Below are 288358 nucleotides of genomic sequence, written 5' to 3'. Positions count from 1 at the left end.
GTCACTAATGTCTGATCGATGGCACCTCCGCCGATCAGTTCTTCCCGGTGTTGGTGACGACCGGAACTGCTCAGTCGCGCAGCTGCACAGCTCAGCTCAGTCTACTCTATAGTGGTTGCGGCAGGGAACTGCCCATCTGCCACCTATTCAAATCAAGAGGGGGTGGATGTGCAGTACCCGGCCACGACCACTATTCCATAGACGGAGCTGTGCAGCTCCGTTACCGAGCAGTTCCGGCCGCTGCCTACACCATGAACCGCTGATTGGTGGGGATGCCAGGTATCGCACCCCCATCGATCAGACATTGATGACCTATCCTAAGGTCAAGCCATCAATGTTAAAGTCCTAGACAACCCCTTTAAGAGGCATTTAACTTTTAGTAAATTTAGCACAATATACCCTGACTGCACTCTAAACTTACATCGCCATACTCCGTGCTGCTCCAGACTAGTTGCACATCCTATAAGCTTGGCCATCAGACCGTCTGATGAAGGTCGCAGGGCCGAAAACATTTCTGCCACATCTTTTGTAAATAAAAGAATACCGATCAAATTCAATAGTAGTGGATGAAAAAAAGGGATCTGCCAGCTCACCAGTAATTGTAGTCCTGTATGCAGGGAAAGCACGATCAGACCATTCGTGTAGAAATAGGAATAGAAAATGTTGGGGTATTCCAGCTCCAGGTAAAAAAAAATCACTTTTATTCCATATTAATGCTAAAAATGACATCCAAAGTAATGGGGCAGAGAGCGATGCGTTTCGACAAAGAACATTGGAATACGTTCAAAACGAGTCGTTCTCTGTCCCATTACTTTGGATGTAATTTTTAGCATTAATATGGATAAAAGGATTTTTTTTTTATCAGGAGCTGCAATACCCCAACATTTTCTTTTCCAAATTCAATAGTGTGTGCAGAGCATTGCAACGAGCCACTTTGTCTGGACTGGGGTATTTAGGGCAGTAAATTGAACATTTTGCCTTGGGTGAAGGGGCTCTCCCGCATTGACACCTCTGCTATAACCTGAGATAGGGCTTGGGTGTAATTATAGGGGGTCTAGAGGTAGTAGATACACCCGGGCCCCGGTGTCTGAGCCACACATTACAGTTCTGGGTTAAACAGCGTATCTAAAACGGCAGAAATTAAGGGTCTATACATACTGCATCTACCAGGAGCATAGTCGGAAAGGTGGGCAACCGGGCATACGCTCTGGGCACTGGTTTTCGGGGGAAGGCATATGCAAAGATATTCAATAATAAATAGTGTTGAGCGAGCACTAAAATGCTCGGGTGCTCGAAGCTCGGGCCGAGCTCGCCGTGATACTCGGGTGCTCGACCCGAGCAACGAGCCCAATGTTAGTCTATGGGAGACCCGAGCATTTTTGCGGCGGCACCCACGGCAGTCTGTAGAAAGCCTAAAAAGTGGCCAAAACAATAGTGACAGTGCTCAAAATACATGGGGACAGCATGGGCATCGCCCCAGGAAGCATTTCTGACCCCCAGGTCACTGCTGTCAACACTGTGGTCAGAGGTATTAAGCCACTTTTACGGGCTCACAAAACATTCAAAAACGAAACTGAAACGGTTTTCCTGTGAAATATGTTAAGGAACTTCCTTTCCAGGGTAAAGACTTGTGTATAAGGTAAAATAAATAACCAAAAACAAAAATACTCCTCCACACTTTGGGCTATGTTCACAAGTAGCATTTTTTATGCGTTTTTGCACTTTTGTATTGCTTTCAACCGTGACAAATGCATTCACCGGGAAATGTAATTTTAACATTTTACAACCTTATCTGGCCATGTGCTGTGTGACACATGCATACAGTGCTGAAAAGACATGGGAACAGCATGGGGAAGACCCCTGGAAGCATCTCTGACACCCAGGTCACTGCCTAAAAGTGTACCCATCAGAAGTGATCCTTTCCGCATCAGAAGATGCAGACTTGCAACTATCCCCGTGCAAGTCCTTGTCCCAGGGCAGTGTTCAATTGTACCTCCCCCATTCCTTGCAATGCAAGCACAAGTATACAGCCTGCCACCCACCCACCCCCAGGCTGCAATACCATACTGCTAGCTTGCTTGCACTTGAAATTGGGCCTTTTAGGCATGTGGAGGCAGAATATGGCCACCACGTCATGGCTGCGTTGGCGGCCTGGTATCCATATTCAGTCCCCAGCCGCCCGGCGGCCGGGTGTCCACACTCGGTCCCCAGCTGCCAGGGGGCGGCTGCGTCAGCGGCCTGGTATCCATACTCAGTCCCCAGCCGCTCGGCGGCCGGGTGTCCACGCTCGGTCCCCAGCCGCCAGGGGGCGGCCTGGTGTCCATACTCGGTCCCCAGCCGCCCCGCGGCCGGGTGTCCACACACGGTCCCCAGCCGCTTGGGGGCGGCCGGGTGTCCATAAACGGTTCCCAGCCGCCCCAATTTCTCCTTGGAACATCCCCCCACACTTTTCTTAGCCCGGCCTGCTTTAAGGCAGCATTGGACGAGCCCACCAGAGAGCCTGACTCCTCCGGTGGGCCCTGGCTTCTCCATCAGGGGAGTTGAAAGTGCCAAGATGAGGAGCATGATGATGATGATAGAAGTTAGCATCTGCTTTGTTTTCTTGGAATGCAAGCGCATGTATGTGACGCGCCCCTGGGCCTGTGTCGCGCTGCGTTGCGCACGCGGGAGCTTACCCGGAGCCGGATCTGTTTAGGGTTGTAGTCTCGTGGCGGTGACCCGGTCCGTGCCCAGGGAGTCAAACTGGACGGCAGTCTGTTAGCGGTAGAAAATGGTTGATGACTACGCCACCCGTTGAATGCAGCCAGGGGGCTGCTGCTGCAGGGCAGACCGCTGAGGCCGGTGGAAGGATGGTGCAGCGTGATAGTATAACCCCCAACGGGAGGGGTATGGCCTCAGGGCAGCCGACGTGGATGATGGGGGTAGCAGGAACCACTCAGAGACGGTATGGTAGCGTTCAGGGTCTTTACTGGTAACAACGATAGACCCTCCCGGAGTACTTGCTAGCGAACGGGGCCTGGTCAGTCCTTGAGCAGATGGGATCTCCCCTGGCCAGGCGTAGTTGTAGGCCTCCCAAGCTGACTGTACTCTTCTGGCTACCTTGCTAGAAGCTGATGTAAGTAGCCCACGTCCCTGAGTGTACCGTGTGGTGCTCACCCGTATGGCCGGTGACTCGGGGCCTTCTAATGGCTTCCGCTCCACGATGGCGGTGCTGGTCCCACGCGTGTGACCGGGCCTTCGGGCTTCTGGGCCAGGGGACCTGAAATCCCCTGCCTGACGGATTCTGCTGCTGGGTAGAAGTTAGTCCCCACAGCCTCGGACTCCGGGTCCGGTAAAGAATCTTCTTAGTCAGGGCGAGCTCTTTAGCTGCCAGCCCCTGACTCCTTGTGACTCTGCTGCTTCCTATGCTGCTCTTGTCTCTACTCTTCCTGGACTCACTAACCCTGCCTCAGCCCCGGGTTTATACAGGGGAAGTTCTTCCCCTCCCAAGGCTGGGCAGGAGGTGTGGCATGCACAGGATCCCTGACCAAAGGACCTCCCACCTGCTCTCAGACGTAATATCTCTATCACTGTGACAACCAGACCCCTGGGGTGTCACACTCCCCCCTAGTGAAATTTAGTACTCCGGGACTAAACACTTTTTAGAAAAATATAACAAGGTATATCAAAGAACAATAAAATACAATAAGGAAACACAATAAGATGGTCACGGATGTCCGCAACCGGGTGCAGTCTTTGAAGAAAAGCAAAGGTGTCCATTTCACCAACACAGGGAGACGTAACCAGGTAGGGGTCTGTCCTACCCCGAGTCCTTAACAGTCTCTAGTCCATCCTGGGTTACGCTCCAACTATATACAAAGGATTCCCGGTAAATCCACCGAAGACTCCTAAAAACAACTAGAAACACAAAATTACACACAAGCAACAATAAACAGGTAAACATTGTAAAACAACTTAAACATTTAGATCCTCCAACGTGCGGGTAACTGGCCTCTAGTGGCCCTAGTGGACCTACGGAGCTGACTGTCTGGCCCTGAACTACAGGGTGTAGGAGCTGTCAAGGGTAAACTGGGCAGCTGTCTACCGGCTCTTTGTCTCACTAGGGGTACGGCAGGCTCACTATAAGCAGAGGGTGGATTCTCCTGTTCCGCTTGGGTGGAGTCTTCTGCCTCCTGGACCGGCTGCTCTTCCAGCTCTACCCGTTGCTCCGTAGGTTCTTGGGATGATGGTTGGAGGAAGGTGAGTACGGGTACCACAACTGCACCATTGACTTGAGTCCAAGACCGAGGGAAGTCCCCGAGCACGGTACTAACCATATCTTCCCTTTCTTCCACGGGTCGATGGTCTTCCTGTTCCTCCTCAGGGTTCCTCAGTTGTTCGGGGCACTTCTTCAGGTGGTCCCGGGATACAATGGCTGTGGTTTCCCCTCCGTCTTTACTGATGGTACAGACCTTCGGGTTCTCGTGGCTTGAGGGCAGTACGGTGTACGGGTCCTTCTCCCACTGGTCGTCCAACTTGTGGAGCCGTCTCTTCCTCTTCAAGACCTGCTCTCCGGGTACCAGGGGAACAGCGGGAGCATACTGGTTGTAAGTCTTCTCTTGTCTTTCCCTAGCCTGACAGAGACTTCGCTCCACGCTCTCCTGTACTTTCCGGTACTGCTGCTGCCTCTCTGTGTCCCAGTCCGTTTCTGGTGAAGTGTCCTCGGGCGTCAGGACTCCCATTTCCAGGTCAACAGGTAACTTACCAGGTCTTGCCCTCATTAGGTAAGCCGGGGTACAGTTGGTGGAACCTACCGGGATGTGGTTGTATAGGTCCACCAGATCGGGCAACTTCTCAGGCCACAGACTGCGTTCTTCCAGGGGCAACGTTTTTAGAAGATCCATTACCACCTGGTTCATTTTCTCACAAAGTCCATTAGTTTGCGGATGGTAGGGTGTCGTCCTTATCTTCCGGCAGCCATACAGATTGCAGAATTCCTGGAAGACCTCCGCTTCAAAGGCAGGTCCCTGGTCCGTCAGCACTTGGTCCGGGTACCCGTGTGGACGGCAAAAGTGCTGCTGGAAGGCTCTAGCTGCTGTTCGAGCCGTTAAGTCCTTGACGGGGACGACAACCAGAAACCGGGAGTAATGATCCACGATGGTTAACGCGTAGACGTAGCCACTTCTGCTGGGGGTCAGTTTTACATGATCCAAGGCTACCAGTTCCAACGGTTGCCGGGTGACGATGGACTGCAGGGGAGTCTTCTGGCTGGCCCGGTCCTTCCTTCTCAGATTGCACGGGCCACAGTCTCTGCACCACTTCTCGATGGTTCCCCTCATGCCTACCCAGTGGAACCGCTCGCGCAGCAGGAACTCCAGCTTTTTCCACCCGAAGTGTCCAGCTCCGTCGTGGTATGCCTCCATCACCATGGCTGCGTCTCTTCGTGGCACCACTACTTGCCAGAGTAGTTCATGCGTCCTGGAGTTAACCATTCTGCGGCACAACTTCCCCTTGTAAAGGAACAGTCGACTCTTCTCTTCCCATAGTTGTTTGGCTTCCTCTGGAGCGTCTGATTCCAGGCTAGCCTCCGGGCGAGTCAGCATCTCCTTCACCAGTCGGACGGCAGGGTCGCTGTCTTGCGTTTCCGCCCAGTTGTAGTGAGGTAAGGGGTTCAACGTAGCAGCCTGCTTACTCCTTACCCGGTGGGAATACTGGATAGTCCCATGACGGTGGAACGCAGGGAGTTCAACTTCTTCCAGTCCCTCCGGATCTTCTCCTCCGTCCGGCAGGTTGGGCATCCTGGACAGGGCGTCCGCGTTGGTATTGGAGCGCCCTGCCCGGTATTTAATTGTGAACTCGTAGTTGGACAGACGGGCCATCCACCTCTGCTCCAGGGCACCGAGTCTTGCCGTGTCCAGGTGTGTCAGCGGGTTGTTATCCGTGTATACGGTGAACCGGGAAGAAGCGAGGTAATGCCTAAAGCGCTCGGTGACTGCCCATACCACGGCCAGGAACTCTAGCTTAAATGAGCTGTAATTTTCGGGGTTCCTTTCGGTGGGTCGCAGTTTTCGGCTGGCATAGGAGATTACTCGTTCTCTCCCCTGCTGAATCTGGGACAGTACGGCTCCTAGCCCGATGTTACTGGCGTCGGTGTAGAGGATGAAGGGCTGGCTATAGTCCGGGTACGCCAAGATTTCATCCCCCGTGAGGGCCATCTTCAGCTGGCGGAAGGACTCTTCTTCTAGCTTTTCCCATTTGAAGGGCGGCTTCTGGTTCTTGGCCTTCCGGGACTGGCCTATCAGGAGGTCCTGCATAGGTGCTGCCTTTTTGGTGAAACCGGGAATAAACCTTCGGTAGTAGCCTACCAACCCTAGGAACTGCCGCACTTCTTTTACGCTGGAGGGGCTTGGCCATCCCTTAATTGCGGTGATCTTATCGGGGTCGGGAGCCACTCCGTCAGCGCTCACCACGTGTCCCAGGTATTGCACCTTTGGTTTCAGGAGGTGACACTTGGAGGGTTTCACCTTTAGGCCGTAACTCGCCAGAGCTTCGAACACCTCCGCCAGGTGTTTCAGGTGGTCCTCATAAGTTTTGGAGTATACGATGACATCGTCCAGGTACAACAGGACCGTCTCGAAGTTTCTGTGGCCCAGACAGCACTCCATTAATCGTTGGAAGGTTCCTGGGGCGTTGCAGAGTCCGAACGGCATGCAGGTGAACTCGCTAAGTCCCATCGGGGTGGTGAATGCGGTCTTCTCCCGGTCCGCCTCTGCTACAGGAACCTGCCAGTACCCGCTAGTGAGATCCAAGGTAGAGAAGAAGTTAGCAGATCTTAAAGCAGCCAATGACTCCTCTATCCTTGGTAAGGGGTACGCATCCTTGTGTGTGATACGGTTGATTTTCCGGTAATCTACACACATCCTCATGGTGTTGTCTTTCTTTTTGACTAAAACTAGTGGGGCTGCCCAGGGGCTACAGCTATCCCGGATTACCCCAGCCTCCTTCATGTCTCTAAGCATCCCCTTGGCGTGTTGGTAATGTGCAGGGGGTACGGGTCGATACCTCTCTTTTATGGGAGGATGATCTCCCGTGGGGATGCGGTGTTCTACCCCCTTGACTCACCCGAAGTCTAACGGGTGTTTACTAAACACTCTCTCATACTCTTGAACCACCCGATAGACTCCTTGTTTCTGGTGTGAGGGAGTGGAGTCAGTACCCAGATGTAGTTGCTGACACCAGTCCTCCATGTCTTTCTTAGAGCCGTTACCTTCCTCCGGGTGAGATGGAGGCAAGGGTTTCACAGATTGTATAGAATTTTGATTAGTGGTATATAATTTGGCTAGCGTGGCATACCGGGGCAGGTACACTTCCCTCTCCCCGATATTTATTATGCGAACGGGCACCCTCCCATGGCGTACATTGACCACCCCCCGTGCTGTCAAAATGGTGGGCCTACTGTCTGAGTAAACTGGTTCTACCATTGCCTGGTAATCTCTACCTCTCAGACCAATAGCTGCCCGGCACCAAATCATCATTTCACTTTTTGGGGGCATGGCAATAGGAAAAGGGTCACACATTCTTACGCTACCAATCTCACCGCCGGAGAGTTCCACTTGTTGCCGTTGCATCAGTGCCCGGATCTCTTTCTGGAGCACCCGCTGCTCGCCGGAGCTGGCATTCTTGGCAACCTGCTGTAAAAGGAAAATCACCTCTGCAAGACAATTTTCAATTACATTAGTTCCTAGAGTTATTTTTGGGTGACTCTCATGTTTGTCAATATCTACAATGATCAGTCCCTGTGCGGCCAGTTCGACTCTACCAATTTTGATGGTCACCTCTTTAAATCCGATCTGTGGCACGGGCTGACCATTGCTGGCGATGATACTCAAGTCGTCGTCAGGGTAGCGGGTAATATCCGAGTCATTCCAGTACTGCTTGAAGAGCACGTACGGGATGGTGGTGACCTGTGACCCGGTGTCCAGTAGGGCACTCATGGGAATGCCATCCAGTACCACAGGCAAGACTGGACGTCCTCCCACATATCTGTCGCGCCAGTTCGATGGGCCTGGTGATCTTTTTCCTGGGGGTTGGCCCTCTACCCCAGGTTGTGCCCGTTTAAAGAACAGTACCTTTCCATATGTCCGGGTTGATTGCAGCGGCGGCAGATGGGTCGTCCGTCCTCGCTGTATCGGTCACTGGGTCTTCCTCTGGCCGGTGGGGTCCTCCTTGGTCGACGCCACGGGATGTCCTCCGGTCCGGATGCCAGCTGGATCTTCCCTGGAGTGGAAACCTGTAAAGACTGCACAGTTCGGGTTAGCGCAGCAACGCTTTTAGCTAGCTCTTGGACCTGATGGTGTAGGTCTGGAGCCGGGTCATTGTCCAAAGCCTGCGCATCAGCTCCCACAGGCCCTGCTGACAAGGGCGCCGCCTCCTGGTAGTAAGTGGTAGTGGGGCGTCTGTGGGTCACAACGCCACCTGGTGCCGGTTCTCGGAGCACCCGGATGGCTCTGTCCTTGAACTGTGCAAATTCTAGATGAGGGTCCTGTAAGGCCATTGCCCGCAACTGGGTGCGGTGGGCATTGCAATATAAACCCTCTATAAATTGTTCGGTCAACAGCCTGTCCTCGTTTCCCACTTCATTAGGGTCGGTCTGCTTAATGGCCCTCAGGGCCTCTTGTAGGTTGAGTGCATAGTCCCTTATACTCTCATGCGCTCGCTGCTTGCACCCGTAGAATCTAAGTTTAATCTCGGCTGAGGTGCGGGTATCAAAGGTGTCCTTCAGCCGGGTTAGTATCCCTGCGACAGTCTTCCTCCCAGGTGGCCAGGATTTTACTTCCCTTTTGGCTGCCCCAGTTAGTTGGGCCACCAGGATGCTCACTTTTTGCTCTTCTGTGAGGGGGTACACCTGGAAGAGGCTATCCAGCTTTTCTCTAAAGTCATGCAGGGTATGTGACTCCCCTGAGTACTGGGGTAGCCAAGCTGCTCCCGGGATATAGGGCATGGTGAAGGGCATAACTGCAACAGCGGTAGCGCTGGCGGGGGTTGAGGCAGTGGAGCTCTCCTCCGTATCCGACATCTTCCTCCCCCCTAGTGGACCGTGGCCTACCTTGCGATGATCCTGTTCCGTAGGCCGCGGCTCCGCAGTGGATCGTCAGGGTTGAGGACCTTCCGTCGCGCTCCTGTGACGTCGGCGTCTGCTGGGCTCCTTCCAGGACCTTACGCAACGTCCGGACGTGAGGCGGGGCTTCAGTTCTCGCGCGCTTTCGGAGTCCACGCCCCTCTTCTTCCCGCGCGGCGTCCTCAAGATGGCGTCCAATGGCGGGAAAACTCCACGGATGGCGGGAAGAAGGCTGAAGATGGCGCCGGATGGCGGGAAACTTCACCGATGGCGGGAAGAAGGCTGAAGATGGCGCCGGATGGCGGGAATCTTCACCGATGGCGGGAATCTTCACCACTGGTAAGTTTGAACAGTCTTTGCTTTTCAGGCACGCAGTACCCGGTGGTTGCGGGCACGTGATCCTGCCGACTACGCCAAAGTTGACGCGCCCCTGGGCCTGTGTCGCGCTGCGTTGCGCACGCGGGAGCTTACCCGGAGCCGGATCTGTTTAGGGTTGTAGTCTCGTGGCGGTGACCCGGTCCGTGCCCAGGGAGTCAAACTGGACGGCAGTCTGTTAGCGGTAGAAAATGGTTGATGACTACGCCACCCGTTGAATGCAGCCAGGGGGCTGCTGCTGCAGGGCAGACCGCTGAGGCCGGTGGAAGGATGGTGCAGCGTGATAGTATAACCCCCAACGGGAGGGGTATGGCCTCAGGGCAGCCGACGTGGATGATGGGGGTAGCAGGAACCACTCAGAGACGGTATGGTAGCGTTCAGGGTCTTTACTGGTAACAACGATAGACCCTCCCGGAGTACTTGCTAGCGAACGGGGCCTGGTCAGTCCTTGAGCAGATGGGATCTCCCCTGGCCAGGCGTAGTTGTAGGCCTCCCAAGCTGACTGTACTCTTCTGGCTACCTTGCTAGAAGCTGATGTAAGTAGCCCACGTCCCTGAGTGTACCGTGTGGTGCTCACCCGTATGGCCGGTGACTCGGGGCCTTCTAATGGCTTCCGCTCCACGATGGCGGTGCTGGTCCCACGCGTGTGACCGGGCCTTCGGGCTTCTGGGCCAGGGGACCTGAAATCCCCTGCCTGACGGATTCTGCTGCTGGGTAGAAGTTAGTCCCCACAGCCTCGGACTCCGGGTCCGGTAAAGAATCTTCTTAGTCAGGGCGAGCTCTTTAGCTGCCAGCCCCTGACTCCTTGTGACTCTGCTGCTTCCTATGCTGCTCTTGTCTCTACTCTTCCTGGACTCACTAACCCTGCCTCAGCCCCGGGTTTATACAGGGGAAGTTCTTCCCCTCCCAAGGCTGGGCAGGAGGTGTGGCATGCACAGGATCCCTGACCAAAGGACCTCCCACCTGCTCTCAGACGTAATATCTCTATCACTGTGACAACCAGACCCCTGGGGTGTCACATATGTAGTAGCGGCTAGGCCTGAGGTGGTCAGCGTTTTGGCGCATATCCTACCTCCTCCGAGGATTGCTGGATGTTTTCCTGCTACTATCCCAGTTCTATGACTCCTGTTAAAACAAAGCTTCAGGTGATAAATGATGGATGAGGTGGTGGCAAAGGAGAAAAGCCGGAGGAACAGGGACCATTCACATCAATATCAGGCCAGTCAACCACACGTCTAGTAGGATATGTTTCTGTACCAAAAGGAGAGGTTATAGGGCATGCAGTGAGTGCAATGCCTAACAAAAATTTCGAGGCACTCCAATGCCCCTTGGAAGTGACATAGAGGTCAGAGGGCCTTACCTAAACCGTTTTTTTCCATTAATAGCAACTGGGTCTCCTGTGCACTGTTGGCTTAAGCAGTGAATGGAAGGCTTTCCAAAAATTATATGAGGAACTGCAATGGCCCTTGAAACAGATGTGGATTACAGCATACTAAAAACCATCTACCCATTATTGGGGAGTGGGTCTCCCTTAGTGCTCGCCTATGCATTGAAAAGCAAAAGCTGACTAAAATTAGGAGGAAATGCAATGCCCTTTGGAAGAATGGTGGCGTTCGCAGTGGAATAAAAAGACAATATCAATGCCCCTTGAAAAAGTGGTGGAGGTCGCAGTAGCTTAACAAGACGGTTTTAATGCCCCTTGGAAAAGTGGTGGAGGTCACAGTAGCTTAACAAGACGGTTTTAATGCCCCTTGGAAGAGACGTGGAGGTCGCAGTGGAATAAAAAGACAATATCAATGCCCCTGGGAAAAGTGGTGGAGGTCGCATTAGCTTAACAAGACGGTTTTAATGCCCCTTGGAAGAGTGGTGGAGGTCGCAGTAGCTTAACAAGACAACTTTAATGCCCCTTGGAAAAGTGGTGGAGGTCGCAGTAGCTTAACAAGACGGTTTTAATGCCCCTTGGAAGAGACGTGGAGGTCGCAGTAGCTTAACAAGACAGTTTAAATGCCCCTTGGAAGAGTGGTGGAGGTTACAGTAGCTTAACAAGACGGTTTTAATGCCCCTTGGAGAGGTGGTGGAGCTCGCAGTAGCTTAACAAGACGGTTTTAATGCCCCTTGGAAGGGCGGTGGAGGTCGCAGTAGCTTAACAAGACGGTTTTAATGCCCCTTGGAAGAGACGTGGAGGTTGCAGTAGCTTAACAAGACAGTTTAAATGCCCCTTGGAAGAGACGTGGAGGTTGCAGTAGCTTAACAAGACGGTTTAAATGCCCCTTGGAAGAGACGTGGAGGTGGCAGTAGCTTAACAAGACTGTTTTAATGCCCCTTGGAAGAGAAGTGGAGGTTGCAGTAGCTTAACAAGACGGTTTAAATGCCCCTTGGAAGAGACGTGGAGGTCGCAGTAGCTTAACAAGACGGTTTTAATGTCCTTGGAAGAGTGGTGGAGGACACAGTAGCTTAAGAAGACGGTTTTAATGCCCCTTGGAAGAGACGTGGAGGTCGCAGTGGAATAAAAAGACAATATCAATGCCCCTGGGAAAAGTGGTGGAGGTCGCATTAGCTTAACAAGACGGTTTTAATGCCCCTTGGAAGAGCGGTGGAGGTCGCAGTAGCTTAACAAGATGGTTTTAATGCCCCTTGGAAGAGTGGTGGAGGTCACAGTAGCTTAACAAGACAGCTTTAATGCCCCTTGGAAAAGTGGTGGAGGTTGCAGTAGCTTAACAAGACAGCTTTAATGCCCCTTGGAAAAGTGGTGGAAGTCGCATTAGCTTAACAAGACGGTTTTAATGCCCCTTGGAAGAGACGTGGAGGTTGCAGTAGCTTAACAAGACGGTTTAAATGCCCCTTGGAAGAGACGTGGAGGTCAGAGTGGTTTAACAAGATGGTTTTAATGCCCCTTACAAGAGCCATGCAGTACAGCATCTTAAAAACATTATTCCCATTATTGGGGAGCGGGTCTCCCATAGTCTTTGCCTATGCTTTCCAAGCAAAAGCTGCCAAAAATTAGAACGGAGGAACTTGCAATGCTGGCAACACGGACCACGGTCACCCTGGTGGTATAGTGGTGGTGGAGGCTGAGGATAAGGAGAAGAGCAAAAAAAAGTCGAAATGAGGAAGCGTATACCCATGTGTGGGTGTGAAGCGGTGCATGGGAATACACCTCCCGAAATAACACAGTGGATTTGACTTTATGTTACTCTGCTGTCATTTGGTGGTGATGAGAAGTCTGGCCCAATCCAGCCCTTGTTCATTTTGATAAGGGTCAGCTTGTCAGCATTGTCAGTTGACAGGCAAGTGCGCTTATCAGTTATAATTCCCCCACTGGCACTAAAAACACGCTCCGATAACACGCTAGCGGCAGGGCAGGCCAGGACCTCCAAGGCGTACAGAGTGAGTTCATTCCAAGTGTCCAGCTTGGATACCCAATAATTAAAAGGCACAGAGGAATCACGGAGGACACTGGTACGGTCGGCAAGGTACTCCCTCACCATCTTTTGAAACTTTCCACTCCTTGTGAGAGCACCCCGCGCCTCAGGGCATGTAAGCTGGGCGGGTCTCAGAAAACTGTCCCAGAATGTTGACAGTGTTCCCCTGCCTCTGCTGGATTGGAGTTGCGTCTCTCTTGCCTGTACGCCTTGGTTGGTCAATGAACTGTGACCTCTGCCGCTAGCGTGTTCAGATGGGAATTTTTTTAACAGTTCTGCAGCAAGGGCCTTCTGGTACTGCCCCGTTTTTGTAGACCTCTCCACCTCAGAAATAAGAGAGTGAAAGTTCTTGTAGCGGAGGTCTAAAAGTGTCACCAATCAGTAATGACTGTCACCCAACATTTTGGCAACGCGAGGGTCACGGTTAAGGCAGCGTAACATAAAGTCAGCCATGCGTGCCAGACTGGTAACGGGCAAGACTTCCGTGTCCTCACCAAGATGATGACTGACCATGCTCTCCTCCTCCTCCTCCCCCCTGTCCTCAGGTCACCCACGCTGAACCGACTGTATGACAGTTGTACAGGTACTACGGTCTACAGCGCATGATACCAGCTCCTGTTCTTCCTCCTCCTCCTCCACTCCCTCATTGTCCCCCAATGCACATTGGGATGAGATGAAGCTGGGCTGTGTGTAATCGCGCATTACAGGTTCTTGATCCATCTCATCATACTCTGGCTGCAATGCCTCCTCTTTAATTCTCTGCAGAGAGCGTTGCAAAAGACAGACAAGTGGGATGCTGACGCTAATGATGGCGTCATCGCCACTCACCATCTTGGTGGACTCCTCAAAGTTTGTCAGGATGGTACATATGTCAGACATCCAGGTCCACTCCTGAGGTCTTATGTGTGGAGTCTGACCTGAATATCGACGGCCTTGTTGCAGCTGGTACTCCACAACTGCTCTCTTCTGCTCACAAATCCTTTGCAACATGTGGAGGGTAGAGTTCCAACGTGTGGGGACATCACACACCAGTCGGTGTGCCGGAAGCTGCAAATGCTGCTGCAACACAGCAAGAGCGGCGGAAGCTGTTGCCGATTTGCGAAAATGAGCTGACAGGCGGCGTACTTTGACGAGCAGATCTGGCAACTCGGGGTACGATTTAAGAAACCGCTGATCCGCGAGGTTAAGCACATGAGCCAGGCATGGTACGTGTGTGATCTCGCCTCGCCTCAGAGCCGCCACCAGGTTACTGCCATTGTCACACATGACCATGCCTGGATGTAGGTTCAGCGGTCTCAGCCACAGATCTGCCTGCTCTTTCACAGCTGTCCACAACTCACAAGCAGTGTGAGGTTTATCACCTAAGCTTATGAGTTTCAGCACAGCCTGTTGCCACTTGGCTGAGGCAGTACTGCAGTGCTTCCAGCTTGTAACTGATGTGGTGATATCTGAAATGGAGGCTGAACATGATGAGAATGATGCGCAGGAGCTGTACACTGTGGGGGCAACTCTGACTGACATAGGGCCCGCAATCCTCGGTGTGGGGAGGATGTGTTCCGTCCCAAGGTCCGACTGGGTCCCGGCTTCCACTATGTTTACCCAGTGTGCTGTCAGGGAGATGTACCATCCCTGGCCACAAGCACTTGTCCACGTGTCCGTTGTCAGGTGGACTCTCCCAGTAACTGCGTTGTTGAGGGCACGGCAGATGTCTTGGGACACGTGCTTGCGTAGTGCGGGGATGGCACACCGGGCAAAATAGTGTCGACTGGGGACCGAGTACCGAGGGACGGCCACCGCCAAAAGGTTGCGGAAGGATTCCGTCTCCACCAGCCTAAAAGGCAGCATTTCCAATGCAAGCAGTCGTGAAATGTGCGAATTTAGGACTGTGGCCTGTGGGGCGTTGGCTGCGAATTTGCGCTTTCGTTCAAAGCTCGGGGATATGGACAATTGAACGCTGCGGTGGGACGTGGACGTTGATGCTGTTTCTTGAGAAACTGCCATAACAAGTGAAGACTGAGAGGAGGGGGCAGCTTTGCATGCAGTATGGGCAGGGGATTGCCTTGCATGCACAACAGGGGGTTCTATTACACACCAACAGCGGAAGAAGCAGTGGTGACACCCGCTGACACTGGTCGTGGACCCTGGGGTTCGCCCCACAAAGTCGGGTGCTTTGCTGCCATGTGCCTGGTCAGGCTGGTAGTTTTGTCACCCCTACTGATGCTGGCATGGCAGGTGGTACAAATGGCCTTTTTGGGGTTATCAGCAGAGTCTTTAAAAAAATTCCAGACTCTGGAAGACCTACAGGTTGTACTGGCAACGTCCCTCGTGTTGGTGTTACGAGAAACTGTTGCCCGCCTTCTGTGTGCGGCCACCATACTGCTTCTTCCTGCCTGTTGGGGTACTCTGCCTCCCTCCCCCTATGTGCTGCTGGCCTCGCTCTGCGTGTCCTCCTGCCACGTTGGGTCAGTTACTAGATTATCCACCACCTCCTCCTCTTTTACTTGCGCACCACGATCCTCCTCCTCAATTCGTGGCAATTGTGTCTCATCATCATCCACCTCTTGTGACAAATTGCCAGCGTCGACTTCCTCTGGCCGTGGCTGTTCAAATATTTGGGCATCGCTACATGGGATCTCCTCTTCCACCACTTCAAGCGGAGCAGGCGAGGGGCACAAATCTGGAAATGGACCAGTGAACAGCTCTTCAGAGTGTACAAGTGTGGGATCAGTTGCTGTCTGACGACACTCGGCATGGTGGGAGGAAGGAGCATCGGGGTGAGGAGAAGTATGCGGTCGAGACTCACGGCTACTAAAAATTGACCGTGTGGAAGACAGACCGGAGGTGGTGGTGCCCAGGTAACTGGAAGTATTATCTGCTATCCAATTAATAACCTGTTCACACTGATCAGTTCGCAATACTGGTGTTGTAGTGTGCTTCCCTAGTAATTCGGTCAAGAAGTGGGAGCGAGAAGATGTGGCTGTTGGTTGTGGCACATTTTCATCTTGGCCACGGCCCCGTCCTCTACACGCACCATCACCAGAACGTCCAGTTCCACGTCCCTTGCCACGCGCCTTGCCCATTGTAAATGAAGCAAAATAGCTTACACTCGCACTATCAATGGAAAAAGGGTAATAAAAAGGAGATTAGAACCGTGGAAGAGGAAAACCACAGTTCTATTTGTCTGGCCTACACCAGACTCTTTTAAACAGATATATTGGTGTCTGAACAGTCACAGACACACTCAATTTTTTTTGAGAGGGGGAAAAAATACCAAAAGGTTAATAAGACGGGTATTTGTGCAGTCTGACTGAGGGGGGAAAAAAAAGGATTTAGATGAAAAAAAATAATAATTTTTCCTGGCCCCTGAGACCGGGATGATAAGTCTAGCAATTTGACCAGCAGGAGCACACAGGACTGTAATGCAGCGTTTGCTGGTATAACCACTGCGTCTCCTATACAGCCTGCCTGCCTGATATCTGGGATGGATATTAGTCCTGAGAAGGACTGTTTGTTTGATTTGGCAGGCTTTATATACCCTACACTACCTATTTCGCACTATATATCTCTCCCTAACTCAGCACCAATCTCCCTACACTGTCTGATCCGGAGCGACTGTGTCCAAGATGGCGGCGCCCGGTTTTAAATACTCGAGGTGACGCTGTGCGGCCAGCCAATCACTGTAATGCCCACAAACAACATGGCTGCGGCATTACAGTGACTGGCTGGCAATCTCTGCATGTTCATTGGCTCTGTAAAGAGCACCAAACATGCAGGGCGGAGACCCGAGCTCCCGCCCGAGTAACCGGGAAATGCTCGGTGCTCGCCGAACATCCCGAGTAGTGAGATGCTCAGGCGAGTACCGAGCAGTGTCGAGCATGCTCGCTCAACACTAATAATAAACCTTTTTGCCACATGGGAACTTATGGGAGATATAGTTGAATAATTTATCACATCCCTAGAAACCTCTCGAAATCTACTGCAAACTCAGTGAGTGATCTGGATTGCAGAAAACCTTGGAGCCGGGGGTAAACACTAGCGACAGTCACATCATGAAAGAGCCGGTAGATGTGATACAGATCTGGTGTTGATTTATTATATCTCTTTATTTCTGTTTATTTTCAGTAATTTCTCTGATTTATGTTAATAATATGTCTATCGCTTGTTCCTTCATTCCTTCATATCTGGCAAGTGTCTGGTAATGAGATTCATCTGCAGGCAGCGTCGCGGTATTGCGAGTGATACAAACCGTAGGAGTGAATCACGCAGATACAATGTATCCGATTTATCACAAACAAGATCTCAGTGATGATTTTCTCTATAAAATAATCAATATTTGTTTGGTATTTTATTTTTTTTATTTATAGTGCTTGCAAAAATATATTTGTTTTATTATATTTTTTTTTTATTGAATGCAAATACATCTTTAAAGAAAGTTGTCAATTTTATCTTTTTTTTTTCAAAGAAAGGAAACATGGGAACCTCCGCTGCTTCACTAGTCTCCACCGGGACCGGAAATGATGATGTCCTGTCCATGGTGACACCTGACGCCACTGATTGTCTGCAGGGTCGGGTGATTGACAAATGTGACATCATGCCCCAGATGTCATCTGACCCTGCAGTCAATCAGTGGCCTCAGAAGTCTGGGCTTTTCTTTGTCATAGAAGATTCCACATCCACAGGAAACCTTCAGCAAGTGTTTTTTCCATGAGGATCCTGGTGACTTCTGCAGTGCCCAGGAGATTTGCAGCCTCTTCCATGAGTGCAAGAGGTCTTCCCTTTTTCAGGGAACTTCTTGGTTGTTCTGAGAGAGCTGGTTAGAATGTTTATAAGAAAGATGGAAACCATGGGTAGATGGGATGGGAGCCTTCCTAGCGTATTGACATGTTGGGTACAAAGAATGTGAGAATCTATGCTGTGGAGTACGAATGAGAAGGAAGTCATGTTGGGACCATTCTTTAAAGGATTGCTCTGGTTGGGACAAGGAATGATCTGGAACCATGTTGCGGACCAAGAATTATACAGGTGCCTTGCTGCAGACAAGGAATTGCAGGGAAGCCATGCTGGACACTAAAAATTAGAAGGGTGCCATGCTGAAGAATGGGAATGAGATTGGAACCATGCTGGGGAACAATACTTCAAGAAATGTCACACTGCCATCCGATAATCATAAGTTCTCCTTGACTGGGAAAAAACTTTGTCATCATTAGAGGTGAGTAAAAGTGGGGGCCCATGTATACACTCCTCAAAACTGAAATTGCAATACCAAGGAGGAAAAGTTGCGGAATTATACAAATCACAGACATGTTACTGATATGGAAGTGATGAAAAACTGGAAATAAAATACTCAAAATCAATTTATTTAGCATCAAGTATGACCTCAACGTGCCAAAATCCCCGCATTTACTGCCTCGGCTGTTATCAGTGAGGTTATTAATGGTCGTCTGATGAACGTTCTGCAGCGCTGAATGCACTTGGGCAAATCCTCAAGATCTGCTGCTGGCAGCTTCCTTTGCAATTGCTGACCAATGACGTCCCGGATGTGATCAATGGGAGACAAGTCCAGAGACGCTGCAGCCATGTTTGCTCAAAGGATACGAACAACATATGATCTGACGTTATGTTGAAAAATGGCTCCTGGGACACTTTGGATAAATGGCCGTACCACTGGTTCCATCAGAAAGCCAATGTAATTCTGAATTGTTAATGTAGAATGAATGAAGACTAGGGGGGTCTTGCTACTGTACATTATGCCACCCCACACCATAATCCTGGGAGTAGACTGAGGTGATGTTGCCTCGTAAAGGCTTCTTCATGGCATTGCCCACGTGGTCTCCAAATGGAGACCAGAGACTGAAATGGAGCAACAGATGATAGATTTGAGGTCTATTATCTTTTTAGCAAATAATGCTGCTTTTGTCTTGGATGTAATGAAAGCCAAAAGTTGTTTTGAAGACCACAACGCTTTGAAGAGGCCTTCACAAGGGAACATCACACCGATCAATGAAGAGGTCATTTCTACAAATTGACCCAGGAGCAGTTTTTTAACACGACAATGCCAAGCTGCATGTTGCTTGTGCTTCTGTAAGCAGTTTGCATGGCCTAAACATGCTACCATGGCCTGCAGCACCATGTCTCGACTTGTCTGCCATCGGAAACATCTGGCACATCATTGGTCGGCAATTGTAAAGGGAGCTGCTAGCAGCGGATCTTGATGATTTGCTGCTCATTAATAACCTCATTGATAGCAGCCACGGCTGTAAGTGTGGGGATTTCTGCCCTTACTCCATACTGAATAAATTTAAATGTTTGGAATATTTTGTTTCCATTTCGTCAACATTTGCAGCCTTCACATCAATCCTGTGATTTCCATCATTCCACGACTTTTTGGTGTTGCGATTTAGGTTTTGAAGAGTGTGAAGAAATGGCAGCAGAGAGACCCTGCAGAATACCACCTCTGCCACCAATGTGAAGACCCCGCAGAATCCCACCGTTGCCACAACTTCTGATGGATCCACACCCCGCCACCTGCCTGACGTCACTATTACATCAGACGGATCATGTGATACGGATCTGCCCTTTGCACCAACGTAACATTCCACACCCCATCGAGGACACGTAAGGTCAGATTGGTACAGTTCTAGGCAGACACCCCCTGTCCACACGGGTACAGGAAGGCACCAGGGAGTGAGAAGAGATGGCCCACTCAGTCACCGACGCGGCACCACACTCGCTCACTCCCCTGACAGGCTGAGAGGCTCCTTCACTAGCTCCAGTGAAGCAGAACCTTGTCGGCCTGGGAGTGCTGCCATCAGTTTCTATTAGATATAATGGGACTTATATCAGACTAGAAACCAGCCCGGTAGCGTGTTCGTTGGCACGAACAACGGATGTGAGAGTTCGTGGATCGAGATAAAAGAGCAGCCCAAGGTTAAATTATATATTTAATCACCTTAGTTGCAAACTAGACAATACACTATATACATAAGGGTTATACATACAGTGCTGGCCAAAAGTATTGGCACCCCTGCAATTCTGTCAGATAATACTCAGTTTCTTCCTGAAAATGATTGTAATCACAAACTCTTTGGTGTTATTCTCTTCATTTAATTTGCTTGCAAGGAAAAAACACAAAAGAGAATGAAGCAAAAATCAAATCATTGATCATTTCACACAAAACTCCAAAAAAGGGCCGGACAAAAGTATTGGCACCCTCAGCCTAATACTTGGTTGCACAACCTTTAGCCAAAATAACTGAGAACAACAGCTTCCGGTAACCATCAATGAGTTTCTTACAATGCTCTGCTGGAATTGTAGACCATTCTTCTTTGACAAACTGCTCCAGGTCCCTGATATTTGAAGGGTGCCTTCTCCAAACTGCCATTTTGAGATCTCTCCACAGGTGTTCTATGGGATTTAGGTCTGGACTCATTGCTGGCCACCTCAGAAGTCTCCAGTGCTTTCTCTAAAACCATTTTATAGTGCTTTTGGAAGTGTGTTTTGGGTCATTGTCCTGCTGGAAGACCCATGACCTCTGAGGGAGACCCAGCTTTCTCACACTGGGCCCTACATTATGCTGCAAAATTTGTTGGTAGTCTTCAGACTTCATAATGCCATGCACACGGTCAAGCAGTCCAGTGCCAGAGGCAGCAAAGCAACCCCAAAACATCAGGGAACCTCCGCCATGTTTGACTGTAGGGACCGTGTTCTTTTCTTTAAATGCCTCTTTTTTTTTCCTGTACACTCTGTTGATGCTTTTTCCCAAAAAGCTCTACTTTTGTCTCATCTGACCAGAGAACATTCTTCCAAAACGTTTTAGGCTTTCTCAGGTAAGTTTTGGCAAACTCCAGCTTGGCTTTTTTATGTCTCAGGGTAAGAAGTGGGGTCTTCCTGGGTATCCTACCATACAGTCCCTTTTCATTCAGATGCCGACGGATAGTATGGGTTGACACTGTTGTACCCTCGGACTGCAGGGCAGCTTGAACTTGTTTGGATGTTAGTCGAGGTTCTTTATTCACCATTCGCACAATCTTGCGTTGAAATCTCTCATCAACTTTTCTTTTCCGTCCACATCTAGGGAGGTTAGCCACAGTGCCATGGGCTTTAAACTTCTTGATGACACTGCGCACGGAAGACACAGGAACATTCAGGTCTTTGGAGATGGACTTGTAGCCTTGAGATTGCTCATGCTTCCTCACAATTTGGTTTCTCAAGTCCTCAGACAGTTCTTTGGTCTTCTTTCTTTTCTCCATGCTCAATGTGGTACACACAAGGACACAGGACAGAGGTTGAGTCAACTTTAATCCATGTTAACTGGCTGCAAGTGTGATTTAGTTATTGCCAACACCTGTTAGGTGCCACAGGTAAGTTACAGGTGCTGTTAATTACACGAATTAGAGAAGCATCACATGATTTTTCACAGGGTGCCAATACTTTTGTCCACCCCCTTTTTTAGGTTTGGTGTGGAATTATATTCAAGTTGGCTTTAGGACAATTCTTTTTGTGTTTTTTTCATTGAAGACAAATTAAATGAAGAGAATAATACCAAAGAATTTGTGATTGCAATCATTTTCAGGAAGAAACTGAGTATTATCTGACAGAATTGCAGGGGTGCCAATACTTTTGGCCAGCACTGTACATAAGGGTCCGAGATGCAAACACAATAGCAGTGGTGCAAAAGATATAAGCAGAATTTATGAGCCAGTTACCAGTCAGATGGAAGGCCTGGCTTTCGGGGGAGGGGCTGCCACATGGAATGCTTGTGGGGCCCTCTCTCTTTGTTGACCACAGGCAGTCACCTCGGCCCCCATCCTTGGCCAGTAGAAATACTGTGCTAGCCTGGCTTTGGTTTTAGTGATCCCTAGATGTCCGGCCATCGGAATCTCGTGTGCCATCCGCAACAACTCCACCCTGAACGGATAGGTTACCACTAACTGTCGGTCCCTGGGCCACTCCTCCGGTGAACCTCGCTGGGGCCCGCGTGCCACCACTGTGCGTGACAGCGGCCACGGCTGCTATGACCACGAAAAGCGCCCGCTTCCCTGCTTCTGACCAAGTCTAAACGGACTACCCTGGCCCTCTGACATCCCGGTTGTGGAAGAACCCTGCCATGTGGCCTTACCTGGGAGCCCTACCTCTCCTGGGACTACCCCACCCTCCATGGCATGCTCCCCCTCTGCAGCTGTTTGCCCCCTGTCTGTCCCCTCTGTGACACTCTCACAGGACAAATTGTTCCAGCCTGCCAGCTGGCCACACTCTGAGGCCTTATCACAGCTGACTTGATTGATCTCCTCCCCCTCAGGGTAGAGGGATACAGTACATCACCCACACCCACATCCCCATCAGTAGGCATGTTAATAACACTGGCAGCAATAGGGGTAGACATGACGTTGTCTGGAGAGTCAGGTCTTGGGGGTTCAGTGGCCACATAGAGGAACACTAGCCGCCCCAAGACTCTCCCAAGCAAAACACTCGCTTGAATGTTTGGAGTTACCCCCACCTCCCGCACTCTCCCCCCGGCTCCCCAATCCAAATACACCTTGGCGACGGGCAGCGCCGGCTTGACGCCTCCAATCCCAGAGATGACGAGAGTTTTCCCAGGTATCAAATCCTGGGGCGACACCAGTTCAGGCCGCGCAAGAATCATCTCAGCACCGGTGTCTCGCAGTCCCATGGCCCTGGCGTGGCCTATGGTGACGGTCTGAAGGTTGTCAAGGGACCTCCCACCACCCCCACTCGCACACAAAACAGTGGACAGTTTCTGGGATGGGGATGGGCCCCTCTGGTGCTGGGGACACATGGCTTTGAATTGGCCGGCTGTCTGCAAAAGTGATACAGCTGGGGTTCCCCTACCGGCGTGGAGAGGAAAGCATGGGTAGGTGCCCCCTTAAGCCTGGGGGGGCAGGGACAGCGGGCACTGCATTCATCTTACTCCCTCTCCAGCTGGCAAGTTTCTTGGCCTCTGGAGTTCTGTTGTTGGAGTACTCATCAGCAAGTGTCACTGTTGCAGAGGCCCCCTTTGGCTTCCGGTCACGGAGGTACTGTTGAAAGTCCTCCGGGCAGTGCCACAGAAACTGCTCAGTCGCGATGAGCTCCTTCAGCTGCTGGACGATGGTGAGCTCCAGTTCCATGGTCTATTGATCAATTGCTCTCAGTAGAGCCTGCATGTGGTCGACCCAGCTGTCTACAGGACCCCGCTGCATACTCCGGAGCTTCTTCCGGTACGTCTCAGGGGTAAAGTTGAACTGCCGGACCAGAGCCTGCTTGATGTCCTCATAGCTCTGGGTTGTCTCACTGGGCAGGTACCCAAAGATTTAAAGGGCCTCACCCCTAAGGCGAGGGGTTAAGAACCGGACACGCTGGTCCTCAGGCAGATGGTACTGACGGCAGTTTTTTTGAAATGCCAGCAAGAAAGTGTCCAAGTCCCATCCTTTATTCAGCAGGGGGAAGTCCTCCGCCCATAGCTTTGGGACTAGGATCTCAGGGGACTCGCGACTGGCTGGGGCCTGCAGCTGGAGCTGAAGCATATATTCCTGGTGCTCGCACTCCTGCTGACGTTCCGCCATAAGGGTCTCGTAGGTGGCCCTGTCCCCAGCCTGGAGACTCGCCAGGGCAATTTGCATGAGGGCATCGAAGTGTTAGAACCCTCCTGTTTGTTTTTTCCATCTTGTGTTTTGCGGTCACGTGACCATCTGCCTTTATATTCCAGCTCCGCCCTTTTGGCTGTGCTGGACTTCAGTGTTTGACTGTTTCTCTAGCCAGGTGCTTCGGTGCCTTTCTCTGTCAGTTCGCTTGGTCCTTCTGGGACCTTTAGTACCTTTTGTCAGTTTGTCTTTTTGTGTTCTGCAACAACTTCTCAGTTTAGGAGGTGTCCCATTTTTGTCCCAGTCCTTAGTTCTTTTAGGGACCCCTCCCCTTATGCTATAGGTCTTCGTTCAGACTAGCCGAGGACTAAGGCGGGTCTGTTTGCTAGGAACAGTCAGCCCGCTTCATCGTAGGGATTCAGCTTAGTCTTACTGTAGGGACAGCTTTCCCCTATCTTTCCTTAGTACTTGTTGCAGATCATAACAGTAAGTCCAGCCCAAAAAGCTAAAAGGAAAGAAATTTGGGGATCAGTATGGTTTCCGTCCAGGATTTGGCTCAACGCTTGCAGGGATTGTCTCTGGAGGAGGCCGAGCTACAGCAACATGTGAGCAGCTGTTCTGGAGCGCATTTTGTGGAACCCAAGGTAGGACTGCCTGATGTTTTTTATGGTAAACAGCAAGATTTTTTTTCCTTTAAAAATGCTTGTTTGCTATATTTTCGTTTGAGACCAAGGTCCTCTGGGAATGAATTACAGCACATTGGTTTTATGTTACTTTTGCGCAATGAACCACAGGGGTGGGCCTTTTCTCTCCAACCTAATGATCCATGTTTAAGGTCTGTAGAATAAATTTTTTCTGCTATAGGGCTATTATATGACGATCCTGATAGAATCTCATCTGCTGAGGCAGAACTCAGGCGTTTAAATCAGGGGTCAGGTGATGTTGAAAATTATTGCACACACTTCAGGAGATGGGCTTCAGAAGTCAAATGGAATGATCCTGCGCTGAAATGTTTATTTCTTGCTGGTCTGAGTGAAAGGGTTAAGGATCTGCTAATTGCATTCCCCGCACCTGAGACTCTGCAGGATGCCATGCAGTTAGCTGTTCGTGTGGACAGGAGACTGAGCTCCAGGGTAAATGAGGTAAAGACTCCTGTAATGTCAGGTCCTAGTCCCCAGAAAATCTGCTCTGACGCCGGAGAACTGATGGAGGTTGGGGCGAAGTCACTCCGCTCTCAGGAAAGAGACTGGAGGTTCGCCGAAGGATTGTGTCTTTATTGTGGTAAAGCTGACCATTTGATTAAATATTGTGAGCTTCCTTTAAGTAAAGAAAAAAAAAAGTCAGGTACGCCCATATAGCTTGTTTATGCTCTGCAGGAGTATTTCTTTCAGGGAGTACTACTTTGCAGGAAAATTTGATTGAATTTCAGGTATTTGTGGATTGTGGTTCAACACTTAATGTGATTGATATAAGGTTTTTGGAAAACCTTAAATTGAAATCCAAACCTTTGTCATCACCTATTTCTGTGATTGCTATTGATAACACTCCCTTGAAATGTATTACTCACAAGGTTGCTGCATTTCCCCTCACTATCAATGGAATTCACCAAGAAATTTTGGACTTGGTTGTATTAGATAATTTACCCTCTCCGGTCGTTCTAGGATTGCCTTGGTTAAAACTGCACAATCCTTTACTGGACCGGTCTACTAATGTGATTAAGTCTTGGAGTCCAAAGTGCTATGATAAATGTTGTAATGGTCGCATTGCGGCTGTGGAAAAAGGGGAATTACCTGTACCTATTCAAGATTTTTGGAGGGTTTTTTCAGAGGGGGAGTCGCAAGTTTTACCTCCTCATAGGGATTATGATTGCGCCATTGAGTTTGTTCCGGGAGCTACTCTTCCCAAGAGTGGCTTGTTTAATCTGACTATTCCTGAAAGAAAGGCCTTGGAGGAGTACATACAGACTAGCCTGGCTGCTGGTCACATTAGACCTTCTAAGTCGCCTATGGCAGTTGGATTTTTCTTTGTTAAAAAAAAGGACGGGGGTTTACGTCCATGTCTGGATTTTCGTTAAATTAATAAGATTACCATATGCAATTCCTACCCATTGCCGTTAATTCCTGACTTGTTTAACCAGTTAGTGGGGGCCAAGTGGTTCTCTAAAATTGATCTCCGGGGGGCATACAATTTGTTACGAGTGAAAGAGGGTGATGAATGGAAAACTGCTTTTAACACTCCGGTAGTTCATTTTGAGAATCTGGTGATGCCTTTTGGTCTTACCAATGCACCTGCATTTTTTCAGAACCTTATTAATGACATCCTGAGACCTTTGATTGGTAAGAATGTGGTTGTGTATTTGGATGACATTTTGATTTATTCACCAGATTTAGAGTCCCATTGGCAGAGTGTACGTGAAGTTTTGCAGTTATTGAGTGATAATTCACTCTTTGCTAAGCTGGAGAAATGTGAGTTCGCTGTGCAGAAAATTAGTTTTTTGGGCTACACTGTCTCCAGCGAGGGCTTTGAGATGGACCCGGTGAAGGTTCAGGCTGTGCAGGAATGGCCTAGGCCTATTGGTTTGAAATCTATACAGAGATGTTTGGGTTTTGCCAATTATTACAGGAAATTCATTAAGAATTTTTCTATAATTGTTAAGCCGCTGACCGATCTCACCAGGAAAGGTGCGAATACGGTCCAGTGGACTACTGAGGCAATTGAAGCGTTTGAGTATCTCAAAGAGGTTCAGTTTTGCCCCAATCCTTATGCAGCCTGATGAGACCAAGCCTTTTTTGGTCGAGGTCGATGCTTCATCGGTGGGGTCAGAGCAGTTTTGTCTCAGGAGAACAGGAATGGAGTACATCCTTGTGCCTTTTTTTCGAAAAAAATTTCAGAAACCGAACTGAATTATGATGTTGGTAATCGGGAGTTGCTGGCTATTAAACTTGCGTTTGAACTTTGGCACCATTTTTTTGGAAGGCGCTAGATTTCCTATTCAGGTTTTCACAGATCATAAGAATTTGATCTATCTGGATGCTGCCAAGCGCTTGAATGCCCGTCAAGCTAGGTGGGCACTTTTTTTTCTCGGTTTCATTCTTCTGTTACCTATATCCCTGGCACTAAGAATGTTAAAGTCGATGCTTTATCTCGCAGCTTCTCTCCTACGGTCGGTGCCGAGGAGGAGGAGAGCATTTTAGAGAAAGGAGTTGTGGTGGCGGCATTGGACTCTGTTTTGGAGAATGGGATTCTCAAAGCTCAAGATGATGCTTCATCTAACACTCCCCATGGGAGGTTGTTCGTGCCTAGAGCCTTTAGGAGAGATTTGTTTGTGGAGTGTCATGAGTGTCAAAGGCTTCACATACTCCTGCTGCGGGGTTGCTTTGCCTTCTGGAGTTTCCTAGTGCGCCTTGGACGCATCTCACAATGGATTTTATTACTGATCTTCCTGTGTCTGAGGGTTTTACTGTCATCTGGGTGGTCGTGGACTGTTTTAGTAAGATGTGTCATTTGGTTCCATTCATTAAGTTGCCCTGCGCCAAGATACTCGCTAAGGCTTTTGTTAAGGAGATTGTCAAGCTCCATGGCGTTCCCACAGATATTGTTTCTGATAGAGGACCTCAGTTTGTGGCTCACTTTTGGCGTGCTTTTTGTGACAGGTTGGGAGTCCATTTGTCATTTTCATCTGGGTATCATCCTGAGTCTAATGGACAGACTGAAAGAAAGAACCAGGATGTTGAACAGTTTTTGCGTTGTTTTGTGGCAGACAATCAAGAGGTGTGGTCTGAGTTTCTGCCTCTCGCAGAATTTGCTCTTAACAATCATACATCCTCCTCTGCTGGGTGTTCTCCTTTTTTTTGTTGTACTGGGAGACATCCGTCTTTTGGTTCATTCTCCAAATTGGGGTCGGAGGTGCCGGAGGAGGAGAATTTTTCCGGTGATTGGGAGAGAGTTTGGACTAATGTACGTTGCAACCTTCAAGAGGCTAACAAGAAGTCCAAGAAGTATTTTGACAGGAAACTTAAGGAGGTTTTGTTTACTGTGGGTGACATGGTTTGGTTGTCCTCAAAGAACCCACGGTTGAGGATTCCCTCTAAAAAACTGGGTCCTAAGTTTGTGGGTCCATTTAAAGTGCTTCAGATTGTTAACCCATATGCTGTTAGGTTGGATGTCCCTACTTCCTGGAAAATTAATCCTGTGTTTAATGTTTCCTTGTTGAAAAAGGCTGATGTATCAGATAGGGATGTCACTGTCACAGCTCCTCCTGTGGTGGAAGACGGCGAATATGAAATTTCTCGTATCTTGAATTCTAGATGGCATAGAGGGAGATTACAGTATCTTGTCTCCTGGAAGGGTTTCGGTCCCGAAGACAACTCCTGGGTAAGGACTAGAGATGAGCGGTGTTCGAATCGAACTGTTCGCCAATCTCAAATTCGAGCTGTTTTGGGCGGTGTTCGAGCCGTTCGGCGAACACAAACGATTTGAAAAAAATTTGGCTGTTCGAGGTTATGTTCGATAACTGTTCGTGCACCAAAATTATAACTGGATTTTTTCTCAGTAATGCTGAAAATTAATGTTAATATGCAGTTTGAGTGTACAGCGGGGCGGGGGGAGGGGCGGGGGATGGATCTCTGCAGAAATAATGAAGATCTCCATTTTTTTTTCTCTTTCCCGCATTTACAGTGGGGAGGTGCAATCTGTCAGCCTATCAGCAGCGCACACACGGAGCGAACTGCTTTTTTTCACACAAGCAAGGGCATGTGTGATTGGCAGTGTATGTCACATGTCCTTGCCCTATAAGACCCAGCCATTTTCCCCGTCGCCACCATTTTCTCACTGCTGCAGCTGCGTGTTAGACGGCACCGCTGTTGCTGTGTGCGCTATACTTTGTTAATTTCAAGCCAATTTTCGCACAAATCTACAGATAGCTTTGGAGTAGGGAATAGTTGTGATTGCAGTCCTTTTAAGGACTAGGTTACAGCATTTCCTACGACTTTTATCAGGCAGGTCTGTACTCTTAAATAGATAGGTTGGGAGTAAAGACTAATTGTAATTGCAGTCCTTTTCAGGGCTAGGCTACATCAGTTCCTATCACTTTTTGCCAGGCAGGTCTGTGCCAGTGCTGTGCAAGTTTTTTTCACAGCATTTGGCTAAATCTAGCAAAGCAAATCCTTTTTGTCCTCTTGCAGTGTGTGTTAGTCAGTGGAGAAGCCTATCTGTGTTGCAAGCTACACCACCTGTGTATAGAATACAAATTTTTTTACTGCACCTAGTGAAGTAAAACCTTTTGGGCATAGCATCATTCTATTAGTCCATCTATACTAACCTCCATCAGGTTGCAAATTCAATATATTTTTTTTCTGCATCTAGCTCTGAAAAAATATTTCGGCTTCTAGCAGTGTGTGGGACTTGTTCTATTAGCCCATCTATACTAACCTCCATCAGGTTGCAAATTCAATATAATTTTTTTCTGCATCTAGCTCTGAAAAAATATTTCGGCTTCTAGCAGTGTGTGGGACTTGTTCTATTAGTCCATCTATACTAACCTCCATCAGGTTGCAAATTCAATATAATTTTTTTCTGCATCTAGCTCTGATAAACTATTTCGGCTTGTTGCAGTGTGTGGGACTTGTTCTATTAGTCCATCTATACTAACCTCCATCAGGTTGCAAATTCAATATCATTTTTTTCTGCATCTAGCTCTGAAAAAATATTTCGGCTTGTAGCAGTGTGTGGGACTTGTTCTATTAGTCCATCTATACTAACCTCCATCAGGTTGCAAATTCAATATCATTTTTTTCTGCATCTAGCTCTGAAAAAATATTTCGGCTTCTAGCAGTGTGTGGGACTTGTTCTATTAGTCCGTCTATACTAACCTCCATCAGGTTGCAAATTCAATATAATTTTTTTCTGCATCTAACTCTGAAAAACTATTTCGGCTTGTAGCAATGTATGGGACTTGTTCTATTAGTCCATCTATACTAACCTCCATCAGGTTGCAAATTCAATATAATTTTTTTCTGCATCTAGCTCTGAAAAAATATTTCGGCTTGTAGCAGTGTGTGGGTCTTGTTCTATTAGTCCATCTATACTAACCTCCAGCAGGTTGCAAATTCAAAATAATTTTTATCTGCATCTAACCCAGCCAATACTTTTGGCCTAATACCACAGTTTGGCCACTCAGCTCTGCTCGGTTCCCATCCATTGTTTTTTGTGCAAACAACTCCAGAGTTGTGAATTAGTTAACCACCAAAATGAGTGGAAAAAGGCCTGCTGCTGGTGGAAAGGGGAATAGGCGTGTTGGGAAGGGGAAAAAAAGGTTGTGTCCGTGGGGTAGGTGTTAAAGCAACAGTAACATCTGCAGAAGAAAAACCATCTTCCAGCCATACTAAGATGTCTACTTCTTTTAGCGGACAATGTGATAAGATCCCTTTCTTACGGCCACGCCAATCGCTACAAATTCCAGATGAGGCACAAAAACAGCAGGTGCTTCAACTGATATCAAGTGCTCATTCAAGTGGGCTCTCCTCCACCTCAACTTCAACATCACAAATACTCCAGTCCTCAGAGGTGTCACCCCAATCGCACTTGCTTCCTCACAGCTCCCAAGTCTCCAGCTGCCCGTCTGAGTATGGGGTAGAACAGATGGTTGAGTCTGCAGAGCTATTTACTCATACTATAGCCTGGGAATCAGAGGTCGACTCCAGAGCTTCTGTGAATCCAGACGAGGAAATGATCTGCACTGATGCCCAGAATCTTTATGAGTCGGATCCAGGACCAGACGCAGAAGGTTCTGACCATAATGTAGACCCTCGTTCCCAAACAGTAACTCCTGTTGGTGGAAACAATGAGGAAGACGATGATGAGACTCAAATACCTGATTGGAGCGACAACTTTAGTTTTTTGTCAGGGCAGGAAGAGGTTGGCTCTGAGGACGACGGGTGTGATAACACAGAGGGTGATGATGACGAGGTTGGAGATCCCACTTACTGTCAACCCACAGTCAGCCAAGAGATGAGGTCAGCAGAGGAGGTGGAGGATGATGCTAGTGACGACGAGGTCAGGTTGCGCCTTCCTGGACAGAGACGTAGTACTGGAAGCACGTCAACAACTGCATCCTCAAACACAACTCTGCCTCTGACCACAAGTCATGGTGGCTCTTCAGGACGCATGGGTGCTAAGCCTTGCATAGCCTGGGCATTTTTTCAGATCGATAAAGATGACCCAACTCGTGTTATCTGTAACATTTGTCAGCAAAAGCTAAGTAGAGGCCAAAAAATACATAGTTTGAGTACTTCATGCATGAACCGGCACATGGATATGAAGCATAAGTTGCAGTGGGAAGCTCACTGTGCTACAATGCGGCCTAGCCGGCCGGGCCAACCACCGTCTGCCATATCTTGTGCATCCGCGGCCTCTTCATCCTCTGTGACTGGGGGGACAGCAGTCACACCTGTTTTGGGACGCAGACCTGCCACCTCTTTACCCGCAACAGCCAGAGTGATTGGCAGGTCATCATTTTCTTTGGAGGTGGAAACACCAGCTGGTGTTCAGCGCTGTCCGACATCGATAGCACCACCTTTGGATCAAGACAACCTAACATGTCCGCCTGCATCTTCCTCACAGACCGGCAGTTTCCCGGGGACACCCTTCTCAACCCCGTCTAAGCACAACAGCCAGCCCTCGGTCCCTCAGATGTGGACAAGTAAAAGACCATTTCCTCCTAGCCATGAGAAAGCTAAGAGGTTGAATTTCACCATCTGCAAGCTCTTGGCTACAGAAATGCTTGATTTCCGCCTGATCAACACAGAGGATTTTCGAGACCTTATGTCCGTCGCAGTGCCCCAGTACCAGATGCCCAGTCGGCACTACTTCTCAAAGAAAGGTGTGCCTGCGCTCCACCAGCATCACCGCTTCTTTGAGAAACTCTGTGTGTGACAGGGTGCATTTCACCACAGACACTTGGACGAGTAGGCATGGACAGGGGCGTTACATGTCGCTGACTGGGCACTGGGTAACTATGGTGACAGCAGGACAAGGGGCTGCTGTCCAAGTTTAGCCGTCCCCACAAGTTGTGCGTCAATCCTCTTTATCTCAAAGTTCCTCCACTGCTTCTGCCTCCTCAACCTCCTCTCAGTCCTCCACCTGCACCCAAAGTCTGTCTGGTCATGCCACAAGCTTTCTAACTGTGCAGAAGGGATCCTGCACACCTCCTTACTATGCTGGCAGCAGGGCTCAATGTCATCAGGCGGTTTTTACTTTGAAATGTCTGGGAAATGTGAGTCACACAGCTGAGGAGCTGTGGTCAGCTCTGGAGACCCAGTTTCATGAATGGTTGTCTCCACTGGACCTAAAACCAGGGAAGGCCGTGTGCGACAATGCTGCAAACCTGGGTGCGGCCCTTCGCCGGGGCAATGTCACACACGTGCCTTGTATGGCTCACGTGTTGAACCTGGTTGTCCAGCAATTTTTAGCCCACTATCCCAGACTAGATGGCCTTCTGCAGAGGGCACGGTCGCTGTGTGCTCACTTCCGCCGTTAGCATCCCGCAGCTCAGAGACTTACATCTCTACAGAAGTCGTTGGGCCTGCCACTTCACTGGCTAAAATGTGATGTGTCTACCCGGTGGAATTCAGCTCTGCACATGTTGCAGCGACTGTGGCAGCACCGACAAGCCCTGCTGCAATACGTTCTGACGTATAGCCTGGGCCAACGAGATCCAGAGGTGGGGCAAATCACGCTGGAGGAGTGGTCTCAGATCAGGGACCTATGCACCCTTCTGCACAGTTTTGAAATGGCGACGAAGATGTTTAGTGCTGATGATGCCATTATCAGCATGACTATTCCGGTGATTTACATGCTGGAGCACATGTTAAACAGAATTTGGAGTCAGGTGGTGGCACAAGAGGAGGTGGAGGAAGTAGAGGAGGAGGAGTTGTATGCGGAAGGGCTAACATCTGCAAGGTCCAGACGGTCGGCAGCACCAAGGCTGCAGGCATGTGAGGGTGGGGGAGATGGTTTTACCAGGGCGCATGGTAGCAGCCAAACTAGTGAGGAAGGTGCAGGAGCCCAGGAAGAAGTGGAGGACGAACTGATGGAAGACTCATCAGATGAGGGAGACCTTGATCACATTTCTGTTGTGCGAGGTTGGGGGGAGAGGGCAGAGGAAGGAAGCATGATTGTTACCTCGCCACCAACACAACAGGGACTTGGTGCTCCTGGATGCGCAACACACATGAGTGCCTTCTTGCTGCACTACCTGCAACATGACCCTTGAATTGTGAGAATTAGAAATAATCCTGACTACTGGGTTGCCACACTGTTAGATCCCCGGTACAAAAGTAAATTTGCAGAAATTATTCCTGCAATAGAAAGACATGCACGCATGCAGGAGTATCAGCAGAGACTGTTGCAGAATCTTACATGTGCTTTTCCCCAAAACACTAGTGGTGCACATAGTGAATCTCACAGTTCCAACTTGCCAACCGTGGGACCGTCGAGTGTTCAGCTCTCAAAACGTAACAGAAACACAGTATCTGCTGGTAACATCAATTTTGTGGAATCATTTCACCACTTTTTTAGCCCATCCTTTGCAAGGCCACAGGAGACAAGAAGTCTGACACATAGTCAACGCCTAGAGACGATGGCACAGGATTATCTCCAAGTAAACATTGAAGCCATGACTGTGTCACTGGACCCTTGCTCTTTTTGGGCTTCCAATCTGGATAAATGGCCGGAGCTCGCCACTTACGCCTTGGAGATCTTGTCATGCCCCGCAGCCAGCGTTCTGTCTGAACGTGTGTTCAGCGCTGCTGGTGGTGTGCTGACAGATAAGCGAACGCGGCTCTCCACTAATAATATAGACAGACTCACGTTCATAAAGATGAACAAATCATGGATCCGAAACGACTTTTCTACCCCTGTGTCATCCTGGGGAGAGTAAAAGCTTGATGATTTGTTAAAATCACCTCACCAACCATTTTAAGCTTTAAAATTACTAATCATGTTTATCTGTATCTTGGCTGGAAAATAATTTGGGCCTTGTAGCAGTGTGCAGTACTGATCCTATTAGGCCATCTATACTAAGCTCCACCAGATTTAAAATTACTAATCATGTTTATCTGTATCTTGGCTGGAAAATAATTTGGGCCTTGTAGCAGTGTGCAGTACTGATTCTATTAGGCCATCTATACTAAACTCCACCAGATTTAAAATTACTAATCATGTTTATCTGTATCTTGGCTGGAAAATAATTTGGGCTTTGTAGCAGTGTGCAGTACTGATCCTATTAGGCCATCTATACTAAGCTCCACCAGCTTTCAAATTAATAATAATTTTTAGCTGCATCTAGCCCGGAAAATAATTTTGGGGCTCCTAGATGCGCAAGACACATGAGTGCCTTCTTGCTGCACTACCTGCAACATGACCCTCAGATTGTCAGAATTCGAAGTAATCCTGACTACTGGGTTGCCACACTCTTAGATCCCCCACACTCTTCGATCAACCTTTTCATCTTAATAAAGAACAAAAAAATTGTCATTTTTGAAATTATAAGCATTAGCAGGTTATTAGAAACTGAAATCAAACAGTTTTCAACTCAAAACTTTATTCTAGGTGATGTTACATTTGCACATAGGACCCCTTGTTCGAAAGGAGCTTCTCAACTCTCTCGTCCATTGAATTTGTCAGGTTTTGGATGGTTTCTGCTTTAATTGTTTTGCATGAGGACAGAATACCCTCCCAGAGCTGTTGCTTAGATGTGAACTGCCTCTCGCCATCATAGACACTCCTTTTGATGATGCTCCAGAGGTTCTCAATGGGGTTGAGGTCAGGGGAGCATGGGGGTCACACCATAAGTTTGTCCCTTTTTATGCCCATATCAGCCAGAGATGCAGATGTGTTATGTGCAGCATGAGACGGTGCATTATCATGCATGAAAATGATCTTGCTGCGGAATACACGGTTCTTCTTCTTGAACCATGGCAGGAAGTGCTGTTTGAGAAACTCCACATACATTATGGAGTTCATCTTTACCCCTTCAGGGATCCTAAAGGGGCCGACAATCTCTCTCCCCATTATTCCAGCCCAAAACATTACTCCACCTCCTCCTTGTTGGCGCTGTAGCCGTGTTTGCGTGGGGTGTCCATCAACCAGCCATCCTCAACTCCATCCATCTGGACCATCGAGCGTTGCACGGCACTCATCGGTGAATAAAACAGTTTTGAAGTCAGTCTTCATGTATTGTTTGGCCCACTGGAGCCGTTTCTGCTTGTGTACAGTGGATAGAGGAGGTCGACAGGATGGCTTACGCACAGCTGCAAACCTCTGAAGGACCCTGCATCATGTTGTTCGGGGGACATTGGAGGCACCAGCAGCTTCAAAAACTTGTCTGCTGCTATGACAAGGCTTTTTTGCCGCTGCTCTTTTAACCTGATGTAATTGCCTGTAGGAAAGAGTCCTCAATTTTCCCTTATCAGCACACACACGTGTGTACTGTGAATCAGCTACATACTTCTTGATTGTGCGATGATCAGGATGAAGTGTCTTGGCAATGTTGATTGTAGTCATGCCTTGACCTAAACACTCCACAATTTGTTGCTTCTCAGCAGCCGACACATCCTTTTTCTTTCCCATTTTGGCAGAAAATGTAGGCTGCTTAATAATGTGGGACAGCCTTCTTAAGTAGTCTTGCCTTTCATTGGACACACCTGCCAAACTAATTAGCACAGTTGTCTGCAATTGCTTACAGTGATATAAAGAGCCCTGACTCACATCACCATCAATGAGTTTAACTGACAAACAAAAAAATTCTTACCTTATCACTCCTAAACACTTTTTGCATAATAATTTGGGACACAGGGTACATGTGCTTTTTCACAAAACACCAGTGGTTCGCGTAGTGAATCTTACAGTTCTAACTTTCCAACCGTGGTCTGTATGGAGTTGTTCAATAAAGGGCCCAAAATTAAGATAACATAGACGGGAGAGGTCTCTATGAATAGGAATTCCTAAGTATTTGATACCCTGTGAGGGCCAGGCAAAGGGAAAGTTGGACTGGATGGAATCCTGTATGGATTTGGGGAGGGAGACATCGAGGGTCTCAGACTTCGCTGCATTGATTTTAAAATTTGACCATGTAACAAAGTGATCTATTTCAGCCATAACAGCAGGGATGGATATATGTGATTGAGTGATATATACTAGGACATCATCAGCAAATGCAGAGCACTTGTACTCGGTGCCTCCCACCTCAATCCACTTAATATTGGGGTTATGGCGAATTGATGAGAGCAGGTGCTCCGTCACTAGGATGTATAAGAGAGGGGACAGAGGACATCCCTGCCTTGTCCCATTGGTGATTATGAAAGGTGATGAAAATGTTCCATTTATCTTCAGCCTAGGTGACGTATTGCGATACAGGGCCGTGATTTTGCCTATAAAAGGGTCCCCTAGACCCCTACCCCAAGCTTTTTAAGGGAATAATATATGGCGTGCCAGGAGACTCTATGGAGTGCTTTCTCAGCATCCAACGAGAGTATCTAATTACAAATTTTTAACTGCATCTAGCCCAGGAAATACATTGTGCCTAGTAGCAGTGTCTGCTAATCAGTGGATTATCCCAGCTGTTAAGCAAGCTACACCACCTGTAGTTTGGACACTTAATTTTTTCAAAGGAAATGGTTCAGGCCCCCGGGACACTCAGGGAAGAGCATCGGGGAGGCACCCCAAGGCATAGGGGCTGGGACTGGCGGTAGGACGCCTTGCGGTGGACCGCCGAGCTTGATCCTTATAAAAGCTTTTTAACTGCAGCAGCTTTAGTGGATGCAGGGGGGCTCGCTCGACCCACCAGCGGACAGGCACCAGTATTGGGAGAGGGGGGCTGGCCGTCAGGGTCCACCGCAGCTCTGGCACAAACCCGGCGACACGGAGGTCGCACGGGCAGGAACGGACTGACCGTGTCGGCTTCGCACTTTTTTGGTTTTAGAAGGGCATGACATGCCTATATCTGTGTCTCCTCCTCCTTTTACTCCTTCACCTCTTTTCTTTTCGCATGACTATATGTACTTGTCACTTTTCCATGTGTTAGTTGTGTCTTCTGAGCAGTTTGTCAGCTTTTGGACACCTTTGAAGGTGTTTTCTATGTGTTTCTATGTGTTTTTGTTTGCCTGCCATTGGTTTTAACGGTGTTCGACGGTGTTCGACGAACAGTTCGATGAACAGTTCGGCGAACATACGGGTGTTCGACGAACCGAACCGAACTCGAACACTACGGGGGTGGCTCAACACTAGTAAGGACGGATGATGTCTCTGCTCCTAGGCTTGTTACAGCTTTCCACAAGAGGTGTTCAGATAGGCCTGGGCCTGGAGGATCCGGAGGATCCTCATAAAAGAGGAGGTACTGTTAGAACCCTCCTGTTTGTTTTTTCCATCTTGTGTTTTGCGGTCACGTGACCATCTGCCTTTATATTCCAGCTCCGCCCTTTTGGCTGTGCTGGACTTCAGTGTTTGACTGTTTCTCTAGCCAGGTGCTTCGGTGCCTTTCTCTGTCAGTTCGCTTGGTCCTTCTGGGACCTCTAGTACCTTTTAGTCAGTTTGTCTTTTTGTGTTCTGCAACAACTTCTCAGTTTAGGAGGTGTCCCATTTTTGTCCCAGTCCTTAGTTCTTTTAGGGACCCCTCCCCTTATGCTATAGGTCTTCGTTCAGACTAGCCGAGGACTAAGGCGGGTCTGTTCGCTAGGAACAGTCAGCCCGCTTCATCGTAGGGATTCAGCTTAGTCTTACTGTAGGGACAGCTTTCCCCCATCTTTCCTTAGTACTTGTTGCAGATCATAACACCAAGCCTGCCTGGCTGGGGCGATGATCAGGTGGTGGGTGGCCCACTGCGGGACCGACAGCCGGTGACTCTCTCTCTGGGGAGCCTAGGCGGGACTCCCCTTCTTCTGGAGCGATGTTGTCTTCCACCTCCTCCCTACCATCCGGAGCATTAGACATCTCCTTGGTTCTGCCCCTTGTGCCACTGACCATACTTGCACTCTATGATCACTGACACCGAACTGTAACCTGATGCACCCACACACCTTACAGTATTTGCACTCGGACTGTCTAGTGCTGAGCTGATCTTAAGACCCCAGCAGCAAAAGCTACTACTGGCAGTCCTTAGTGTCTGTGAGTATGAGTTCCAAACTCACACACACTTTTATCTCGATCCCACACTGCTTGCCAGCAATGTGAAGAAATGGCAGCAGAGAGACCCCGTAGAATCCCACCGCTGCCACAACTTCTGATGGATCCACACCCTGCTACCCGCCTGATGTCACTATTACATCAGACAGATCACATGATACGGATCTGCCCTTTGAACCAACATGACGTTCCTCGAGGACGCGTAAGGTCAGATTGGTACAGTTTTACACAGACATCCCCTGTCCACACGGGTACAGGAAGGCACCAGGGAGTGAGAAGAGGTGGCCAATTCAGTCACTGACGTGGCACCACACTCGCTCACACCCCTGACAGGCTGAGAGGCTCCTTCACTAGCTCCAGTGAAGCAGAACCTTGTCGGCCTGGGACAGCTGCCACCAGTTTCTATTAGATATAACGGAACTTATAGCAGGCTAGAAACCAGCCCGGTAGCGTGTTCGTTGATCCACGAACTCTCACATCTGTTGTTTGGGCAGAGATAAAAGAGCTGCTCAAGGTTAAATTATATATTTAATCGCCTTAGGGGCACACTAGACAATACACTATATACATAAAGGTTATACATACATAATGGTCAGAGATACAAACACAATAGTAGTGGTACAAAAGATATAACAGAACTTAAGAGTCAGTTACCAGTCAGATGGAAGGCCTGGTTTTCGGGGAGGGTCTGCCACATGGAATGCTTGTGGGGCCTTCTCTCTTTGTTGCAGGACTTTGCCCACACGATGTATCCTCGTGACCTCCCAGGGACAAAGACACTGGGCTCTAGCTGCAGGGGCTCTTAACCTCTCTAGGTCACTCCTCTTACTGCCCCCTGGTTCAGCCTAAGTCTCCACCCCTGGTCTCTCTCAGCTAAAAACTCCCAAAAACTAAAATGGGCTATACCTCCTTAATGGACGGTCCTAGGTAACTGTTTATGGTGTCATTGTATCCAGCTGGGCCGCTGCTATGCATGGATACCAAGCACTGGGGCCTTAGGGGCCCCTGCAAGGCTGTGCCGTGTATCTCTCTTTTCCTATGCACTGGACTGTGCTGAAAGCCAGGGTGACATTCCCCATTCTCTTGGGTTTCCACAAATCTATTTGGTGTCTCACTGGGATGTATCATATTCCCATAACTCGGTGTTGAATTATAATGTCTGACACAAAGTACCGCATGACTTGGGGTCCACAGGGGGTCATCCTGTGCAGCTCACAGCTGCTGTGAGGTATGTCACTCCCTGCCTCTCGGCCCCCTCCCTTGCAGTAATGTCGAGTTACACTGTAAATTGAAGATCTCTATAATCCCAGCTAAACTGGGCACAATAATTGACATGAGATTATCTTGAATATTCTTCACAAATTTACAAAATATGTATAGTACCATGGCTGTTTTATTAGTCTAATTCTGGGCCTGGTTCCGTCTGAGAAACTGTTGTGATACCAAAAACTAAACTCTCACTTGTGCCAAAACAGGTTATGGTGTTTGTTCAAGTTTGGGTGCTCGACTCAAAGAGTCTTCACTGTAAATATAAAAATATAATGCTAAATTATATACAAAGTAACCACACTGGAGTCCGACTTGAAAAGTGTTCATATAGAACAATAGAGCTCCACACGCCACGTCACTTAGATACCTAATGCGGCTGAAATGATACATTTAAGAAGTTCATTAAAGTGTGATCATCTTTAGCTCTGGTTTTATAGACGCACCATAATCGCCGCTCACCAGAGTGGGACATCCGTGGATTAGGAGAACATATTCCTCTTCCAATAATAGTGTTCTTTGCTCTCACGGTGATGGCTGCTTTCATATATCTTCATCTGTGGCTAATGATACTACATTAGTATGCAGTTTATGATGAGTAATTTGGAAAGTGGCTCTTCACAGCTTCTCTTTTTATTGCATCCATAATAAATGAGTTTGCTTTTGCATGGGTGTTTTATGTTCCAAAACATTAAAATGGAATTTTAGGGCATTTTTGGAAATGTAAATATTTGCGGAAAAGATAAAGAGATTTGATATTCGTCGTTTCGAGTGGAGTATTTAACCAGAGCTGTTTAGAGAGGACTTGGGCTCGTTCCACCGCATAATATGTGTTTGGGTTCTTGCTAATTGTCATAAAAGCCGGCCTGTTGCTGTGTGCGCTGTTTTTGGCAGGCGTTTACTATTCCCCCTTTCAAGTTTTGTCGAACGATTCTATTTTGCAAGGAGGTTTACAGATGCAGAAGAGCTGCACGGAGATAGGGTCCAATTCATCATAAAGCGCTTTTTATCTTGTGTTATTTGTCAAAATTCGGCAACCTGGTGCAAGTAACTCATAAATTTTGCATTTTTTCATTAACCTGTTTTGTGCATTTTTAGAGGAAAAAGCCGCATATTCTGTTAAAATGTGGCACGCATCTACAACTTTTTTTGCCGAACAGTAAAAATCGCTCCAGAGGGGGACTAGAATAAATTTATGAAAAAAAGTTTGAAACTTTTTGAAAAGTCACAATTGATAAATTGGCAGCAAATATCTGGAAACTAAAAAATACTCCTGCAATGGCAAACATAAAAAAAAAGCCTAGGCAAACACTCATAAAATAGACTGTAAAAACTGCGCAGGTTAAAAGAAGATTTTGGAGCAAATCAAAAACAGGCTTACAATACACAAAAAAAATGAATTGGGGGGCATAGTTTCCTTATAAAACATGCCTCCAAATAAGTAGGATTTTTCACTTTTACTTTTTGTTAAGGCTAGGTGCAGACCACCGTAGATTCTCTCTTCCGAGAGAATAAGGCCGATTATGCAAACTACACTTTGATCAGAGTGTCAGTATAGTGTGATTGGCTTCTCTCGGATAAGGAGAAGATGGAGAAAAAAAATCTCCATCTTCTCTATTGTGTCTGTGCGCAAAAATCTGACTCTGTCCTATGAAAAAAATCGGACATGTGAACCACCACATAGAATAACATTTGTCCTATGTTTTGTCAGATCAAACTCAGAATGATAATACGGCCGTCTGCACCTGCCCTTAGAATAATCCTCTAATCACAGGACCCCCTGCTGTCTGACACAGCACCCCCACAGGAGAAATGAAGAATTACACTGGTCTTATTTAAATCAATGGGCTATTCATGTAGACTTGTTTCTTCTCCTTTCTGGCTGGTAGATGAGAGGGGCTGAATGGAGGACCCCTATTTCAGAATTAACTTTCTCTAAACGACTCCTTTTGCAAAGGCTGTAATCTGCTCCAAACCAACAACTCAAACACAGCAAAATCTGCATGTAACGCAATAAAAAAAAAACCCCAGAATAAAACAGAAAAATTCTGCAGCAAAATTACTATTTAATGAGCGCAGTAGATTTAAAACTTCTATCGCTGTGGATTTTTTTCACTATGTGTGAACATGACCTTAGTGTCCCCTTAATAAATTAAAATTAGGATGTAATTAACAAATCTATTTGGTTGAGAACGATGTGGACTGTAAAGGGCAGAGATGTTTTTTTTTCCTTCTGTCCTGTGCACTGACCCGTGTATGTCTTCCTCTATGACGGGGGTCATAGCACTTCAGGCGAATAGGAGCACTTAACCATAAAGTAACAAGTTTACTTAGGAAGGTCACCTGTGAATATTGATTAACTTCGCTGAAAAAAAGGTGTATTGCATTGTAGCTCGTGCTGTCTGGATGCCGTATGCTACGAGATTTCAGTCTGGGTAAAAGCGCATTTGAAATGTGATATATGTTAATGAAATGTACATTTGGATGGGATGCCGTTTGCTTTGAGCTGTAAAACTGACAAACTCATTGGTAATAAGATGCATAAATAGTTATTGTGTTATACGAGAGCAAAACCACTTATTGCAATTTTCTCCTATTAAACAAGGCTCCTTTCATTCTCCCGGTGTCCTCAGTCTATTGCTCCGTGTAATGTGCTTATATAATAGAGGCACCGGTGTAAGGCGCTCATTATGCTGCACTGTGTCAATCCACTAATGAAAGCAGCAATGTTTTTTTTTTTCTTTTCTTTCTTTATTTTACTCATTTATATAGCGCCATTAACTCCACAGCGCTTTACATGCATCATCAATCATCACTGTCCCCATTGGGGCTCACTTCATCCCATTCTGTCACTAGCAAGAGTAAAAAAAAGGATTTCAGAAGTGTTAAAAATGTATTTTTATCAACTAACAAAGCGCAAAGTGATTGAACAAAAGAGAAACCTAAATCACATATTTGGTGTGACCGCAATTTGCACAATGTCAGGATTTTGCAGGATTATAGTAGGTCAAAGGAAGGAACTGCACACCTGATGGCACGTTGAGATGCTTCAAAAAGGATTTTATGAGTTTTCCATAACTATTAATTCCACCGCATTAAGGTATAGTATTACGTAACGCTTTGAATGTAAAACCCTTCATCAGATGTGTACACACCACAAGCCTGAGATATATGGATTCTGGTTGTCTTTCTCCCCGCCCGCTGTCAATGACTGACAGGTCTCTCCCTATACATATGTTTTCCTCAAAAATTCCGCAGCATTTCAGAGTTAAATAAATGTGGAAAATCACTCCACCAGTGTCTGATACATGCTGCCCGTGGATAGGGCAGCATGTCTCAGCTGTCAGGTTCACTTTAACTGAATAAGTTGTGTAGGAAGGAGAGGAACAGCCAAACTCTGCGACAAAGGTGAGGTTGTGGAAGACAGTTTCATATCACTGGTCATAAACCATGACAAAATTGAGCATAGAAACAAGACACAAGTTAGTTATACTGCATCAGCAAGGACTCTTCCAAGCAAAGATTTCAAAGCAGATTGGGGTTTCAAGCTCTTATGAAGAAGCACCATGAAAAAGGTAAATTGAGACGTAGTACAGTTATGTGCAGTCATGGCCAAAAGTATTGAGAATGAGACAAAAAGTAATTTTTCCAAAGTTTACTGCTTCATTTTTTGTAATGGCAATTTGCATATACTCCTGAATGTCAAAGAGTGATCAGCTTAACAGCAATTACTGTACTTGCAAAGTCAATATTTGCCCAGAAAATGAACTTTAACCCCCAAAACACATTTCAACATCATTGCAGTCCTGCCTTAAAAGGAGCAGCTAACATCGTTTTAGTGATTGATCCATTAACACAGGTGTGGGTGTTGATGAGGACAGGGCTGGCGATCAATCAGTCATGATTAAGTAAGAATGACATCACTGGACACTTTAAAAGGAGGCTGGTTCTTGGTATCATTGTTTCTCTTCAGTTAACCATGGTTATCTCTAAAGAAACATGTGCAGCCATCATTGCACTGCACAAAAATGGCCTAACAGGGAAGAGTATCGCAGCTACAAAGATTGCACCTCAGTCAACAATCTATCGCATCATCAAGAACTTCAAGGAGAGAGCTTCCATTGTTGTCAAAAAGGCTCCAGGGCGCCCAAGAAAGACCAGCAAGCGCCAGGACCGTATCTTAAAACTGTTTCAGCTGTGGGATCGGACTACCAGCAGTGCCGAGCTTGCTCAGGAATGGCAGCAGGCTGGTGTGAGTGCTTCTGCACGCACTGTGAGGCGGAGACTCTTTGAGCAAGGGCTGGTTTCAAGGAGGGCAGCAAAGAAGCCACTTCTCTCCAGAAAAAACATCAGGGACCGACTGATATTCTGCAAAAGGTACAGGGAGTGGACTGCTGAGGACTGGAGCAAAGTCATTTTCTCTGATGAATCCCCTTTTCGATTGTTTGGGACATCTGGAAAACAGCTTATTCGGAGAAGAAGAGGTGAGCGCTACCACCAGTCTTGTCTCATGCCAACTGTAAAGCATCCTGAAACCATTCATGTGTGGGGTTGCTTCTCAGCCAAGGGAATCGGCTCACTCACAGTCTTGCCTAAAAACACAGCCATGAATAAAGAATGGTACCAGAATGTCCTCCAAGAGCAACTTCTCCCAACTGTCCAAGAGCAGTTTGGCACCCAACAATGCCTTTTCCAGCATGATGGAGCACCTTGCCATAAAGCAAAGGTGATAACTAAATGGCTCATGGAACAAAACACAGAGATTTTGGGTCCATGGCCTGGAAACTCCCCAGATCTTAATCCCATTGAGAACTTGTGGTCAACCATCAAGAGACGGGTGGACAAACAAAAACCAACAAATTCTGGCAAAATGCAAGCATTGATTATGCAAGAATGGACTGCTATCAGTCAGGATTTGGTCCAAAAGTTGATTGAGAGCATGCCAGGGAGAATTACAGAGGTCTTGAAGAAGAAGGGGCAACACTGCAAATATTGACTTGCTGCATTAACTCATTCTAACTGTCAATATAACCTATTGGTACTCATAATATGATTGCAATTATATTTCTGTATGTGATATAAACATCAGACAAACACTAATAAAAACCAGAGGCCAGCAGATCATGTGAAAATATAATTTTGGTGTCATTCTCAAAACTTTTGGCCATGACTGTAGATGTAGGAAACTTAGATGCAGTGGTCGGCCAAGGAAACCGAGTGCAGCAGATGAAATAAACATTGTGCCAACTTCTCTCTGAAATCAGAAGATGTCCAGCAGTGACATCAGGTTAGAATTGGCAGCAACCAGTGGAACCCAGCTGCACCCATCTACTGTTTGAAGAAGTTTGACCAGACTAGAAAAACTGCGGCCAAAAAAAACAAACCTTCCAAGTAGAAAGAAGGCCAAGTGTATCAACTATGCAGTACAACATAGGAGCGGGGTGCAGAATAATGGCAGGAGGTGCTCTGGACTGATGAGTTGAAATGTGAAATATTTTGCTGTAACAGAAGGCAGTTTCTTTGCTGAAGGGCTGGAGAGCGGCACAATAATGAGTGTCGGCAGGAGCAGTGAAGGAGGGTGGACTGTTCTTGCAAGTTTGGGCCTGCATTTCAGCAAATGGAGATGTGTATTTGGTCAAGATTAATGGTGTCCTCAATGCTGAGATATATAGACAGTTTCTTATCCATCATGTAATTCCATTAGGAAGGTGTCTGATTGGCTCCAAATTTATTGCACAGTAGGACAACATAGTAACATAGCTTTTAAGGTTGAAGGAAAACTAGGTCCATCTAGTTCAACCCATAGCCTAACATGTTGATCCAGAGGAAGGCAAAAAACCCATGTGGCAAACACTAAGCTCCACACTGGGGAAAAAAATTCCTCCCCGACTCCATACGACAATCAGACTAGTTCCCTGGATCAACGCCCTATCAAGGAATCTAGTATATATAACCTGTAATATTATACTTTTCAAGAAAGGCATCCAGGCCCTTCTTAAATTTTAGTAGCGAATCACTCATTACAACATCATGCGGCAGAGAGTTCCATAGTCTCACTGCTCTTACAGTAAAGAATCCGCGTCTGTGATTATGATTAAACCTTCTTTCCTCCAGACATAGAAGATGCCCCCTTGTCCCCGTCTCTGGCCTCAGAGTAAAAAGATCAGTAGACAGGTCTTTGTACTGTCCCCTCATATACTTGTACATAGTAATAAGATTCCCCCTAAGCCTTCGTTTTTCCAAACTAAATAACCCCAAGTGTAATAACCTATCTTGGTATTGCAGACCCCCCAGTCCTCTAATAACCTTGGTCGCTCTTCTCTGCACCCGCTCTAGTTCAGCTATGTCTTTCTTATACACCGGAGACCAGAACTGTACACAGTATTCTAAGTGTGGTCGCACTAGTGACTTGTATAGAGGTAAAATTATGTTCTCCTCATGAGCATCTATGCCTCTTTTAATGCATCCCATTATTTTATTTGCCTTTGCAGCAGCTGCCTGACACTGGCCACCAAACGTGAGCTTGTCGTCCACCAATACACCCAGGTCTTTTTCAGTGACAGTTTTGCCCAGTGTTTTACAATTAAGCATATAATTATACATTTTATTTCCTCTGCCCAAGTGCATTACTTTACATTTATCCCCATTAAAGCTCTTTTGCCATTTATCAGCTCAAGCTTCTAGTTTACATAGAGTTTAGTGTCATCTGCAAATATTGAAATACTACTCTGCATGCCCCCTACAAGGTCATTAATAAATATGTTAAAAAGAAGGGGGCCCAATACTGACCCCTGTGGTACCCCACTGTTAACTGAGACCCAGTCTGAGTGTTTTCCATTAATAACCACCCTTTGTTTCCTATCACTGAGCCAATTCTTAACCCACATACATATATTTTCCCCTATCCCCATTGTTCTCATTTTATGTATCAACCTTTTGTGTGGAACCGTATCAAAAGCTTTTGAAAAGTCCATATACAGTACAGACCAAAAGTTTGGACACACCTTCTCATTTAAAGATTTTTCTGTATTTTCATGACTATGAAAATTGTACATTCACACTGAAGGCATCAAAACTATGAATTAACACATGTGGAATTATATACTTAGCAAAAAAGTGTGAAACAACTGAAAATATGTCTTATATTCTAGGTTCTTCAAAGTAGCCACCTTTTGCTTTGATGACTGCTTTGCACACTCTTGGCATTCTCTTTATGAGCTTCAAGAGGTAGTCACCGGAAATGGTTTTCACTTCACAGGTGTGCCCTGTCAGGTTTAATAAGTGAAATTTCTTGCCTTATAAATGGGGTTGGGACCATCAGTTGTGTTGTGCAGAAGTCTGGTGGATACACAGCTGATAGTCCTACTGAATAGACTGTTAGAATTTGTATTATGGCAAGAAAAAAGCAGCTAAGTAAAGAAAAACGAGTGGCCATCATTACTTTAAGAAATGAAGGTCAGTCAGTGTGAAAAATTGGGAAAACTTTGAAAGTGTCCCCAAGTGCAGTTGCAAAAACCATCAAGCGCTACAAAGAAACTGGCTCACATGAGGACCGCACCAGGAAAGGAAGACCAAGAGTCACCTCTGCTTCTGAGGATAAGTATATCCGAGTCACCAGCCTCAGAAATCGCAGGTTAACAGCAGCTCAGATTAGAGACCAGGTCAATGCCACAGAGTTCTAGCAGCAGACACATCTCTTCAACAACTGTTAAGAGGAGACTTTGTGCAGCAGGCCTTCATGGTAAAATAGCTGCTAGGAAACCACTGCTAAGGACAGGCAACAAGCAGAAGAGACTTGTTTGGTCTAAAGAAGACAAGGAATGGACATTAGACCAGTGGAAATCTGTGCTTTGGTCTGATGAGTCCAAATTTGAGATCTTTAGTTCCAACCACCGTGTCTTTGTGCGACACAGAAAAGGTGATCGGATGGACTCTACATGCCTGGTTCCCACCGTGAAGCATGGAGGAGGAGGTGTGATGGTATGGGGATGCTTTTCTGGTTATACTGTTGGGGATTTATTCAAAATTGAAGGCATAATGAACCAGCATGGCTACCACAGCATCTTGAAGCGGCATGCTATTCCATCCGGTTTGCGTTTAGTTGGACCATCATTTATTTTTCAACAGGACAATGACCCCAAACACACCTCCAGGCTGTGTAAGGGCTATTTGACCAAGGAGGAGAGTGATGGGGTGCTACGCCAGATGACCTGGCCTCCACAGTCACCAGACCTGAACCCAATCGAGATGGTTTGGGGTGAGCTGGACCGCAGAGTGAAGGCAAAAGGGCCAACAAGTACTAAGCATCTCTGGGAACTCCTTCAAGATCGTTGGAAGACCATTTCCGGTGACTACCTCTTGAAGCTCATAAAGAGAATGCCAAGAGTGTGCAAAGCAGTCATCAAATCAAAAGGTGGCTACTTTGAAGAACCTAGAACATAAGACATATTTTCAGTTGTTTCACACTTTTTTGTTAACTATATAATTCCACATGTGTTAATTCATAGTTTTGATGCCTTCAGTGTGAATGTACAATGTTCATAGTTATGAAAATACAGAAAAATCTTAAAATGAGAAGGTGTGTCCAAACTTTTGGTCTGTACTGTACACAACATCCACTGCATTTCCTTGGTCCAGTCCAGAACTTGCCTCCTCATAAAAACTGATCAGGTTAGTTTGACAGGAACGATCCCTCGTAAACCCATGTTGATATTGGGTCATGAGGTTATTCTTCTTCAGATACTCTAGTATAACATCTCTTAGGAAACCCTTCAGGATTTTACCCACAATAGAGGTTAAGCTTACTGGCCCATAATTTCCAAGTTTGGTTTTTGTCCCCTTTTTGAATATTGGCACCACATTTGCTATACGCCAGTCCTGTGGTACAGACCCTGTTAATATGGAATCTTTAAAGATTAAAAATAATGGTCTATCTATGATGTTACTTAATTCCTGCAGTACTCGCGGGTGTATCCCAGCCGGGCCCGGGGATTTGTCAACTTGAGTGATTTTTAGATGCCGCCGTACTTCCTGCTGGGTTAAGAAAATGACATTTAATGGAGAATTTTTGTTATCACTAATCATGTTTTCTGTCATGCGATTTTCTTGTGTAAATAGTGTTGAAAAAAAATCATTTAGCATATTGGCTTTTTCCTCATCCTCATCCACCATTTCACCCAGACTATTTTTAAGGGGGCCAACGCTATCATTTTTTTATTTCTATTTATGTAGTTAAAGAATATTTTGGGATTATTTTTACTTTCTCTGGCAATGAGCCTCTCTGTCTCAGTCTTTGCTGCCTTGATTGGGTTTTTACAGAATTTATTTAATTTTCTATATTTATTTAATCCCTCATCACTACCTACTTGCTTTAGCTCTCTAAATGCTTTCTTTTTGTCACTTATTGCGCCCCTTACAGCTCTATTTAGCCATAGTGGTTTCCTCCTATTTCTAGCATGTTTATTCCCATAGGGTATATATTGTGCACAGGTCCTATTCAGGATGCTAATAAATGTCTCCCATTTGCTTTGTGTAGTTTTATGTCTCAGGATATCGTCCCAGTTTATTGCACTAAGATCATCTCTCAACCTTTGGAAATTTGCCTTCCTGAAGTTTAGTGTACTTTTAACCCCTCTACTACACATCTTATTAAAGGTTACATGAAAACTTATTATTTTGTGATCAATATTACCCAAATGACCCCCAACTCGTATATTTGATATGCGGTCTGGCCTGTTGGTTAATATTAGGTCTAGCAGTGCCCCCCTTCTCGTTGGGTCCTGAACCAGTTGTGAAAGGTAATTGTCTCTCACAGTTGTCAAAAACCTATTACCTTTGCTGGAACTACAGGTTTCTGTTCCCCAATGTATTTCAGGGTAGTTAAAGTCCCCCATAATAATGACTTCTCCTTGAGTCGCTGCTTCATCTATTTGCTTTACGAGGATATTCTCCGCTGCTTCCATTAATTTTGGAGACATATAACAAACCCCTATCAGTAATTTTTTATTTTTTCCCCCTCCCCTTATATCCACCCACAGGGACTCTACATTTTCATTAGATTCACATATATTCTCAAGATGGGTTTTAAGGATGATTTTACATATAAACACCCCCCCCCCCTCGATTGTTTGTACGGTCATTTCTGAACAGACTATAGCTTTGTAAATTAACTGCCCAGTCATGGCTCACGTCCAGCCATGTCTCAGATATCCCCACCATGTCATAATTATTTTCCAACAAAATGAATTCTAATTCCTCCATTTTGTTGGTGAGGCTTCTGGCATTAGTGTACATGCATTTTATGTATCTCTCTGTACCTCTATTCCTTCTTACTATATTGACTGTTCTAACCCAACCCCAAATTTCTTTATTTGTGCCCAGGTCACTATCTGCACTATCTTCCCCACCTATAAAATGAATACCCTCCCCCCAATCCCTAGTTTAAACACTCCTCCAACCCTCTAGACATTTTCTCCCCCAGCACAGCTGCACCCTCCCCATTGAGGTGCAGCCTGTCCCTAGCGTAGAGTCTGTAGCCAACTGAGAAGTCGGCCCAGTTCTCCAGGAACCCAAACCCCTCCTTCCTACACCAATTCCTGAGCCACTTATTTATCTCCCTAATCTCCCATTGCCTCTCTGGCGTGGCACGTGGTACAGGCAGTATTTCAGAGAATACCACCTTGGAGGTCCTTGCTTTAAGCTTGCAGCCTAATTCCCTGAAATCATCTTTAAGGACCTTCCACCTACCTCTAACTTTGTCATTTCTGCCAATGTGCACCATGACCACTGGGTCCTCGCCAGCCCCTCCCAGTAATCTGTCAACCCAATCAGCGATGTACTGGACTCGAGCGCCAGGTAGTCAGCACAATGTTCGACGATCCCTGTCTTTGTGACAGATTGCCCTAATAATTGAGTCCTCCTCTACCAGCACCTGCCTGGCCTGCCCTGCTCTCCTATTTCCCCCCTTACTGGAGCTAACACTCCTCCGGCTTTCAGAGGACATCCCTTGCTGCAGCAGTGTTACCCCTGTACTGACACCCCCCTCATCTGCCAACTTTGCAAACTTATTGGGGTGTGCAAGATCAGGACTAGCCTCCCTGGCACTCTTCCCTCTACCCCCCCTTCTAACTGTCACCCAGCTAGCTGCCTCACTGTCCTGCAGCTCCCTACTACCACCCTCCCACATCTACCCCAGTGAGCAGCTGCTCAGTCAGCAGACTCCTTTCCATATTGTCTATGGATCTCAGTGTTGCCAGCTGCTCATTTACATCCAGTACCTGGGCTTCCAAATGCACAACGTGCTCACATCTCGCACAGCAGTATGCACCCATGACCGGCTGTTCAAGGATTGCATACATGTGGCAAGATGTACACTGGATAGCATTGTCAATAATGGAGCTTATTTCCTAATGGGGATTGCACTAGACAGAAATGTTAAGTAAAAAGAAATGTAAAGAATAAAATACAGACAGCAATTCAGTCCAAATTCCTCCCTTCCAAATTCCCTGAATCCAAAGTCACTGAATCACAAGTCACACACTTACTTCTGTTCGAACTTGCGCTCCGGTCAGACTCAGCTCGTTCACACTCGCTAAGGAAAAAGATTTAAAGAGTTTTTTTTTTTTTTCCCTTTAGCAGCAATGCACCCTACAGCTCAATGCAATTCCAAAGGACTGGAAGCCCCAACCAGCTGCCACTTATAAACCCTTAATTATGACCCCTCACCCTTAATTAACCCCTTGTGAGTATAGCTATACCTTAGGATTTAAGTGCAATGTAGTTAACCCTTAAACACACAGGTAGTAAAATAAGAGACTGTAAAACTGTAGAGAGAAAATAGGTTTTAAAAAGCCCAATAAAATTAAACAGGTAGAAAAGCACTCAGCAGTTCACAATTCAGCAACTCACAGCAATTCACACAGGTATTTGGTGCAGGATTCACAAATATCTCTTCACTGAATCACAAGTCACACACTTACTTCTGTTTGCACTCACACTCAGCGACGCCAAACATCCATCCAGTGTCATTATTTTAAGAGTAAAGAAGAACAGAGTCCTGGAAGTGATGATACGGCCCCACAGAGCCCTGATCTCAACATCATCGAGTCTGTATAGGATCACATGAAGAGACAGAAAAATTTGTATAAGCAACAGCCACAGAAGATCTGTGGTCAGTTCTCCAAGATGTCTGGAACTGTGTGCAAGTGCACAGAGAAGAAGAGATGTTGTTCTGAAGACAAAAGGCGGTCACCAAATATTGATTTGATTTAGATTTCTCTTTTGTTCTTTCACTTTGAATTTTGTTAATTTGAAGTGGCCGCGGGCAAGGCCGCGCATTGGTATCTATGATCTGGCCCAGCAAGATCCCCACACACAGACTCTATCTTGATAACCGTATCTTTACTCGTATACATTTTTAACACAGCAAAGAAAAAAAACAATAAATGACAACAGTAAATATGCACAGCAATAACGTGTACTTATAAGCTGACCCTCACTGTCCCTACTCACACGTTACCAGTCCTTTACTCCAGAAGGATGTGTCCCCCGTTGCAGGCCTGTCTGTCTTTGCTGGAGGGCGTCCCAGCCGGAAAAAAAAACAGGAACAGCAGAATTCGCGGAAAGAAAGGAAGGGATACTTCGGCCTCTCGCCAGAGGTCCCGCTTACAGTCTCTCTGATCCGGATAGAAGCTCTGGTGGGTCCCCTTATGTAGTCCACACTCCAGTAGCAGGGAGTATAACAGCTGAATCCTTCAGCAGTGCAGGAGCTGGGGAAGGCTCCGAGGATATGGTGTCAGATAGAAGAAATCACGTTGAGAGTCTCTCCTGCGCCACACACGAGGGCCTGCACACCGTCCTGGCTCTTTTTACAGACCACAGCAGACTCTTCGCGCGCTTTTTCCTGCTTCCCACTTTGGTCACGTGACTCTCTAGGGCGGGACACAGGAGGCTCAGTCTTTTTCTCTGTCATCACACCCTGCGCAGGTGCAACCTCTGGCCACAAGGTGGCAACATCATCCTGTATAATCACTTCCGTAACAGGCTTTATATCAATTATCACAGAACAGCCAGAGCCGGCCAGCTCACTACACGCCCCCCCCACTCAAAGGTTGGCAGTCCCTGCCAACGACCGGCTCCAGGGCGGCGATGGCTGTGGATGTGACAGGGGGCGGCTGGGAAGAGGGCCACACATATTGGTCTCTGTAGGACTTTCCTGGAGGTACCCCTGCAGTGGTCCTCGTTGTCCGCCTAACGGGTTGGATCCCCTCTCTCCTATCAGTCACCCCACTCTCTTTCCCAGTCGACATGTCAGTAGAGGAGGTAATCGGTTCAAGTGCGTCAGTCGGACGGACAGGGGTAGGCATGCATTCAGTCTCTACATCCCCGGGGTCAGTGTCTCCGACAGTATTAGTGATATCCATCTCTCTAGGTATCACAGTAGGGGAGTCAGGCTGGGAACGGCAGGGGCGCAACATATTACGGTGCAAAGTTCGGATGCTGCCGCTGTCTTCGCCCTGCACTCGATAGACGGGGCCACCAGGGTACGGCTGTCCAATTACTCGATAGACTTCGGTCTCCCACTTGGGCCGGAGTTTCCCTTGTGGCTTCCCTTGTGGCTTCTTTATTCGGACTAGGACCAGTTGACCTACATTCAGTGGGTCTTCTTGTACCGGAAGTGGGTCAGCGTGCACTTGATCCTGAATTTGTCGGCCTACTAGCCGGTAGACAGTCTCCATTCTCTGGCGGTGTGTTTGTAGCCTGGAAGGATAGGTACCACAGGTATCTTCTTCGGAGCTAGACAGTTGCAACTCATGGATGTCTTTGCCTGGACGGCCAAAGAGAAGGGTGTATGGGGTGTATCCGGTGACGGAATGGACCTGATTATTATAGGCCCACAGCAGTTCCGGGAGGAATCGAGGCCAGTCGGGCTTTTTGTCTTCAGCCAAAGTCCGGATCAGTTGTAAGAGGGTCCGGTTAAAGCGTTCACACGCGTCATTCCCTTGTGGATGGTAAGGGGTGGTCCTGGACTTCTTGATTCCATACATCCGTTGGAGTTCTTCAATGACTCGCCCTTCGAAACAAGCCCCCTGATCAGAGTGTAGCCGCTCCGGACACCCGTAGACCCGAACGAATTGCTGACAGATAGCCTGTGCAGCTGATTCAGCAGTCTGATCCTTGGTAGCAACAGCGACAGCGAATTTCGTGAAGTGGTCCACCATCACCAGACAGTACTGGTAGCCACTATTCGCCGTTCCGATCAACAGATAGTCCACCATCAACAGCTCAAGGGGCCTCGACGTCTTAATAGTCTGGACGGGGGCACGCTGCTCCGCGGACTTGTGGAATTCACAGGTACGGCATGCTTGACAGACGTTTTCAACCAACTTACGGAGCCCCGGACAAAAAATGAACTGCTGGGTCCACCGGAGGGTCTTGTCTATGCCGAAGTGGCCGTTCCTCCTGTGAGCTTCGCCCATCATCTCATGGGCCAACTGCACCGGGACGACAATCTGCAAACACTCCTCCAGCATATGGGATAAAAGGGCCCTGCGACACAGGACTCCATCTTTCACGATCAGCCGATCCCACTGGGCAAGCAGAGCCAAGGCTCCGGTCGATAGTCGGGCTCGCACTTCGGAGGGCGGTTTCTCTTGTTTATTCACATACTGTTTCAGTAAGACGTGCTCGGGATCTCGATCTTGAAGCTTGGCCCATTCTTGCTGGGACAGGGGAGATCCCACTACGGCTTCAATCCCTCCTACCGCATACTGGCGGCTATCTTCTATTCGCTTTGCGAGTCGGGCAAAGTCAGGCATCTCATCTTCCTCCAACTCTTCATCCCGGTCCCCCACTGGCGGGGATGATGTCACTCTAGACAGGCTGTCAGCATTCTGATTCTCATTCCCCGCTCTGTATTTAATTTTGTACTGGAATCTAAAGAGCCTGGCCATCCAGCGCTGTTCCATTGCCCCTAGTTTGGCATTCTCTAGGTGGGCAAGAGGATTGTTGTCCGTCATGACCAGCACCTCCGCTCCTGTCAGATAGCCGGCAAATTTCTCATAGCCCAAGTCAGAGCCAAGAGTTCCAAGCGGAACGAGCTGTAGTTGACGGGATTCTTTTCGGTGTCACGGAGAGACCTACTGCCATAGGCTATCACGCGTTCTTTATTATCTTGAACTTGAGAGAGGACCGCCCCTAGACCTTGAAGGCTGGCGTCGGTGTGCAACTGAAACGGTAATGTGTAGTCTGCATATGCCAGAACAGGGGGTGATGTTAGAGCAGCCTTAAGTGCCTGAAAGGATTTTTCTCGGTCAGGCCCCCAACTGATGCGTTGTCCTCTGGGGCTGTTCGCGGTCCCTCGGAGAACCTCATGCAGTGGTTCAGCAAGCCGAGCAAAGTCCTTGACAAACCGACGGTAGTAGCCTGCTAGCCCCAGAAAAGCCCGGACTTCTTTGACGGTAGTTGGCTGTGGCCACTCTTGAACGGCTGCTATCTTCTCCGGAGAAGGCTGGACGCCTTCGGCCGAGATCCGGTGACCCAAGTAGTCGATTTCCTGCTGGAACAGACGGCACTTGCTGGGCTTCAACTTCAAGCCGTGTCGCCTCAAGCGCTGGAACACTTGGCCAAGCTTGTGAAGATGATCTTCAAAGGTGGCGGAGTATACCACGATGTCGTCAAGGTATATCAGCGTAAACTCAAAGTTGAAGTCCCCCAGACAGCGTTCCATTAGTCTCTGAAAGGTCCCCGGTGCGTTATTCAAGCCGAACGGCATCCGGTCGAACTCATACAGGCCCATGGGAAGGATGAAGGCGGTCTTTTCCCTGTCCTTCTCACTCATTGGAACCTGCCAATATCCACTGGCCAGGTCTAGGGACGAAAAATATTTGGCCTTCTTTAGGGCGGTCAGTGACTCTTCGATCCGAGGAAGTGGATATGAGTCCCGGATAGTGCAAGCATTCAGCCTACGGTAGTCCACGCAAAACCTTAGGGAACCATCTTTCTTTTTGACTATCACCACGGGTGCAGCCCACGGGCTCTGGCTTTCACGTACCACTCCGGCGTGTAGCATAGATTCTAACAGGCTTTTCACCTCCTGGTATTGCTGAGGTGGTATCTGCCGGTACCTCTCGCGGATAGGGGGGGTATCGCCCGTGGGTATCTCGTGCTGGATACTGGTGGTACACCCAAAGTCTGTGTCATGCTTTGCAAAGGAGTCTTGGTGTTCCCGCAGGAGTTCCTCCACTTGAGACACTTCTTGCTTGGTGTACTGAGACGTGTCTAGCTGCACTTTTTCCCGTAGTTTTCGCCCAATGTCTTCATCGTCTACTTGAGCGTTTATGGCTGAGACAGTTACCGTCCAGTCGCCTTCTGTAGACGGGGTGAATTCTAGGGGCCCAATGGGATTCACTTCCGTGGGTAGAGCATATACCCGGGCAAGTTGAGTGCCGGCTTCAAGGGCTAGGCCTACGTCTGCGGTGTTGTTTAGCCTGACAGGGACTCTCCCGTTCCTCACGACGGCTAGAGTGCGAGCAACTAGTGGGTTTAGCTTACCCCCACTTGGGGTCCTCGGCTCGATCAACACTTCAACCCCCTCAAGTTGTCGGTGGGTGTTAAGGGGTAAGGAAATGACTGTCTCTTTTTCAGCGGGCAAAGTAATCCGGGTACGGCGTGGCACCGTAATGGCGGCTAGGGGTAGTTGTTCCTCTGCCATCTGTTGAAGTCCAACGGTCCGGATTACGCGCTGGAACGCCAGATGAGTCGGCTTATGTTTGGTGACTTTCTGCCAGTATTTGGGTCCTTTTCTTGTCAACAGCATAAGATCCAGGTCTTTCAAGATGTTCATTCCAACTATCACTGGGGTCTCGGAGCCGAAACCTTCCATGACGATGACGATCCCTCGTTTCCCTAAGTCCTGTCCGCAGGCCTTTGTGTCCATCCAAGCAACTCCGGTCACTGGAATGGGTAGATTATTAGCCGCAATAATCTTAATGACGGTGTCTGGGTCACGAGCAGTTCTTGGTTTGAGGTAATTTTCGTAAAACTGTTCAGAGATCGTGGTCACTTGTGACCCGGTGTCCATCAGTCCCTGTACGGCAATTCCTTCCAGGACAACTTCAAGTGTCGGGCTATTCGAGGCAAGAGCACTCCGCCATCGGCTCTGTTTTTCCACACCCCTCTCCTTGGCCTCCCCTGCTGCGCAAGCCTCAGCTGCAGGGGTGTCTAGTTTAACGGCGGCCATTGTGGTGAGGCCTGGCGTGGTAGCTCTGCTTGTGGATATGGCTGGGGTTCCATTCGCTGGTCTGATCGAAATTCCTTTCGCTGGGGTGACTGAGGGCTTGTTCGTTGGTGCGACGGAGGTTGTTGCGGAGGGAAGTGTTGAGGACAACGATTTGCCCTATGGCGAGGATCACCGCATGACCAACACTGTCCCACGGGACGACTAGGCTGTCTTCGCTGGTCTCCCTGTCGGTCTAATGTTAACTGTAATATCTGTCTCTGTAAGTCTGCTACCATCTGTTTCAGGTCTTCCGTGTCACTGTTCGGATTTTTAATGTCAGATATGGATCTGCACGCAGCACCTTGAATCCCCACATCCATGACGGGTCCCCTTGAACGTTCTATGGCTTCCTGTTTGACTTCAGCAAAAGTAAGAGCCGGCATCATCCGGATCAAGTCCTGTAACGTGCGGTTAAGATACTGGTCTCTCAGTCCTATTACAAATTGGTCTCTCAGTACCAGGTCACGAGAAGCCATACCTGCTAGCTGCTCCCCTTTTCCACAGGTTTGTTCAAGGAGTACCTGAAGGGCGTTCGCATATTGGGGAATATCCTCCCATTCAAGCTGCGTCCGTCTAAAAAACATGTGTCGCAGTGTTCCCTGGTATGTGGTCGGCCCATAGGTGTTCTCCAGCACCTGCACCAAATCATCTACTGTACGCTGGCCCCTGACCGTCTCCAGTCTGACTGTCGTCCATGCCTCCCCCTCTAGCGTCAGTACCGCCATTTCTGCCAAGGTCTTAAGGTCAATATTATACATTTCCCCCAGTATCCGGACTTGTTTCGCCCACTCTGGTACAGGGTAGTTTCGTCCATCAAATTTCCTGACCTGATTCACAATAGACACCGGCGGGGCTTTCTGACTGTACACGTGGCCTGGGTGGGAATCCTGTTGGTCACAGATCCTGCCGACTACGCCAGATGAAGTGACCGCGGGCAAGGCCGCGCGTTGGTATCTATGATCTGGCCCAGCAAGATCCCCACACACAGACTCCATCTTGATAACCGTATCTTTACTCGTATACATTTTTAACACAGCAAAGAAAAAAAACAATAAATGACAACCGTAAATATGCACAGTAATAACGTGTACTGATAAGCTGACCCTCACTGTCCCTACTCACACGTTACCAGTCCTTTGCTCCAGAAGGATGTGTCCCCCGTCGCAGGCCTGTCTGTCTTTGCAGGAGGGCGTCCCAGATGGAAAAAAAAACAGGAACAGCAGAATTCGCGGAAAGAAAGGAGGGATACTTCGGCCTCTCGCCAGAGGTCCCGCTTACAGTCTCTCTGATCCGGATAGAAGCTCTGGTGGGTCCTCTTATGTAGTCCACACTCCAGTAGCAGGGAGTGTAACAGCTGAATCCTTCAGCAGTGCAGGAGCTGGGGAAGGCTCCGAGGATATGGTGTCAGATAGAAGAAATCACGTTGAGAGTCTCTCCTGCGCCACACACGAGGGCCTGCACACCGTCCTGGCTCTTTTCACAGACCACAGCAGACTCTTCACGCGTTTTTTCCTGCTTCCCACTTTGGTCACGTGACTCTCTAGGGCGGGACACAGGAGGCTCAGTCTTTTTCTCTGTCATCACACCCTGCGCAGGTGCAACCTCTGGCCACAAGGTGGCAACATCATCCTGTGTAATCACTTCCGTAACAGGCTCTATATCAATTATCACAGAACAGCCAGAGCCGGCCAGCTCACTACAAATTGATGAAAATAAACTATTAATACTTTTATTTTTGAAAATAGTCATACTTTTCAGTATCTTCCACATCTTCCTATAGGGGAAATATATATTCTTGCACCGTGTTAGCCAGTAGATATAAAAATATTTAGATTTGAGAGTCCTCAGTGGTTGATACGTTTTAATGGCTAACTGAAAAGATGGTAACAAATTGCAAGCTTTCGAGACTACTCAGGTCTTTTCATCATGCATAGTATACCACAAAATCTGAAGAGTCACATATTTAGGCTATGTGCCCACGATGCAGAAATGAAGCAGAAAATTTCTGCAGCATTTCTGCATCTCCCTGGCAGAAAAAAACGCATGCAGATTGTGCATGCGTTTTTCCTGCAGAATACATGCGGATCCACATGCGGGTTCACATGCGTTTCCGCATGCAGATTGACAAGCACTTTCCAGGCGATAGCATCACTTGGAAAGTGCTTGACAACTAGGTCACACTGTATAAATCCATGCAAACAGCATGGATTTATACAGTGTGAACCGTAAAAATTAAAACAAATAAAGCTATACTCACCCCCGAGGCCCCGGCGTGGCTGCAGCGCTGCTTCCTGTCTGGTTCCCGGCTGCCGGCATATCGCGAGACAGAGCGGTGAAGGGCCTGCGGTCACATGACTGTGACGTCACCGCAGGTCCTTCAGCGCTGCTGGCATTCAGAGAGAAGACGCCGGACAGGTGAGTATAAACTTTATTTGTTATTTTATTCTTTTTTTACAGGTACAATGGTACCCAGGTCTGGATGAGAGTCTTCTCTCCTCCAGAACTGGGTACCATCCGCACATAGAGACGCATAGAAGCCGCTTGTACAAATGTACAGTCGCGGTTTCTATGCGTCTCAATGCAAGTCAATGGCGGGAGTTCCGCTGCGCTTCCGCAAAATTAAATGACATGCTGCGGATTTTTGTACGTAGCATAAACGCTGCGGAAAAATCCACAGCATGTGCATAGAACATGCGGAATCCCCTTGGGGACCATGGGGTGCGGATTACCTAGTGTTTTACAAGCGTTTCCGCTGCGGAAATTCCGCAGCATAAACGCTTGAAAAACGCTACGTGGGCACACAGCCTTATACATAATAAGACACACAAAAAATGCAATAGGTAAGACAGGTGATGAAAAGCAGAGTTATTATGGATTTTGTGGTATACTATGCCTGATGAAGAGACCTGAGTAGTCTCAAAAGCTTGCAATTTGTTACCATCTTTTCAGTTAGCCATTAAAAGGTATCAACCACTGAGGACTAGTGTTGAGCGATACCTTCCGATATCAGGAAATATCATATCGGACTGGATCGGACCGATACTCAAAAAGTATCGGATATCGCCGATTCCGATACCGGAAACCAATGCAAGTCAATGGGACACTAATATCGGAATGAAAATAAACCCTTTCTTTCCTTGTAGGTTAATTCTACATGAAGTAAAACAACTAAGAATAATGTAGAATGTATTACATGAAAAGCCGGCAATTCAGCAGCGCATACACCGTACCCGACAATTTACAACAGAAAGAATAGAGCTTCACACATAGATTAGATAGATAGAAACATGTCAGTCACATATATATGAAGTACAGGGACAGTGTTCCTAACTGTACTTGTCATTTAGTGTAAAGGATTTATTTAAAAAAATAATAGTGTTTTCATGCACCGTCTCTTTAAAAAAGCCGGCCGGCAATTCAGCAGCGGTACCCGACAATTTATAACAGACAGAATAGAGCTTCACACATAGATTAGATAGATAGAAACATGTAAGTCACACATATAAGAAGCACAGTGACAGTGTTGGTTACTGTACTTGTCATTTAGTGTAAAGGATTTATTTAAAAAAATAGTAGTGTTTTCATGCACTGTCTCTTTAAAAAAGCCGGCCGGCAATTCAGCAGAGGTACCCGACAATTTAGAATAGAAGGAATAGAGCATCACACATAGATTAGATAGATAGAAACATGTCAGTCACATATATAATAAGTACAGTGACAGTGTTGATTACTGTACTTGTCATTTAGTGTTAAAATAAAGGATTTATTTAAAAAAAAAATTGGCGTGGGGTTCCCCTTAATTTTAGTCTCTAGCGGAGGTTAAGCAGACAGCTGGGGCAGATGTTTGAAGCCTGGGAAGGGGGTAATACCCACGGAGCTTCCCAGGCTACTAATATCAGCCCCCAGCTGAATACCTAGCCCTTACTAGCTATTAAAATGGGGGACCCCCCCAAAAAAATGACGTGGGGTCCCCCCTATTTTAATAGCTAGCAAAGGCTAGGCAGACAGCTGGGGGCTGATATTAATAGCCCAGGAAGGGAGCCATGAATATTGGCCCCCTCCCAGGCTAGAAACACCAGCCGTCAGCCGCCCCAGAAATGGCGCATCTATAGGATGCGCCAATTCTGGCACTTAGCCTCGCTCTTCCCACTGCCCTGTAGCGGTGGCAGTGGGATAATAGGGCTGGGGTTGATGTCCGCTTATAATGCCAGCTGACATCAAGCCCAGGTTAGTAATGGAGAGGCGTCTATAAGACACCCCCATTACTAACCCCATAGTGAAAGTTAAAAAAAACCCACAAACACCCAGAATAAAGTCCTTTAATTGAAATAAACACACAATTCTTTATTGTTCTAAATTAAACCATACTTACCATCACGCCCATTCCAGCTGAAGCCAACGATCTCCTGCAATAAAAGAAAAATAATAAAGCAACATCATCCTTACCTTTCCATGGTTCCCACGACAGCTTCAGCTCTGCTACATCGAGATGACAGGCTGGACCGCAGCAGAACGCTGCCATCCAGCCTGTCATCCCGCAGACACTGAGAAGCGCAGGCATGCTTGCGCTCCTCAGTGTCTCTCTGTGACGGCATAAAGATGAGCCGAGGTCATGTCCAATGAACTCAGCTCACCTCATGCACGTCACTGACAGCGTGGGAAAATTATCACGCTGAAGCGCTGAGTGCAGGAGAATTTTCCCACGCTGTCAGTGACGTGCATGAGGTGAGCCGAGTTCATTGGACATGACCTCACCTCATGCACATCACTGACAGCGTGGGAAAATTCTCCTGCACTCAGCGCTTCAGCGTGAGAATTTCCCCACGCTGTCAGTGACGTGCATGAGGTGAGCTCATGTCCAATGAACTCAGCTCACTTCATGTACGTCACTGACAGCGTGGGAGAATTCTCACGCTGAAGCGCTGAGTGCAGGAGAATTTTCCCACGCTGTCAGTGACGTGCATGAGGTGAGCTGAGTTCATTGGACATGAACTCGGCTCATCTTTATGCCGTCACAGAGAGACACTGAGGAGCGCAAGCATGCCTGCGCTTCTCAGTGTCTGCGGGATGACAGGCTGGATGGCAGCGTTCTGCTGCGGTCCAGCCTGTCATCTCGATGTAGCAGAGCTGAAGCTGTCGTGGGAACCATGGAAAGGTAAGGATGAGGTTGGTTTATTATTTTTCTTTTATTGCAGGAGATCGTTGGCTTCAGCTGGAATGGGCGTGATGGTAAGTATGGTTTAATTTAGAACAATAAAGAATTGTGTCTTTATTTCAATTAAAGGACTTTTTTCTGGGTGTTTGTGTTTTTTTTAAATACTTTACTAGAAATTCATGGTGGTCATGTCTAATATTGGCGTGACCCCATGAATTTCGGGCTTAGGGCCAGCTGATAATGCCAAGCTGGCCTTAACCCCTTTATTACCCAGTGAGCCACCGCACCAGGGCCCTGGATGAGTTGGGTACAGCGCCAGAAGATGGCGCTTCTATGAACGCGCCATTTTCCGGGGCGGCTGCGGACTGCAATTTGCAGCGGGTGGGGCCCAGAAAGCTTGGGCCTCCCTGCGCTGCGGATTCCAGCCCCCAGCTGCCTAGTTGTACCTGGCTGGACACAAAAATAGGGCGAAGCTCCACGTATTTTTTTTTTAAATTATTTCATGAAATAATTAAGAAAAAAAGGGCTTCCCTATATTGTTGTGTCCGGCCAGGTACAAATAGGCAGCTGGTGGTTGGGGGCAGCCCGTTCCTGCCTGCTGTACCTGGCTGGACCCAAATATAGTGCGAAGCTCCACGTTATTTTTTTTTAAATTATTTCATGAATTTCCTGAAATAATTAAAAAAAAAATTGACGTGGGGCTTCGCACTATATTTGGGTCCAGCCAGGTACAGCAGGCAGGAAGCCCTTTTTTTCTTTATTATTTCATGAATTTCATGAAATAATTTAAAAAAAAAATACATGGAGCTTCGCCCTATTTTTGTGTCCAGCCAGGTACAACTAGGCAGCTGGGGGCTGGAATCCGCAGCGCAGGGAGGCCCAAGCTTTCTGGGCCCCACCCGCTGCAAATTGCGCGTTCATAGAAGCTGGATGCTGTACCTGGCTGGCATACAAAAATATGGCAAAGCCCACGTCAAAATTTTTGGGAAAAATTAATTAAAAAATAAATAATAATTTAGGGACTGCATCTTTATTAACTCCTCAAATGTCATTTAGTGTTAAAATAAAGGATTTATTTAAAAAAAAATTGGCGTGGGATCCTCCATAATTTTAGTCCCTAGCGGAGGTTAAGCAGACAGCTGGGGAAGATGTTTGAAGCCTGGGAAGGGGGTAATACCCACGGATCTTCCCAGATTACTAATATCAGCCCCCAGCTGAATACCTAGCCTTTACTAGCTATTAAAATGGGGGACCCCCCCAAAAAAATGACGTGGGGTCCCCCCTAATTTAATAGCTAGCAAAGGCTAGGCAGACAGCTGGGGGCTGATATTAATAGCCCAGGAAGGGAGCCATGAATATTGGCCCCCTCCCAGGCTAGAAACACCAGCCGTCAGCCGCCCCAGAAATGGCGCATCCATAGGATGCGCCATTTCTGGCACTTAGCCTCGCTCTTCCACGCTGCCCTGGTGCGGTGGCAGGGGGTAATGGGGCTGGGGTTCATGTCAGCGCCAGCTGCCATGAAGCCCAGGTTAGTAATGATGGGCGTCTATAAGACATCCCCATTACTAACCTAAAAAGTGTTAAAAAGAAAAAACACACTACACCCAGAAAAAAATAATTTATTTGAAATAAAACACACCATTTTATTTAATTCTTAGTTTACTAAAAAAAAATAGTTACCTGTCCACGTTCCTGCGCTGATCTCCCATGCACAGCTGTCACATCTGGAGATGGTGACAGCTGTGCATGGCTGCTGTAAGCTCACACTGCCGGGAACACGTCCGCTCCCGGCAGCGGGAGCCACTGACTGAGGTCACCGGAGTGCATTCAGTCAGCGCTGCTCCGGAGACCTCCTTTACGGCACTGCTGTACCGTGGGAATTTCTCATGATACAGCAGGGCCGTAAAGGAGCTGACCGGAGCAGCGCTGCCTGAACTCCGGCGAACCCGCTTATGCAATGACGGGGCTGCTTTACGGCCCCGTCATTCTAGCGGCGGCAGCGGTTCAGAGCGGTCACATTCTATGTGGCTGCTCTAAACTGAAGATCATCGTGGGACACTCGTGGACTACTACGGAGGGGTAAGGATAAGGTTGTGGTTTATTATTTTATATTTTATTACAGGAGATCGATGGCTTCGGGGAATTAGGTGTCTAGGTGAGTATAGGTGTAGTTTTTTATTTTTTACTTTATTTTAGGTGGCGATCGGCGGGGACAGGTAATGTATGAACTAATTTATTGTAGGCAACCACTGGCCACCAATGACATGTATTTAACATTTATTGGGGACACAGTAGGGCAATTTAAATAGCAGGATCAGGCTGATGGGAACTACTGCTCCCATCGAGCTGATCCTGCTGGCACGAGTGGACGGGGGACAGACATAGGCCGATGGGAGTAGTAGTGTCACATAGGCCTATGTCTGCCTGCACGCGCACACCCGCACAGACACCGCGCACACCCGCAGACATCGCACAGACACCGCACACATCGCACAGACACCGCACACATCGCACAGACACCCACACACACCAATCATGACGGGCTGATGGTCTGGGAGGTGAGGCTGACCTGTGCGACCGTGGGAAAGTTCATGTGAGTTCATGCAGTCAAGCATGAACTCACATGAACCCTCTGAGGGCACCGCGGCGACTTCACATGAACAGCTGATCGGCATCACCTGATACCTCAGCTGTTCATTTGAAATAACCGGCGGGAAAGCGCAGCACAGAACGGGAAAGCCGGCGGTGAAGTATTTTCACTGCCGGCTTCCCCGCCCGGGTCCTTCGCTCCCCGCTCCTTGGTGCTGTGCTCCCCGCCCGGTCCTAACTTACGATCGGGATGGGAGGTGGCGAGGGGAGCGGAGGATCGGGGTGGGAGGCTGCGGGGAAGCAGTATGGGGCTGTGTGATTGGCGGCTTTTTACCGCCCGCCGGCTTTTAAACAATCAGGAGAATTCTCCCACGCTGGGATGGCATTCTGATGACAGGCTGGATCTCAGCTGAGCGCTGCCATCCAGCTTGTCATCCTTCAGAGACACTGCAGAGCGCAGGCATTATGGGAACTTCCGATTCCGGTATTCGATATTGTAAAAGTATCGGAATTAAGTATCGGAATTCCGATACCGCGAATATCGGCCAATACCCGATATTTCAGTATCGGAATGCTCAACACTACTGAGGACTCTCAAATCTGAATATTTTTCCACATCTTCCTGAAACTTTTGCATGCTACTGTGTATAGTTAGGTTATACGATCACATGGAGAATTACATGGCTTTATATTGTCTTCAGGATGTCATCATCTTAGTTACTAAAACTGCTTGTGACTCACCCCCTGGGCCGTGGGGCACTCGGATCCGGGCAATTAGGGAAACGATGGGAGTAGTAGTGGCAACCCGGTTCCGTGGCTCAGGGTGGTCAGGCCAGTGGTAGTCCGTTATGTGTTAATGATTATGTCCGACTACGCCACCCGTGGATTGCGGTTATTAGGAACCGCCGCTGCATGCAGACCGCTGGGGCCGATGAGGTGTGCAGCTAGGGTAGTGTGACTCCCCACGGGAAGAGTGCGGCCCCAGGGCAGTATAATGGATGGTGGGAGTGATGGTAGTGAGAATCCCAGTGCTGATAGTGCTGGAGGAGCAAGGAGCACACAGACAACAAGTTGCAGTCCAGGGTCTTTACTACAACAGGTAAACTGACCCATAAACAGTCCCAGCTAGGAGGGGACCTGGATGTCTGAGAGCAACGGGGAAATTGGCCCTGGTCAGGGTGAGGGTGTAGGCCTACCGTGCTTTCTGCGCTCCTTCTGGCTATCTCCTCCTGATAGGGTAACAGCCCACGTTTCAGAGCTTTCCGTGTACTCTCGCCTGTATGGCCTGCGACGTGGGTTCCTTTCTGCTCCCAGCCTTGTACGGCTTTACTGGTCCCTTCGGTTGTGGCAGGGCCTCCAGACTTCTTAGGCCAAGGAATGTATAGTCCCTTGCGAACTGGTTCTCTGCTGGGGGATGTGGAATCCTTCCAGCCTCAGACACCAAAGTCTGGTAAAATTAAGTCCTTTATCTGCCAAGACAGGCTCTCTTCGCCTCTTGTCTCTGGCTTGTGGCTCTTCTCCTGCCACACTTCCTCTTAGGTTACAATGCAACTGTCCCTCTCTGCTCTGGGACCTGAATCCTCAGATAGGTCGTCCAGTTCTCTCTAACCCTGTCCCCAGTACCAGCTTTTATAGGGGCAGCCTGCTCCCCCTACTGGCCTGAGACAGGAGGCATTGCATGCTAATGTTCCCCTGACCAGAGAACCTCCCCCTTGCTCTCAGACACAGCTTTATTACACTTGTGGCATCCAGGTAGGGTGACACATTCCCCCCTAGTGAAATTTAGTACTCCGGGACTAAACAATACACAAAGACAATATGCATAACAATAAAACATTATCAGGAAAATGAAGCACAAATTGAGTTCTTTAGGTCAGAGGTCCCCAACCGCCGGTCCGCGGACCAGGACCGGGCCGTTGGGGTTTTTCAGCCGGTCCGCGGGGAGAGGGGGCCCCTCCAGCCTCCAGCAGGGCCGCCATCAGGGCATGACTGCCCTGACTCCAGTATGGGGCCCGGCCGGTAGGAGCCCCCTCGGAGCCCCCCTCTTGTGCGTCTCTCTCCTCATGGGGCCCCCGGCCCCATGCTAAGCGCCGGGTCCGGGACATCTTAGCGCTGCGCTGCTGCGGCAGCACCTTCATGATTCCCCTGACTTCTGGTCATGTGACGGCGCCGTCACATGGCCGGAAGTCAGGAGAACCTGGTGTCAGCGATTTGGACGAGCGCCAGGATTCTGCAGGGATCGCATGGGGGTAAGTATAACAAGTTTTATTTTTTTTTTAAATACAATTAACTAGGAGTGGGGGGAATGGGAGATGCACATGGGGGGAGGGGAGAGATGAGAGATGCACATGGGGGGAGGGGAGAGATGAGAGATGCACATGGGGGGAGGGGAGAGATGAGAGATGCACATGGGAGGGAGGGGAGAGATGAGAGATGCACGGGGGGGTGAGAGATGCACGGGGGGATGAGAGATGCACGGGGGGGTGAGAGATGCACGGGGGGATGAGAGATGCACGGGGGGTGGATGAGAGATGCACGGGGGGGTGAGAGATGCACGGGGGGGATAAGAGATGCACGGGGGGTGGATGAGAGATGCACGGGGGGGTGAGAGATGCACAGGGGGGATGAGAGATGCACGGAGGGGATGAGAGATGCACGGGGGGTGGATGAGAGATGCACGGAGGGGGATGAGAGATGCACGGAGGGGGATGAGAGATGCACGGGGGTGAGCTGCACATGGGGGGGTGAGAGATGCACATGGGGGGGTTATGTTTACATAACTTTGTTGCCTTATGAAGGGCGGGGGGGGCCCCCAAAAATTTCTTGCACAGGGGCCCACTACAGTCTGTGTCCGCCCCTGGGATGAAGTAAATGCAGCTGAACAGCAGCTGTCAGGACAGCTGCCCTGTCCTGCTGCAGGGCGTGATGGGGCCTCAGTGATGCGGCTCCTGGCACAGCACATTATGTGGGGCTCCTGGCATAGCTCCTGGCGGGGACCTGGTCTACACTATATGATAAGTATGCACTAAACTCCAAATCCCTCCATTACCCCGCCCCCATATGACCAAAGCCCCGCCCACCCCACCCCCTCCTTGCTGGGCCATGGAAAAATGATCTTGCTTCAAGCCGGTGCCTGGTGCAAAAAAGGTTGGGGACCACTGCTTTAGGTCACAGTGTGGTCTGTGACCGGGTGTCCATATCACCAGTACAACGGGAGCCTTAACCAGGTGGGGGTCTGTCCTACCCCAAGTCCTTCACAGTCTTAGTTCATTCCTGGGTTAAGCTCCGAACGCAGTCCATACAAGGTCCCGGTTATAAAAAGTCCATAACCTGTGAGTCCTTACGGTAGCTGCAAGAAACTGAAACACACTATCAATAAACATGCAGGTAACTTTGGCAAACATGTCAACATTTTGCAACAGGGTTATTAACAATTTTAGTACACTCTATATTCTCCAGCGAGCGGGTATCTGTCCCTTTGTGCTCCTGGTTGACCTCCTTAACCCACTGTCTGGTGGTGGACCAACCTGGCTTTCCCCACTAGCGTTAGGGGTGCAGCTACCAGCTGGGTGTACAGGTAAGGCAGGCAGCTGTCTGCGGGTTCTTTGGCTTACCGCAGGCATGGCAGGCTCACTGTCAGCAGAGGGTTGACTCTCCTGGGCTGCTGGAACAGGCTCTTCTGCCTCTGGAACCGCTTGCTCCTCTTCACCTTCCGGCTCTGGTGTTGGTTGTTGCTGGGCCGGTTGCAGGAAATGCAGGACAGGTACCACTATGGCATCATTTATGCGAGTCCAGGACTGAGGGAACTCTCCGAGAACGGTGCTGATCATTTCTTCCTTGTCCTCTGTGGGTTCAAGGTCACTCTGATCCTCTTCTGCACTACGAAGTTGCTCGGGGCATCTTTTGAGGTGGTCCCTGGAGACGACACTAGTGGTTTCTCCTCCGTCCTTGGTGATTACGCACACCTTTGGGTTGTCGTGGTCAGACTGCAGTACGGTGTAGGGTTCCCTTTCCCACTGGTCGTCCAACTTATGTAGCCTTCTTTTTCGCTTTAGGACTTGCTCACCAGGTTCTAGGGGACCAGCAGGGGCGTGTTGATTGAAGAGTCTTTCTTGCTTCTCTCTCACCTGGGCCAGGCTCTTCTCCACACTCTCCTGTACCTTTTTGTACTGCAGTTGCCTTTCCGTATCCCAGTCCGCATCCGGGGAGGTGTCCTCAGGTATTAGGACTCCCATCTCCAGGTCTACGGGCAGCTTACCTGGTCTAGCTCGCATCAGGTAAGCCGGGGTGCAGTTTGTAGCGTTCACCGGGATATTGTTGTACATGTCTACCAGGTCCGGCAGTTTTTCTGGCCACAGGCTGCGTTCCTCCAGGGGCAACGTCTTGAGGAGATCAATGACTATATTGTTCATCTTCTCACACATCCCATTGGTTTGGGGGTGGTAAGGCGTTGTACGAATCTTCTTACAGCCATAGAGGTTGCAGAACTCCTGGAAGATTTCAGCCTCGAACGCTGGACCCTGGTCTGTCAGGACCTGTTCCGGATACCCGTGTGGACGGCAGAAGTATTGCTGGAAGGCTCTGGCCGCTGTTTGGGCTGTCAAGTCCTTTACCGGGACCACCACTAGAAAACGGGAATAGTGGTCCACGATTGTCAGGGCATAGATGTATCTGGACCGGCTTGGAGCCAATTTGACGTGGTCCAGAGCTACCAGCTCAAGAGGCTGCGTGGTGGCGATGGGCCTCAAGGGTGTCTTCTGGCTGGTGCGGTCCTTCCTCCTCAGGTGACAAGGGCCACAGTCTCTGCACCACTTTTCTACAGCTCCTCTCATGCCGACCCAAAAGAACCTTCCTCTTAGTAGGAACTCCAGTTTCTTCCAACCGAAGTGTCCCGCTCTGTCATGGTAAGCTCCCAGGACCATGGCTGCATCTCGCCTTGGGACCACGACTTGCCAGGTCAGCTCGTGCGTCCGGTGGTTAACAATCCTTCTGCACAACTTGCCTTCGTAGAGGAACAGCTTGCTCTTCTCCTTCCATAGCTGCTTGGCTTCCTCTGGGGCATCTGGATCTAGGCGGGCGTCTTCCCGGGTCAGCAGATCTTTCACCAGGCGGACAGCAGGGTCACTATCTTGGGTCTCGGCCCAGCTGTGGTGAGGTAGGGGATTCATCATCACAGTTGTTAGATCCTCCTCCTTCACGCGGTGAGAGTGTTGAGCGGCTCCATACCGGTGAAACGCGGGGAGTTCTACCTCTTCCAGCTCTTCTGGGTCTTCGTCACCTTCAGGTAAGTGAGGCATTCTTGATAGGGCGTCCGCGTTGGCGTTGGTTTTGCCTGCCCGGTACTTGATCACGAAGTCATAGTTGGAGAGACGGGTCATCCACCGCTGTTCCAGGGCACCCAGTCTTGCATTGTCCAGGTGTGTCAACGGGTTGTTGTCCGTGTACACGGTGAACTTTGCGGAGGCCAGGTAATGCTTGAAGCGTTCCGTCACGGCCCACACCACCGCCAAGAATTCTAGCTTGAAGGAGCTGTAATTCTCCGGGTTCCTCTCGGTGGGCCTCAGCTTCCGGCTGGCGTATGCGATCACCCGTTCTCTGCCCTGTTGGTTTTGGGACAGTACGGCTCCCAGTCCCACATTACTGGCATCTGTGTGGAGAATGAAAGGCTGGCCATAATCAGGGTAGGCCAGGATCTCATCCCCAGTGAGGGCCAACTTTAGCTGGCGGAAGGACTCCTCTTCCGGTTTATCCCACTTGAAGGGTGGCTTTTGACTTCTGGACTTGGACTGTCCGATCAGGAGGTCCTGCATAGGAGCTGCCATCTTAGTGAACCCGGGGATGAACCTTCGGTAGTAGCCTACCAACCCGAGAAACTGTCTCACCTCTTTGATGTTCGAGGGGCTTGGCCAGCTCTTGATTGCCGTGACCTTGTCAGGGTCGGGGGCCACTCCTTCCGCACTTACCACATGCCCTAGGTACTGGACCTTTGGTTTCAGCAGGTGACACTTCGATGGTTTCACCTTCAGGCCATAGCCTGCCAGGGCTTCGAACACCTCAGCCAGGTGCTTGAGATGGTCCTCGTAGGTCTTCGAATAGACGATCACGTCGTCCAGGTAAAGGAGGACCGTCTCGAAGTTTCTGTGCCCTAGACAGCATTCCATCAGCCGCTGGAAGGTCCCTGGTGCGTTGCAGAGCCCGAAAGGCATACAGTTGAACTCACTCAGTCCCATCGGGGTGGTGAAGGCGGTCTTCTCCTTGTCAGCCTCTGCCACAGGAACCTGCCAGTACCCGCTAGTAAGGTCCAAAGTAGAAAAGAAGTTAGCAGATTTTAGTGCGGCTAAAGACTCTTCTATTCTAGGCAGCGGATATGCATCTTTGTGGGTGATACGGTTGATTTGTCTATAGTCCACGCACATTCTCATGGTGCCGTCTTTCTTTTTGACCAGAACCAAAGGGGCTGCCCAGGGGCTACAGCTGTCTCTAATGACCCCAGCTTCTTTCATCTCCCTTAGCATACCCTTGGCGTTCTGATAATGTGCAGGGGGTACAGGTCTGTGCCTCTCTTTTATTGGTGGGTGGCTCCCTGTGGGGATGTGGTGTTCTATCCCTTTTACTCTGCCGAAGTCTAGCGGGTGCTTACTAAAGACTCTCTCGTACTCCCGTACCACCCGGTAGACTCCTTGTTTTTGGTGCAGGGGAGTGGAGTCAGCGCCCACGTGGAGTTTCTGGCACCAGTCCTCCTTTTGTTTCTGGGAGCCATTACCCTCCGCCTGAGGAGATGAAGGCAAGGGTTCCACGGCCCTGATAGCTTGGTGTTCGACAACAAACAGTTTGGCGAGTGTAGCGTACCTGGGTAAGTGTACTTCCCTCTCCCCAATGTTGAGGATGCGGACGGGCACCCTCCCATGACGGACATCAACCACCCCCCGGGCTGTCAAAATGGTGGGCCTGCTGTCTGAGTACACGGGTTCTACCATGGCTTGGTAGTCTCTACCTCTCAACCCGATTGCAGTCCGACACCAGATCATCATTTCACTTTTGGGAGGCATGGAAATGGGGAATGGATCACTGAGTCTTACGCTACCGATCTCACCACCAGACAGTTCTACCTGCTGCCGTCTCATCAGGGCTTTTATCTCCTTGTTGAGGACTCTCTTTTGGCTGGAACTAGCATTCACCGCCACCTGTTGTAGAATTACAATTACTTCTGAAAGACAATTTTCAATTATGTTAGTACCCACAGTTATTTTAGGGTGACTTTCATGACGGTCAATGTCCACAATAATCACTCCCTGTGCCGGCAGTTCAACTTTACCAATTTTAATGGTCATCTCCTTGAACCCCATCTGCGGCACGGGTAAGCCATTACTGGCGATGATGCTCAAGTTACTGTCTGGATACCGTGTGATATCAGCATCAGTTCAATACTGCTTAAAAAGTACATAAGGGATTGTGGTTACTTGCGACCCAGTATCCAGCAAGGCGCTCATGGGGATACCGTCCAGCACCACGGGTAAAACCGGGCGCCCCCCAACATACTTATCACGCCAATTATAAGGGCCTGGTGATCTTATGCCTGGGGGTTGGCCCTCTGCCCCAGGTTGGACCCGTTTAAATTACAGTACCTGGAAATGTGTCCGGGCTGGTTGCATCGACGGCAAATGGGCTGTCCATCCTCTGCGTAGCGGTCTGTGGGCCTCCCTCGGAACGACGGGATCCTCCTCTGTCGATGCCACGGGACATCCTCTGGACTTGAAGCCAGCTCGATGGGTCTTGACGGGTCCACTTGCAACACCTGGACGGTCCTGGTCAACGCCGCGACGCTCCTGGTCAGCTCCTGGACTTGGTGGTGCAGGCCTTTCGACGGGGCTTGGTTCAGGGCCTGTGCATCAGCCTCCACGGAGTCCATAGAGGAGGGCGCCGCCTCCTGGTGGTAGGTGATAGCAGGGCGCCGGGGGTTTATAGCGCCACTGGTTGCAGATTCACGGAGCACCCTTATGGCCCTGTCCTTAATTTGGGCAAAGGTCAGGTCGGGGTTCTGAAAGAACATGAGGCGCAGCTGGGCCCTGTGGGCGCTGGACAGCAGACCCTCTATGAATTGCTCTGTTAGCAGCTTATCGGTTTCCTGCACACTGCCAGGGTCAGTTTGTTGAATAGCCCTCAAGGCTTCCTGCAGATTTAGGGCATAGTCTCTGATGCTGTCCTGTGCCCGCTGCTTACATCCATAGAACCTCATTTTAATCTCAGCAGAGGTACGTGTGTCAAAGGTACCCCGCAGCCGGGCCAGAATACCCTTCACAGTCCTTTTCTCCTCAGTGGGCCATGATTTTACCTCCCTCTGGGCTGCGCCAGTTAACTGCCCTGTTAATTTGCTGACCTTCTGTTCCTCTGTCAGGGGGTAAACTTGGAACAAACTGTACAGCCTTTCCTTGAAGTCAGTTAGGGCATGGGGCTCCCCTGAGTATTTGGGCAGCCAGGCCGCTCCAGGGATGTAGGGCAGGGAAAAGGGCATCACCGCTGCTGCAGCTGCGTTGGTGGTAGTGGGGGCCTCTGTGTCCGACATCTTCCTCCCCCCTAGTCAAGCGTGGCCTACCTTCCGACGATCCTCTTCTGTAGGCCGCGGCTCCGCTGCTGCTGCTCTGGACGAGGACCTTGCGTCGCGTCCTGATGACGTCAGCGTCGCTCTCTCTCCCTTCCAGGACCTTGCGCAGCGTCGGTGCGTGGGGCGGAGCTTCGGATCTCGCGCGGTTTTGACGTCCACGCCCCTCTTCTTCCCGCGCGGCGTCCTGAAGATGGCGTCCGATGGCGGGAAACAGCTGCGGATGGCGGGAAGACGGCAGAAGACGGCGGGAAACGGTCCAAGATGGCGTCTGATGGCGGGAATCGGCTCCGGATGGCGGGAAAAGACTCCGGACGGCGGGAAACTTCGCCACAGGTAAGTTACAAAAGTCTTTTTCAGGCACGCAGTACCCGGTGGTTGCGGGCACGAAATCCTGCCGACTACGCCAAAGCTGACTCACCCCCTGGGCCGTGGGGCACTCGGATCCGGGCAATTAGGGAAACGATGGGAGTAGTAGTGGCAACCCGGTTCCGTGGCTCAGGGTGGTCAGGCCAGTGGTAGTCCGTTATGTGTTAATGATTATGTCCGACTACGCCACCCGTGGATTGCGGTTATTAGGAACCGCCGCTGCATGCAGACCGCTGGGGCCGATGAGGTGTGCAGCTAGGGTAGTGTGACTCCCCACGGGAAGAGTGCGGCCCCAGGGCAGTATAATGGATGGTGGGAGTGATGGTAGTGAGAATCCCAGTGCTGATAGTGCTGGAGGAGCAAGGAGCACACAGACAACAAGTTGCAGTCCAGGGTCTTTACTACAACAGGTAAACTGACCCATAAACAGTCCCAGCTAGGAGGGGACCTGGATGTCTGAGAGCAACGGGGAAATTGGCCCTGGTCAGGGTGAGGGTGTAGGCCTACCGTGCTTTCTGCACTCCTTCTGGCTATCTCCTCCTGATAGGGTAACAGCCCACGTTTCAGAGCTTTCCGTGTACTCTCGCCTGTATGGCCTGCGACGTGGGTTCCTTTCTGCTCCCAGCCTTGTACGGCTTTACTGGTCCCTTCGGTTGTGGCAGGGCCTCCAGACTTCTTAGGCCAAGGAATGTATAGTCCCTTGCGAACTGGTTCTCTGCTGGGGGATGTGGAATCCTTCCAGCCTCAGACACCAAAGTCTGGTAAAATTAAGTCCTTTATCTGCCAAGACAGGCTCTCTTCGCCTCTTGTCTCTGGCTTGTGGCTCTTCTCCTGCCACACTTCCTCTTAGGTTACAATGCAACTGTCCCTCTCTGCTCTGGGACCTGAATCCTCAGATAGGTCGTCCAGTTCTCTCTAACCCTGTCCCCAGTACCAGCTTTTATAGGGGCAGCCTGCTCCCCCTACTGGCCTGAGACAGGAGGCATTGCATGCTAATGTTCCCCTGACCAGAGAACCTCCCCCTTGCTCTCAGACACAGCTTTATTACACTAGTGGCATCCAGGTAGGGTGACACACTTGTATGATGAAACTGTATAGACTGTACCACACACTTTCTACATGGGGAGGGAGATGAACAATGGGACTGATTCATTAAGACTGGCATTTAATATGCCATTCTTAATGAAGGTCTCACTGCAATACGATGCGCCTATTTCTTTGAGATGCACACACCACCTAGTGAATCTGACACATCTTATCAGTGGTGTGGCCTCCTCAGAATAGTTACACCAGTCAGCAATTGCAGTAGCATTTCCAGCATAAATAACTTTGGCACGTTTGCTGAATTTGATGGGCCGGCATAGCGTCGTTTGGTCCCGGCTACTCTACAGCTTTTCCCGTTTTTGCAAATCTGCTTCAAGCTGTCATGAAAATGCCAAAAGTCATAAAACTTGTGCGCCATTCCACATTGCACTTTTCAAAGAGTTTTACACCACTATACTGGCATAAAAGCTTTGATGAATTGTTGCCAGTGTGTCAAATACTTCTAATGAAGGAAATGTCAGTTTTCCTGCTGTAGAGTATAGAGGAGAGGATAATCACGCAGCATGCAGAGATGGTACTGGCTCTTGCTGATGCATCGTGGTATCTATCCCATCAATGTTGGACCCATTAAAAAGTGATTAAGTGTAACTGAACTTTTAAATAATGTTTGGTATGTTATAGTAATTGTTAAGTACTTAGGTCCAAGTTCTCAGATTCCCACTGATTGTTCAAACCAAGGGGCAGAAGTGCTCTGTTTATGCTCAAGCACGTGCAGAGAGGTGCACCGGCTCAGTCTATGGGTATGAGTCATTATAGTCGTGCACCGGCAGAGTGGTGTATGAATGCATAGACTGTGTTGTGAAAATTGCCTCTTCAGAGAGGAAAAGGACTTGAACTCTATAGCGCCACCTGTTGGAAGCAGGAATCCTACAAGTCATTATCGACCCTTTAACGAGCCTTGAAATGTGACTTAAAAAAGCCAAATCAGAATCTCAATTTGCAGACACGGTGTTTCGGGGTGCTGCTCCTCGTCAGTGCAAAGTATGAGAACTGATTTGGACTTGTAGGATTGCTGCTTCGAACAACTATAGAGTTCAAGTTTTCTTCCTCTCTGAAGAGGCAATTTGCATTTTAAATTTCCCAGAGGAGCATTGCACAACGAATAAGTCTCCTTACCTTGGCATGCCAGAGCTGGTATGTCACTCTCCGCAAGGAGGCACATTTCTGTCACTGAGATTCAACAATAATTTGGGGTCTCCCGACTGGGACCCCCACTGATCAAGAGTACTTAACAATCCTAGTGGTGGACTGACTAAATTAAAAACCTCACCTAGCCCACTCTGTGCTGTGTGTGACTTGGCGAAGGAGGCGCTCTATAGTATAGTTGCACTGAGACAGTCAGGCTGAACGGTGGAGCAGGGAGCTCACGACTCTCCGCTCCACCATTGTATCGAACTATATTTGTAACTTCAAGATGCAGATATAGTTGAAGTCTGGACATACTGCCGACCATCCGGGATAGCTACCACATCTGGGAATGATCTGATGTATCTGAGATACGTAACAAAATGGTGTTTGTATTCCGTCTAACTCGTCTGTTGACTGCTGTTAAGTGTCATCAAATTACAAGAAATTGATGGGTCTTTGTCTCTCTACTCCTGCTCTCCTGTCTGTCAATCTGAATGCAGGAACTTTATTATCAGCATGACAATCCATTAGACAATGGCAGGTGTAATGCATGCTGGGAAATGAGAGAAAGGAAGTTAAAGCACCTATAGTACTGGAAGAATGCCGATTAAAAGGAACCACCCACTGAAAAAGAGTGGATGGCAAGTTAAAGACCATGAGAATCAGCATCGTTCCTGGATATATTACACTGTTTCAACTTTTTGCAGGTGATGAGGGAAGCTGATGATGATGATGGCACAGCCACTGAATATAATATTTTGATCTTTTACACCCATATTTATCTGTGACAATGTTTTTGTATTGTAAATGAGCGCAAAAGTTCAAGGAAAAGATAACACCTAATCAGCTCAACATAAGCAAATACGAGAAAATGTGCCGGGAAATATTACATCACTGGCATTGTGTCTGAGATAACTACTAATCACAAGGTAAGAGATACACAAAGCGATAAGAAAGTATCACGTCTAGTGTTGAGCGATACCTTCCGATATCAGGAAATATCGTATCGGATTGGATCGGACCGATACTCAAAAAGTATCGGATATCGCCGATTCCGATACCGGAAACCAATGCAAGTCAATGGGACACTAATATCGGAATGAAAATAAACCCTTTCTTTCCTTGTAGGTTAATTCTACATGAAGTAAAACAACTAAGAATAATGTAGAATGTATTACAATTCAGCAGCGGCATACACCGGTACCCGACAATTTAGAACAGAAAGAATAGAGCTTCACACATAGATTAGATAGATAGAAACATGTCAGTCACACATATAAGAAGCACAGTGACAGTGTTGCTTACTGTACTTGTCATTTAGTGTAAAGGATTTATTTAAAAAAATAATAGTGTTTTCATGCACCGTCTCTTTAAGAAAGCCGGCCGGCAATTCAGCAGTGGTACCCGACAATTTAGAATAGAAGGAATAGAGGATCACACATAGATTAGATAGATAGAAACATGTCAGTCACATATATAAGAAGTACAGTGACAGTCTTGATTACTGTACTTGTCATTTAGTGTTAAAATAAAGGATTTATTTAAAAAAAAATTGGCGTGGGGTTCCCCTTAATTTTAGTCTCTAGCGGAGGTTAAGCAGACAGCTGGGGCAGATGTTTGAAGCCTGGGAAGGGGATAATACCCACGGAGCTTCCCAGGCTACTAATATCAGCCCCCAGCTGAATACCTAGCCCTTACTAGCTATTAAAATGGGGGACCCCCCCAAAAAATGACGTGGGGTGCCCCCTATTTTAATAGCTAGCAAAGGCTAGGCAGACAGCTGCGGGCTGATATTAATAGCCCAGGAAGGGTGGCATGAATATTGGCCCCCTCCCAGGCTAGAAACACCAGCCGTCAGCCGCCCCAGAAATGGCGCATCCATAGGATGCGCCAATTCTGGCACTTAGCCTCGCTCTTCCCACTGCCCTGTAGCGGTGGCAGTGGGGTAATGGGGCTGGGGTTGATGTCAGCTTATAATGCCAGCTGACATCAAGCCCAGGTTAGTAATGGAGAGGCGTCTATAAGACACCCCCATTACTAACCCCATTGTGTTTTTTTTTTTTAACTTTCACTAACACCCAGAATAAAGTCCTTTAATTGAAATAAACACACAATTCTTTATTGTTCTAAATTAAACCATACTTACCGTCACGCCCATTCCAGCTGAAGCCAACGATCTCCTGCAATAAAAGAAAAATAATAAAGCAACATCATCCTTACCTTTCCATGGTTCCCACGACGGCTCCAGCTCTGCTACATCGAGATGACAGGCTGGACCGCAGCAGAACGCTGCCATCCAGCCTGTCATCCCGCAGACACTGAGAAGCGCAGGCATGCTTGCGCTCTGCAGTGTCTGGCTGTGACGGCATAAAGATGAGACAAGTTCATGTCCAATGAACTCGGCTCACCTCATGCACGTCACTGACAGCGTGGGAGAATTCTCACGCTGAAGCGCTGAGTGCAGGAGAATTTTCCCACGCTGTCAGTGACGTGCATGAGGTGAGCCGAGTTCATTGGACATGACCTCACCTCATGCACGTCACTGACAGCGTGGGAAAATTCTCCTGCACTCAGCGCTTCAGCGTGAGAATTTCCCCACGCTGTCAGTGACGTGCATGAGGTGAGCTCATGTCCAATGAACTCAGCTCACTTCATGTACGTCACTGACAGCGTGGGAGAATTCTCACGCTGAAGCGCTGAGTGCAGGAGAATTTTCCCACGCTGTCAGTGACGTGCATGAGGTGAGCTGAGTTCATTGGACATGAACTCGGCTCATCTTTATGCCGTCACAGAGAGACACTGAGGAGCGCAAGCATGCCTGCGCTTCTCAGTGTCTGCGGGATGACAGGCTGGATGGCAGCGTTCTGCTGCGGTCCAGCCTGTCATCTCGATGTAGCAGAGCTGGAGCCGTCGTGGGAACCATGGAAAGGTAAGGATGATGTTGCTTTATTATTTTTCTTTTATTGCAGGAGATCGTTGGCTTCAGCTGGAATGGGTGTGACTGTAAGTATGGTTTAATTTAGAACAATAAAGAATTGTGTCTTTATTTCAATTAAAGGACTTTATTCTGGGTGTTGTGTTTTTTTTAAATACTTTACTAGAAATTCATAGTGGTCATATCTAATATTGGTGTGACCCCATGAATTTCGGGCTTAGGGCCAGCTGATAATGCCAAGCTGGCCCTAACCCCTTTATTACCCAGTGAGCCACCGCACCAGGGCCCTGGATGAGTTGGGTACAGCGCCACAAGATGGCGCTTCTATGAATGCGCCATTTTCCGGGGTGGCTGCGGACTGCATTTTGCAGCGAGGGGGGCCCAGAAAGCTTGGGCCTCCCTGCGCTGCAGATTCCAGCCCCCAGCTGCCTAGTTGTACCTGGCTGGACACAAAAATAGGGCGAAACCCCACGTATTTTTTTTTTAAATTATTTCATGAAATTCATGAAATAATTAAGAAAAAAAGGGCTTCCCTATATTGTTGTGTCCGGCCAGGTACAAATAGGCAGCTGGTGGTTGGGGGCAGCCCGTTCCTGCCTGCTGTACCTGGCTGGACACAAATATAGGACGAAGCCCCACATCAATTTTTTTTAAATTATTTCATGAATTTCCTGAAATAATTAAAAAAAAATTGACGTGGGGCTTCGCACTATATTTGTGTCCAGCCAGGTACAGCAGGCAGGAACGGGCTGCCCCCAACCACCAGCTGCCTATTTGTGCCTGGCCGGACACAACAATATAGGGAAGCCCTTTTTTTCTTTATTATTTCATGAATTTCATGAAATAATTAAAAAAAAAAATACGTGGGGCTTCTCCCTATTTTTGTGTCCAGCCAGGTACAACTAGGCAGCTGGGGGCTGGAATCCGCAGCGCAGGGAGGCCCAAGCTTTCTTGGCCCCGCCTGCTGCAAATTGCAGTCCGCAGCCACCCCGGAAAATTGCGCGTTCATAGAAGCTGGATGCTGTACCTGGCTGGCATACAAAAATATGGCAAAGCCCACGTCAAAATTTTTGGGAAAAATTAATTAAAAAATAAATAATAATTTAGGGACTGCATCTTTATTAACTCCTCAAATGTCATTTAGTGTTAAAATAAAGGATTTATTTAAAAAAAAAATTGGCGTGGGATCCCCCATAATTTTAGTCTCTAGCGGAGGTTAAGCAGACGGCTGGGGAAGATGTTTGAAGCCTGGGAAGGGGGTAAAACCCACGGATCTTCCCAGACTACTAATATCAGCCCCCAGCTGAATACCTAGCCTTTACTAGCTATGAAAATGGGGGACCCCCCAAAAAAAATGACGTGGGGTCCCCCCTAATTTAATAGCTAGCAAAGGCTAGGCAGACAGCTGGGGGCTGATATTAATAGCCCAGGAAGGGAGCCATGAATATTGGCCCCCTCCCAGGCTAGAAACACCAGCCGTCAGCCGCCCCAGAAATGGCGCATCCATAGGATGCGCCAATTCTGGCACTTAGCCTCGCTCTTCCACGCTGCCCTGGTGCGGTGGCAGGGGGTAATAGGGCTGGGGTTCATGTCAGCGCCAGCTGCCATGAAGCCCAGGTTAGTAATGATGGGCGTCTATAAGACATCCTCATTACTAACCTACAAAGTGTTAAAAAGAAAAAACACACTACACCCAGAAAAAAATAATTTATTTGAAATAAAACACACCATTTTATTTAATTCTTAGTTTACTAAAAAAAAATAGTTACCTGTCCACGTTCCTGCGCTGATCTCCCATGCACAGCTGTCACATCTGGAGATGGTGACAGCTGTGCATGGCTGCTGTAAGCTCACGCTGCCGGGAACACGTCCGCTCCCGGCAGCAGGAGCCACTGACTGAGGTCACCGGAGTGCATTCAGGCAGCGCAGCTCCGGAGACCTCCTTTACGGCACTGCTGTACCGTGGGAATTTCTCACGATACAGCAGGGCCGTAAAGCAGCTAACCGGAGCAGCGCTGCCTGAACTCCGGCGAACCCGCTTATGCAATGACGGGGCTGCTTTACGGCCCCGTCATTCTAGCGGCGGCGGCGGTTCAGAGCGGTCACATTCTATGTGGCTGCTCTAAACTGAAGATCATCGTGGGACACTCGTGGACTACTACGGAGGGGTAAGGATAAGGTTGTGGTTTATTATTTTATATTTTATTACAGGAGATCGATGGCTTCGGGGAATTAGGTGTCTAGGTGAGTATAGGTGTAGTTTTTTATTTTTTACTTTATTTTAGGTGGCGATCGGCGGGGACAGGTGATGTATGAACTAATTTATTGTAGGTAACCACTGGTCACCAATGACATGTATTTAACATTTATTGGGGACACAGTAGGGCAATTTATATAGCAGGATCAGGCTGATGGGAACTACTGCTCCCATCGAGCTGATCCTGCTGGCACGAGTGGACGGGGGACAGACATAGGCCGATGGGAGTAGTAGTGTCACATCGGCCTATGTCTGCCTGCACGCACACACCCACAGACACCGCACACACTCGCAGACATCGCACAAACACCGCGCACACCCGCACACACCCCCAGACATCGCACAGACACCGCGCACACCCGCACACATCGCACAGACATCGCGCACACCCGCACACATCGCACAGACACCCACACACACCAATCATGACGGGCTGATGGTCTGGGAGGTGAGGCTGACCTGTGCGACCGTGGGAAAGTTCATGTGAGTTCATGCAGTCAAGCATGAACTCACATGAACCCTCTGAGGGCACCGCGGCGACTTCAAATGAACAGCTGATCGGCATCACCTGATACCTCAGCTGTTCATTTGAAATAACCGGCGGGAAAGCGCAGCACAGAACGGGAAAGCCGGCGGTGAAGTCTTTTCACTGCCGGCTTCCCCGCCCGGGTCCTTCGCTCCCCGCTCCTTGGTGCTGCGCTCCCCGCCTGGTCCTAACTTACGATCGGGATGGGAGGTGGCGAGGGGAGCGGAGGATCGGGGTGGGAGGCTGCGGGGAAGCAGTATGGGGCTGTGTGATTGTTTAAAAGCCGGCGGCTTTTTACCGCCCACCGGCTTTTAAACAATCAGGAGAATTCTCCCACGCCGGGATGGCATTCTGATGACAGGCTGGATCTCAGCTGAGCGCTGTCATCCAGCTTGTCATCCTTCAGAGACACTGCAGAGCGCAGGCATTATGGGAACTTCCGATTCCGGTATTCGATATTGTAAAAGTATCGGAATTAAGTATCAGAATTCCGATACCGCGAATATCGGCCGATACCCGATATTTCAGTATCGGAATGCTCAACACTAATCACGTCTCATCCAGAACAGCCTCATTCCATCACGGAGCTGCCATGGTGGCCAGAACCTAGGAAGACCGGGGGTTATAGGTTACAGCACCGATGCTTGATAAGAACAGTCCACTCAGGTTAGGAAGAATAGGATTGCTTGTGCATGTCTGGCCTGCGTCGCCCCCTAGAGTTCACAGATGAAATCACTCTGAAATGACCAAAGAAATGAAAGAGAACCAAAACACAAAACGCATTACTGTTAAGATTCTGGGATATGTGCAATAAAACAAGTAATAATGAACACTATACAATAATAAAGTACAGTAAAGAGTATATCACAAGAGAAGGAAACAATTCTTTCTGTTGCCAGTAGGGGGAGCTCACTGTATAATGATGTATTATGGGATTTGTACTTTGCAGTAACAAAGCCACCGGTTTATAAATATTTGGTAGAGTTGAACATTTGCATGATCATGTCCCTGACAGGGCAATGTGACAGCCATTTCCCATTTTGTCATCCACACTCCTATGACATCGCTCTACATGTGACATCATCACCTACATTGGTGTCCAACAGGGGACCCACCAGGAGATGTACCTGAACCCGCTGATGACATCAACAGTTCTCCTAGCTCTACAGCAGAGAAAACTGATTTTATCAAAATGACAGCAAGCAGACCAGTAAGTGATACATCGCTGGAATCAGGGTCTCTGCCCCTACATCATGCTGCTCTCAGATTACATAGCAAAAACCTGCTGACAGATTTTCTTTTAACATTTATCACCTATCCAAGAATACATGATATGTGCTGGAAAACCCCTTTAATTGTTCTAGAATTGTGAAGACACTTGAGTAGGATCCTGCACAAGCCTTCTACATAGTAGATAAAGCTATTGTCATATCGGGAGAACATAAAAGTTTTATCTATAATTTTCTTATTGTTAATTGTAGCTTATGGATGGAGGATGGTTAATAGAAGCAGCGGCACAATATAGCGTCGAGGACACTCTGTGATTATTCACATGCCTTGACACCATGTTCCAGTCTTCCATTGTTCTTGCTCATTGTGTATACACCACGTGATGCTGGAATGATAAAAAGAACTTTGTGATATTCTTCCCATTATCAGTCATGCACCAAAAACTTTCTCCAAAGTAGTTTTTTTATGTGTTCTTAATTCCAGACACCATGGTGCTATCAATCTTTTTTTTTTTGTAAGTTTTATTCATTTTTTTATAGTGACTTTTAACCTTTAGGCTATGTTCACACAGGGCATTTTTGGTGCGTTTTTTTTCTGCAGGAAAACCTGCTGTCTTGGCAGAAAAGAGGCAGTGTCAAAAATGCAGGTTTTGGTGTGTTTTTCAGGATCCAAAAGTTCAGCTTTGCTTCCACCACAGAAGCATGAACACAGGTCACCAATGCAAGACTTATGTGAAACCATATCAACCAGAATTACAAATTTAACAGTGGGGGGAGGGGAATTATTCAGGAATAGTTTACCTAAGACACTGGCAGTGCATTGAGTTTGTAGGACACTGTTTACTTTCACACTATGGTCTGCCATTGAGTTGCTCAGGCATTATTCAATTTTACACCTTGGTCGGCCGCAGATATTGTTCAATCTCACACCTTGGTCGGCCAATGTTTACTTTGTATGCATCACTAATTTAATTAAACTGTACTAATCATAAAGTGCCATCACAGGTGACCAAGACAAGATGGTTTAAACTTGTCAAAATCACAAGAATAAATGGGTTTCACATACTGCTGTACATGCTTTGTACACTAAAAACGCAGCAAAACCTGATACCTGTGTTTTTGCAGCGTTTTTGCAGCGTTTTTCAACTACGCATTGCTTTCAATGGGTGAAAAACGCTGCAAAAAACACTGAAAAAAACGCTAAAAGAAGTGACACGCTCTATTGGGCAAAAAAACATGCAAAGCGCAAAATACTGAGGACAATGTGTGCGCATGAGATTTCTGAAATCTCATAGACTTAGCTGGTACGGTAAAATGCAGCTGAAAATTTGCATAAAAAGAGCATAAAAAACACTGAAAAAATGACTAGTGTGAACATTGCCTTAGGCTGGAACTACATGGCCACTTTGACTGCAACACTGGTCACTCGGCCAAAGACCGCCATGTGCCATTATTATATCGCAACGTAATGTAAGTGAATGGGGTCACATTGCGACCCCTAGGGCACCGTGGCTTTCACAAGCAAGTCACAAAAAACTCAAACCCAGACGGATTTTTTGAGATTTGCTTGCTGCAATCCAACCCCATTTATCTGTATTACGCTGCAATGTGGCAGCGGCACAACCTTTGAGATCCTTGGCCGCACGACCTATGTCATGCCCTATACAGTTCCAGTGTAACAGAAATGGACATCTTTGTGGTCAATTTTTTTTTTTACTTAAATGCATGTAGTTTAGGCTTAAAATAACTTTTGCAATTGGGTTTCATTTAAAATGGAGCACCGTTTTTTACAAGCTTTATTTCCCTGTACATTGCTGGTTGCAGAATGAGTTAACTGAGAATGCATCAGTGAACTTGGTTCGACTTTAACTCTTTTATAACCTGTCTTTTTAAAAATTTTTTAGCTCCTCTCAGCTGATTTATGACCACATCAAAGTTCAGCTCAACTTTGATGTTGTTTATGTTCCTAAATCTATACAGAAGATAAAAGACAGATAACTGTTACAATCTCTCTGTTACAAGGAGCTTACTGACAGATTCTCGGTTATTTCATTCTGCAGCTAGCAATGTGCAGGGAAAGAATGGTGAAAAATTATTAACTACACCTAATTGCAAAAATGATTTTTAAACCAAAATGCATGCATTTAATTCAATAAAAATATACCCAGAGATGTCCATATCTTTTAAAGGGCATGTCCAGGATTTAAAAAAAAAAAAAAAAAAAATCTGGTTTCTACCATTAACAGTGTCACACCTGAACAATAATATTAATATGCAAGAAATATCTGTTTAATACCTACTCTACTAATAGACAATATGTAGCTTAAGGGGGCTTAAAGGGGTGGTCTGAGATTTTGATACATTTGGGTTACAGCCAGAAATATGATAAAAAAATAATGTTCATCTGTTTATTCCCGTGTATTTCCAGCCGTAAGACTCCGGAGGTCTCTGCCAGTGTTTGTTTTCTTCCCTGCAGCGATGACATCACTTACATGCATGAGACATCTGCAGCCAATCACTGCCCTCAGTGGTCCTTTCCCATACATGAATGTATCACTGCCGAGGCAAGTGATTGGCTGCTGCAATCATGTGCATGTATAACTCATCACTAGTTATGAGCGAGCATGTTCTGTTAACCCTTTTGGCAAGCATACTCGGATGCTCGCCGAGTATCTTCAGCGTGCTCGAGTGCTATTGTGGCACCCTGCTGCGCATGAGTGCCACAGATCCTAGAGGGGTACATTAAAGGATTTCTCCACAAGAGGCCGCTCACAGCATACACACACCTCCACCCTACCTCAGACCACCAGAGGGAGCCCAGATAGGGATATAAATACGGAGGGTGGAGTTAGGCAGCTCAGTTTCAGTTCCTGTGTAGCACCCTGAGGATTCGGCTGCTACAGGGGTATTGCACCTCAACCCAGAGGTGTGATATTCCACTCCCGGGTAAGGATGGAGTGTGGACCTGAGCTCGGTAGGCTGCATGCACTACATACATCCCATTTCCGAGGAACAGGCCGACGGTACTCCCACTTAGAAATGTGCAGGTATGACCGAGTCTGTTCCTGGCTGGAGTGGGAGGGGGGTGGTACATCCCAAGTAGTGTAGGGGCAGATAGGGGGAGCAGCCTAGGTAAAGATAGGAGCTCATTGGGTGCTGGTCACCTGAGCTCACACATAGAGGGAGTATTTAAGGTGGGCACCATCTAAGATCAGGGTCAGTCAGTCTTTGCAGAGGAGTCAGTCTGTCAGAGTAAGAAGCAGAGGTCCAGATGAGCCTGCAGAGAGAGAGTGGAGCAGAGAAGGAAAGACCCAGAGGGGACAAAGCAAGGACTCTGAGAACCCAAATTCAATCCCCGGGTGAAGAGTCGGCAATAGGGTACCGGATCCCAAACTGGTAGGGGCAAAAGCACACCCTAGCCAGAGACCGGAGGCCGTGGGCAGCGTCTGCCACGGCCACCCACCACATCCACCCCGAAGGCAAACCACGTGGAGGGTCAGGGAACCCAAGGCCAAGGGTCTCCCAACAGAAGGCCCGAGGGAGCTGGACCTAGGTGGATCACTAGTGGGGACGGCCAGAGGAAAGGACAGAAGGAGAGCTCAGGGTCACGCTCCGGACTTGTTTGGGGGTTTGCTGAATCCAGGACCTGGTGGACGCAGCACGGCTCGGGTGGTCACTTGAAGCTGGAGTGACCGGAACATCAGCAGTGAGTAAATACCCTAAACTGCACAACCCGACTCTGTCTTCATTTAACATCTATGCTGCACCACCACAACCCCCATCCTCTGCACCTGACCCCCTGAGGCTATACCCCACCCGTTGGGGGTTATACTACCAAAAACTGCACCAACACCATCAGCCTCAGCGGACCCTGCTGCAGCGGCGGCCATAGTGACCGCAATACAACGGGTGGCGTAGTCGACATAAAGAACTTTATAACATCTGTAGGACTGCCACATACTCTGAGCTTGACACCCTGGGCACGGACCGGGTCACAGCCACTCGGAAGACTACAACCCCCATCTGATCCGGCTCCGGGTATTCCCCTAAAGAATATGGCCCAGGGGGCGCGTCAACTTTGGCGTAGTCGGCAGGATTACGTGCCCGCAACATCCGGGTACTGCGTGCCTGAAGAAAAGAACGAAATTACCTCAAAAAGAAGTCTCCTGCCGGTTCCGGAGGGTCCCCGCCATCGGACTCCATCACAGGTCGAATCCCGCCGGTTGTCCGCCATTAACGGCGTTTTCCCGCCATCTGCAGAGTTTCCCGCCACTGGGAGACGATTCTCGCCATTTCCAAAGGTTTCCCGCCTTGTCAGAGCGGACGCCATTATGGGCGTGCCAGAGGATGGCAAGAGGCCACCTCCCATCGTGGGCCAGGACCGAAAATGGCGCCAAAAGTGGAAACCGCCCCCACCAACAGAGACTGTGATGCTAGAGGTGTCTGTCAGCGTGAAAGAACTGCCCCTGGAGCTGACAATCACCAAGTGGCCCCGGGACCGCCCTCGAAGTGGGAGGACTGAGAAGAAGAGAGCAAAGATGGGTGTCGCCTGGAGCAGTCTGGAGAGAGCGCACCCGGAGGCAAGAAGCCTGGAGAAGAGTATCGGAGGAGCTTACCCGGAGATGACGAGAAAGCAGAGCAGCACCGGCCCGTTGGCCAGGAGCCTGCTAGAAACAGAGGAGGGAGAGCAGAGCAGCACCGGCCCGCTGGCCAGGAGCCTGCTGGAGACAACAGAAGGAGAGCAGAGCAGCACCGACCCGTTGGTCAGGAGCCTGCTGGAAACAACGACCCCACTAGGCCTAGTGGAGGTCCTAGCACAGCTCCCCCGAGACCGGGAGTGTGCACAGACCGCTCTGGAGGGCCTCGCAAGGAGGATGGCCCGGGTGCAGCGAGAGACGTTGGCGGAGTGGAGCCGTGAGATGGCCCAGCAGACCGAGACCTGTCAGCGGAGCACGCCACTCGAGACGAGGAGACAGACCGCCTCTGAGGATGGCGCAGGAGGACTGAAGGCCGGAGACGGCGCCGAGAAGGGAGCCGAACGAAAGGAGGCAGGTAAAGGGGACGTCTATACCCCAAACCGGGAAACCGCGTACCTGCCCCAGCTCCCCGTCGCAGAGCCCGAAGTCTATCCTGCCGTGCCCGTCGCTGCAACGTCACCGCCGCAGACTAGGCCTCAAACGGGAGCCGCGACCCCTGTGACGTCACACGCCTCGACCCCGAGCGTGACCAAGCAGGAAGTACCACCAGCCTGGTCGCAAGGCCTAGTACCCCCGGGCGCCGCAATACCAACAGCGCCCCCTACCTCCGCGGAGCCCCCGGCCTGGTCGCAGGGCCAAGTAGCCCAGGGCGCCGCCGTCCTTACGGTGCCCTTCACCTTCCAGATACCCCAGGCCTGGCCGCAAGGCCCGGGCAACCCGGGCGCTAACACCACCGCGCCCATAAGACCAAGAGTGCCGCATCTGGGAGAGGACCTGTTTAACCAACACACGTGCCCGGATGGGCAGCCTTTCATCTGGCCCCAAGAATATCATGAACTGGAACGGCAGAGGAAGGCTGGGGCCATGTGTGCACCCCTGATCCCGGCTCCAAAGCCCGTAAAGAGGATCTCGCCCCCGCTAGAAGAGACCCAGTTTGAGTGGGACCCCACCGGAGAAGACCTCATGGGGTTCACTCAGGAGACTCGGGCAGCTGCAGCGGAGCGTGCTGAGTGCTGCCGCCAACAGCTCGAGGTCTTCGAGAGGGAGCGGAGAGAGAGGCGGGTCCGGGAACAACAAGCCCAGATAAGGAGCGCGGAGCAGAAGAGCCGGGCCAGGAGAGACCCCCGTGCAGCGCATAGTCCCCGCACCACCGGGACTGTGATCAAGTTTAACATGCAGCATGGGTGGGGCTTCATCCGAGACCACCGCACCCCAGGCGACGTCTTTGTGACCAGGAGAGACGTTGAGTCCCACCTACCGGAGGGACACAGAGGTCGTGACCTTTACATCGGGGACGAGGTCACCTTCACCCGGCACAAGTGTGCCAAAGGACCCTACGCCCTCCATGTGCATCGCCTGACGGAGGAAGAGCTGCGGTGTGAGGAGGAAGAACAAGAGGACCCGGACGGGTCTGAAGCTAAAGGAAAACATAAAGAAAGAGCAGGAGGACGTCGTCGTTAAGTACAGCGAAGCAGAAGCTGTATATAGTTGCCCGTCGGGGCACCGTGAACTGTTACTGCTGCTATCATAGTCCCCGTTGGGACCAGCAAGTGTGAACTGTTTACCCGTTTAACCCTTAAATCCCACTGGCCGAGGACTGAGAGCGGCCACCTTCCCTTTTGTAAATAGTTGCGCTTCCTAAAGCGCCCCCTACCGGTTTTATAGGAAAACCATTTTTCAAGAAAAGACTGTCGCACTTTACCCGGTCACACGTTGCACAGTGACCGGAGGAGGAGCCAGAGGCGACGAGAATGTTTTATATGAAAAGTTTTATTGATATATATATATATAATGTTTTGAATGATGTTTTATATGTTTATGCAAAAATTTGTATGTTTTGTGGTGTTTTGTTCTTACAGCCCGAGGACGTGCTGTGATTTACCAGGGGGGAATGTAGCACCCTGAGGATTCGGCTGCTACAGGGGTATTGCACCTCAACCCAGAGGTGTGATATTCCACTCCCGGGTAAGGATGGAGTGTGGACCTGAGCTCGGTAGGCTGCATGCACTACATACATCCCATTTCCGAGGAACAGGCCGACGGTACTCCCACTTAGAAATGTGCAGGTACGACCGAGTCTGTTCCTGGCTGGAGTGGGAGGGGGGTGGTACATCCCAAGTAGTGTAGGGGCAGATAGGGGGAGCAGCCTGGGTAAAGATAGGAGCTCATTGGGTGCTGGTCACCTGAGCTCACACATAGAGGGAGTATTTAAGGTGGGCACCATCTAAGATCAGGGTCAGTCAGTCTTTGCAGAGGAGTCAGTCTGTCAGAGTAAGAAGCAGAGGTCCAGATGAGCCTGCAGAGAGAGAGTGGAGCAGAGAAGGAAAGACCCAGAGGGGACAAAGCAAGGACTCTGAGAACCCAAATTCAATCCCCGGGTGAAGAGTCGGCAATAGGGTACCGGATCCCAAACTGGTGGGGGCAAAAGCACACCCTAGCCAGAGACCGGAGGCCGTGGGCAGCGTCTGCCACGGCCACCCACCACATCCACCCTGAAGGCAAACCACGTGGAGGGTCAGGGAACCCAAGGCCAAGGGTCTCCCAACAGAAGGCCCGAGGGAGCTGGACCTAGGTGGATCACTAGGGGGGACGGCCAGAGGAAAGGACAGAAGGAGAGCTCAGGGTCACGCTCCGGACTTGTTTGGGGGTTTGCTGAATCCAGGACCTGGTGGACGCAGCACGGCTCGGGTGGTCACTTGAAGCTGGAGTGACCGGAACATCAGCAGTGAGTAAATACCCTAAACTGCACAACCCGACTCTGTCTTCATTTAACATCTATGCTGCACCACCACAACCCCCATCCTCTGCACCTGACCCCCTGAGGCTATACCCCACCCGTTGGGGGTTATACTACCAAAAGCTGCACCAACACCATCAGCCTCAGCGGACCCTGCTGCAGCGGCGGCCATAGTGACCGCAATACAACGGGTGGCGTAGTCGACATAAAGAACTTTATAACATCTGTAGGACTGCCACATACTCTGAGCTTGACACCCTGGGCACGGACCGGGTCACAGCCACTCGGAAGACTACAACCCCCATCTGATCCGGCTCCGGGTATTCCCCTAAAGAATATGGCCCAGGGGGCGCGTCACCTGCAGAGTGAGACACAGAAACAGGTCAGTCTGCAGTGGAGCTCAGTCTAATTTCAGTTTGCTAGTCTAGACTCAAGCAGCTCAAGTTAGTGAGCCAGGAGCGTTGCCGACGCTCAGAGAGCGGCAGAAGAGGCAGCCAGCTAACTGCCAGTGTGTATAGCCTAGTGAGGGCCCGAGTAGGCCGAAGGCTAGAGGAGTGAATAGCATTGGGGGCAGAGGAGCTTTACCAGCTCACACCAGAAAGCATATACCGGACACCGGGTTCGCGTCTACAGGGCTGTATACCCCCTGTAGAGACAACCGGAGACCCCTGGAAGACTTCAGGTCCCAGGATCACCCAAGAGCTGATACGTAACAGAGCCAGGAGTCACGCAGGCCCCGCAAGTTGGGAGGGTGCTCTCCAAAAGAAGGCCCTACCACAAGGCCAGCCGGTGCAGGACAGAAACCAAGTTAGGCCTAGCTCCAGGCAGGTCAGAAACTTACTACAGAGAGGCAAGAAACAGGAGGCCGTACACCCGCTCATTGGGGAGAATCCGGATGTGCACCCCTCACCCTACAGTGCTCCGGGGTGTCCCTGAACTAATTCCAGTAAAGGTACAGAAGTGACTTCCTTGTGTGCTCCCATTCTTGCTCTGACCCGGCTGGGTCCCCTCTGTCCTGCATCCCCACTCCTACGCTGCCCTGAGGCCCTGTTCCACCTGTGGGGAGCGATACCATCTAAGCTGCCACAACACCGGCCTCAGTGGACTGCCGCAGCGCTGGTGACCCTCACCAGACACCACAGGTGGCGTCACGAACTTTGATATTTCTTTTACCCTTTTTTAAGAGAGACCCCAGGGTACGGGCCCGGGAGCCGACCACCGCGACTTCCCCCAAGACCAGGCATCAAGTCCTGGGCGCCGAGTAGTCCCCATTCCCTGAGCGCCACACTATGTTTTCGTCACTCCGTGCTCATGATTTGCAACTGTTTGACAGCTTTTTATTACATGTGATGAATGCCTAAGAAACAAGCATTGCTCACATGTAATAAAGCTGTCAAACAGTCGCAAATCATGAGCACGGACTGACGAAAACATAACACTTGAGCACGCTGAAGATACTCGGAAAATAAACGAGCATGCTCATAAGTCTTTGAGTAACGAGCATGCTTGCTCATCACTATTCATCACCGCTGCAAGGAAGTAAACAAAGATGGACAAGGAGCACCAGAGGGGCGGTTCTGGAGCTGTGGGGGATTGTACAGGTCATTATTGGTTATTTTTTCACATTATATTTCCTGCTGTTCTTCTTTTTTTTTAAATCCTGGAAAACTCCTTAAAATGTGTTTATATGGCTCCCTCTAGGTAACTCATAACGACAGGATCTGACTACACAAAGTTTGTTTGTTGGTTGTAATCATGGAGACACACAGGTCTGCATTTGAGCTGTGTACACAGAACGGAAGATTTTTTTTTTTTAATTAACTCTATCTTCAAAGTGCCCGTCACAAAAGATTTACAACAGGATTTGTCCGCGTTCAGTTTGGCCTGCAGCAGCAGGTCTTTTCGAGGGGCACCACGAGGAGGAATGGACTTACCCCCATACACTGCTTAGTCATCTTCTGCTTATAATTTAGATAATATCTTTTGCTCTGATTTTTAGTCTTATGCTTAATGTTCTTCCGCTTTTTGTTCGGCAGCTTCTTGTACTTCTGCTTCTTGGTTTTCTGTCTCTTGTTCTTCTGTATCTTGGTGGTTGTCTTCTTGTTCTTTGTTCTCTTGGTCATCTTCTTCAGGGTCATCTTCTTGGTCTTCTTCAGGGTGGTCTTCAGGGTCCTCGTCTTCAGGGTCGTCGTCTTCGGGGTCCTCGTCTTCTTCGGGGTGGTCTTCAGGGTCCTCGTCTTCGGGGTCCTCATCTTCTTCGGGGTGGTCTTCAGGGTCGTCGTCTTCAGGGTCGTCGTCTTCGGGGTCCTCGTCTTCTTTGGGGTGGTCTTCAGGGTCCTCGTCTTTGGGGTCCTCGTCTTCTTCGGGGTGGTCTTCAGGGTCGTCATCTTCCGGGGTCCTCGTCTTCTTCGAGGTGGTCCTCAGGGTCGTCGTCTTCAGGGTAGTCATCTTCGGGTCCTCGTCTTCTTCGGGGTGGTCTTCAGGGTTCTCGTCTTCAGGGTCCTCATCTTCGGGGTCCTCGTCTTCTTCGGGGTGGTCTTCAGGGTCCTCATCTTCAGGGTCCTGGTCTTCGGGGTCCTCGTCTTCTTCGGGGTGGTCTTCAGGGTCGTCATCTTCGGGGTCCTCGTCTTCTTCGGGGTGGTCTTCAGGGTCCTCGTCTTCAGGGTCCTCGTCTTCGGGGCCCTCGTCTTCTTTGGGGTGGTCTTCAGGGTCCTCGTCTTCAGGGTCCTCGTCAGGGAGATCCAGAGTGATTACCAAGAACCATTTCAAAATGCTTGAACTTGGAAATGTAGCATAAGGTACAAGAAGTCTGAGGAACTGCCGAGAACCAGATGATGGTACTGGAACCCGGTTACTAAGCAGGAGGTACCTGTGCCAGAAAGCACTACCAAAGACCAGCAGACATTGGTGGAACTTGGATACCGAGAAGGAGGCACCTAAGCCAAAGGCACTGCCGAGAACCAGCTGACGGTACTGGAACCCGGATGGGTAGCAGAAGGTACAAGAGCAAATGGAACTACCGAGGACAAGCTGACGGTACTGGAACCCGGATGGGTAGCAGAAGGTACAAGAGCAAATGGAATTACCGAGGACAAGCTGACGGTACTGGAACTCGGTTACTAAGCAGGAGGTACCTGTGCCAGAAAGCACTACCAAGGACCAGCAGACGTTGATGGAACTTGGATACCGAGAAGGAGGCACCTAAGCCAAAGGCACTGCCGAGAACCAGCTGACGGTACTGGAACCCAGATGGGTAGCAGAAGGTACCCATGTAAAAAAAAGTTGCAAGGCCGCGAGCCGGCCGCAGTTACCGAAACCCACAGTCCTACAGGGGGTGCTTGTCTTATTGGCACTATGGAACCGGCCTTCATTGCCAGATCCCGCAGCCCACATAGGAGTCACCTAAACTGCAGGCACCATAGAGTCGGCTAACCCGACCGCAACACCACAGGACAACGCATTGGAGGCAAAGTGACGTTGACACTACCCGGAAACAGCTGGCGTGCTGGAACCAGGCTGGGCAGGAGGGAGTACCTGTGCCAAAGACACTGCCAAGAACCAGCTGACGGTACTGGAACTCGGATGGTTAGCAGAGGGTACAAGAGCCAATGGAACTACCGAGGACCAGCTGACGGTACTGGAACTCGGTTACTAAGCAGGAGGTACCTGTGCCAGAAAGCACTACCAAGGACCAGCAGACGTTGGTGGAACTTGGATACCGAGAAGGAGGCACTTAAGCCAAAGGCACTGCCGAAAACCAGCTGACGGTACTGGAACCCGGATGGGTAGCAGAAGGTACCCATGTAAAAAAAAGTTGCAAGGCCGCGAGCCGGCCGCAGTTACCGAAACCCACAGTCCTACAGGGGGTGCTTGTCTTATTGGCACTATGGAACCAGCCTTCATTGCCAGATTCCGCAGCCCACATAGGAGTCACCTAAACTGCAGGCACCATAGAGTCGGCTAACCTGACCACATCACGACAGGACAACGCATTGGAGGCAAAGTGACGTTGACACTACCCGGAAACAGCTGGCATGCTGGAACCAGGCTGGGCAGGAGGGAGTACCCGTGCCAAAGACACTGCTGGGAAATAGCTGGCGGAGCTGGAACCCAGGGTAAATACTAAAAACAGAGTGGAGCCAGAGGCCTAATTGGAGCAAGTTTAAAATCAGTAGTAGTGTGAATATGGACAGAGCAGGAGAATTTGCCGGACACACAGCAGGGGAATAGCTGACGTTACTGAACCCCAATAACATGGCAGAAAGTGTTGACTGTGCAGATGGCACTTCTGAGCGCCAACTGGCGGTGTTGGAGCTCAGGGATAATACTGAAAACAGAGGAGCCAGAGGTGTAATTGGAGCAAGTTTTAAATTAAATTAGTAGTACAGTGGATGTGGACAGAGCAGGAGAATTTGCCGGACACACAGCTGGGGATCAGCTGACGTTACTGAACCCCAATAACACTGGAGCAAGCGTTGACTGTGCAGACGGCACTTCTGATGCAGCAGCTAGCGGTGTTGGAACCCAGGGTAAATACTAAAAACAGAGGAGCCAGAGGTGTAATTGGAGCAAGTTTTAAATTAGCAGTACAGTGGATGTGGACTGAGCAGGAGAATTTGCCAGACACACAGCTGGAGATCAGTTGACGTTACTGAACCCCAATAACACTGGAGCAAGCGTTGACTGTGCAGATGGCACTTCTGAGCAGCAACTAGAGGTGTTGGAGCCCAGGGTAAATTCTAAAAACAGAGGAGCCAGAGATGTATTTGGAGCAAGTTTTAAATTAGTAGTACAGTGGATGTGGACAGAGCAGGAGAATTTGCCGGACACACAGCTGGGGATCAGCTGACGTTACTGAACCCCAATAACACTGGAGCAAGCGTTGACAGTGCAGACGGCACTTCTGAGCAGCAACTAGCGGTGTTGGAGCCCAGGGTAAATACTAAAAACAGAGGAGCCTGAGGTGTAATTGGAGCAAGTTTTAAATTAGTAGTACAGTGGATGTGGACAGAGCAGGAGAATTTGCTGGACACACAGCTGGGGATCAGCTGACGTTACTGAACCCCAATAACACTGGAGCAAACGTTGACTGTGCAGACAGCACTTCTGAGCAGCAACTAGCGGTGTTGGAGCCCAGGGTAAATACTAAAAACAGAGGAGCCAGAGGTGTAATTGGAGCAAGTTTTAAATTAGTAGTACAGTGGATGTGGACAGAGCAGGAGAATTTGACGGACACACAGCTGGGGATCAGCTGACGTTACTGAACCCCAATAACACTGGAGCAAGCATTGACTGTGCAGACGGCACTTCTGAGCAGCAACTGGCGGTGTTGGAGCTCAGGGATTACAGTTCAGGTGGTAGAAACATGAATACAACAGGAGACCTGGATACTGTTGCCAACCAATTATTTATTCTGGAAGAGGACTGGCAAATTCATGCGAGATCCAGGCCTTGTTCATTTTCAGAAAAGTAAGCCGGTCAACGTTATCGGAGGATAGTCGCATGTGACTGTCTGTTAGTACACCACCTGCGGCACTAAAGACGCGTTCCGATAATACACTAGCAGCAGGGCAAGCCAGCATCTCCAATGCATACTGGCTAAGGTCTGGCCATGTATCCAGCTTAGAGACCCAAGACTTGAAGGGGGAAGAGCTGTCTGGGAGTACACTGAGAGGGCAAGACATGTAGTCTGTCACCATCTGACGGAAACATTGCCTCCTGCTGACTGGAGCCGTCTGTGATGGTGTAGACATTTGTGGCGATGGGGACACAAAACTTTGCCACATTTGGGCCATACTGGTCTTGCCTTGTGCTGAGGCGCTGCTTCTGCTTCCTCTTTGTGCAGAGCTTCCTCCACTGCCTCAACGCACTGAGCAGCTTTGTAAAGCACTAGCAGCACTGCTCTCGGTTGGAATGGAGAACATGATGGAATGCACCAGTGCGTCTTGGTACTCCCGCATTTTAAGCTCCCGGTTCAACGGTGTTATGAGGCTTTGTAAGTTGTCCCGGTAGCGAGGATCTAGGAGGGTGGACACCCAATAATCAGCCGTGTTGAGAATGTGGGCGATGCGGCGGTCGTTTCTCAGGCACTGCAGCATGAAATCAACCATGTGCTACAGACTGCCAACTGGCCAAGAAACGCTGTCCCCTGCTTGAGGCGTGATCTCTGCCTGCTCTGCATCACCCCATCCTCGCTCTAGATACTGACTACTAGAGCATTGTGTACCTCCCTCCTCTGGACAGATGTCTTCCTCCTCCATTGACTCCTCCTCATCTTCGTGTCCCCTGCCTAGGCCTTTGTGAGGAACCACGTTGCACAGACTGTACAGAAGCAGATGGCATTTGTGACTCCTCATCCTCCACCTCTTCCAAAACCTCCTCCCTTAGTGCTTGCAGTGTTTGTTCAAGCAGGCAGATAAGGGGGATAGTCATGCTGACTAGTGCATCATCTGCAATCGCCATCCGCGTGGAATAATCGAAGGCACGCAAAACGTGGTAAATGTCCTTCATAGAGGCCCACTCAGTGGTGGTGAAGTGTGAACGGCGCGCACTGCGACTTCTTTGCGCCTGCTGCAGCTGGTACTCCATTACTGCAGCCTGCTGCTCACAAAACCTCTCCAACATATGTAACGTTGAATTCCACCTGGTGGGTAGGTCACATATGATGCGATGTTCCCGAAGACGTAATCGGCGCTGCAGAGCTACAATGCGCGATCTTGTGTTGCTGGAACGCCGCAAGTGAGCGCACTCTATGCGGACCTTGTGAAGGAGTGCATCAAGATCCGGATAGTCCCTCAAAAAACTCTGCATGACCAAGTTGAACACGTGTGCCAGACATGGGATGTGAGTGAGGTTGCCTAGGCCCAGAGCTGCCACCAGATTTCGGCCATTGTCACACACTACCATGCCTGGCTGGAGATTCGCTGGCACAAACCACATGTCGCTCTGCTGCTTGATGACATTCCAGAGCTCCTGCGCTGTGTGGCTTCGATTCCCCAAAGAAATTAATTTTAATACGGCCTGTTGACGTTTGGCCACGGCTGTGCTCATATCGGTCATCATAACAGGTAACCGTTTACGGGTCGATGTGGAGGTAGACCGTGACGGCTCCTGCAGCGCTGATTCAGAGGAACTGGAGTATGAGGAGGAGTCAATGTGTACAGACTGGATTCCTGCAATCCTTGGAGTTGGCAGAACACGTACAGCGCCACTCTCAAGATCTGTACCCGGTCCACAACATTTACCCAATGGGCAGTGAGGGAAAGGTATCGTCCCTGTCCATGCTTACTGGCCCACGCATCGGTGGTCAGGTGGACCTTGCTACTGACGGCGTTTCGTAGTGCATGTTTAATTTTTCCCTCCACATGCTGTTGCAGGGCAGGGACGGCTTGCCTGCTGAAATAAAAGCGGCAGGGCACGTTGTATTGTGGGACTGCCAATGCCATAAAGTTACGGAAGGTGTCAGTCTCCACCAGCCTGAATGCTAGCATTTCAAGGGCCAGTAGTTTAGCAATGCCAGCATTCAGAGCCTGTGCTCGGGGTTGGTTTGCCGAGTATGGGCACCTTTTCTCCCATGCCTGTGCTAACGATGGCTGCAGACTGGTCTGGGAGTGTGAGGATGACAGGGAAAGTGGTGCTGTGGGTGGAATTACACTGTGTCTCTGTACAACAGTGCCAGAGGTTCTTCCATGGCGATCCTGTGAGGAAGCCGAACCAGCTGTGTGTGAGCTGGAGGAAGAGGCTACAACACGAGCTGAAGAGGTGGTAGGTGGCGCTGTAGGTTGCCCTTCAGTGTGTTTTTGTAACTCCACCACGTGCTTGGTCCGCACATGTTTCCACATATTTGTGGTTTTGAGGTTGCTGACACTTTTCCCTCTTTTCACCTTCTGATTACACAGCTTGCATTTGACAAAGCAAATGTCATCTGCAACTGTGTCAAAAAAGGACCAGGCACTGAAAGTCTTGGGAGCGCCCGCTTTGGATTTTGGAAGAGCCATGCTCCTAATGGGTGCCGAAGTGGAGGCTACAGGCAACCAAGTCTGCCCCCTCCCTCTCCCTCCTTTTTGGGCCGTTCGGGGAATCTCTTCCTCAGAGCTGCTCCCACCACCTTCCTGTCCCTCACGCCATGATGGGTCAAGGACCTCATTATCTACACCACCCTCTTCAAACAACTGCTTCTCCTGGGTAGTCTCGACAGCACAGTACGCACCAGAAAGTGGCACCTGAGTCTCATCATCAGATGCGTACTGAGGTGTGCTGCTGACCATAGGCACTTGCCCACCCGCCTCTTCAGATTCAGAGAGACAAAACAGTTGCGCATCACTGCATACTACCTCTTCTTCAAATTCTAGAATTCTGCTTGGCTGGTCCCCTCTTTCCAAGCCAAGAGATTCAGAGAACAGAAGTAGAGATGGCTCCTGTCCAGGGCTCTCTGACTGCCTGGGCAATTTGGCAGGTGGTGAAGAGACAGATGGGTGCTCTTCAGTGCATCTTGGTAGACTGATAAATATAGGCAGAAAAGTACTAAGGGCTTAGTGTGCTTATTCCTGAACAGCTGCTAACAGGTATAAGACACTGGATGTGCCCAAAGATGTAATACCGATAGTATCACAAACTTTTTGTAGCTATTACAATGCAGGAAGGTAACCTACAATGCAATAGATGAGGCTACAAAAAATAGGCTAATACTAATCTGGCTGGGGCTGCAGGGCACAATGCTGCAGAAAGGCTCCTCTATCTACTCCTATATAGTGTGTTTGGAACCAGTGTAGCTGAATACGGATGGAACCACCACACTAATAGGAGAAATCAGGAAAAATGATCAATTAGCAAAAAAGGAAAATGTATGAGGCAGTGACGCATGCTGAGCGCTCTACAACCAGACGTGGCTGAAGCACACACTACAGCGTGAGCTGCACTCACGCACAGAGACCTTGCAGACAGGCGTCAACAGTGCAGATGCAGAGCACTGTGCACTAGCGCTGCAAGACAAAAAAAAATTCTCTATCTACTCCTTTATAGTGTGTTTGGAACCAATTTAGCTAAATACGGATGGAACCACCACACTAATAGGAGAAATCAGGAAAAATTATCAATTAGCAAAAAAGGAAAATGTATGAGGCAGTGACGCACACTGAGCGCACTACAACCAGACGGGGTTGAAGCACACACTACAGGATGAGCTGCACTCACACACCAGACCTTGCAGACAGCGGTGAACAGTACAGATGCAGAGCACTGTGCACTAGTGCTGCAAGACAAAAAAAAAATTCTCTATCTACTCCTATATAGTGTGTTTGGAACCAATTTAGCTGAATACGGATGGAACCACCACACTAATAGGAGAAATCAGGAAAAATTATCAATTAGCAAAAAGGGACAATGTATGAGGCAGTGACGCACACTGAGCGCACTACAACCAGACGTGGTTGAAGCACACACTACAGGGTGAGCTGCACTCACACACAGAGACCTTGCAGATAGCGGTGAACAGCACAGAGAACTGTGCACTAGCGCTGCAAGGCACATCGATTTATAAAGTACCTTGGGTAAAGCAGAATAGAGCAAATAGGTAGCTAAAACTGTCCCTCAGAACAACAGCGCCCTATCCCTAACTGAATTCACAGTAGAGTGAGCTCAAAATGGCGGCGGCGACTTTTATAGTGCATCATGACATCATTTCAGCAGCCAATCACAGCCATGCCATTAGTTAAGATGCCTACATGCCTAACAGGATGTGCCCACACTTCTTAGGATCCTCATTGGCTGAATAAAATGCAACTGGCTCATTGCGTTATGGGAACTTCTGATTTCGGTATACGATATGCTAAAAGTATCGGAATTAAGTATCGGAATTCCGATACCGCGTATATCGGCTGATACCCGATATTTCAGTATCGGAATGCTCAACACTAGTTTGTACATCAGGTACATCGATGATCTATGTGCTGCTGAGTGAGTGTCACATTTGTCATACTCCAACCTACTATTTATAACTTCATTGATTTCATGGTGCATATATTATGTGTGCCATGTTACACACCACCCTATTTAATAGCAAGGCAAGAATCACTTTTCTGCTTCAGCAATACTCAGCCTATCCAAACTTTTAGGGTATCTGCTCACAAAGTTTTTTCGATTCGAAACCCGTCCGAAAAAGTGTTAACTAAACACTCAAAACATATGCATGTAAAAGCGACTCGCTGCACACATGTTCAGGTTTTTCAGCGTCTTTATCGCCATCAGGTTTCAAAAGACGCCAAACGGTTAAAAGAATTGACCCGACCATTTATTCAGGCATCAAAAGATGCTCGGAAGACGCTGTTTACTTTATAATAGAAGTCAATAGGAAAGCTCAGGAGACGCCCGGGCATCTTTTTGAGCTTTTTGCTTGAAAAATCGCATACGGTTTGTTCATTGTTGAATGGATTTAAAAAAAATGCTTTGAAAACACTAGTAAAAAAATGCTGGAAAACGCTAAAAAAAAAATACACTGGTGGCTAAAATCATTGAAAAAACTTAGGAAAAGACCAAAACAAAAAAGCTAAAAAAGACACTCCAGGAAAAAAATTGCCAGTGTTTTATGAAATGGTTTGTGCTTTAAAATCTGTTCTGGTTCCGCCCACCTAGAAAAGACATTGTGTGCACATAGCCTTACAGTGTATGAAAAGAGTTAAATCTGTCATTCGTCTGCACATTCTGGGAGAGGTGTCAACTATGTAAGTGACCAAGACTGTTCACAACCGCATTTTGGCTTCCAATTATTTCACATTGGCGCTCATCTAATGCGTCCGAATGGTCGCCAATTGACTTTGAAAAGAGTATGTGATTTTTGATGGCAAGAGTAGAATATGAAATCCTGACAGAATCCATCAAGAAAAGTGTGAACAGAGGCGGATAAATGTTTAAATCACATTTTTAATATTTTGTCTTTTGCTGTAATGGAAATTGGATTTCCCTGCAGGTTTTGGTGAACTCATTCTTAGGCTAAAGTCATCCGACAAAATCAGTCCAATTATGCTAATCACACTCTGGGCAGTGGCGCAACTAGAGTCCGATGGGCTCCAGTGCAAGATTTGGACCTGGGCCCCCCCATGTTGGTCAGATGTATGGGCCCTTATAGCGTTCTAAACCCTATAAGGACATACAAGATGCACCTCCTCCACCATTATGTTGTCCCCCTTGGGCTCCTTCCTGGTATATATGTCCCCTAACCTGGTATACATGTCCCTCATCCTGGTATATATATATATATATATATATATATATATATATATATATATATATATATGCCCTCCATCCTGCTATATATTTTCTCCTTCCTGACCCCATCCTGGTATATATCTCCCTTATCCTGGGCACCATCCTGGTATATATATCCCCCATCCTGATATATATATATCCCCCATCCTGGGTCCCATCCTTGTATATATATCCCCATTCTGCAGCTGTTCTTTAAGGCATAGAAAAAAAAGATTCTACTCATCTTCCATTTGCTCCCCCGCCACCGCGGCGTCCTCTTCTGAAGCAAGCAGCTGACATCAGCGTGCAAGCGACGGGAGCACATGATGTCACTGCCATGCGCACCTGGTCATGTGCATGCCGACGTCAGCTGCTGGCCTCTGATTGGCTGACCTCTGCAACTGTGATTATTACGCACCTGCTGATCAGGGTGCTAGCATAGTGTGATCCGATTTTCTCAGATGAGAAGATGGAAAAAAAATATCTCCATCTTCTCCATTCTGTCAGTCCGTGAAAATCAGACCGTGCGGTGCAATGTTTTTGTTGCACCCTGCTGTTCACAGGTACCACAGGACCCAAAAGGGTGCATGGACGGACTTCTCCACAAGAGGCCCTCACTACATGCAGACACCTCCACCCTTCCACCTCATACCACCAGAGGGAGCCCGGATAGGGATATATATACTGGAGGGTGGAGCCAGGCAGTGGAGTTCAGTTAGTTTAGTCAGAGAGTGTGCTGCCACTGAGAGCAGGGAAGACGCAGCACGTCTGCTGCTGTATTGAGGGCCCCGAGTGTGGCTGGAGGCAAGGAGGAGAGGAGAGAGGAGTTGAGGGGGCAGAGGAGCATCATAGGCTCACCCCAAGAAACAAACCGGACACCGGGTCCGCGCCTACAGGATCCTTTATACCCAGTAGGGATCACCGGCATACCAGGAGGACTACAGGTCCCTGGTCGACCTGAAGCTAAACCCTTGACAGGACTAGGAACCAGGAAGGCCCCGGTGTCCAGGGATAGTGGTTGCCAGAAAAAGGTCCTACTACCAAGCGACAGGTGAAGGAACAGCACAACACAGAAGCTAGGCCCTGTTGCAGGCTGGCCAGGTGCTTAGAGACAGGGAGACACGAACCAGGAGGCCTTATACCCGCTCACTGGGGAGAAGTCCTGAAGTGCACCCTACCTACCGAGTACCCTGGACCGTACCTGACATCCGCACCGGTAAAGGTACTGAAGTGAATCACCTCTCTCTGTCAGTTACTCCTGCTGTGCCATCTCTCCTGCACTACAAGCCCCAGCATCACCACCATCTGCACCTACACTGCCCCGGGGCCCGCTCCGCCTCTGGGGAGTAGGAACATCCCAGCTGCCATCTCATCACCCCCCGGAGGTCTGCAGCAGCGCCGGTAACCATTACCGGAAACCACAGGTGGCGTCACGAGACAAACTGTACACAAAAACCCCTTTTTAAAGAGAGACCCAGAGTATGGGCCCGGGAGCAGACTGCCGTGACCTCCTAAACAAGGTAAAAGGCCCGGGTACCGAGTCCCCTATATTCCCCTGGGTGACACATCTCTCTTTCCTGGCATCATGAACAGGATTTCGTGCCCATTGCCACCGGGTTCTCTGTGCCGTAATTGAACTGTGTTTAAACTGTGGTGAACATCGCCGCCATTACCGCGTCTCCGCGCGGGAAGAAGAGGGGCGTAACCGTGGGAATCGGAGAGGCGTGACTGTTGGAAGCGCGCAAAGCTCAAGCCCCGCCTCGTGCTCTGACGCAGCACCAGGAAGCGTCAGGTCCTGGAAGGAGACCGTCGTCAGCGGAGCTGCGGCCTACCCGATTAAAGAAACAGGAGGTAGGCTACAGTTTACTAGGGGGGCGCAACCATGGCCGACAACCAGCAAGACGCCGGAGCACCGGATAGCGCTCTCGATGCTCAACTTGCGCCCGGCGCTGCTCAGGCCGGAGCGGCCGCCCCACCAGCAGGGGTTGTGACTCCCTTGATACCCATGGCCATGCCGTATATCCCTGGAGCAAAATGGCTTCCCCAGTATGATAGCAAACCAGACACCCTGTCTGGATTCAAAAGGAAAATATGCGGTGTACTGGATATGTACTCAATGACTGGTAAACAGAGAGCCACTGTTGTGCTGGGACAATTGACTGGTGCCGCAGAGCGGGAAGTTGAAACCTGGCCAGCCGCAGACCAGGAATCAGTATCCATTATCTTTAGGAGACTGCAAACTGTCTTTGAAGACCGCACTGAGACACATCTTTGGATGAGGTTGGTTCTATCTGACGCGCCCCCAGGGCCGTGGGGTACTCGGCAGTGGGGCCTCTATGGATGCCGGTGGGGGATATCACGGTGGCTGGCCCGGTCCGTGGCCCAGGGCGGTCACCCAAAAGGGGAATTATTTATAGGGGATTTGTAAAGTGTTCTGAGGAAGATGGTAGGGCAGCTTGTGATGGAACGGCTCCCCACAGGTGGAGCGGGCCTCAGGGCAGCGTGGGGTAATGGATGGTGGTACAGGGGAGAGACGGCCAGGGCGGTTCAGGAGGAAATGACGAACACTCACACGGGGGTTCGCTTCGGTACCTTTACTGGTGTAGATGCAGGTATGGTCCAGAGTACTCGGTAGGCAGAGTGCACTTCTGGACTCTCCCCAGTGAGTGGGTATAGGGCCTCCTGATCTGTTGCTTCCACTTGCTAAGCTTATGACCTGCCTGGCGCTAGGCCTGGCTTAATTACTGTCTCTCTCTCTTGCACCTGCTGACCTGGTGGTAGGGCCTTCTCTTGGAGATCACTCTCCCTGGACGCTGGGGCCTCCGTGACTCCTAGCCCTGTTACAGTAGTCAGCGTTGGTCGGCCTGAGACTTGTAGTCCTCCAGGTATCCGGTGGTCCCTACTGGGTATGAAGGATCCCTGTAGGCGCGGACCCGGTGTCCGGTGTATACTTCGGGGTGAGCCTGGTACGCTCCTCTGCCCCCTCAACTCCTCTCTCCTTTCCTCCTTACCGTTGGCCACACTCAGGGCCCTCACTAGGCTTCAGTGCACGCTGTAGGCCTGAACTTGCCTCACACAGCAGCCTGCATGCTGCTCTCTCTCTCTGAGCACACTCTCTGACTAAACACTAAACTGAGCTGCCTAGCTCCACCCTCCATATATATATCCCTAACGGGCTCCCTCTGCTGGTCTGAGGTGGTAGGGTGGAGGTGTATGAATATATGAGGGCCTCTTGTGGAGAAGTGGAGAGGTCCATCCATGCACCCTACTGGTTTCTGTGCCACCTGTGTGCTACAGGGCGCCACATATCACTGTACCCAGAAGCCTGAGGACAGTATCTGGGACTATGCCTGGCGCTTACAGGAAGCCCTGCGGGCCCTGAAACAGGTTAGTCCAGCCAGCATACATGGTGAGGACAAAATGCTGACAGAACAATTCATCCGGGGGTTAAGGTCGCAGGAGGAGAGCAGAACTGTACGGTGGTGGGCCTTAGATCATCCAAATGCCACCTTTGACACCCTGAAGGACATGGCTATTAAGGGTCTGAAGCCCCTGGAACCATCAAATACTGCTATCCAGCGTTACCAGGGTGGGGCCACCCCAATGGCCACAGCACTCACTGCCCCTTCATTAACGGCTGAAACTAAAGTACAAACAGCGCCCCCTAGCGAGCTGGACAGCCTGTGCTCTGAAGTGCGTCAGCTAAGTAAAACCCTGACCACTCTTATGAGAGCCCTGCAGCTACAGACGGAGCCCGAGTCTGAGGGAAGGATCCTACTCGCCGACAGTCCTGAGGATGTCCCCTGCATGAGGAGAAGGAGGACCACGCCCCCCAGTAGGAGGACAACGCCACCCCGTGGGAGGACCAACGACCAACGTCGCCCTCCAGGAGAATTCATCTGCTACCGTTGCCACAAGACAGGCCACACCGCGCGGAACTGTCCTTTAAACGGGCAAATCCTGGAGCCAAGGGCCGACACCCAGGAGTAGATCAACCAGGCCCATCAAGCTGGTACGACCGGTTTGTAGGAGGAAGGCCTTTCCTGTCCATCGTGCTGGACGGCATAGCAACACCTGCATTACTGGACACTGGCTCACAGGTAATCATCATACCTGATGTCCTCTACAAAAGGTACTGGTCCATAGATGAACTCCACCCACCAGCCCCGAACCTCTCTGTGTATACCTCAAATGGCCTTCCTCTTAACCTAGTAGGGGTTAAGGACGTGACAGTGAAGGTGGGGAGAGTGGAACTAAAGGACCAAGGACTAATTGTCATAGAATCTAATCCTGGTGATATCAATCCGTATATGATACTTGGTACAAATATTGTTGGTAACTGTTTGGGAGAAGTGTTGTTTTTACCCCAACAGATTGCTGACACTGCCAAACCAGGGCAGAGGAAGGTGCTCCAGAAAGAAATTCGAGCCCTCCTGTACCAGCAACAGGTAAAGCTAACAGGTGGTGAGATTGGTAATGTACGGGTGACGGACCCGATACCCATTGTGATTCCCCCAAAGAGTGAGATGCTGATTTGGTGTAGAGCAGCAATGGGTCTCAAGGGACAGAACTACCAGGCGGTAGTGGAGCCCATTAGCTCAGAGCACAGACCTACACTCTTAACTGCTAGAGGGGTAGTTGATGTACGCAATGGGAGGGTACCTGTACGTCTCCTAAATTGTGGGGAGGAGGAAGTTAAATTGCCAAGATACGCCACTGTTGCCAGATTGTATACTGTGAATAATGATGCCATACACACAGTGGAATCCTTGACCCCACCAGATACAGTGGAGGACAATGACTCCGAAGCTCAGCTGGAGGATTGGTGTCAACAGCTCCATGTTGGGACTGATGCCATCCCTGTCCATCAGAAACAAGGTGTCTACAGAGTGGTTCAGGAATATGAACAAGTGTTTAGTAAACACCCACTTGATTTTGAAAGGGTTAAAGGGGTACAACACCACATACCCACCGGTAACCATCCACCCATTAAGGAGCGTTACAGACCCATACCACCAGCACATTACCAAAAAGCCAAGGAAATGTTGCATTACATGAAAAAGGCAGGGGTAGTAAGGGATAGCTATAACCCTTGGGCAGCTCCCTTGGTCCTGGTCAGAAAGAAGGACGGTAGCATGAGGATGTGTGTAGATTATAGACAGATTAATCGCATAATACATAAAGATGCATACCCTTTACCCCGTATAGAGGAATCCCTGGCTGCACTAAAATCTGCCAATTACTTCTCTACATTGCATCTCACTAGCGGGTACTGGCAAGTCTCTGTTGCTGAAGAAGACCGGGAGAAGACAGCCTTCACCACCCCGATGGGACTGTGCGAATTCAACAGCATGCCGTTTGGACTCTGCAACACATCCGGAATGTTCCAGAGGTTGATGGAGTGTTACTTGGGACATCGGCACTTTGAGAAAGTGCTACTATACCTGGATGACGTTATCGTGTACTCGAGGACGTATGAAGACCATCTAAAGCACCTGGCGGAGGTATTTGAGGCATTGTCCCGGTATGGGATGAAACTAAAACCTTCCAAGTGCCACTTGCTCAAACAGAAGATTCAGTACCTGGGACACGTAGTCAGCTCAGAGGGAGTAGCACCAGACCCCGAGAAGGTCACTGCCATCCAGAAGTGGCCTGAAACAAGAAACATCAAAGAAGTACGGCAATTCTTGGGACTGGTCGGGTACTACAGGAGGTTCATAAAGGACTATACCAAAAAGGCAGCACCTCTACAAGATCTCCTGGTAGGACAGTCCAAAAGACGAAAAAGTCCCCCATTCCAGTGGGGCAAAGAGCAGACTGAGTCATTTGCATCAATGAAGGAAGTCCTAACCAGTGAAGAAATCCTGGCTTACCCTGACTACAGCAAGCCTTTCCTGTTGTACACCGACGCCAGCAACGAGGGACTGGGAGCTGTGTTGTCCCAGAAGAAAAATGACAGAGAAAAAGTAATTGCGTATCCCAGTAAGAAGCTTCGCCCTACTGAGAGGAACCCGGAGAATTACAGTTCCTTCAAGCTGCAGTTCCTGGCCTTGGTCTGGGCTATCACTGAAAGATTCAAGCATTACCTAGCCTCAACTAAATTCACTGCCTTTACCGACAATAATCCCTTGACACACCTGGAGACAGCCAGGTTGGGAGCCATGGAACAGCGTTGGGTGGCCAGACTGTCGAATTATCAGTTCACAATCAAGTACCGGGCCGGTCACAAGAACACCAATGCAGATGCCCTGTCAAGGATGCCCCACCCGTCAGACACCGAGGATGAAGTGGATGACCTAGAAGAAGTAGAATTACCTCCCTTCCACAGAAGCGGAGTTGTCCACGAGCAGCACGCCTCCAGAAGATAGGTACCACAGGACCCAAAAGGGTGCATGGACGGACTTCTCCACAAGAGGCCCTCACTACATGCAGACACCTCCATCCTTCCACCTCATACCACCAGAGGGAGCCCGGATAGGGATATATATATACTGGAGGGTAGAGCCAGGCAGTGGAGTTAAGTTAGTTTAGTCAGGGAGGGTGCTGCCACTGAGAGCAGTGAAGACGCAGCATGTCTGCTGCTGTATTGAGGGCCCCGAGTGTGGCCGGAGGCAAGGAGGAGAGGAGAGAGGAGTTGAGGGGGCAGAGGAGCATCATAGGCTCACCCCAAGACACAAACCGGACACCAGGTCCGCACCTACAGGGTCCTTTATACCCAGTAGGGATCACCGGCATACCAGGAGGACTACAAGTCCCTGGTTGATCTGAAGCTAAACCATTGACAGGACTAGGAACCACGAAGGCCCCGGAGTCCAGGGATAGTGGTTGCCAGAAAAAGGTCCTACTACCAAGCGACAGGTGAAGGAACAGCACGACACAGAAGCTAGGCCCAGTTGCAGGCTGGCCAGGAGCTTAGAGACAGGGAGACACGGACCAGGAGGCCTTATACGCGCTCACTGGGGAGAAGTCCTGAAGTGCACCCTACCTACCGAGTACCCTGGACCGTACCTGACATCCGCACCAGTAAAGGTACTGAAGTGAATCCCCTGTCTCTGTCAGTTACTCCTGCTGCGCCATCTGTCCTGCACTACAAGCCCCAGCATCACCACCATCTGCACCTACACTGCCCCGGGGCCCGCTCCGCCTGTGGGGAGCAGGAACATCCCAGCTGCCATCCCATCACCCCCCAGAGGTCTGCAGCAGCGCCGGTAACCATTACCGGAAACCACAGGTGGCGTCACGAGACAAACTGTATACTAAAACCCCTTTTTAAAGAGAGACCCAGAGTACGGGCCCGGGAGTCGACTGCCGTGACCTCCTAAACAAGGTAAAAGGCCCGGGTACCGAGTCCCCTATATTCCCCTGGGTGACACATCTCCCCCGGACTCATTGCCTTTCATGGCCGAGTGCGATCCGGTGCTTTCAGACTCCTAAAAACAACGCAGCTCAGCTGGAGTCACTGATGATAGTTGCGGATAGCCTTAATTCTACTGTTCAGCAACTCTGCACAACTGTGTTCCTCCCTGGTTACACACTTTTTAAGGAGTCTGATCCTACAGTTATGACTCATTTTCTATATATATATATTTTTCTAACTTAATATCTTTAAGAGACAGCGACAAGGTAGAATTTGTGCAAAATCAGTTCCATGTGAATGTATGTGACCTTTCAAGTGGAAAGTTCAGCAACTCTTTATGGCTAGGGAGTTAATTCTCTATAAAACTTTATGCATGTGCTGAGGTGTGATGGTAACATAGATCAATGCACCATAAAGAAAAATGTCAACCGCTCCACTTTAGGGATCAGGTGAAGAGATAAAAAGGTTATTATCAGTGGTTAGAAAAGAAAATGCAGTCAGGCCATAAAGGTTGGAGAAAGGTTATTACACAGCAACCATTCACCATGTACTGCATGGTTACAGGAACATTAAAGTTTTTATATCTTAACTTCTAACAGATGAAAAAAAAAAAAAAAAAAAAAAAAATATATATATATATATATATATATATATATGTATATATATACATATATATACAGTACAGACCAAAAGTTTGGACACACCTCATTTAAAGATTTTTCTGTATTTTCATGACTATGAAAATTGTACATTCACACTGAAGGCATCAAAACTATGAATTAACACATGTGGAATTATATACTTAACAAAAAAGTGTGAAACAGCTGAAAATATGTCTTATATTCTAGGTTCTTCAAAGTAGCCACCTTTTGCTTTGATGACTGCTTTGCACACTCTTGGCATTCTCTCGATGAGCTTCAAGAGGTAGTCACCGGAAATGGTCTTCCAACAATCTTGAAGGAGTTCCCAGAGATGCTTAGCACTTGTTGGCCCTTTTGCTTTCACTCTGCGGTCCAGCTCACCCCAAACCATCTCGATTGGGTTCAGGTCTGGTGACTGTGGAGGCCAGGTCATCTGGCGTAGCACCCCATCACTCTCTTTCTTGGTCAAATAGCCCTTACACAGCCTGGAGGTGTGTTTGGGGTCATTGTCCTATTGAAAAATAAATGATGGTCCAACTAAACGCAAATCGGATGGAATAGCATGCCGCTGCAAGATGCTGTGGTAGCCATGCTGGTTCAGTATGCCTTCAGTTTTGAATTATTCCCCAACAGTGTCACCAGCAAAGCACCCCCACACCATCACACCTCCTCCTCCATGCTTCACGGTGGGGTCCAGGCATGTAGAGTCCATCCGTTCACCTTTTCTGCGTCGTACAAAGACACGGTGGTTGGAACCAAAGATCTCAAATTTGGACTCATCAGACCAAAGCACAGATTTCTACTGGTCTAATGTCCATTCCTTGTGTTCTTTAGCCCAAACAAGTCTCTTCTGCTTGTTGCCTGTCCTTAGCAGTGGTTTCTTAGGAGCTATTTTACCATGAAGGCCTGCTGCACAACGTCTCCTCTTAACAGTTGTTGAAGAGATGTGTCTGCTGCTAGAACTCTGTGTGGCATTGACCTGGTCTCTAATCTGAGCTGCTGTTAACCTGCGATTTCTGAGGCTGGTGACTCGGATAAACTTATCCTCAGAAGCAGAGGTGACTCTTGGTCTTCCTTTCCTGGGGCAGTCCTCATGTGACCAAGTTTCTTTGTAGCGCTTGATGGTTTTTGCAACTGCACTTGGGGATACTTTCAAGGTTTGCCCAATTTTTCGGACTGACTGACCTTCATTTCTTAAAGTAATGATGGCCACTCGTTTTTCTTTACTTAGCTGCTTTTTTATTGCCATAATACAAATTCTAACAGTCTATTCAGTAGGACTATCAGCTGTGTATCCACCTTACTTCTGCACAACACAACTGATGCTCCCAACCCCATTTATAAGGCAAGAAGTCCCACTTATTAAACCTGACAGGGCACTCCTGTGAAGTGAAAACCATTTCCGGTGACTACCTCTTGAAGCTCATCAAGAGAATGCCAAGAGTGTGCAAAGCAGTCATCAAAGCAAAAGGTGGCTACTTTGAAGGACCTACTGTAGAATATAAGACAACCTAGAATCTAAGACATACTTTCAGTTGTTTCACACTTTTTTGTTAAGTATATAATTCCACATGTGTTAATTCATAGTTTTGATGCCTTCAGTGTGAATGTACAATTTTCATAGTCATGAAAATACAGAAAAATCTTTAAATGAGAAGGTGTGTCCAAACTTTTGGTCTGTACTGTATATGTGGCGCCCCTGAGGGTTCAGTCGCCACAGGGGTACTGCACCTCAGATAGAGGTGTGGTATCTCCTCTTTCAGGTAAGGATGGAGCATTTCTCAGGACCTCACTTCACACTCAACACTACACCACTCCTGTCCTGTTGGGGGCCCTAAATGCACCAGGGTGCTTCCCCGGCCCGGGATAGAGGAGATGGGGGGAACCAAAGATAGGGGGAACCAAGTAGTGGGTGAGGGTGGAGGAAACACTTACAGGAAGCACTTATAGAATCATATATAATCTTTGGCCATCTTTAGTTCAAGGTCTTTTGATTGAGGGTCTTCTGTCAGGGTCCAGCAAGAGTCTGTAGCTGGCTGAAGATTCGCGGTTCTCGCTCTCTGGCCTTGAGACGAGGAGCGGGTCAGAGTTAACAAGTGTTTCTGCCCGGTCAGGGTCCTGATCTAAGAAGGCCTTGAAGGGGAGCAGAGGAGATAGGCTCCACAGGCAAAATGATTCCATGGGAATACGGATGGAGCGGCAAACGCCACCTGTATTCTTCACTCTGGCCTAGCCAGAGGGATTCCTGCTGCAAGAGGGGTAACCGGCCTCCGACATCTGACTTTGTCACTTCACGTCTCAGTCAGAAAAGCCCGGAGGCCTAGTGGATCCCAGGGGGATACGGATGGAACGGAGTCGACACCTGTATCTCTCAAACTGCGTTTATCCAGTGGGACCCGGCCTTACACCAAGTTCATTCCACACACAGTCAGGAGAAGACTCAGTGGGAGAACTTACTAAGGAGAGGAACACACCAGCGGGGTCTCGACAGGTGCTCCTGATCTACCTGGGAAGTGCTGAACCCCCTTCCCGGTGGCTGCAGTACGCCGTGTGTAGCAGAGAGAAGCTTTGCGGCTGAAAGTTCATCTAAAGTGAGTAAAGACCCGGATGACTTCATTCAACGCCTCTGCTTGTTTATTCCCGCGCGGCACTGCACCTACCATACCTTCCACACAGTCTCTCAAACACTGCCCTGAGGCCTACTCCGCCTGTGGGGAGTAGTACCAACCGAGCTGCCCAAAACACCAGCCTCAGAGGACTGTTGCAGCGCTGGTGGCCTTCACCAGAAACCACAGGTGGCGTAGTCCAACAACCACTCATCCAAAAAGCCCATTCTTTTAAGGTGACAGCCCTGGGCACGGAACGGGTCAAGGCCACGACTGCTTTCCCCCAACAACATCTGCAAGGCTCCGAGTATCCCCACTGCTCAGGGAGGGCGAGTCACTCATATATATACATATATATATGACGCGCCCCTTGGGACATATTCCTTTTTGAGGGGAATACCCGGCACCGGATCAGATGGGGGGTTGTAGTCTCCGAGCGGCTGTGACCCGGCCCCGTGCCCAGGGCGTCAAGCTCAGTGTGATGTGGCAGTTCTACAGATGTTACTAAAGTTCTTTTGTGTCGACTACGCCACCCGTTGTGATGCGGTCACTGTGGCCGCCGCTGCAGCAGGGTCCGCTGAGGCTGATGGTGTAGGTGCAGCTTTTGATGGTATAACCCCCAACGGGTGGGGTATAGCCTCAGGGGGTCAGGTGCAGAGGATGGGGGTTGTGGTGGTGCAGCATAGATGTTAAAGGAAGACAGAGTCGGGTTGTGCAGTTTAGGGTATTTACTCACTGCTGATGTTCCGGTCACTCCAGCTGCTAGTGACCACCCGAGCCGTGCTGCGTCCACCAGGTCCTGGATCCAGCCAACCCCCAAACAAGTCCGGAGCGTGGCCCTGAGCTCTCCCTCTGTCCTTTCTTCAGCCGTCCCCACCAGTGATCCACCTAGGTCCAGCTCCCTCGGGCCTACTGTTGGGACACCCTTGGCCTTGGGTTCCCTGACCCTCCATGTGGTGTGCCTTCGGGGTGAATGTGGTGGGTGGCCGTGGCAGACGCTGCCCACGGCCTCCGGTCTCTGGCTGGGGATTGTTTTCTGCCCCCACCAGCTTGGGTTCCGGTACCCTTTTGCTGACTCCTCACCCGGTGCTCTAATTTGGGTTCTTGGGTCCCTTCAGTCTTCCCCCTCTGGGTCTTTCTCTTTCTTTCTCCTCTCTCTCTCTCTAGGGCTCTGCTCTGCTCCTCTTCCTGATTCTGACAGACTGACTCTGACAGACTGACCCTGTTCTCAGTTGGTGCCCACCTTATATACACCCTCTATGTGTGAGCTCAGGTGACCAGCACCCAATGAGCTCCTATCTTTACGCAGGCTGCTCCCCCTATCTGCCCCTACACTACATGGGATGTTCCACCCCCCCTCCCACTCCAGCCAGGAACAGACTCGGTCGTACCTGCACATTTCTAAGTGGGAGTACCGTCGGCCTGCTCCTCGGAAATGGGATGTATGTAGTGCATGCAGCCTACCGAGCTCAGATCCACACTCCATCCTTACCCGGGAGTGGAATATCACACCTCTGGGTTGAGGTGCAATACCCCTGTAGCAGCCGAATCCTCAGGGTGCTACATTCCCCCCTGGTAAATCACAGCACGTCCTCGGGCTGTAAAGACAAAAACACCAAAACATACAAAATTTTTCATGTAAACATATAAAAAACATTATATAAATAACATATCTTAGCAGATAAAACTTTCTCGTCGTCTCTTGTTTCAGGTTCCTCCTCCGGACACTGTGCAACGTGTGTCCGGGAAAAATGCGACAGTCTCTTAGAAAAAACAGGTTTTCTATAAAACCGGTAGTGGGCGCTTTAGGACGCGCAACTATTTACAGGGGAAGTTGGCCGCTCTCAGTCCTCGGCCAGGTAGAGGGAAGGGAATGGCTGCTCACAGTCCTCAGCCTGTAGGATGAAGGGGTTAACGGGTAAACAGTTCACTGGTCCCAACGGGGACTATTTTAGCAGCAACGGTTCACTGTGCGCCGACGGGCAACTATATACAGTCTCTATTCCCGTCCTCAATGACGGCTCCCTCCTGCTTTTTCTTGTTGATATGGTGTTGCTTCAGACCCATCCGGGTCCTCTGGCTCCTCCTCCCCGTACCGCAACTCCTCCTCCGTCAAGCGGTGTACGTGGAGGGCGTAAGGTCCTTTGGCACACTTGTGCCGGGTAAAGGTGACCTCGTCTCCGACGTAGAGGTCACGGCCTTTGTGACCTTCCGGCAGGTGGGACTCGACGTCTCTGCGGGTCACAAAAACGTCACCGCGGTTGTTACGGTCCCGAATAAAGCCCCACCCATGCTGCGGGTTGAACTTTATCACCGTCCCGATGGTGCGGGGACAGTGCGCTGCACGGGGGTTCCTCCTAGTCCGGCTCTTCTGCTCCGCGCTCCGGATTTGGGCCTGTTGTTCTCTGACCCGCCTCTCCTCCCGTTCTCTCGCAAACTCTGCTAGCTGCTGACGACAACACTCAGTACGCTCAGCGGCGACTGCCCGAGTTTCCTGAGTGAACCCCATTAGGTCTTCTCCGGTGGGGTCCCACTCAAACTGTGCTTCCGCTAGCGGGGGCGAGATCCGTGCCACGGGCTTCGGAGCCGGAATCAGGGGTTCATCTAGGGGTCTTAGTCTCTGCTGCCGTTCCAGCTCATGGTATCCTTCGGGCCAGATGAAGGGCCGCCCGTCCGGCCATGTGAGCTGGCTGAACAAGTCCTCCCCCAGGTGTGGCACCCTTGGTTTTACGGGCGCGGGCGCGGTGGTGGTGGCGCCCGGGTTGCCCAGGCCTTGCGGCCAGGCCTGGGGCACCTGGAAGGTGAAGGGCACCGTTAGGACGGCGGCGCCCTGGGCTACCTGGCCTTGCGGCCAGGCCGGAGGCTCCGCGGAGGTAGGGGGCGCTGTTGGTGATGCGGCGCCCGGGGGTACTAGGCCTTGCGACCAGGCTGGTGGTGTTTCCTGCTTTGTCACGCTCCGGGTCGAGGCGCGTGACGTCACAGGGGTCGCTGCGGCAGCTTCCGGTTGGGGCCTAGTCCATAGCGGTGACATGGCGGCTACGGGCACAGCAGGGGGACTTTCGGGCTCTGCGACGGGGAGCTGGGGCAGGTAAGCGGTGTCACGGCTTGGGGTATAGGCGTCCCCTTTACCTGCCTCCATGCGTTCGGCTCCCTTCTCGGCGCCGTCTCCGGCCTTGGGTCCTCCCGCGCCATCCTCAGAGGCGGTCTGCTTCCTCTTCCAGGGTAGCGTGCTCCGTTGACTGGTCTCAGCTTGCTGGGTCATCTCCCGGCTCCACTCCGCCAGTATCTCGCGCTGTACCCGGGCCATCCTCCTTGCGAGGCCCTCCAGGGCACTTTGTGCACACTCCCGGTCTCGGGGGAGCTGCGCTAAGATCTCCGCTAGACCTAGCGGGGTTGTGGACTCTAGCAGGCTCCTGACCATCGGGTCGGTGCTGCTCTGCCCTTCTTCCGGCAGGCTCCTGGCCAGCGGGCCGGTGCTGCTCTGCCCTCCTTCCTCGGTCTCTAGCAGACTCCTGGCCAGCGGGCCGGTGCTGTTCTGCTTTCTCTCCATCTCCGGGTGAGCTCCTCCGCTACTCCTCGTTAGACCTCTTGCCTCCGGGTGCGCTCGCTCTACCCTGCTCCAAGCGACACCCATCTTTTCTCTTCTCTTTCGTCTCCTCCCACTTCGAGGGCGGTCCCGGGGCAACTCGGTGACTGTCAGCTCCAGGGGTAGTTCTTTCACGCTGACAGACACCTCTAGCATCACAGTCTCTGTTGGTGGGGGCGGTTTCCACTTTTGGCGCCATTTTCTGTCCTGGCCCACGATGGGAGGTGGCCTCCTGCCCTCCTTTGGCACGCCCATAATGGCGTCCGCTGCTCTTCCAAGGCGGGAAATCTGCGGTTTTGGCGGGAAGCGTCGCCCAGTGGCGGGAAACTCTGCAGATGGCGGGAACAAGTTGGAAATGGCGGACAATCGGCGGGAAACGACTGGTGATGGAGTCCGATGGCGTGGACCCTCCGGAACCGGCGGGAGACTTCTTTCTGAGGTAAACTTGCACTTTTCTTCAGGCACGCAGTACCCGGGTGTTGCGGGCACGTAATCCTGCCGACTACGCCAAAGTTGACGCGCCCCTTGGGACATATTCTTTTTTGAGGGGAATACCCGGCACCGGATCAGATGGGGGGTTGTAGTCTCCGAGCGGCTGTGACCCGGCCCCGTGCCCAGGGCGTCAAGCTCAGTGTGATGTGGCAGTTCTACAGATGTTACTAAAGTTCTTTTGTGTCGACTACGCCACCCGTTGTGATGCGGTCACTGTGGCCGCCGCTGCAGCAGGGTCCGCTGAGGCTGATGGTGTAGGTGCAGCTTTTGATGGTATAACCCCCAACGGGTGGGGTATAGCCTCAGGGGGTCAGGTGCAGAGGATGGGGGTTGTGGTGGTGCAGCATAGATGTTAAAGGAAGACAGAGTCGGGTTGTGCAGTTTAGGGTATTTACTCACTGCTGATGTTCCGGTCACTCCAGCTGCTAGTGACCACCCGAGCCGTGCTGCGTCCACCAGGTCCTGGATCCAGCCAACCCCCAAACAAGTCCGGAGCGTGGCCCTGAGCTCTCCCTCTGTCCTTTCTTCAGCCGTCCCCACCAGTGATCCACCTAGGTCCAGCTCCCTCGGGCCTACTGTTGGGACACCCTTGGCCTTGGGTTCCCTGACCCTCCATGTGGTGTGCCTTCGGGGTGAATGTGGTGGGTGGCCGTGGCAGACGCTGCCCACGGCCTCCGGTCTCTGGCTGGGGATTGTTTTCTGCCCCCACCAGCTTGGGTTCCGGTACCCTTTTGCTGACTCCTCACCCGGTGCTCTAATTTGGGTTCTTGGGTCCCTTCAGTCTTCCCCCTCTGGGTCTTTCTCTTTCTTTCTCCTCTCTCTCTCTCTAGGGCTCTGCTCTGCTCCTCTTCCTGATTCTGACAGACTGACTCTGACAGACTGACCCTGTTCTCAGTTGGTACCCACCTTATATACACCCTCTATGTGTGAGCTCAGGTGACCAGCACCCAATGAGCTCCTATCTTTACCCAGGCTGCTCCCCCTATCTGCCCCTACACTACATGGGATGTTCCACCCCCCCTCCCACTCCAGCCAGGAACAGACTCGGTCGTACCTGCACATTTCTAAGTGGGAGTACCGTCGGCCTGCTCCTCGGAAATGGGATGTATGTAGTGCATGCAGCCTACCGAGCTCAGATCCACACTCCATCCTTACCCGGGAGTGGAATATCACACCTCTGGGTTGAGGTGCAATACCCCTGTAGCAGCCGAATCCTCAGGGTGCTACATATATATATATTGTACCCATAAATAAATATTATTATGGAAAAAAAACAAAAACAAAACAATAAAAGTACACAAATTTGGTATCGCCACTTCTGGAACGACCTGACCTATAAAACTGTCCCACTAGTTAACTTTAGTGAGCACTGTAAAAAAAAAAAAAACGAAGCAAAAAAACGATGCTTTATCATCATACCACCAAACTAAAAATGGAATAAAACGCGATCAAAAAGACAAATGTAAATAAAAATGGTACTGCTGAAAACATCATGTTGTCCTGCAAAGAACAAGCGACCATACAGCTCCATCAGCAGAAAAATAAAAAAGTTATAGCTCTCAGAATAAAGCGATGCAATAAAATTGTTTTTTCTTTAAAATAGAAATAGTTTTTATTGTGCAAAAGCGCCAAAACATAAAAAAACTATATAAATGTAGTATCGCTGTAAAAGTATTGACCCGAAGAATAAAGCTGCCTTTTCAATTTTACCACACGCGGAATGGCATAAAAAAAACCAAAAAACTATTCTGAACTATTGGGGGTTAGGGTTGTATTACGGTTGGGGTTAGAGTTTTGTTAGGGTTGTGTTGGGGTTGGGATTTTTCAAAAGTAAAAAAAAAAAAATGATGACGATATGGCCTAGTGTTGACCGCAAGTGCTCGCTACTTGAGTTTACATTTGGTGCTCGGGTATGCGCAGAGTATCGCGGGTGCTCGAGTGACATGCTCGAGTCTCCGCCCCATATGTTTTGCGGCTGTTATACAACCAAAAAAAACACGTGGGGTTTGCCTGCCATACACGAGCATGTTTTTTTTGGGTGTCTAACAACCGTGAAACATGCTGGGTGGGGATTCGAGCATGTCACTCGAGCACCCGCGATGCTTGGTGCATATTCAAATACCGGATGCAAACTCAAGTAGCGAGCACTTGCGCTCAAGACTAATGACAACATATTCAATATGATGACCTAATGTTATCAAATTCTGTGTCATACCTCTGGGTTCAAAATGTTCACTATACTCCTTGATAAAATCGTTGAGGGGTGTAGTTTCCAAAATGGTGTCACTTGTGAGGGGTTTCCACTGTTTAGGCACATCAGGGGCTCTCCAAACGCGACATGGCATCCGCTCTCAAATCCAGTCAATTTTGTCTTCAAAAAGTCACACAGTGCTCCTTCCCTTTTGAACCCTGCCGTGTGCCCAAACTGTGTTTTTTTCCCCACATATGGGGTGTCGGCGTACTCAGGAGAAACTGCACAACAAATGGTTTGGTGCAATTTCTCCTGTTACCCTTCTGAAAATGCAAAATTTGGGGCTAAAAGATAATTTTTGTGGGAAAAATGTGAACATTTTATTTTTACGGCTCAATATTATAAACTTCTGTGAAGCAGCTGGGGGTGCAAGGTGCTCACCACACATCTGGATAAGTTCCCTGAGGGGTCTAATTTCCAAAATGATGTCACTTGTGGGGGGTTCCCACTGCTTAGGCACATCAGGGGCTCTCCAAACGCAACATGGCGTCCGCTAATTATTCAAGAAAATTTTACATTCAAAAAGTCAAATGGCGCTCCTTCTCTTCCAAACCATGCCATGTGCCCAAACAGTGGTTTTCCCCCACATATGGGATATTGGTGTGCTCATGAGGAAATGCACAACAAATTTTGTGGTCCATTTTTTCCTGTTACCCTTGCGAAAATAAAAAAAATTGGGTCTAAAGTAATTTTTTTGTGAAAAAAAAGTGATTCAAAAAATTCCTGTGAAGTACCTGAAAGGTTAATAAACTTCTTGAATGTGGTTTTGAGCATCTTGAGGGGTGCAGTTTTTAGAATGTTTTCACTTTAGGTATTTTATGTCATAAAGGCCCCTCAAAGTCACTTCAAATGATGTAGTCCCTAAAAAAATGGTTTTGTAAATCTTGTTGGAAAAATTAGAAATCAAAAATTTTGGTTCCAAAATTGTGCTGATGTAAAGTAGACATGTGGGAAATGTTATTTATTAACTATTTTGTGTGACATATCTCTCTGATTTAAGGGCATGAAAATTCAAAGTTTGAAAATTGTGAAATTTTCTAAACTTTCTGCAAATTTACTATTTTTTCACAAATAAACACCAGTGATATCAAATAAAATTTACCACTATCATAAAGTACAATATGTCACAAAAAACAGTCTCAGAATCAGTGGGATCCATTGAAGCGTTCCAGAGTAATTACCTCATAAAGTGACACTGATCAGAATTGTAAAAATTGGCCCGCTCATTAACGTGCAAACCACCCTCGGGGGTAAAGGGTAGAGATGAGCGTTGTTCTACTCGAACTGTTCGCCAATCTCAAATTCGAGCTGTTTTGGGCGGTGTTCGAGCCGTTCGGCGAACACGAACAATTTGAGAAAAATTCGGCTGTTCGAGGTTATGTTCGATAACTGTTCGTGCACCAAAATCATAACTGGATTTTTTCTCAGTAATGATGAAAATTAATGTTAATACGCAGTTTGAGTGTACAGCGGGGCGGGGGGAGGGGCAGGGGATGGATCTCTGCAGGAACAATGAAGATCTCCATTTTTTTTTCTCTTTCCCGCATTTGCAGTGGGGAGGTGCAATCTGTCAGCCTATCAGCAGCGCACACACGGAGCGAAGTGCTTTTTTTCACACAAGCAAGGGCATGTGTGATTGGCAGTGTATGTCACATGTCCTTGCCCTATAAGACCCAGCCATTTTCCCCGTCGCCACCATTTTCTCACTGCTGCAGCTGCGTGTTAGACGGCACCGCTGTTGCTGTGTGCGCTATACCTTGTTAATTTCAAGCCAATTTTCGCACAAATATACAGATAGCTTGGGAGTAGGGAATAGTTGTGATTGCAGTCCTTTTAAGGACTAGGTTACAGCATTTCCTACGACTTTTATCAAGCAGGTCTGTGCTCTTAATTAGATAGATTGTGGGAGTAAAGACTAATTGTAATTGGAGTCCTTTTCAGGACTAGGTTACATCAGTTCCTATCAGTTTTTGCCAGGCAGGTCTGTGCCAGTGCTGTGCAAGTTTTTTTCACAGCATTTGGCTGAATCTAGCAAAGCTAATCCTTTTTGGCCTATTGCAGAGTGTGTTAGTCAGTGGAGTAGCCTATCTGTGTTGCAAGATATACCACCTGTGTATAGAATACCAATTTTTTTACTGCACCTAGTGAAGTAAAATCTTTTGGGCATAGCATCATTCTATTAGTCCATCTATACTGACCTCCATCAGGTTGCAAATTAAAAATCATTTTTTTCTTCATTTAGCTCTGAAAAAATATTTGGGCTTCTAGCAGTGTGTGGGACTTGTTCTATTAGTCCTTCTATACTGACCTCCAGCAGGTTGCAAATTGAATATAATTTTTTTCTGCATCTAGCTCTGAAAAAATATTTGGGCTTCTAGCGGTGTGTGGGACTTGGTCTATTAGTCCATCTATACTGACCTCCATCAGGTTGCAAATTAAAAATAATTTTTTTCTGCATCTAGCTCTGAAAAAATATTTGGGCTTCTAGCAGTGTGTGGGACTTGGTCTATTAGTCCATCTATACTGACCTCCATCAGGTTGCAAATGAAAAATAATTTTTTTCTTCATTTATCTCTGAAAAAATATTTGGGCTTCTAGCAGCGTGTGGGACTTGTTCTATTAGTCCATCTATACTGACCTCCATCAGGTTGCAAATTAAAAATAATTTTTTTCTGCATCTAGCTCTGAAAAAATATTTGGGCTTCTAGCAGTGTGTGGGACTTGGTCTATTAGTCCATCTATACTGACCTCCATCAGGTTGCAAATTAAAAATAATTTTTTTCTTCATTTATCTCTGAAAAAATATTTGGGCTTCTAGCGGTGTGTGGGACTTGGTCTATTAGTCCATCTATACTGACCTCCATCAGGTTGCAAATTAAAAATAATTTTTTTCTGCATCTAACCCAGCCAATAGTTTTGGCCTAATACCACAGTTTGGCCACTCAGCTCTGCTCGGTTACCATCCATTGTTTTTTTGTGCAAACAACTCCAGAGTTGTGAATTAGTTAACCACCAAAATGAGTGGAAAAAGGCCTGCTGCTGGTGGAAAGGGGAATAGGCGTGTTGGGAAGGGGAAAAAAGGTTGTGTCCGTGGGGTAGGTGCAGAAGAAAGACCATCTTCCAGCCAAACTAAAATGTCTACTTCTTTTAGCGGACAATGTGATAAGATCCCTTTCTTACGGCCACGCCAATCGCTACAAATTCCAGATGAGGCACAAAAACAGCAGGTGCTTCAACGGATATCAAGTGCTCCTTTAAGTGGGCTCTCCTCCACATCAACTTCAACATCACAAATACTCCAGTCCTCAAAGGTGTCACCCAAATCGCACTTGCTTCCTCACAGCTCCCAAATCTCCAGCTGCCCGTCTGAGTATGAGGTAGAACAGATGGTTGAGTCTGCAGAGCTGTTTACTCATACTATAGCCTGGGAATCAGAGGTCGACTCCAGCGCTTCTGTGAATCCAGACGAGGAAATGATCTGCACTGATGCCCAGAATCTTTATGAGTCGGATCCAGGACCAGACGCAGAAGGTTCTGACCATAATGTAGACCCTCATTCCCAAACTGTAACTCCTGTTGGTGGAGACAATGAGGAAGACGATGATAAGACTCAAATACCTGATTGGAGCGACAACTTTAGTTTTTTGTCAGGGCAGGAACAGGTTGGCTCTGAGGACGACGGGTGTGATAACGCACAGGGTGATGATGATGAGGTCGGAGATCCCACTTACTGTCAACCCACAGTCAGCCAAGAGATGAGGTCAGCAGAGGAGGTGGAGGAAGATGCTAGTGACGACGAGGTCAGGTTGCGCCTTCCTGGACAGAGACGTAGTACTGGAAGCACGTCAACAACTGCATCCTCAAACACAACTCTGCCTCTCACCACAAGTCGTGGTGGCTCTTCAGGTCGCATGGGTGCTAAGCCTTGCATAGCCTGGGCATTTTTTCAGATCGATAAAGATGACCCAACTCGTGTTATCTGTAACATTTGTCAGCAAAAGCTAAGTAGAGGCCAAAAAATACATAGTTTGAGTACTTCATGCATGAACCGGCACATGGACATGAAGCATAAGTTGCAGTGGGAAGCTCAGTGTGCTACAATGCGGCCTAGCCGGCCGGGCCAACCACCGTCTGCCATATCTTGTGCATCCGTGGCCTCGTCATCCTCTGTGACTGGGGGGACAGCAGTCACACCTGTTTTGGGGCGCAGACCTGCCACCTCTTTACCCGCAACAGCCAGCGTGATTGGCAGGTCATCATTTTCTTTGGAGGTGGTAACACCAGCTGGTCTTGAGCGCTGTCCGACATCGATAGCACCACCTTTGGATCAAGGCAACCTAACATGTCCGCCTGCATCTTCCTCACAGACCGGCAGTTTGCCGGGGACACCCTTATCAACCCCGTCTAAGCACAATAGCCAGCCCTCGGTCCCTCAGATGTGGACAAGTAAAAGACCATTTCCTCCTAGCCATGAGAAAGCTAAGAGGTTGAATTTCACCATCTGCAAGCTCTTGGCTACAGAAATGCTGCCTTTCCGCCTGGTGGACACAGAGGATTTTCGAGACCTTATGTCCGTCGCAGTGCCCCAGTACCAGATGCCCAGTCGGCACTACTTCTCAAAGAAAGGTGTGCCTGCGCTCCACCAGCATGTCGCACACAACATCACCGCTTCTTTGAGAAACTCTGTGTGTGACAGGGTGCATTTCACCACAGACACTTGGACGAGTAGGCATGGACAGGGGCGTTACATGTCGCTGACTGGGCACTGGGTAACTATGGTGACAGCAGGACAAGGGGCTGCTGTCCAAGTCTTGCCGTCCCCACGAGTTGTGCGTCAATCCTCTTTATGTCAAAGTTCCTCCACTGCTTCTGCCTCCTCAACCTCCTCTCGGTCTTCCACCTGCACCCAAAGCCTGTCTGGTCATGCCACAAGCTTTCTAACTGCGCAGAAGGGATCCTGCACACCTCCTTACTATGCTGGCAGTAGGGCTCAACGTCATCAGGCGGTTTTTACATTGAAATGTCTGGGAAATGTGAGTCACACAGCTGAGGAGTTGTGGTCAGCTCTGGAGAACCAGTTTCATGAATGGTTGTCTCCACTGGACCTGAAACCAGGGAAGGCCGTGTGCGACAATGCTGCAAACCTGGGTGCGGCCCTTCGCCGGGGCAATGTCACACACGTGCCTTGTATGGCTCACGTGTTGAACCTGGTTGTCCAGCAATTTTTAGCCCACTATCCCAGACTAGATGGCCTTCTACAGAGGGCACGGTCGCTGTGTGCTCACTTCCGCCGTTCGCATCCCGCAGCTCAGCGACTTACATCTCTACAGAAGTCGTTGGGCCTGCCACTTCACCGGCTAAAATGCGATGTGCCTACCCGGTGGAATTCAACTCTGCACATGTTGCAGCGACTGTGGCAGCACCGACAAGCCCTGGTGCAATACGTTCTGACGTATAGCCTGGGCCAACGAGATTCAGAGGTGGGGCAAATCACGCTGGAGGAGTGGTCTCAGATCAGGGACCTATGCACCCTTCTGCACAGTTTTGAAATGGCGACGAAGATGTTTAGTGCTGACGATGCCATTATCAGCATGACTATTCCGGTGATTTACATGCTGGAGCACATGTTAAACAGAATTCGGAGTCAGGTGGTGGCACAAGAGGAGGTGGAGGAAGTAGAGGAGGAGGAGTTGTATGCGGAAGGGCTAACATCTGCAAGGTCCAGACGGTCGGCAGCACCAAGGCGGCAGGCATGTGAGGGTGGGGGAGATGATTTTACCAGGGCGCATGGTAGCAGCCAAACTAGTGAGGAAGGTGCAGGAGCCCAGGAAGAAGTGGAGGACGAACTGATGGAAGACTCATCAGATGAGGGAGACCTTGATCACATTTCTGTTGTGCGAGGTTGGGGGGAGAGGACAGAGGAAGGAAGCATGATTGTTACCTCGCCACCAACACAACAGGGACTTGGTGCTCCTGGATGCGCAACACACATGAGTGCCTTCTTGCTGCACTACCTGCAACATGACCCTCGAATTGTGAGAATTAGAAATAATCCTGACTACTGGGTTGCCACACTGTTAGATCCCCGGTACAAAAGTAAATTTGCAGAAATTATTCCTGCCATAGAAAGGGATGCACGCATGCAGGAGTATCAGCAGAGACTGTTGCAGAATCTTACATGTGCTTTTCCACAAAATACCAGTGGTGCACGTAGTGAATCTCACAGTTCCAACTTGCCAACCGTGGGACCGTCAAGTGTTCAGCACTCAAACCGTAACAGAACCACAGTATCTGCTGGTAACATCAATTTTGCGGAATCATTTCACCACTTTTTTAGCCCATCCTTTGCAAGGCCACAGGAGACAAGAAGTCTGACACATAGTCAACGCCTAGAGACGATGGTACAGGAGTATCTCCAAGTAAACATTGAAGCCACGACTGTGTCACTGGACCCTTGCTCTTTTTGGGCTTCCAATCTGGATAAATGGCCGGAGCTAGCCACTTACGCCTTGGAGATCTTGTCATGCCCCGCAGCCAGCGTTCTGTCTGAACGTGTGTTCAGCGCTGCTGGTGGTGTGCTGACAGATAAGCGCACGCGACTCTCCACTGATAATGTAGACAGACTCACGTTCATAAAGATGAACAAATCATGGATCCGAAACGACTTTTCTACCCCTGTGTCATCCTGGGGAGAGTAAAAGCTTGATGATTGGTTAAAATCACCCTACCAACCGTTTTAAGCTTTCAAATTACTAATCATGTTTATCTGTATCTTGACTGGAAAATAATTTGGGCTTTGTAGCAGTGTGCAGCACTGATCCTATTAGGCCATCTATAATAAGCTTCACCAGATTTAAAATTAAAAATAATTTTTAGCTGCATCTAGCCCGGAAAATAATTTTGGGGCTCCGAGATGCGCAAGACACATAAGTGCCTTCTTGCTGCACTACCTGCAGCATGACCCTCATATTGTCAGAATTCGAAGTAATCATGACTACTGGGTTGCCACACTCTTAGATCCCCCAAACTTTTCGATCAACCTTTTCATTTTAATAAAGACCAAAAAAATGGTCATTTTTGAAATTATAAGCATTAGCAGGTTGTTAGAAACTGAAATCAAACAGTTTTCAACTCAAAACTTTATTCTAGGTGATGTTACATTTTCACATAGGACCCCTTGTTCGAAAGGAGCTTCTGAACTCTCTCGTCCATTGAATTTGTCAGGTTTTGGATGGTTTCTGCTTCAATTGTTTTGCATGAGGACAGAATACCCTCCCAGAGCTGTTGCTTAGATGTGAACTGCCTCCCGCCATCATAGACACTCCTTTTAATGATGCTCCAAAGGTTCTGAATGGGGTAGAGGTCAGGGGAGCATGGGGGTCACACCATAAGTTTGTCCCCTTTTATGCCCATATCAGCCAGAGATGCAGATGTTTTATGTGCAGCATGAGATGGTGCATTATCATGCAGAAAAATGATCTTGCTGTGAAATACACGGTTCTTCTTCTTGAACCATGGCAGGAAGTGCTGTTTGAGAAAATCCACATACATTATGGAGTTCATCTTTAGCGCCTTCAGGGATCCTAAAGGGGCCGACAATCTCTCTCCCCATGATTCCAGCCCAAAACATTACTCCACCTCCTCCTTGTTGGCGCTGTAGCCGTGTTTGCGTGGGGTGTCCATCAACCAGCCATCCTCCACTCCATTCATCTGGACCATCGAGCGCTGCACGGCACTCATCCGTGAACAAAACAGTTTTGAAATCAGTCTTCATGTAATGTTTGGCCCACTGGAGCCGTTTCTGCTTGTGTGAAGTGGATAGAGGAGGTCGACAGGATGGCGTATGCACAGCTGCAAACCTCTGAAGGACCCTGCATCTTGTTGTTCGGGGGACGTTGGAGGCACAAGCAGCTTCAAAAACTTGTCTGCTGCTATGACAAGGCTTTTTTGCCGCTGCTCTTTCAACCTGACGTAATTGCCTGTAGGAAAGAGTCCTCAATTTGCCCTTATCAGCACGCACATGTGTGTACTGTGAATCAGCTACATACTTCTTGATTGCCAAGACACTTCATCCTGATCATCGCACAATGTTGATTGCAGTCATGCCTTGACCTAAACACTCCACAATTTGTTGCTTCTCAGCAGCCGACACATCCTTTTTCTTTCCCATTTTGGCAGAAAATGTAGGCTGCTTAATAATGTGAGAGAGCCTTCTTAAGTAGTCTTGCCTTTCATTGGACACACCTGCCAAACTAATTAGCACAGGTGTCTGCAATTGCTTACAGTGATATAAAGAGCCCTGACACACATCACCATCAATGAGTTTAACTGACAAACAAACAAATTCTTCCCTTATCACTCCTAAACACTTTTTGCATAATAATTTGGAACGCGGTGTACATGTGCTTTTCCACAAAACACCAGTGGTTCACGTAGTGAATCTTACAGTTCTAACTTGCCAACCGTGGTCTGTATGGAGTTGTTCAATAAAGGGCCCAAAATTAAGATAACATAGATGGGAGAGGTCTCTATGAATAGGAATTCCTAAGTATTTGATACCCTGTGAGGGCCAGGCAAAGGGAAAGTTGGACTGGATGGAATCCTATATGGATTTAGGGAGGGAGACATCGAGGGCCTCAGACTTCGCTGCATTGATTTTAAAATTTTACCATGTAACAAAGTGATCTATTTCAGCCATAACAGCAGGGATGGATATATGTGATTGAGTGATATATACTAGGACATCATCAGCAAATAGAGAGCACTTGTACTCGGTGCCTCCCACCTCAATCCACCTAATATTGGGGTTATGGCGAATTGATGAGAGCAGGTGCTCCGTCACTAGGATGTATAAGAGAGGGGACAGAGGACATCCCTGCCTTGTCCCATTGGTGATTGTGAAAGGTGATGAAAATGTTCTGACGCACCCCCTGGGCCTTGGGACACCCGGAGCCGGACCCTTTTTGGTGGATGCTGGTGGTTGTAGTCTCCGTGGCGGCAACCCGGTTCCGTGGCTCAGGGCGGTCAAACCAGTGGCGGAACTATTTATGTGGTTTTGATGTTTAAATGTCCGACTACGCCACCCGTGGATTGCGGTCAGAGTGAACCGCCGCTACAGGGCAGACCGCTAAGGCTGGTGTTGTGGGTGCAGCAGAGCGTAGCATAACTCCCCACGGGAGGAGTATAGCCTCAGGGCAGTGTATGCGGAGGATGGGGGTGATGGTGCAGGGCAGCAGCAGTAACGACACGGAGTCAGTGATGCAGTTCAGGGCCTTTACTCACAGTTCTTATTATCCAGACCACGTCTGCAGGTAACGGCTGCCCACGTCGTACTGTGCTCACCAGGTGAGGGGCTCAGACAACTCCCAGATAACTTTGGAGCGCTTCACAGGACCCCCTTTGTGTGTCCTTTGTCTGGCCTTTCTTACCAACACTTCTGTCCGGCTGCCTCGGGCCTCCTCTTGGTAAACTTGGCGCCAGTTTCCCTGACCCTATGTGGTGCCTTCCTAGCGGGTGGAGCAAGGGGCTGCGCCACATAAAATGTCAGAGCCTCCGGTTTCTAGCTGAGGGTCGTTTCCTGCCTCCACTAGTTCGGGGACCGGTCTCCCCCTTTGGCCTGACCCCTCCACGCAGGTGGATTCGGGCGTGCGGTGGCGACTCGCCCGTCCGCACCCCTGGGATCCCTTCATTCCTCGTTCCTGGAGCCTTCTCCGCTCCTCTTCCTTCCTTCTCCCTCTTGCAGGCCTGGGCCTCTGTTACTAGGCCCGCCTCCGGAGCAGAGCTCATGCAGAGCCCCTGCTCCCTGCCACTTCTGCTCAGACTTCTCTGCACTGAACTAAGATGGTGCCCACCTTTTATACTCCCTTCTCAATGCACCCAGGAACTGCTTCCTCCCTGCTCCTGCACTGCAGGGTTCCCCTTCCTCAGTGTTCCCTCCCCCCACTCCAGCCAGGGACAGGGACTGTCGTGCCCATCTCAGGGGCATATTGGTCGCCCTGCCCCACGGCAATGTGGTGTAATGCATGCAGGTGTCGGGTCCTGATCCACACTCCATCCTTATCTGAGAGTGAGATATCACACCTCTGGGTGAGGTGCAATACGTCTGTAGCAACCGAGCCCTCGGTGCTACAGTTCCATTTATCTTCAGCCTAGGTGACGTATTGTGATACAGGGCCGTGATTTTGGCTATAAAAGGGTCCCCTAGACCCCTACCCCAAGCTTTTTAAGAGAATCATATATGGCGTGCCAGGAGACTCTATGGAATGCTTTCTCAGCATCCAACGAGAGTATCTACTTACAAATTTTTAACTGCATCTAGCCCAGGAAATACTTTGTGCCTAGCAGCAGTGTCTGCTAGTCAGCGGATTATCCCGGCTGTTAAGCAAGCTACACCACCTGTAGTTTGGACACTTAATTTTTTCAAAGGAAATGCTTCGGGACCACGGGATACTCAGTGAAGAGCATCAGGAGGCACCCCAAGGCATAGGGGCTGGGACTGGCACTAGGATGCCTTGCGGTGGACAGCCGAGCTCGATCCTTATAAAAGCTTTTTAACTGCAGCAGCTTTAGTGGACGCTACTGGAGCTGGAATTACGCGGCTGCTGGCATGAGACTTGCCCTCCAATAGATCCTTGTAAATGGATTTAAAGTGTATTCATTCAAATTAGAGGGACAATTTAAATTAAAAAGCTTAGAGCTGCCTCCACCACAGGGGGGCTCTCTCGACCCACCAGCGGACAGGCACCAGTATTGGGAGAGGGGGGCTGGCCGTCAGGGTTCACCGCGGCTCTGGCACAAACCCGGCGACACGGAGGTGGCACGGGCAGGAGCGGACTGGCCGTCTCGGCTTCTCACTTTTTGGATTTTAGAAGGGCATGACATGCCTATATCTGTGTCTCCCCCTTCTTTTACTCCTCCACCTCTTTTATTTTCGCATGACTATATGTACTTGTCACTTTTCCATGTGTTAGTTATGTCTTCTGAGCAGTTTGTCAGCTTTTGGACACCTTTGAAGGTGTTTTCTATGTGTTTCTATGTGTTTTTGTTTGCCTGCCATTGGTTTTAACGGTGTTCGAAGGTGTTCGACGAACAGTTCGACGAACAGTTTGGCGAACACACGGGTGTTCGACGAACCGAACCGAACTCGAACACTACGGGGGTGGCTCAACACTAGTAAAGGGGTTAAAGGGGTTTTTGCCATGATTAAATAATACATTTTTGATAAATCACACAAAAGGTAACATTTTGAGTTTTCAATTGGAATCAGTTACTAAAACCGCTCCTGTGTCCATATGTGACTGTTGTATATTATGGCAGCATTGCAAAACTTTTAGCTCTGATTCTTATTGGTCTGTATAATTGCAGCGATATCACTTTACGGCTCATGTGGAAGATCTACAAGATGGAAATAATCTCCTAATGTTTGAACACCATTACTAGCTACTGGGACAGGGTATTAATAGAACACCAGGGGGCGCTATAATAAAAATCCATGCACAGGAACATTTTTGTTTAATTATTCCAATTAAGAAAAAATTTTATTTCTCAACTAAAAGAGAAAATTATTATTTATTTATTTCAATTATTCTGACAACCCCTTTAAGTTAAAAGAAGAAAATTGCAATGATGGACTCTTTATCTGCCTGCCTTTATGGGAAGGGGCTACCTGAAACAAGGTTACTGATACGCATAACATTGTGGGTTACAGTTAAATTAGACAAAATATACAATTGGGGGAGAAAGGTTCAACTTGATGGACCTAGGACTTTATTCAACCTACGTAACTATGCAACTATATGTTGTATGGATGATGCACAGCTGTCCTGTTCCTACAGAAACTTATTTTTTTTATGTAGTGCTGCCCTCTAGTGGTATTTGGAAACCATGCAATGCTGTGATTCTGCACTTCACTGTAAAGGTTTATAGGTCTAGTGTGCAGTTTCTGAGTGGCCTCACCTGACAGGTACAGGTGCTTTCCTATTCGTAGATTTTATACTATTCTGAATATTTAAGGTTTAATTCAGTTGTACTACAAGATTTTTAGCAGTTTTATTCACTATGGAGCAGTAAATACTAAACAATAATTTAAGTAGGTCTTTACTGTGGCCAGTGTCGTTTCAACAAGCTTTGCATAAATTAATTGTACAAGCGAATTGTCCCCTTCTCCTATGGCCGCCGCCCTTTACTGTGCTCTACGTTGAACTTTACAAGTTGCCCAGCATGTCTCAGTGAGATCATCTCCCTAGGCCTTTTAAGACCCAGTTGGACAAATACCTGTGTCTGAGTATTAAGACAGTACTGTGTTGAGCTACCGTTGTGTTTAGACTTTGCTTGAGCTTCTTCTGTTGCTATTATCTCCTCAGACTTCAGTGATTTCTGCAACTAACATCTACAGCACCACAAGATGTTCTGGTCAACCCATTGTTTGCTATAAGCCTCTGAAACTGATACTTAGAAACTAGTCACACTGCCCAGCATTCATCTTTGTAAACTCCTGTAATTTCTATAAACCCTCAGACCTGCTACTTAACACATAATTTGTCATAAGATTTACACATTGTAATTAGAGTCTGGTCAGATTACATATCTGCTGCTGATTAGGTTCTCATTTGCTGCTAGCATCATGAACTGTTATTAGAAACTGTTCTTGTTGCATTACAATCTGTTATGGATTCTATCATTGCCTCTGCTCTGGTTAACCCATTGTTTGCTATAGGCATCACAAATTGTTAATAGAGTCAGTTCACATTACGTTGCTACCTCCTGTGGACTTTCCTACCTACATCTGTGTACTGCTTCATATTTCTTCTGCATCTACCCTCCAGGTTCTGCGGCTTTCGGTGTGTCCTACCTCACTTGTTTCTTCAGCACAGCTTGTGGTTTAAGTTCTCGCTCTTCCACATGTCGTCCAATCTGCTTTACCAATGCCCTGGGTCCTTGGGTCCATGCTGACCTGTGGCTTTGTGAATCCACCACACAAGGTGAGCCTAACAGTTGTCCACCAAGTTCACACTAATGATAATGCTTCTGTCTTTTCCACCTGACTTAGACGCATCACTTGATATTAAAATTACATTTTCTAGTGACCCAGTGATGTATTTATATATCTGTGAGTGTAAGTTCCTTGGTAGACACGTCAGACCATCAATTCCCTAATATCCTGTTATAAGTGGATAGAGATCCTAAAAGATTTTAACTTCCTGACTACGGTAAAGGAGATGTTCTTTTTGAACAATGGCTAGAATTCATCATTGCCTTTGCATCTTTTTTTTTGTCTAGTCTTGTGTGTTTTTCACCTTTTATTTGTTTGCACCCAAGTCATTATTCTATTTGCGCCTTTTTTACGTTTATATAATATCTGCTTTATGTTACACGCATGCCACTAGGTTCAGATAGGGGCGAGACAGGTTACATGAATTCTTTGGAATCCTGTGGGAACCGTTACTCAGGGCGACCATAGGCTGCAGCTTCTCTCAGGCACACAGGGGTATTGACGCTCAGGCACAGACACGTAGGTTGTTTCACTTACTGACCAGATACACTTGACAAGAGTCCTCATAAACGGTAGAACAGTAGCATTTAATAAGAAGCTGCACAGCCAGTGCAAGTTAAGTCTTATGAGCAACAGGCTCCAGTGACAAACAGTACAGTTTCCTTAGCAGCACAGAAGTTCACCGTTTTCCCAGTAGTACAGGACAGCACAGTTCTAATGCAAAGGCACATTAATGAACACAGCATTCTTTACAGCACAGTGAGATGGAGGACGGGGGGAGGGTTTGCTGAGGAAGATGATCACTGTGACACCATTTCTTCCAGTCCTTATCTTTCTGCCTGACAATACTCTGCACTGCTAGTTCATGAACTCTACCTGACCTGTGCTTAGATTCACTCCTGACTTGAATCCTTTTCATTTGCAGGGGCGCTTCTGTGAGATACAGAACACACACACCACCTTTTTCTTCGGCTCCAGCCAGACAGTAAACAACTTCCTCACAATGTACTTGGGGCTCTGCTAAAACCCTCCCTGTCTCCTGTGATTGTGTTAACCCCTCTAGTTGCTGAATGCTTCTGGAGCACATCACTTCCTGTCTCCTGTGCTTGTGTTACTTCTAATAGTTGCTGAATGCTTTTAAAGCAACAGCACTGCTTCTGCGTGTCACACTCTTCCCTCCTTTTTGAATGTCATCCTCGACATCCGTCTTAATTGGTTAATCTGACCAATTCTGAGACAGTGGTGAAAAGTTGGATAGCTTTATATACAAATTGGCATTGTCAAATTGGTATAACGTTCATAAACATTGATAACAACCTATTCTTATGACCTTTTTCTTGTAGGACACCTGTAAGAAATAAACAATTAACACCATTAAAACAATCAGCATCTCTTCAGCTGGAACTTTTCGTACGTCTTCAACCGTCTCTCTCTCTCTATGCTTTAACAGTTCTTTGTTTGTGCAAAGTCTTTTAAGGAAAATGAAAGCATCAAAACAAGTCTTTCCACGAGGCAACATCTTCCATACTGCCTCTCGGTGGTGAATACCACTCAAGTGGGCTTACCGGGTCCGCAGGCAAAGATACATGTTTCCAGTCGACAGTCCTTGGCACTTGACTCGGTTCATCAATTGTCTCATACGTCCAGTGTCAGACTCGGGTGTCTGGGGCCCACAGGAGGAATTGATCCTCAGGGCCCACCCTACAGCAATATGCAAATAACTGTTAGCCGATATCCCCGTTATAGTGGAGCACCGACTGTAAATCACAGGCGGCTCCTGCACATCTACTGTGCACATACTATAACTGGGATGTAGAATTATGGTAGTTTGCATTAAAGGGGTTCTTTGGTTAAAACAAGTTATCACCGATTGATCGTTTGCGTCCTAACATTGGAAAATTCACCTATCGGAAAAATTAGGACGTTTTATCCCTGACAGGACACTTATCCCTATTTTAAAATGCAGCAGCAGGTGAGACGTCTGACCGCAGCCTCATTCATTCTCTTTGGGGCTTCCAGAGAAAAAAATAAGAACAGCCACTGAGGGAATGAATTGATCAGTGGTCAAGTCGCACATGAGCTCCAGTCTAATGGGGATAAAAGCTCCACACTCTATGAATCGGTGCGAGTCCCAGCAGTCAGACCCCCACTAATCAATAATTTATCACTTATCATGTGGGTGGAGAAGTGATTACTTGTTTTCCCTGGAGAACCCCTGTAAGTGCATCTTGTTCCAAGTATTTAATCACTAATGGAAATAAAGAATCTTCTCCTAATTAATATCAGAGAGATCAAATGACCACCATACACAACAAAATCCACTATACCAACACCAATAGTACCACATACAAGGGAGAAATACTGCCACACCATGACCAGACCACATATTACCACCACATAGTGACCGAATAATACTACATACAAGTGAGAAATACCACCACACCATGACCAGACCACATATTACCTCCACATAGTGACTGAATAATACTACATACAAGGGAGAAATGCCACAACACCATGACCAGACCACATATTACCACCACATAGTGACTGAATAATACCACATACAAGGGAGAAATATCACCACACCATGACCAGACCACATATTACCACAACATAGAGACCGAATAATACCACATACAAGGGAGAAATACCACCACACCGTGACCAGACCAGATATTAACAGCATATAGCGTCCAAATAATTCCCCATCATTTCTCTCCCCCAACTCCATCATTGCTCTCCCCATCCACATCATTGCTCTCCCCCCACCTCCTCCATCAATGCTCCCTCAAAATCCCCATCATTGCTCTCTCCCACCTTCTCCATAATTGCTCTCCCCCACCTCCTCTATCATTGTCATATCTCCTCCATCATTGCCATATCTCCCCCACCTCCTCCATCATCATTGCCATATCTACGCCCACCACTTCCATCATTGCCATATCTCCCCCCACCACCTCCTCCATCATCATTGCCATATCTCCCCCACCGCCTCCTCCATCATTGCCAAATCTCCCCCCACTACCTCCTCCATCATCATTGCCATATCTCTCCCTACCTCCTCCGTCATCATTGCCATATCTCCCCCTACCTCCTCCGTCATCATTGCCATATCTCCCCCACCTGCTCCGTCATCATTGCCATATCTCCCCCCACCTGCTCCATCATCGTTGCCATATCTACCCCACCTGCTCCATCATCATTGCCATATCTCCCCCACCTGCTCCATGATCATTGCCATATCTCCCCCACCTCCTCCATCTCCAGTGCCATGTCATATCTCCCCCCACCTCCTCCATCACCATGCCATGCATATCTCCCCCATCACCATGCCATGTATATCTCTCCCCACCTCCTCCATCACCATAACATGCATATCTCCCCTACCTCCTCCATCACCAGTACCATGTGTAATGCACACGCCCGGACTGACTGGCGTGTGCGTGTTTATGTAGTGATTCCACTGTGCCATGAACCGGAGAGTGCCTGGAGGGGCGTAACTAAGTATCTGCCCGATCCGACCAAGGTCGCACGACGGCATACGACGCCAGTGCACCAGGGAGGAACCGAGCAGAGGAACCAGGGTCTACTCCAGGTCAGACTCCGGACACGGCTGCTGACCCACACCGGGGAATACAGGAACAGGCAGACTAGAGCACAGGCTGGGTAGGGTCCAGTACAGACTGGGAGACAAATTCGAAACCGCAGACGCGGTAGACAGAGCTGAGCAAAGCGAAAACCGCAGACGCGGCAGACAGAGCTGAGCAAAGCGAAAACCGCAGACGCGGCGGACAGAGCTGAGCAAAGCGAAAACCGCAGACGCGGCGGACAGAGCTGAGCAAAGCGAAAACCGCAGACGCGGCGGACAGAGCTGAGCAAAGCGAAAACCGCAGACGCGGCGGACAGAGCTGAGCAAAGCAAAAACCGCAGACGCGGCGGACAGAGCTGAGCAAAGCGAGAACCGCAGACGAGGCGGACAGAGCTGAGCAAAGCGAAAACCGCAGACGCGGCGGACAGAGCTGAGCAAAGCGAAAACCGCAGACGCGGCGGACAGAGCTGAGCAAAGCGAAAACCGCAGACGCGGCGGACAGAGCAGAGCAAAGCGAAAACCGCAGATGGGGCGGACAGAGCAGAGCAAAGCGAAAACCGCAGACGCGGCGGACAGAGCTGAGCAAAGCGAAAACCGCAGACGCGGCGAACAGAGCTGAGCAAAGCAAAAACCGCAGACGCGGCGGACAGAGCTGAGCAAAGCGAAAACCGCAGACGCGGTGGGAACAGGGCTCTGTTCACACGGAACAGACTAGAAGGGAAAGGCAGAACCAGATACCCACAGGGTACTTGCAGAGAAGTAGCGAGTGGACCACAAACTCACAAACGGAAGTACAGTGACAACGAGCAGGAGTTAGGTACGAGTTCAGACTCTGCAGAAAAAGGAATGGAACGGACATAGAGAAAAAACAGGTAAAAGATAGGAGAGAGTTCAGACTGGAACTGAGTGTACGGAGGAGACCGACACTGCAGCGGGATACAGGAGCGGGTCTGGGAATACGGCCCCCAGAGAGGCAGGACGAACAGGCAAGGAGCGTGTTCAGACTGGCCTGGAAATACAGCCTCCAGGAAGGCGGAACGAACAGGCAAGGAACGAGTACAGACTGCAGGTTAAGGTACACAGATAGGACACAGTACAGACACGGGAACTGATACCGCAAGGCAGGAGACATAGACAGGACTCAGTTCAGACACGGGAACTGATACCGCAAGGCAGGAGACAAAGACAGGACTCAGTTCAGACACGGGAACTGATACCGCAAGGCAGGAGACATAGACAGGACTCAGTTCAGACACGGGAACTGATACCGCAAGGCAGGAGACAAAGAACGGGACCTGGCACCTTCAGAGTGCAAGCACACACTGAATGAAACACTATGCTCAGGCCGGGGTTGATTGCCGCAGCTGGGTTATATACCAGTTGACAGACATCAATAGGCTGAGGACGCACAAGGGGTGTGACCCACAGCAGGTACAAAAAGCAGGAAGTGATCGGGCGCCGCCCTTAAGCAGCAGAAACAGACACAAACAGACAGCATGGAGGGAAGCCAGAGAGACATTCTGGACAGGAGATCAAGTGCGCGCTCTTGCACAGTGAGAGATGGACCACTATGCAAGGACGCCGCCAGGTATGTTACAGTACCCCCCCCTTACGCCCCCTCTTCTTCAGGCCTGCCAGAATCTTCCGCAGGGAATTTGAGGGCCAATTCTTCACTTCGAAGAGATCACTTCCACTGTCCACCGGAAAAACTGGTCTCCTCTGGGTAGCTAGGATGCTACCTCCCATCCAGCCACCCTTAGCAACAGACGAAATGGGTGGAGTACCAGGAACAGCACACAAGGAAGTCTCACTCCACATACTTTCAGGTGGCATCCCAGAGGGTACAGGAGACAACTGGAAGTCCTCCACCGGGTTGGAGGGGGACAGAGACTTGGGGGTAATCTCTGCTTCGAGGTACATCTTGTCAAGCTCACAGTAAGAAATAGACGGGTTATCAGGTACAGGATGAGGAAAAGTCACTGTCTCTTTGTTATCTGGTGGTACCCCGGAGGATTCAGGAAACAACTGGAGGTCCTCCGCCGGGTCAGAAGAGTGCAGAGGCTCAGAGAAAACATCTGCTTCAGAGTACACTAGGTCGGACTCACTGGACGAAGCAGGCGAGGTATCAGGTACCGAGTATAGGAAAGTCTCTGTCCGTTTACCACCAGGTGGCACCCCAAAGGGTTCTGGAGACAACTGGCGGTCCTCCGCCTGATCAGAGGGGTGTAGAGACTCATGGGTAACCTCTGCTTCGGAGTACACTAGGTCGGACTCACTGGATGAAGCAAGCGAGGTATCAGATCCAGGATATAGGAAAATCTCTGTCCATTCACCACCAGGTGGCACCCCGAAGGGTTCTGGAGACAACTGGAGGTCCTCCGCCTGGTCGGAGGGGTGTAGAGACTCGGGAGTAACCTCTGCTTCGGAGTACACTAGGTTGGACTCACTGGACGAAGAGAGCGAGGTATCAGGTACAGAGTATAGGAGAGTCTCTGTCCTTTCGCTACCAGGTAGCACCCCGAAGGGTTCTGGAGACAACTGGAGGTCCTCCGCCTGGTCAGAGGGGTGTAGAGACTCATGGGTAACCTCTGCTTCAGAGTACACTAGGTCGGACTCACTGGACGAAGCAAGCGAGGTATCAGATCCAGGATATAGGAAAGTCTCTATCCATTCACCACCAGGTGGCACCCCGAAGGGTTCTGGAGACAACTGGAGGTCCTCCGCCTGGTCGGAGGGGTGTAGAGACTCGGGAGTAACCTCTGCTTCGGAGTACACTAGGTTGGACGCACTGGACGAAGCGAGCGAGGTATCAGGTACAGAGTATAGGAGAGTCTCTGTCCTTTCGCTACCAGGTAGCACCCCGAAGGGTTCTGGAGACAACTGGAGGTCTTCCGCCTGGTCGGAGGGGTGTAGAGACTCGGAGGTAACTACCACTTTGGGGTACCCATTGTCAGGCTCACAGGACGAAGCGGACAAAGTATCGAGTACCGGGTGTAGAGAAGTCTCTCTCCATTTGTCATTGAGTGGTATCCCGGAGGATTCAGGAGGCAACAGGGGATCCTCCGCCAGGTAGTAGAGGTGCACAGACTCTGAGGTAACCACAGCTTTGGAGCATCCTTGGACATGCACACCGGTTAAAGTGGGTGAAGCATCTGATGTCGGGTGCAGGAAGTTCTCCTGTGTGGAGTCTGGATGGGCAGAAGTCTCTTCGGGCAGAACTGGTGCACTACCCACGCACATTACCCGTTGGGGCTTCTCCGGGATACAGGGAGATGAAGCTTCAGTAGGGACTTCAAGGTTGGGGTCAGGAGGTCTCAGGGAGGACAGACCCTGGCGTGACGGCTTGCCTCTACGTCTAGCACGTCTGGACTGCCTCTTGAGGTTGGGAGAAGTATTCCGGAAAGCGTAGTCACCCTGTGAGGATTCTGGGTGGGCAGTAGTCTCATTGGGCTGGAGGACTATTGCGCTACCCACACACATTACCCATTGGGGCTGCTCCGGGATATTGGGAAGTGAAGCTTCATCAGGAGCCTCCGGGTTAGGATCATCGAAGACCATTAGAAAGGCCACCAGGAAGGCCATTAGGTCCAGGAGGATCGGATCCTGTGTTTCATATAGGGGGTTGATCCATTCCAAGGCATCACCCGCCAGGTAAGACATAATGAATGCCACCTTAACCCGATCGGTGGGAAAACATAGAGGATAGAACTTGAAGTGTAGCATGCATTGCTCCACAAATGCACGACTTTGTCTTGGATCCCGATAATAACGTAGCGGATCCGCAGGAACGAGAGCAGATAGATCCATCTGGACGGGTGCGTAATTCGCCTGGAACTCAGCTAAAGGGAAAAAAAAAAAAAATTTTATTTATTTTATTGCATGTATTCGCTGGAAAACTTCTCAGAAAGCGAAGGCCGTAGGGCTCAACGGGAACCATGGCCTGAGCATGCTGTAATGCACACGCCCGGACTGACTGGCGTGTGCGTGTTTATGTAGTGATTCCACTGTGCCATGAACCGGAGAGTGCCTGGAGGGGCGTTACTAAGTATCTGCCCGATCCGACCAAGGTCGCACGACGGCATACGACGCCAGTGCACCAGGGAGGAACCGAGCAGAGGAACCAGGGTCTACTCCAGGTCAGACTCCGGACACGGCTGTTGACCCACACCGGGGAATACAGGAACAGGCAGACTAGAGCACAGGCTGGGTAGGGTCCAGTACAGACTGGGAGACAAATTCGAAACCGCAGATGCGGTAGACAGAGCTGAGCAAAGCGAAAACCGCAGACGCGGCGGACAGAGCTGAGCAAAGCGAAAACCGCAGACGCGGCGGACAGAGCTGAGCAAAGCGAAAACCGCAGACGCGGCGGACAGAGCTGATCAAAGCGAAAACCGCAGACGCGGCGGACAGAGCTGAGCAAAGCGAAAACCGCAGACGCGGCGGACAGAGCTGAGCAAAGCGAAAACCGCAGACGCGGCGGACAGAGCTGAGCAAAGCGAAAACCGCAGACGCGGCGGACAGAGCTGAGCAAAGCGAAAACCGCAGACGCGGCGGACAGAGCTGAGCAAAGCGAAAACCGCAGACGCGGCGGACAGAGCTGAGCAAAGCGAAAACCGCAGACGCGCCGGACAGAGCAGAGCAAAGCGAAAACCGCAGACGCGGCGGACAGAGCTGAGCAAAGCGAAAACCGCAGACGCGGCGGACAGAGCTGAGCAAAGCGAAAACCGCAGATGCGGCGGACAGAGCTGAGCAAAGCGAAAACCGCAGACGCGGCGGACAGAGCAGAGCAAAGCGAAAACCGCAGACGCGGTGGACAGAGCAGAGCAAAGCGAAAACTGCAGACGGGGCGGACAGAGCAGAGCAAAGCGAAAACCGCAGACGCGGCGGACAGAGCTGAGCAAAGCGAAAACCGCAGACGCGGCGAACAGAGCTGAGCAAAGCGAAAACCGCAGACGCGGCGGACAGAGCTGAGCAAAGCGAAAACCGCAGACGCGGTGGGAACAGGGCTCTGTTCACACGGAACAGACTAGAAGGGAAAGGCAGAACCAGATATCCACAGGGTACTTGCAGAGAAGTAGCGAGTGGACCACAAACTCACAAACGGAAGTACAGTGACAACGAGCAGGAGTTAGGTACGAGTTCAGACTCTGCAGAAAAAGGAATGGAACGGACATAGAGAAAAAACAGGTAAAAGATAGGAGAGAGTTCAGACTGGAACTGAGTGTACGGAGGAGACCGACACTGCAGCGGGATACAGGAGCGGGTCTGGGAATACGGCCCCCAGAGAGGCAGGACGAACAGGCAAGGAGCGTGTTCAGACTGGCCTGGAAATACAGCCTCCAGGAAGGCGGAACGAACAGGCAAGGAACGAGTACAGACTGCAGGTTAAGGTACACAGATAGGACACAGTACAGACACGGGAACTGATACCGCAAGGCAGGAGACATAGACAGGACTCAGTTCAGACACGGGAACTGATACCGCAAGGCAGGAGACAAAGACAGGACTCAGTTCAGTCACGGGAACTGATACCGCAAGGCAGGAGACATAGACATGACTCAGTTCAGACACGGGAACTGATACCGCAAGGCAGGAGACAAAGAACGGGACCTGGCACCTTCAGAGTGCAAGTACACACTGAATGAAACACTATGCTCAGGCCAGGGTTGATTGCCGCAGCTGGGTTATATACCAGTTGACAGACATCAATAGGCTGAGGACGCACAAGGGGTGTGACCCACAGCAGGTACAAAAAGCAGGAAGTGATCGGGCGCCGCCCTTAAGCAGCAGAAACAGACACAAACAGACAGCATGGAGGGAAGCCAGAGAGACATTCTGGACAGGAGATCAAGTGCGCGCTCTTGCACAGTGGGAGATGGACCACTATGCAAGGACGCCGCCAGGTATGTTACACCATGTCATATCTCCCCCCACCTCCTCCATCACCATGCCATGCATATCTCCCCCTACCTCCTCCATCACCATGCCATGTATATCTCCCCCCACCTCCTCCATCACTATAACATGCATATCTCCCCCTACCTCCTCCATCACCATAACATGCATATCTCCCCTACCTCCTCCATCACCATGCCATGCATATCTCCCCCACCTTCTCCATCACCATGCCATGCATATCTACCCCCACCTCCTCCATCACCAAGCCATGCATATCTCCCCCCACCTCCTCCATCACCATTGCTCTCCCTCATCTCCCCCCCACCTCTTCCATCACCATTGCTCTCCCTCATCTCCCCCCACCATCACCATTGCTCTCCTTCATCTCCCCCCACCATCACCATTGCTCTCCCTCATCTCCCCCCACCATCACCATTGCTCTCCCTCATCTCCCCCTACCATCACCATTGCTCTCCCTCATCTCCCCCCAGCTCCTCCATAACCATTGCTGTCCACATTTCCCCCCATTTCCAGTCTAGTGGTATTAGTTAAAAAAAACCAAACACTTACCTCTCAGCACGCTCCACGCAGCATTGTCCTCTGTTTCCGGCCTGGCATCTTTCTCTCGGACACAGGCTAGCGCTGCATGATGACGTCATCAAGCAGTGCGAGGCTGTGTCAGGGAGGAAGCGCCGGGCAGGAAGCAGAGGTGAGGATGGATCCTTCCAGCTTCGCTGCCATTTTCCTCCTGTCAGCAGCGGAGCTGGAGGGATCGCTCCCTGCCTTCCGCACAGGATGAGGGCAATCTGGCCATGGGGGTTCCTATAAGCAGGCCAGATTGCCCTCATCAGCCACACTGCAAGGGCCCTCCTGATCCTCTGGGCCCTTGCAGTGCGGAGCACCGTGGCCACCGTGGCCATGTTAAAGGGGTATTCCCATCTCCAAGATCCTATCCCAATATGTAATAGGTGTAATAATAATAATAATAATAATAATAATATTAGCAAATACCTCCAATTAGAAATGTTGTGTAGTTTTTTTGATTCACTATCTCTTTCCTCATGTGCAGGCATCGCAGGACCTTAGATATCCATGGTTACGTCCACTGATAAAGTCACAGTTAGTTAGCTAGCTGCTAGTGGTCGTAACCATGGATACCTAAGGTCCTGCAATGCCTGCACATGAGGAAAGAAATAGTGAATCAAAAATACTATACTACATTTCTAATTGGAGGTATTTGCTAATATTACTATTATTACACCTACTACATATTGGGATAGGATCTTGGAGATGGGAATACCCCTTTAACCAGGGGCCCCATGCGTCCTACTTGGTGCCCCAGTCTGACCCTGCATACGTGAGAATCACGGACCTCCTCACTTCTCGAGTCGACATCCTCCTGGTGGGTTGTTCCTCAGATACCACGGGTTTTTCGGTCACAGGAGTTTCTTCCGTCGCACCTGTTTCCCATGCTTCCTCAGATGCTCTTGGTGCTGCCTCTGTAAGTTCCTGTACTTCTCCTGAGTCACCTGTTTCGGCACGGTCTGGTAAGTCCGCTCCTCCTGAGTGTCGATCGGTCTCTTCAGGGTCAGATGTTCGATCATCAGATATGAATTGGACTTCATCTGTACTCCTTGGTACGAACTCTGGAGCCTCAGGACTTAGTTCACTCTCCTGAAGATGGTACATCCCTCTCCTTGCCGGTCCGAGAAATAAAACAGTGTGTTCTTCTCCATCGGAACTCTCAAGGTCACTATCCACCTCTGGAGCTTCAGTCTGTGGTAGTCCCTTAGTCGATCTCGGACAATGTCAGTCTACTTCTGGGAAGTCTTGTTGTGGTGGGAGATAATCACAGGGTAGTAGTAAATTCTGATGGACTATTCTGTTTTTCTTGTCTCCCGTTTCCAATCAGATTTCATACACTGGGCTGTCATCAGCTTTTCTCCTTACGACCACATACACCTTGTCTTCCCAGTACGAACGAAGTTTTCCTGGACTGCCTTTCTCACATACGTTATTGACTAGCACCTGGCTTCTCGATGTCAATTCTGCTCCATAACATTTTCGATCATAGTGCTCCTTACTCTTGCTCTGTCCTTGCGTAACCACTTTGGACTCTATGTTGTATGCCTCTGCCATCCGTTCCTTCCATTTCCGAACGTACTCCGGATACGTTTTGTAAGTCTCTAACACCAGAGTATCGAACAGGATGTCGATTGGCAGTCTTGGCTATCGTCCATACAATAGGAAAAAGGGTGAGTAACCCGTTGCATCGCTATTTGTACAGTTATACGCATGTACCACTTTTGACAGAGAACTCTACCAGTCTTTCTTCTCATCAGCTGTTAAAGTGTGCAATGTCGACAATAATGTCCGGTTAAAACGTTCCACTTGTCCATTACCCTCTGGGTGATAGGGCATTGTCTGAATTCTACAGTACTTTACTAGCTTGGCAAAGAGCTGGTTCTCAAATTCTCTTCCTTGGTTGTGGTGTAACCTCGTAGGGAACCTAAACCTCAAAGCAAAATCATTGAAGATCTTCTCTGCTGCTGTTCGACTAGATTTATTGGTGATGGTATATGCTTGAGCAAAGCGAGTGAAATGTTCCATCACCACCAAGATGTATTCGCAACCACCCTTGCATGTCTCGAGATGTAGAAAGTCTATTGAGACCATCTCAAACGGATATGTAGTTTGGATGTTGCCCATAGATGCCCGGGTTGATGTGTTGGGACGTTTATCTTTCAGACACCCACACTCCCTGGTCACGTACCTCTCAATATCTCTCTGCATGTACGGCCAGAAGAAACGTTCACGGATTAAGTTGCTTGTCCTTTCCACTCCCAGGTGTCCCTGGTTTTCATGGAGTTCTTTGAAGACCAACCTATGGAATACTCTGGGTAGTACCAACTGCTGGTTTTGTCCTCCTTTATGATACAGGATACCATCTTCAATGAGGTAGAGCTTTGTCCATTCTTTAACTAAAACAGATACTGCTGGTGATTCATTATCTCTCTTCCGTTTACTTGGAAACCGATTTTGGTCCACATAATGTTGTATTCTACCAATTATCTGTTCTTCCCGTTGTGCTCTACAGATTTTTCCTTTCGGTAGTTGTTGAATGGACAGGGGATGATCTTGTTCTCTCGCTCTTATGGTGTTTTCCACCGTCAAAGGACACCACAATGGTGTGTCTTCCTCCTGATAAGCTTGCACTGCTTGGGTAGTGCTCTCAATTGCTTCCAGACTGACTTCCTCCGAGTATTCTTGCAAGAACTCCTCAGGCTCTAGTGGCATTCTCGACAATCCGTCAGCATCCGCATTGCATTTTCCTGGCCTGTACTTGATGCTGAATTGAAGTCAGCTAGTTCAGTGACCCATCTCTGACCCATTGCATTCAGTTTGGCTGTAGTAAGGACATAGGTCAAAGGGTTGTTGTCAGTGTATACCTCAAACTCTTTGCTGTAGTAGAGATAATCTCTAAATCGTTCACAGATAGCCCATTTCAGTGCAAGGAACTCCAATTTTCCAGAATGTAGATGGCAATTCTTCTCAGCATCTGTCAATGTTCTAGAACTGTAACCGATGACTCTCAATTTTCCATCTTGATGCTTATACAGGGCAGCTCCCAGTCCAACTTGAGAAGCGTCACAGTGAAGAACAAATGTTAATTTGAAAGCAGGATATCTCAAGATGGGTGGTTTTACCAGGTAGTCTACTAGTTCTTCCAATACCTCCTGGTGGTCTGCTGTCCAGAGAATGGGCTGTTGGGACAAAACTGCGTTGTTTCTTTTAGGCTCGGTCCTACCCGCGTTCTTCTATTTCTCCGTGAGTGTTGTCATCTCTGTCATCATCCCCAAGAAGAGGTATAGTGGGATCCCCAAGAAGAGGTATAGTGGGGCGGCAATCTTGGAAAAGTTCCGAATGTAAGTACGATAGTAGGAGAGGAATCCTAATATCTGCCTCAATTCCCCGACGGTAGAGGGCCGCATGTCTTTTAAGGCCAGTACCGGAGTGATTTCTGCTGGGTCCATGGTGTATCCTTCTCCGGACATAATTTTCCCTAGAAAACAGTTTTGAACAGTTCACACTTCTTTGGGGTCAGCTTAACTCCGTGTTGTTGATACTGTTGTAATATGGTGGTCACGTGTTCAACATGCTCCCGGAAGATTTTGCTGTGTACCACATTGTCATCCAAGTACGGCTGGCAGATGTCGTCCCTCAATCCTTCTAAACATGTCTCCATGCTCCTCTGGAATTCTGCTGGAGCTGAACTGAGCCCAAACGGTATGCGGATCCACTCATATAATCCCCACGGTGTGATGAATGCTGTCAAGGGTCTACTGGACTCTTCGACAAACCCTTGGTGGTATGCCTTACCCTGATTGAGGACAGAGAACCAGGTACTTCCTAATATGCTGGATAGCCTATCTTCGATCTTTGATATCGGGTGTCGATCAGGTACTGACTTTCGGTTTAGTTCCCGGTAATCACAACAGAGTCTCAATATACCATCCTTCTTCCCAACACAGAAAATAGGAGAAGAATAAGACGACTTCGACTTTTGGACGCAACCTCTGTTCTTGTAAATATTCTTTCACTTCAGGATGTAATGGTTTTGACACAGACATGTAACTTCTTGTTACTGGGGTCGTGTCTTTCAAATTGATTTTCAACTGCAACGATGGGATACAGCCTATATCAGAGTCATCTTTGGAGAATGCATGACACTCTTCTCTCAGCATCTGCTTTGCTACCGCTCCAGGGATACTGGGGGCTCTCAGGACTCCAAGGTGGGTCGTGCAATTTCTTCCCCTGGGCAACTCCTGTTCCTTGGTGGGGAGACTGAATTCACTGTAGACCCCTGGGCGGGTCTCACACTGGCTGGATATACCGTTTTAATGGTTTCGATCTGACCTAACAGTCTTTGGATCCAGTCTAATTTTGTGTCTCATAGTATTCATCACCGATACTGTCATTCGAGCAAACCCACCAGTTGGAATCGTAAGCACAGTTTCACCTTGAACTAGGCCTTCCAGAAGTTCTGAGGAGTCTTTTGGCACGAACAGTCTTTTCTGGACTTTTCTTCCCGGGTCTACTCGGACTCCACACCTCACCCTCACCATTTGGTTTGCAGGGATGATGGTTGGGCACCAGCCTACCTTGACTTTTTTAGGTCCATTGTATTCTGTGCTTTCTTTACTTTATGAATCACATTTTCCGCCACGGCGTTGGGTATGGCAAGCGGTGTGGCAATATCATCCACTACCAGTGTCCCTGACTTGTGTTTCATGATGACCTCACGGATTACATTATAACCCAGGATAGGATCTTCTGCCATGTTCTGATCACTGGTCATGAGAAAAGGTACCAAGAGCTCAATGGTGATGCTGTTCTTCGTGGCCCTCAATTGGAAAGTCACTTCCACCCAGCCTATGAAAGGGATTTCGGTCTGATTGACAACTTTGCCGTGGAGCTCCACTGATCCTAAGAGTTCTTTTAACAACCGAAGGCAGGTAAGTGGCAGGTAGCGCCTTCTCCATTCTTCATTTGTGTCCCACAGTACTTTTACCAGGAGTTCATCTAGCTGGCAGTGTATAAAGCACCTTTCACCGATTAGGCTGATGAGGCTACCTTTACTGACCGAGGAATCCTCCTCCCAGGAGTACATCATTTGACCTCTGCACTGGGCATTAAGTAACTGATGTGCCTGTCTCTCTTACAGCTGTTGTAGACGGGAACACACTTGGGGATAGTAATGATGCAGCCGTTTTACCTCATGCGCTGTTCTGGCGTTTGGTGAGATTTGGATTTGCTTCTGCGGCCTCCTCCGTGTCGTGGTTACCAGTCACCCCACACTGGAAACCTCCTGTCTTTTAACCCAAACGACTGTGACCATTGGCATTCCTTGGCATAATGTCCTTCCTCACCACATCTTAGACAGTGGACACACACCGTACTCTGATTTGATGAACGGCACGCTTCACAAACCGGGTATCTTCTGTTTTGGAACCCACTCCTGGGTCTGGAGGATACAGGTTCTGGCCTGGAAGGAATCAACTTTTTCACCTCAATTAACTCGGCTCGCAGTTCTCCTATTACTTCCTCCCAAGTCAGCGCTGGCGGTTCTCTCTTTTGTTGGTGATTTAAGGTTCCCTATCGGAGGTGACACTGGAGGGTCTCATGATGATCTTCGGACTGGCCACCGGGGGTCTCCAACTTCAGCTGACTCATTTTGGTGATTTTAGGAGCAGAGCCTTTCTTTAACTTCTGTTCGCTCTCTGACTCCAAACTAGCGGCCTCATTAATTTTTTCAATTAGGACTTCGTCCAAAATGCAAGACTCTTCTAGGCACTGTTTCAGCTGCAACTTGATGTTTGCTGATTAACCCCGTTCCCAATGATCTCAAGAACTTCTTCTGGACTAGTCCAGCATCAAACTTCTCTTCCGCTCCTACATCTCTGGATGCAAACAACAGTCTATCCTTCAGTTCAATTGCTCTGAACAAGAAACTTTGGGGTGATTCATTATTTTTCTGCGAGAGGTTAAAGCAGTTGTATACTACCTTATATTACCCCCCCAATATATCCCCCCAGGGCCACTAATACTTTTTGTAAATACCTTATGTTGCAGATAATGCCTGTGAGCTGCGCTATCGGTGGCTGCTCACAGGCATCACTTGACCCCGCGCTGACGTCATGACAAGTGAGGCGTGACTCAGCGCTGGGGTCCCCGCGGTGGCTGCTGGGTTGTGGGCGGTGTTACCACTCGCGTCACACTCGGCATCCACTGCTCGCTTTGCCAATGAATGGGGAGAGGCAGAGCACGCGGTGGATGCCGGGTGTGACGTGGGGGGGGTAACAGCCTTGCATCCACCTGGAACGTGGAAGACAAAGACCCCCGGCTGCTGCCAGCACTTGTCGTGACATCAGAGGATGTCAGATCCAGCTGCAGCCGGGGGTCACGTGATGCCTGTGAGCAGCCAGTGATATCACCGCTCACAGCCATAATCTGCAACATAAGGTATTTACAAAAAGTCTTAGGGGCCCCGGAAGGATACATTGAGGGGGTAATGTAAAGTAGTGTACAACTCCTTTAATGAGTCAGTGGAACAATTCTGAAGTACTCTCTTCTTTGTAGTGCCCTTTTAAAATCATCTTCAGCTGTTGCAAAGTCAATTGACTCTTCATTTCTAGCATACTACAGGGGTTCAGTCCTGGGCTGATCGCTTTCACCACCCCCTCAACGATCTCATCTGGCTGATAGCCTTTCTGTAAGCCTGCATCGATCTGGTGCAACAAGTTCATATAAGACAGTTTCTCTTTCTGGTCACACTCCCCAATCTAAATTCTTTCCTTATGGTGATTTGTGGTGTTAGAGAGCACTGTCTTCCTGATTTATCTAACCCGAGCAGGTTAAAGGTCCTGTCTGAGTTGATCACCCGTTCAGAGGTTTTGGTTGATTCCTGCAGGGCTGTTGTTAAGGCTTTGAATTGTTCTTTCAAGTCATGTAGTTCTGTCTGCCGACGGAGATTCTCACTTTTGGTAATTGGTGCCGCCACTCCATCCTCCAACTTCAACCTGGTTACAAACTGTGTTAGTTCCTGGAGGAATGTCCCCATGACGTCTTCAGCTTCTTTCTCCCCCAGCTCATCCATTTTTGCATTAATGGCATCTAACAGTTGCCTGCGGTTGTGTCTTTTGGAAATCTGTTCTTCTGACATGTTTATATGTTCTGCTACCGTTCTCAATTCTTCACAGGTTAACTGAAGAAGCAGCTCACTAATTCTGTCCATTTGCATTTCCACATCCATTGCTGCTAGTGAGTTTTCTTTAGGGCTGGTCCCCTTTAACTGGTGTAGCAGAGTAGAATTGATGTGCTGTGCTGCTGTGTTTTTCCAGACACTTTTCCTCTTCTCCCTCTACATGCTAATTTCCACTCAGGATTCCCCGTATGGGCCACCAATGTTACATGCACACCACTAGGTTCATATAGGGGCGAGACATGTTACATGAATTCTTTGGAATCCTGGGGGAACCGTTACTCAGGGCGACCATAGACCATGTGCTGCAGCTTCTTTCAGGCACACAGGGGTATTGACCCTCAGGCACAGACTCGTAGGTTGTTTTACTTGCTGACCAGACACACTTGACAAGAGTTTTCATAAACGGTAGAACAGTAGCATTTAATGAGAAGCTGCACAGCCAGTGCAAGTTAAGTCTTAAGAGCAACAAGCTTCAGTGACAAACAATATAGTTTCCTTAGCAGCACAGAAGTTCCCGTAGTTCAGGACAGCACAGTTCTAATGCAAAGGCACAATAATGAACACAGCATTCTTTACAGCACAGTGAGATGGAGCAGGGCGGGAGGGTTTGTTGATGGAGATGATCCCTGTGACACCATTTCTTCCAGTCCTTATCTTTCTGCATGACAACACTCTGCACTGCTAGTTCATGAACGCTACCTGACCTGTGCTTAGCTTTACTCCTGACTTGAATCCTTTTCACTTGCAGAGGCGCTTCTGTGAGATATAGAACACACATACACCACCTTTTTTTTTTCGGCTCCAGCCAGACAGTAAACAACTTCCCCACAATCACCTTGGGGCTCTGCTAAACCCCCCCCTGTCTCCTGTGACTGTGTTAACCCCTCTAGTTGCTGGATGCTTCTGGAGCACAACACTTCCTGTCTCCTGTGCTTGTGTTACTTCTAATAGTTGCTGAATGCTTTTAAAGCAACAGCACTACTTCTGCATGTCACATTTACACTTGTGATTGTGATTCCAGATATTTTCAACTGATTCTTTAAGTCACTTTTTTAATAAGTCGCACAAATCCACTCCAATTTCTCTATGAAATGTTTTTGTGAATGCCAATTGTGTTGTTGTATTTTGCAAAATGGCAAATTCTTGTGCTAAAAAGTTGCAAAAGAAAAAAGCATTTTTGACCATGCTCAAAATTCATGAACCATTTTGAAGCACTTGGCGCAAAAAAACAACAATGAATGCCACAAGACAAAAAAAAGTGACTTTTAAAAACGCGCAGATGATAAATCAGGGCCAGTATCCTTTTGTTGGAAAATAAACTTTACAGGAGGAACCTGGAAATGTTCAGTTTCCCTGCAGCTCCTCCAGAGGAGAAACAAAGTATTACATGATGACCACTGAAATGAATTTGTTGTGAAATGAAAGGACATAATGGGTCCTCCAAAGACTCTATTTGTTTTTACTGGGACCTTTATCTATTTATTAACCTATTCCTGACTTTCATTCATAAATTGTACAAGAAAAACCAGAATACTCCTTTAAAAATCCTAAAATTGCATTATCTATTTTTAGAGCGTTGGCAAAATTTTATGCCATGGCATGCTTTTGCATCATCCTCAACTTGAATTACTCATGCCAGGCACAGCAAAGACGTCTTTTTATGCGTCGGAGAACGATATCACACAAGGTTTGCGAACCAAGGAGAAAATAATGCTGACGAACTAAAAATGGCTATTAAAAATCCTGCAGTCAACAACAGCACATTTACAACACGGGCATGAACACTGAGTCAGTAATTCTCCGCACGTTGGATACATCATCTGTGTAATGTTTAATCAGGAACTAAATGCATCTTAAACTTTTTCAGCCTAACTAAAGGAAAGTAAGAAAACGAAGCAAAGCCGGAGATCAATATCCGAAATGATGGTATAGTTTAAAAATAGAGACCTATATGCTACGATAGACTAAAAAGCCATTGGGAGAATTTAATTTGGGGCTTGAGCAAACAACAATCAAGCTGGAAGAGTATGAGCTGTCAATATCAGTTTATCCACCCAGGGATTCTCGAAAGACAGGCGGGAGCTATAAAGCAGAAGATACTCCATCTAGTACAGAGGCTTTGATAACACGTCTCCCACGGTGCCTGTTCTGACAATGGATCTATATATTAACCTTTATTTTGTTCCGCAGTTGCAACATCCCCTAAAAATAGGACGCCAGGATTATAAATTGTTCCGCAGGCCGGTGCCGTGGTTTACATCTGTTATGACTCTTTGCAAATCGATACGAACCTTTATAATAAAAGTCCTGATGATATATGAGCTGAAAGTGCTTCTCGTTTGATGACATCACCCATTACGATTATATATAATTTGTCGGCTTTCTGATGGTCTGAGGTTTCTTTATGTACTCTACTTGTAAGAAAAAAACTTTTAAAGGGTAAGTTCAGACCAAAGAGATGTTATGATGTGTCCTTGATATTCAGAAGACCCCATTGGTGGAGTCTGTAGGCTTGGATGGATCACCAGAGGTCAAAGCATACAGATTTCTTCATGACATGCCAGAAGATCCTTTTTGGGCAGATTTCACTTGCAACATGCTCCTTTTGTGAATATACTTTACTTAAATTGATCTTGATTTGCATTATTACTTCTACTTTAGTCAAGTTCAAAGTTGCATTCTTCAAGATTTGCCCCTGTAGCTGGATAGGGGCGACCTCAAAGTTCCCAAGTTTTTGTTAGTAATCAGACAGTGTGCTTATGAAGTGTTGCCTTCCCAATCATAAAAGAAATTGCATTTCTGTTGTATCACAGCGGCACAGTCCTCTCTGCTCCTCCTGTACTAATCTGTACAATATTGCACAGAAACTACCAGGAAACTGAAGAATATGAACACATTGTTATGGCTCACATGATGAGGTGGTTTCTCCAAGCAGTAGATCAAGATGAGCAGCGCGGACTGGAGGCGTTGATGCAGCAAAGTTGGCTAGGTTGGATGGCAAGTGGAGAAGCAGACCTGGATATTCTGGGTCACATGTGGAAGACCAAGGTTCAGTAGAGCTGGGTATGTGGACAGACACCTTGTAATAGCAGAACCGAGTGGGCGAACAGCACCTTGGAGCGACAAGGTAGTTTTTGTCGTTGGTTGGTACATCAGAGCTTAATGTACGGAGAGTACTTTGTAACAGCAAAGCTGTGTAGACAAACAGGTACCTTGATGCAACTCAGCCGAGTGAGCAGACAGCACCTTGGAAGAGCTGTCACCTTGAGTAGGCAGATACCTTTTGTATAGCAGAGCCAAATGAGCAAACAGAGAATTTGGTATAGAGAAACAGGTACCTTGATGCAACAGAGCCGAGAGTGTGAACAGCACCTTGGAACAGCAGACACCTTGGAAAAGCATGTAGGCAGACACCTTGATATAGCAGTCAAATTGGCAGACAACTTGGTATAGTAGAGTCAAGTGTGCAGACAGCACTGTGGAACAGCAGAGCTAAATTGAGAAACTGGCGCGCTGGTCTTTCAGAGCCAAGTTGGCGGAGAGGCTCCTTAATGTCCAAAACAGCGATACTTGTTGCAAATATGTCAAAGCATTTTATTAAATACAGACAACAATCATAGAGGACAGACAAGAGGGGTGGTGCAGCCTGGTATATTGCACAGAGGTAGGCAAAAGCAGAAAAACTAAACACACATCACAAAAATCCCATGTAGAGATATACAAAAATATCATTGCACAATGCCCAGTGGCCTGAACATACCACAATGCAATCAGTGCAGATGTCAAAAATAAGGCTATTATCACATTACATGTAATATGAATCAAAGGATTTATAAAAAGATGTGGGTAGAATAGGTCGAGGTAGAATAATAAAAATTTATAAGCCAAATATATAAAGCCATTTATAAGATACATAAAGGAAAGGGTGTACGTAGATACAAAATTAGGGCAAGCTATTGCCACTAAACATGGTAAAATGCACTCAAACAAACCCAAAATGTATCATAGCAGTGGAGAATAGTCTACCCGGGATGTACTGCAAAGTCAGAGGGAGATGTGGAAGATGCTGCCTCAGCTCTACATGGGATTTTTGTGATGTGTGGTTAGTTTTTCTGCTTTTGCCTACCTCGGTGCACTATACCACACTGCGCCACCCCTCTTGTCTGTCCTCTATGATTGATGTCTGTATTTAATAAAATTCTTTGACATATTTGCAGCAAGTATTGCTGTTTTGGACTCCTCTCTTTAAAGGGAATCTGTCACCACTTTGGAGTTATCAAACCTCTACTATGGCCATACAGGGGTTAGAAAAGTAAATCTATACATACCTGTATGGCCCATAGTAGACGTTTCATTGCAGAGAAAAGCGCTTTAATCAATTCTATTTTGTACAGGCTTGGAGTCCAGGGGATGGGAAGCAATCCCCGCCTATCTGGTTATTATTCCCCCAAATCCCCACCTGTGTGCTTAATTATCATATTCCCCCCTCCCCTGCACGTCACAGAGCCCTGTGACGTGCACTGTGTTGCCTGACTCCCTGGAAATGCGCAAAGCGCAATTTCGTCCCATCCCCAGGACGCCAAGCCTGTACAAAATAGAATTGATTAAAGAGCTTTTCTCTGCAATTACTTTTCTATACTCTGTATGCCCATCGTAGAGGTCTGATAACTCCAATGTGGTGACAGATTCCCTTTAAATGCTTGATTGAGCAGCTTGTGTTTGAGGTGGCCTTCTGTTTATTTCATACGGAACACTATCTCTTTTTTGTGATTTTTCATGTTTTTGGCAATTTTTTGTACTTAGGCTACTTAATGTGTCTGAGCCGAATGGACAGACGGTACTTGTAACAGCATAGGTGTTTTTGTCAGCACACTTACAGAGGATTTCAGCAATAGCAGAGTGTGGTTAGTCATGTGGCTATGCTGAGTGGAGGCAGGTACTTACTAGCTGAATACTCAGGTCGCTTGCAGCCACCAAATCTGGCCTCAAAAGACCTAGAATCATGAGATCAGAGGTGTGCGCCGCGGAGAGAAGACGTGTGGACTGGCCCTCTAGCCAGGACAACTGAGTAACATACATCGTTTCATTTCCTTTTGGAAAGACGTAACTGTTGCCTAAAGATCGGACAGAACCACTGGACACCAGGTATTAACCATGGACCACCAGGGACATATGCATTATAGGAACAATATATCCAAGAATGAATGTTTAACTTAAAAATGAAATATCATTGCCTTCACTATTTGTTAGTCTGCAACATTTTTTGGCGGATTCTGAAACCGTCAAACCTGAGATGAGATTGCTGTATGTGCCACTTCTACAACTGGGAGCTATTCAGAAGCAGCAATTTCTTCATCTGTCTCTTGGACATTTTGTTAAATCAATATACAGTGAAAATGTCAGCAGTGCCCATTGGGAAGATTTGCATTATTGAGTGGACTAATGGTTGGCCAATGTGAGGAATCCGAGACCCGGGGAAGGATACTGTTTTTCCGAGAGCAAGTAAATAACAAAGATTCAAGTCCAAAAGATTTAAATTGTAAAATATAATTTTGGGAGGATTATGGCCATTGTATGTGTGCCCAAGGCCCATTGCTGCACCTGAGGATAGAAGACGTATAGCGAATCTGGTTTAATCTCACATGAGAACAGTAGTTGGATGAGTCACTTCTCATGGGCTAGTCGTGAGTCAGGGTAGTCAAGGAGTCCAAGGTCAAAAGCCAGGAGAGTACATTATAAACAGAGGGAAGAGACAAAGTCATAGTCAGGTAATGTTCTGAGGTCAAAATACCAGGAAGATAGCAGATCAGAACAAAAGGGGTTAAACAGACGGATGGTCAGAACGAGGTCCAAGGTCAGGCAACGAAAGATCATCAAACAAAACAATAGGCACAGAGTAAACCAACCACACTTAGCTGAAGCTACGTCTGGCAGAGGTCTGGAACTAACAGCCCAGTTAAGTAGCCGGACAATCACCTGGGCCAATGAACACCTGGAGATAGCCAGAACCTCCCAGTCTCAGATTGGACAGCCGAGCTGACAATCAAAACACTGACAGCTCAGCACGCCCCTGTACCAAATTGGACAGTAACTGCATACCAGACACACTGAGGGATGGAATCGTCACAGCTGACCTGTGTCCATCACCGAAAGTGCCTACAATGGGCATGTGAGCATGAGAACTGGACCATGGAGCAATGGAAGAAGATGGTCTGGTCTGATGAGTTGTGCATTTATATTACATTTTCACCAAAAAATGACAGGTACACTCTAAAACATCTGCTGACAACTTCTGTTACAGGTCTTGCGGATTCCATGCCTCAGCTTGTCACAACTGTTTTGGTGGCACGAGAGGACAGATGGGTATAGTGTACGGCACTCTGGTGTATACACTATAAACTAGAATTGCGAGTATCTGGAGCTTTGCAGCAGTTCCTTCACAGCAGCACTTTGACCTTTACTAAGCTCCATCGTCCTGATTATCACTGGAAGTCCGCTGAGTCAAACTCCTGCCGATCTGGAAATAGTGAAAAACCCTTGATTTTTTTGGTCTAGAAAACACTTTTTTCACATATATTAATAGCAAATTCTGAGCTAATAGAGGATAGTCGGCCACTCGTGACCGTAATTTATCAGCAAGAGCGGGAAGGGGATACAAAACGCATCTCTCTCGCTCTGGATCTGGAGGACCTGTCCCATCTTGTGCATAAGTCAGGAGGAAAAAGAAGGGTGCGGATATGTTCCTGGTGCTGCGATGGAGGAGACCAGCCTATTCACAAGATGAGACATTTAATGGCACTACGCGTTTCAGGGTCCTCTTTATCAGGACCCTGGTCCAGGGGCCACATCAGAATTCATGAGCGCTGGATGGGCGCCCTGTGAGCCACCTCCTACCTGACAGCATCTGCAGCTCCTTTTTTGATTAACCGGCCTGGTGGTACATCATCATTGCGGCGTGATGAACCCACAACATTGTGTTAATCAAGAGGAGCAACGGGGATGCTCTTAAGTAGGAAGAGGAAGCGGTTCTCAGGGCTGCCGTCCAATGATCATGGAATAGTGACCTGCAGGGTCCTGCAAATTTATTCGCTCAACCTTATGCACAGTCAATTGATTGCAATGAGACCTGTGTAATGCTTGATTTCTCCTGTGGTGGCGCTGTAGGGAAATTAAACAAATTCCTTCACAGATAACAAGGAGAAAGACACCCTATAATTACCTTATTGTCAGGGGGACTCTTCTAGCAAAAAAGGTTTGTACAGAGTGGATACAGTATAAATCTGTGAATAGGACATTATGTATAAAATTCAGAAAAAAATCATGTTGTAATTAAAATGTATTAACACCAGGAACGGCACAAAATGGCGTTTTGCTATTGGGATCAGATAAGCGAGGTTCAGGGAAGTCTGGCAGCAGTTGAAAATTGTAATTTTCAAGAAGCTGCCATTCCGAAATCAAAAATCCAATTTAATCCCACGCAGCCTACCGGGATCATTATCAGAAATCAGATTATGGTGGGTGTTAGAATACTTTTGCTTCACAGAAAAATCTGTAAAATGAAATATGATTTTTTTTTTTTTCCCTGGGGATGAGATTGATCACACACAGTGATCTTATTTCAATTGCACGGCGTGCGGGCGCAGTGCTGGGTATCCGGAGCAGCCTGCAGGGCGTCTATCCACAAATCCTAACTACTAAAATATGTAAAAAAAAAAAAATGGTTAAAATTAGAGCTGTTTGCACATTCGCAGATTGAAGTGTGAAAAACTAGAAGCATCTCAGGTGCAAAATAAGAAGTCTGACGTGAGTGTTTCCAATAGAGCAGTGCGTATTAATGAGTGTCCTAGGAGAAAAGGCAAGGAAATGTCACCCACTTACCTACAATGTATATAGTTTTCTGCCCTACATTAGCAGTTTTGCATTTATGCATTTAAAATTAAAGGGATTGTTCACCTTTTGGTCCATTTTTTTTTAAAAAAAAAATTTCTTAAAGGGGTTGTCCAGGCTTAGGGTTCAAGTCTGCAGTCTCGCTAAGTGACTGCAGACTTGTGAATCCTCACAGCACACACAGTACGCGCTGTCAAGATTTTCCAATGCCGGGCGGATGTGTGACCACAAGTATGCGATTTGCATACATGTGGTCACATGCAGACTAGACGTGTTTGGCATCACTCATTACAAGTGAATACTAGTCGGAATGTGGCTGGAAGTATGCAAATCACATACTGACTGCCAGCTCCTGGCATCGGAGAATCCTGACAGCGCACACTGTGCGTGCTGAAGGATTCACAAGTCTGCAGTCACATACAGTGATTGCAGACTTAAGCCCAAAGCCTGGATTACCCCTTTAAATGCATATATTTGGGGCTAAAAATCCTTGCTGTATTTGTTTCCCTGCACATTCACCTTTACTATGGTCTGTGATCATAAAGCAGCTGAGAAGAGCTCAGAAAAAGACAGATAAAAGATTTACACTGACAAATTCTCAGTTTACTCATTCTGCAGCCAGCAATAGATAGTACAACACAGAGGTTATAGAAGGCAAACGGTGCTAAATTCCTAATAGGACCCAATTATAAAAATGATTTTTAGCCCCAAATAGATGTGTTCAAATAAAAAAAATAAAACTTTGCCCCAAAGATAGGCAAACCCTTTAAGTATCAAAGCTCCTGGACTTTACATTCTTGGAGCCACCCTTCTTTTTCCATTACATAATACCGTCTGGTATCAGACTGTTGTTAAATACTACCACAACACAGTACCAAACTGTACTGTATATGCCCCTGTAATATTGTTATATACTGTAGTACCTAGTATCAAAAAGTGCTACACAGTGAACGCATAGCAGTGCCCTAATTAAAAGTGCTATACAATGAGCAAGTAATACCACCCTACAGCACCTAATTAAACCATAGATAACACTATGATGATTTATCTGCAAAATCATGCTGCCATTTGCCTCTGCATGTGTTCGTGGTGTGGCCACCCATTTAGTCTCACCCTTAGGCCTCACTCACACATCCGATTTTCGCGTACGAGTGCTATCTGTGTCTTTCACGGGTAGCAATAGTACCTGTGATAGTCTATCGGGCCATTTACGTGTCTGATTTTTTCCTCGGACAGCGGAAAATATCAGAGACATGTCCGATTTTGATCAGAGGGTCGGACAATGCAAGACAATGGGTCAGTGAAAAAATCAGACTGCACTTGGCTGTCCTCTGAGTGCAGTCCGAATTTCACGGACTGTCAGAATGGAGAAGGGGGAGCAACTTTTTTTTTTAAAAATTTCTCCACGTATGAGAAATAGGGTGATACTTGTATCACACTTTGACCAAACTCTGATCAGAATAATTGGACCAAATTTCTCTCGCGTGAAAAAAACGGACGTCTGAACGTGGCCTTAGCAATTTCTGCAGTGACGTACACTTGAGATGTTTAAGGAAAATTAATTGTTATTATGAAGCTTTGTTGCGTCCACATTTTACAAACTGAGCTGTGAAGGACCGCGTATCAGCTGATCTGCAGAGGTATCGCTTGTAATCTAGGTCTTTCTGGCCGATTTTATTATTTGCAACTTTTTAAAAAGTTACAACATTTTTGTTCAAAGTATACTCCAGTCCCGCCAACCCTCACTCGCCGTCTTGATTTTTTTGCATGCCAGAAATTTTTAATGCAAATGTCTTGCGACAATTTAACATTTGGTGACTTTTTGCTCTAAAAAGGAGCAAAATAAAAAAATATAAAGGTCAAAAGATAAATTGAAAGAACATCTGATTTTGTGCAAATTCCGTGAACACACATGCACCATTCTTGAAGATTTTGGAGCTAAAAATGGCAGAAAATACCAAAATACAAAAAAGAAAAGTTATGCAAGTAATGAATCGGACCCATTGTTCTGTTCACTAGGACTGTTTATGTCTAGGTAAGAGCCTCGGAGTTATTGGGTGACTGATATTTTTTTTCTACATGACAAATGTTGTTGTTTTTAAAAAAAAGACTAAAATTTTGTTGGTCTGAGGAAAAGAACAAAATGACTGCATGCTGCTACAGAAATCTACTTTGCATATTACATCAATTATTTCCTAGTTTGCTGAGCTGTCCTCACACATTTGATGGCGGGACGGCAGGAAATTGCTCGCTTTATGATTAATGTGTAGCAGAGGGTGGAGCCATGTGTCAGAATGATGCAAAGTGTTTTTGGTTGGAGGCCGTATATCAGCCCAATCCCCCACCGTGGCGCGGAGTGATAAACAGATTCAGCAGTTTCGATGCTCTAATGAACGTGATAGAAACTTCGAGGTGTTACGACTTCTAAAAATAATCCACATTTTCTTTGATGAGAAGATAAACTGAAAGAAGCAAAACTCGTCTTTTTTTATGATCTTTATTCACGATGGGTTCAGGGCATTAATACGAAGTTTAAAATACAACAACAACAATAACAACAAAAGCAAAAAAGTCTGTTAGTCTTTTCAAACGGATACAAATGTGTTTGTAATTAATTGAATCAACTAAATAAACTACAAAACATTCTTTCTGTCCCTAAAAGTTTTCAATTAATTTTTTTTTCTAAATCTAAAAGAAAGGATCATGAAAATATATATAAAAAAATCTGAAAAATTAAATAAAATAAATAAATAAAAAAAAAATACTTGTTGCTTTAGTCTGGTATCCAGTGCTCAGAGACTCCACTGGATTAGCATGCACCCACAAAATAGTTCTTCATCCATTTTAAAGGCGTTCGTCCACTTGGTGGCTTAAAAGAAGATAAAGAAGTAGTATATGAAGTTTTACCACTGGGGATACCTCTCTCCGTCATAGCTGAGACTCTCTAGCATTAGTTGTTCTCGCTAATGAATATTTGACATATATTTCTCTGACTATGGGGCTGTGTCCTTTGTAGTTTTTAAAGGAAATAATTTAACAAAAAGGAAACGGCTTCTTTAAATATAAAATCATGTAATATCTAGGATTGTTTCTAATTCTCAATGACAAAAGTAGAAACGACAAGACAATTTCAGTGGCTTTTTGGTCTTCTTACAAACTAACTTCTCTCCAATCTATTCTTAAAGGTTTGTTTCACTACTATGATGTTGATGACCTGTTTTTTTTGGAAAAGTCATAAATAAAAGATCAGTGGGGGTCCGACACTAAGAACACTCAAAGATCAGCTGATCTCTGCTACGGGGAAAACTGGGCGTAAACAATGTTAAGGACCTGAAGCACACAACTCTATTTACTGTTTAGGGGCCGCTGCCGGGTACTTTAGATCAGCTCTTAGAATTATAGAATGTTAGAGTTGGAAGGGGCCTCCAGGGTCATCTGGTCCAACTCATTGATCACCCTCACTGTCAAAACGTTTTTTCTAATATCTAATCTGTATCTTCTCCCTTTCAGTTTCATTCCATTGCTTCTCATGTTTCCATGTGCAAATGAGAATAAGGATGATCCCTCTACACTGTGACATCCATTCAGATATTTGTAGGCACCTATTAAGTCTCTTCTCTGACTTCTTTTTTGCAAGCTAAAAATTCCCAGATCCTTTAACCGTTCATCGTAGGACATAGTTTGCAGTCCGCTCACCATCCTGATAGCTCTTCTCTGAACTTGCTCAAGCTTTTTTATGTCTTTTTTAAAATGTGTCAAATGAACTGCAGATCTGCTCCTATTCATTTGAATAGGAGCTAATCTGCAGTAACTGGCAGTGGCACCAAACAGTTGATAGAGCTGTGCTGTACTGCAGCTGTTTACATCTGATTAGTGGGGTTGCCGTTTGTTGGACACTTGCTAATCTGACATTAGTGACTTGATCATTAGGATCACAGTAATGAAACTCCCCTTCAATTGTGCTGCATGATCTCTCCTCCCATTTATCTATGTTGCCACATTGTGTCAGTCCCTTAATGCAAAAAATCCAATTCAAAATACTTCTTCTATCCTACAATGTCCTATCCATTTCTGTGGCATCCTACATTTCTTCTTTAATTCACAACTACTACCCAAACTCAACCTTTGCTCTTCCTATGACGATCTCTCCATCACTTTTATAACTTTCTCATTCTCACATACAAAACTATTCCTATATGTCCCCTCTTTTCTGGTGCTTCCTCTTTTGCTTTCCAACATTCCAGATCTTCAATCTCTCACCTCCTTCAATATACACAGAACTTGGCCTAAAGAGTCCATCTACCAGTATACCAACACCATCCTTGCCTGATATGTCTACACCTCCCTTCTTCTACTTATTTCTTAAAGATTTTAAGCTTATATGTTACACTTTTTCACTCTCTGTGCTTTCCCAAATATTATCCTACGTAAATCACTTTGAAAGATGTAATGGAATGGATTAGACTATAACACTAGACCAAACTTAGTGCCTATGGGGCAATCAACATTCAGATGTATTTTCCTTTCTCATAAATCATTTTGAAACAAAAAGAAAAAACAAACTTTTTCTACCGTAAAGCTAAGATGATGACATTTAAACGTAAAATATTTTTAGAAAAGTTGCAAGTTTCTTTGCCTGTGGGTCGTGTGTGATTCATACATCAAGGATTTGTTAGTAAGCACGAATGACTTTTAATAACTTCTTCTACTATTATTGTTATGATTGTAGACCTTGGGGGATGTGACCTCAGATGGTAAAACCTGATATTTATTTTATGTGGATTGAATTAAATATAAGGTGCTATGAGCGGGGCCTGAGTACCTTACTGTACAATATGTATTCATCATAGCCCACATATCTGGGATAGCCTTTTATTGTAGGACCTGCACCTTTCAGCTTCTGCTCGTCAAACCCCTCTTTATCCAGTAATTAAAGGAAGTTTATCAATCCCAAAACACTAACCAAGCCACTTCTACAGGTGTGTAGGGGACTTAGCCCCTATCAAATCATACTTTTCTTATAGCTTTTAGTGGTTTAGTTGCCATTAAAACAAAATGTATTCTATACGGAAATTTGGTGTACCCTAAATATGGCCATGGGGCCAATGCACCATTATGCCCCTGTGACAGGTGTGTCAGGTGTGACAGTCATTCTGGATCCAGCTGTAGAAGGTCATTGCGCTTGGCTTTGCAGGCACCTTCTTGATCTTTTCATCTCTGTAGTGTAGTGATATCCATCTCCTTCTAGGACATAGCAGTGACCTCTACCTTCTGATGCTAATTGACACGCCCTTGCTGGATGTTTAAATAGCTTCAGTCTCTCCAGAGAGTAGCTCTATTTTCCTTTGTCCAGGCTTGAAGTACTAGTAGTAGGCTAGTGTCTTCTTGGAGATCCCTTGGAGGATAGTTGGTGTGATCTCTCTGGTGTCTTCTCAAGCTAAGTGTATTCCCTTGTCTGTTTACCTTGTTGTCTTTAGTTGTAGTGGGGGCTGACTAGTGCTCACCCCGTTCCCTCCCTATCTAGGTCCTATCACTAGGGGCAGTCAGGGATTAGGTTTCCTGCTCGGCGATAGGTGAGGAACCTATTTAGGGATGTTAGGGGAGTCAGGGGGGTGTCAGATCTGCCTAGGGGTCTCCATTCCCCCTTTCCCTAGTGTTCGGGCTTCCTCTCCCTCTTCCCATTGTTGTACACTTAGTCTTTCCATCACCTTGTGTGACAGCCCACTCAATTTGCAAACTGAGCACTATCATATCCTAATGGACAGTGCTCACTTGAATTCACTCTGAACTCAAATAGTGGCTCTGCATGGACATTATAGCCATCTCACATAGTATCATTGCCGGCTCTCAGCGCTGGCTCCTGCCTGCAGTACAGTAGTGAATGGCTCCAGACAGGAGCAACATTGAGTGCCGGCAGTGACACTACCTGACTGCGCCTGCAGGTTCCATACAGAGCTGCTACTTGAGATAAAGCAGCGCTCACTTGAGCAGTGTCAATCTAGATATGGCAGTGCCCGGTATGCAAATTGGGGAGGCGTAACAGTGCACCAAGCCCCAATATTTTATGAAATAATTGTTTTTTTTATGGCAACAAAATAATTAAAAGCTATACTGTGAATATGATTTGTATAGAGGCAAAGTCTCCTACATACCTGTATTAAGTGGTTTAGTTAACAGTTTTGGGATGACAGACTCCCTTTAACCATATGTCTGTATTAAAGCTATGTACAGTACAGACCAAAAGTTTGGACACACCTTCTCATTTAAAGATTTTTCTGTATTTTCATGACTATGGAAATTGTACATTCACATTGAAGGCATCAAAACTATGAATTAACACATGTGGAATTATATACTTAACAAAAAAGTGTGAAACAACTGAAAATATGTCTTATATTCTAGGTTCTTCAAAGTAGCCACCTTTTGCTTTGATGACTGCTTTGCACACTCTTGGCATTCTCTTGATGAGCTTCAAGAGGTAGTCACCGGAAATGGTCTTCCAACAATCTTGAAGGAGTTCCCAGAGATGCTTAGCACTTGTTGGCCCTTTTGTCTTCACTCTGCGGTCCAGCTCACCCCAAACCATCTCGATTGGGTTCAGGTCTGGTGACTGTGGAGGCCAGGTCATCTGGCGTAGCACCCCATCACTCTCCTTCTTGGTCAAATAGCCCTTACACTGCCTGGAGGTGTTTGGGGTCATTGTCCTGTTGAAAAATAAATGATGGTCCAACTAAACGCAAACCGGATGGAATAGCATGCCACTGCAAGATGCTGTGGTAGCCATGCTGGTTCAGTATGCCTTCAATTTTGAATAAATCCCCAACAGTGTCACCAGCAAAGCACCCCCACACCATCACACCTCCTCCTCCATGCTTCACGGTGGGAACCAGGCATGTAGAGTCCATCCGTTCACCTTTTCTGCGTCGCACAAAGACACGGTGGTTGGAACCATAGATCTCAGATTTGGACTCATCAGACCAGAGCACAGATTTCCACTGGTCTAATGTCCATTCCTTGTGTTCTTTAGCCCAAACAAGTCTCTTCTGCTTGTTGCCTGTCCTTAGCAGTGGTTTCCTAGCAGCTATTTTACCATGAAGGCCTGCTGCACAAAGTCTCCTCTTAACAGTTGTTGAAGAGATGTGTCTGCTGCTAGAACTCTGTGTGGCATTGACCTGGTCTCTAATCTGAGCTGCTGTTAACCTGCAATTTCTGAGGCTAGTGACTCGGATAAACTTATCCTCAGAAGCAGAGGTGACTCTTGGTCTTCCTTTCCTGGGGCGGTCCTCATGTGAGCCAGTTTCTTTGTAGAGCTTGATGGTTTTTGCAACTGCACTTGGGGACACTTTCAAAGTTTTCCCAATTTTTCGGACTGACTGACCTTCATTTCTTAAAGTAACGATGGCCACTTGTTTTTCTTTACTTAGCTGCTTTTTTCTTGCCATAATACAAATTCTAACAGTCTATTCAGTAGGACTATCAGCTGTGTATCCACCAGACTTCTGCTCAACACAACTGATGGTCCCAACACCAAGAAATCCCACTTATTAAACCTGACAGGGCACACCTGTGAAGTGAAAACCATTTCCGGTGACTACCTCTTGAAGCTCATCAAGAGAATGCCAAGAGTGTGCAAGGCAGTAATCAAAGCAAAAGGTGGCTACTTTGAAGAACCTAGAATATAAGACATATTTTCAGTTGTTTCACACTTTTTTGTTAAGTATATAATTCCACATGTGTTAATTCATAGTTTTGATGCCTTCAGTGTGAATGTACAATTTTCATAGTCATGAAAATACAGAAAAATATTTAAATGAGAAGGTGTGTCCAAACTTTTAGTCTGTACTGTACATCTTTGCACAAATTTTCTTTTGCTCATTTGCTTCCTAAATGCAAAGTTAAACTTTATAAGTAATATTCATTAAATATTTTCTGCCATTTTGTTACTGCAGAGTGTCTTTAAGATCTTTCTCTAGCTGATTGCTCTGCAAAAGGTTAGGGTCACATGACTACTTCTCTCATTCGAGAAAATCGGATCAATTATGCTAATTACGCTCTGAACAGAGTTTGATCAGAGCGGGATCATAATGCGATCCAATTTTCTCAGATGAGAAGCTGGAAAAAAATGTCTCTGTCTTCTCCATTCTGTCAGTCTGTGAAAATCAAATCACACTTGGATGTCCTCCGAGTGCAGTCCGATTTTTTTCCACAGACTCCTTGACCTGCATGGCCTAGTGTGATATGAATATCGGATCAATCTCAAGCAGGCAGAAACTTTTTCCTTGAACAGACTGTGTCCACAGAAAAAATGGGACATGTGCACGGCCCCATAAAATAACATTGGTCCGAGCGAGATCCATAGTTTTGTCGGATCGCACTTGGGCCAAAAATGCAGTTGTCGGCATGAGTCCAAAAAGAATAAATCTTTCAGAGCTTCTGCTCAGTTCTGATGAATCTCTAGGCTCTCCCCTCCCTTCTGCTGGAGATGACAGCAGAAAAGGAGGTTGTACACAGATCTTCACAGTGTTTAGAGAGGGAAAAGCTTGTACAGTCTCAGGGAGTGCAGAGAAAACTGGCTATAGATAGAAGAATGCACATGAAGAGGAAAAAAAATGCAGGATAGAAGCTGTGCTAATATAGGAGCTAGTGAAGAAATCAGCACCCTGGATACACACAGAGCTCATATCCAGCCTATACTACTGGGAGAGACACTCCCATAAGAGAAAAATCTGACAGAGACTGCCTTATTGTAAGTGGAAAGTACCCATATAAGTGTTCTTGCACAGTGGCCCTCTTCTGTGTTCGTGCACCCCTGGTCAACCTAAACCATATTTGCTATCTTTCCCAAATCAGGCTGCAAACTGATTGGGGGTCTGAAAAAGAATGAAGGAATGAATATTATAGACCAAAACTTAGTGCAATTTTATTATCCAAAGATAATCATTAGCATAGGTAAAGATATTTTTTTCAGTGAGTAAAGTGTCCAAAGCCTTTACTCTATATTTTCTCCTGTCTGATTCACCAATGATCTTGTTGTACTAGTCACTACTTACTGATAACTATTTTGGACTTCTGACTTTTTTCCGAAGTCTGGAAATAAATTCAATATATTTAAAATTATGCATTTTTTTATTTCTGCAAAAACATTCTTCACTGAGAGCTTGTAAATGAGAATGTCAGATGTGATGTGCGGGGTGCTAATTACCAAGTGGTACAGTAATGTATGAATAAGTAAGTCTTGTGAAAAATGGAAAACGTGCGATAATAGGGTTGTAAGCAGACCCGTCATATGTGGAAAACTATGCTCGGAACAAGAAGGGGAAATTGACTCCTTTTTAAGGCAGATTAGATGCTCGGTGTGGGACCTACTCATTTATATAGGTTATCTTTTTATATTTTAACAAAGGCCCCTTGTTTAGGGCCTCTAACATTGTCTGTATGCTGTAAATTGGCTTCTCACTCACCTTAGTAAAAATCTTCAGCAAATAATCTTGACTACACTTATCCTCAGCAAAAAAAAAAAAAAAAAAGGCCAAAACCTCATTGTAAGAATTAGATCAGATTTTGAGGTTTAGATCGTTTTTGCCAACTCCACTGGAATGTGCAGTAAGTTTCTAGAAAAAGTGGAGACTTCAACTATTCCTAAAAGTGTTGGTAGATCTTCCACGGACAGTAAAAAATCTCTCAAAACCTACTGGAAAACAGCGCTTCTAGGTTTTTTTTTTGTGCATGACTGCAGGAAGCAAGCCCAAATTCACATGCAAGAAGTGAAGGTATTTAACACGGAGAAATGCAAGATTCTACATCTGGGCAAGAAAAACAAAAATTACATTTACAGAATGGGAGAAATAGAACTAAGCAACAGCACGTGTGAAAAAGACTTGGGTATACTAATAGATCACAGACTGCACATGAGTCAACAGTGTGATGCAGCAGCAAAAAAGGCAGACAGTTCTGGGATGTATTAGGAGAAGCATAGAGTCTAGATCACATGAAGTAATTATCCCCCTTTGCTCCTCCTTGGTCAGACCTCATCTGGAATACTGTGTCCAGTTCTGGGCACTGCATTTTTTAAAAGGACATCGAAAAACTGGAGCAAGTTCAGAGAAGAGCAACCAAGATGGTGAGCGAACTGCAAACTATGTCCTACGAGGAACGGTTAAAGGATCTGGTAATGTTTAGCTTACAAAAAAAGAGAAGACTGAGAGGAGACTTAATAGCTGTCTACAAATATCTCAAGGGCTGTCAGAGTGTAGAGGGATCATCCTTATTCTCATTTGCACATGGAAACACGAGAAGCAATGGAAGGAAACTGAAAGGGAGAAGATACAGATTAGATATTAGAAAAACTTTCTTTTTTAACTGTTTATTTAACATTTTTTATCTTTAACCTAGCCAAACAAGTATGCATTGGTTTAATACATGTTATAAACTTGCGATATCTTATTGTCATATCGGACAAGAAGTCATCAGTGAAGAGTTTTATCCAAAACCAGTATGAGAGTCCGATGTGCAGTAAATAGAATATTTTCCAAATTTTGCAGTGAAATATCAGAAATCAATAGTCAGAAAATAAAACCATTCAACTATAAAGGGGAGGAGGGGGGTGGATAAAAAGAGAGAGGGAAGGAAGAGAAAGAGGAGGAAGGAAACATAGTACACCTCATCTTAAGTCCAGTTAGTAACATAATCGTCCCATGGAGCCCATATACGATTTAACTCTTCAAGCTGGTTATTAAGACATGCGGTAATATTCTCCATCCGTCTAATTTCATTAATCTTGACTTTACGTTTTTTAATGGTAAGTGCAAAACTTTTCTTCCAGTAGGAGGCTATAAGGCAGTTAGTTGCTGTTAATATATAGAGGAGCAGCCTGGCAGGATGCTTTCCCATAGAACGTGGGGGTACATTGCGAAAATAGACCAAAGGATCTAAAGGAGGGGTCCTCAAACTTTTTAAACAGGGGGGCAGTTCACTGTCCCTCAGACCATTGGAGGGCCGGAATATAGTTTTTAAAAAAAAATATGAACAAATTCCTATGCTCACTGCACATATCTTATTTTGAAGTAAAAAAAACAATACAGGAACAAATACAATATTTAAAATGAAGAACAAGTAAAGTTAAATCAACCGGTATTTCAATAGGTAGGTAACTGTACCCAATAGGCAGCATAGGTCCCCAATAGGCACGTAAATGTACCCAATAGGCAGCATAGGTCCTCAATAGGCAGGTAAATATCCCCAATAGGCAGGTAAATATCCCCAATAGGCAGGTAAATATCCCCAATAGGCAGCATAGGTCCCCAATAGGCAGCATAGGTCCCCAATGGGCAGGTAAATGTTCCCAATAGGCAGGCTGTTTCCCCCTTATAATGCCATATGCAGGCTGCTCCCCCCCCTTATAATGCCCCTGTCACCCCCATCTCATGCCCCATGCAGGATGTCACCCCCCATATAATGCCCCATGCAGGATGTCACCCCCCCATATAATGCCCCATGCAGGATATCACTCCCCTGTCTTTATAATGCCCCATGCAGCATGTCACCCCCCCATATAATGCAGCATGTCACCCCCCATATAATGCCCCATGCAGCATGTCACCCCCCATATAATGCCCCATGCAGGATGTCACCCCCCTATGTATTGCCCCATGCAGGATGTCACCCCCCCATATAATGCCCCATGCAGGATATCACTCCCCTGTCTTTATAATGCCCCATGCAGCATGTCACCCCCCCATATAATGCCCCATGCAGCATGTCACCCCCCCATATAATGCCCCATGCAGCATGTCACCCCCTCCATATAATGCCACATGCAGGATGTCACCCCCCCATATTATGCCCCATGCAGCATGTCACCCCCCCATATTATGCCCCATGCAGGATGTCCCTTTCCCCCCATATCATGCCCCATGCAGGATGTCACCCCCCCATATTATACCCCATGCAGGATGTCACCCCCCCATATTATACCCCTTGCAGGATGTCACCCTCCATATAATGACCTATGCCTCCATACATTAAAAAAAAATAAAAAAATCCAATACTCACCTCACTTCTCTCTTGCTGCCGCTGCTCTGGTCTGGACTCCAGCGTCGCGGCGGCGTTGTCCCGCTCTGCGCTACCTATGACGGCACTCGGGAGGGCGCGATGTAAAGACGTCACCGCGCCCTCTGACCTGAGACGTCACAGGAAGCGCAGAGCACGGAAGACAGCGGATCTGCAGAGGCACGGGGAGAGGTAAGTATCTGCCTGCCGGGGCCCTGAGCAAGCGGGGGGGAAGGGCGGGCAATGGCACCGCTCTCCTCTCCTCCGCCCATAGCCCGGCGGGCCGGATGAAAGTCCTCCGCGGGCCGCATGTGGCCCGCGGGCCGTAGTTTGAGGACCCCTGATCTAAAGGGACCACAATGCCCAAGATCTGGGTGATTAAATCCCTCACCTTCAGCCAAAAGGGGGAGATTAGCAGACAATCCCAAAATATGTGTGGTAATGAGCCCTCTGCCCCTATACACCTCCAATACCAGTCCGATGCAGAGGGGAAAAACTTATGTAATATATCTGGTGTATGGTACCAATGCATCAGTATTTTATATTGATTTTCTTTTTGTGTTACACATAGAGACGATTTAGCCGCCCTAGACCAAATAATCTGCCAGAGAGTAATAGGCAATTCCCTACCCAAATATCTCTCCCATCTGTCCATATAAGCATGTCTAACAGGAGTATCCGAGGGGTGAGGAGACAGAATGCTATATATATCTGTAATAAGACCCTTTGTGGAGGGATTCTGCTTACAGAGACGCTCAAATGGGGAAGATGCGGAGAATTTTGTGCTTTTATGTAAAGTCAGTTTGTAAATAGGAAAAAAAAGCGGATTTTGGAATTTGAAACCGTTCTTTCATAGTTTGGAAAGGAAGAATATCTCTAGTAAAGGGGTCCGCTATATCTTTGACTCGCCCAGGGGGATGGGGACGACTCGGTACCTGGGCCTTTGCCTGGCCTTGAGGATGTCGCGGTGGTCGGCTCCCGGGCCCGTATCCTGGGGTCAGCTTTTAAAAGGGGATTATTTGTTAACTCTATGAAAGTTCGTGACGCCACCTGTGGTTTCTGGTGAGAATCACCAGCGCTGCGGCAGTCCACTGAGGCCGGTGATAAGGCAGCTCGATGGTATAGCTCCCCACAGGTGGAGCTGGGCCTCAGGGCAGCGTACGGAGAGGGGACTGCAGGACAGGTGAGACCCAGCCGGGTCAGAGCAAGAACGGGGACAGACACGATAGTCACTTCAGTACCTTTTACTGATGGAAATTCAGGCACGTCCCGGAGCACTGTAGGGTGAAGGGTGCATATCAGGATCCTCCCCAATGAGCGGGTGTAGGGCCTCCTGTTACTTGCCTCTGCGTAGTAAGTTTCTGACCTGCCTGAAGCTAGGCCTAACTTTATCTCTGTCCTGCACTGGCTGACGTTGTGGTAGGGCCTTCTCTTGGAGTGCACGCTCCCAGCTTACGGGGCCTATGTGTCTCCTGGCTCTGTTACATATCAGCTCTTTGGTGAACCTGGGACCTGTAGTTCTCCAGGGATTCCGGTTATGCCTTACTGGGTCGTAGAGATCCTGGTAAGCTGGCACCCGGTGTCCGGTATATTTTTCGGGGTGAGCTGGGTAAGCTTCTCTGCCCCCAACTGCTACTCACTTTCCACTCGCCTTCGGCCTCGCTCGGGCCCTCACTAGGCTACTCACACTAACGGCAGCTTGCCGCTCTTCACCGATCTTATGGCGCAGGCACACCTTGAGCTCACTTACTTGAGCTCCTGAGTCTAGACTGGGCTTCACTGCAGGCTGACCTCTCTGTAGACTCCAGACTAACTGAGCTCGACACTGTATACAGATCTGTACTTGCTGAACTCTCCAGAGGAACTCCTTACTGCCTAGCTCCACCTTCCCTATTTATATCCATAATGGGCTCCCTCTGCTGGTCTGAGGTGGAAGGTGGAGATCTGTGAATGTTTATGGTGGCCTCTTGTGGAGGATTCCATCAATACACTCTTCTAGGATCTGTGGTACCAAGCGAAGCTGGGCGCCACATCATCATAGTAGAATAAATGAGCTTGAAACCACGGCTTTGTCATATTTGCTGAGAAACTATCTTGTATCAAATGCATAAAAAGAAAGGAGATTATAGGAGACCTGGGTGCTATCAGGGGGAAAACCTTAGTAGTTATTCTCCAGACATTCCGCGTAAATAACATAGGCCCTAGCAAGGGTGTCGTAGGGTTTATAATTTTTGCAGTTGACCGTAATAATGAATTAGGATGTATAGGGGCTACCCAAAGTTTTTCAATTTCAGACCACCTAGTGTAAGCTCGAGGTCAAGGCAAGAAGATGAACTGCCAGATAATTAAGCCAAATATCTGGAAAGGCAAGGCCTCCTTGTGATTTTGGGGAGAAGAGGACCGTTTTGGCAATGCAATGACGCTTATTTCCCCAGAAGGAATTAAGATCAGTTTGAAATCACAATTGCCGACCAGTGCGCTCAGGCCGCAGGGCGCGTCACCTCCTGACACATGCCCTGTGCGTGCGCAGCCCCAGTGTCCCGGCATTCTGGCACGCTACGTCAGCAGGGCGCGCCGAAACCTCCTGACACGCGCCCTGCACATGCGCAGCCCCGGAAGTCCTGCTTGCCAGCGCGCTCAGCCACAGGGTGCATAATACCACTGCGCTCGCAGCCCCAGAAGTGGGTCCCGGCGCACTCCATCGGAGGCCTCGCGCCCAGCAGAAGCGCAGGCCTGGCACAGAATCTAGCGCGCTACCATGGTGCAGGCAGACCCCCAATGCACGCAGACCCCTAATGCATGCAGGCTGGGGACGTACCTGAGAGGACCTCGCCTGTACGCCTACTCAAAGTTGACCTCCAGGCTGCAGTACAACCCTAACCAAGGGTATCCAATGTCCCGGACACCCTTGGCCAGGTAAGTCCGCACGGTACCACCTTGAGAGGTTCCCATCAAGGACAGGAAACCAAAAAACTGATGCGGAGGAGAGGTACCGCCTTTTTATTGGTGGTGCTGTCATGGGAGAAGGGGAAAATTTCTTTACAACTAGGCGCGGTATTGTTATAGACAGGTTTTCTAACATATATAGAAATTTAGGCAAAATGGTCATTGTTTTCAAAATGTTGTTTTAATTTTTTTCATAATTAAGATGTCTATCCATCCTAAGATTTCCATAATCCCACAACTTTTCCTTTTTGGTGTTGTAATGCCAATGTTGAGGAGCATATACAATGTAAGGTTATGTTCACACATCTTGGTTTCTTCAGTGTTTTTTTTCTGCAGCAAAACCTGATATCTGCCAGTAGGCTTGTTCAGGATTTTTCTTGCTTTTTTGCTTGTTTTTTTGGTGCGGTTTTTCAGCATTTTTTTCACTGTCCTTTTGTCTCTTTTATGCATGTACCTATTACTTCCAATGGGTGAAAAAACGCTGAAACAACGCTGAAAGAAGTGATATACTCTATTTTGCATAAAAAACACGCAAAGCACAAAATTCTGATAAAAAAAATTATGATGTGTGCATGAGATTTCTGGAATCTCATACACTTTGCCGGTACTGCAAAAACGCAGCTGAAATTTTGTATAAAAAAATGCATCAAAAAACGCTGAAAAATAACATGATGTGTGAATTTGCCTAAAATAAACATACTAAAATTATGAGAAAAGCTGTATAAAATAATACATAATGAATAAATATCTGAAAAGTTAAAAATAATAATTCCTGTACCGATCCGCTATTAGACAAAGGTTAATTTTTTTTTTTTTACAATTGTGTTTTTTAGGTCGCAAATACTGATATTTTTCCAAACACAGGATTGTCTATGGGTAAAGAAAAGGCATGAAAAATGTATGTGTATATAACATTACGCTACAAAAACTGTTAGTAAAAAGGCATGAAAATAATAAAAAAACAATGAACGAGGCAGGAAAATCATTGAAAATCATACTAAAAAAATTGTGTGAGGGAGGCCTAATAAGGTTATTTGCGTGAATCAATCTTTTACTATTTCTGAGTATTATTCCCTTAAGTTAAGGTCAGGAATATTTTCCTTTTTTTTCGTTCTTAAATCAATGTTAATGCTATAAACAACCAGACCTAAAACAGCATAAAATCTTGGTAAAACAAAAGTTGAAATAAATCAACTCAACTGCAGCTTGGCAGCAGATAACCCCTGATCATTACAATTGATTTTGGTAATGACAAAGACTCTGTCGCACCCAGCAGTCTTGAGGACCACTAGAAGGTCTTGTGGTTATAAGTGGGAAGGTGATGCCATGATTTATTGCACTTCTTAACATCACTGGAGGCTGCATTAAAGCACATAGGCTTTGTAATTTAGTGAAGAGCCCAAGCATCTTATGATACCATTTAGTCCATCTGCTGCCATCAAAAGCTGGAGGGTTTCCTTTATTAACTGAACCATCATTTACCAGATTGCATCTGATCAATTCACTAATGACACACGTTCACAGATAAAGGACTAAAATGGACACAGTGCAAATTAAGCTTTATTTAGGGTCTATTCAGATGTTGCAGTTGAAATTTTTTACTTTGATTTTACACAAAAAAAGTGGCAAAACTACTATGACGATTTTAGCAAAAAAAAACCAAACAAAACAAACAAATACAACAAAAAGTGAAAAATCCTATTCCACAAACATGTTATTTTGTCTTGCTGGTATACTGTGTTTTATGTGCCTATTTTTCCCATAGAATTGCATTAAATGTGCAAAATCCGCTGGTAAAAAAACACATGTAACCCACACGACTGTGTGGCGCCCCTGAGGGTTCAGTCGCCACAGGTTTACTGTACCTCAGAATGAGGTGTGGTATCTCCTCTCCAAGGTAAGGATGGAGCACCACACAGGACCCCAACCACACACTCAACACTACACCACTCCAGTTCTGTAGGGGGCCTAAAGCACCATAGTGCTGCCCCGGGCCGGAATGGAGGAGTTGGGGGGAACCAAAGTTAGGGGGAACCATGTAGTGAGTGAGGGTGGAGGAAGCACTTTACTTTAGCACTTAATAGAATCATATATAACTGGAGGCCATTTTAAGAACTGGGTCTTTGGTCGTGGGTCTTTGGGACGGCAAGTCAGCACAAAGCTGCGGCCGGCTGAGGGTCCACGGTTCCCGGTCTCAGGCCTCGAGACGGGGGACTGGGGCAGAGTTAAAACCGGCTCTGTCCCCGGTCAGAGTCCAACCAAGAAGGCCCAGGAGGGGAGCAGAGGAGATAGGCTCCACAGGCGAAAGGATCTCAGGGAGTGCGGACGGAGCGGAGTCGCCACCTGCATACCTTATTCTGGCCCAGCCAGAGAGACCCTGCCGCAAGAGGGGGTACCGGTCCCCAATTATCTGACTTTGCACTTCACGTCTCTGTCGGAAAAGTCCAGAGGCTTATGTGGATCCCAGGGGGATACGGACAGAGCGGAGTCGCCACCTGTATTCCCTAATCTGAGTTCATCCAGAGGGACCCGGCCTAACGCCACGTTCTCACCACCAGTCACCAAAAAGGGCACTCAGTCGGTCCAGGAACTACACATTACCCACAAAGGACATCGCAGTACCTGTACTGGACTCAGTGGGGGACACAAGATGGGAGAAGTTCAACTAGAGAGGAACACTTTAGAGCGGGGGTTCCTGTCAAGCGCTCCTGAACAACCTGGAGTGTACTGAACCCCACCCTGGCGGCCGCAGCTCACCGTGTGACAGCAGAGAGGAGCTCTGAGCTGAGAAAGCACTACCGTGAGTAAAGACTTGGATGACTTCAAATACTGCCTCTGTCTGTTCTTTCCTCCGCGGCTCTGCACCCGCCAACGCTCTATCCTGCATCCCTTCTCCTACGCTGCCCTGAGGCCCCCCTCCACCTGTGGGGAGCCGCACCAACTAAGCTGCCTGAACACCGGCCTCAGAGGACTGTCGCAGCGCTGGTGATCCTCACCAGACACCACGGGTGGCGTCACGAACATTCCCTATCCCATATAACTTCCCCCCTTCTTTTTAAGAGCAACCCCAGAGTACGGGCCCAGGAGCCGACCACAGCGACATCCCCCAAGGTCAGGCAACAACAAGGCCCGGGCGCCGAGTCGTCCCCATCTCCTGGGCGCGTCATCTCTTCCTGGCATCACGAACAGGATTTCGTGCCAGTGGCAACAGCAGAAACCTATACCCATTGCCATCGGGTACTGTGCGCCTTTCCTAAAGACTGTATTTCCACATTCCATGTGGCGCCTGCCCAAGAAGAACGGGCGCCATTATGTGCAGGGAAAACAACAACAACTTAAGCCCTCCCATCGTGGGCAAGGTTCCCCAATGGCGCCAAAAGCTCAGACCGCTCATTGCCTTAGAGACTGTCCGCATAGTTGTGTCCGTCAAGACGGATGGGACGTCCTAAGGAGTGCCCGTCTGCGAGCAGCCACTGAACCATCCCCGAAAGAGGAGGAGGAAGAGAGGGAGACAAGGTGTGGCCTGGGCAAGTCTAGACAGAACACACCTGGCAGCAGCGATGGAAGAAGCGCAGGATATGCCGTCCGTCGCTGGCCCACCAGCAGCCACCTCTCTTACCCTGGAGGGATATGTAGCACCCTGAGGATTCGGCTGCTACAGGGGTATTGCACCTCAACCCAGAGGTGTGATATTCCACTCCCGGGTAAGGATGGAGTGTGGATCTGAGCTCGGTAGGCTGCATGCACTACACACATCCCATTTCCGAGGAACAGGCCGACGGTACTCCCACTTAGAAATGTGCAGGTACGACCGAGTCTGTTCCTGGCTGGAGTGGGAGGGGGGTGGAACATCCCAAGTAGTGTAGGGGCAGATAGGGGGAGCAGCCTGGGTAAAGATAGGAGCTCATTGGGTGCTGGTCACCTGAGCTCACACATAGAGGGTGTATATAAGGTGGGCACCAACTAAGAACAGGGTCAGTTGCAGAGAGAAAGTCAGCGAGCGGAGGAGAAGAGAGACCCAGAGTGAGAGAGGAGAGAGAGAGACCCAGAGGGGGAACCAGAAGAAAAGGACTCCAAGAACCCAACTTAAATCCCCGGGTGAAGAGTCGGCACAGGGTACCGGAACCCAAGCTGGTGGGGGCAAAAACACTCCCCAGCCAGAGACCGGAGACCGTGGGCAGCGTTTGTCACGGTCACCCACCACATCCACCACGAAGGCATACCACGAGGAGGGTCAGGGAACCCCAGGCCAAGGGTCTCCCCACAGAAGGCCCGAGGGAGCTGGACCTGGGTGGATCAATAGTGGGGACGGCCAGAGAAAGGACAGAAGGAGAGCTCAGGGTCACGCTCCGGACTTATTTGGGAGTTGGCTGGATCCAGAACCTGGTGGACGCAGCACGGCTCGGGAGGTCACTCGAAGCTGGAGTGACCAGAACATCAGCAGTGAGTAAACATCCTAAACTGCATAACCCGACTCTGTCTCTGATTGCCGTCTACACTGCATCACCACAACTCCCATCCTCTGCACCTGATCCCCCTGAGGCTATACCCCACCCGTTGGGGGTTATCTATCACAAGCTGCACCTATACCATCAGCCTCAGCGGACCCTGCTGCAGCGGCGGCCATAGTGACCGCAATACAACGGGTGGCGTAGTCGACAATAAAGAACTTATAACATCTGTAGGACTGCCACATACCACTGAGTTTGACACCCTGGGCACGGACCGGGTCACAGCCACTCGGAAGACTACAACCCCCATCTGATCCGGCTCCGGATATTCCCACTAAAGAATATGGCCCAGGGGGCGCGTCAACTTTGGCGTAGTCGGCAGGATTACGTGCCCACAACAACCGGGTACTGCGTGTCTGAAGAAAAGAACGAGTTTACCTCAAAAAGAAGTCTCCTGCCGGTTCCGGAGGGTCCCCGCCATCGGACCCCATCACCAGTCGATTCCAGCCGGTTGTCCGCCATTAACAGCTTTTTCCCGCCATCTGCAGAGTTTCCCGCCACTGGGAAGCGATTCCCGCCATTTCCAAAGGTTTCCCGCCTTGGAAGAGCGGACGCCATTATGGGCGTGCCAGAGGGTGGTGAGAGGCCACCTCCCATCGTGGGCCAGGACCGAAAATGGCGCCAAAAGTGGAAACCGCCCCCACCAACAGAGACTGTGATGCTAGAGGTGTCTGTCAGCGTGAAAGAACAGCCCCTGGAGCTGACAGTCACCAAGTGGCCCCGGGACCGCCCTCGAGGGGGGAGGAGACGAAAGGAGAGAACAAAGATGGGTGCCGCTTGGAGCAGTCTAGAGCGAGCGCACCCGGAGGCAAGAAGCCTGGAGAAGAGTTTCGGAGAAGCTTACCCGGAGATGGCGAGAAAGCAGAGCAGCACCGGCCCGTTGGCCAGGAGCCTGCTAGAAACAGAGGAGGGAGAGCAGAACAGCACCGGCCCGCTGGCCAGGAGCCTGCTGGAGACAACTAAAGGAGAGCAGAGCAGCACCGACCCGTTGGTCAGGAGCCTGCTGGAAGCAACGACCCCACTAGGCCTAGTGGAGGTCCTAGCACAGCTCCCCCGAGATCGGGAGTGTGCGCAGACCGCTCTGGAGGGCCTCGCAAGGAGGATGGCCCGGGTGCAGCGAGAGACGTTGGCGGAGTGGAGCCGTGAGATGGCCCAGCAGACCGAGACCCGTCAGCGGAGCACGCCACCCAAGACGAGGAGACAGACCGCCTCTGAGGATGGCGCGGGAGGACTCAAGGCCGGAGACGGCGCCGAGAAGGGAGCCGAACGAGTGGAGGCAGGTAAAGGGGACGTCTATACCCCAAACCGGGAAACCGCGAACCTGCCCCAGCTCCCCGTCGCAGAGCCCGAAGTCTATCCTGCCGTGCCCGTCGCTGCAACGTCACCGCCGCAGACTAGGCCTCAAACGGGAGCCGCGACCCCTGTGACGTCACACGCCTCGACCCCGAGCGTGACCAAGCAGGAAGTACCACCAGCCTGGTCGCAAGGCCTAGTACCCCCGGGCGCCGCAATACCAACAGCGCCCCCTACCTCCGCGGAGCCCCCGGCCTGGTCGCAGGGCCAAGTAGCCCAGGGCGCCGCTGTCCTTACGGTGCCCTTCACCTTCCAGATACCCCAGGCCTGGCCGCAAGGCCCGGGTATCCCGGGCGCTAACACCACCGCGCCCATAAGACCTAAAGTGCCGCATCTGGGAGAGGACCTGTACGCCCAGCATACGTGCCCGGATGGGCAGCCATTTATATGGCCACCGGAGTTCCACCATCCCCGACTCCGGAGAGAGAGACCCCTGGATGAACCCCTGATCCCGGCTCCAAAGCCCGTAAAGAGGATCTCGCCCCCGCTAGCGGAAGCACAGTTCGAGTGGGACCCCACCGGAGAAGATCTCATGGGGTTCACTCAAGAGACTCGGGCAGCTGCAGCGGAGCGTGCTGAGTGCTGCCGCCAACAGCTCGAGGACTTCGAGAGGGAGCGGAGAGAGAGGCGGGTCCGGGAACAGCAAGCTCAAGTAAGGAGCGCGGAGCAGAAGAGCCGGGCCAGGAGAGACCCCCGTGCAGCGCATAGTCCCCGCACCACCGGGACTGTGATAAAGTTTAACATGCAGCATGGGTGGGGCTTCATCCGAGACCACCGCACCCTAGGCGACGTCTTCGTGACGAGGAGAGACGTTGAGTCCCACCTACCGGAGGGACACAGAGGTCGTGACCTTTACATCGGGGACGAGGTCACCTTCACCCGGCACAAGTGTGCCAAAGGACCCTACGCCCTCCATGTGCATCGCCTGACGGAGGAAGAGCTGCGGTGTGAGGAGGAAGAACAAGAGGACCCGGACGGGTCTGAAACTAGAGCCAAAGGTAACAATAAAGAAAGAGCAGGAGGACGCCGTCGTTGAGTACAGCGGAGTAGGTGCTGTAAATAGTTACCCGATCGGGGTATAAAGAAACTGTTACTGCAAATATAGTCCCCGTTGGGACCAGCTGAGTGAACTGTTTACCCGTTTACCCTTAATCCCACAGGCTGAGGACTGTGAGCAGCCATTCCCTTTCCCTCCTTACCTGGCCGAGGACTGAGAGCGGCCATATCCCTGTATATAGTTGCGCGTCCTAAAGCGCCCCCTACCGGTTTTATAGGGAAAACCAGTTTTCCAGAGAGACTGTCGCACTTTACCCGGTCACACGTTGCACAGTGACCGGAGGAGGAGCCAGAGGCGACGAGAATGTTTTATATATATATATAATGTTGTTTTATATGTTTTATGTTGTTTATGAAAAAAAATTTTGTATGTTTTGTTGTTTATGTCTTACAGCCCGAGGACGTGCTGTGATTTACCAGGGGGGAATGTAGCACCCTGAGGATTCGGCTGCTACAGGGGTATTGCACCTCAACCCAGAGGTGTGATATTCCACTCCCGGGTAAGGATGGAGTGTGGATCTGAGCTCGGTAGGCTGCATGCACTACACACATCCCATTTCCGAGGAACAGGCCGACGGTACTCCCACTTAGAGTACGGGCCCAGGAGCCGACCACAGCGACATCCCCCAAGGTCAGGCAACAACAAGGCCCGGGCGCCGAGTCGTCCCCATCTCCTGGGCGCGTCATCTCTTCCTGGCATCACGAACAGGATTTCGTGCCAGTGGCAACAGCAGAAACCTATACCCATTGCCATCGGGTACTGTGCGCCTTTCCTAAAGACTGTATTTCCACATTCCATGTGGCGCCTGCCCAAGAAGAACGGGCGCCATTATGTGCAGGGAAAACAACAACAACTTAAGCCCTCCCATCGTGGGCAAGGTTCCCCAATGGCGCCAAAAGCTCAGACCGCTCATTGCCTTAGAGACTGTCCGCATAGTTGTGTCCGTCAAGACGGATGGGACGTCCTAAGGAGTGCCCGTCTGCGAGCAGCCACTGAACCATCCCCGAAAGAGGAGGAGGAAGAGAGGGAGACAAGGTGTGGCCTGGGCAAGTCTAGACAGAACACACCTGGCAGCAGCGATGGAAGAAGCGCAGGATATGCCGTCCGTCGCTGGCCCACCAGCAGCCACCTCTCTTACCCTGGAGGGATATGTAGCACCCTGAGGATTCGGCTGCTACAGGGGTATTGCACCTCAACCCAGAGGTGTGATATTCCACTCCCGGGTAAGGATGGAGTGTGGATCTGAGCTCGGTAGGCTGCATGCACTACACACATCCCATTTCCGAGGAACAGGCCGACGGTACTCCCACTTAGAAATGTGCAGGTACGACCGAGTCTGTTCCTGGCTGGAGTGGGAGGGGGGTGGAACATCCCAAGTAGTGTAGGGGCAGATAGGGGGAGCAGCCTGGGTAAAGATAGGAGCTCATTGGGTGCTGGTCACCTGAGCTCACACATAGAGGGTGTATATAAGGTGGGCACCAACTAAGAACAGGGTCAGTTGCAGAGAGAAAGTCAGCGAGCGGAGGAGAAGAGAGACCCAGAGTGAGAGAGGAGAGAGAGAGACCCAGAGGGGGAACCAGAAGAAAAGGACTCCAAGAACCCAACTTAAATCCCCGGGTGAAGAGTCGGCACAGGGTACCGGAACCCAAGCTGGTGGGGGCAAAAACACTCCCCAGCCAGAGACCGGAGACCGTGGGCAGCGTTTGTCACGGTCACCCACCACATCCACCACGAAGGCATACCACGAGGAGGGTCAGGGAACCCCAGGCCAAGGGTCTCCCCACAGAAGGCCCGAGGGAGCTGGACCTGGGTGGATCAATAGTGGGGACGGCCAGAGAAAGGACAGAAGGAGAGCTCAGGGTCACGCTCCGGACTTATTTGGGAGTTGGCTGGATCCAGAACCTGGTGGACGCAGCACGGCTCGGGAGGTCACTCGAAGCTGGAGTGACCAGAACATCAGCAGTGAGTAAACATCCTAAACTGCATAACCCGACTCTGTCTCTGATTGCCGTCTACACTGCATCACCACAACTCCCATCCTCTGCACCTGATCCCCCTGAGGCTATACCCCACCCGTTGGGGGTTATCTATCACAAGCTGCACCTATACCATCAGCCTCAGCGGACCCTGCTGCAGCGGCGGCCATAGTGACCGCAATACAACGGGTGGCGTAGTCGACAATAAAGAACTTATAACATCTGTAGGACTGCCACATACCACTGAGTTTGACACCCTGGGCACGGACCGGGTCACAGCCACTCGGAAGACTACAACCCCCATCTGATCCGGCTCCGGATATTCCCACTAAAGAATATGGCCCAGGGGGCGCGTCAGATACAGTGTGCATTTGACAGCGGAGGAGGCCGAGTTCCTCCGCGGTGAGACGCAGGACCTGACCCGTCGAGTCGAGGAGGCCCAGCAGAGAGCGGTCGCGGAGTGGAGAGAGGACCTGCTGGGGAAGCTTGCAGCCCGATACCAAGACACGTCGCGCCCCACCAGCGGTGCCCCAGCCCAGGCGGAGAAGGAGAGGGTCCAGGAGGCCGCATGCAGCCCAGGAGCGGGTAAGCAAAAAACCCCTGCCCCGGACGCTGAGTGTGCCGACCTCCTCCTGGACCTCCTATCGTCACCTCCATCCCCGGGCGCCACCGTTTGGGAGCAGTTACTGGCCCCGGATCCTGAGGCCACCGGAGGACTGCTGCCCCTCCCGCTCCCGGAATCATCAGCACCTGCCCTCACCTGGGTGTACTCACACCCAAACCCGGACTGGTCCGCAAGGGTTGAGGACCAACAGCGGCCCCCATTAATGCCGTTGCCAGCACCCCCCGTTGCTTGCCCACAAGCGGAGGAGTTTAGATGGGACTGACTCGCCCCCTGGGCCGTGAGGCACCCAGAACCGGGCTTCAGTGCGATGATGGGGGTAGTAGTGGCAACCCGATCCCGTGGCTTAGGGTGGTCAGACCAAATGCTGTGGCAGTCTATTTGTAGAGTTATGAATGTCCGCTGCAAGGCAGACCACTGAGGCTTGTGTTGGTGTGCAGCACAGGGGTAGGACAACTCCCCACGGGAAGAGTGTAGCCTCAGGGCAGTGTAGGTGAATGCTGGGGGTGATAGTGCAGGCCGCAGTAATAAGAGTTCAGAGTCCGCTTCAAACAGTCCAGGGTCTTTATTGTAGGTATTACTAATGACCTGACAGGAGTACCGGGTAGGAATGGGCCTGGGTGTCTGAGAGCACTCGGGCGAGCCCCACTGGTCAGGGTGAGTGTGAAGGCCTACCGTTCTCTCTCTGCCCTTGCTGACTATCCCCCTTTTCGTGGTGTAATAGCCCACGTCCCTGAGCTGGCAGTGTACTTTGCCTGTATGGCTTGCAACTCGGGCCTTAGGTACCTTTTGCTTCTCCGTGCTGTACTGGTCCCTCTGTGTGGCGGAGCCTCCAGGCTTCTTAGGCCAAGAGACCTGAAATCCCTCGCGGGTTGGATATCTGCTGCTGGGCTTGCAACCCTGACAGCCTCGGACCCCAATGTCCGGTGGTGATTCTCTCAGCCAGGACCGGCTCTCGTCGCCTCTGTCCCTGGCTCACAGCTTCTCCTCTGCCTCACTGACTCCTTGGCTACAGCTGAACTGTCCCTCCTCTCTCGGACTAGTCTCAGTCCTGAGCTAGGTCGTCCAGTTCTCTCTAAACCTGCCCCCAGTACCAGCTTTTATAGGGGCAGCCAGCTCCCCATACTGGCCTGGGACAGGAGGTGCTGTATGCTAATTGTCCCTGACCAGGGAACCTCCCTCCTGCTCTCAAACACAGCCTTTATTATTTGTGGCATCCAGGCCTGGGGTGACACATTCCCCCCTAGTAAAATGCAGTACTCCAGGACTAAACAGGAAACACAAATACAGGGTATAAATGCATGACCATAAACACAACAGGGAAGGAAATAATGAACAACATCACATATTGAGTTCTTTAGGTCACAGTGTGGTCTGTGACCGGGTGTCCATATCACCAACAAAAGGAGAGGGTCACAGTATGATCCGTGACCGGGTGTCCATTTCACCAACACAACGGGAGCCCTAACCAGGTGGGGGTCTGTCCTTGCCCCAAGTCCTTGACAGTCTTTATTCATTCCTTTGGTTAGGCTCCGAACATATTTACAAGGAAGTCCCGGTTACTCAAAGTTCATAACCTGTTAGTCCATATATCTAGAAAAACTGGGAAAACAGTATTAATAACCAGGGTACAAACATAAAACATTAAATATACACACTGTGCATTTAGATCTTCCAGCGAGCTGGTATTTGACCCCTAGTGCTCCGGGTTGACCTGCGTAACCCACTGTCTGGTGGTGGCCTAACCTGGCTTTCCCCACTAGCATTTAGGGTACAGCTACTAGCTGGGTTTACAGGCAGGGCAGGCAGCTGTCTGCGGGTTCTTTGGCTTACCGCAGGCATGGCAGGCTCACTGTCAGCAGAGGGTTGACTCTCCTGGGCTGCTGGCATGGGTTCTTCTGCCTCCGGGGTTGCTTGTTCTTCTTGTTCTTCCTGCTCTCCTGTAGGCTCCTGCTGGGTAGGTTGAAGGAAGTGTAGGACGGGTACCACTATCGCGTTGTTTATCTGAGTCCAGGACCGGGGGAACTCTCCAAGAACTGTGCTGATCATTTCTTCCTTGTCCTCTGCGGGTTCAAGGTCATCTTCATCTTCTCCTGCACTCTGTAGTTGCTCGGGGCACCGTTTTAGGTGGTCTCTGGAGACAGTGCTAGTGGTTTCTCGTCAATCCTTGGTAATTACACATACCTTCGGGTTGTCGTGGTTGGACTGCAGTACTGTGTACGGGTCTCTCTCCCACTGGTCGTCCAGCTTGTGAAGCCTTCTCTTCCGCTTCAGGACCTGCTCTCCAGGTTCCAGGGGACCAGCAGGGGCGTGTTGGTTGAAGAGCCTCTCCTGCTTTTCTCTCGCTTGAGCCAGACTCCTCTCCACACTCTCCTGTACCTTCTTGTACTGTAGCCGCCGTTCCATATCCCAGTCCGTGTCTGGGGAGGTGTCCTCGGGTGTCAGGACTCCCATCTCCAGGTCTATCGGCAGCTTACCTGGTCTTGCCCGCATCAGGTAAGCCAGGGTGCAATTTGTATCATTCACCGGGATATGGTTGTACAAGTCAATCAGGTCTGGCAGCTTCTCCGGCCACAGGCTGCGTTCTTCCAGGGGCAACGTCTCGAGGAGATCAATGACGATATTATTCATTTTCTCACACAGCCCGTTGGTTTGCGGGTGGTAAGGCGTTGTCCGAATCTTCCTACAGCCGTAGAGGTTGCAGAACTCCTGGAATACTTCAGCTTCAAACGCTGGACCTTGATCTGTCAAGACCTGTTCCGGATACCCGTGTGGACGGCAGAAGTGTTGTTGGAAGGCTCTGGCCGCCGTTTGGGCTGTCAAGTCTTTAACCGGGACCACCACCAAGAACCGGGAGTAATGGTCCACAATCGTGAGGGCATAGATGTAGCCGGACCTGCTTGGAGCCAAATTCACATGGCCCAGAGCTACCAGCTCAAGAGGCTGCCTGGTGACGATGGGCCTCACGGGTGTCTTCTGGCTGGTACGGTTCTTCCTTCTGAGGTGACATGGGCCGCAGTCCCTGCTCCACTTCTCTATGGGCCCTCTCATACCGATCCAGTAGAACCACTCTCTCAGGAGGAACTCCAGTTTCTTCCACCCGAAGTGTCCCGCTCTGTCATGGTAGGCCTCCAGGACCACTGCTGCATCTCGTCTTGGGACCACTACCTGCCAGGTCAGCTCGTGCGTCCGGTGGTTGACAAGCCTTCTGCACAGCTTACCCTCGTAGAGGAATAGCCTGCTTTTCTCCTTCCATAACTGCTTGGCTTCCTCTGGAGCGTCCGGGCCAGGGCTAGCATCTGCCTGGGTTAACATGTCTTTCACCAGGCGTATTGCAGGGTCACTATCTTGCGTTTCAGCCCAGACGTGGTGGGGTAAGGGGTTGAACATGACGGTGGTTAGGTCTTTGTCTCTTACCCGGTGAGAATACCGAGTGGCCCCATACCGGTGGAACGCAGGGAGCTCTACTTCCTCCAGCTCTTCCGAGTCTTCTTCTCCTTCGGGTAGGTGGGGCATTCTTGATAGAGCGTCTGCTTTGGCGTTGGTTCTGCCTGCCCGGTATTTGATTGTGAAGTCATAATTTGATAGCTGGGCCATCCACCGCTGTTCTAGGGCACCAAGTCTGGCATTGTCCAGGTGTGTCAACGGGTTGTTGTCCGTGTACACAGTGAACTTTGCGGAGGCCAGGTAATGCTTAAACCGTTCTGTGAAGGCCCACACCACTGCCAAGAATTCTAGCTTGAAGGAGCTATAATTCTCGGGGTTTCTCTCGGTGGGCCTCAGCTTCCGGCTGGCGTACGTGATCACCCTTTCTCTGCCCTGTTGGTTTTGTGACAGTACGGCTCACAGCCCCACATTACTGGCGTCTGTGTGGAGGATAAAAGGCTGGCCATAATTGGGGCAGGCCAGGATCTCATCCCCCGTGAGGGCCATCTTCAACTGGCGGAAGGACTCCTCTTCCGGCTTGTCCCACTTGAAGGGTGGTTTTTGACTTCTGGATTTAGACTGACCTATCAGGAGGTCCTGCATTGGAGCCGCCATCTTTGTGAACCCGGGGATGAACCTTCGGTAGTAGCCTACCAACCCGAGGAACTGCCTCACTTCTTTGATGTTTGATGGGCTTGGCCAACTCTTGATTACTGTGACCTTGTCGGGGTCGGGGGCTACTCCTTCTGCACTCACCACGTGCCCCAGGTACTCTACCTTCGGCTTTAACAGATGGCACTTGGAGGGTTTCACCTTCATGCCATAGCCTGCCAGGGCTTCGAACACCTCTGCCAGGTGTTTTAGATGGTCCTCGTAGGTCTTCGAATAGACGATCATGTCGTCCAGGTAAAGTAGGACCGTCTCGAAGTTTTGGTGCCCTAGACAGCATTCCATCAGCCTCTGGAAGGTCCCGGGTGCATTGCAGAGCCCGAATGGCATACAGTTGAATTCACTCAATCCCATCGGGGTGGTGAAGGCGGTCTTCTCCTTGTCAGCCTCTGCCACAGGAACCTGCCAGTACCCGCTAGTAAGGTCTAAAGTAGAGAAGAAATTAGCTGATTTTAGTGCGACCAAAGACTCCTCTATCCTAGGTAACGGGTACGCGTCTTTATGGGTGATGCGATTGATTTGTCTATAGTCCACGCACATTCTCATGGTACCGTCTTTCTTTTTTACCAGAACCAAGGGGGCTGCCCAGGGGCTACAACTGTCTCTAATGACCCCGGCTTCTTTCATTTCTCTCAGCATGCCCTTTGCGTTCTGATAATGTGCAGGGGGTACAGGTCTGTGTCTCTCTTTAATTGGTGGGTGGCTCCCCGTGGGGATGTGGTGTTCTACCCCTTTCACTCTGCCGAAGTCTAGCGGGTGCTTACTAAAGATTCTCTCGTACTCCTGAACCACCCGGTAGACTCCTTGTTTTTGGTGCAGGGGAGTAGAGTCAGCACCCACATGGAGTTTCTGGCACCAGTCCTCCTTATGTTTCTGGGAGCCATTATCCTCCACCGGGGGAGATGGAGGCAAGGGTTCCACGACCCTGAGAGCATTGTGTTCGACGGCAAACAATTTGGCTAGTGTAGCGTACCGGGGCAAGTGTACTTCCCTTTCCCCGATGTTTAAGATCCGGACGGGCACCCTTCCATGGGGGACATCAACCACCCCCCCGGCTGTCAAAATGGTGGGCCTGCTGTCTGAGTACACGGGTTCAACCATGGCTTGGTAGTCTCTCCCTCTTAACCCGATTGCAGTCCGACACCAGATCATCATTTCACTTTTGGGAGGCATGGCAATGGGGAACGGGTCGCTCATCCTCACGCTGCCGATCTCACCACCAGACAGTTCTACCTGTTGCCGTCTCATCAGGGCTCTTATCTCCTTCTGGAGGACCCTTTGTTGGCTTTCATCGCCACCTGCTGCAAAATTACAATCACTTCTGAAAGACAATTTTCAATTAAGTTAGTACCCAAGGTTATTTTAGGGTGACTTTCTCGACGGTCAATGTCCACAATGATCACTCCCTGTGTCGGCAGTTCAACTTTACCAATCTTAATGGTCATCTCTCTGAACCCAACCTGCGGCACGGGCTGGCCATTGCTGGCAATGATGCTCAAGTCACTGTCTGGATAGCGGGTTATGTCAGTGTCAGTCCAGTACTGCTTGAAAAGTACATAGGGGATGGTAGTCACTTGGGACCCGGTGTCCAGCAGTGCACTCATGGGGATACCGTCCAGCACTACGGGCAAAACCGGGCGTCCCCCTACGTACTTATCACGCCAATTAGATGGGCCTGGAGACCTTATGCCTGGGGGTTGGCCCTCTGCCCCATGTCGGACCCATTTAAAGTACAGTACCTGGCTATGTGTCCTGTCTGGCTGCAACGGCGGCAAATCGGCTGTCCATCCTCAGTGTAACAGTCGGCGGGCCTCCCTCTGAACGACGGGATCCTTCTCTGTCGACGCCACGGGACATCCCCCGGACTGGAAGCCAGCTTGATTGGTCTTGACGGTTCCATCTGCAACGACTGTATGGTTCTGGTCAATGCAGCCACACTCTTTGTTAGTTCTTGGACCTGATGGTGCAGGTTTGCAGGCTGGGATGGATTTAGGGCCTGTGCATCAGCCCCCACAAGGTCTGCGGGGTAGGGCGCCGCCTCCTGGTGGTAAGTGATGGCAGGGCGCCGGGAAACTACAGCACCACCTGGTGCGGGTTCTCGGAGCACCCGGATGGCCCTATCCTTGAACTGCGCAAAAGTCAAATCGGGGTTCTGTAGGGCCATGAGGCGCAGCTGGGTTCTGTGGGCGCTGGACAGCAGACCTTCTATGAACTGGTCAGTCAACAGTTTATCGGTGTCCTGCACGCTGCCAGGGTCAGCTTGTTTGATTGCTCCCAGGGCTTCTTGCAGGTTTAAGGCATAGTCTCTGATACTATCTTGGGCTCGCTGCTTACAGCCATAGAACCGCATTTTGAATTCTGCTGAGGTACGGGTATCAAAGGTACTCCGCAGCCGGGTCAGAATGTCCTTTACAGTCCTTTTCTCCTCATCTGACCATGATTTCACTTCCCGCTGGGCTGCACCGGTTAGCTGCCCCGTCAGAATGCTCACTTTCTGTTCTTCTGTCAGGGGATAAACTTTAAATAAACTGTGCAGTCTTTCCTTAAAGTCAGTTAATGTATGGGATTCCCCTGAGTATTGGGGCAGCCAGGCTGCTCCAGGGATGTATGTCATGGAGAACGGCATCACCGCTGCTGCAGCCACGCTGGTGGTAGAAGGTCCCTCCGCGTCCATCATCTTCCTCCCCCCTAGTTAACCGTGGCCTACTTCCCGTTGATCCTCTTCCGTAGGCGCGGCTCCGCTGGTGCTGCTCTGGGCGAGAACCTTGCGTCGCATCCTGGTGACGTCAGCGTCGCTCTCTCTCCTTCCAGGACCTTGCGCAGCGTCGGTGCGTAGGGCGTGGCTTCAGGTCTCGCACGGTTTGCACGTCAACACCCCTCTTCTTCCCGCGCGGCATCCCGAAGATGGTGCCCGATGGCGGGAAAACGGCTGAGGATGGCGGGAAATGGCTGAAGATGGCGGGAAACCTCTTTTTAAGGTACGCATACAGTCTTTTTCAGGCACGCAATACCCGTTTGTGGCGGGTTGGTCACAATCCTGCCGACTACCCCAAAGCTGACTCGCCCCCTAGGCCGTCTGGCACCCGGAACCGGGCTTCAGTGCGATGATGGGGGTAGTAGTGGCAACCCGATCCCGTGGCTCAGGGTGGTCAGACCAAATGCTGTGGTAGTCTATTTGTAGAGTTATGAATGTCCGACTACGCCACCCGTGGATTGCGGTCAGGGAAGACCGCCGCTGCAAGGCAGACCACTGAGGCTGGTGTTGGTGTGCAGCACAGGGGTAGGACAACTCCCCACGGGAAGAGTGTAGCCTCAGGGCAGTGTAGGTGAATGCTGGGGGTGATAGTGCAGGCCGCAGTAATAAGAGTTCAGAGTCCGCTTCAAACAGTCCAGGGTCTTTATTGTAGGTATTACTAATGACCCGACAGGAGTACCGGGTAGGAATGGGCCTGGGTGTCTGAGAGCACTCGGGCGAGCCCCACTGATCAGGGTGAGTGTGAAGGCCTACCGTTCTCTCTCTGCCCTTGCTGACTATCCCCCTTTTCGTGGTGTAATAGCCCACGTCCCTGAGCTGGCCGTGTACTTTGCCTGTATGGCTTGCGACTCGGGCCTTAGGTACCTTTTGCTTCTCCATGCTGTACTGGTCCCTCTGTGTGGCGGAGCCTCCAGGCTTCTTAGGCCAAGGGTCCTGAAATCCCTCGCGGGTTGGTTATCTGCTGCTGGGCTTGCAACCCTGACAGCCTCGGACCCCAATGTCCGGTGGTGATTCTCTCAGCCAGGACCGGCTCTCGTTACCTTTGTCCCTGGCTCGCAGCTTCTCCTCTGCCTCACTGACTCCTCGGCTATAGCTGAACTGTCCCTCCTCTCTGGGACTAGTCTCAGTCCTGAGCTAGGTCGTCCAGTTCTCTCTAACCCTGCCCCCAGTACCAGCTTTTATAGGGGCAGCCAGCTCCCCCTACTGGCCTGGGACAGGAGGTGCTGTATGCTAATTGTCCCTGACCAGGGAACCTCCCTCCTGCTCTCAGACACAGCCTTTATTATTTGTGGCATCCAGGCCTGGGGTGACACAGGACAACCAGGGGGGGTCTAATGGGGTTTCCCCGGGAGACCCAAGCTGAGGCTCGACGGCGGGAGGAGCATTGCAAAAGTGAGCTCCTCCAGCTAGAGAAGGAGCGGCGTACCCGGAGGGTCCGCTGTGAACAGTTACAAGTGTGGTCAAAAGCCGCTAAGGCCCAAGCCAGGCAGGCGGAGGCCTCCCATTTCAGTCCCCGGGAGGAAGGACTAATCATCTGGTTCCACCAAGAAGTGGGCTGGGGCTTCATCCGCAGCCCCCAGTTCAATCATGACGTTCTTGTCAACCGGCGAGACGTTGAGTCCCACCTGGAACAAGGCCACCCAGACCGCAACTTGTACCCGGGAGATTTGGTCTCCTACACCTGCCACCACGGAGTCCGTGGGTGGTATGCCCTAGAGGTGCACCGGGTGTTCAAGGAAGATGCCCCCCTGCGCATTACCACTGGAGACCGGTCCGGCTCTGTGGGCAAACACGAGCCGTACCCCTGGTGGGGTTACCACCATTAATGCGGCCCCGAGGCTAAACTTCCTTGTTTTTCGGTTGTTACTTATGTTTTACTAAGACATTATGCCTGCGGACGGTGAGCAGTCAACAGACTGAATTGTAAATAGTTTGCACCTATTGAGGTGCCCCCTATTGGTTTTATATGCACAACAACTGACCTCAGAATAAAAACCTGTCTGGTGTGGCACAAACGGAGGTCCAACTCAGGATCGCCATGCCCTACAGCCACCCCAGGGCCTACGTGGAGGGTTTGCTTTGGACAGGTCGCTCATGCTGCTGAACTTGCACTTACATAATCTTTTCTACCGTTTTCTATATATATATACAATGCTTTGATATTTATCATGTAACCTGCAACATTTAATAAGAATGCCTCCCATAAAGGGAAGATTGTTATTGTTTGAAAAATAATTTTAAATGTCTGAAATATACCATGTCTTTGCTCTATTGCAGCCCGCGGACGTGCTGTGTTTCACCAAGGGGGAATGTGGCGCCCCTGAGGGTTCAGTCGCCACAGGGGTACTGCAACTCAGAATGAGGTGTGGTATCTCCTCTCCAAGGTAAGGATGGAGCACCACACAGGACCCCAACCACACACTCAACACTACATCACTCCAGTTCTGTAGGGGGCCTAAAGCACCATAGTGCTGCCCCGGACCGGAATGGAGGAGTTGGGGGGGAACCAAAGTTAGGGGGAACCATGTAGTGAGTGAGGGTGGAGGAAGCACTTTACTTTAGCACTTAATAGAATCATATATAACTGGAGGCCATTTTAAGAACTGGGTCTTTGGTCGTGGGTCTTTGGGACGGCAAGTCAGCACAAAGCTGCGGCCGGCTGAGGGGTCCACGGTTCCCGGTCTCAGGCCTCGAGACGGGGGACTGGGGCAGAGTTAAAACCGGCTCTGTCCCCGGTCAGAGTCCAACCATGAAGGCCCAGGAGGGGAGTAGAGGAGATAGGCTCCACAGGCGAAAGGATCTCAGGGGGTGCGGACGAAGCGGAGTCGCCGCCTGCATACCTTATTCTGGCCCAGCCAGAGAGACCCTGCCGCAAGAGGGGGTACCGGTCCCCGATTATCTTACTTTGCACTTCACGTCTCTGTTGGAAAAGTCCGGAGGCTTATGTGGATCCCAGGGGGACACGGACGGAGCGGAGTCGCCACCTGTATTCCCTAATCTGAGTTCATCCAGAGGGACCCGGCCTAACGCCACGTTCTCACCACCAGTCACCAAAAAGGGCACCCAGTCGGTCCGGGAACTACACATTACCCACAAAGGACATCGCAGTACCTGTACGGGACTCAGTGGGGGACACATGGCGGGAGAAGTTCAATTAGAGAGGAACACTTTAGAGCGGGGGGTCCTGTCAAGCGCTCCTGAACAACCTGGAGTGTACTGAACCCCACCCTGGTGGCCGCAGCTCGCCGTGTGACAGCAGAGAGGAGCTCTGAGCTGAGAAAGCACTACCGTGAGTAAAGACTTGGATGACTTCAAATACTGCCTCTGTCTGTTCTTTCCTCCGCGGTTCTGCACCCGCCAATGCTCTATCCTGCATCCCTTCTCCTACGCTGCCCTGAGGCCCCGCTCCACCTGTGGGGAGCTGCACCAACTAAGTTGCCTGAACACCAGCCTCAGAGGACTGTCGCAGCACTGGTGATCCTCACCAGACACCACGGGTGGCGTCACGAACATTTACCATCCCATATAACTTCCCCCTTTCTTTTTAAGAGCGACCCCAGGGTACGGGCCTGGGAGCCGACCACCGCGACATCCCCCAAGGTCAGCCAACAACAAGGCCCGGGCACCGAGTCGTCCTCATCCCCTGGGCGCGTCAACTGCATCATTAAAATTTTGCCAAAGCCAAATACCAGGAAGCAACCAAGAAAAAGCAGCTTTATTAAAAACATGGCCTTCCAAAAAGAGAAAAAAAACTCAGCATTAAAAACTTGATAAAAACGCATGTAAAAAAAACAAACATACACTGAAAAATGCAATGAATAAAACGTCACTAACCTAATTTACCTAATAGGTGCAGAATAGTGATGAGCGAGTATGTTTTATTAACCCTTTCTCCGAGTATGCTCGGGCGAGTACCGAGTAGTTACAGCTGCTCGGTGATATGTTTGAATCACTCCCGTGTGCATGATTTGTAATGGTTTGACAGCTTTAATACATGTGAGGAATGTCTATTTCTTTCACATTCCTCACATGTATTAAAGCTGCCAAACAGTCACAAATCATGCACACGGGAGTGATTCAAACATAACACCGAGCAGCTGTAACTACTCGGTGCTCGCCCGAGCATACTCGCCGAAAGGGTTAACAAAACATACTCGCTCATCACTAGTGCAGAAACGTTGCAGAACATCCTCACCATCAAAAACTCACCAAATATTCATTGTGGGAACGTACCTTAAAAACTAGACATAAAAAGGCACAAATCTAATAATGAGTTGGTCCAAAAAGCTCTTCTTCTTCTTCTTCTTTACTTTTTATTCATTGAGAAAATCATATAATGGCAGATTCCCCATAGACAACAAACTACATGAGGAAAAGGCAATAATACCTGTGATATGGAGCCAAAACCCTCCCCAAAAAAACAACCGTCGTGGCAGAAGAGACAATAGGTCACGAAAACAATTAAGTGCAGTAAATCCCACATCGCTTTTCTAATAAATTGACTTTTATTACGGCATCTCTGAACAGATGTAGCTTGAAATTGCTACTACAGAGCGACGTCATATCCCAGTCTGTCCCCAAATCTGTATTGTTTAATTGATTGGCAAGTTTGTGCTTTACATACAAGTCCCTAAATTGAAGGTTTTATAGACGTTCCACACCTTGCAATTTACTCTAATGGAGGGCCTACATTAGGTAATAGCTTTGGGCAATTGATGAAAAGAATCGGCTTTATAGTGCCGCCATATACACAATATATAGTCTATTTATAAAAATGCACAGTTATGTAATGAAAACATGACTGCGCTGCCAATTACTTACCTAATTACTAAATTGTAGAACGCCGGTTACTGCCACGGCGGTGTACCCAAGAAACCTGATATTACAGTTTATTGTAGGAAAGTACACAAAAGCTCAAAAAGCTTAAGAGGCAGAAGGACACTTAATAAGGTAACCTGAGGATACTTCCATGGTAAACGCCATTTGCAAAATAAATACAGAGGGTGAAATAAGTATTGAACACGTCACTAATTTTCTAAGTAAATATATTTCTAAAGGTGCTATTGACATGAAATCCTCACTAGATGTCGGCAACAACCCATCCAATCCACACAGGCAAAGAAAACAAACCATAGATGTCCATAAATTAAGTTATGTGTAATAATGGGAAATGACACACGGAAAACGTATTGAACACATGAAGCAATAGAGATACAAGAAGCAATGAAAGTCGTGATACCAGCTGAAATCTATCAGTTATTAGAAAGCAATTCTGCCACTTAGTGAAATATAATATCAGCTGGTTCAACTGATGGCCTATAAAATGGTTTCTCATTACCAAGGTGCCACCCAAGAAACATCTCATGATGGGTAAAATCAGTGAGCTGTCTCAAGACCTTTGCAACCTTATTGTTCCAAAACATACAGATGGCATTGACAGAAGAATTTCTAAACTATTGAAGGTTCCAGTGAGCACTGCTTCGGTGATAATTCGAAAGTGGAAAGAACATAATTTCACCATAAACCAGCCATGACCAAGTGCTCCCCATAAGATTTCAGACAGACGAGTGAACAGAATTATTAGAAGAGCTGTCCAAGAGCCAAGGAGTAGGACCATCCGTGGAGAGCAACAGAATGACCTGGAATCAGCAGATACAATTGTTTCAAAGAAAACAATAAGTAATGAACTCAACCTCCACAGCCTTGTATGCACGCTCACCATGCAAGACTCCATTGCTGAGCAAAAAGCATGTTCAAGTGGATTTAAAGTTTGCTTAACAACATTTAGACAAGCCTGTGAAATACTGGGATAACATAGTCTGGTCAGATGAGACTTTTGGAGGCCAAAAGGCACTGCATATCACCCCAAAAACACCATACTAACAGTGAAGTTTGGAGGTGGGATCATCATGGTGTGGGGCTGTTTTTCAGCATACGGCACTGGCGAACTTTATATGATTGAAGGGAGGATAAATAGACAACTGTACCGAGACATTCAAACTCTGTTGCTGTTAGAACCTTGTTCTTAGTTTTTTTTCCTTTGCTGGTCACATGACCTTGTTGGCCTATTTAATCCTGCTCCGCCCTTCTGGCTTTGCTGGACTTCATTGTTTAACTACTATCTAGCTAACCTGTGCTCTGTTTCTAACTCTGTTAGTTTGCTTGGTCTACGGACCTCTATGTTCTATATATTTTGTTTGTTCGTTTGTCTGCTACTATTTCTGTTAGGAGGTGTCCCATTTTCCTCCCAGTCCTTAGTACTTGTAGGGATTCCTTCCCCACATCTATAGGTCTCCGTACAGACTAGCTTAGGACTTTAGCAGGTCTGATCGCAGGATCAGGTTCCCTGTTACATCGTAGGGATTCAGCTGAGTTCTATCGTAGGGACAGATCTCCTCTCTTTCCTTAGCTCTGGTAGCAGACCATAACAGTAAGTCCAGCCCAGCAAATGCTCTAAGGAAAGATTTTTTTTTCTGTTCCATCATGGTGTCGGTTCTGGATTTGGCTAAACACCTGCAGGGACTCTCTTTGGAGGTGACTGAGCTCCGTCAGCACGTGAGTAACTGTCCTGGAGCACATTTCTTGGAGCCTAAGGTACGTTTGCCGGATTTATTTTTTGGTGAACACCGAGAATTTTTTTCATTTAAAAATGCTTGCTTATTGTATTTTCGTTTGAGACCCAAGTCCTCTGGGGATGATTCCCAGCGCATAGGGTTTATAATGTCACTTTTGCGCAAAGAGCCTCAGGAGTGGGCCTTTTCTTTGCAACCTAGTGATACATGCTTCAGATCAGTGGATAGTTTTTTTTCTGCTTTGGGACTATTATATGATGATCCTGACCGTGTCGCATCAGCTGAGACTGAGTTAAGACGTTTGAGATAGGGATCAGGTAATGTGGAAAAATATTGTACTCATTTCCGTCGATGGTCTACTCAAACAGGGTGGAACGATTCTGCTCTGAAAAGTCTATTTCTTGCTGGGCTCAGTGAAAGGGTTAAAGACCTGCTAATTGCTTATCCTACACCTGAAGATTTGCAACAGGCTATGCAATTAGCTATACGGGTGGATAGGAGACTGCGTGCAAGGGTTAATGAGAGCAAATCCTCTGCTATGTCAGTTTCTGGTTATGAGAATGTGTGTACTAACAGTGGTGAATCGATGGAGATTGGAGCGATGGCACCTCGCTCTCAAGAAAAAGATCGCAGATTTTCTGAAGGCTTGTGTTTCTATTGCGGAAAATCTGGTCATTTGATTAAAGACTGTGAGCTTCGTATCAAGAAAGAAAAAAAAATGGTCAGTCATGCCCGTATTGCCTGTTTAAATTCCAAGGGTGTATTTTTAGCTGCTTCCACGATTGCTCAGGAAAAATTAATGGAATTTCGGGTGTTTGTTGATTGTGGGTCTACTCTGAATGTAATTGATGGGGGATTCTTGGAAAGACTCAATTTAAAACCCGAACCTTTATCATCCCCCATTGCTGTGGTCTCTGTGGATGGTTCCCCTTTGAAGAATATTACTCTCAAGGTCTGTGAATTTCCTCTCACTATTAATGGTGTTCACCATGAGAAATTGGATTTGGTAGTGTTGAATAACTTGCCTTCTCCAGTAATATTGGGATTGCCCTGGTTAAAATTTTACAATCCTGTACTGGATTGGTCTACCAGTGAAATTAAATCCTGGAGCCATAAATGTTATGACAAGTGTTGTAACGGGCGTATTGCAGCTTTGGATAGGTGAGAATTGCCTGTTCCTATTCAGGATTTTTGGAGAGTTTTTTCTGAGAAGGAATCGCAGGTTTTGCCTCCCCATAGAGACTATGATTGTTCTATTGAATTTGTCCCTGGAGCGACTCTTCCTAAAAGTCGTTTATTTAACCTTACTATTCCTGAGAGAAAGGCTTTGGAGGAATACATACAGACAAGTTTGGCCGCCGGTCACATTAGGCCCTCTAAGTCTCCTGTGGCGGTTGGATTTTTTTTTGTAAAAAAAAAGGACGACGGTTTACGTCCTTGTCTGGATTTTCATGAGATTAACAAAATTACTGTACGCAATCCTTACCCACTGCCATTGATTCCTGATCTGTTTAACCAGTTAATGGGGGCCAAGTGGTTCTCTAAAATTGACCTTAAGGGGGCATACAATCTGTTGCGCATGAAGGAGGGTGACGAATGGAAGACTGCTTTTAACACTCCTGTGGGTCATTTTGAGAATCTGGTTATGCCTTTTGGTCTTACTAATGCTCCTGCATTTTTTCAGAATCTTATTAATGACATCCTTAGACCTTTGATCGGCAAAAATGTGGTTGTGTATTTGGATGACATTTTGATTTATTCGCCGGATCTGGAGTCTCATTGGCGGAGCGTACGTGAGGTATTACAGTTATTAATGGACAATTCGCTTTTTGCTAAGCTGGAGAAATGTGAGTTCGCTGTACAGAGAATTAGTTTTTTGGGCTACATTATCTCCAGCGAAGGTTTTGAGATGGACCCGGTTAAAGTTCAAGCTGTACAGGAAAGGCCTAGGCCTATTGGTTTGAAATCGATACAGAGGTTTTTGGGTTTCGCCAATTATTACAGAAAATTCATAAAAAAATTTTCTAGTATTGTCAAACCTCTGACCGATCTCACCAGGAAAGGTGCTGATGCGGTTCAGTGGTCTTCTGAGGCCATTGAAGCTTTTGTGTATCTCAAGGAGAGGTTCACCTCTGCTCCCATCCTTATGCAGCCTGATGTGACTAAGCCGTTTTTGGTTGAGGTTGATGCTTCCTCTGTGGGGGGTTGGCGCAGTATTGTCTCAGGAAAACGGGGATGAATTACATCCCTGTGCCTTTTTTTCAAAAAATTTTTCGGAGACTGAACTGAATTACGATATTGGTAATCGGGAATTATTGGCTATTAAACTCGCATTTGAACACTGGCGCCACTTCTTGGAAGGTGCGGAATTTCCCGTTCAGGTTCTTACGGATCATAAAAATCTGATATATCTTGATGCTGCCAAGCGCCTGAATGCCCGTCAGGCTAGGTGGGCACTGTTTTTCTCGCGGATTAATTTCTCCGTTACTTACATCCCTGGTACTAAGAATGTTAAGGCGGATGCCTTGTCTCGCAGTTTTTCTCCCATAGTCGGTGCTGAGAAAGAGGAGAACATTTTACAAGAAGGTGTTGTGATAGCTGCTTTGGACTCCGTTTTGGAAGATGAGATTCTTAAAGCACAGGAGAATGCCCCATCTAACACTCCTCATGGGAGGTTGTTTGTGCCTGGGACCTTTAGGAGAGATTTGTTTGTTGAGTGTCACGAATCTCGGTTGGCAGGTCATCCCGGAATCTCTGAGACCAAGAGACTGGTGGGTCGCAGTTTTTGGTGGCCTGGATGGCAGAAGGAAGTCATTAAGTGGGTGCGCCAATGTACTATTTGTGCTAGATCTAAGTCCTCACATACTCCTGCTGCGGGGTTGCTTTGTCCTTTGGAAGTTCCCAGTGCTCCTTGGACACATTTGGCTATGGACTTTATAACTGACCTTCCCCCCTCTGAGGGTTTTACTGTCATCTGGGTGGTCGTGGACCGTTTTAGCAAGATGTGTCACTTGGTTCCCTTCGTCAAACTGCCCTGCGCTAAAACTCTCGCTAAGGCCTTTGTCAAGGAAATTGTCAGACTTCATGGCGTTCCTACTGACATTGTTTCTGATAGGGGTCCTCAGTTCGTGGCTCGTTTTTGGCGTGCCTTTTGTGACAGGTTGGGAGTTCATTTGTCGTTCTCGTCCGGATATCATCCTGAATCTAATGGCCAGACAGAAAGGAAAAACCAGGATGTTGAGCAGTTCTTGCGTTGTTTTGTGGCAGACAATCAAGAGGGGTGGTCTGAGTTTCTGCCACTTGCTGAATTTGCTCTGAACAATCATACATCTTCTTCTGCTGGTTGTTCGCCTTTTTTTTGTTGTTCTGGGAGACATCCGTCGTTTGGGTCGTTCTCCAAGTTGGGATCTGCCGTGCCTGAGGAGGAGAATTTTTCCGGTGATTTGGAGAGAGTTTGGACGGATGTGCATGGTAATCTTCAGGAGGCCAACAAAAAATCTAAAGACTACTTTGATAGGAAACGACAGGAGGTTTTGTTCGCTGTTGGTGACATGGTTTGGTTGTCCTCTAGGAATCTGCGGTTGAGGATTCCTTCTAAGAAATTGGGTCCCAAGTTTGTAGGGCCCTTTAAGGTGCTTCAGGTTGTCAACCAATCTGCTGTTAGGTTGGAGGTTCCTACCTCCTGGAGAATTAATCCGGTATTTCATGTCTCTCTGTTGAAAAAAGCTGTTGTATCGGATTGTGACGCCTCTGCCTCTGTTCCTCCGGTGGTGGAGGACGGGGAATATGAAATTTCTCGCATCCTTAACTCTAGACAGTATAGAGGTAGTTTGCAGTATCTTGTGGCCTGGAAAGGTTTCGGACCCGAGGATAACTCTTGGGTGAGGTCGGGTGATGTTTCCACGTCCAGACTTATCAGAGCATTTCACAGGAGATTTCCTGATAAGCCTGGTCCTAGGGGATCCGGAGGATCCTCTTAGAAGGGGGGGTACTGTTAGAACCTTGTTCTTAGTTTTTTTTCCTTTGCTGGTCACATGACCTTGTTGGCCTATTTAATCCTGCTCCGCCCTTCTGGCTTTGCTGGACTTCATTGTTTAACTACTTTCTAGCTAGCCTGTGCTCTGTTTCTAACTCTGTTAGTTTGCTTGGTCTACGGACCTCTATGTTCTATATATTTTGTTTGTTCGTCTGTCTGCTACTATTTCTGTTAGGAGGTGTCCCATTTTCCTCCCAGTCCTTAGTACTTGTAGGGATTCCTTCCCCACATCTATAGGTCTCCGTACAGACTAGCTTAGGACTTTAGCAGGTCTGATCGCAGGATCAGGTCCCCTGTTACATCGTAGGGATTAAGCTGAGTTCTATCGTAGGGACAGATCTCCTCTCTTTCCTTAGCTCTGGTAGCAGAACATAACAGTTGCCATCTACCAGGATGATGAAGATGAAACGAGGGTGCACATTTCCCAATGATCCCAAACACACAGCCAAGGAAAGCTCTCAATTGCTTTCAGAGAAAGAAAATAAAGCTGCTGGAATGGCTGAGTTGATCACCGGACCTGAATCCAAAAGAAAGTGTATGGAAGGAACTAAAGCTCAGAGTTCATAGAAAGAGCCCAGGGGAGCTCCAGGATGTGAAGAGTGTTTGTGTGGAAGAATGGGCCAAAATCACACCTGAGCAATGCCTGCGACTAGTTTCTCCATACAGGAGGTATCTTGAAGCTGTCATCACCAACAAAGGCTTTTGTATGAAGTATTACATTTCAGTAAGCGTGTTCAATACTTTTTCCTTGAGTCATTTCTCATTATTACACATGACTTAATTTATGGGCATCTATGGTTTGATTTCTTTGCCTGTGTGGTTTGGATGGGTTGTTACCGACATCTGGTGAGAATTTCTTGCAATAACCCTGGCAAAATGAGCCATTTGTGGTTCTCATAATAAAGGGCTGTTTTGTGAAGTGATTTAAAGGCATATTAAATTATGGCAAAATACGGTACCATCTTGCGCCACTATGAAAAGGGAGAGGCCATGAGAGTTTAGAAAAATATGAACAAGCGTTCTCATTTTCTGGAGATTTGTCAGGTATTTTTTGATAAAAATAATTTTTGCAATTGGGTTTCATAAAACATTTTGCACCGTTTGGCCTTGACAGGCTCTTTGTTTTCCTGCACTTTCAACTTTGATGTAGTCTCAGAAAAAAAACCCCAAAAGAGTAAGAAACACTCCAGTAAGATCGTCAGGATGAGCTCACTAATGGATTCTCAGTAAACTCACTCTGCAGTGAGCAATACACACAGCAAAACAGAGGCTATAAAAGGCAAACAGCGCATAATTTTTAATGAAACCCAATTATAAAAATGATTTTTAGCCCCAATAATAGGTATTTAAATAATGGTAAAAAAAATGTCCCCAAAGGTGAACAGTCCATTTAACTGTCATAGAACTGAATAGAAACAGCTTAATACCCCATCTCTGCATTATGAGAGCTGGAAATGGCTAATTTTGCTGTGGTAGTTGCCATTGCCAAGCACATGTACAGCCACCAACCCCTTGACCAAGGCACAAGAAAAATTTCCCAATGGCGCCCGATGGACCTCATCGAGATATAATGGGATCCATCGTTTTATTGTAGAAATAGTGCTGCTTGCTCGGCAGTTATTTTTGGCCAATACGACAGATTCTCAGACGCGTATGTGAACTCAGCCTTAGCTGCACCCATTTAGATTTCACATCAGGGCCGGCGTCAGAACCCGGCACACCCGGACAAGTGAGCAGGCGGGGGGGCCCACTCACCGTCGGGCACCCCGCGCACTATGGGACCCGTGAGCGGAGGAGAGCGGTGCCAGCGCCCGCTCCCCCCCGCTTGCTCAATACTTACCTCTACCCGTGCCTCCACAGCAGCTCCGGTCTCTTCCACGGCTGCTGCACTGTGACGTCTCAGGTCAGAGGTCGCAGTGATGTCTTTACACCGCGCTCTCTCCTGAGCCGTCACAGCGCAGAGCGGGAAGACGCCGGCGCACGTGAGGAGTCCGGAGCAGCGGCAGCAGGTGAGAAGTGAGGTGAGTATTACATTTTTTTTTTATTGTATTGGGGCATTATATGGTGGGGTGGGGGGTGTGTGACATCCTGCATTGGGCATTATATGGTGGGGTGGGGGGGTGACATCCTGCATGGGGCATTATAAGGGAGGGGGTGTGTGACATCCTACATGGGGCATTATAAGGGATGGGGTGTGTGACATCCTGCATGGGGGATTATAAGGGAGGGGGGTGACATCCTGCATGGGGCATTATAAGGGAGGGGGGGTGACATCCTGCATGGGGCATTATAAGGGAGGGGGGGTGACATCCTGCATGGGGCATTATAAGGGAGGGGGGGGTGACATCCTGCATGGGGCATTATAAGCGAGGGGGGGGTGTGACATCCTGCATGGGGCATTATAAGGGAGGGGGGGTGTGACATCCTGCATGGGGCATTATAAGCGAGGGGGGTGTATGACATCTTGCATGGGGCATTATAAAGGAGGGGGGGTGACATCCTACATGGGGCATTATAAGGGAGGGGGGTGACATCCTACATGGGGCATTATAAGGGAGGGGGGTGACATCCTGCATGGGGCATTATAAGGGAGGGGGGGTGACATCCTGCATGGGGCATTATAAGGGAGGGGGGGTGACATCCTGCATGGGGCATTATAAGGGAGGGGGGGTGACATCCTGCATGGGGCATTATAAGCGAGGGGGGGGTGTGACATCCTGCATGGGGCATTATAAGGGAGGGGGCTGTGACATCCTGCATGGGGCATTATAAGCGAGGGGGGTGTATGACATCTTGCATGGGGCATTATAAAGGAGGGGGGGTGACATCCTCCATGGGACATTATAAGGGAGGGGGGGTGACATCCTACATGGGGCATTATAAGGGAGGGGGGTGTGTGACATCCTGCATTGGGCATTATATGGTGGGGTGGGGGGGTGACATCCTGCATGGGGCATTATAAGGGAGGGGGTGTGTGACATCCTACATGGGGCATTATAAGGGAGGGGGGGTGACATCCTACATGGGGCATTATAAGGGAGGGGGGTGTGTGACATCCTGCATGGGGCATTATAAGGGAAAGGGGGTGTGACATCCTGCATGGGGCATTATAAGGGAGGGGGGTGTGTGACATCCTGCATGGGGCATTATAAGGGAGGGGGGGGTGACATCCTGCATGGGGCATTATAAGGGGGGGAGTGACATCCTCCATGGGGATTATAAGCGAGGGGTGTGTGTGACATCCTGCATAGGGCATTATAAGGGAGGGGGGGTGTGACATCCTGCATGGGGCATTATAAGCGAGGGGAGGTGTGACATCCTGCATGGGGCATTATAAGCGAGGGGGGTGTATGACATCCTGCATGGGGCATTATAGGGGGGGTGTGACATCCTGCATGGGGCATTATAAGCGAGGGGGGGATGTGTGACATCCTGCATGGGGCATTATAAGCGAGGGGGGTGTATGACATCCTGCATGGGGCATTATAAGGGAGGGGGGGATGTGTGACATCCTGCATGGGGCATTATAAGGGAGGTGGAGGTGTGTGTGACATCCTGCATGGGGCATTATAAGGGAGGGGGGTAGTGACCTCCTGCATGGCTAATTATAAGGGGGATGTGACATCCTGCATGGGGCATTATAAGGGAGGGGGGTGTGACATCCTGCATGGGGCATTATAAGGGGGTGTGTGTGACATCCTGCACGGGGCATTATAAGGGGGGACATCCTACATGGGGCATTATGTGGGGGAACAGCCTGCGTGGGGCATTATGTGGGGGGAACAGCCTGTGTGGGGCATTATGTGGGTTGAACAGCCTGTGTGGGGCATTATGTGGGAGGAACAGCCTGCATGGTGCATTATGTGGGGGGAACAGCCTGCATGGGGCATTAAGTGGGGGGAACAGCCTGTGTGGGGCATTATGTGGGGGGAACAGCCTGCATGGAGCATTATGTTGGGGCACAGCCTGCATGGAGCGTTATATGGGGGCCAGTATTCTGTATGGAGCGTTATATGGGGGCCAGTATCCTGTATGGAGCGTTATATGGGGGCCAGTATCCTGTATGGAGCATTATGTGGGGGCACAGCCTGCATGGAGCATTATGTGGGGGCACAGCCTGCATGGAGCGTTATATGGGGGCCAGTATTCTGTATGGAGCGTTATATGGGGGTCAGTATTCTGTATGGAGCGTTATATGGGAGCCGGTATCCTGTATGGAACGTTATATGGGGGCCAGTATCCTGTATGGAGCGTTATATGGGGGCCAGTATACTGTATGGAGCGATTCGCCGGTTTCTGAGCTATTGTAGAATTTACAATTGATATATCTCATGTAATGTAAGAAGTGAAATCTTCGTCCTTGTACTATATATATATTTCTCTTCGGTATCTGTGCATCATGAATCGTGGTATGTGTTAAAGGGGCCCACTGAGACTCTTTCGCCCGGGGCCCAGAAAAACCTGGAGCCGGCCCTGTTTCACATAATAAATATTATAAAGCGTTGATTTTACAAAATTAATATTGAATTGATGCAAATGCTGGAGTCGTCTGTGAGCGACGTCTGCGCCTTGTGCTCCGTGTTGTCAGGTAATTGCTTATCCATATAACTGAATCTTTCGTCGCCTTATTATACGCTTATTGCTCGGCGGTGTCAGGGACAGTGAGCAGAACTATCTGACAGGCATCTTTAATTCAAGGAATATCTGTGACATAGATTGTTAATGTTTTTTTTCTCTCCCCTGTTAACTCGTCGTCACCAGTCATCGTGTCAGAACTGGTTATAGAGCAAATCATACCTCTTTAATTTACTTATTGATTTTAATTGCAATTTTTTTTTGTTATTACCACAATAGCACATACAGAAATATTATATTCACAAAGTACTACTACATTATGCAAACCCATCCCTATATAGAGAGACAGACAAGAGAGAGAAGAAAGAAGTAAACAAGCAAAAATGAAAAAAAAAAACGTATAAATATACAGTACGTATGTCACATTACATCAACATGTATTCTTAAAGAGGTTGTCCACTACTTTAGCATTGATGACCTATCCTTAGGATAGGGGATCATATACCAATAAAATACCAATACCAATAAAAATGCTCGCCACCCGGGTGTAGAACGGGTTCAATAGCTAGTTTCCAATAAGCCCCTTAGCACACATGGACGTAGCAGTACATCTGTACTGGGGTCCACAAATGTGAAGATGACTCAGGAGCAAAACAAACAGTGGATGCCAGCTGTGTTACATAGCTTGCATCTGTGTCTAACAGAAACGAGCAGAGCTGAGCTTAGATTGCTGCTGTAAACTATTTAGATGCTGCTGTCAACCATTTAGATGCAGCTGTGAACCATTTAGATGCTGCTGTACACCATTTAGATGCTGCTGTCAATCTCTGACAGTGGCATTTAAATGTAATGCTCTCTAGTGTGCACGCGACAGCTTCCATTAGCCCCCTGCATCATAATTATGGGGTATTGATGAGTTACCAAGGCAGCTGGGAGCCTGCTGAAGGCGCCCATTGCTATCATCTTGGTATTGAGATTTTCAGTACACTGTGTTCCAAATTATTATGCAAATAATATTTTCTCAGATTTTCCCAAACTACCTATATGAATTGCAGTCATTGTAATTTTCCAGTCAAATAACTATTAAAGTACAATTGAAAGGTTTTTGTACAAACTGCCTATGATAACAGGATATTTTTAAAAAAATAAAAAACTCAAACTGCACTCAAAATGCATGTTCCAAATTATTATGCACAGCAGAGTTTTCAACCTTTTCATTTTAATAAAGAACAAAAAAATGGTCATTTTTGAAATTATAAGCATTAGCAGGTTATTACAAACTGAAATCAAACAGTTTTCACCTCAAAACTTTATTCTAGGTGATGTTACATTTTCACATAGGACCCCTTGTTCGAAAGGAGCTTCTGAACTCTCTCGTCCATTGAATTTGTCAGGTTTTGGATGGTTTCTGCTTCAATTGTTTTGCAGGAGGACAGAATACCCTCCCAGAGCTGTTGCTTAGATGTGAACTGCCTCCCGCCATCATAGACACTCCTTTTGATGATGCTCCAGAGGTTCTCAATGGGGTTGAGGTCAGGGGAGCATGGGGGTCACACCATAAGTTTGTCCCCTTTTATGCCCATAGCAGCCAGAGATGCAGATGTGTTATGTGCAGCATGAGACGGGGCATTATAGGTAATTTGGGAAAATCTGAGAAAATATTATTTGCATAATAATTTGGAACACAGTGTACATACTGCAATAAAGTGGAATTGCTGTATGCTGAACAAGTGATCAGAGGATTGCAGGATCAAGTTCCTTGAGGACACTACAAAATAAAATAAAATAAAAAAATATATATAAAAATTCCTATCATCGCCACTTTAGTCCCTATTAAAAGCAAAGAAATAAAAAAAAACATATTTAGTATCGCTACATCCATAAAAATTTAAAATTCATTAACTTGTATAGAGAAAAACAATAGAAACACCAAAACAGTTTTTTTTGGTCACCACATTTTGTAAATAAAAAGTTAACAAAAAATGGTATCAATAAAATGTCAGCTGACAATGAAAAAAACAAAACCTTACAAAAGCTCAATCAATGTAAAAATAAAAATGTTACTGGACTCAGAAAATTGTGACAAAATCATTTTTTTTTATAGATGTCAATTTTTTTTTACCACTTATTAAATATATTGCAAAAAATCCATGCGAATTTGATATTGCCCTAATCGTACTGACCTGGAGAATCAGGTCACTTTTATGGCACAATGAACATCGTAAAAACAAAACTCAAAAAATAAATGGCAAAATTGCATTTTTTCACCATTTTTTTTACAATTATTTTCCCAATTTCCAGTACATTGTATGGTAAAATTGATGACATTTTTCAAAACTGAAACTTAAGGCCTTATACGGCCATGTCAATGGATAAATAAAAAAAGGGGAAGACGAAGAAGGGGAAAGAAACATACAAATGTAAAAAAACATGTCTGCAAAAGTAAGGGGTTAATACCCCTTCATGACTGATGACGTGTATTTACGTCATCGGCTGTGTCCCTGCCTTTGATGCGGTGCTGAGCCCACATCTTTCCCTGCACTTGATGGTTGATTTGATCATTTATCAAGTGCCTCTACAACCGCATATATCCCAGATCCACTCACGGTTGTTAACCCATTAAATGCCACTGGCAATTACTGACAGCGGCATTTAAGACACTAAAATAGGAAGCGTGTCATTGATCCCACCCATCGGCGCTCCCGTCACGTAATCACGGGGTGCCGATAGGTTGTCATGGCAGCCAGGGGTCTCCTGAAGACCCCCGTGCCTGTCATCACGATCTTCATGTGATCCTCCATGGCCGGCGTTCATAGAAGATTGTGATTTTTGCTATACATGCAGTGCTGATGCGCAGGTGATAGGACAATTGCAGCTACAAGACTCTTAGGGGGACTATTAAACACAGTAAAAAGTACTAAAATAAGTTTTAAAAAATGTTTAAAAACCCCACAAAAGTTCAAATCACCAACAAAAACAATTAAAAAAAAAAAAAATACACATATTTGGTATCGACGCATTCAGAAATGTTCGATCTATCAAAATATAAAATAAATTAATCTGATTGGTAAACGGCGCAATAAGAAAAAAACAAAACAAAACAGTATTACGGTTGTTTGATTGTAGCAAGATTGCAATAAAATGCAATAACAGGCGATCAAAGCATTGTATGTTCCCCCAACTGGTATCAGTAAAAACATCAGCTCACGGTGCAAAAAATAAGCCCTTACTAGAAAGGGGAGAACGTTACAGGTCTTGGAAAATGGCGTCAAAATCAAAATTCTTTTTTTTTTTCACAAATTTCAGAATTTTTTTCATCACTTAAATAAAAAATAAACTATACATGTTTGGTATCTGCATACTTGTACTGACCTGGAGAATTATATTGCCAGGTCAGTTTTCCAATATATTGAACATGGTAAATAAAAAAACCCAAAAAACAATTGTGGAATTGCACTTTTTTTTTTTTTTTTACAATTTCACCGAACTTGGATTTTTTCCCCCGTTTTTCCAGTACACTATATGGTAAAATCAACTGTGTCATTAAAAAGCACAACTCGTCCCACAAAAAACAAGCCCTCACATGGCCGTATTGACGGAAAAATAAAAAAGTTACGGCTCTTTGAAAAAGGGGAGGGAAAAACGAAAATGTAAAACGGGAAATCACCCGGGTGTGAAGGGGTTAAGCGAATCTTTCCTGCAGCTTCCCTTCTTGAGCGTCCCCATGACAATACTTCCTGTGCTGCACTCCAATGTATCAGTTCTGTAATACTGACATTGTTTGGATCAAACTTATATTTCTGCACATAAAATGACAGCTCCCCCTCGCCATAACTGGTCGTACCCTTTTAAAAGCCGCGCAGTTTAATGCAGAGCGCTGATGTTATGGATGAACAAATGTTTCTTTCCGGAAAATGATACTTTACAATGTAAGATGATATATTGTTGTTGACACTTTCAGCCTCTCAATCTGTAAATGTGATTTCTTAATGTGATGATGTGTTCAGTAAACACGACGAAGACATGGACTGTGATCCATCCATCCACCGGGGCTCGCCATGCACTAATCTTATTTGTGCTCCTTCCCGGCCACTTACATAGCAATGGGAATGTAAAGTACTCGGCGGCTGCACACCGAGGCTTTCAGTGCACATCTCCGGGCTCAGCATTGTCCTGCAGGTTAATTGTATCTAGGAAATGAAGAAAACTTATTTCTCAGCCTCATTTTATGTCAGGCAATTATTCTCAGAAACTGAGGCCAAGTCTTCGGATGCAGAAGTTTTGTGCAATCTGTAGTTTATTGTAAATTGCTTTTCTGAGAGCAGCACACCGTCCTATAAATGATTTGTTCTTATGATAAGAGAACACTACATGGACTTATAAATGTGTACACATTTTCTGACTTTTTGTTAATGTTCTTGTAATGTTCTACAACTTTTATATTTAGAAAACTGTAAAAGATACAAAAGGTTCTAGAAATGGAAAACTACAAAAATGATGTCTAAATATGTGTCAAAGCACAGAGTGTGAAGCATGAAATGTGACTGTATAGGGACTGAACAGAACATACATATGTGCATAGGCGGATTATAATGAGGACAATCTTGGCTACCGCCCGGGGTCCCGAACCTCCAGTGGGCCCGGGGCTCTGGGGTGTCTATGGCGAGATTGCCCTCATTATATGTGCGGCGCCGTGGCACATACCGGCAGACAGTGGCGGGGGGGCCCCCGGACTGCTCCCCCCGCAGCGGCGCACGGCCGCTGCTTCTTCTTCAGCTGGGCCAGCACTGCAGCAGTTAACTTCCCTGTGCTGGCCCGGCCGCATCAGTGCTAGGAGACACTGCCCTGTGCGCGGCCGTGTCTCCTACCTGTGACGTCATGCAGTGGGCGCCCGGCCTACAGTGCTGCACCGGAAAAGAGCAGGAGGACTGGAGCCGAGCCGGGGGATGGTGAGTGTGTGTGTGTCTGTGTGTGTCTGTGTGTGTGTGTGTGAGTGAGTGTGTATGTGTGTGTATGTATGTGTGTGTGTGTGTGTGTGTGTGTGTGCAGGCAGATATCATTGTGTGATGTCTGTTTATATGTATTTTTGTGTTTCAAATGTGTTTAGTTAGCGCCGTGCGGCCTCCCGCTGTGTATAGATGGCATCGTGCGCCCCCCTGCTGTGTATAGATGGCATTGTGTGGCCTCCCGCTGTGTATAGATGGCACCGTGCGGTCCCCTGCTGTGTATAAATGGTGCCGTGCGGCCTCCTGCTGTGTATAGATGGAACAGTGCGGCCTCCCGATGTGTATAGGTGGCGCCGTGCGGCCTCCTGCTGTGTATAGATGGCTACGTGCGGCCTTCTGCTGTGTATAGATGGCTCCGTGCGGCCTCTCGCTGTGTATAGATGGCTAAGTGCGGCCTCCCGCTGTTTATAGATGGCTACGTGTGGCCTCCTGCTGTGTATAGATGGCGCCGTGCGGCCTCCTGCTATGTATAGATGGCGCCATGCGGCCACTCGCTGTGTATAGATGGCGCCGTGCGGCCTCCTGCTGTGTGTAGATGGCTACGCGTGGCCTCCCGCTTGTGTATAGATGGCTACGTGTGGCCTCCCGCTGTGTATAGATGGCTCCATGCGGCCTCCCGCTGTGTATAGATCGCTCAGTGCGGCCTCCCGCTGTGTATAGATGGCTACGTGCGGCCTCCCGCTGTGTATAGATGGCTACGTGCGGCCTCCCGCTGTGTATAGATGGCTACGTGCGGCCTCCCGTTGTGTATAGATTGCACCGTGCGGCCTCCTGCTGTGTATAGATGGCTACGTGTGGCCTCCCGCTGTGTATAGATGGCTAAGTGCGGCCTCCCGCTGTGTATAGATGGCTACGTGCGGCCTCCCGCTGTGTATAGATGGTCATGTGCGGCCTCCTGCTGTGTATAGATGGCTATGTGCAGCCTCCCGCTGTGTATAGATGGCGCCGTTCGGCCTCCCACTGTGTATAGATTGCGCCGTGCGGCCTCCTGCTGTGTATAGATGGCTTCGTGCAGCCTCCTGCTGTGTATAGATGGCTAAGTGCGGCCTCCTGCTGTGCATAGATGGCTACGTGCGGCCTCCTGCTGTGTATACATGGCTACGTGCGGCTTCCTGCTGTGTATAGATGGCTACGTGCGGCCTCCTGCTGTGTATAGATGGCGCCGTGCGGCCTCATGCTGTGTGTAGATGGCTACGCGTGGCCTCCCGCTGTGTATAGATGGCTACGTGTGGCCTCTTGCTGTGTATAGATGGCGCCGTGTGGCCTCCCGCTGTGTATAGATGGCTACGTGCGGCCTCCCGCTGTGTAGAGAGGGCTACGTGCGACCTCCCGCTGTGTATAGATGGCACCGTGCGGCCCCGCTGTGTATAAATGGCTACGTGCGGCCTCCCGCTGTGTATAGATGGCTATGTGCGGCCTCCTGCTGTGTATAGATGTCTACATGCGGCCTCCTGCTGTGTATAGATGGCTCCGTGCGGCCTCCCGCTGTGTATAGATGACTAAGTGCGGCCTCCCGCTGTGTATAGATGGCTACGTGCGGCCTCCTGCTGTGTATAGATGGCTCCATGCGGCCTCCCTGCTGTGTATAGATGGCTAAGTGCGGCCTCCCGCTGTGCATAGATGGCTACGTGCAGCCTCCCGCTGTGGATAGATGGCTACGTGCAGCCTCCCGTTGTGTATAGATGGCTACGTGTGGCCTCCCACTGTGTATAGATTGCACCGTGCGGCCTCCCGCTGTGTATAGATGGCTACGTGTGGCCTCCCGCTGTGTATAGATTGCTAAGTGCGGCCTCCCGCTGTGTATAGATGGCTACGTGCGGCCTCCCGCTGTGTATAGATGGCTACGTGCAGTCTCCCACTGTGTATAGATTGCACCGTGCGGCCTCCTGCTGTGTATAGATGGCTACGTGTGGCCTCCCGCTGTGTTTAGATGGCTAAGTGCGGCCTCCCGCTGTGTATAGATGGCTACGTGCGGCCTCCCGCTGTGTATAGATGGCTACGTGCAGCCTCCCACTGTGTATAGATTGCGCCGTGCGGCCTCCCACTGTGTATAGATTGCGCCGTACTGCCTCCCGCTGTGTATAGATGGCTTCGTGCAGCCTCCTGCTGTGTATAGATGGCTAAGTGCGGCCTCCTGCTGTGCATAGTTGGCTACGTGCGGCCTCCTGCTGTGTATACATGGCTACGTGCGGCCTCCTGCTGTGTATAGATGGCTACGTGCGGCCTCCTGCTGTGTATAGATGGCTCCATGCGGCCTCCCGCTGTGTATAGATGGCTAAGTGCGGCCTCCCGCTGTGCATAGATGGCTACGTGCGGCCTCCCGCTGTGGATAGATGGCTACGTGCGGCCTCCCGTTGTGTATAGATGGCTACGTGTGGCCTCCCACTGTGTATAGATTGCACCGTGCGGCCTCCCGCTGTGTATAGATGGCTACGTGTGGCCTCCCGCTGTGTATAGATTGCTAAGTGCGGCCTCCCGCTGTGTATAGATGGCTACGTGCGGCCTCCCGCTGTGTATAGATGGCTACGTGCAGCCTCCCACTGTGTATAGATTGCACCGTGCGGCCTCCTGCTGTGTATAGATGGCTACGTGTGGCCTCCCGCTGTGTTTAGATGGCTAAGTGCGGCCTCCCGCTGTGTATAGATGGCTACGTGCGGCCTCCCGCTGTGTATAGATGGCTACGTGCAGCCTCCCACTGTGTATAGATTGCGCCGTGCGGCCTCCCACTGTGTATAGATGGCTTCGTGCAGCCTCCTGCTGTGTATAGATGGCTAAGTGCGGCCTCCTGCTGTGCATAGATGGCTACGTGCGGCCTCCTGCTGTGTATACATGGCTACGTGCGGCCTCCTGCTGTGTATAGATGGCTACGTGCGGCCTCATGCTGTGTATAGATGGCTACGTGCGGCCTCCTGCTGTGTATAGATGGCTACGTGCAGCCTCCTGCTGTGTATGCATGGCTACGTGCGAACTCCTGCTGTGTATAGATGGCTACGTGCGGCCTCCCGCTGTGTATAGATGGCGCCGTGCGGCCTCCTGCTGTGTATAGATGGCTATGTGCAGCCTCCCGCTGTGTATAGATGGCGCCGTGCGGCCTCCTGCTGTGTATAGATGGCGCCGTGCGGCCTCCTGCTGTGTGTAGATGGCTACGCGCGGCCTCCCGCTGTGTATAGATGGCTACGTGCGGCCTCCCGCTGTATATAGATGGTTATGAGCGGCCTCTTGCTGTGTATAGATGGCTACGTGCAGCCTCCCACTGTGTATAGGTTGCGCCGTGCGGCCTCCCACTGTGTATAGATTGCGCCGTGCTGCCTCCTGCTGTGTATAGATGGCTTCGTGCAGCCTCCTGCTGTGTATAGATGGCTAAGTGCGGCCTCCTGCTGTGCATAGATGGCTACGTGCGGCCTCCTGCTGTGTATACATGGCTACGTGCGGCCTCCTGCTGTGTATAGATGGCTACGTGCGGCCTCCTGCTGTGTATAGATGGCGCCGTGCGGCCTCCTGCTGTGTGTAGATGGCTACGCGCGACCTCCCGCTGTGTATAGATGGCTACGTGTGGCCTCTTGCTGTGTATAGATGGCGCCGTGTGGCCTCCCGCTGTGTATAGATGGCTATGTGCGGCCTCCTGCTGTGTATAGATGGCTACGTGCGACCTCCCGCTGTGTATAGATGGCACCGTGCGGCCTCCGCTGTGTATAAATGGCTACGTGCGGCCTCCCGCTGTGTATAGATGGCTATGTGCGGCCTCCTGCTGTGTATAGATGGCTACGTGCGGCCTCCTGCTGTGTATAGATGGCTCCGTGCGGCCTCCCGCTGTGTATAGATGACTAAGTGCGGCCTCCCGCTGTGTATAGATGGCTACGTGCGGCCTCCTGCTGTGTATAGATGGCTCCATGCGGCCTCCCGCTGTGTATAGATGGCTAAGTGCGGCCTCCCGCTGTGCATAGATGGCTACGTGCAGCCTCCCGCTGTGGATAGATGGCTACATGCGGCCTCCCGTTGTGTATAGATGGCTACGTGCGGCCTCCCACTGTGTATAGATTGCACCGTTCGGCCTCCCGCTGTGTATAGATGGCTACGTGTGGGCTCCCGCTGTGTATAGATGGCTAAGTGCGGCCTCCCGCTGTGTATAGATGGCTACGTGCGGCCTCCCGCTGTGTATAGATGGCTACGTGCAGCCTCCCACTGTGTATAGATTGCACCGTGCGGCCTCCTGCTGTGTATAGATGGCTACGTGTGGCCTCCCGCTGTGTTTAGATGGCTAAGTGCGGCCTCCCGCTGTGTATAGATGGCTACGTGCGGCCTCCCGCTGTGTATAGATGGCTACGTGCAGCCACCCACTGTGTATAGATTGCGCCGTGCGGCCTCCCACTGTGTATAGATTGCGCCGTGCTGCCTCCCGCTGTGTATAGATGGCTTCGTGCAGCCTCCTGCTGTGTATAGATGGCTAAGTGCGGCCTCCTGCTGTGCATAGATGGCTACGTGCGGCCTCCTGCTGTGTATACATGGCTACGTGCGGCCTCCTGCTGTGTATAGATGGCTACGTGCGGCCTCATGCTGTGTATAGATGGCTACGTGCGGCCTCCTGCTGTGTATAGATGGCTACGTGCAGCCTCCTGCTGTGTATGCATGGCTACGTGCGACCTCCTGCTGTGTATAGATGGCTACGTGCGGCCTCCCGCTGTGTATAGATGGCTAAGTGCGGCCTCCCGCTGTGTATAGATGGCTACGTGCGGCCTCCCGCTGTGTATAGATGGTTATGTGCGGCCTCCTGCTGTTTATATATGGCTACGTGCAGCCTCCCACTGTGTATCGATTGCGCCGTGCGGCCTCCCGCTGTGTATAGATGGCTTCGTGCAACCTCCTGCTGTGTATAGATGGCTATGTGCGGCCTCCTGCTGTGCATAGATGGCTACGTGCGGCCTCCTGCTGTATATACATGGCTACGTGCGGCCTCCTGCTGTGTATAGATGGCTATGTGCGGCCTCCTGCTGTGTATACATGGCTACGTGCGGCCTCCTGCTGTGTATAGATGGCTACGTGCGGCCTCCTGCTGTGTATAGATGGCTACGTGCAGCCTCCTGCTGTGTATAGATGGCTACTTGTGCTCAATATTTAGTCATACAATTAGTGTAAGTCCCACGATGCAGAAATGCTCCGGATTTTTTTTGAGCATTTCTGCATCTCCCTGGCAGAAAAAACGCATGCAGATTGTACATGCGGATTGTACATGCGGATTGTACAGCTGGGTTCAGTCATTGTGTCTGTTGGTTTAATGGGAAGAAGACCTCTGTATGTTGTTCTATATCTTCTGCCAAGAGCCTTTACTGATACAGATACAAACAATACTAAAGTGAGCACATCATTATGAATGTAGATTACCTGCAAGCCATTTTTTTCAAAGTATTTTCAACTATTTTTCAGCAGTAATCACTATGAATCTCGTTTGATCTTCTGCCAGTATAAGCTTCCATTACCAGTTATAGATATTGGGGCACCGGACTCCCAACAGCTTTGGACCCAACAAATCTGATTATCATCCACAGCGGACTGCAGAAATACAATATGTAATTATCAACTGTAACAGGACATGTTGATCAGCCTGTCCCCAGCATTTGTTATCCTCTGAAAATACTTTTTGTAGACAACTTATACTGATACCCTATGTGTATGAAACTCTATATTACATATGTTTCATAAACATCCATAACACCAGAGATGTAGAAAGACTTATAATGATTATTTGCTGCTGAAAATCCAGGAAAGAATAAAACTTCTGGGTAATATCAGATTATCTCTAAAAAAATATAGAAATCTCCCCAGGAATATGCTTAAATAAGGTTCAAAGGAGAAGCCTAAATGTGCAGATACAAGGAGTTTATATGGGTGGAAGTTATAAGTGATTTTACACTTAGATCTTACCCTTATGGTTCACTAAGGATAGATTTAGTTTTCATGGCCGAGGTGCACAAAACCTACAACCCAACCCTCCCACAGAAGCAGGAGTACCACCTCTTACCAGCTGGCATTGCAACTCTTCTGTTGATTAACCAGCCAGGTGCAATGTCATCGTTGCGGTGTGACGTACAGGAGCGCTGTGGATGTTGGCAGGTTAGAGGTGGCACTCCCGTCTCCCGCTCCCATGCAGCGGCCATAGACCACCGTCGAGGTCAATGGATTGGGACGTGCAAATCGATTGGCACCAACTCTATACATTTCTTGAGAATTTTCCTAGTATCCAGTAGAAATATTCAAATGATACCTGGTTATTTAACACAAACAAAGTAAATGTTATAGGGTTATTACCAAAACTCATAAGTTATCTCCTATAAATAGGATAGAGGATAGCTTGCTGATCGCTGAGTGTCTTACTGTCAAGAGCCCCAGCAATTTTGAGATCATGGCTCTGGAAACCCAAGGTTGAGGCTCTTCAGCCCTGTCTTGAATGCAGCAGGGGTGTGCACGCTCAAACTCCTCTCCATTCACTGTCTATGGGACTATAACACAGATAACAGCTATTTCCTGCAGAACCTTTACAATTAATGGAGCAGACGCCAAGACATTGCCCTCCAAGACTGCAGAGCCCCATTCTCAGGGTTCCACTTGGGATCATTGATGTCCCCAAAAGTTGGACCCTCAGCAATCAGCAAATTATCCCCTACCCATGGATAGGAGATAACTTGTAGTTTTGGTAACAACCCTTTATCATTGACCAAAGTATGGAAAACCTGTCAATAAAGCTCATCTTCGGTAGAACAGGAATGGAAGCAGCGAGGAGAGGGATGGGGAAGAGGGAGGAGATGAAGCTGCAGTCTCTATGCTCTGGACTATGTGTGAGGTGGGTCAGCTGATTGCTCAGTGCACATCTCTAATGGTCACCATCTGGACTAGCATGCCCACTTAGCACAGTAGCAAGAAAATGTATATTTACGCTAAAAAACACAAATATTGGTACTTATGCTGGCTCAGTGGTTAGCACTGTTGCTTTGCTGCCCTAGGGTCCTGGGTTCAAATCCCACCAAGGATAACATCTGCAAAAGTTTGTATGTTCTCCCCATGTTTGTGTGGGTTTCCTCCAGGTTCTCCGGTTTCCTCCCACACTCCAAAGACATCCTGATAGGGAATGTAGATTGTGAGCCCCAATGGGGAAAGTCGTGATTAGGTCTGTAAAGTGCTGTGGAATTAATGGAGCTATATAAGTGAGTAAAATAAATATAAAATAAAAAATACTCCCATCATACATAGGTAAACTGATAAACTTTAGGACTACTGTTGTATTATTCTGACATATGGTTATAATGTGTCTGTTTAGTTACAGTTCTTTCAGCTTTTATACATTTTTGAAAAACGATAATTGTATATTTTTGACTCTGGAAGCAAGGAATGCCAATTACCAGGTTTCACAGTTCTGCTCCTTGGTGGAAGAAACTCTCATTTACCCGCTCTGCCAGTTGCATCTATCTGATGATTGTTCAGTTATATTTTTTAATTGTGCCATCCATCTGAACTTTGGGTCATCGAAACGTCTTCTGGGGATAAGATCAAAATGAATATATTTCAAGGAGAAACAATTTGTCTTGGTTTGGTGTTCAGCCGACCCGGGGTCATTTCACAGTTTGCTGAATTCCTTCTAGTTCCTTAATCTATTGAATTACGCATGAGTTAATGTTAGAGCTTTGTTTCTAAAGGTGAGTTGCTCTAAAACTATATTTAACCATTATACAATTTTTATGGATGTATGCCCATATTCATGAGTTGCCTTGTAATTTGATATTTAGATATAAAAAAACAAACACGTAATGAGTTAGAATATTATACATGTGTTGCCGAGGATTTATTTCAACAGGGCTGTGTAGGTTTAATTAAAATATGGCTATTTTCATGTAATAACAGCACCTCTCCATGCAATACCAAACACAACCTATGGACAGATGTGGCACTCTTTTTCAAGAATGCAGTTTTGTTTTTCTAATTCTCAACAACCTCTCGAAAGCCCTAGGGGATCAGATGACATGCTATGGTGTGCTTCCATCATTTACTATCTCGAATGCACACATTAAATCCACCATCTGGTGCATGTGCTCTACAAGCTGTCCTGCTATCCGTGTTGTCATTCTCAGCTTCCTAGTTTGCATACCCAAAACCCCTGTCCAGTGCATGTGCACTACAAACTGTTCTCCAATCTGTGTTCCCATGCTAAGCTTCCTAGCATGTGTGGCTAACAAAACCCTGTTCAGCGCATGCACTCTACAAGCTGTCCTTCAATCTGTGTTCCCTTCCTGAGCTTCCTAGTATCCATGCCCCAAGCCCCCTGTGCAGCGCATGCACTCTATAAGCTGTCCTTCAATCTGTGTTCCCTTCCTAAGCTTCCTAGTATACATGCCCCAAGCCCCCTGTGCAGTGCATGCACTCTACAAGCTGTCCTTCAATCTGTGTTCCCTTCCTGAGCTTCCTAATATACATGCCCCAAGCCCCCTGTGCAGCGCATGCGCTCTACAAGCTGTCCTATATGTGTTCCCATCCTGAGCTTCCTAGTGTACATGCCCCAAGCCCCCTGTGCAATGTATGTGCTTTACAAGCTGTCGTTCTACATATGTTCCCATCCTGAGCTTCCTAGTATCCATGCCTCAAACCCACTATCCAGCGCATGCGCTCTACAAGCTGTCCTTCAATCTGTGTTCCCATCCTGAGCTTCCTAGTATCCATGCCACAAGCCCCCTGTGCAGTGCATGCGCTCTACAAGCTGTCCTTCAATCTATGTTCCCATCCTGAGTTTCCTAGTATACATGCCCCAAGCCCCCTGTTCAGCACATGCGCTCTACAAGCTGTCCTTCAATCTATGTTCCCATCCTGAGTTTCCTAGTATACATACCCCAAGCTCCCTGTTCAGCGCATGCACTCTACAAGCTGTCCTTCAATCTATGTTCCCATCCTGAGTTTCCTAGTATACATACCCGAAGCTCCCTGTTCAGCGCATGCTCTCTACAAGCTGTTCTTCAATCTATGTTCCCATCCTGAGTTTCCTAGTATACATACCCCAAGCCCCCTGTTCAGTGCATGCTCTCTACAAGCTGTTCTTCAATCTATGTTCCCATCCTGAGTTTCCTAGTATACATACCCGAAGCCCCCTGTTCAGCGCATGTGCTCTACAAGCTGTCCTTCAATCTATGTTCCCATCCTGAGTTTCCTAGTATACATACCCCAAGCCCCCTGTTCAGCGCATGTGCTCTACAAGCTGTTCTTCAATCTATGTTCCCATCCTGAGTTTCCTAGTATACATACCCCAAGCCCCCTGTTCAGCGCATGCTCTCTACAAGCTGTTCTTCAATCTATGTTCCCATCCTGAGTTTCCTAGTATACATACCCGAAGCCCCCTTTTCAGCGCATGCTCTCTACAAGCTGTTCTTCAATCTATGTTCCCATCCTGAGTTTCCTAGTATACATACCCCAAGCTCCCTGTTCAGCGCATGCGCTCTACAAGCTGTCCTTCAATCTATGTTCCCATCCTGAGTTTTCTAGTATACATACCCCAAGCTCCCTGTTCAGCGCATGCACTCTACAAGCTGTCCTTCCATCTATGTTCCCATCCTGAGTTTCCTAGTATACATACCCCAAGTCCCCCGGTGCTACGCATGCGCACTACAAGCTGTCCTATCTGTGTTTCCATCTTGTCCAGCGTATGCCTATTAGGAGCAGAGTCTTTATTGTCCCTTGATTTATTCCTCATTGCAATCTAGTGCACTGTCCAAAGCTTGCATGGTGACGCATTTGGAAAAGGAGTTTGAGGCATACTACTGTAAGAATTGTAGTTTATGCTTCAGAAATGCAGCATGAATATTTTAAAACTATCAATTCTGCCGCTAAAGACCATTGCAGTAGATAAACAAGTAGACATGTGGGATGGAACGCACTAAATATTCTTGCAAATGGAAATTCTTTGAGAATGTATACAACCTCTTTAAATTAATGTATCCATGTGTTTCCACCAAAACATAAGAATAGGTCAACTAAATTGGAGATATTCTAAACTCTGCCCCACAGTAACAATTGACATAGGAGTTGCTGGGTTAAGAGGAAAACAGCTGATGGATGCCTTTGATTACCCTATAGGTCAATGACAAGTTCTAGAAGGTAATCTAGGCATATGTAGAATTCAGATATACGTCACTCCGAGTAGTGGTGCTCGGAAAGGAAACCACTCCTTAACAACATAAAGATAGGATCCGGCACTCTAATTTGCAGTGAATGTAATTTTAATCATGCAGATGAAGTTCCATAAAGAATTCATGAAATGCAATCCACAAAGCGTAATGTTTCGATCGTTCAACCACAGCCTTCCTCAGACTATAATACAAGAAACATGTCATAGAAATTATAAAGGGAAAGAGAATTTAACAAAACAAAGTAAAAACAACAACACATACATAATATACAAGGATAAACAGGGTATTGAATGAACTCTTCTCAACAGCATAAGGAGGATAATGCAAAAGATTACACACAGTGAAGGAAATAATTTTTTGATCCCTTGCTGTTTTTGTAAGTTTCCCCACTGACAAAGATATGAACAGTCTATAATTTTAAGGGTAGGTTAATTTTAACATTGAGAGAAATGTCCAAAAAAAAATCAAGAAAATCACATTGTATAAACTAAATAAATTTATTTGCATTTTGCAGTGAGAAATAAGTATTTGATCCCCTACAAACCATTATGAGTTCTGGTTCCTACAGACCAGTTAGACGCTCCTAATCAACTCCTTACCTGCATTAAAGACAGCTGTCTTACATAGTCACCTGTATAAAAGACTCCTGTCCATAGACTCAATTAATCAGTCAGAGTCTAACCTCTACAATATGGGCAAGACCAAAGAGCTTTCTAAGGATGTCAGGGACAAGATCATAGACCTGCACAAAGCTGGAATGAGCTACAAAACCATAAGTAAGTTTGTGAGTCAATGCCACAGTATGAAAACAAAAAACATGATTTTGTAATTGTTACACTCGCACCCGGACTGACTGGCGTGAGCGTGATTAGTGATCCCACTGTACCATGAACCGAGGAGTGCCTGGAGGGGCATAACTAAGTATCAACCCGATCCGACCAAGGTCGCACGGCGGTTTAGTCGACTCCGTGGACCAAGGAGGAACTTAGCAGAGGGACCAGGTGCGACTCCAGGTCAGACCCCGGTCACAGTTGTTGACCCACACCGGGGAATGCAGGAACAGGCAGGTTGGACTGGTATACAGGCAGGTGGATATTGGCAAGTACGGCTGGTATGCAGACAGGTGGGTACTGGCAAGTACGGCTGGTATGCAGACAGGTGGTCACTGGCAAGCACGGCTGGTATGCAGACAGGTGGGCACTGGCAAGTACGACTGGTATGCAGACAGGTGGGCACTGGCAAGCATGGCTGGAGTGCAGACGGGGAGATACTGGCAAGCACGGCTGGAGTGCAGACAGGAAGGTACTAGCAGGTTGGAGTGTAGGCTGGATTGGGTCCAGTACAGACCAGGAGACAGGTACAGAGCCGCAGATGTGGTAGACAAGCAGAGTAAAGCGAAAACCGCAGGTGCGGTGGGAAAGGCAGAGCAGAGAGAAACCGCAGGTGCAGTGGACAAGGCTGAGCAGAGCGGAACCGCCAGAGCGGTGGGTAAGGCAGAGCAGAGAGAAGACACCGGAGTGGTAGGCAAGTCAGAGCAGAGAGAAGCCGCCGGAGCGATGGGTAAGGCAGAGCAGAGGGAAGCCGCCAGAGCGGTGGGCAAGTCAGAGCAGAGAGAAACCGCCGGAGCGGTGGGCAAATCAGAGCAGAGAGAAACCACTGGTGTGGTGAGCAAGGCAGAGCAGAGAGAAGCCGCCGGAGCGGTGGGCAAGTCAGAGCAGAGAGAAGCCGCCGGAGCGGTGGGTAAGTCAGAGCAGAGAGAAGCCGCCGGAGCAGTGGGTACGTCAGAGCAGAGGGAAGTCGCCGGAGCGGTGGGCAAGTCAGAGCAGAGAGAAACCGCCGGAGTGGTGGGCAAGTCAGAGCAGAGAGAAACCACCAGAGCGGTGGGCAAGTCAGAGCAGAGAGAAACCGCCGGAGCGGTGGGCAAGGCAGAGAGGACAGGGCTCTGTTCACATGGAACAGACTGGAAAATACAGGAAGATACGGAGGAAAGGAAAAGGGACAAGCAGAACCAGATACACACAAGGTACTTCCTATAAAGTAGCGAGTGGACACAAAACTCATAGACAGAAGTACAGAGACAACGAGTTGGAGTTAGGTGCAGGTTAAGATACTGCAGGAAAAGGGAAGGTAAGGACATAGAGAAAAACAGGTAACAGACTAGAATACAGTTCAGACAGGAACTGCTACTGCAATGAGATACAAGAACGAGCCTGGGAATACAGCCCCCAGAGTATCGGAAACAGACTAGAAGTCAGAGATAATAGGTCTGGGAATACAGCCCCCGAGTGGCGGAAACAAACTGGAAGTCAGAGATAACAGGACATGACCTGGCAATACAGTTGCAAAAACAAACTGAGTGAAGGTGTTGCTCAGGCACCTCCTACTGGGTGGAGGGGGTTTAAATATCCAGTGACTCATAGCAATAGGCTGGAGACGCATTAAGGGTGCGCCCACAGCAGCTATAAGAATCAGAAAGTAACCGGGCCGTCGCTCTAAGAAGTCAGTCAAGGGACATGCACACAGCATGAACTGGAGCAAAGTTTGTAGGCTGGACTGACAGGTAAGATTGCGGTCTTGCATAGTGGGAGGTGGTGCACTATGCAAGCATGCCGCCAGGGATGTTACAGTAATAATCTGTTGAAAGATGTTTATTCCAAGTGTGTCTCTATGTGACCACCTAGTGTTGTGTATTGCAGCCTGTCCAAAATTTTGATATCATGTTATAAGAACATATTGTATTTTGGAGTCCATGGCAAATTTTGCAGAGAAGTAAAGGTGGACACTCGCGATGAACAGACCGTGGATGTTTGGGTTGTGGTACTCGACCCGAACTTTATTCCAAAGTTTGGTTCGCGTACCAGAACCTCAACCAGAACCCGAACTTTATTGAAAGCAATGGAGACCCAAACTTTTGATTTGTAAAACATTCTCTTCTCTCTCTCTTTCCTTTGAACTCCGAACATTGCAATGGAGTTCCGGGAGAAGTCCATGTTCGGCGTTTAGCACCGGACACTAACTGTCCGGTACGAACCCCTAACTTTTAAGTTCGGGTTTGCTCATCTTTAGTGGACACTTATCTGAAGCAGAACTTCTTTAACCCACTTCAAGCAGAGTTCAAAACATGACAAGTTTATGGTTATTTTTGGATCTACTTGAACTACTAGGTCTTTTACTACTTTCTTGGACCATATTGGTGTATATTCTATTTTACTTTGCCCATTTCATTAGCCCCTACCATTGGATGTGGCCTCTTGGGATATGTTGGAGCTGCCGTGCCTGCTACCCAGGTAGTCAGACCCATAAGGATAGAGGGATGTAATATGCACCACTGGCCACTTTATTGCACACCTTTATTGCAGAAGAGGGTTGGATTAATATAAAAGTTCCTAGGTGGTATCAGTCTTCATCACTACAGCATCTAAGTCGTTTCAGGCTGTCACTGAAGACTCGGTCTACGAGAGTGAATATCCTTAGAGAGGCATTGACACTGAGGCATGAGGTTTTTGCAACTCTATGTAGTCATTCTGGACCGGTGCCCCAAAGATATTTCCACTTTAAGATTAGCTGTTTATAGCCACAAGTCTGACTTAGGCTGTAAGGAGTATGAATTATGTACATGGAGATTTCCTTCATCCAAGGTCAGTCTTCGGAAATACAATGCAGTAGCCAAGGCTGTAAACTTTACGGTTCCCTTGTAAGTCATTAAATCATATTGCAAAGATTATAACAAGCCTCAATTGTCCTGGATGAAGGCTCATGTCTAAAGTTCAAGGATATGTGATCCCATTTTCTGTCTCTTTGGGAGACATCTAATCTATTTAGCAGTGAGAAACATGTAAGGTGAGACTAAGGTTCGGAACAGTCAGCAACCCAGATCCATCACATCTGTCTGACTCCTAACATCATTAGACCAGAGGTAGACTACAGACCTGATTTATAACACTGCATCCTGACGCTGGATTTCTTTAACTTGCCATTAGTTTTGAAAACTTTTTTTTTTTATTATTATCTGAGTACAGGGAATTAGCTTTCCAGAAAGGAGAAAAAGGATGAAGACTGGCTTATAGAAAAGTGAGGCAAAAGAGTAGTTTTTAACAAGATAAGTTCAGGAGAGGTGAATAAGTTCAAATATCTGATATCAGGCAGAAATGTGGCTAAAAGTGAGCAGAGCGCAGTGAAAGTGGCTAAATTGCAATACTAAACACAGCCTATGTGCAAGAGTGGCGCTGTTTTTAGAAAAAAATAAATAATAAGAAAATATGAAAATTTGAGAGTCCTTAGTGGTTGATACCTTTTAAAGGGTAACTGAAAAGATGGTAACAAATAGAAAGCTTTCAAGACTACTGATGAAGAGACCAGAGTAGTCTGGAAAGCTTGTTATTTGTTATCATCTTTTTAGTTAGTCATTAAAGTGGTTGTCCACTACTTTTACATTGATGCCCTATCCATAGGATAGGGCATCAATATATGATCGGCTGGGGTCCTGCACGCGGCACCCCCGCCGATCAGTTGTTATCGGTGGCGGCGGTCGCCGGCCGGAAGTCCTTACCTTCCGGGTCCTGGCTGTCTAACTGTAGTGGCCTTCACGGGGTACTACACATCCGCCTCCCATTAAGTTGAATAGGGGGCGGATGTGCAGTTACAAGCAGCGGCCACTACAGTTAGACGACCAGGCACCGGAAGGTAAGGACTTCCGATTGGCGAGCGCCGGCACCAATAACAGCTGGTCGGCGGGGGTGTCGCATGCGGGACCCCGACCGATCATAGATTGATGCCCTATCCTGTGGATAGGGCATCAATGTAAAAGGAGTGGACAACTTCTTTTAAAGGTATCAAGTCAACCACTGAGGACTTTAACAAAATGTAACTTTTTTTTTATTTTTAACCAGGGAAAATTGGAATATTTGAATTTTTACGCTTGTTTTAGTTTATATTAAAAAGGAGGATTGATTGCAAGATCAGACTACACAGAGTTTCTTTGTAGTCTGTTACCATGGGAACACATAGATCTGCTAAGGTGCTGCAGATATTAAACAGTGGGAAATTTTCTAAACCATCTGCAAAGTTACTGCATTTTAGATGCCTTGTTGGAATAAACAAAATGTGTCTAGTCTTTTATGAGTTTCACATACAATATTCCACTCTATTCAGAATTCTGTTTTCCAGACATCCAAGAAGAGCAGCCAGCCGATAAAACTAACCTTGCAAACACTATGATTTGGGATTTGGATGTTATTTGAGGTTCACAGAATGCGCGCCACGGGTCATTGGCTCAGCTGCCAAATTTATATCTCTAGGCTTTATCACAGATGATAATTTTTTTTTCTGTACACATAATTGCATATGTTGAAAGTTCCTCTAATTAATAAGTGGAAGTTCTACCATGGGAAACAAGACAAGAAACATAAAGAGTTCACTGGTCTCATTCAAGTCTTTTTAAAAGTATTACTCAAATCAAAAATCAACCTGTAACAGCTGTTACCTTAAGTGGAAATATCACCAGATTTCACTATGCAAACTGTATATACTTTTAAATAGAGCTTTCAGACCGGATGAGGCGGATGTACTTACTTTGAATAGCCATGTCAGGATGGCTGTATATTAGTGATGAGGGAGTATGTTTTGTTAAACCTTTTGCCGAGTATGCTCGGGCAAGCACCGAGTAGTTACAGCTGCTCGGTGATATGGTTGAATCGCTCCCGTGTGCATGATTTGCGACGGTTTGACAGCTTTAATACATGTGAGGAATGTCTATTTCTTACACATTCCTCACATGTATTAAAGCTGTCAAACCGTCGCAAGTCATGCACACGGGAGTGATTGAAACATATCACCGAGCACGCTGTAAATACTCGGTGCTCGCCCGAGCATACTCGGCAAAAGGTTTAACAAAACATACTCGCTCATCACTACTGCATATTCCTAATATTTTTGAGCTCCATTTTGATTTGATTTTAAAGTAAGTTCATCAGGTCTATAACATCTAACTAAGAATATATGCAGTTTGTGTTGTGAAATCATCTAGTGACAGAACTGTTTTAGTAATTCAGTGCTGTCCCTGCCCTGTTGGTACCCAACTACCACTGCCTTTTTCTGTTTTGCCATTAATAACACATCAGTTTACATGATCACTCAACCAGTGGACTTAGTCCTTAGTGTGTGAATTTTCTAATGTTGCTGATACTCACCTGTCCAGCACAAGTACCGGGCCTGGCTCCCTTCTCCTATGGGTGCCTTCCTTTGAAGTAGTCCTCGCCAGGTTTTTTTTAGGTAACCGGACAACTTCCTCTGATGTGATCACATTAAGCTTTGGCAGAAGCCAGGTGCTTGTGTATTAAGTAGCATTGCTCAAGTTTGTCAGGTGTTTGCTGATTTTTAATTTGGTCCAGCTCCAGCCAGATGTTTGTTATCTCCTCAGCTTCTCATGACTTTCATAATACAACTAGAGTTATCTTCAAGTTCAGAACAGGTTACTTAAATGTTGCCCACACCAACCTCTCAGCAAGTTACCAACTTTTCACCACCATTCACACCTGACCTCTGCAACCAAGGAAACAAATCTCCAGTTTGCATATACATCATTGCACTCCTGTGATTAACCATTGCCTTACTACAAGACACTAGGTTACATTTACTTCTTTATTACATTGCTCCTATTAATTATTGCCATGTTGGAAGATATCAGTATGCATTTACTTCTCTTTTACATTTCTGCTACTACCCATTGCCCTGCTGCAATATACCAGACTGAATTTCCTTCTTGGTTACTCCTGTGTTTAACCATTACTCTCCTGGAAGATACCAAACTGCATTCCTGTGATTAACTGCTTACCTGCTGGAAGATAAAAGTTTCCCATACTGGTACTGTTCCTGAGAGTATCCACACACTTAACTCTGCTTCATCTGTTCTACTTGCTCTCCTTGTTTGTCTGCTCACCTTAATTATGTCATTGACAGCCATCACAATTATTAAAACCTATTACACAAGTCCCCAGACATGTTTCGCTATTAAGCCGGCTTCATCAGGGGTGTGCGGCTTACCTATGCTATAAGTTGCTGTACTCAAAAATTAAGCCAAAACAATGGTGAAACATGTTGGGGGGGTTTGTGTGATAACACTTGTGGTGGCTGCCCCTAGCACAAATAAGGTGGTATGTATTGCAGGGATGCCATCAACACAACTATTGCAGCAATATAAGGATTGAGGACGAGTGCTCTCACTTAGCAATATTGGAAGATCCACACATTAAGGACTTAGTTCGCTAGTTGTATTTTAATAATTTAGCTAGTGTTTGGTATATAACATTTTTTTCTCATTTTATGTAATAATAATATTAATACAAATTATGTTTAAATATTGGCAGTGGATAGGGTGAAAAAAGAGTAAGATTTTTCTGTCCATTTGCAAACTGCGAACGCAGCCAGATGCCAAACAAAATCTGTAGACAAAAATGATTCTTTCTTTGAAAGAAAGCAACCATGTTTTTCTAATCCTGTACACCTCTTTAATATGCATTTGAGCCAATAACGCTGATGAATTTTTATGATCACTCTGGTAGCTACAAAAATGTTTACTGCTCTGTAACACGGGAATCATACAAATAATATTACACTTCGCAGACAGCTATAAAAGGAAGCATATACCGAGATCTTGGCAAGCAAATATTGCCTAGTCAAATAGCTGGCAAACAACTAAAAGCACCAGATGAGCCTCACTGATAAAGCTGTTCACTAACAGCACACAGAGGTTTCTGACGGCCATAAAACACAATAAATAATTTAGAGAACCAAATGTCTCCATATTACGAAGCTATGAGCAGATTGGGTAAATCGGTGGTCAAAAACTGGCAGGAGCTGTCCAAGTGCTGAACAAAGTTACAACCAAAGACAGTTCAATACGTTCTAAGGAAATGGTCTACAGAAGTTGTGAAACTATCTCCTAGCATGCTAGGACTTGTTGTCCTTGGAATCATCCTAGATTGTCTTTGATGGTGAATGCTTAGTGCTAATCTAGAAACACCAAAATAAGAAGACCAATAGTATGAAGTGGGGTAAAGTGTCATGAATTGGAACCAGAATTTAGAACCTCAAAACAAAAAATAATCAATCCTATTGCAACTTTGTAGACTGTGAGCCCTCACGGGCAGGGTCCTCGCTCCTCCTGTACCAGTCACTGTCACATTGTGTTCAAGATTATTGTAATTGTTCTTGTATGTATACTCCTTTTTCACATGTAAAGCGCCATGGAATAAATGGCGCTATAATAATAAATAATAATAATAATAACATGAAGCCAAGGAATTCACAAAAATTAGCAAGCAAACTGACACCAATGCTCCAGCAACTTCTGAGCATTGGTGGTCAGGCCAATGGTTTTATAATATCTACTCCTAATAAACATTAAGGTCCTGATTTATCAAGGCCAGTGTTCTCCACACTGGTCTTGATGAGGGTGCATGGTGGAGTGCGAGGCACCTGATGTATTAAAAGGTGCACACTTCTGAAAGAATCAACCCCGGTGCAAAGTGGCATGCACCTCCAGGTACTCCTTGCCACAAATTATTATTCTAAGCCCCAATGCCACCATCCCACCCCAGCTTTGCTCAGTTTGTCGGAGCTGGTTAAAAATGGCATGAGAGCGCCAAAAATCGTAAATTTTTCATGCAGCTTTGCGCAACAATTTTCCAACATTTTACGCCAGTTTTGGGGAATCGGGGCCGTAGTTTCTAAATTTTGCAGTTGAAAGATTACATTTTTGATGACTAAAGCTATAACTGTGGTTGGGGGGGGATGATTGGTAGTGGTGGGGGTATTGCATAAAGATTTTGATATCAAAAGGTATCCCCTCTATTAACCATTTTTACCATGACGTACAGTTTGTAATGATAAAAACCTCTCTGTACTGATAACTATTATTCCTCCCAAAGCGTTGAACACCTTATAAAAAATAAAGTTAGAAAAACTTGTGCCTTATGCAAACTGGCTTAAAGTGTCCGCTGGGTGTTACCAGACTACCTAAGTGCCCTGTTGAGCCAGAACTCATTGATTGACAGAGATGAAGTTTCCTAAATCTACCACAGTCTGTTGCAAAGTCACCCATTGCATAGGGTAGAGGAACCGGCGCATGATCAGAATGTTTTCCCTTGTGTGGATGGAAATTAATCACATTTTTCCACATGCTCCATTCTCACACTAACTTTTTGAAAGGAAAGAGAGCTGGTGCATGCTCATCAGAGAGGAATTGTATGGCCGCACAAGGGAAAAAATATATGCGTCAGTTCTCTTCAGCGCCGTGCAATGCAAGACTTTGTGGAGGACTATACAGTGGGTACGGAAAGTATTCAGACCCCTTTACATTTTTCACTCTTTGCTCTTTGTTTCATTGCAGCCATTTGGTAAATTCTCAAAAGTTCATTTTTTTCTCATTAAAGTACACTCTGCACCCCATCTTGACTGAAAAAAAGAAATGTAGAAATGTTTGCAAATTTATTAAAAAAGAAAAACTGAAATATCACATGGTCATAAGTATTCAGACCCTTTGCTCAGACACTCATATTTAAGTCACATGCTGTCCATTTCCTTGTGATCCTCCTTGAGATGGTTCTACTCCTTCATTGGAGTCCTGCTGTGTTTAACTAAACTGATAGGACTTGATTTGGAAAGGCACACACCTGTCTATATAAGACCTCACAGCTCACAGTGCATGTCAGACCAAATGAGAATCATGAGCTCAAAGGAACTGCCCAAGGAGCTCAGTGAAAGAATTGTGGCAAGGCACAGATCTGGCCAAGGTTACAAAAGAATTTCTGCAGTACTCATGGTTCCTAAGAGCACAGTGGCCTCCATACTCCATAAATGGAAGAAGTTTGGGACCACCAGAAGTCTTCCTAGACCTGTCCGTCCAGCCGAACTGAGCAATCGTGGGAGAAGAGCCTTGGTGAGAGAGGTAAAGAAGAACCCCAAGATCACTGTGGCTGAGCTCCAGAGATGCAGTAGGGAGATGGGAGAAAGTTCCACAAAATCAACTATCACTGCAGCCCTCCACCAGTCGGGCCTTTATGGCAGAGTGGCCCGACGGAAGCCTCTCCTCTGTACAAGACATATGAAAGCCCGCATAGAGCTTGCTCAAAAACACATGAAGGACTCCCAGACTATGAGAAATAAGATTTTCTGGTCTGATGAGACGAAGATAGAACTTTTTGTTGATAATTCTAAGCGGTATGTGTGGAGAAAACCAGGCACTGCTCATCACCAGCCCAATACAATCCAAACAGTGAAACATGGTGGTGGCAGCATCATGCTATGGGGGTGTTTTTCAGCTGCAGGGACAGGTCGACTGGTTGCAATTGAAGGAAACATGAATGCGGCCAAGTACAGTGATATCCTGGATGAAAACCTCTTCCAGAGTGGTCTGGACCTCAGACTTGGCCGAAGGTTCACCTTCCAACAAGACAATGACCCTAAGCACACAGCTAAAATAACAAAGGAGTGGCTTCAGAACAACTCTGTGACCATTCTTGACTGGCCCAGCTAGAGCCCTGATCTAAACCCAATTGAGCATCTCTGGAGAGACCTGAAAATGGCTGTCCACCAACTTTCACCATCCAACCTGACGGAACTGGAGAGGAACTGCAAGGAAGAATAGCAGAGGATCCCCAAATCCAGGTGTGAAAAACTTGTTGCATCATTCCCAAGAAGACTCATGGCTGTACTAGCTCAAAAGGGTGCTTCTACTCAATACTGAGAAAAGGGTCTGAATACTTATGACCATGTGATATTTCAGTTTTTCTTTTTTAATAAATTTGCAAAAATTTCTACATTTCTGTTTTTTTTCAGTGAAGATGGGGAGCAGAGTGTACTTTAATGAGAAAAAAAAAATGAACTTTTTAGAATTTACCAAATGACTGCAATGAGACAAAGAGTGAAAAATTTAAAGGGGTCTGAATACTTTCCGTACCCACTGTAGATGACATAAAATGCATTATGCATAAAATTACATAAAATGCATCATTCTCTTCAATCAATGAATCAGGGACTGGCTCAATCGCATGCTTGAATGATCTGGTAACACCCAACTGACACTTCAGAGCCAGTTAGCATAAACTGGAGGAGTTTTTCTAACTTATATATAAGGTGTTTGGCACTACTGGGGAGTAGTAGCTATTGTTAGAACTCTCTTGTTGTTTTTTTTCTAGTTTGCTGGTCACATGACCTTTTTTGCCTATTTAATCCGGCTCCGCCCTCCTGGCCTTGCTGGACTTCATTGTAATTTCTACTCTTGAGCTAGCTTTGTGCTCTGTTACCATTCTCTGCTAGTTTTGCTAGGTCTTCAGACCTCTATGTTCTATGTTGTGTGTTTTTCTTTTACTGCTACAATTTCTGCTAGTAGGTGTCCAACTTTATCCCAGTCCCTAGTTCTTGTAGGGATCCCTCCCTTGCATCCATAGGTCTTCGTACAGACTAGCTGAGGACTTTAGCGGGTCTGATCGCAGAATCAGGTTCTCCGTTACATCGTAGGGATCCAGTTTAGTTCTATTGTAGGGACAGATCTCCTGTCTTTCCTTAGTGCTTGTAGCAGATCATAACAGTAAGTCCAGCCTAAAAAAAAACCAACAGGAGAGTTCTAACAGCTATCGGATGAGAAAAGTATTTTTCAGTCAGGGTCGGACGGGCCCACCGGATAACCAGAAAATCCACTGGTGGGCCCAACCAGGCAGAGCACTGCTGATTTGTAGAAACGCAGGTGTAGCACCCCGAGGACTCGGCTGCTACAGGGGTAGTGCACCTCGAGCCAGAGGTGTGGTATTCCACTCCCGGGTAAGGATGGAGTGTGGGACTGAGCTCAGCTAGCTGCATGCACTACACTCATCCCATTTCCGGGGGACAGATCAATGGTACTCCCACTAGGTGAATGTGCAGGTACGACAGTGTCTGTCCCTGGCTGGAGTGGGAGGGGGGGTGGAACATCCCAGTAGTGTAGGGGCAGATAGGGGAGGGGCTCTGGGCATAGAGATAGGAGCCCATTGGGTGCTAGTCACCTGGGCTCACACATAGAGGGAGTATATATGGTGGGCACCATCTTAGGACGGAGTGAGTCAGTCAGTCAGTCAGTCAGTCTGAGGAGGGCTGACGGGGAGCTGTGGCTCCGGCTGGGCCCAGCTCCAGGGCCAAGCCTGCAGTGGAGAGAGAGGAGGAAGAAAGGCCCAGAGACGCAGAGCCAGAGGGAACCCTGAGATCCCACAAGTTACCGGGTGAAGGGTTGGTGGAAACGGGTACCGGAACCCAAACTGGTGGAGGCTAATGATCCTCAGCCAGGAACCGGAGGTCGTGGTCAAGTTTTGCCACGACCCTCACCATATCCACCAGGAAGGCACACCACGAGTAGGGTCAGGAAAGCCAGAGAAGGTTTAACCACCAAGAGGCCCGAGGGAGCCGGACAAAGGTGGATCCCTGGTGGGGACGACCAGCAGAAAGAGAGAGAGAGGGGAGCTCAGGACCACGCTCCGGAACTGCCTGGGGGTTAGCCGAGTCCCGCACCTGGTGAACGCAGTACGGCTCGGGTGGTCACTCCCGGCCGAAGTGACTGAAGTACCATCTGTGAGTAAAAACCCTGAAACTGCACCATACGTTTCTGACTCTCCTTGCTGCACCATCACAACCCCCATCATCTACACCTGCTGCCCTGAGGCCATACCCCTCCCGTTGGGGGTTATACCATCCCCGCTGCACCATCCTTCCACCGGCCCCAGCGGTCTGCCCTGCAACGGCAGCTCCAAAGCTGCATTCAATGGGTGGCGTAGTCATCCAACATCTACTGCTAATAGACTCGCCACTTAGTTTGACTCCCTGGGCACGGACCGGGTCACCGCCACGAGACTACTACCCCCATCTGATCCGGCTCCGGGTAAGCCCCCGTGCGCGCGATGCCGCACGACACAGAAGGCCCAGGGGCGCGTCAACTTTGGCGTAGTCGGCAGGATCACGTGCCCACCACCACCGGGTACTGCGTGCCTGAAGAAAAGTTTATCTGTACCGTAAGAAGAAGTCTCCCGCCGGTTCCGGAGGGTCCCCGCCATCGGACGCCATCTCGGATCGTTTCCCGCCGTTTGCCCGCCATCTGCAGTCTTTTCCTGCCATCCACAGAGTTTCCCGCCATTGGGAGACGGTTCCCGCCATCTGAGAAGATTTCCCGCCCTGGCAGAGCGGACGCCATTATGGGCGTGCCAGAGGGTGGCAAGAGACTACCTCCCATCGTGGGCCTGGTCCCAGAAGAGCGCCAAAAGCAAAGACCGCCCCCACCAGCAGAGACTGCAATGATAGAGATGTCCATCAGCGTGGGGGGACTGCCCCTGGAACTGACAATCACCAAGTTGCCCCGGGACCACCCTCAGTGTGGGCGGATCAAGAACAAAAGAGTGAGGATGGGTGCAGCCTGGAGGAGTCTGGAGAGTTCGCACCCGGAGATGGAGGGAGAGTCAGGCAGCACCGACCCTGTGGTCAGGAGCCTGCTGCAGGCCGCCACCCCAGAAGGCCTGGTGGAGATTCTGGCACAGCTCCCCAAAGATCGGGAGCATGCACGGACCTCGCTGGAGGGCCTGGCTCGGAAGATGGCCCGAGTACAGCGAGAAGTACTAGCTGAGTGGAGCAGAGAGATGGCCCTGCAGGCTGGAACCCGCCAGCAAAGGACACCACCAGCAACGAGGAGCACGCCTGCCCCTGAAGCCGGTGCGGAAGGGATGAAGGCCGGAGACGACGCCGTGGAAGGAGCTGAAGAGACGGAGGCAGGTAAAGGGGACGTTACTACCCCAAGCCCAGCAACCGTAAGCCTGCCCCAGCTCCCCGTCGCAGAGCCCGAAATCCCACCGACCGTGCCCGTTGCTGCACCGCCACCGCTCCAGACTAGGCCTCAAGCAGGAGCCGCGGCCAAGCCCCCTGTGACGTCACGCGCCTCAACCCCGAGCGCGGCCAAGCAGGAGACGCCACCGGCCTGGTCGCAGGGCCGAGTACCCCCGGGCGCCGCAGTTCCAACAGAGCCCTCTATCTCCACCAAGTCACTGGCCTGGTCGCAAGGTCGAGTACCCCCGGGCGCCGCCGTCTCCGCAGTGCCCTTCACCTTTAAGGTGCCACCGGCCTGGTCACAAGGCCTGGTGAATCCGGGCGCCGCTGCCATCACCGCGCCCTCAACCCTCAAAGTCCTGCCCTTGGGTGAAGACCTGTTCGCCCAGCATGCTTGCCCGGATGGGCAGCCCTTTGAGTGGCCACCGGAGTACTACCATCCCCGACTCCGGAAGGAAGGGCCCCTGTGTGAGCCCCTGATCCCGGCTCCGGCACCCGCCAAGATCACCCCACTCCCGTTGGAGGAGGCGCAGTTCGCATGGGACCCCACTGGAGAAAACCTCATCGGCTTCACCCAAGAGACCCGGGCAGCCGCAGCCGAGCGTGTGGAGTGCTGCCGGCAACAACTGGAGGTCTTCGACAGGGAGCGGCGAGAGAGGCGGGTCCGCGAGGAGCGGCTGCAAGTTCAGAGTGCGGAGCAGAAAAGCCGGACCCGGCGAGACCGCCGTGCGGCCCACGGTCCCCGCGCCACCGGGACCGTAATCAAGTTCCAACTGGAGCACGGTTGGGGCTTTATCCGGGATCACCGAACCCCCGGCGACGTCTTTGTCACCCGCAGGGATGTCGAGTCTCATCTGCCGGAGGGACATCGCGGACGTGACCTTTACCTGGGTGACGAGGTCACTTTCACCCGGCACCAGTGTGCCAAAGGACTGTACGCCCTTCATGTACACTGGTTGACGGAGGAAGAGCTGCGGTATGAGGAGAATCAAGAGGACCCGGACGGGTTTGAAGATTACCCTCAGGAAGGAGCAAGAGGACGCCGTTACTGAAGTACGGTAAAGTGGAACTGTACATAGTTACCCGTAAGGTACTTGTCATGCTGCTAGAGTAAAGTGAGTTCCCCGTTGGGACAAGTGTGAACTGTTACCTGCGTCCCCTATCCTTAAACAGGCTGAGGACTGTGAGCAGCCATTCCCCTATTCCCACTGACCGAGGACTGAGAGCGGTCGTTCTTTCCCTTTACCTGGCCGAGGACTGAGAGCGGCCATACCCTGTATATAGTTGCGCTTTCTAAAGCGCCCCCTACCGGTTTTAAAGAAAAACTGTTTTTCTACAAGTGACTGTTGCACTTTACCTGGTCACAAGTTGCACGGTGGCCAGGGATCAAGAATGTTTCTTATGAAAAAGTTTTTATTATGCTAAAAGAGTTAATGATATTTTATAAATGTGTGTGTTCGTAATGTTTTATACTTGTAACGTTAAAAGAGAAAAGTACCTCCCATAAAGGGATGAGTGAAAGTTAAAATATCTTATATGTAAGTGCACTTTTAAAATTTTTTTTGTATGTTTGTATGTTTTGCTCTTTTACAGCCCGAGGACGTGCTGTGGTTTACCAGGGGGGAATGTAGCACCCCGAGGACTCGGCTGCTACAGGGGTAGTGCACCTCGAGCCAGAGGTGTGGTATTCTACTCCCGGGTAAGGATGGAGTGTGGGACTGAGCTCAGCTAGCTGCATGCACTACACTCATCCCATTTCCGGGGGACAGATCAATGGTACTCCCACTAGGTGAATGTGCAGGTACGACAGTGTCTGTCCCTGGCTGGAGTGGGAGGGGGGGTGGAACATCCCAGTTGTGTAGGGGCAGATAGGGGAGGGGCTCTGGGCATAGAGATAGGAGCCCATTGGGTGCTAGTCACCTGGGCTCACACATAGAGGGAGTATATATGGTGGGCACCATCTTAGGACGGAGTGAGTCAGTCAGTCAGTCAGTCAGTCTGAGGAGGGCTGACGGGGAGCTGTGGCTCCGGCTGGGCCCAGCTCCAGGGCCAAGCCTGCAGTGGAGAGAGAGGAGGAAGAAAGGCCCAGAGACGCAGAGCCAGAGGGAACCCTGAGATCCCACAAGTTACCGGGTGAAGGGTTGGCGGAAACGGGTACCGGAACCCAAACTGGTGGAGGCTAATGATCCTCAGCCAGGAACCGGAGGTCGTGGTCAAGTTTTGCCACGACCCTCACCATATCCACCAGGAAGGCACACCACGAGTAGGGTCAGGAAAGCCAGAGAAGGTTTAACCACCAAGAGGCCCGAGGGAGCCTGACAAAGGTGGATCCCTGGTGGGGACGGCCAGCAGAAAGAGAGAGAGAGGGGAGCTCAGGACCACGCTCCGGAACTGCCTGGGGGTTAGCCGAGTCCCGCACCTGGTGAACGCAGTACGGCTCGGGTGGTCACTCCCGGCCGAAGTGACTGAAGTACCATCTGTGAGTAAAAACCCTGAAACTGCACCATACGTTTCTGACTCTCCTTGCTGCACCATCACAACCCCCATCATCTACACCTGCTGCCCTGAGGCCATACCCCTCCCGTTGGGGGTTATACCATCCCCGCTGCACCATCCTTCCACCGGCCTCAGCGGTCTGCCCTGCAGCGGCAGCTCCAAAGCTGCATTCAACGGGTGGCGTAGTCATCCAACATCTACTGCTAATAGACTCGCCACTTAGTTTGACTCCCTGGGCACGGACCGGGTCACCGCCACGAGACTACTACCCCCATCTGATCCGGCTCCGGGTAAGCCCCCGTGCGCGCGATGCCGCACGACACAGAAGGCCCAGGGGCGCGTCACAGGTCCTTCACATTGACCGCTTTTGTATCACGATCGTATGCACCTCTCCTCAGACAGGGGAGCGTGCTTAATTCTAATTTCAGCACATACTTTTGCATCTAACAAAGATATTGTATTAAGCGGTGGAGATCTATTTTAAGGCAGAGATCTTAGTCCTTAAGGCAGCCGTAATGAAAAGCACCATATTATTCGTCAAGTGTATTACATTAATGATGTCTCCACATCTCCAGGTCCAGGTGTACTGAACGAGTTAAACTCTTGTCCCCCATTTTTTTTTTCATTTTGCATTATTTATTACATATGCCAAAAGAAGTCCTCCTTTCTATAAAGTGTTCATGCTACTTACTGTGGGTTATTATTCTGAGGACTGACAGGACTGAAGCAGCTGACTGATGTTTTCTATCCCGAGAAATTCATGAGATTCAACGTGAGGCTTAAACTGTTACAGAACTAACTAAAGGTCATTCTTTATATGGGGATTATCTGATTTTTCTTGACAGCATGGTATACACATGAAAAGCCAAGGAAAGAAAATCTTGACAAGAATGTTTCAACGTTTCACTGAAGTATTAGAAACAATGCGCTTTACAGCAGAGGAAATGAGGTGAAACAGAACTAGTCGTCTTTAATTGTTACAGTCGCATGTGGATCGCAGATGAGTCATTTATCCCGAAGACGGTCATTATCCAAGAGATACAAGACTGGAAGCCAATATAGATGAGCGGAGGAAGCATTGTCTCCTGGGATGGCTTAAGAAGCTCTTGGATCAGTGGAGACTTAAAGGGATTGTCCGGTTTACAATGACCATTTTCATATACTATATCTGTGAATTCTGAGTTAATGAAGGATCCTTATTTTAGGGTTCTTATCTCTTGGCCAGAGTTGCGAATGTTTACATTGAGTGTCTCTCGCTCGGGAGGACCTTCCCTATCCTGTATAACACAGATAGCCCATTGTTGTGAATAGTGTAATACTTTGGTTCCTCCATAGTGGCCCTGCAGGGAAGTTGAAGACTTTTCAGTAGTGATGAGCGAGTATGTTCGGTTAACCCTTCCGGTGAGTATACTCTGGCGAGTACCGAGTATCTTCAGTGTACTCAGTGATATGTTTGAATCACTCCCGTGTGCATTATTTGCGACTGTTTGACAGCTTTTATACATGTGAGGAATGCTTGTTTCTTTTGCATTTCTCACATGCATTAAAGCTGTCAAACAGTCGCAAATCATGCACACGGGAGTGATTCAAACATATCACCGAGTACACTGAAGATACTCGGTACTCGCACGAGCATACTCGCCGAAAGGGTTAACCGAACATACTCGCTCATCACTACTTGTCAGGTTTCCCCAAAAGATTACTGATCATCGATGGGTATCAGCAGGGGGGTACTTTGAAGAGGTTGTCCATTACTTTTACATTGATGGCCTATCCTTAGAATAGGTCATCAATGTCTGATCGGCCGCGGTCCGACACACGGCAGCCCCGCCGATCAGCTGTTATCGGTGTCGGCGGCGGCTGCCTTACGGAAGTACTCACTTGCCGAGCTGCTCCATCTACTTGTAGTGGCCGGAGCTTGGTACTACACATCTGCCTCCCATTCAAATCAATAGGGGGCGGATGTGCAGTACCTTGCGGCAGCCGCTACAAGTAGACTGAGCAACACGGCAAGTAAGTACTTCCGGCCAGCAGCCGCCGCCGACACCGATAACAGCTGATTGGCGGGGGTGCTGGGTGTCAGACATTGATGACTATCCTAAAGAGAGACCATCAATGTAAAAGTAGTGGACAACCTCCTTAATAATTAGGGATGGTGCAAATTGAGAACCCCTATAAGTAAAGTCAGAGTCGTCACAACTTCAGTATTCTCTGCTGATTGCTACATCTTTGCTTTGTCTTTTCACCAAAGCTGACCACACACATTACATTACTGACAGATGAACTGACCGATTTTGCCAGGGACGCCCAACCATTTAAATAACCTAATGTGTATGAGAGTGTCTGAGTTTTCCCAATGGCAGATGTTGGGGAGATGGAAGGATTGGACTGTTGTGTTTCAACATGTCTAATGCTTTTATTTTTCTGGAAACAGATGGGAGTTGGAATAGATAGGTAACTAAAGTATATAGCCAACTTTGTAAAAGATTGACGGGACCCCTCCCACGAGGGCACATACCCCTCCAGCACCTCCACTGCTAATATTTGCTCCTATTCACCTGAATAGGAACTGAGCTTGACTATGAGAACAACCACTACACAGTGTAGAGAGCTGAGCTGTTCTAGCTCTGTACCCGGCTGATTAGATGTCGGAGCCCCACCTATCTGATATTGATGACCTATCCACCAGTGACCTTTTTACCTTTAATCAGATATTAGTCATATTTACAAAATAAGTCTTGTTTTTCCAGTGGTTTATATTAGATTATAATGAACCAGTTCCATATTTACAGAAGAGATACACAGCCGGACGTGAATTTGGTACAGCGTTCCAACCATCTACATAGAACGTGACCATGCATCATTCTTGTTATCACGGTACACATAGGACGTATCATCAATAAGATCTAATAAAAATGTTATCATCCAATTAGAAATTGACCTTAACAACAAGTGATTGGCTCCAAAGTCAGCTTCGTGTTGGATTGTCTTCTACTGGACCTTTATTGTGTCAAGACTGTACTGTCACCAATGTAGGATCCTCTCTTACTCCAGGGGACCTTGCTCTTAAAGGGGTTGTCCAGGTTTGGAATGAAGCCTGCAGTCACTCTATGTGACTGCAGACTTCTGAATCCTCACAAAGTGCTCCTTGCATGTGTGACGCTCGCAGCCCTGCCCTGGGATGATGCGGGGTACTCGGGGCCGGGTCAGATGTTGAGGGGATGCAGCCGTGGCCTGGACCCGTCCCGTGCCCAGGGCCGTCACATTAAAAAGGATGTAAGGGCTTTCAGGGTTGAGTGGTATTTATCGACTACGCCACCTGTGGTGTCTGGTGATGGCTACCAGCGCTGCAGCAGTCCTCTGAGGCGGGATGTAGTGGCAGCTGAAGATGGTACTACTCCCCACAGGCGGAGCAGGGCCTCAGGGCAGAGAAGAGGATGGAGGGAGTTGTAGTATAGGATGTCTGGTGCTGCATGGTGCAGTGTAGTGCCGAAATAACAAGTCTAGAGGCCATAGGGGTAGACTTCCAGGGTTTTTACTCACGGTAGAGAGTGCAGCTGCAAGGCTTCTCCCTGCGAGAACAACCTCCGAGTAAGTCCAGTGTTCAATCAGGACCCCGCACCAGAGTGTTCCTAAACTTCAGACTGAGTCCTCTCCTGTCTGTTTGTGTGTAAATAGGCCGGGTCTCCCTCTGGACTATGCACAGAACAAGGGTATGAGTGGCAGCTCCGCTCCGTCCATTACCCGGTGGGCTTCCCTGACCAGGATGTAGAGTAGCAAGATCAGGTGTGGGGGGCCGGTAACCCTTTTGCAGCCGCAATCCCTCTGACTAGATCAGCATAGAGAGGTCAGCTGGCGTACACCGCTCCATCTGCATCCTCCCTGGGATCCATTTGCGATGAAGCTACACTCTTAAGCTCCGGGCCTTCTTGGTCATGGTTCTTGACCGGGCTGAGACATTCATTATCTCCAACCTGCCCCTCGACCCAAGGCCAGGGTACGAGGATGCACGTTCAGCGATGAAGATCACAATCAAAAGACAGTCAAAAGAACAAGAACCAAGAGCCAAAATGGCTGAAGATTAAATATGAATTATCAAGTGTAAACTAAATGTGAGTCCTCCACCCTCACCCACTACATGGTGCCCCCTATCTTTTGGTTCCCCAATCTCCCAATCCCCAATAGGGACAGCACGCTAGTGCCTTTTAGCTCCCTCTGGTGGGAGAAGTGTGGTGTTGGACGTGGAGGTGAGGTCCTGATTATTGCACCGTTCTTACCTCAGAGGAGGGATACTACACCCCATTGGAGAGGTGCAGCATTCCTGTGGCGGTCGAACCCTCAGGGGCGCCACACATGTGTGGCGTCCCTGTGGGTTCAGTCGCCACAGAGGTACTGCATCTCACCCAGAGGTGTGGTATCTCACTCTCAGATAAGGAAGGAGTACTGCCCAGGACCCAACCACTTGCATTCATTACACTCCACTTCAGAGGGCAAGGCGAGATTGCTTCTAATGGAGAGCACAGTCCCTGGTCCCTAGCTGGAGGGCGGAACCATGTAATGGGTGTGGGTGGAGGAAGATCAGGGGAGCACTTCAGGAGTAGTATAAGAAGGGATGGAACCATCTAGAAGGGGTTCAGTCAGAGGAGGACAGTGAGAGGAGCAGGAGCTCTGCTCAGGAGGAGCGGGCCTGAGTGAGAGAGGCCCAGGAGGTAAGACTGAAGAGAGGAGCAGGAAGGAAGGCTCCATAGGGAAAGAGGGGATCCTAGGGGTACGGTACGGGAAGTGCTGGAGGCCACCTGTACGCCCGAAGCTACCAGGACGTGGAGGGATCAAGCCGCAGAGGGGACCGGCCCCTAACTAGTTGGGATTGCAATATTCAGCTGGAAACCGGAGGCTTCTACATTTTCAGGGTGTAGTTGCCACAGCCGCAATTAATCGCCAAAAAGGTAGCCGTGCAGGATCCGGGGAACGCCAGGTTGCCCGCCAAGATCTGAGGTTACCGGCTTGGGACACTGTTTGCGAGGCGCAGGGCAGGAGGGTGAGAGCCAGCTCAGGAAGATGACTGAGAAAGGCACACAGAAAGGGGTCCCGTTAAGTGCTTTTAAATTACCTAAGGGATTGCTGAACCCCTCCCGTGGTGGATGCAGGACGACGTGGGTGGTTATAATCTGCAGTTGTAACCAGGAGCAACGTGATAATCGTGAGTAAACCCTGAAGACTGCACCCCACTGTCTCCTTGAATTATTGCTGCGCCATCATCCCCTGGACCACACTGCACAACAACATCTACCTCATCTATAATCACCACAGCAACGCCCTGGAGCTTAGCTCTACCTGTGGAGAGCTGAACCAACTCAGCTGCATTACCAACAGCTCCAGAGGACCTGCTCCGCAGCAGCAGCTCCATATGGCCGCATACCACAGGTGGCGTCACGATCATTAAATACAAAAACTAGAAAATCCCCTTTGATTGACCGCCCTGGGTCACGGACCGGGTCACCACCACTGTGACACCCCCAGCACCCACCGGCCCAGCTACCGAGTACCCCACGACCCAGGGGTCGCGTCACACGCTGTCAGGATTCTCCGGTGCCGGCATTGAGACCGGGTGGTCACGTGACCGCAAGTATGTGATTTCTATACTTCCAGCCACATTCCAACTAGACATGGGTGGCCTCTCTCATTATAAGTGAACTGAGCAAGGCCACGCATGTCTAGTCGATATGTTACAGCATGCATGCAAATAAGTGGTATTTACGTGACCGCTCGCTCTCACTCCCAGCAAAATCCGGACAACATGTGGGGTGCACGCTGTAAAGATTCAGGAGTCTGCAGTCACTTTGAGCAACTGCAGACTTTCATTCCAAACCTGGACAACCCCTTTAAGGGCAGCAGTGACATAATGAACTGACAAATAAATGTTCCAGCAGGTTTGACAGGTGTTTGGCACTTCCATTAATAATACCTGTCAGAGCCCATCGATCTCTTGTACTTTTAAACACTCTCAGATCTTACTGTATTAATTCTATTATTTTTCCCACCTAGACAATAAAAGTTTGTTACTGGGCCTCCCATAAGGATAACATATATTTTACTTTAATAAAAATGCTTCATATCTGAGGTTCTCTATGGGCAATGTGTAATCTACTCAAAGATCTACTTACTGGAGTTTTTCTGTTTATAGTCACTGACTTTCTCAAATTGAGAAAAAAAACTATTTATGTAAAAAAAGAGAAAAAATATTTTCGCACATCTAAGGTTAAGTTCTCACGCTGAATATTTGCTGCGTTTTTTCTTATTTTCATTGTGTAAAAAACGCAGTGTCTTACAGTTCTAACAAAGTGGATGGGATATATACAGATCTCATGGCCACTTTGCTTTATTTTTTACACTGCGTGAACCGACCTGCGTTTGATTTTGAAATCTGCAACACGTCAATTTCTCTTGCGAAAATATGCATATTATTTGCGGATCTCCCCGATAGACTAAAATGAGTTGATAAAAAAAAATAAATATGCGTTTTAAGTGCAATTTTGCAGGAAAAACGCACTAAAAATGCATGATAAAAAGGAATATCCGCATATAAAAGATACATACTGTATGCACTCTTAGTGCAATTCTGCAACAGAAATGCACAAACAACTCACTGCTATCAGTAAAGTTTTAACACCGCTAAGAGAAAGTCTCCAAAACACAGCCGTTTTTATAAAACCCAACACACCAAAAAGAGACAAAAAAATGTACTGGCAAAGATGTGATAAAAACGGAAGTAAAAAAAGCACTAAAAATGTAATAAAAAAATAACACAAGTTACTTAATTTAGCTAATTGGTGCAGAAAATGTTATGGGTCCTGTGGTGATAGGGGCATTCTATTTACAGTAATGCTGCCAAAGCAAATTACTTGGAGCTGTCACTAGGGCGAGCTCCTATAATGTTGTATATGGAGTTAATCCATGCTCAGTTAGCATCCCCTAATGGAGGCTGCATATAGCCAAAATTATATATTTTATAAGAATAAAAAAAAAATTGCCCTAGATATGTTATGAAATTAACTAGCTCAAAATTTTGGGCATGAAACAGATTAATGGTTCTCAGCTGGAAAGAAGTTCTTTGCTATGGAGACTCAGAGAGGACCTAACATCTCCTGGAAAACTTCACAAGGTAAAAGGAGACCAAAGTAGAAATCCTTTCTAATAATATACAGTATGTAGTTAGGAAAAGAATAAGAAAGGATCTAATTTAGAGATAATATTTCTGGTCGTTTAAGTAAGAGAAGCTGAAGTTGGCTGATTTTGGGCTCTCTGCTGTCTAACTATGTTGACAGCTCTGTGAGACCCTGTGCTTCTGAACTAGGAGATACCACTGTGAGGAGGAAAGGAAGCTGTGATCGAGAAGCATGTAAAGAGGTGAGGTCTATGCTGCTGTCTTACTATATGCTGTATGTAGATACAGTGGGGGAAATAAGTATTTGATCCCTTGCTGTTTTTGTTAGTTTGCCCACTGACAAAGACATGAACAGGGTAGGTTAATTTTAACATTGAGAGATAGAATATCCCCCAAAAAAATCACATTGTATAAATTAGATACATTTTTTTTACATTTTGCAGTGAGAAATAAGTATTTGATCCCTCTGGCAAACAACACTTAATACTTGGTGGCAAAACCCTTGTTGGCAAGGACAGCAGTCAGACGTTTTTTGTAGTTGATGATGAGGGTTGCGCACATGTCAGGAGGAATTTTGGTCCACTCCTCTTTGCAGATCATCTCTAAATCATTAAGATTTTGAGGCTGTCGCTTGGCAACTCGGAGCTTCAACTCCCTCCATAAGTTTTCTATGCGATTAAGGTCTGGAGACTGGCTAGACCACTCCATGACCTTACTGTGCTTCTTTTTGAGCCACGCCTTTTTTGCCTTGGCTATATGTTTTGGGTCATTGTCTTGCTGGAAGACCCAGCCACGACCCATCTTCAATGCTCTTACTGAGGGAAGGAGGTTGTTGGCCAAAATCTCGCGATACATGACCCCATCCATCTTCCCTTCAGTACGGTACAGTCGTCATGCAGAAAAGCACCCCCAAAGTATAATGTTTCCCCCACCATGCTTCACGGTTGGGACCATGTTCTTAGGGTTGTACTCATCCTTCTTCTTCCTCCAAACACAGCGAGTTGAGTTAATGCCAAAGAGCTCAATTTTTGTCTCATCTGACCACAGCACCTTCTCCCAATAGCTCACAGAATCATCCAGGTGTTCATTTGCAAACTTCAGACGAGCCTGCACACGTGCCTTCTTGAGCAGGGAGACTTTGCGGGCGCTGCAGGATTTTAAACCTTTAAGGCGTAATGTGTTACCAATGGTTTTCTTGGTGACTGTGGTCCCAGCTGCCTTGAGATCATTAACAAGTTCCCCCCGTGTAGTTTTAGGCTGATGTCTCACCTTCCTCATAATCAAGGATACCTCACGAGGTGAGATTTTGCATGGTGCCCCAGATCGATGTCGATTGACAGTCATTTTGTATTTCTTCCATTTTCTTACTATTGCACCAACAGTTGTCTCCTTCTCACCCAGCGTCTTACTTATGGTTTTGTAGCCCATTCCAGCTTTGTGCAGGTCTATGATCTTGTCTCTGACATCCTTAGAAAACTCTTTGGTCTTGCCCATGTTGTAGAGGTTAGAGACTGACTGATTAATTGAGTCTGTGGACAGGAGTCTTTTATACAGGTGACTATGTAAGACAGCTGTCTTTAATGCAGGTAAGTTGATTAGGAGCGTCTAACTGGTCTGTAGGAACCAGAACTCATAATAGTTTGTAGGGGATCAAATACTTATTTCTCACTGCAAAATGCTTAAAAATGTATCTAATTTATACAATGTGATTTTCTTGATTTTTTTTGGGGGATATTCTATCTCTCAATGTTAAAATTAACCTACACTTAAAAATTTTAAGGGTTCATGTCTTTGTCAGTGGGCAAACATACAAAACCAGCAAGGGATCAAATACTTATTTCCCCCACTGTACATAAGAAGAGATGTAAGATGGATTCCTGTGTATTATGGTGCAGCAGGAGACTAGAAACAGCAACTTATGTAGATCCTGTCACAGCTTCTGCTCAGCATGTTGTGGCTATTTCTTTCTGTGTACAGAATGTAGGTAGACACTCAGATTGACCCTTTACGAACAGCTAATTAATAATTTTGCAGCTTAGAAACCTTTATAAGCAGCTGTATCCTCCTCCCCTTAGAAGCAGCTGTAACCTCCTCCTTTATCTAAGACCTTATACAGATGCCTGCAATTTGTCACATATATGGTCCGAGTATTTTTAGTGGTGTTGATATAATTTTCACTGGTGTTTGGTCAGTGTTTAAATTTTTGCCATCAGTTTTTGCAACAGCAATTTTCATGTTTATGGACAGCACATGGGTTGTTTCTTTATAATAACCTGCAGCTGGGGACATTCATTTTCTGAAAAGGAACAACCCCTTTAAAAGAAATCAGTCACCAAGGTTTTGCAACCCTGTTTGAGAGCAATATATAATATCAGCAGAGGGATATAAACCACAGGTATTCAATGGAACAACGAGCAAAAAGTGGCAAAGTGTAATATAAAGATTAAGAATTAACTTTTATTTAGCTATTTAAAATTGTAGTGAATAAATAAAATTAAAATATAAAATATAAGAAAGAAGCGATAGCGAGTCTTACAAACGGTACTCAGCCGCCTGAAAAAAGTAAGTCTGTGGAACTGGTAACACTCCTAATATGGTTCCTTTTGACACAGGAACATAGCGGACCACAGTTGTATAACGCTATAGACCACCACTTCAATTCCAACTAAGTGGTTTTAGTCCAAATCAAAGAAGGCTGTCATACAATGAATGTTTATTTAGGTATATGTGGCACCCCAGGGGTCTGGTTACCACAGTAATACAGATATTATGTCTGAGAGCAAGTGGGAGGTATCTCTGGTCAGGAGCCCTAAGCATGCAACACGGCCCACCCAGACCTGGGAGGGGAGGAATCTGCCCTTATAAACTGGGTCTGGGGCGGGATTAAGTCAGGAAAGAGTTGAGTTCCAGACACAGGGAAAGTGACAACAGGAGCTCTGTAGGAGCAGGAGCGAGTGCCAGAGGCTGGAAGCTAGAAGGCTCGCCTTGGCTGAAGACACTAACCCGGACACGGAGTCCGAGGCTGTGGGGACATCCAGGTCCAGCAGCAGAATCCAACCGGCAGGGGATTCCATGTCCTCTGGCCTTAGAAACCCGAAGCCACGGTCACAAGCAAGGGACCAGCACCGCCATCGTGAAGCGAAGGCTAACGGAAGGCCCCAAGTCACCGGCCATACGGGTGAGCACCACACGGTATACTCAGGGACGTGGGCTACTTCTACCCGCATAGAGCAAGGTAGCCAGGAAAGAGTGCAGATAGTCGGGGAGGCCTACAACTCCACCTGGCCAGGGGAGATCCTGCTTGCTCACAGACTGACCAGGCCCCTACTGCTAACCAGTACTCCCGGGAGGGTCTGCTTTATACCATCAGTAAAGACCCTGAACTGCACCACACATCTCTGTGATTCCTTGCCGCACCAGCACCATTACTACTGGGACGCTCACACCATCACTCCCATCATCCACATTAGCTGCCCTGAGGCAATACTTCTCCCGTGGGGAGTCATCCCATACTCGGCTGCGCAAACAACATCAGCCTCAGCGGTCGGCAGCGCAGCGGCGGTCCCTACTGACCGCAATCCACGGGTGGCGTAGTCGGACATTGTTATTATTTAAGACTGCCACTGGTTTGACCGCCCTGGGCACGGACCGGGTCACCGCCACGGAGAACTACAACCCCCAGCGATCCGGCTCCGGGTATCCCCTTGCATAGCACAGGCCCAGGGGGCGCGTCATATACATCAAAGCATATTAAACAGACAGGCATGTGTAGCGCCCCGAGGGCTCGGCCGCTACAGGGGTATTGCACCTCTGCCAGAGGTGTGATATTCCACTCCCAGGTAAGGATGGAGTATGGACCAGGGCTCAGTTAGCTGCATGCAGCACACACACCCCATTTCCGAGGGACAGCTCAACGGTGCTCCCACTAGACATAAGTGCAGGCACGACCGACCATGTCCCTGCTGGAGTGGGGAGGGAGGGGTGGAACACCCAGTGATGTAGGAGCAGATAGGGGTTGGTTCCTGAGCGTAGATAGGAGCCCATTGGTTGCTGGTCACCTGGGCTCATGACTAGAGGGAGGTATAAAAGGTGGGCACCATCTTAGATCTAGGTTCAGTTCTGTGGAGAGGAGAAGACAGGGAGCAGCAGCTCAGGCTGAGTGCTGCTCCAGAGGCAGGCCTAGGGAAGAGGCCGGGGCCTGAGAGGAGAAGGAGAAGTGGGCCTAGAGAAGAGGCCGAGGAGGAGGTGAAGGGGAGCTGAGATTCTAGCTCATCTCAGCTCCAAGAGAAAGGAACAGGAGCAGAAAGGAACTGCAAAGAAGGAGAGACAGAGAAACAGAAGGGCTCAGGAACAAGAAGGTGGAAGGGACCCTAAGAACCCACGAGAATCCAGGGTGCAGGGTCAGGCAGATTAAGGGTACCGGATCCCAAGTTGGTGGAGGAGAAACAACCCTCAGCCAAAGACCGGTCGTCGTGATCATATATTGGTGCGACACCTCACTACATCCACTAGGAAGGCACCATATAGGACGGCGGAGGACGGGGCCCACGTTTAACCGCACAGGTCCGTGGCAGCTGGACAAAAGTGGGTCACTGGTGAGGCAGGCCAGAGAAAGGATAAAAGGGGGTCCTGTGCCATGCTTCTGAACTGCCTGGGAGTTGACCGAGCCCCACACCTGGTGGACGCAGCACGGCTCAGGCAGTCATTGCCAGCTGAAGTGACTTGGATATTAACCGTGAGTAAAGACGCTGGACTGCAGTACGTTGTCTGTGTGCTTTTTCGCTCCTCCAGCACTACCGGCACTGGGACTCTCACTACCATCACTCCCAGCATCCACTACACTGCCCTGGGGCTGCACTCTTCCCGTGGGGAGTCACATCACCTCAGCTGCACCCATCATCAGCCCCAGCGGACTGCCTTGCAGCGGCGGTTCCTAATAACCGCAATCCACGGGTGGCGTAGTCGGACATTATCTAAAGCACGTAGCAGACTACCATTGGCCTGACCACCCTGAGCCGCGGGACCGGGCCGCCACCACTACTACCCCCAACGTCTCCCTATCGCCTGGTTCCGCGTGCCCCACGGCCCAGGGGGCGAGTCAGCTTTGGCGTAGTCGGCAGGATTTCGTGCCCGCTAACCACGGGTACTGCGCGCCTGAAAAGAGACTGTTTCACGGTACTAAAGATGGCGCCCGCCCCAGAAGAACGAGCGCCATAATGTGCGCGCCAAAAGACCACAGGAGGCCGCCTCCCATCGTGGGCCGGGTCCCAGAATGGCGCCAAAGAGGAAGCCCGCCCCCAACAACCATGAGCACTGCTGTGGAAATGTCCGTCAACGTGGGGGGGCTGCCCCTGAGAGTGATTGTCAGCAGATGCCCCCAAGACCACCCCCCATGGGGGCGGATAGGAAAGAAAACTGCGGGGCAGGGGGTGGTCTGGATCAGTCCAGACAGACCGCACCCGGGAATGGACGCCCTGAGCAGCACCAGCCTCCTGGCCCGAAGCCTGCTGCAGGCCGAACCGCTCTGCAGCCTAGCAGAAGTCCTAGCGCAGCTCCCCAGAGATCCGGAGCGTGCGCAAGCTGCACTGGAGGACCTGGAGCGGAGGATGGTCCGGGCGCAGCGGAGTGCACTCACCGAGTGGAGAGAGGAACTGGCCCGGCAGGCCGAGACCCACCAGCGACAGGCCTCAGCCGCACCCCGGGGTTTGCCTGCCTCTGAGGACGGCGCAAGAGGAGAGAGGACCGGAGGCGACGCCGCGGAGGGAGCCACGAGGACTGAGGCAAGTGAAGGGGACATCACCACCCCAAGCCCAGCACCCGCAAGCCTGCCCCAGCCTCCCGTCGCAGCACCAGAAGCCCCACTCACCGCACCTGTTGCCGCGCCGCCACTGCTCCCGGCTAGGCCTCAAGCGGCGAGCGCCGCGGCCACGCCCCGCCCAGCGCCACGCCCCTTGACCCCGGGCGCCGTAAAGCAGGAAGCATCATCGGCCCGGTCGCAAGGCCTGGATGACCCGGGCGCCATCGCTAAGCCTGCGCCCCTGTCCCGGATGGTACTGCCACCTAGCGCAGCCACAAGACCCCCGGCCTGGTCGCAAGGCCGAGTGCCCCCGGGCGCTGCTCCCAGATTAGGTCCCCCCACTATACCATCGCTGGGCGTGGACCTGTTTGCCCATCACACCGGTCCGGATGGACTGCCGCTGGAGTGGCCGGCTGAAGTGACCGGCAATCAGCCATGGAAGGCCCAGCCCCCGCGCGAGCCTCTGATACCGGCTCCTGAACCGGTCGAGGTCACCCTACCCCCACTAGAGGACGTCCAATTTGCGTGGGACTCCACCGGCGAGAACTTGATGGGGTTCTCTCAAGAGACCCGGGCAGACGCGGTCCGTCGTCTGGAGGCCTGTCACCAGCAACTGGCGACCTTTGAGCGGGAGCGACGAGAGAGGCGCGTCAGAGAAGAACGGCTCCAAGCCCAGAGTGCTGAACAAAAACGTAAGGCCCGCCAAGACCCCAAAGCAGCCCGTGGTCCCCGAATCACCGGGACCATAGTCAAGTTCCACATGGAGAACGGCTGGGGCTTCATCAGGGGCCCAGAAACCGCAGGCGACGTCTTTGTGACCCGCAGGGACGTGGAGAGTCATCTACCTGAGGGGCATCGTGGCCGTGACCTGTACCCGGGTGATGTGGTCACCTTCACTCGCCACGTAGGTGCAAAAGGACCATACGCCCTACACGTCCATCGGCTCACCGAGGAGGAGCTACAATACCGCGGCTATGAGGAGAGCCAAGAGGACCCGGACGGGTCTGAAGAACCATATGAGGAGGAAGAAGGAGCATATGGAGGACACCGCTACTAGTAAGTAGCAAAGTACCTGTGTACATAGTTACCCGTCAGGGTATCAGAACTGTTTTTGGGACTGTTCCCGTCTTGAAAGTGTGGTCCCCGTTGGGACAAAGATTGAACTGTTACCTGTGTGCCCCTCATCCCCTACCAGGCTGAGGACTGTGAGCAGCCATTCCCTTCCCAAAACTGGCCGAGGACTGAGAGCGGTCAACCCCTTGTATATAGTTGCGCTTCCTAAAGCGCCCCCTACTGGTTTTATACAAAAAAAAAAAAAACGCAACGTCTACCTCAAGATTTACTGGACTGTTGCACCTTTACCTGGTTGCAAGTTGCACCGCAGCCAAGAATCCAAGAATGTGCTTTACTTAAAAATGTGTTACATGAGAAAGTTTTATATGCTGCTAGGTGATAATGTAAATGTTTTACAAGATGTTTTATATGACAAAAGAGTTCCAGAGGCATTAGCAAAGTGTTTTGTGGTAGTGGCAAGAGAAGAGGAGTGTTTCCCATAAAGGGAATTGAACCATGTTACCTGTTTTCTGATGTGAAAAGTTATTGAAAAAGTCTTTGCATGTCCTGTAATCAACTGTTTTTGCTCTTTTCCAGCCCGAGGACGTGCTGTGGTTTGCCAGGGGGGAATGTAGCGCCCCGAGGGCTCGGCCGCTACAGGGGTATTGCACCTCTGCCAGAGGTGTGATATTCCACTCCCAGGTAAGGATGGAGTATGGACCAGGGCTCAGTTAGCTGCATGCAGCACACACACCCCATTTCCGAGGGACAGCTCAACGGTGCTCCCACTAGACATAAGTGCAGGCACGACCGACCATGTCCCTGCTGGAGTGGGGAGGGAGGGGTGGAACACCCAGTGCTGTAGGAGCAGATAGGGGTTGGTTCCTGAGCGTAGATAGGAGCCCATTGGTTGCTGGTCACCTGGGCTCATGACTAGAGGGAGGTATAAAAGGTGGGCAACATCTTAGATCTAGGTTCAGTTCTGTGGAGAGGAGAAGACAGGGAGCAGCAGCTTAGGCTGAGTGCTGCTCCAGAGGCAGGCCTAGGGAAGAGGCCGGGGCCTGAGAGGAGAAGGAGAAGTGGGCCTAGAGAAGAGGCCGAGGAGGAGGTGAAGGGGAGCTGAGATTCTAGCTCATCTCAGCTCCAAGAGAAAGGAACAGGAGCAGAAAGGAACTGCAAAGAAGGAGAGACAGAGAAACAGAAGGGCTCAGGAACAAGAAGGTGGAAGGGACCCTAAGAACCCACGAGAATCCAGGGTGCAGGGTCAGGCAGATTAAGGGTACCGGATCCCAAGTTGGTGGAGGAGAAACAACCCTCAGCCAAAGACCGGTCGTCGTGATCATATATTGGTGCGACACCTCACTACATCCACTAGGAAGGCACCATATAGGACGGCGGAGGACGGGGCCCACGTTTAACCGCACAGGTCCGCGGCAGCTGGACAAAAGTGGGTCACTGGTGAGGCAGGCCAGAGAAAGGATAAAAGGGGGTCCTGTGCCATGCTCCTGAACTGCCTGGGAGTTGACCGAGCCCCACACCTGGTGGACGCAGCACGGCTCGGGCAGTCATTGCCAGCTGAAGTGACTTGGATATTAACCGTGAGTAAAGACGCTGGACTGCAGTACGTTGTCTGTGTGCTTTTTCGCTCCTCCGGCACTACCGGCACTGGGACTCTCACTACCATCACTCCCAGCATCCACTACACTGCCCTGGGGCTGCACTCTTCCCGTGGGGAGTCACATCACCTCAGCTGCACCCATCATCAGCCCCAGCGGACTGCCTTGCAGCGGCGGTTACTAATAACCGCAATCCACGGGTGGCGTAGTCGGACATTATCTAAAGCACGTAGCAGACTACCATTGGCCTGACCACCCTGAGCCGCGGGACCGGGCCGCCACCACTACTACCCCCAACGTCTCCCTATCGCCCGGTTCTGCGTGCCCCACGGCCCAGGGGGCGAGTCACATGCATTAAAGCTCTCCTACACCCATGACATTAACTCAGAGATGGGTGAGGAAAAGAAGATAGACCAATTGTGATATAGAGTCTGGATGTGACATAAAATACTTGGTGAACAATTAATATATGGAACAGTCTCACCGTTAGAGTGTCAGTATCATCGCTGTTGACTCATATCTATGCAGTTTTCAGGAAAACCCTTTGGATGTGGCATTAACCAGTCGAGTACAAGACTCGTTTCCTCTGGCAGGACTTCAGACCAACAGGGTGAGGAGTGCCCTCCCGACGCGTTTCCTCATCCTATTGATTCATCAGGGGAGAGAGCGGTAGTATTGATGGGTCTATCAGCCCGAAATAGAGACGGCACGGCTGCTAAGTAGCGCCCGCGCTTCTTTTAAATATGCCGGTATTACTGCGCTACAGCGGTAACGTCACTTCAGTTTGAGAGCAACATGATTTGGAGCAGAGACACTGATTCTAACAACGTGTCACTTACTGGGCAGCTTGCTGTAGTTTTGATTAAAAACTGTTTTATCTACCGCAGATCTAGCAGTTCTCTTAATGCTGAGCTCGGTATAACCTCGCTCACACCACTTATTGGAAGCTTTCTGTGTACACTGTGCATAGGCAGAAAGTTGTCAATCAGTGGTGGAGGTGGAGTTGGACAACAAGGTGTTAGGTTTACTACTCATTTAGCGATAATCTCCTGCTGATAAAACAGTGGTTTTATCAAAACTACAAAAAAGCAGCCCAGTAAGTGACACATTGCAGGAATCAGGGTCTCTATCCCTATATAATGCGGCTCTCAAATTAGGTAGCAAACACCTGGTGACAGATTCTCTTTAAGACTTTTGAAAGTTGGAAATAAATAAACTAAAATGAAAAAAGAAAACCGGCTGCATCAGGGTTAATTTTCAATATTTTTTTTTTTTTGAGAAAAATTCAATTTTGCTGCATTTTTTTTCATCAGAATATACCAATAATTCTAAATGTTGTACAAAAAAAATATTGTACATGTTGTTACGATAATTACCAAATGTGTGAATATTATATTTTTGGGACTTATATTTAATGAAGTTTCTTTACTGTAAAAAATGCGGCTTCTGTGGGTTTAATTGATTTTTCTATTGTATTTTTCTTAATTTAATCCCATAGGCATATTAATAAATTTGATTTTTATTTTATAATTATGCTGAACCAGCAAAAATCTCGCCATTCGTCCTGAAGTGCTGCAAATGGATCTCAAAGTAGCACCAGAATGTCTCCAGGACTTTAACAAGCTTCATAGCATTTTGAGAATCAGCTGGAGTAGGTGTGATGGGACTCAGTGACATGTCAGAAGATAATTAAAGTGGTATTCCACTGTACTTCTATCTGGTTATTCTGATGCTAGAACCCTAGTGAGAAAGGATTCTAAATGAACTATGGTCTCCCCAACATGCCCTATTACTAGGAACTGTGTAGAAAAACTCCAAAACTACAGAAAATTGTGTGGCCCAAAAATAAAAAATGCTCTTTATTTTTATTGTTAAACTTTTTCTTGCTTTTTATAGCAAAAAGTTGGACTTTCCGTTACAATGTTACTTACATTTGAATAACAACAAAATCACTCCAGTGGTGGACTGGGGTACATTTGAGCAAAACTTTTGTGACTTTTTAAAAAGTCACAGTTGATGATTTGGCCATAAATATCTAGAAAACAAAAGCCACTCCGACAATGGAGAACATAAAAAAACAAAAAACAAAATACATAAAATAGACTGAAAATTAAAAGTATTTGGCACAAATAAAAAAACAGGCTTAAAATACCAAAAACTATTAAAAAAAAAAAAATCACAAATGCAATAATGAATCACGGCCGAATTATTTTGCTGTTGATTAGCAGATAAGCCAGACATGAATGGATGTGAATATCTAAGGCTATGGCATGGATTTATAAAGTGTGACCCCAAAGAATGTCAAAAAAGAAAAAAATAAATCTATACTTACCTTCTGATGGCCCCCGGAGTCTTGCTTCGCTCCGTCCTGGCTGTTGGCAGCTCGCGGTACACTGAAGGACCTGCCGTCACATGACTATGACGTCAGCGCAGGTTCTTCAGTCCACCGCGATCTGCCGGCAAGGGAAGACAAGGAGACCAGGGGCCATCAGAAGGTAAATATAACATTTATTTTTTATTTTATTCTTTTTTTTACAGGTTCTATGGTACCCGGGTCCGGAGGAGAGTCTCCTCTTCTCCAGACCTGGGTACCATAAGCACATTGAACCGCATGGTATCCGCATGTACAGATTCAGTGATGCGGATTCCATGCGTTCCAATGCAAGTCAATGGTGGCGAAAATGCTGCGCTTCCGCAAAATAATTGGTAATGCTGCGGATTTTTCCGCAATGATAATCCGCAGTGAAAATTTCCGCAGCATGTGCACAGCACATGCGGATTATCATTGGGGGACATGGCAGACCTTCTACCAAGTGTTTTTTAAGCGTTTCTGCAGTGTTTTTGCCGCTGCGAAAACACTTAAAAAACGCATCGTGGGCACACAGCCTAATAGTTCCCAGTCTCAAATCTGTGTCTAGCCACCCCCAGCACTAAATTGGTTTTGTTGGACCAATCTAATTAAAAAGCCAAAGTTAATTAATTGCTAATGGGAAGCTTGCCCGTCCTGAAAGCAGAATGTGAAAAATCCATCAGTTTCAACTTTGCCAAATTTTACCTGGAAAGAAAAAAGCTAATGCTGATCCATTAGTGGAATGAGATATTAGTTTGTTAATAGAGTCACATTTTTATTATGTTTTTAAATAGGAATCTGCTAATTTAATAAGCTGTTACAATGTAATACTAAAATATAGAAAAATGAGTGTTGCACAAAATGTGATGTTTAATCGAAGCTGGATTCATTTAAGGACATGACCTGAGCCAGACGGATGAACGGCACAATTATAAAGTTGATTACCAATGAAGGGCAAACTTTTGAACCTCTTTTGTTTAGTTTTAAGTATTTTTAGTCTGTTTTTGATTTGTGCCAAATTCTTTCAATTTGCTATTCTCTTTTTTTTTTCTTAAAAAGGAATCTTTCAGAATCTTTCAACCCTCCTAAGCCGTCTATATGGGCACGCAGGTCATAAGAAGCTGAATAAAATGACACCTTGATATCTGTGATTCGATGTTTTATTCTAGAGAAATACATAGTTTTCTTTATGTAAATGAGCTGTTAAGATCTATGGACCGGACATAGATCTCCCTGAGAATCTGCCTCCGGAGATTATTTTATATGAAAGGAGGAATTACCAGTGCGAGACATATAGATCAGGAGAGCAGGCTGTCAGTCATTAACACCCCTTTTATTTAAAATGAGCTCTGGAGGCAGATTCTCAGAGAGATCTATGTCCAGCCCACAGATCTTAACAGCTCATTTACATATAAGAAAAAAAGTAGATTTCGCTGGAATAAGACATCAGATCATGGATATCAAGGTATTCTTTTATTCAGCTTTCTGTGACCTTCATGCCCATATAGAAGGATTGATTCTACTGACAGATTCCCTTTAACCCCTTTAGAGCCCATGCCGTATTAGTACGCACATTGGCGTACCCCCCGTTCAGTGAGGGCTGCTGCGCTGAGCCCTCACTGAACCGAGCACATGTCAGCTGATTCTTACAGCTGACATGTGCCCGCAACAGCCGCGGGTGGAATCGCGATCCACCCGCGGCTGTTAACCTGTTAAATGCTGCTGTCAATCTCCGACAGCGGCATTTAACGCGCGCTTCTGGGTAGCGCGTCATAAGCCCCGCTCACCGGCGACCCCGTCACGTGATCGCGGGTCACCGATGGGCGTGCATGACAACCCAGGGTCTGCAGCAGGCGCCTGTGGTTTTCATGATCTGGTCGCTATGAGCGCCACCTAGTGGTCGGCGCTCATAGCACAGGACCATTTCTGCTGCATACAGGGGACCTGCTGGTCCCCTGTATGTAGCAGAGCCGATCAGACAACTGCTGCTTCTAGTCTCCTATGGAGACTATTGAAGCATGCAGTAAGTGAAAAAAAAAGTTTTTAAAAAAATAAAAAAAATAAAAAAAATATAAAAGTTTAAATCACCCCCCTTTTGCCCCATTCAAAATAAAATAATAAAAAATAAACCCCACATACACATATTTGGTATCGCTGCGTTCAGAATCGCCCGATCTATCAATATAAAAAAAGAATTAATCCGATCGGTAAACAGCGTAACGAGAAAAAAATTCTAAACGCCAGAATTACGTTTTTTGGTCGCCGCAAAATTGCAATAAAATGCAATAACGGGCGATCAAAACATTGGATCTACCCCAAAATGTTATCAATAAAAATGTCAGCCCGGTGCACAAAAAATAAGCCCTCACCCAGCCCCAGATCACGAAAAATGGAGATGCTACAGGTCTCGGAAAATGGCGCTATTTTTTTTTTTTTTTAACAAATTTTGGAATTTTTTTTCACCACTTAAATATAAAAGAACCTATACATGTTTGGTGTCTATGAACTCATAATGATCTGTAGAATAAGAATGGCAGGTCAGTTTTAGCATTCAGTGAACGTGGTAAAATAAATAAATAAAAAACAACTGTGGTATTGCACTTTTTTTGCAATTTTACCGCACTTGGAATTTTTTTCCCGTTTTCCCGTACATGATATGGTAAAACTAGTAATGGCGTTGGAAAGTACAACTCGTCCCGCAAAAAATAAGCCCTCACATGGCCATATTGACCAAACAATAAAAACGCTATGGCTCTGGAAACAAGGGGAGCAAAAAACGAAAAAGCAAAAACGACAAAACCCAAGGTTGCGAAGGGGTTAAAGTGTAATTATTGTTTAAGGAAAACTTGCAGCTTTATGTCCGTATCGACCTCCAGCTCCTCCCTCTTACCCACTTCCCTCTCCATAGATCTTTACAAGCACCAGCTGCCATCTCCTATCTAAGCAATGGAGAAGTAAGTATTCTCTCAAGTCACATTTTGTATATGAATTGATAATATTGAGAACGAAAGATCAGTCCAGGGGAAGAAACAAGCAAATTTCTCTAATAAGCTTTTTTACAGTTTCTTAATTTCACACGTACTATTGATTTATGGAAAAAAAATTAAAAGGAACCTAGCAGGGCATATGGATCTCATAAAGGTACTGTATGTCTACCACCTCTAAAAAAAAAACAAGAGCTGGTGTGATGGATGGTCGATCATTCATCCAAGTGACCACCATGTCATAATAGATTGTCTGGTCAGGCAAAATTTCTGTTGACAAAATTGACTTCACATTGTGAGACCCACGATCTTAAAAGAGTTGTCCCTGAAGACACACTGCAGTCCAAATTTCACTTTAGTGAACACTTTAGCTTAGAATCATAGAATATTAGAGTTGGAGGGGACCTCCAGGGTCATCGTGTCCAACCCCCTGCTCAATGCAGGAGTCACTAAACTATCTCAGACAGATGTCTGTCCAGCCTCTGTTTGAAGACTTCCATTGAAGGAGAACTCACCACCTCTCATGGTGAACATTGTGAGGAACTGAAACACAAAGGAGCCCATTCATTAAAGATTCCAGTTTTCTGCGCTCAACATTCATCAGTGTTTCTTCTGCTAAGGGCTTTTGCACACAACCGTAAAAATCAGACGAGTGATATCCGTTGTTTTGATGAATTTCACTCCTTCCCATGTTACTCTACTTACCGTACACATGTCTCTGATTTTTTCCTTGGGCCAAATTGTCAGAGGAAAAAAAATCACAGCATGCACTTGACCACTTGGGTGCGTGGAAAAAGTCAAACCACACTCAGATGACATCTGAGTGCGGTTAGATTTTCATGGACAGACTGAATGGATAAGTTGGAGAAATTTTTATTCTTCTTATTCGGGAAAATCGGATCACACTCTGATCAAATTCTGATCACAGTCTGATCTGAGTGTTAATAGAATAATTAGGCCAATTTTCTTGGATGAGATCATATGATCTTAGCCTAAATGTGAACACTGCAGCCGATTAGTGAACGCTGATTAGCTGCAGTGCTCATGTGACGCCCCCACCGAATGTTCAACCCAGTAGACCGTTGGAGGCTGCAGTGCTGACTACATGAGAGCTGGCCAGAAAATGAGTGTCAATTTTGTTTTTGACCTCCCGGACTCATTAATAAGGGGCTATCCAGTGGTGCACAACCCTACTAAATAATACAATTCTTACATGTTAATAGTATTTCCAGCTCCAACCTGTTGATGAACGGCCAAACAAAGCCACAAATCTCATGTAGGTTCATGTCAAATATCACTTCTAAAAACTCTTTGATGCTTCATCAAATCATTTTGTCAATTTTTTTTTTTTACTTGTTCAAACATTATGCAGAAATGGAAATGGGTTCAGAGGCGGCTCGTGATCTTCAGTGGATCCATCTGTGAACATGAACATGAAATGGTGATTTGGGTTTTTCAGTTTTGAGTGGAGACTTTCTGAATGGTGCTTCTGGAAAGCAGACATGACTTACCAAAGGTCTTCGCTACTGTCTTCTACCGGGGAATTGTTGTGTCTGGAACCACAAAGTTGGTTTCCGTTCACCTCATACGTTACATTCTCATGAACAGGGACTTTGTTCAAACCATTCTTACAATATTTCTTTCGGTTGATGGGATAGTGGAAATTGGAACTATTTTGTCCTGGTGGCTTTAAGGATAAGGTTTTTCTGACATCTGCAGATTGGATGAGTCGAGCTTTTATGTTCTTCATCGCTTCCTTTCTATATTTCAGGTAATCGTCTCCTAGCTGGTATTGCTTTTTCAAGCCTTTCTCCTCCTGGTGGTTCCTTGTAGTTGGTCTTGAATCAGACATAATGGTAGCCCTTGATATCACATAGCTGTTGGGGCTTAAATCTCTAAGGGGAAGATCTTTAATTTCCAATATCAAGAGAGATTTTCCGGTCACACGATTAAATGTTACTTTTCATTATATGCCGGTCATAAACGCTTCAACTATATCCACAACAGGAGAGTTCTATTAACTAAAGTTCTAATGCAATATTGTGTCAATACTTTTGTGATGTCATAGGAGCGTTGATGTCATCAGTATAAAGTGTTGGTTTTACGTTTGACGAAAATCTAAGAGAAAACTTATAGATGTCTTAAATTAATTGATACGTGTAAACTTTTGTATTTGCAGGGGTGTTTTGACCTCAATAAGTTATTGCCTATCCACCGATGGAACCCCCAGCAATCACCTTAGCAGAAGACTTGTATCTCCTGTTCTGCACCATTCTTTCTTGACCACAAGACCATGGTCAGGAGGGCTGAGTGGTGATGCAAGTCACCCATGTGGTCTGTCACTTTTTTCACTTCGCTGAAACATTATTGACACAGTGAAAATACTTAGCGTCAAATGCTCATCAAAAACTCATCGCGAGAACATGGCCATAGAATTCCAAAGTATTACAGAAATGAAGAAACAATAATACTTTCTAATCACCTAGTGGGTTAAGAAAAAAACAAAGTGAAATCAATATCAATAAAATGTATAAAAAATCATCCCTCTAAAATATTGAATTTTTTTTCGTTAAAAAAATATTTGATCTTTTTGAAAACAGATATCTAGTGACCTCCACAATTGTTGTTTGAGTTGCCCGCCTCAAAAATAATTCAGTGAGAATATACATTGTATATCTCAAGAGTAAATGTCCTCTAATCCAGGTGATATTAACTATTTGGTGGGTTGGTTTCATTCTGCTGGAACATCTACTTTAAAAGAAACCTGACAGCTGATACATCTTGCTAGATCCACGGTCAGCATGTATCAGACACTGGCTGTATGATCTCAGACACATATTTTTGACTCTGAAATGCAACGGCGTTTCAGAGAAGAACATACTTTAACCCCTTTCTGACGTCGTGCGTAATAATACATATCTGCGCCCTGGGCCTTATGGACCAGGTATGGATTATTACACCTTGGCAATCGCGCGTCCGCACAGGGGCTGTGCGGATGCGATTGCCGCCGGGTGTCAGCTGATTCTCATAGCTAACACCCGGTGCTATGTGCCAGGAGCAGTGCCGGCACATTAACTCCAGAAATGCTGCGATCGAAATCGATTGCAGCATTTCCGGGACAAGCAGAGGTAAGAGTGCCCCTCTTACCTTGGATCGGCGACCCCGTGCTGTGAGCGATGTAAACTCAAGTAGCGAGCACTTGTGCTCAAGACTAATGACAACTACTTCAATATGATGACCTAATGTTATCAAATTCTGTGTTGTACCTCTGGGATCAAAATGTTCACTATACCCCTTGATAAAATCCTTGAGGGGTCTAGTTTCCAAAATGGTGTCACCTGTGCCTGGGTTTCCACTGCTTAGGCACATCAGTGGCTCTGCAATTGCGACATGGCGTCCGCTAATTATTCAAGCAAAGTTTACATTCAAAAAGTCAAATGGCGCTCCTTCCCTCCCGAACCCTGCAGTGCGCCCAAACAGTGGTTTTCCCTCACATATGGGGCATCAGCTTACTCACTCATGTGATGCTTCTCTAATTCGTGTAATTAACAGCACCTGTAACTTACCTGTGGCACCTAACAGGTGTTGGCAATAACTAAATCACACTTGCAGCCAGTTAACATGGATTAAAGTTGACTCAACCTCTGTCCTGTGTCCTTGTGTGTACCACATTGAGCATGGAGAAAAGAAAGAAGACCAAAGAACTGTCTGAGGACTTGAGAAACCAAATTATGAGGAAGCATGAGCAATCTCAAGGCTACAAGTCCATCTCCAAAGACCTGAATGTTCCTGTGTCTTCCGTGCGCAGTGTCATCAAGAAGTGTAAAGCTCATGGCACTGTGGCTAACCTCTCTAGATGTGGACGGAAAAGAAAAATTAACGAGAGATTTCAACGCAAGATTGTGCGGATGGTGGATAAAGAACCTCGACTAACATCCAAACAAGTTCAAGCTGCCCTGCAGTCCGAGGGTACAACAGTGTCAACCCGTAATATCCGCTGGCGTCTGAATGAAAAAGGACTGTATGGTAGGATACCCAGGAAGACCCCACTTCTTACCCCGAGACATAAAAAAGCCAGGCTGGAGTTTGCCAAAACTTGCCTGAGAAAGCCTAAAACGTTTTGGAAGAATGTTCTCTGGTCAGATAAGACAAAAGTAGAGCTTTTAGGTAAAAATCATCAACATAGAGTGTACAGGAAAAAAAAAGAGGCATTCAAAGAAAAGAACACGGTCCCTACAGTCAAACATGGCGGAGGTTCCCTGATGTTTTGGGGTTGCTTTGCTGCCTCTGGCACTGGACTGCTTGACCGTGTGCATGGCATTATGAAGTCTGAAGACTACCAACAAATTTTGCAGCATAATGTAGGGCCCAGTGTGAGAAAGCTGGGTCTCCCTCAGAGGTCATGGGTCTTCCAGCAGGACAATGACCGAAAAACACACTTCCAAAAGCACTATAAAATGGTTTGAGAGAAAGCACTGGAGACTTCTAAGGTGGCCAGCAATGAGTCCAGACCAGAGTCCCATAGAACACCTGTGGACAGATCTCAAAATGGCAGTTTGGAGAAGGCACCCTTCAAATATCAGGGACCTGGAGCAGTTTGCCAAAGAAGAATGGTCTACAATTCCAGCAGAGCATTGTAAGAAACTCATTGATGGTTACCGGAAGCGGTTGTTTGCAGTTATTTTTTAGCTAAAGGTTGTGCAACCAAGTATTAGGCTGAGGGTGCCAATACTTTTGTCTGGCCCATTTTTGGAGTTTTGTGTGAAATGATCAATGATTTGATTTTTGCTTCATTCTCTTTTGTGTTTTTTCCTTGCAAGCAAATTAAATGAAGATAATAATACCAAAGAATTTGTGATTGCAATCATTTTCAGGAAGAAACTGAGTATTATCTGACAGAATTGCAGGGGTGCCAATACTTTTGGCCACCACTGTAAATGTTCATTGTTTTCTTCCACATTCCAAAAATTCCTGTGAAGCACCTGAATGGTTAGCAAACTTCTTGAATGTGGTTTTGAGCACCATGAGGGGTGCAGTTGTTAGAATGATGTCACTTTTTGGTATTTTCTGTCATAAAGTCCCCTCAAAGTCACTTCAAATGTGATGTGGTCACTAAAAAAATGGTTTTGTAAATTTTGTTGGAAAAATGAGAAATCGCTGGTCAACTTTTAACCCTTATAACTTGCGAACAAAAAAAAATTTTGGTTCCAAAATTGTGCTGATGTAATATAGACATGTGGGAAATGTTATTTATTATTATCTGATTTAAGGGCATGAAAATTCAAAGTTTGAAAATTGCAAAATTTTCACCAAATTTCCGATTTTTTCTCAAAGTATCGCAAGTCATATGGAAGAAATGTCGCTATCATGAAGTACAATATCAGTATCAGCTATCAGCTTCCCTTTAAATAAAAAGCTCTTTACAGTCACCTATTTACTCTGCAGTTGTCAGCACTGTGCCCATAGAAACAACAATAAAATACATAGACAAATTTTGCTGAGCAGGACCTTTGTATTTCAGTGGCCTTAAATTCACATATCTGTTCTTTCTCATCCCTAAAAATAAGGCTGTTTCTCATCAGTGTGCAGGGTCCAACACTCATCCGTTTTTGGTCTGTGTGTCTATTTTTGCCATAGTGTCAACCGTTTTTCTCGTATGCAAAAAAAAAAACTGATGAAAAATTGCCAAAGTTTCTCCTGACAGTCAATTAATTGAAAACTGACACCACACGGATGCTAGTGTGTGATTCTTTTGATGAACATTTTTTTTCTGATCCATACACTTGAATGGATAAGTTTGGGCCACAAATCAGACCAAAGCAGGACATGTGTGACGCTAGTCACTACTCATGGACTAGCCGTGAGGCAGAGTGGTCAAGAGGCCCAACATCAAAAGCCAGGAAGGTACTTCAAAGACAAGGGGATAAGACAAACGGATAGTAAAGGCAAAGTCTTGGGTCTGGTAACTAAAGTCAGAATATGGCAAAGGCAAAAAGTGTTATACAAACGGTTAGTCGAAAGGCAAATCCAAGGTTCGGCAACAAAAGATCAGAATATCAAGATACAGAACACAAAGTAAGCACACCACTGAGCTGAAGCTACAACTGGCTATGATCTGACATTGCCAGCCAGTTAAATAGCGTGGCAATTATCTGGGAAGGAAAAAACCTGGAGGAAACCCAAACACAACACTGACAGTCCGACACGACCCTGCTATCCATGTGGTGGCTGAGTTGTCACTCACAGCATCCCTAGAACACAGCAAGTGGCGGGATTGAGACAACATGTCTCTACTTTTTTATGACCATCGATCAGCAAAGAAAGCTTACATGAATAGCCCTTCTCTATGTGACCTTATAGAAGGGTCTGAAGCCAAGAACCTCCCTCTTTGACATCCAAGAAAGGGTGAGTCCAGACAAGCCAACCCACTTAAAGACCTATTTAAAAGGAAAACATTTCCAAAGATTTTATTGATGGAGGATGGGTTACCGTAGGCCAACAGTTGCCCCCACCAGTTACTAAAGGATCAATGGGACTGTAATGATCTGTCATTTTCTCTCATGGAAAATTCTGATTAAAGTAGACGGTAGCTGAAGGGGCATAGTGCTCTCTAACGAATCAAAGTACCGTGAGGGTGTTGGCTCACAGACCATCACCAATAACATATTTTGATTATTTCAATGATATGTCAGAAGATATTTAAAGGTGCATGCTCCTATTTAAAGTCAACGACTGTGCCAGTGTCATCATCTCAGTTTTTCATATGATTGAATGAATTTTGAATTCCTTCTCATTTTCTGACACTTGGAGTCTAGTGTGGGCAGAAGAAAAATAATCTGTATGTGTAAAAAGAGTTTCCATTCATCTGCCCGTCATTAGATGTGTGCATGGTTCTCTTATTTTAGCCATCATGCACTTCTATTTGTTGTGCTCTCATGTGCCAGATAATTTTACTGACAAGAGCCCCAAGGTCTAGAGTAAGTCTGATCAATTATCTGATGCTCTGCTAGACACCACAGTACGTTCTGCAGTGCAAGCTTCATGCACTCCACAGTAGCATTTCACTTCCTCTGATCATCAACTTTACGTTACTTTGACTCAACATATTTAAGATACAGTAAGTGTCATTTAGTATCAACTTCAGTATCTACATCACCAGTTATGTAAATTTTTAATAGTTATTTATCGGTGCTCAGACTTACCATATCATATATATACAACCTGTGATCAATAACGTCTTTATCACGAGGGACAACTTTCTTTGTGCCCAAAGTAAAAAGTACAAAAGTGTCCCTTACCTAACTTACTTGCTGTCAGGATTCCTGTTGTCCTTCTACAGTTTGACCACTAGTGGCTGCTATTGTTCACTTTAATAATTGTGCTGCAATTCCACTTCTTACCACTGGAGGCTGCTGCTGTGTTCTGCAATTGCCCTTTACTAAGATGGCAAATTCTGAACCTGTGGAATCCATCTTGTTTCCTGTTTGGGTCTACTTAAAACCGCATGGATCTCTCACTCATTGCTTGAGTATTGTGTCTAGCAGTTAAGTCTAGCTCCAGTCTCCAGATCCTGGACTGTCTTACCCAGACTGTTCTCACCTATCTACGGATTATTTTCTGCAACTCCTTTGCTAACTCCAAGAACTTCTACTTGCTGTTTCTGCTCGTGCTCCTTCGGCCACTGGATTCCAGCGGTGCTACGCCAGTATCGTAACACACCACCTTTCCAGAAGAAATCTTCTGTACCCGCCACTTTCCAGAAAGCTGTGAGCATATAGCAACATCTGAAAAATTTGCCAGCTTGTCCAGAATGTTTCCTTTTTGCTGAAGCCATGGGGAAGGGGAGAAATTACAAGTAGATCTTTAGTTCCTGACAGAAGGATAACTTAAAGTGGTTTTCCAGGATAATTATTTTTTATTCATAGGGTAACAGATGCTGAAAATAACAAACTCTGTCATAGTCACGCTTCTCCACTCCCACACTGATTCTCTGTTGCTGTTCTGGTGTTTGTTGACAGGCAGTAGTGGTGACATCAATGGTACAGCATGTGCACGTGACCACTGCAGCTAATCACTGGGCTGATGTAGAAAGAACAGGGGAAGGGGAGTATAGCTGAGTTTGTTATTTTCAGCAACCCTATGAAAAAAAAATCCTGGACAACACCTTTAAGGTGCCTAATGCAAAATATGGAATCGCCCCCTCCCTTTTCTCTTTGGATACCATGTTCCGTTTGTAACTGTCTTCTTGTGTGGCAGAGGAGTTCTTTGTGGCCCGTCAGGCATTTGGGCTAGGTACGAATGTTACCTGTGCAGGGTTGCCAACATTCCCTGTTTAGTGGAGTCTGTTTTTCCTAGGCATTGCTATAATTAAGAACTTTACAGTGTGAAAAGCGTAGGTAGGTCTCCTAGGATTCACTGCATTTTTCCTTTGATTTGGAAATCTCTTGTAGCCATATTTTATTCACAACAGAACATAGAACAGATCAGAAGTTGAACGTTGGGTATTTTTCCATTTAATTTGCAAACATTAACTTATTTACAAACTGATGGCAGCAAAATATCTAAAAAAAAGTTGTGCCCACGCCTTGTCTACCATTGTGGAGCCTCCCCTCTTCTTTTTAATACAGTCTGTAAACATCGGGGAAGTGAGGAGACAATTGCTGGAGTTTTGGGAGAAGAATGTTGTCCCATTCTTGTCTAATGGAGGATTTTCGCAGCTCCACAGTTAAGGGTCTTTGGATTTTTCCTTTCATAATTCTCCAAATGTTTCTATTGGTGAAAGGTCTGGACTGCAGGCGGCCAATTCATCACCCGAACGCTTCTCCTGCGACGTCAAGTTTTTATGATGGATGTAGTATGTGGTTTAGCATTGTCTTGCTAAAATATACAAGGCCTTCCCTGAAATAGACATTGTCTGGATGGAGCATGTGTTGTTCTAGAACCTCTATATAATGCTCAGCAGTGATAGCGCCTTTCATGTGTAAGCTGCCTATGACAAGCCCAGGGGGATGGGGATGACTCGGTACCCAGGCCTTTGCCTGGCCTTGGGGATGTCGCGGTGGTCGGCTCCCGGGCCCGTGCCCTGGGGTCAGCTTTTAAAAGGGGATTATTTGTTAAGTTTATGAAAGTTCGTGACGCCACCTGTGGTTTCTGGTGAGAATCACCAGCGCTGCGGCAGTCCACTGAGGCCGGTGATAAGGCAGCTCGATGGTATAGCTCCCCACAGGTGGAGCTAGGCCTCAGGGCAGCGTACGGAGAGGGGGATGCAGGACAGGCGAGACCCAGCTGGGTCAGAGCAAGAACAGGGAGTCACTTCAGTACCTTTTTCTGATGGAAATTTAGGCAAGTCCCGGAGCACTGTAGGGTGAAGGGTGCATATCAGGATCCTCCCCAATGAGCGGGTATAGGGCCTCCTGTTTCTTGCCTCTGCGTAGTAAGTTTCTGACCTGCCTGAAGCTAGGCCTAACTTTATCTCTGTCCTGCACCGGCTGACGTTGTGGTAGGGCCTTCTCTTGGAGTGCACGCTCCCAGCTTATGAGGCCTATGTGTCTCCTGGCTCTGTTACGTATCAGCTCTCTGGTGAACCTGGGACCTGTAGTTCTCCAGGGATTCCGGTTATACCTTACTGGGTCGTAGAGATCCCGGTAAGCTCGGACCCGGTGTCCGGTATATGTTTCGGGGTAAGCTGGGTAAGCTCCTCTGCCCCCACTGCTACTCACTTTCCACTCGCCTTCGGCCACGCTCGGGCCCTCACTAGGCTACTCACACTAACGGCAGCTTGCCGCGCTTCACCAATCTTATGGCGCCGGCACACCTTAAGCTCACTATTCTGAGCTACAACTGAGTCTTAGTCTGGATGAGCTCCACTCTAGGCTAGCAACTGCAGGAACTGGAACAGGCTCTGGCCTCTGAGGTAACTCCTCAGAGAAACTGCTGAATCATTCTGTACTCTAAACTAGACTTGACTAGACTGAACTACCTAGCTCCACCTTCCCTATTTATATCCCTAACGGGCTCCCTCTGCTGGTCTGAGGTGGAAGGTGGAGATGTGTGAATGTTTATGGGGGCCTCTTGTGGAGGAATCCATCAATGCACTCTTTTAGGATCTGTGATACCAAGCGCAGCTGGGCGTCACATTCCCCCCTAGCAAAGCTCAGCACTCCCGGGCTGAAGTACATTTTATAAAACAATAGGAAACATGAACAATCTTCCCTTTATGGGAGGCACCAAGCTTAAACATTGCATAACAATATAAACAAATACAAAGCGTCCTCAGAATTCAAGTCTCTTATGGTGAGGTTCCCAGACAGGATGTCCATCTCACAGGGTAGAGTACTTGGTGGCTTGAGGGACCTATCCCAAACCCTCAACGTAGGCTCTGGGGTTGCTTCAGGGCATGAAGATCCCGAGTTGGATCTCCCGTAGAGCCACTCCAGACAGGTTTTTCTTCTGAGGTCACCTGGAAGGACATTCCAGGGAGCGCAATTATATACAAAAAGCAGTTTTTGGGCTGCACACAATCTTCAGCCACGAAGTTCTTAGATAAACAATAAAGGAAGTGTCCATATCACTTAAACTGTTCATCAATAAGGCAAAACACAAAGTAATATACATATGCATGAAAATACACAATAATACAGTACAATACCCCAGGGGTAACTATCTACACTTGTCAGAAGTTTAACTATTTTACTCAGTGTATCTGACAGGAGGCTTACCTCGCGTGCTACGTGTTGATCTGCGCAGTGCGGTGATCTGTGTGGTGACAGAGTCTGTATTTTCAGTTACCCTACCAGTTCTATGTGTGACTAAGTTGTAAAACTGCCTTAACCTCTCTCTGGGACTGGCAAGTTCACCATTGGCTGGGCCCTCTTGCTCTGCTCCTACCGGGGATCCTTCGTCCGGGGATACTTCTTGAGCTGGCTCTTCTGCAGCACTAGGCTCTTCTGCAGCACTTACAGGTTCAACTTGCTGTGGTGGGTTTTCTGGCTGTTCGAAGAATTGGAGTGTTGGAATGATTATTGCACCTCCTATTTGAGGCCAATCTGCCGGGAAGTCTCCCAAATCAGTATGTATTACTGGTTCTTCAGGTTCCTCCGGTACAGTGAGAGGCACTCCTTCTTGGGGTTTTAGTAGGTCTGGACACAACTTTAGGTGTACCCTGGACACTGTTGCAGACGTTCTTCCTCCATCTTTACTAATTATGCAGGTCTTCTTATTATCAAATCTTGAATTCAACACAGTGTAGGGTTCTCTCTCCCACTGGTCATCAAGTTTGTGGTTTCGTCTTTTCCTTTTCAATACTACTTCACCAGGTGTGAAGGGTTCTGCGGGCCGGGTCCTTCTGTGGACAACGCTGGTCACTGATCCTCGTAGAGGGTGGTGTTGTCCTCCTCCTCCTTCGCATCCAGGGGACATCCTCAGGGCTATCGTCTAACAGGATTTTCCCTCCTTCCTCGGGCTCCGTCCGCAGCTGCAGAGCACTCAGCACAGTGGTCAGGCTTTTGCTCAACTGGCGCACTTCAGAGTGCAGACTGTCCAGCTCTCTAGGGGACGTTGCTGGAACCTTGGCTTCAGCAGCCACTGGGGAAAAGGTGGGTGTAGCAGGCACTGGGATAGCCCCACCCTGGTAACATTGGATGGCATTTGTTTCCAGGGGCTGCAGTCCTTTTATAGCCATGTCCTTAAGATTGTCAAAGGTGGCATCTGGATGATCTAAGGAAAACAAACGCACAGTCCTGCTCTCCTCTGGAGACCTCAGTCCCCGGACAAACTGTTCCTTCAGTATTTTGTTTTCATTCTTGATGCTGGTCGGACTAACCTGTTTCAGAGCCCGCAGGGCCCCTTGTAGACGCCAGGCATAGTCCCGAACATTGTCCTCCAGCTGTTGGGAACAGTTGTAGAACCTCATCCGGAGATCCGCCTCAGTATGATCCTCAAAAACAGTCTGTAGCTTTTTAAAGATTGCGGACACTGACTCCTGGTCTGCGGCCGACCATGTTTCCACTTTCCGTTCCGCAGCACCAGTCAGTTGTCCTAACACAACAGCGGCCCTTTGCTTGCCTGTCATAGAGTACATGTCCAAGATACCACATATCTTCCGTTTGAATCCAGACAGGGTATCTGGTTTGCTGGGGGAGTCACTTTGCTCCAGGAATGTACGGTAGAGTTATGGGAATGACAGGGGTTACAGGCGCTGCTGGTGGAGCGGCCGCTTCGGCCTGCTCGGCGTCGGGTGCGGGTTGAACATCAGGGCCGTTAACCAGTATTCCGGTGTTGTGCTATTCGTCGGACATTCTGGCGCCCCCCTAGCGAACCGTGGCCTACCTTCTTTTCTTTTCTTCCGGTAGGCCGCAGCTCCGCAGGTGACGGTCATCTTCAGGACCTTGCGTCGCTTGCGTCCTGCGTCAGAGCGTTCAGCGACGCTCCTTCCAGGACCTGGCGCTTCCTGGGTTGACATCGAGGCGTGGGGCGTGTCCGGGGCTTCATGTGCTTTTGCAGTTACGCCCCTCAGTTTCCCGCTGTTACACCCTTCTTCTCGCTCGGCGGCCCAACAATGGCAGCAATCTTCACCACAGTCAAATATACAGTTCACTTCAATAAAGGCGCACAGTACCCGGTGGCAACGGGCATAACACCGCGTCGTTGCAACGGGCACGGAATCCTGTTCGTGACGCCAGGAAAGATGACAAGTTGATCACGAGAATCCAGTCCCATGTCCCATGTCCACATGGAATTCTCCACAATCCCTGAACCTTTTGATGATATTATGTTCGGTACATGGTGGATAGTCAAAGTCTTTGCAATTTTATGCTGAGCAACATTTTTCTGAAATTGTTACACAATTTTTAGTTGCAGTTGTTCACGGATTGGTGACCTCCGACCATCTTTGCTCCCGAGAGACTCTGCCTCTCTAACATGCTCTTTTTATACACAGTGACCCTCCAGTTGTTTTTCATTAGTACCACTTACTTTTACAGCCTTTTATTAACCCTGTCTCAAGTTTTTTGTAATGTGTCGCTGCCATCAATTTCTAAATGACTTATTTTTTTTAAATGAAATGTAAAAATGTCTAAATTTCAACTTCCGATCTGTTTTCTACGTTCTGTTGTGAATAAAATAAGGCTATAAGATATTTCCACATCATTGCATTATTGTGTTCTTTACATTTTACACTGTGTCCCAATTCTTTGGAGGGATTAAGGATAAAATTACTACTAAGGGCAAATATATGATATATTACTAAAATCTTTTATCTGGGACAAGTGACAACTAGAAGGTGGTGGAGGACAGAAGATATGGCAAGTTTCCCTTTTAATGCTATTGAACTGGTTTATCATAAACTGAGCAGTGTCCGCTCCCTGGTACATGACTCATTGTTGATATTGGTACTGCAGGTGGATGAAGCTGCCATGGGTTAACCTTAACCCCCATGTGTTGTACAAACACTACATCCCGGTTCACTAAGCGAAAAGTTTAATTAGAAAACACAACAAGCTCTCATGCCATGTCCAATAAAGTAAGCTGTTCATTTGATATTCCGGATATTTTATGCTTCTTGCCCTTGACCTCAAATCCACTTCATCAGTCGTCAAAGCATTACATCCAGACTGCTGTTATAAGAGGGGGGCTCCAGACTACACATCCAGACTGCTGTTATAAGAGGGGGGCTCCAGACTACACATCCAGACTGCTGTTATAGGAGGGGGGCTCCAGACTACACATCCAGACTGCTGTTATTGGAGGGGGGCTCCAGACTACATATCCAGACTGCTGTTATAGGAGGGGGGCTTCAGACTACACATCCAGACTGCTGTTATAGGAGGGGGGCTCCAGACTACATATCCAGACTGCTGTTATAGGAGGGGGGCTCCAGACTACATATCCAGACTGCTGTTATAGGAGGGGGGCTCCAGACTACATATCCAGACTGCTGTTATAGGAGGGGGGCTCCAGACTACATATCCAGACTGCTGTTATAGGGGGGCTTCAGACTACACATCCAGACTGCTGTTATAGGGGGCTCCAGACTACACATCCAGACTGCTGTTATAGGGGGCAACAGACTACACATCCAGACTGCTGTTATAGGGGAGCTCCAGACTACACATCAAGAATGCTGTTATAGGAGGGGGGCTCCAGACTACACATCCAGACTGCTGTTATAGGAGGGGGGCTCCAGACTACACATCCAGACTGCTGTTATAGGAGGGGGCTCCAGACTACACATCCAGACTGCTGTTATAGGGGAGCTCCAGACTACACATCCAGACTGCTGTTATAGGGGGGTTCCAGACTACACATCCAGACTGCTGTTATAGGGGGCTCCAGACTACACATCCAGACTGCTGTTATAGGGGGCTCCAGACTACACATCCAGACTGCTGTTATAGGAGGGAGGCTCCAGACTACACATCCAGACTGCTGTTATAGGGGGCTCCAGACTGCACATCCAGACTGCTGTTATAGGGGGGCTCCAGACTACACATCCAGACTGCTGTTATAGGAGGGGGGCTCCAGACTACACATCCAGACTGCTGTTATAGGGAGCTCCAGACTACACATCCAGACTGCTGTTATAGTGGGGCTCCAAACTACACATCCAGACAGCTGTTATAGGGGGCTCCAGACTACACATCCAGACTGCTGTTATAGGGGGCTCCAGACTACACATCCAGACTGCTGTTATAGGGGGGCTCCAGACTACACATCCAGATTGCTGTTATAGGGGAGCTCCAGACTACACATCCAGACTGCTGTTATAGGGGGCTTCAGACTACACATTCAGACAGCTGTTATAGGGGGCTCCAGACTACACATCCAGACTGTTGTTTTAGGAGGGGGGCTCCAGACTACACATCCAGACTGCTGATAGAGGGGGGCTCCAGACTGCACACCCAGACTGCTGTTATAGGAGGGGGCTCCAGACTACACATCCAGACTGCTGTTATAGGAGGGGGGCTCCAGACTACATATCCAGACTGCTGTTATAGGGGGCTCCAGACTACACATCCAGACTGCTGTTATAGGAGGGGGGCTCCAGACTACACATCCAGACTGCTGTTATAGGGGGCTCCAGACTGCACATCCAGACTGCTGTATAGGGGGGCTCCAGACTACACATCCAGACTGCTGTTATAGGAGGGGGGCTCCAGACTACACATCCAGACTGCTGTTATTGGAGGGGGGGCTCCAGACTACAGATTCAGACTGCTGTTATAGGAGGGGGGCTCCAGACTACATATCCAGACTGCTGTTATAGGGGGGCTTCAGACTACACATCCAGACTGCTGTTATAGGAGGGAGGCTTCAGACTACACATCCAGACTGCTGTTATAGGAGGGGGGCTCCAGACTACACACCCAGACTGCTGTTATAGGAGGGGGGCTTCAGACTGCACATCCAGACTGCTGTTATAGGAGGGGGGCTCCAGACTACACATCCAGACTGCTGTTATAGGAGGGGGGCTTCAGACTGCACATCCAGACTGCTGTTATAGGAGGGAGGCTTCAGACTACACATCCAGACTGCTGTTATAGGAGGGGGGCTTCAGATTACACATCCAGACTGCAGTTATAGGAGGGGGGCTTCAGACTACACATCCAGACTGCTGTTATAGGGGGGCTCCAGACTACACATCCAGACTGCTGTTATAGGGGGCTCCAGACTACACAACAAGACTGCTGTTATAGGGGGCTCTAGACTACACATCCAGACTGCTGTTATAGGGGGGCTCCAGACTACACATCCAGATTGCTGTTATAGAGGAGCTCCAGACTACACATCCAGACTGCTGTTATAGGGGGCTCCAGACTACACATCCAGACTGCTGTTATAGGGGGCTCCAGACTGCTGTTATAGGGGGCTCCAGACTACACATCCAGACTGCTGTTATAGGAGGGGGCTCCAGACTACACATCCAGACTGCTGTTATAGGGGAGCTCCAGACTACACATCCAGACTGCTGTTATAGGCGGCTCCAGACTGCTGTTATAGGGGGCTCCCGACTACACATCCAGACTGCTGTTATGGGAGGGGGGCTCCAGACTACACATCCAGACTGCTGTTATAGGAGGGGGCTCCAGACTACACATCCAGACTGCTGTTATAGGGGAGCTCCAGACTACACATCCAGACTGCTGTTATAGGGGGGCTCCAGACTACACATCCAGACTACTGTTATAGGGGGCTCCAGACTACACATCCAGACTGCTGTTATAGGAGGGGGGCGCCAGACTACACATCCAGACTGCTGTTATAGGAGGGGGCTCCAGACTACACATCCAGACTGCTGTTATAGGGGAGCTCCAGACTACACATTCAGACTGCTGTTATAGGGGGGCTCCAGACTACACATCCAGACTGCTGTTATAGGGGGCTCCAGACGACACATCCAGACTGCTGTTATAGGGGGGCTCCAGACTACATATCCAGATTGCTGTTATAGGGGAGCTCCAGACTACACATCTAGACTGCTGTTATAGGGGGCTCCAGACTACACTTACAGACAGCTGTTATAGGGGGCTCCAGACTACACATCCAGACTGTTGTTTTAGGAGGGGGGCTCCAGACTACACATCCAGACTGCTAATATAGGGGGGCTCCAGACTGCACACCCAGACTGCTGTTATAGGAGGGGGCTCCAGACTACAGATCCAGACTGCCGTTATAGGAGGGGGGCTCCAGACTACATATCCAGACTGCTGTTATAGGGGGGCTTCAGACTACACATCCAGACTGCTGTTATAGGAGGGGGGCTCCAGACTACACATCCAGACTGCTGTTATAGGAGGGGGGCTCCAGACTACACATCCAGACTGCTGTTATAGGGGGCTCCAGACTGCACATCCAGACTGCTGTATAGGGGGGCTCCAGACTACACATCCAGACTGCTGTTATAGGAGGGGGGCTCCAGACTACACATCCAGACTGCTGTTATTGGAGGGGGGCTCCAGACTACAGATCCAGACTGCTGTTATAGGAGGGGGGCTTCAGACTACATATCCAGACTGCTGTTATAGGGGGGCTTCAGACTACACATCCAGACTGCTGTTATAGGAGGGGGGCTCCCGACTACACATCCAGACTGCTGTTATAGGAGGGGGCTCCAGACTACACATCCAGACTGCTGTCATAGGAGGGAGGCTTCAGGCTACACATCCAGACTGCTGTTATAGGAGGGGGGCTTCAGTCTACACATCCAGACTGCTGTTATAGGATGGGGGCTTCAGACTACACATCCAAACTACTGTTATAGTGGGCTCCAGACTACACATCCAGACTGCTGTTATAGGGGGTTCCAGACTACACATCCAGACTACTGTTATAGAAGGGGGCTCCAGACTACACATCCAGACTGCTGTTATAGGAGGGGGGCTTCAGACTACACATCCAGACTGCTGTTATAGGAGGGAGGCTTCAGACTACACATCCAGACTGCTGTTATAGGAGGGGGGCTCCAGACTACACACCCAGACTGCTGTTATAGGCGGGGGGCTTCAGACTGCACATCCAGACTGCTGTTATAGGGGGGCTCCTGACTACACATCCAGACTACTGTTATAGGGGGGCTCCTGACTACACATCCAGACTGCTGTTATAGGAGGGAGGCTTCAGACTACACATCCAGACTGCTGTTATAGGAGGGGGGCTTCAGACTACACATCCAGACTGCTGTTATAGGAGGGGGGCTTCAGACTACACATCCAGACTGCTGTTATAGGAGGGGGGCTCCAGACTACACATCCAGACTACTGTTATAGGAGGGGGCTCCAGACTACACATCCAGACTACTGTTATAGGGGGCTTCAGACTACACATCCAGACTGCTGTTATAGGAGGGGGCTCCAGACTACACACCCAGACTGCTGTTATAGGAGGGGACTCCAGACTACACATCCAGACTGCTGTTATAGGAGGGGGGCTCCAGACTACACATCCAGACTACTGTTATAGGAGGGGGCTCCAGACTACACATCCAGACTACTGTTATAGGGGGGCTCCAGACTACACATCCAGACTGCTGTTATAGGAGGGGGCTCCAGACTACACATCCAGACTGCTGTTATAGGAGGGGGCTCCAGACTACACACCCAGACTGCTGTTATAGGAGGGGGCTCCAGACTACACACCCAGACTGCTGTTATAGGAGGGGCCTCCAGACTACACATCCAGACTACTGTTATAGGAGGGGGCTCCAGACTACACATCCAGACTACTGTTACAGGGGGCTTCAGACTACACATCCAGACTGCTGTTATAGGAGGGGGCTCCAGACTACACATCCAGACTGCTGTTATAGGAGGGGGGCTCCAGACTACACATCCAGACTGCTGTTATAGGAGGGGGGCTCCAGACTACACATCCAGTCTGCTATTATAGGAGGGGGGCTCCAGACTACACATCCAGACTGCTGTTATAGGAGGGGTCTCCAGATTACACATCCAGACTGCTGTTATAGCAGCGGGCTCCAGACTACACATCCAGACTGCTGTTATAGGAGGGGGCTCCAGACTACACATCCAGACTGCTGTTATAGCAGGGGGGCTCCTGACTACACATCCAGACTGCTGTTATAGGGGGGCTCCAGACTACACATCCAGACTGCTGTCATAGGAGGGGGGCTCCAGACTACACATCCAGACTGCTGTCACAGGAGGGGAGCTCCAGACTACACATCCAGACTGCTGTCACAGGAGGGGAGCTCCAGACTGCACATCCAGACTGCTGTTATAGGAGGGGGGCTCCAGACTACACATCCAGACTGCTGTTATAGGGGGGCTCCAGACTACACATCCAGACTGCTGTTATAGGGGGGCTCCAGACTACACATCCAGACTGCTGTTATAGGGGGGCTCCAGACTACACATCCAGACTGCTGTTATAGGGGGGCTCCAGACTACACATCCAGACTGCTGCTATAGGGGGGCTCCAGACTACACATCCAGACTGCTGTTATAGGGGGGCTCCAGACTACACATCCAGACTGCTGTTATAGGGGGGCTCCAGACTACACATCCAGACTGCTGTTATAGGGGAGCTCCAGACTACACATCCAGACTGCAGTTATAGGGGGGCTCCAGACTACACATCCAGACTGCTGTTATAGGGGGGCTCCAGACTACACATCAGACTGCTGTTATAGGGGGGCTCTAGACTGCTATTATAGGGGGGCTCCAGACTACACACACAGACTACTGTTATAGGGGGGCTCCAGACTACACATCCAGACTGCTGTTATAGGGGGGCTCCAGACTACACATCCAGACTGCTGTTATAGGGGGGCTCCAGACTACACATCCAGACTGCTGTTATAGGGGGGCTCTAAACTGCTATTATAGGGGGGCTCCAGACTACACACACAGACTACTGTTATAGGAGGGCTCTAGACTACACATCCAGACTGCTGTTATAGGGGAGCTCCAGACTACACATCCAGACTGCTGTTATAGGGGGCTCCAGACTACACATCCAGACTGCTGTTATAGGGGGGCTCCAGACTACACATCCAAACTACTGTTATAGGGGGCTTCAGACTACACATCCAGACTGCTGTTATAGGGGGCTCCAGACTACACATCCAGACTACTGTTATAGGGGGCTTCAGACTACACATCCAGACTGCTGTTATAGGGGGCTCCAGACTACACATCCAGACTGCTGTTATAGGGGTGCTCCAGACTACACATCCAGACTGCTGTTATAGGGGGCTCCAGACTACACATCCAGACTGCTGTTATAGGAGGGGGCTCCAGACTACACATCCAGACTGCTGTTATAGGGGGCTTCAGACTACACATTCAGACAGCTGTTATAGGGGGCTCCAGACTACACATCCAGACTGTTGTTTTAGGAGGGGGGCTCCAGACTACACATCCAGACTGCTGATAGAGGGGGGCTCCAGACTGCACACCCAGACTGCTGTTATAGGAGGGGGCTCCAGACTACACATCCAGACTGCCGTTATAGGAGGGGGGATCCAGACTACATATCCAGACTGCTGTTATAGGGGGCTCCAGACTACACATCCAGACTGCTGTTATAGGAGGGGGGCTCCAGACTACACATCCAGACTGCTGTTATAGGGGGCTCCAGACTGCACATCCAGACTGCTGTATAGGGGGGCTCCAGACTACACATCCAGACTGCTGTTATAGGAGGGGGGCTCCAGACTACACATCCAGACTGCTGTTATTGGAGGGGGGCTCCAGACTACAGATTCAGACTGCTGTTATAGGAGGGGGGCTCCAGACTACATATCCAGACTGCTGTTATAGGGGGGCTTCAGACTACACATCCAGACTGCTGTTATAGGAGGGAGGCTTCAGACTACACATCCAGACTGCTGTTATAGGAGGGGGGCTCCAGACTACACACCCAGACTGCTGTTATAGGAGGGGGGCTTCAGACTGCACATCCAGACTGCTGTTATAGGAGGGGGGCTCCAGACTACACATCCAGACTGCTGTTATAGGAGGGGGGCTTCAGACTGCACATCCAGACTGCTGTTATAGGAGGGAGGCTTCAGACTACACATCCAGACTGCAGTTATAGGAGGGGGGCTTCAGACTACACATCCAGACTGCTGTTATAGGGGGGCTCCAGACTACACATCCAGACTGCTGTTATAGGAGGGGGGCTTCAGATTACACATCCAGACTGCAGTTATAGGAGGGGGGCTTCAGACTACACATCCAGACTGCTGTTATAGGGGGGCTCCAGACTACACATCCAGACTGCTGTTATAGGGGGCTCCAGACTACACAACAAGACTGCTGTTATAGGGGGCTCTAGACTACACATCCAGACTGCTGTTATAGGGATGCTCCAGACTACACATCCAGATTGCTGTTATAGAGGAGCTCCAGACTACACATCCAGACTGCTGTTATAGGGGGCTCCAGACTACACATCCAGACTGCTGTTATAGGGGGCTCCAGACTGCTGTTATAGGGGGCTCCAGACTACACATCCAGACTGCTGTTATAGGAGGGGGGCTCCAGACTACACATCCAGACTGCTGTTATAGGAGGGGGCTCCAGACTACACATCCAGACTGCTGTTATAGGGGAGCTCCAGACTACACATCCAGACTGCTGTTATAGGCGGCTCCAGACTGCTGTTATAGGGGGCTCCAGACTACACATCCAGACTGCTGTTATGGGAGGGGGGCTCCAGACTACACATCCAGACTGCTGTTATAGGAGGGGGCTCCAGACTACACATCCAGACTGCTGTTATAGGGGAGCTCCAGACTACACATCCAGACTGCTGTTATAGGGGGGCTCCAGACTACACATCCAGACTACTGTTATAGGGGGCTCCAGACTACACATTCAGACTGCTGTTATAGGAGGGGGGCGCCAGACTACACATCCAGACTGCTGTTATAGGAGGGGGCTCCAGACTACACATCCAGACTGCTGTTATAGGGGAGCTCCAGACTACACATTCAGACTGCTGTTATAGGGGGGCTCCAGACTACACATCCAGACTGCTGTTATAGGGGGCTCCAGACGACACATCCAGACTGCTGTTATAGGGGGGCTCCAGACTACATATCCAGATTGCTGTTATAGGGGAGCTCCAGACTACACATCTAGACTGCTGTTATAGGGGGCTCCAGACTACACTTACAGACAGCTGTTATAGGGGGCTCCAGACTACACATCCAGACTGTTGTTTTAGGAGGGGGGCTCCAGACTACACATCCAGACTGCTAATATAGGGGGGCTCCAGACTGCACACCCAGACTGCTGTTATAGGAGGGGGCTCCAGACTACAGATCCAGACTGCCGTTATAGGAGGGGGGCTCCAGACTACATATCCAGACTGCTGTTATAGGGGGGCTTCAGACTACACATCCAGACTGCTGTTATAGGAGGGGGGCTCCAGACTACACATCCAGACTGCTGTTATAGGAGGGGGGCTCCAGACTACACATCCAGACTGCTGTTATAGGGGGCTCCAGACTGCACATCCAGACTGCTGTATAGGGGGGCTCCAGACTACACATCCAGACTGCTGTTATAGGAGGGGGGCTCCAGACTACACATCCAGACTGCTGTTATTGGAGGGGGGCTCCAGACTACAGATCCAGACTGCTGTTATAGGAGGGGGGCTTCAGACTACATATCCAGACTGCTGTTATAGGGGGGCTTCAGACTACACATCCAGACTGCTGTTATAGGAGGGGGGCTCCCGACTACACATCCAGACTGCTGTTATAGGAGGGGGCTCCAGACTACACATCCAGACTGCTGTCATAGGAGGGAGGCTACAGGCTACACATCCAGACTGCTGTTATAGGAGGGGGGCTTCAGTCTACACATCCAGACTGCTGTTATAGGATGGGGGCTTCAGACTACACATCCAAACTACTGTTATAGTGGGCTCCAGACTACACATCCAGACTGCTGTTATAGGGGGTTCCAGACTACACATCCAGACTACTGTTATAGAAGGGGGCTCCAGACTACACATCCAGACTGCTGTTATAGGAGGGGGGCTTCAGACTACACATCCAGACTGCTGTTATAGGAGGGAGGCTTCAGACTACACATCCAGACTGCTGTTATAGGAGGGGGGCTCCAGACTACACACCCAGACTGCTGTTATAGGCGGGGGGCTTCAGACTGCACATCCAGACTGCTGTTATAGGAGGGAGGCTTCAGACTACACATCCAGACTGCTGTTATAGGAGGGGGGCTTCAGACTACACATCCAGACTGCTGTTATAGGAGGGGGGCTTCAGACTACACATCCAGACTGCTGTTATAGGAGGGGGGCTTCAGACTACACATCCAGACTGCTGTTATAGGAGGGGGGCTCCAGACTACACATCCAGACTACTGTTATAGGAGGGGGCTCCAGACTACACATCCAGACTACTGTTATAGGGGGCTTCAGACTACACATCCAGACTGCTGTTATAGGAGGGGGCTCCAGACTACACACCCAGACTGCTGTTATAGGAGGGGACTCCAGACTACACATCCAGACTGCTGTTATAGGAGGGGGGCTCCAGACTACACATCCAGACTACTGTTATAGGAGGGGGCTCCAGACTACACATCCAGACTACTGTTATAGGGGGGCTCCAGACTACACATCCAGACTGCTGTTATAGGAGGGGGCTCCAGACTACACATCCAGACTGCTGTTATAGGAGGGGGCTCCAGACTACACACCCAGACTGCTGTTATAGGAGGGGGCTCCAGACTACACACCCAGACTGCTGTTATAGGAGGGGCCTCCAGACTACACATCCAGACTACTGTTATAGGAGGGGGCTCCAGACTACACATCCAGACTACTGTTACAGGGGGCTTCAGACTACACATCCAGACTGCTGTTATAGGAGGGGGCTCCAGACTACACACCCAGACTGCTGTTATAGGAGGGGGCTCCAGACTACACATCCAGACTGCTGTTATAGGAAGGGGGCTCCAGACTACACATCCAGACTGCTGTTATAGGAGGGGGGCTCCAGACTACACATCCAGTCTGCTATTATAGGAGGGGGGCTCCAGACTACACATCCAGACTGCTGTTATAGGAGGGGTCTCCAGATTACTCATCCAGACTGCTGTTATAGCAGCGGGCTCCAGACTACACATCCAGACTGCTGTTATAGGAGGGGGCTCCAGACTACACATCCAGACTGCTGTTATAGCAGGGGGGCTCCTGACTACACATCCAGACTGCTGTTATAGGGGGGCTCCAGACTACACATCCAGACTGCTGATAGAGGGGGGCTCCAGACTGCACACCCAGACTGCTGTTATAGGAGGGGGCTCCAGACTACACATCCAGACTGCCGTTATAGGAGGGGGGATCCAGACTACATATCCAGACTGCTGTTATAGGGGGCTCCAGACTACACATCCAGACTGCTGTTATAGGAGGGGGGCTCCAGACTACACATCCAGACTGCTGTTATAGGGGGCTCCAGACTGCACATCCAGACTGCTGTATAGGGGGGCTCCAGACTACACATCCAGACTGCTGTTATAGGAGGGGGGCTCCAGACTACACATCCAGACTGCTGTTATTGGAGGGGGGCTCCAGACTACAGATTCAGACTGCTGTTATAGGAGGGGGGCTCCAGACTACATATCCAGACTGCTGTTATAGGGGGGCTTCAGACTACACATCCAGACTGCTGTTATAGGAGGGAGGCTTCAGACTACACATCCAGACTGCTGTTATAGGAGGGGGGCGCCAGACTACACACCCAGACTGCTGTTATAGGAGGGGGGCTTCAGACTGCACATCCAGACTGCTGTTATAGGAGGGGGGCTCCAGACTACACATCCAGACTGCTGTTATAGGAGGGGGGCTTCAGACTGCACATCCAGACTGCTGTTATAGGAGGGAGGCTTCAGACTACACATCCAGACTGCAGTTATAGGAGGGGGGCTTCAGACTACACATCCAGACTGCTGTTATAGGGGGGCTCCAGACTACACATCCAGACTGCTGTTATAGGAGGGGGGCTTCAGATTACACATCCAGACTGCAGTTATAGGAGGGGGGCTTCAGACTACACATCCAGACTGCTGTTATAGGGGGGCTCCAGACTACACATCCAGACTGCTGTTATAGGGGGCTCCAGACTACACAACAAGACTGCTGTTATAGGGGGCTCTAGACTACACATCCAGACTGCTGTTATAGGGGGGCTCCAGACTACACATCCAGATTGCTGTTATAGAGGAGCTCCAGACTACACATCCAGACTGCTGTTATAGGGGGCTCCAGACTACACATCCAGACTGCTGTTATAGGGGGCTCCAGACTGCTGTTATAGGGGGCTCCAGACTACACATCCAGACTGCTGTTATAGGAGGGGGGCTCCAGACTACACATCCAGACTGCTGTTATAGGAGGGGGCTCCAGACTACACATCCAGACTGCTGTTATAGGGGAGCTCCAGACTACACATCCAGACTGCTGTTATAGGCGGCTCCAGACTGCTGTTATAGGGGGCTCCAGACTACACATCCAGACTGCTGTTATGGGAGGGGGGCTCCAGACTACACATCCAGACTGCTGTTATAGGAGGGGGCTCCAGACTACACATCCAGACTGCTGTTATAGGGGAGCTCCAGACTACACATCCAGACTGCTGTTATAGGGGGGCTCCAGACTACACATCCAGACTACTGTTATAGGGGGCTCCAGACTACACATCCAGACTGCTGTTATAGGAGGGGGGCGCCAGACTACACATCCAGACTGCTGTTATAGGAGGGGGCTCCAGACTACACATCCAGACTGCTGTTATAGGGGAGCTCCAGACTACACATTCAGACTGCTGTTATAGGGGGGCTCCAGACTACACATCCAGACTGCTGTTATAGGGGGCTCCAGACGACACATCCAGACTGCTGTTATAGGGGGGCTCCAGACTACATATCCAGATTGCTGTTATAGGGGAGCTCCAGACTACACATCTAGACTGCTGTTATAGGGGGCTCCAGACTACACTTACAGACAGCTGTTATAGGGGGCTCCAGACTACACATCCAGACTGTTGTTTTAGGAGGGGGGCTCCAGACTACACATCCAGACTGCTAATATAGGGGGGCTCCAGACTGCACACCCAGACTGCTGTTATAGGAGGGGGCTCCAGACTACAGATCCAGACTGCCGTTATAGGAGGGGGGCTCCAGACTACATATCCAGACTGCTGTTATAGGGGGGCTTCAGACTACACATCCAGACTGCTGTTATAGGAGGGGGGCTCCAGACTACACATCCAGACTGCTGTTATAGGAGGGGGGCTCCAGACTACACATCCAGACTGCTGTTATAGGGGGCTCCAGACTGCACATCCAGACTGCTGTATAGGGGGGCTCCAGACTACACATCCAGACTGCTGTTATAGGAGGGGGGCTCCAGACTACACATCCAGACTGCTGTTATTGGAGGGGGGCTCCAGACTACAGATCCAGACTGCTGTTATAGGAGGGGGGCTTCAGACTACATATCCAGACTGCTGTTATAGGGGGGCTTCAGACTACACATCCAGACTGCTGTTATAGGAGGGGGGCTCCCGACTACACATCCAGACTGCTGTTATAGGAGGGGGCTCCAGACTACACATCCAGACTGCTGTCATAGGAGGGAGGCTTCAGGCTACACATCCAGACTGCTGTTATAGGAGGGGGGCTTCAGTCTACACATCCAGACTGCTGTTATAGGATGGGGGCTTCAGACTACACATCCAAACTACTGTTATAGTGGGCTCCAGACTACACATCCAGACTGCTGTTATAGGGGGTTCCAGACTACACATCCAGACTACTGTTATAGAAGGGGGCTCCAGACTACACATCCAGACTGCTGTTATAGGAGGGGGGCTTCAGACTACACATCCAGACTGCTGTTATAGGAGGGAGGCTTCAGACTACACATCCAGACTGCTGTTATAGGAGGGGGGCTCCAGACTACACACCCAGACTGCTGTTATAGGCGGGGGGCTTCAGACTGCACATCCAGACTGCTGTTATAGGAGGGAGGCTTCAGACTACACATCCAGACTGCTGTTATAGGAGGGGGGCTTCAGACTACACATCCAGACTGCTGTTATAGGAGGGGGGCTTCAGACTACACATCCAGACTGCTGTTATAGGAGGGGGGCTTCAGACTACACATCCAGACTGCTGTTATAGGAGGGGGGCTCCAGACTACACATCCAGACTACTGTTATAGGAGGGGGCTCCAGACTACACATCCAGACTACTGTTATAGGGGGCTTCAGACTACACATCCAGACTGCTGTTATAGGAGGGGGCTCCAGACTACACACCCAGACTGCTGTTATAGGAGGGGACTCCAGACTACACATCCAGACTGCTGTTATAGGAGGGGGGCTCCAGACTACACATCCAGACTACTGTTATAGGAGGGGGCTCCAGACTACACATCCAGACTACTGTTATAGGGGGGCTCCAGACTACACATCCAGACTGCTGTTATAGGAGGGGGCTCCAGACTACACATCCAGACTGCTGTTATAGGAGGGGGCTCCAGACTACACACCCAGACTGCTGTTATAGGAGGGGGCTCCAGACTACACACCCAGACTGCTGTTATAGGAGGGGCCTCCAGACTACACATCCAGACTACTGTTATAGGAGGGGGCTCCAGACTACACATCCAGACTACTGTTACAGGGGGCTTCAGACTACACATCCAGACTGCTGTTATAGGAGGGGGCTCCAGACTACACACCCAGACTGCTGTTATAGGAGGGGGCTCCAGACTACACATCCAGACTGCTGTTATAGGAAGGGGGCTCCAGACTACACATCCAGACTGCTGTTATAGGAGGGGGGCTCCAGACTACACATCCAGTCTGCTATTATAGGAGGGGGGCTCCAGACTACACATCCAGACTGCTGTTATAGGAGGGGGCTCCAGACTACACATCCAGACTGCTGTTATAGCAGGGGGGCTCCTGACTACACATCCAGACTGCTGTTATAGGGGGGCTCCAGACTACACATCCAGACTGCTGTCATAGGAGGGGGGCTCCAGACTACACATCCAGACTGCTGTCACAGGAGGGGAGCTCCAGACTACACATCCAGACTGCTGTCATAGGAGGGAGGCTTCAGACTGCACATCCAGACTGCTGTTATAGGAGGGGGGCTCCAGACTACACATCCAGACTGCTGTTATAGGGGGGCTCCAGACTACACATCCAGACTGCTGTTATAGGGGGGCTCCAGACTACACATCCAGACTGCTGTTATAGGGGGGCTCCAGACTACACATCCAGACTGCTGTTATAGGGGGGCTCCAGACTACACATCCAGACTGCTGCTATAGGGGGGCTCCAGACTACACATCCAGACTGCTGTTATAGGGGGGCTCCAGACTACACATCCAGACTGCTGTTATAGGGGGGCTCCAGACTACACATCCAGACTGCTGTTATAGGGGAGCTCCAGACTACACATCCAGACTGCAGTTATAGGGGGGCTCCAGACTACACATCCAGACTGCTGTTATAGGGGGGCTCCAGACTACACATCAGACTGCTGTTATAGGGGGGCTCTAGACTGCTATTATAGGGGGGCTCCAGACTACACACACAGACTACTGTTATAGGGGGGCTCCAGACTACACATCCAGACTGCTGTTATAGGGGGGCTCCAGACTACACATCCAGACTGCTGTTATAGGGGGGCTCCAGACTACACATCCAGACTGCTGTTATAGGGGGGCTCTAAACTGCTATTATAGGGGGGCTCCAGACTACACACACAGACTACTGTTATAGGAGGGCTCTAGACTACACATCCAGACTGCTGTTATAGGGGAGCTCCAGACTACACATCCAGACTGCTGTTATAGGGGGCTCCAGACTACACATCCAGACTGCTGTTATAGGGGGGCTCCAGACTACACATCCAAACTACTGTTATAGGGGGCTTCAGACTACACATCCAGACTGCTGTTATAGGGGGCTCCAGACTACACATCCAGACTACTGTTATAGGGGGCTTCAGACTACACATCCAGACTGCTGTTATAGGGGGCTCCAGACTACACATCCAGACTGCTGTTATAGGGGTGCTCCAGACTACACATCCAGACTGCTGTTATAGGGGGCTCCAGACTACACATCCAGACTGCTGTTATAGGAGGGGGCTCCAGACTACACATCCAGACTGCTGTTATAGGGGGCTCCAGACTACACATCCAGACTGCTGTTATAGGGGAGCTCCAGACTACACATCCAGACTGCTGTTATAGGAGGGGGCTCCAGACTACACATCCAGACTGCTGTTATAGGGGGGCTCCAGACTACACATCCAGACTGCTGTTATAGGGGGGCTCCAGACTACACATCCAGACTGCTGTTATAGGGGGCTCCAGACTACACATCCAGACTGCTGTTATAGGGGAGCTCCAGACTACACATCCAGACTGCTGTTATAGGGGGGCTCCAGACTACACATCCAGACTGCTGTTATAGGGGGGCTCCAGGCTACACATCAGACTGCTGTTATAGGGGGGCTCTAGACTGCTATTATAGGGGGGCTCCAGACTACACACACAGACTACTGTTATAGGGGGGCTCCAGACTACACATCCAGACTGCTGTTATAGGGGGGCTCCAGACTACACATCCAGACTGCTGTTATAGGGGGGCTCCAGACTACACATCAGACTGCTGTTATAGGGGGGCTCTAGACTGCTATTATAGGGGGGCTCCAGACTATACACACAGACTACTGTTATAGGAGGGCTCCAGACTACACATCCAGACTGCTGTTATAGGGGAGCTCCAGACTACACATCCAGACTGCTGTTATAGGGGGCTCCAGACTACACATCCAGACTGCTGTTATAGGGGGGCTCCAGACTACACATCCAGACTGCTGTTATATGGGGGCTCCACACTACACATCCAGACTGCTGTTATAGGGGAGCTCCAGACTACACATCCAGACTGCTGTTATAGGGGGCTCCACACTACACACCCAGACTGCTGTTATAGGGGAGCTCCAGACTACACATCCAGACTGCTGTTATAGGGGGCTCCAGACTACACATCCAGACTGCTGTTATAGGGGGGCTCCAGACTACACATCCAGACTGCTGTTATAGGGGGCTCAAGACTACACATCCAGACTGCTGTTATAGGGGGCTCCAGACTACACATCCAGATTGCTGTTATAGGGGAGCTCCAGACTACACATCCAGACTGCTGTTATAGGGGGCTCAAGACTACACATCCAGACTGCTGTTATAGGGGGCTCCAGACTACACATCCAGACTGCTGTTATAGGGGGCTCCAGACTACACATCCAGACTGCTGTTATAGGGGAGCTCCAGACTACACATCCAGACTGCTGTTATAGGGGGCTCCAGACTGCTGTTATAGGGGGCTCCAGACTACACATCCAGACTGCTGTTATAGGAGGGGGGCTCCAGACTACATATCCAGACTGCTGTTATAGGAGGGGGCTCCAGACTACACATCCAGACTGCTGTTATAGGGGAGCTCCAGACTACACATCCAGACTGCTGTTATAGGGGGGCTCCAGACTACACATCCAGACTGCTGTTATAGGGGGCTCCAGACTACACATCCAGACTGCTGTTATAGGAGGGGGGCTCCAGACTACACATCCAGACTGCTGTTATAGGAGGGGGCTCCAGACTGCACATCCAGACTGCTGTTATAGGGGAGCTCCAGACTACACATCCAGACTGCTGTTATAGGGGGGCTCCAGACTACACATCCAGACTGCTGTTATAGGAGGGGGGCTCCAGACTACACATCCAGACTGCTGTTAAAGGGGGCTCCAGACTACACATCCAGACTGCTGTTATAGGAGGGCTCCAGACTACACATCCAGATTGCTGTTATAGGGGAGTTCCAGACTACAAATCCAGACTGCTGTTATAGGGGGGCTCCAGACTACACATTCAGACAGCTGTTATAGGGGGCTCCAGACTACACATCCAGACTGTTGTTTTAGGAGGGGGGCTCCAGACTACACATCCAGACTGCTGTTATAGGGGGCTCCAGACTACACATCCAGACTGCTGTTATAGGAGGGGGGCTCCAGACTACACATCCAGACTGCTGTTATAGGGGGCTCCAGACTGCACATCCAGACTGCTGTATAGGGGGGCTCCAGACTACACATCCAGACTGCTGTTATAGGAGGGGGGCTCCAGACTACACATCCAGACTGCTGTTATTGGAGGGGGGCTCCAGACTACAGATCCAGACTGCTGTTATAGGAGGGGGGCTCCAGACTACATATCCAGACTGCTGTTATAGGGGGGCTTCAGACTACACATCCAGACTGCTGTTATAGGGGGCTCCAGACTACACATCCAGACTGCTGTTATAGGAAGGGGCTCCAGACTACACATCCAGACTGCTGTTATAGGGGGCTCCAGACTACACATCCAGACTGCTGTTATAGGGGAGCTCCAGACTACACATCCAGACTGCTGTTATAGGGGAGCTCCAGACTACACATCCAGACTGCTGTTATAGGGGGCTCCAGACTACACATCCAGAGTGCTGTTACAGGGGAGCTCCAGACTACACATCCAGACTGCTGTTATAGGGGGCTCCAGACTACACATCCAGACTGCTGTTATAGGGGGCTCCAGACTACACATCCAGACTGCTGTTATAGGGGATCTCCAGACTACACATCCAGACTGCTGTTATAGGGGGGCTCCAGACTACACATCCAGACTGCTGTTATAGGGGGCTCCAGACTACACATCCAGACTGCTGTTATAGGGGAGCTCCAGACTACACATCCAGACTGCTGTTATAGGGGGGCTCCAGACTACACATCCAGACTGCTGTTATAGGGGGCTCCAGACTACACATCCAGACTGCTGTTATAGGAGGGGGGCTCCAGACTACACATCCAGACTGCTGTTATAGGAGGGGGCTTCAGACTACACATCCAGACTGCTGTTATAGGGGAGCTCCAGACTACACATCCAGACTGCTGTTATAGGGGGGCTCCAGACTACACATCCAGACTGCTGTTATAGGAGGGGGGCTCCAGACTACACATCCAGACTGCTGTTATAGGGGGCTCCAGACTACACATCCAGACTGCTGTTATAGTGGGGCTCCAAACTACACATCCAGACAGCTGTTATAGGGGGCTCCAGACTACACATCCAGAATGCTGTTATAGGGGGCTCCAGACTACACATCCAGACTGCTGTTATAGGGGGCTCCAGACTACACATTCAGACAGCTGTTATAGGGGGCTCCAGACTACACATCCAGACTGTTGTTTTAGGAGGGGGGCTCCAGACTACACATCCAGACTGCTGATATAGGGGGGCTCCAGACTGCACACCCAGACTGCTGTTATAGGAGGGGGCTCCAGACTACAGATCCAGACTGCCGTTATAGGAGGGGGGCTCCAGACTACATATCCAGACTGCTGTTATAGGGGGCTCCAGACAACACATCCAGACTGCTTTTATAGGAGGGGGGCTCCAGACTACACATCCAGACTGCTGTTATAGGGGGCTCCAGACTGCACATCCAGACTGCTGTATAGGGGGGCTCCAGACTACACATCCAGACTGCTGTTATAGGAGGGGGGCTCCAGACTACACATCCAGACTGCTGTTATTGGAGGGGGGCTCCAGACTACAGATCCAGACTGCTGTTATAGGAGGGGGGCTCCAGACTACATATCCAGACTGCTGTTATAGGGGGGCTTCAGACTACACATCCAGACTGCTGTTATATGAAGCGGCTCCAGACTACACATCCAGACTGCTGTTATAGGGGGCTCCAGACTACACATCCAGACTGCTGTTATAGGGGAGCTCCAGACTACACATCCAGACTGCTGTTATAGGAGGGGGGCTCCAGACTACACACCCAGACTGCTGTTATAGGAGGGGGGCTTCAGACTGCACATCCAGACTGCTGTTATAGGAGGGGGGCTCCAGACTACACATCCAGACTGCTGTTATAGGAGGGGGGCTTCAGACTGCACATCCAGACTGCTGTTATAGGAGGGGGGCTCCAGACTACACACCCAGACTGCTGTTATAGGAGGGGGGCTTCAGACTGCACATCCAGACTGCTGTTATAGGAGGGGGGCTTCAGACTGCACATCCAGACTGCTGTTATAGGAGGGAGGCTTCAGACTACACATCCAGACTGCTGTTATAGGAGGGGGGCTTCAGATTACACATCCAGACTGCAGTTATAGGAGGGGGGCTTCAGACTACACATCCAGACTGCTGTTATAGGAGGGGGGCTCCAGACTACACATCCAGACTGCTGTTATAGGGGGGCTCCAGACTACACATCCAGACTGCTGTTATAGGGGGCTCCAGACTGCACAACAAGACTGCTGTTATAGGGGGCTCTAGACTACACATCCAGACTGCTGTTATAAGGGGGCTCCAGACTACACATCCAGATTGCTGTTATAGGGGAGCTCCTGACTACACATCCAGACTGCTGTTATAGGGGGCTCCAGACTACACATCCAGACTGCTGTTATAGGGGGCTCCAGACTGCTGTTATAGGGGGCTCCAGACTACACATCCAGACTGCTGTTATAGGAGGGGGGCTCCAGACTACACATCCAGACTGCTGTTATAGGGGAGCTCCCGACTACACATCCAGACTGCTGTTATAGGGGGCTCCAGACTGCTGTTATAGGGGGCTCCAGACTACACATCCAGACTGCTGTTATAGGGGGGCTCCAGACTACACATCCAGACTGCTGTTATAGGGGGGCTCCAGACTACACATCCAGACTGCTGTTATAGGGGGGCTCCAGACTACACATCCAGACTGCTGTTATAGGGGGCTCCAGACTACACATCCAGACTGCTGTTATAGGAGGGGGGCGCCAGACTACACATCCAGACTGCTGTTATAGGAGGGGGCTCCAGACTACACATCCAGACTGCTGTTATAGGGAAGCTCCAGACTACACATCCAGACTGCTGTTATAGGGGGGCTCCAGACTACACAT

Source organism: Phyllobates terribilis, unplaced genomic scaffold (genome assembly GCF_046119375.1).
Source record: "Phyllobates terribilis strain yellow unplaced genomic scaffold, ASM4611937v1 Scaffold_9__5_contigs__length_417890890, whole genome shotgun sequence".
Taxonomy (NCBI): Eukaryota; Metazoa; Chordata; class Amphibia; order Anura; family Dendrobatidae; genus Phyllobates; species Phyllobates terribilis.
Note: the sequence above shows the minus strand (reverse complement) of the source record.